Source organism: Bacillus rossius, chromosome 16, assembly GCF_032445375.1.
Source record: "Bacillus rossius redtenbacheri isolate Brsri chromosome 16, Brsri_v3, whole genome shotgun sequence".
Classification (NCBI taxonomy): domain Eukaryota; kingdom Metazoa; phylum Arthropoda; class Insecta; order Phasmatodea; family Bacillidae; genus Bacillus; species Bacillus rossius.
This window is the reverse complement of record NC_086343.1, coordinates 38,677,855-38,966,212: the sequence shown is the minus strand read 5'-3', so window position 1 is coordinate 38,966,212 and position 288,358 is coordinate 38,677,855. Positions and strand designations below refer to the sequence as shown.

Genomic DNA, 288,358 nt, shown 5'->3' with positions numbered 1-288,358 from the left:
TCATCGCAGTGGTTTTACTCACTCCAGACCACTAATTATGGTAATACTTGTTTCTTAGAGTGAAGTAACTTATTTGAAGTAAGAATATATTTACAAATTATGCATAATCAAGTTAAATAGAATTTCTTAATTTCTTGGCTAACTTATTGTTTGCGATATGTACACTTTCAAAACTTTTTTTAATGACTAGTTTAATTTTGTTTTAGTGAACCACTTTTCATATTTTGCCGCCCCCTAATATTTGCCGCCCGGGGCACATGCCCCTCATGCCCCCCCCTTAGTTCCGGCCCTGAATTTAATATAACCATAATTGGAATGACAATGAACAAAAAGAAAACACAATCGGAAGCACATCCTAAAAAGAGGAAGCACAATCAACAAAAAGGAAGCACAATTGGAAACTCAAACAACGAAAAGGAAAAAGGATATTACAAAAAAAATTAGAAATGCAATCAATAAAAATAATAATTATAAATAAAAATTAAGGAACAATTAACAGATTTCTTTTTTGCTTTTAATAATGATTGTAAAACTGTTATTGAGAAAATGTTAGATTTTATATTATAAAGTTTATAGATTTTTAATGTAAACAAAATTAATATATAAATTAGTAATTACGATATTGTGTATCCAAAAAGCTATTGTCTTATCCGCAGCCATACCTAGGTTGCCAAATCTCGCGAGCAGAATGACCCCGCCACAAGAAGCTCCGAAAAACAATTTGCTGAGGGAGGAATACAGTGCAGCATGCATGCTTGTCGCAGAAGTCCCAGGTCTGTAGAACGGCGAAGCAGACAAGGGCGGGCACCTGGAACAAAAACTTTCGCTTGAACTTACGAAGCAAATGGTTGTAGTTAAAAAAAACAAATGTTTATAAGAGCTGTTACAGAACTTACCAATCTTAACAGAAATTTAGATTCTTTCAACTTGAGGAGAATCAATCCAATTATGATTCCAATGAAATAAGGAGTTCCTCTGTTTTCTGTTCTTATGTACATATAGTGAAAATACTTTGCACCCGGAACATCACCCATAGCATTGGAAAAAAGTATGGTTTTATGTATGTTTCTTTAGAGCGAATCATTAAATAATACACGACACTTAAAAATGTAAATAAGTTTAAAATATTACCACTTTAATAAATATAATCATACAAATACAGATAAAAACGTTCTTTTTTTTAAAGAGTTAATTAACTTCTCAAGTTACTTTGAAGTTTAAAACATGATTGTTTCTAAAAAAAAACTGAAACTTTCAAATGGTGTTTTTACATATGCCGTAACCTAAGTTTATATGAAATAATCGGATTCGTACATGGCAAAAGTGTGAAAAGTTGCATAAACACAAATTATCAGAAGGATTTTTTGAATATTTTTTATGTGTCATGTATTGATCATGCATTTAACCCTGCTGCTGTGTTCGGGTCCATTTATACCCAAAACTAATTTAAATCCTTTACAAAAGTTAAATTAATGATTGGATGAAACTGTAGCTCAGTGACTTTGTTTATTTCGATGTATTTTATTGATTTCACGTAATTATTAATTTTTTTAAAAAATTTTGGTTATGAATAAAAAATTTCATTAATACTGTGTTCGGATCGTTTTGGACCATATAGTAAAAAGTTATAAAAAAATGCAACTATCAGAAGAATCATCAATGCTAATTTTTCCTAAACGCGAAATAATATTTCAATCAAACTATCAAGAAATATTTTTTTTTCAAGCTACTCTGATTTTCGTAAACTTTAGTACTTTCTGCTACTGTGTTTGGGTACATTTGTGACCAAAGTTATTCTTTCCTCATTCTCCCTCTAAAACTAATGATGATATACGTTTGCAGCTTTGTAGGATTTTTTCTTTTGCTGTTTTCTGTAAATATAAATTTGTATTATAACTTTTTGACATAAATGTTGTTCGGAATGAAAATAGTTTTATAAATACTATGTTCAGGTCCTTTTAGACCATTACTATAAAAAAATTCTAAAATCAGAATCACTATCATCAATGCCATTTTTTATCAAATAAAAAAAGTGTTAATATAACCGATGTATGTATTCAAAAATATATCCTTTTTGTTTTTTTTTCAAACCACCCTAATTTTTCAATGTTGTTATATCCTACGTATACAAATAACAATGATGAAGGTACGGCAATATCCTAGGCAGCCCTAAAGTTCCAGTAAGTGATACTGATTACTTGTTGGAACTATCCCGCATTGAAATTCACAGGCATTCCCTATCGTTGGGGCCTTCCCATTTCTATGAGGTTTCCCCTATCGTTAAGGCCTTCCCATTTCGATGGGGTTTCCCTTATCGTTGAGGCCTTCTCTTTTCACTAGTGGATTTGTGAAAACCATTGGAAAAAATGTGAATATTAAGTAATTCACTTTTGAAATCTGTGAATAAGCCTATGCCCTATTCATTGATTTCTAGTGGTCATTTTCACTGATTAAATTAGTTGAAACAGCTTCATGAATCACTGAACAATCTGTGAACATTCACTAATTCAGATTTAGAATGTAAGTAGAAATTTTCTGGTTATTTAACAAATATATTTATCTTGGGTATATTTGGACCCGAACACAATGCGTGTGCGTTAAATGTGAACACAGCAGCAGGGTTAAATTTGGTTGAAAAGTTGAAACATATTTTTAAATTATCATCTTAAACTGAGTTTCCTGACGAATGTCGAGATGAAAATACTTACTCTTTATATACTAAAAATAATGGATCTTCTTGTCTTAACCATGTTTTAATAAATGGTACCAGCAGTGACAACGATGACATAATGGCCAAGATAGAGTACCCCCAGGATGGCCACTTGCTGATGACATACACCACGAGCAAGCTGACAATGAAGAGCTGAGTGTAGACGGACAAGTACCAGGAATGCAACATGCACTGCAAAAATAATAAAAAAATGTAATAAAGTATTTTAATATTATTTTACGAAACAATGTGAAATATCATATAAATTTAAATTAATATAATAATATTTTTGAAGTAATAAGTTCTGTCGGTGGCAAATAATTCAGGAAGCTAGACAAATTGGAAGTGTTAAAATGGTTTGGTAAAAGTTCAATTAACAATCGAGAGAAAAATTATACAGTTGAACTGGAAAAAATGAAAAAAAAAAAACAAATTTAATATAATAGTAATTACGATTATGTGCACATGCACATGTGCACATTTAGAGGTGACCTGTAAAGATTAAGACAGATAAATATATATTAACATCGCAGCAGTTAATTTATCTTAAATATGCACGTGAACACTGCCTTACAGACATATCAAAATAAAAAGGGATCCCACATGAGCATGTATAAAACAGATTTTTATGCCAAAAAAAATTATTTAAGGTAAGTTTATATGGCTTCTTGCAGATGCTGCAGTCGGAATCTTATAGACTGTGTGTGTTAAGGGTTTGAACAGCCGCAATCATATTTTATCCTCAACCCTGTGCAACAGTGACTTCGTGGTACAGGTGAAAAGTCTGGTTAGTAACCCTAGTGTAAGTGTCACCTAGTTAAAATCAGTTAAAAGGAAAGGAGAAAAATCTTTCTGGACACCTCAACAACAAGAAGTCTTTTATTGTGTGGAAGAAGCTATGTCCAGTCCATCCATTTTACATTTACCTAATTTCGATGAAGATTTTATCATCTATGTAGACTATAGTATATTAGCACTTGGGGCTGTTAACAGCCAGCCCATTACAGGGCCTTTATTGCCAGTTGCATTTTCTAGTCATATCCTGACCCCGGCTCAGATAAGGTACTCAGCCTACACAGAAGATTATATGGCTTGCATTTGGATCTGCGAGAATTTCGCGGACTACCACGAAATAGGTGAATTCGAACTGTGTACGGACAACTAGGACTTTACCTGGCTATGGCAGTCCAAGAAGCAGTTAGGAAATCAAACAGTGGGTTTATAAAATAACCTGGTTTGAGTTTACCATCAGGCATGTTAAAGGCAGTCTAAATTTCTTAGCCGAATCCTTATCTAGAATGTTTAAAATATCAAAATTCAAAGCAGAAAACCTAGAGGTTAATTAGTAAATAGCTGAATGGGGAGGTCTTTTTTTGATGCAGTGTATTCCGAATCCTCTTTCTGGTAAGTTTTGGACGAAGAGTGTCAGTACATCCCAAATGATTTGATAAGAAAAAAAGTGGCAGAAACTATTGTGGAACGAAAGTACTTCTGGGAATGTTGAATAAATCTGAGATTTTTCAGGCTAATGTGCCTCAGAAACTTTGAAAGATGGTGTACAATTATTTCCACTGGTCGTATTTTGAGTCGCATTCGGTACAAGGAAAGACTAAAGGGAATTAATCATTATTTATTTTGGCCAAATATGGAAAAAGAAACTCATTATTTAGTACGGACTTGTGATATTAGTCAACAATGCAAGGCAACGAACAGTGCCAATTTAAAGGTTTTAAGAAGCTCACCTCTGACCTCTGTGTGGGAGAAGGTGTATCTAGACAGTTTCGAATCATTACCTAAATCTAAGAAGGGGAATGCCAGTTTTCTGGCACTGGTTAAAGGTTTATCGAAATTTCTGATGGTTCTCGACATTCCAAACCAGAAGTCAAATTGTATAGTAAAGGTACTTAAAGGACTATTTTACCTTTTTTGGTTCACCAGCCTTCATCTTCACAGGTAATGCAATAAATTTCATTTCTCATGAAATCGAGCATATGGTTTTTAGCTGGGGGATAAAGGTGGGGCAAGTCAGCCACTACCGACCATAAAGAAACATGGTAGACAGTTAAAACAGAGTAACTAATATCACACTAAGTGATTTCCATTACAAATTTCTTGAGAAATGGGATAATAGCCATCATCTGTTAGCTCTAGCTTGAAAAAATATTGAATTTTCCGTGATAAAACATATCCCTGGCCGTGTATATTGTGGGCAAAATTTGTTACATTCACCGGAAATTTATGTGAGCTTCATGTCGAGGATCCACCCTTGGAATTAAACGTAGCTCGGGAGTATTAGGTAAGGTATTACTTAACCATATCACAATATCTCCGACGTTAAATTTAAGCTTTCGTGGATCTTTCTTCTGTGTGTTGGAAAATACTGTTCGAAGTAGACGATTGTTCTTTACATCCTTTGGCTTCATTTTCGTGGTAGAATGCAATGTGTAATTATAATCGCTTATTAGTTTCGGCAAGATGTCAAGCCACTTGTAATTTTCCGTTTGCCGTGAACTGTCGCCACATCTTGGAACGCAAAGTTCTGTTAAAACTTTCGACAATGGAGGCTTTGACATTACTAAATGTAGAATAGTGTTTGATGCCATAGTTCTTCATCAAAGCCTTGAATGTTGCATGAAAGAATTCTTTCCCGAGGTCCGTTTGCAGGTGCAACGGTTCACGACCATCACGCAAAATTTTGTCCATGACTTTGGCTACTTCAGTTGCAGTCTTTGATTTTACAGGTCTAGCCCAAGCGAACTTGCTATAAACATCGATGACTGTCAACATGTACTTGTAAACTGATTTCAATCGGAAATACGTTATAATCTCAACAAGGTCCGCCTGGAATAAATCATCAATTCCACGAACTATAACCTTGCGACGAAGGTATTTTCGTCTAGCAGGAGCATGAAGTTCGCGAGCGATTCCAGTTGAACTCATTGTATGGCCGGCTTACCTCAATTCTTCAAGTATGGAGACTATTTCGTTGATGTGCGAATAGTTTCCTTCACTAAGCGAAGCATGTAGAATTCTAAGGCGATCAACTAATTCATAGGGGTCGTACCAAAATACATAGTCAATTATCTGACCACTTTCAAACTTTTTTAAACCTTCACCATGTATTGTTAGTTCACTGAAGAGATTAGCAATAATTTTGATTTATTTATGATCTTCGTCTTTATATACACCACTATCTGGATCGTTATCGCGGAAATGTGCCTTGGTTGGCTCTAGCAGTTTTTTGTACTCTTTTAAGTCTTTGTGAGAATATCATTTAGGCACCCTGCGAAACAGCAATTCGTACAGCTCCGGAGTCCCGTGCGTTTTGAATTCTTCTACGCACACAATATTTCCTGGTAGAAAGTCTATTTCTTTAGCACCGAGGAACCACTTATTATGTTTACTGTACAATCCATAGGACGTGTCATTATTCCGACTCGTAAACGATATCAGGTATGGCCGGACCATTGCATTAACTTGGTGTCCCTTTTTCGGTATTTTTTTTCTTGATCTGGTTAATACTTTCTCGTCTTTACATTTGGCATTTCATCTTCAACTTCCGTCTTCACATTAATGGCTGGTTCTTCCTTATTTTTAAGTTTGTCGAGGCCACTAGTGATTGGTTTAAATATATCTTCATTGTCCATCTCACGTGTAAGTCTGGTTCGTCTAGCAAGTAGATATTTTTTACGAACAGACTGTATAGCTCGATGAAGGTCACTGGCCAGGTCCGACATTGTACTGGCTGAAAACATATTTCAAGACCTCCTTTTATACTTTTTTATTCGTTCGCAGAAACTTCTTTCTTGTGTTTGGCTAAATCTGAATTTGTTGACAAGTGAGTTAGTGATGCTTTCAGACTACTTTGAAAAGTCCTCAAATCGTCACGTCTTTGTGCATTCGATACATCTATTATGTCGCGAATGCGAGAATCCGAGACCTCTACGCGCTGGTCGATGGCAATGAGATACTCTAGTAATTCGTTTTTCACACTTTCTAATTTTTGAGCCATTAGCGAAATGTATTTGCGGATAACGTCGTCATGAGACTTGAGAGCAGTACGTAAGTCTCGACTCCTACGAAGGAATTTTGAAATGCTCTGACGATAAACTGATCGCAACTATGTCTGTACCTGCCCTTATATAGAGGCCAGTCTTTGACTATAACTAGGAATCCGTGTTCGTCTTTCCAATACAAAGAACACATGTCTTTGAATTTCTGGAATGTCATGTCAGTGTTTACGTGGTCATCATAGGCATGACATAAATAAGTTCATCTATACGAAACAGCACAATGACATTCGCGTTGTCTCGTAGGAGATGTTTTGGAATATGATTGTACGTCTGAAACAGGTAAACACAGTCTACTTTAGCGTGTCTGCCCATGGAAAAGTACGGGTCGTTACCACAACGCCCATATACCACAACGCCAAACGTACAATAACGCCGAATACCATAACACCGAATGCTAAATTGACAGCAACGCCGAGAGCTAGAAAACTGCTGTGTACCACAACGCCGAAATAAAGTAACGCCGAAAAATGTTTCTGCGGGAGGGGGGTGGGGGCTCAGGAGCAAAATGAAAAACAACTGAATGAATTTGTGTGTGTTTCTTAAATGTATATTAACACCGAAATACCACAACCCAACCTAACCAATGCTAGCCTATCCTAGCATAACCTTACCTAACCTTACCTAACCTAACCATTGTGGCAGTCCTGCAATGACATTTTTCGGCGATAATGTATTTCGGCGTTGTGGTAATTTGGCATTGTGGTACACAGCAGTTTTCTAGCTGTTGGCGTTGTAGTCAATTTGGCATTCGGCATTATGGTTTTCGGCGTTATTGTACGTTCGGCGTTGTGGTATTTCGGCGTTGTGATGCGTCTTCGAAAAGTACTCTTGTATTATGCCATGCTTCTCGCACATGACATCGTCGAAAACAAACACGGAAATGGCTTTGTTTCGCTTGGAGGTACCACATACGCATTCTAATTTAATCGAAAATACTCCAGACCATCCACCGATTGTAGAACCGTAGCTAGGCGCTGGTACTTTGGCTGATGCAACGATTTGGAATAAGGTAAACATTTTAGAAAATAAGACCGTTTGGCTCCTCTAATAACCTCAACAGAATGCACGTTTCACTGCAGTAGGACAGATCCGCCATTATGCATCGTATGGCAGAAGGAAACAGTAAGCCATATTGTGATTCACGGCCGCTAGTTTCATCGTCCTGTGTAATGCACATGGGCAAACACACTTCTTGCTTGACGACTTGCATTGTACTGACAAAAAATTATATAAACGAAGTGTATTTATACTTTCTGGTCTGTTGTGCGCAATGACTCGAAGACGTAAGAACAAAAAACACATCGGTGCAGGACTCATGAACTCGCTGATAAACAATCTGCCAATCTAGTTATATACTCCCGGCTACAGATTCTGCAGCCCCGGCACTAAACTAGCAAAACGTTTAGCTCTCCGAGACGTGGGCATTAATTCTCTCGACGAAAAGTGAAAGCAGCATGATATTGAATATTCATTAAGCAAGTATCTGGAATCCAGACACCGGGCAGACAAGATATTGGCACAGGAAGCCGAAGATATATGCTAAACCATCGAACGCGGGACTAGGAAAGAAAATCGCGGCCTGGGGCGTTTCATAAATCATGAAGGAAAAGACCAAATTAAGACAGGGTGCTCGTCGAGCCAGCTCCATCGAGTCAAAGACTAACTCACGCAAGACCAAACGCAAGACTGGTGCAGGCATGCAAAAAGCCAAGCAAAATTTACAGACTTTTAACAAGAAGATTATAGGAGGATTTCTTCCTTTTCTTTTGCCTGCATTGGGTGCTCTGGGCGGCCTCATCAGTGCAACGAGTGGTATAGTGCGGGCAATCAACACTTCGAAGAATTAATACAAGCAGTTAAAAGAAGCACAACGACACAACGACACAACGCCAACATGGAAGCTATTACCATGGGTAAAAAGAATGGCGCAGGACTCTACTTTCAACCTCACCAATGAGGTCGAGGCATGAAAAAGAAACGAATGAAAAAAATCCTAAATTATTTTCCGAAACGTCCGCTCACCAATATAGATTTAATCAAGTAGGCTCGAAAACTGAAAATACCAAATTTCCGAGGCGTGTTTATGCGAGACACTTTGCCCAGCAAGCCAAAGACACGTGAGCGTGCCATAATTAATTTAGATTCACCGTCGGGTCGTGGCACGCACTGGGTGGCGTACATAAAGACTCGAAAAATGGTCGAGTACTATGACAGTTTTGGAAATTTACGACCTCCGCCAGAACTTAGGCGGTACCTGGGTTGGACCACTAGATTTTTCTACAATTACGAAACCAAACAGTCACCTAATCAAACAAGTTGCGGACACTTCTGTCTTCGATATTTAACTAAAACAAATTTGCTGACAAAAACAATTGCTACTTAAAGGTTGTACAGTAGTAGTATGTAAATGGGGTTCCGAGATCTGGCTTCTGGCTGTGGAGCCGAGAGCCGGCTCCGCCATCTTGGATTCTGACGTCACGGCGGCCATCTTGGATTCTGACGTCACGGCGGCCATCTTGAATCCTGACGTCACGGCGGCCATCGTGGATGAGCGTAACGGGACACAGCGTAACGGGACAAAGTGTAACGGGACAAAGTGTAACGGGACATAATGTAACGGGACAAGTAGATCACGGCGGCCATCTTGGATTCTGACGTCACGGCGGCCATCTTGGATTCTGACGTCACGGCGGCCATCTTGGATGAGCGTAACGGGACACAGCGTAACGGGACACAGTGTAACGGGACACAGTGTAACGGGACATAACGTAACGGGACAAGTAGGTCACGGCGGCCATCTTGGATCCGCCATCTTGGATGACGTCATTGTGTTCTCGAAAATTCCGGCGATGTGTTTTCCGCCATTTTGAGTGATGACGTCACCATTGCAATTTGGACGCCATCTTTAACTTTTTTATTTATTATCCGATTTTAATGAAAAAAATTTAATAATTATAAAAAAAATTAAATAATAAAAAATTTAATAAAATATTTAAAAAACAAACATTTACGACACGGAGCTCGGAGTCCTCGGTTCAAACCCGACGAGTGCAAAAAAAATAAAAATGGCGACCGATCCTTCCCCCCGCGGTGGCTGCAGGCATACTGACTCCCTCCACTTTTTTTTTCAAAGCATATATATATCGTCAGGTAGTATGACGTCATGGCCGCCATCTTGTCCTCGTCTGCTGGAAGCCATCATCAGTGTATCGTCGGCTAGAGTGCGCCGATGACATGTTAGTTTAATTCTTATCCGCTAGAGTGCAGTAATCATTTATTATTGCTGTGACACCCGCAAACTTGTCATTTGGCCGCCATCTTGAAAATCCGTAATTATTTAGCTAGAAATTCGGGAAAAGTTCCAAAATTCATTAAATAAATCACTCATTAATTTACATATTGATTCGATCCGCTCCTGCCCTCGGTTCGATACCCGATCGTTGCAATAATGTTTAATCTTATGTAAAAAATAATAATTTCAATATACCATGTTCAACATTCGTAAAGAGACTTTAAATCCTCTACGACCATCATCCTATCAGACATCAAGACCAACATATTGGAAATTCGTAATTGTAATGCTAGAGATGCGGGAAAAAGTTCAAAATTCATTAAATAAATTTCCGATCAATATACTGATTAATTAGATCGACTAAGGTCCTTGGTACGATCTAGGATGATGCAAAAAAAATTAAATTTAACATCAATTTAACATAATAGTAACAGGTTCGAGGAATTAAACACCGCAAGTTCTTTTACAAACATAATATTTATTACATAATTTCTATTCTACTACAGGATCACTTACGAAAGCCAGCAATCTTATAATCATTTAGTTCCGCAGCGGTGTGAAATGACTAATTCTTAGCTCCAATCGGTTTATACTAGACAAAGTCCAGCCAGAACCTTTACAGACATAGTCCACCTCTTCTTGACAGAGTTTCTGGATACCGTTTTTAACAGTTTGCTTCACATCGTTAGAACTGTAAATTACTGCAGCCGATGTCTTGAATGCACACTTCTTCACTTCGTCATCGAACGGATATGGCTTTCCATATATACAGTCCAACCACAAGTTATATTTCAAAGGTCCGTTTGTTGCTACATCATCAGTAAGCTGATTGATTATCTTCTGTCTGATATCGTCAAGAAAATTACAAATGTCCTTCGACTCACCGAACGTATTTAGATAATAGTAGTCTTTCAACGTTCCACGAAATGCAGACTGCGCCAAGTAGAAGCCATTATCGTTCACTTGTAATGCTCCGAACACAGACTTAGGTTTAGTTCCATGTTCAGACGTCATAATAATCGGTTGCTGGACATCTGTTTTTTTGGTTGTACGCTTTCGTGTCTCCAATCTTAAGCGAGGAGTCGAAATGTCGGCAGGTAGTTCAGCAGTAGGAGCACAGACTCCACCTTTACATTTTTTCGCATGATGTCGCAAACTGTCAATTCGAGTAAACCATTTAAGGCACTCATCACATCGAAACTTCATGCGAGAAGGATTCTTCGCGAATTTGCTCCGCTCATGTCTTCGTGCATCATGGGAAAATGCGAACGACGTATCACAGTAGCTGCAAGGATACCATGGTGATGAAGACGATCCTTTCAGACCCGATCCAGATACAGGCATTGCAACAGTAGTACCATTTCCAGGCATTCTCTTATGCACATCGATGCATCGTTGTTGCGCCGAAACCTTTACTTTCTGCCGCACAGCAGGGCCTTTGCATGCCTTCATGTGCGTTTTCATATTATCTTTTCTGGCAAACTGCTTATGACATTTCTCACAAACAAACATTTTACGATATAGGTTCTTGGCACATTCGCTCCTCTCGTGTCGTCGAGCATTGCTGTTGTTTGAGAAAATATTGTCACAGTAACAGCACCGATGTTCGCTAGTTGTCAAATCAGCATCCATTGAAGTCTCCATCGAGGTCGTATCGTCGATCGTCGTGGTTTCCTGCACATCCAGCTCAGTAGTCATTAAGCTATCTTCTGCTGGTGGTATCACATCTGTTGAAATCTCCTCCAATGTTGACGTCGTCGTCGTTGCCAACGGGATCTGCTCCACCATTGTCGTCGCTGTCGTCAAGGTTCCCGTAGACGATGGTACAACGTCCATCGAGTTCGGCGTTAAAGTCGGTAAAGATGCCATCGAGTTCTCAAGAACAGGTAATTACGCGACTTATGCACCAGAAGAAATAATCTAGGTGATCCTTACACCGTCGACGACAGTAACAAACTGAGCGACCTGCTGTCTAGGACTCGCTTATATACATGCACCGGATGGAATAATACGCAAGTCAAATCAAGAACCATTTACTATAATACTAGAGTCAAAACAACATTAAAAATAGAAAGACCATCAACGAAAAGGCAGCACATTTGGAAGCACCGACAACGAAAAGGCAGCACCGACAACGAAAAGGCAGCACATTTGGAAGCACCGACAAAGAAAAGGCAGCACCGCCAACGAAAAGGAAGCACATTTGGAAGCACCGACAACGAAAAGGCAGCACCGCCAAAGAAAAGACAGCACATTTGGAAGCACCGACAACGAAAAGGAAGCACCATCAACGAAAAGGCCGCACCGCCAACGAAAAGGAAGCACATTTGGAAGCACCGACAAAGAAAAGGCAGCACCGCCAACGAAAAGGAAGCACATTTGGAAGCACCGACAAAGAAAAGGCAGCACTGCCAACGAAAAGGAAGCACATTTGGAAGCACCGAAAACGAAAAGGCAGCACCATCGACGAAAAGGAAGCACATTAATTTGTCATTGACGCCAATATTCATTGGCTCCAATATTCATTGGCTCCAATATTCATTGGCTACAATGTTCATTGACTCCAATATCCATGAGCTCCAATATCAATTGGCTCGAATTTTCCCAAAAGGTTCCATCAGCCTTTTGGCTCCAATAGTCATTGGCTACAATATTCATTGGCTCCAATAATCATTGACTGCAATATTCATTGGTTCCAATATTCATTGGCTCCAATATTCATTGGCTCCAATATTCATTGGCTCCAATATTCATTGACTCCAATATTCATTGGTTCCATCAGTCATTGACGCCTACAGTCTTTTGGTTCCAAAAGTCTTTTGGCTCCAAATATATTAGGCTAGAATTCTTCGAGTCTAAGAGACTATGAGACCACATGGCTACGAGTCTAAAATGATCTAGCTGGTTACGAGTTATACATGGCTTGCGAGGCTACAGAGCTACGAAGTTTCTAGTACACAGGTTTACATGACTGCGAGGATACAGGACTACAAGTCTGCAAGAGTACTTGACTACGAAGGTACTCGTCTACATGACTCCAGTTACCGCATCTGTCTTCGACAGAATTTTCTCTTTTGCTCCAACTGCTCCATCAGCATTATGTTATAAGATTACAAGGCCTCTTGCTTACGTAGCTTCAAGTCTACGAGCCTCCAATGCATCATGACTACGAGACTACGAGCCATGAGGTTACGAGTCTATGCGATTGCGAGTCTTCTAGGTTACGTGATCGCGAGGCTATAGGACTACGAAGCTTCCAGAACGCATGGTTACGAGTCTGCGAGGCTACAATTCTACGAGGTCCCAAGACATCCTGGCTACGCGAACACGAGCCATAAGGTTACGAGACTACGTGACTACGAATCTTCAAGTTTACGAGACTGCGAGGCTACAGAGCTACGAAGCCTCTAGTACACAGGTTTACGTGACTGCGAGGATACAGGACTACCAGTCTGCATGAGTACTTGACTACGAAGCTACTCGTCTACAAGGCTACAATTACAGCATCTGTTTTCGTCAGAATTTTCTCTTTTGCTCCAACTGCACCGCCAGCATCATGTTATAAGATTACAAGGCCGCTTGCTTACGTAGCTTCAAGTCTACGAGGATACTTGGATACGTAGCTTCAATTCTACGAGGTCCTAAGACTTCATGACTACGCGACTTCGAGCCATGAGGTTACGAGATTACGTGACTACGAATCTTCATGTTTACGAGACTGCGAGGCTACAGAGCTACGAAGCCTCTAGAAAACGAGTTTACGTGACTGCGTGGATAGAGGAATACAAGTCTGCATAAGTTCTTGACTACGAAGCTACTCGTCTACAAGGCTCCAATTGACACATCTGTCTTCGATGGAATTTTCTCTTTTGCTACATCTACGCCATCAGCATTATGTTATAAGATTACAAAGCTACTTGCTTACATAGCTTCAAGTCTACGAGTCTCCAATACATCATGACTTCGAGACTACGAGCCATGAGGTTACGAGACTATGCGATTGCAAGTCTTCAAGGTTACGTCATCGCGAGGCTATAGGACTACGAAGCTTCCAGAACGCATGGTTACGAGAATGCATGACTAATTGGCCGCATGGCTACGAAACTTTATGTCTCTAACTGACTACAATAGCACTATTCAGTGGTGAGAGTTAACTGCAAGCAGTTCCACTTTTCAACATCAGATGACGTCACGTTTTGCTTGCAGGTAAAATAATATTTATTTATTTTATGCGGGATGCGGGATGTTCACTATCGATCGCATAAGAAGAATGGCATCGATAGTCTTCAAGGAGAAGGAAGTTCGTCCTTCCTGCTAGTGCTTCTCAGATTTCTCACGGTCCGCCATCTTGGATTGCGACGTCACGGCTGCCATCTTTGATGGGTGTGACTTTGACCTTTGACCGAAACCGCAGGAATGATCGCAAACACACGGATTAACCATCAAAATATATATAAGAATTATCAGGAGCACACGGAGAAAACCATCATAATATTGGCAAGAATAATCAGGAGCACACGGAGAAAAACGACACATGTTTTCTTTGATATCATAAAATTACAGAAAAAAAATATTTAGAAATAAAAAAAATTAATAAAAAAAATTAAAATAAAAACAAAAAATACATAAAATTCTGGCTTGTACTAGAACTCTATCTTTGCTCAGCAATGATAAGTTTACAAGCTAGCAGAATCTATTTATGTATTTTTTGTTTTTATTTTAAATTTTTTTATTAATTTTTTTTATTTCTAAATATTTTTTTTCTGTAATTTTATGATATCAAAGAAAACATGTGTCGTTTTTCTCCGTGTGCTCCTGATTATTCTTGCCAATATTATGATGGTTTTCTCCGTGTGCTCCTGATAATTCTTATATATATTTTGATGGTTAATCCGTGTGTTTGCGATCATTCCTGCGGTTTCGGTCAAAGGTCAAAGTCACACCCATCAAAGATGGCAGCCGTGACGTCGCAATCCAAGATGGCGGACCGTGAGAAATCTGAGAAGCACTAGCAGGAAGGACGAACTTCCTTCTCCTTGAAGACTATCGATGCCATTCTTCTTATGCGATCGATAGTGAACAACCCGCATCCCGCATAAAATAAATAAATATTATTTTACCTGCAAGCAAAACGTGACGTCATCTGATGTTGAAAAGTGGAACTGCTTGCAGCAAGTACCTTTGCATGAAATAAATGAACTCTCACCACTGAATAGTGCTATTGTAGTCAGTTAGAGACATAAAGTTTCGTAGCCATGCGGCCAATTAGTCATGCATTCTCGTAACCATGCGTTCTGGAAGCTTCGTAGTCCTATAGCCTCGCGATGACGTAACCTTGAAGACTTGCAATCGCATAGTCTCGTAACCTCATGGCTCGTAGTCTCGAAGTCATGATGTATTGGAGCCTCGTAGACTTGAAGCTATGTAAGCAAGTAGCTTTGTAATCTTATAACATAATACTGATGGCGTAGATGTAGCAAAAGAGAAAATTCCATCGAAGACAGATGTGTCAATTGGAGCCTTGTAGACGAGTAGCTTCGTAGTCAAGAACTTATGCAGACTAGTATTCCTCTATCCACGCAGTCACGTAAACTCGTTTTCTAGAGGCTTCGTAGCTCTGTAGCCTCGCAGTCTCGTAAACATGAAGATTCGTAGTCACGTAATCTCGTAACCTTATGGCTCGAAGTCGCGTAGTCATGAAGTCTTAGGACCTCGTAGAATTGTAGCCTCGCAGACTCGTAACCATGCGTTCTGGAAGCTTCGTAGTCCTATAGCCTCGCGATCACGTAACCTAGAAGACTCGCAATCGCATAGACTCGTAACCTCATGGCTCGTAGTCTCGTAGTCATGATGCATTGGAGGCTCGTAGACTTGAAGCTACGTAAGCAAGAGGCCTTGTAATCTTATAACATAATGCTGATGGAGCAGTTGGAGCAAAAGAGAAAATTCTGTCGAAGACAGATGCGGTAACTGGAGTCATGTAGACGAGTACCTTTGTAGTCAAGTACTCTTGCAGACTTGTAGTCCTGTATCCTCGCAGTCATGTAAACCTGTGTACTAGAAACTTCGTAGCTCTGTAGCCTCGCAAGCCATGTATAACTCGTAACCAGCTAGATCATTTTAGACTCGTAGCCATGTGGTCTCATAGTCTCTTAGACTCGAAGAATTCTAGCCTAATATATTTGGAGCCAAAAGACTTTTGGAACCAAAAGACTGTAGGCGTCAATGACTGATGGAACCAATGAATATTGGAGTCAATGAATATTGGAGCCAATGAATATTGGAGCCAATGAATATTGGAGCCAATGAATATTGGAACCAATGAATATTGCAGTCAATGATTATTGGAGCCAATGAATATTGTAGCCAATGACTATTGGAGCCAATGACTATCGGAGCCAAAAGACTGTTGGAGCCAAAAGGCTGATGGAACATTTTGGGAAAATTCGAGCCAATTGATATTGGAGCTCATGGATATTGGAGTCAATGAACATTGTAGCCAATGAATATTGGAGCCAATGAATATTGGAGCCAATGAATATTGGCGTCAATGACAAATTAATGTGCTTCCTTTTCGTCGATGGTGCTGCCTTTTCGTTTTCGGTGCTTCCAAATGTGCTTCCTTTTCGTTGGCAGTGCTGCCTTTTCTTTGTCGGTGCTTCCAAATGTGCTTCCTTTTCGTTGGCGGTGCTGCCTTTTCTTTGTCGGTGCTTCCAAATGTGCTTCCTTTTCGTTGGCGGTGCGGCCTTTTCGTTGATGGTGCTTCCTTTTCGTTGTCGGTGCTTCCAAATGTGCTGTCTTTTCTTTGGCGGTGCTGCCTTTTCGTTGTCGGTGCTTCCAAATGTGCTTCCTTTTCGTTGGCGGTGCTGCCTTTTCTTTGTCGGTGCTTCCAAATGTGCTGCCTTTTCGTTGTCGGTGCTGCCTTTTCGTTGTCGGTGCTTCCAAATGTGCTGCCTTTTCGTTGATGGTCTTTCTATTTTTAATGTTGTTTTGACTCTAGTATTATAGTAAATGGTTCTTGATTTGACTTGCGTATTATTCCATCCGGTGCATGTATATAAGCGAGTCCTAGACAGCAGGTCGCTCAGTTTGTTACTGTCGTCGACGGTGTAAGGATCACCTAGATTATTTCTTCTGGTGCATAAGTCGCGTAATTACCTGTTCTTGAGAACTCGATGGCATCTTTACCGACTTTAACGCCGAACTCGATGGACGTTGTACCATCGTCTACGGGAACCTTGACGACAGCGACGACAATGGTGGAGCAGATCCCGTTGGCAACGACGACGACGTCAACATTGGAGGAGATTTCAACAGATGTGATACCACCAGCAGAAGATAGCTTAATGACTACTGAGCTGGATGTGCAGGAAACCACGACGATCGACGATACGACCTCGATGGAGACTTCAATGGATGCTGATTTGACAACTAGCGAACATCGGTGCTGTTACTGTGACAATATTTTCTCAAACAACAGCAATGCTCGACGACACGAGAGGAGCGAATGTGCCAAGAACCTATATCGTAAAATGTTTGTTTGTGAGAAATGTCATAAGCAGTTTGCCAGAAAAGATAATATGAAAACGCACATGAAGGCATGCAAAGGCCCTGCTGTGCGGCAGAAAGTAAAGGTTTCGGCGCAACAACGATGCATCGATGTGCATAAGAGAATGCCTGGAAATGGTACTACTGTTGCAACGCCTGTATCTGGATCGGGTCTGAAAGGATCGTCTTCATCACCATGGTATCCTTGCAGCTACTGTGATACGTCGTTCGCATTTTCCCATGATGCACGAAGACATGAGCGGAGCAAATTCGCGAAGAATCCTTCTCGCATGAAGTTTCGATGTGATGAGTGCCTTAAATGGTTTACTCGAATTGACAGTTTGCGATATCATGCGAAAAAATGTAAAGGTGGAGTCTGTGCTCCTACTGCTGAACTACCTGCCGACATTTCGACTCCTCGCTTTAGATTGGAGACACGAAAGCGTACAACCAAAAAAACAGATGTCCAGCAACCGATTATTATGACGTCTGAACATGGAACTAAACCTAAGTCTGTGTTCGGAGCATTACAAGTGAACGATAATGGCTTCTACTTGGCGCAGTCTGCATTTCGTGGAACGTTGAAAGACTACTATTATCTAAATACGTTCGGTGAGTCGAAGGACATTTGTAATTTTCTTGACGATATCAGACAGAAGATAATCAATCAGCTTACTGATGATGTAGCAACAAACGGACCTTTGAAATATAACTTGTGGTTGGACTGTATATATGGAAAGCCATATCCGTTCGATGACGAAGTGAAGAAGTGTGCATTCAAGACATCGGCTGCAGTAATTTACAGTTCTAACGATGTGAAGCAAACTGTTAAAAACGGTATCCAGAAACTCTGTCAAGAAGAGGTGGACTATGTCTGTAAAGGTTCTGGCTGGACTTTGTCTAGTATAAACCGATTGGAGCTAAGAATTAGTCATTTCACACCGCTGCGGAACTAAATGATTATAAGATTGCTGGCTTTCGTAAGTGATCCTGTAATAGAATAGAAATTATGTAATAAATATTATGTTTGTAAAAGAACTTGCGGTGTTTAATTCCTCGAACCTGTTACTATTATGTTAAATTGATGTTAAATTTAATTTTTTTTGCATCATCCTAGATCGTACCAAGGACCTTAGTCGATCTAATTAATCAGTATATTGATCGGAAATTTATTTAATGAATTTTGAACTTTTTCCCGCATCTCTAGCATTACAATTACGAATTTCCAATATGTTGGTCTTGATGTCTGATAGGATGATGGTCGTAGAGGATTTAAAGTCTCTTTACGAATGTTGAACATGGTATATTGAAATTATTATTTTTTACATAAGATTAAACATTATTGCAACGATCGGGTATCGAACCGAGGGCAGGAGCGGATCGAATCAATATGTTAATTAATGAGTGATTTATTTAATGAATTTTGGAACTTTTCCCGAATTTCTAGCTAAATAATTACGGATTTTCAAGATGGCGGCCAAATGACAAGATGGCGGGTGTCACAGCAATAATAAATGATTACTGCACTCTAGCGGATAAGAATTAAACTAACATGTCATCGGTGCACTCTAGCCGACGATACACTGATGATGGCTTCCAGCAGACGAGGACAAGATGGCGGCCATGACGTCATACTACCTGACGATATATATATATGCTTTGAAAAAAAAGTGGAGGGAGTCAGTATGCCTGCAGCCACCGCGGGGGGAAGGATCGGTCGCCATTTTTATTTTTTTTGCACTCGTCGGGTTTGAACCGAGGACTCCGAGCTCCGTGTCGTAAATGTTTGTTTTTTAAATATTTTATTAAATTTTTTATTATTTAATTTTTTTTATAATTATTAAATTTTTTTCATTAAAATCGGATAATAAATAAAAAAGTTAAAGATGGCGTCCAAATTGCAATGGTGACGTCATCACTCAAAATGGCGGAAAACACATCGCCGGAATTTTCGAGAACACAATGACGTCATCCAAGATGGCGGATCCAAGATGGCGGATCGAAGATGGCCGCCGTGACCTACTTGTCCCGTTACGTTATGTCCCGTTACACTGTGTCCCGTTACACTGTGTCCCGTTACGCTGTGTCCCGTTACGCTCATCCAAGATGGCCGCCGTGACGTCAGAATCCAAGATGGCCGCCGTGATCTACTTGTCCCGTTATGTTATGTCCCGTTACACTGTGTCCCGTTACGCTGTGTCCCGTTACGCTCATCCAAGATGGCCGCCGTGACGTCAGAATTCAAGATGGTCGCCGTGACGTCAGAATCCAAGATGGCCGCCGTGACGTCAGAATCCAAGATGGCGGAGCCGGCTCTCGGCTCCACAGCCAGAAGCCAGATCTCGGAACCCCATTTACATACTACTTACAGTGATGATAATTTAGTAGTCATGTCGATAACATTTACCTTGATAGTTCATGAATCAAAACTGCGGGCAGTTAATTTCCTGCCTCTGGATTTAGACGGAGAATGATGTATCGGACTTGTAGATTTTCAAATGTACAATGCCATACCGAATATCGACGAGGAAAGTTGCAAGATCTGCTGCCTGAAAAGTGATGGGACCGCTCATTAAATACAGTTACCTGTTGACTCTTACGAAATTGACGACATTGCAAATTACATTTAGGATATGTTACCACCGGATGTAGACTTTTAACTGCGTGGTAATCCAAACACTCAAAAAAGTATTCTAACATGCAGTGAAAATGACGACTTTACGAAACCTGGGACTATAGGTACGATGCTCGGATTCGAATCAAAGGTGTATGATACAGGAAGAACGTACGAATATACGCATGCAGTAAACATTTTGCCTAGGAATGTCATAAGAATAAACTGTAATTTGGCAAGTGGGACGTATCTCAACGGAAGACTAAGCAACATGCTGCACGAGTTTTCGCCGATGGTCCCGCCAGGACATAAACTGGTCGAAGTACCGCAAAGTATTATTTACGTTCCAGTCGTCGTGAAGTGTGCACACGAAGTCGTCGTCAGAATCGTTGACCAGCGAGGACGATTGGTGAATTTTCAAGACGAAGAAATTACATTACGCCTGTACTTGAAGCGATGGGCATAAGTTTCGTAACACCGAACATTTATTAAAGAAATCCCATTGACTTGCATAAGAACATTTCCTTACAAGGCATCGGCGCATTAACACCTGACAGCATGAAGTATCTTCTTAGTATTGGACAAGTGCCGAATAAATATGGAATACGAAATCCTCAATGTGGAAGACCCAGTCACTTTTGATGACAGCATTACGAAAATGGAATTGCACGAGTACCAGACTATCCTGCTCGGACCGTACGTATTACCATCAGAAGAACGCATTGCTGTACAGCACCAAGATATCCGTACTTTACCTTCGCTGTTATTTCTATGTATAAGAGGCACGCTGAAAAAAAGCGTATGGTAGGCATCCGACATCGATGTCAGTATCCTGCAATGGTATTCTTCACCTAATCAAGCGAATTACATATGAGTAGGCCAGTTGCAAAGTAAGCCTTGTCCACAAAAAGTGAAACCGAGTTTATGGTAGTTTTGGGTGCACGTTTGTGGTATGTATCAGTTACAGTTAAGAAACTAGAAAATAATAATTCTTGTCCCTGTTTAAAAGCAGCACAAAATATCAGTACAGTTACAAAACATGCCTTGTCCAAATAATCTACTGTTACAAAACAGGTTATGTCCTTCCCTCAACAATGATAAGTTTACAAGCTAGCAGAAACTGTTTTTATTTTTTTATTTTTTTATTAATTTTTTTATTTTATTTCCTTTAATTTTATGATATCAAGGAAAACATGTGGTGGTTTTCTCTGTGAGCTCCTGATTATTCTTGCCAATATTATGATGGTTTTCTCCGTGTGCTCCTGATTATTAATGTCAATATTTTGATGGTTTTTCCCGTGTTCTTGCAATCATTCCTGTGGTTTCTTCAAGTGTTTCTGACTATTCTGAGGAACCGCTCTCTGCATGGATTTTTTTTGTCTAATGAGACATGTCATTTTAATTGGAGTTACATTTAATTCGATAATTTCTGCTACTAAATCAAAACTTGCAATATTTTTATCAGGTGGAATTGACAAATATCATTACTCAGTCAAATTAATATTACGCCATGAGACATCTGTGGAGCACCAACATGCAAGACGAACTTCCTTTTCCTTGGAGTCTAGCGAAGCCATCCTTCTTTTGCGATCGTTAGTGAGCATCCCGCATCCCGCATAAAATAACTAAATATTATTTACCTGCAAGCAACATGTGGCGACATCTGTTGTTGAAAAGCAGAACTACATGCATAAAGTACTTTTGCATGAGATATATTAATTCTCGCTGATGAAATATGAAAAAAATTCTATTTAAGTATTGCATCTAATTTAAAACACTCAATTGGTATCTGGCATTAGTCTCAGTAACTAATATGAATTCCGATTTGGGATCTGACGCTGTATCGAAAGAACATAGGTGTAAGTTTTGCAGTAAAGAGTTTATCTTGAGAAAGAATAAAAGACAACACGAGAAGAATGACTGTGTTAAAAATCCGCTGCGCAATATGATAAGTTGTGTTCGATGTAGCAAGTCGTTTACGCGGAGAGAGAGCCTAAAAAGACATGTCAGAACTTGTAGCGCTAAGCCTGCGTACAAGCTAGAGGACAACGATGAATCTACTAGCCTAAGGAAGAGTGATCTGCATTACGACAATAATTTTCTTGGCTCTTCCGATCTCGACAAAGAACTTAAATTGAAGGAGGTTGATGATTTACGGAAGAATGAAGACAATGGAAGAATCCTTAACGTGAAAAGTGAGAATATATTCCAGCCGAATTCAAGTAGATCTTTCCTACTTTGTAAAAATGATGTACTCCTAAAAAGGAAGCACGAAGACGATGAAGACACTTCAACATCATCAACATCGAATTATTACGGTAAATTGGGTGAAGACGATTCCTTCAACGGTGATTGTTACAGTGACTCTGAGGCTGTTGACAAAGACATAGATTATGATGAAGCACCTAAAGCTGTCAAGATCGAAGAATGTGGCAGTGTCTTGAGACCGAAACGGTGGAAACGACGTGATATATTAAATAAATCTGATCAAGCTTGTGATGATCGCCGTCTCAAACATGAAAGTTACCCTGAGCTTGGTGGTAAAACGGAAGACACCAGAGATCATAATATTTATTATAAATGTGCAAGGAAGATGGTGGTAGAAGAGAATGATTACACATCATGGAAAGATCCAAACATATTGGTTGACCGGCTAAGACTTCTACATGGTTCGCTTTGTGCAGGAAACTATTCGTGCATCAAAGAAATATCCTTCATACTCAAGGAACTGAGGAATGCTAGCTACATACAATAATGGCTTGTTTTACTTGTATTTGTATAATGTAAAGCAATAAAATAAATAATTTAAATTATAAGAATTTAATGTTTTTTATTTCTTGTATTCTGATTTCTAACTAAGACTTAGATCTCGTAACTTGTGCTTCCTTTTTGCCTTTTTTTTTGTTGATGGAAGCTTCCAAATGTGCTGCCTTTTCGATGATGGTGCTTCCAAATGTGCTGCCTTTTCGTTGTCGGTGCTTCCAAATGTGCTTCCATTTCGTTGTCGGTGCTTCCAAATGTGCTGCCATTTCGTTGTCGGTGCTGCCAAATGTGCTGCCTTTTCGTAGCCGGTGCTTCCAAATGTGCTGCCTTTTCGTAGTCGGTGCTTCCAAATGTGCTGCCTTTTCGTTGTCGGTGCTTCCAAATGAACTGCCTTTTTGTAGTCGGTGCTTCCAAATGTGCTGCCTTTTCGTTGTCGGTGCTTCCAAATGTGCTGCCTTTTCGATGACGGTGCTTCCAAAAATGCTGCCTTTTCGATGACGGTGCTTCCAAATGTGCTGCCTTTTCATAGTCAGTGCTTCCAAATGTGCTGCCTTTTCGTTGTCGGTGCTTCCAAATGTGCTGCCTTTTCGTTGTCGGTGCTGCCAAATGTGCTGCCTTTTCGTAGTCGGTGCTTCCAAATGTGCTGCCTTTTCGTTGTCGGTGCTGCCAAATGTGCTGCCTTTTCGTAGTCGGTGCTTCCAAATGTGCTGCCTTTTCGTTGTCGGTGCTGCCAAATGTGCTGCCTTTTCGTAGTCGGTGCTTCCAAATGTGCTGCCTTTTCGATGACGGTGCTTCCAAATTTGCTGCCTTTTCGTAGTCGGTGCTTCCAAATGTGCTGCCATTTCGTTGTCGGTGCTTTCCAAATGTGCTGCCTTTTCGTAGTCGGTGCTTCCAAATGTGCTGCCTTTTCGTAGTCGGTGCTTCCAAATGTGCTGCCTTTTCGTTGTCGGTGCTGCCAAATGTGCTGCCTTTTCGTAGTCGGTGCTTCCAAATGTGCTGCCATTTCGTTGTCGGTGCTTCCAAATGTGCTGCCTTTTCGTAGTCGGTGCTTCCAAATGTGCTGCCTTTTCGTAGTCGGTGCTTCCAAATGTGCTGCCATTTCGTTGTCGGTGCTTCCAAATGTGCTGCCTTTTCGTTGTCGGTGCTTCCAAATGTGCTGCCTTTTCGTTGTCGGTGCTTCCAAATGTGCTGCCTTTTCGTAGTCGGTGCTTCCAAATGTGCTGCCTATTCGTAGTCGGTGCTTCCAAATGTGCTGCCATTTCGTTGTTGGTGCTTCCAAATGTGCTGCCTTTTCGTTGTCGGTGCTTCCAAATGTGCTGCTTTTCGTAGTCGGTGCTTCCAAATGTGCTTCCTTTTTTGTTGATGGTGGTTCTATTTTTTTAATGTTGTTTTGACTCTAGTATTTTAGTAAATTGTTCTTGATTTGACTAGCATATTATTCAAACCGGTTAATGTATATAAACGAGTCCTAGACAGCAGGACGCTCAGTTTGTTACTGCCGTCGACGGTGTACGGATCACCTAGTTTGTTTCTTCTGGTGCATAAGTAGCGTAATTGCCTGTTCTTGAGACTTCGATGGCATCTTTACCGACTTTAACGTCGAACTCGATGGAGGATGTACCATCGACTACGGGAACCATGACGTCAGCGCCGACGATGTTGGAGCAGATCCCGTTGGCAACGCCTCTGACAACACTGGTGGAGACTTCGATATGTGCTGTTCCACCATCAGCTGAAGTTTCATCAGCATTGAATACTTCAATTAATGAAGAGCGTACTTCGCATCAGTGCAAATACTGTGGTGCATCATTTACTATCACCTCAAATGCTCGCAGACATGAAAGAAGCAGTTGTTCTAATAATGTTCAAAGAATACAATTTCAGTGCAATAAGTGCAATAAACTAATTTCACGTCTCGATAGCTTACATCGTCATTATAAAAAATGCTCCGAGACCTATAATGAACATGGTTATTGATTTGACTCATGTGTTGTACCGGCTAATGAGACTATATAAGTGATATGAACTTCAGTCCGTCTCTGGCTGCGGTGATGATCGGATCGGATAGACATTTAAAGTCATGTAAAAGGCTTAGTCCGTACAATAAGAAGACTGTTTGAATCAAGGAATCCAAAAGGCTTTAGTAATTTGTCTGTGTATTTTTTGTACTTGTAGTAGTGTAGTATGTATGTAATAAAAAGTTTTTTTTTAAAGGAACTTGTGGTGTTTTTTATTTTCTCAAACCTGCCACTTTAGTGGTACTTTTTTAAAAAATTTAAGTTGTTTTGTATCGGCCAGGGATCGAACCAAGGACCTTAGTCAATCCAATCAATCAATATATGGATTACAAATTTATTTAATGAATTTTGAACTTTTTCCCGAATATCTAGCATTACAATTACGAATTTCCAATATGGTGGTCTTGATGTCTGATAGGATGATGGTAGTAGATGATTTAAAGTCTCTTTAAGAATGATGAACATGGTTTATTGGAATTATTATTTTTTTCATAAAATTAAACATTATTGCATCGATCGAGGATCGAATCAAGGACTGAAGCGGATCGAATCGATATGTAAGTTAATGAGTGATTTATTTAATGAATTTTGGAATTTTTCCCGCTTTTCTAGCTACATTATTACATGATTTTAAGATGGCGGCCGAATTTCAAGATGGCGGGGGGCACCTCCGTAATAAATGATTACTGCACTGTGGCGGGTTAGAATAAAATTATCCAGATGGAAATGTACTCTATAATACAAGTACACACACAAGATGGCGTACTCCAGCAGGTGGTAGCTCCTGGTAGCATGTACTGAACATAAAATGTCTGATCCATGATGGACGACAAGGACAAAGTCAAATTTCAAGGTCAAGGTCAAATTTCAAGGTCAAGGTTAAATTTGAAGGTCAGGGTCAAATTTCAAGGTCAAGGTCAAATTTCAAGTTCAAGGTCAAATTTCAAGGTCAAGGTCAAATTTCAAGGTCAATGTTAAATTTCAAGGTCAAGGTCAAAGTTCAAGGCCAAGGCAAAATTTCAAGGTCAAGGTCAAATTTCAAGGTCAAGGTCAAATTTCAAGGTCAAGGTCAAATTTCAAGGTCAAGGTCAAATTTCAAGTTCAAGGTCAAAGGCCAAGGTCAAGATCAAAGGCCAAGGTCAAAGGCCAAGGTCAAAGGCCAAGGTCAAAGGCCAAGGTCAAGGTCAAAGGCCAAGGTCAAGGGCCAAGGTCAAGGTCAAAGGCCAAGGTCAATGTTCAATGTCAACAGTTGAGGACAAAAGTATTGTGACCAGATAATTATACTATATGGTATCGGCACACTCTAGCAGACGAAAACAAGATGGTGTTCTCCTGCGGATGAAGACAAGATGGCGGACATGATGTCATACCAGTTGATGATATATACCTTGGTACTGGTGGTGGTAGATCAGTCTAGGTAGCTTTCATGGAGGAAGGATTTGATGTTTACTCTCGCCTGGAATCGAACCAAGGACGGGAATCGATATAATCAAACAGAATTCAAATACGTTAATTTTTTGATGAATTTTGGAATTTTTTCATTAAAATCGGATAATAAATAAAGATTTTCAAGATGGCGTCCAAATTTCAAGATGGCGGACATGACGTCATACTACCTGATGGCATATATGCTTTGAAAAAAAAAGTGGTAGGAGTCAGTCTGCCTGCATCCACCATTGAGGAAGGAGCCTGTCGCCATTTTTAGTTTTTTTTGCACTCACCGGGTTCGAACCGAGGACGGTGATCGATATAATCAATCAGAATTCAAATAAGTTAATTTTTTGATGAATTTTGGAATTTTTTTCATTAAAATCGGATAATAATTAAAGATTTTCAAGATGGCGTCCAAATTTCAAGATGGCGACCGTAACGAAAATTGCAACGGTGACGTCATCATCCGATATGGCGGAAAACACATCACCGGAATTTTCTAGAACACACAATGACGTCATCCAAAATGGCGGATCCAAGATGACGGATCCAAGATGGCCGCCGTGATATACTTGTCCCGTTACATTATGTCCCGTTACGATGTGTCCCGTTACGCTGTGTCCTGATACGCCGGCTGCACGCACGAAAAAGTGTCACGTTACGCACATTGAAACGTTACGCTCGTCCAAGATGGCCGCCGTGAGGTCACAATCCAAGATGGCGGACCGGCTCTCGGCTCCACCGCCTGAGGCCTGATCTCGGACATACATTCACATACTACTCACCTCATTACTCGTTTTTTTGGTTGTTGTTGTAATAATTTTTTCTGTCTGTACTTAGTGCGGCATTGCTCAATCACATGCCCGGTTCTTTTACAGAATTTACAAAATAGTATCTGTTGCTGGTTATGATTATATCCACTCTGATGGTGACTGTAATCATTTTGTTTTGTTTTGTGAATTGTGTTCATGTTCTCTTTTCTCGGTCGAGGTTGTGCCACTGACAGAATGGGGTGTCGATCAAGGGAACTCGGGTAACGATTCCTTTGGTAGTCGGCGAACTCTTCATTAGTGGCATGTATACACAAACGGTCCAGCTCCGCAAAAGTATGTGGTCTGCTCTGAAAAACTGCTCGCGATCTCTCTGCAGGGCTAATTCCATCTAGGATATTAGAAACGATTTCTCACTCTGAAGCGCCTAGTCGAAGGACTCGAGCGGCTTCCTTAATGACGGCAATGTATTTGCTTAGTGGTTCGTCTTTCTGTTGAAGTCTGTTGTACCAATCAAGTCGCAGGTTTGTGAGCATGCGCGCTAGAATAAAAAAAATCTAGTATGTCAGCATGGTACTGATCGAAAGTTAGGTTATTTTCTATTGCCAATGAGGTTAGTTCGCTGAGAGGTGGGTGGGTAAGGGGAAAAACTATCTCAAACAATTTTTTGTCTGGTAGGTTGCATTTTTGGTGTAGTTTCAGTAACTTTCACAAAAACTCAATCAGTTTTTTAGGATCTAATCCATTGGTTTCCGGGAGATTGATGAGTAGCCTTTCTGCTGGGTGGGCGATTTTACTGTAGAAATGGGTTGTTTGACCTTGGCCAGGTGGCGATGGGGGGCGATTTGGTGCAGGATTAGGGTTGTGTGGAGGAAGGGGTGCTGCAGGTGCCAGAGGGGGGTACAAGGTTAAAGGACTGACTTGGGGAATTTGTAGGTCAGGTTGTGGAATAGCTGTCATGGCGGTGGACTGTGCAAGTGAAGTCGCGTTGCTAGATGCACTTACCTGAGGTAGGGCTGAGATTTGCGTGCCAACGACCGCAGAGGGAGTGTGGAGTTCTGGGGTGGTCTGGAAGGATGAAAATGCTGACTGGAACTGGAGGTATGGGTTAAACATTCCCGCCATGTTTGGTGGGAGGTACATTGGTTGGGTGAGGTAAGAGGGGTGCGCAATGACTTCGGGAATAGGTAGAGTGTAGGTGACTTTGTGACTGGCTGGGGTACCGGCCTCGCGATAGAGGTGGAGGGAAACCACATGTGGGTGGATGGGTGGCCAATAGTAGTGATTGCAGGAAACGGGTTTGATGTAAAGGAAACTGGTGGCAGCGATGAAGGCGGAGGCGGGGGCGATACTGGTAATGGAGACACCTGAGTGACCTTGGACTGTAGTTCCGGTATTTCTGTAGGTGCCATTTCAGGCTGTGTACTTGTACCAGGCATCTGTTCCTGAGGGCTGGGAATTATGTCAGTGATACTCTCGAAGAGTGGTTCCTGTAAGGTGATGAGTTTTGCACTCAACTTATGTGTGAGGTCAGGTATTTGTTGTTGGCATTTGTCAATTTCTTTGGTGTAGACACCATTCAATTTACCTCCTGATAAAATTGATAGGTTGTGGAATCTAGTGGCGACGTGGTTATGTCGTGTGATGATTCTTCATATGTTCGTTTTGTTGGTCTCGTTGTGCACATCATTAGCGTAAGCGCTTATGTCTTGAAATTTACTACAGACAATATTGAACTCCTGTAGTGGGTCCAAATTTACATTCCAAGCTATTGGCTGTACTTGTTTCTGGCAAACGGCTCTGAGTCGTTTCCTGAGCTCTTGGGAATCACCTGAGGTCGGTTGTCCCTGGTGTGTGAGCTCATAAATTATCTCGTCCTTAAGGAGATACTCTGGAGTGATCATGATTAACTAAGTTTAAAAACTCTAAGATCCTATAACTCTTACTCTAGGTTGACATGCAATGCACAAAACACTCTTTACTTAAATTTAAATTAACACTTAAACTATTTCGTTGCGCCCTGACTCTGCATAATCAGTGGGTAGCGTACTTTTATTATTTTGCATTCCCGCTGACGAAAGGAGGGCAGTGTCCTCACAGGTGATGAGGCGGGGGGAAGGAGGAGGTTAGCCTCGTGTGAGCATGCACGCATGCCTGATAAGATAAGGCTGGTCGTCGCTCCGCGCGGCGGCTCGGGTCGTCGGGCGAAGAGAAAGCAGGGGGTGGGGGGTGTCTGTGACCTTGTGTGGAGCACATCTGTTGATGTGCCGCGGTCGGGAAAGCTTGGCGACGTCTTGCATGAAAGATATATTAGTATAACTTATAAATAATTAACATTAAAGATACTTATATTCGCATTAAAAATATAAAGATTCTCGCTTAAATATTATATAAAAAATCAAAGATCAAAAATTTAATTTACTTTCTGTTATTTCTACTGTAATTTTTTAGAGATGAAGTCACACACTAATAAATAAGAAACCATGCTCTGCTACTGTTTTTGTGCTGGGGATCTTTAAGGTTTCACAATGTTATTATAAATGAACAGAAACAAGGTGTGATTCAGTCTGAATATAATTACGTCAAATTTATTGAAGGAAAATTTATAACAGATATTAAAAAAATATAAACATAAAAAATCAATTAAGTACTTTAACAGATCTCAGGTATATTCAGGAAAAGAAATATGGGTAGACCCTAAATTCAACTATAAAAAGTTTCATTTACTAAAAATACCTAAAGCAATAAAAATATACAAATATATTTTAACTATCCCAGTAAAGGTATGTACTTAAAGTCCAGAAATTATGTTTATATGATGAACTTTGTCTGACGGTGTAATTTAGGAAAGTTCAAAAAAAGGTTGAAAGATACAGGAGCACTGGAGGTCAGGGCTTCGTTTCACAGAGATCATGCGGGAACATGATGCCAGGGCACCTGTGTGCTGTTGAGGAAGGGAGATGAAAATGCCAATTCGGCATCAGGCTTTCGGACCCTGTCAGACAGGGATGTCGGCTTCTATTTACCGATGCGTCGCCAGCCAGGAACTGGATCCCGCAAATACGCGGATGGGCGCGGACGTTTTCTTCATTTAAAGAAATAATTTAAAAAAAAAATAACTATTACTCTTGTATTAAGTAGAAGGACTAAACTAATTAAAAAAGATTACAGGGATAGCATCCCTTATTTAAGCGACTACATCGTCTGTTGCGACCGGATGGATGTCTTGCAGTGTCTCTTCGACTCGCCGATAATCGCAAACGGTCCATCTGCAGTCACGACGCAAAGTGTCTCGCGAAGAACCGCGTCTCGTAATTAAAAGTAAAAGTTCTATCAAAAGTGGAGGGGGGGGGACTAGGACGTCCGGACCGAAAGGTTCCGAAGTTCCCCGTGTGGGCGTCATAAAAAACTCTGACTATGATGCCTCGAAGTTGGTAGCACTGGACGACTTAAGCGCTACCTGTTGAGGGGTGTCTGAAATAAAAAAGAATCGACTCGCCAAGACGTCACCTATTACAAGGGAATAAAGGGGGCAGTCAGGAGCTGCACTCTGGTGGGCAAGATAATAAGTTACTGTTTCTGCCGCTAGATGTCGTGGGGGTTCAACTTTGCACACACATTTTTTATGCAAGTCGTCTTTGACGCCGGCCAAAACTTGGCGGGGTTAACGGCCGGGCAATGCTCCGGAGGTGAATTCCTATAACTGAAAGGGAGGGTGGAGTAAGTGGGGGGCATAAAACGCAACGACGCTGGGAACAAGCGTCCATTACGTGCCTCTCGAGGAGTGAACCTAAGACGTATTCGTGACGGTAAAGGTTATGGTCAGCTCGTCTCTGAGAAATGGTAACAACTCGTCCAGAGCTGTTGTATGCAGTTTTAGTCATGAAGTGAAGTAACGTTGCAGGCCTGGGATGTGCCTGTAAGCGAGGGAAATGTCAAACGGGCTGCCAACAAATTCTTGGATCTGAAAAATATCAGCTATGTCTCTGGGAAAGGTGCTTCAGACTACTGGCACAAAGTTTAACTTAGGGGAGTACACCAGTCTAACAAAGTTTAAATCACCCAAAGTAACCAAATTATATAGACAATAAAAATTTCCAAAAACAATTTAAAATTATAATAAAATTTAAAAAACGTGTCGAAATTTCTAATTTCCGCCACACCAGACTCAAGATGTATATTTTGTAACAAAACATTAGCAAATATTCAAAGTGTAAAACAACATGAACTAAATCACTGTCCTTGTAATGAAGTCGATAATTCATCTTTGTGTGAAAATTGTGGTATACCAATATGTCGATTTGATAAACTTAATAGACATTTACAGTCATGTAAAGGACTTACTCCGTACAATAAGAAGTCTGTTTGAATCAAGAAATCCACAAGATTTTAGTATATTTTCTGTGTTTTTTTGTACTTGTTGTAGTGTAGAATTTATGTAATATTTTTTTTTGTATTTTAAAATAACTTGCATTGTTTTATTTTTCTCAAACTTATCACTTTTGTGGTATTTTTTAAATTAAATTTGTTTTGTATCGCCCAGGGATCGAACCAAGAACGGGAATAAATCAAATCAATTAGTATATTGATTATTAATTTATTTAATGAATTTTGTAATTTTTTTCATTAAAATCAGATAATAAATAAAGATTTTCATGATGGCATTCGTAAGGATAATTGATACAGTGGTGACATAATTCAAAATGTCGGTTGTGGTGTAAGAAGTTATTATTACTTTTTATTGAGAACTTTTTAAACATATTAATAAATTACTGGTTTACTCTCGCCGGAAATCAAACTGAGAACCATAAATATTTCAATAACTAAACATTTGAATTAGGCCATTTTTAAAATATTTTTGGAATTTTTTCGGAATTTTTAGCATAAAAATTAAAGATTTTCAAGTTGGCTACCGTAACGATTATTGCAACAGTTTCCTCTTAATACAAGATGGTGGTTCTGTCTCGAACAGGTGATGATATTATTACTACAAATTAAAAAAATATTACAACTTCAAATATGCATATTATTTTTATATTTACCTTATTTAATTCTTAGTCTGGTAAATGTCTCGATGTCTGTGCGGTTAAAGCGTATGTGGTCTAACCTAGAGATGAGAGCTGCGATGGTTTGAATCACAGCGCTTCCAATGTATACTGCATAAAAATTAAATTTAGTATGTCGATAAGTACCATAATAGCTATGGTAGGTAATGGAACATCGACTTCATGTGATGAGATAGAGCCACGCTGGTGTTCTCAAGGAACAAAACTGCAGAAACAAAGTCAACGGTATCCAGGATGGCGTCTTCCAGTGGAACAGAAAAAAAATTAACAGTGATTCTGGGTCTCTCTAGAAACAAACAACAGAAACTTAGTCTACGGTAACCAAGATGGCGGGCTACAGTGAAACAGAAAAAAATTTATATGTCGGCCATGACGAAAATTTCATCGTGAGTGAGTGGGGCACTCGATATAAAAATGGCGGATCCAATATGGCGGGTCCAAGATGGTGGATCCCAAATTTCCGCCGGCATCAAGGTCAAAGTTCAAGGTTCACGGTCATGCAAGATGGCCGCCATGAAATCATAATCCAAGATGGTGGTTCGCTCCTCTGGCTCCTCTCCTTAAACCCTGTGCCAGCAGCCCCTTTTGTATACTACTCACTCTTGCAGACGAAAACCAAATGGTGGACATGGCACCATACTAGCTGGCGATACTTTTACCTAGGCATATGTGGTTGGAGGTCAGTCTGCCTGCATCTTTCGTGGAGAAAGGATGTGTCGTCATTTTTTATTTTTGCTATCGCCGGGATCGAGCCGAGGACTCCAAGTTCCATAACTTAAGTGCGTTTTTAAAATAATATTTCATTAAAATTGTATATAATAATATTTTTTAATTGTAAAGTTTTTACCATTTTACTAGCATAAAAATACGGATCTCCATAATGGCGGCCGTAACTAAAAGTGTAACGATCTATAAACCAAGATGGTGTAATGATTTTTATTTAATGAACTTTTTATGAAATTTAAAATTTTTGCAATTAAAATCTGATAATAATTACGGAAATTCAAGATGGCGGCCGTAACCAAAAATTTAAAAAATAAACCATAACCCATTATTTCGTTATAGACTTATCGGAGGCTCTAGATATGGATTCTGAAGTCTCAATTTAAACATTTCACACCGTTGGCCTTTTTTTTAAGCCAAAATGGAAAATTTTCCCTCAAAATGCATTTTTCCCTCGACAAAGTGAAGTGTTTACGAATTTAGAGTGATTTTGAATGACTTTTGAGTCTTGCTGAGTCATTTTGGAGTCCAATATGACCGCCATGATGTTACAATCTAAGATGTGGGTCGGCTCCCGACTCTGTGCCCTGCAACACTGTGCCTGCTATATTTTTATATTGATATTTTTAAGATATTGTAAACCAGACTTTAGTCTGTTAAATATATTACTAATAAAATTAATTACCCCTGTTCTATCTGGTTTTAAAACTGTGGAATCAATCGAATCACTAATCATACTTTTTGTTTTATTGATTAGTTTTAAATTTTTTAGAAATATGTAGGTAAATAATCAAGAATTACCAAAATGGTGGCAGTTATGTCATCATGGCCTTACTGGAGTCTTATAGATGACCATTTTTTTTTTTAGGATTTTTTACCATATTTTATTGAATGTTTTTTTTTAATGTATAATAAACTATTTCAACCGCATAGGGATCGAACCAAGCACTGACTTAATACAAATCAATCAGTTAATTAATTAGTGATTTTTCATGGGTTTTTTAAATTTTCCCCATATTTGTCGCTAAATAATTATGGAATTCAATATGGCTGCCAAGACGTCCGAGAATATGGTGGCTGTTAAGGTCATTAATAATTACTGCTCTCTAGTGAATAAATACTGAACTAATATGGTGGGAGAACCCTCTAGCAGACGACGTGTTTACTAGCACTCCTTGTATCAATTACTTAAAACAAGGTGGTGGCATTTAAAAGGCGAAAACAAGACGTCCGCTATGACATACTAGCTGATGTAATATCTGCCTTGGAATTAATGGTGGGAAGTCGGTCTGCCGGTGCTTTCCTTTGAGGAAGGATCTGTAGTGATAGTAGTATATAATAGGGGCGCCGGGCGCACGGCTTCTGGCTGTGGTGCCGGTGCCGGTGTCCGCCATCTTGGATTGTGACGTCACGGCGGCAAAAATTCCTCAAAATTCCTCAAAAATTACTCAAAATGACTCAAAAATTCCCATTTAAGAAAAAATTTCCCGTTTTCGAGGGAAAAATTCCCGTTTCGAGGGAAAATTTCCCGTTTTATTCCTCAAAAATCCCAACGGCTAGAAATGTCCTGATAGAGGCTTAAGCATCCTTAACTCAAGCCTCAGTTAAGCCTCTATCAGGATGTGACCTTGACCTTTGACCTTGACCCCGGCGGCCATCTTGGATCCGCCATTTTGGATGACGTCATTTCGTTTTCTAGAAAATTCCGGCATTGTGTTATCCGCCATATTGGACGATGACGTCACCGTTGCAATTTTCGTTACGGCCGCCATCTTTAACTTTTTTATTTATTATCCGATTTCAATGAAAAAATTTTTAAAATTTATTAAAAAATCCATTTAATAAAATTTTAATGAAAAATATTTAAAAAATATATTTTTACGACACGGAGTTCGGAGTCCTCGGTTCGAACCCGGTGAGGCCAAAAAAATTAAAAATGGCGACCGATCCTCCTACCGTGGTGACTTTTGGCAGACTGACTCCCACCACTTTTCTTAAAGCATATATATCGTCACCTAGTATGACGTCATGTCCGCCATCTTGTCTTCGATGCTGGAAGCCATCATCATCATTGTATCGTCGACGAGAGTGCGCTGACACCATGTTAGTTTAGTTCGTATCCGGTAGAGTGCAGTAATCATTTATTATTATTACTGTGACACCCGCCATCTTGAAATATGGCCGCCATCTTGAAAATCCGTAATTATTTAGCTAGAAATTCGGGAAAAATTCCAAAATTCATTAAATAAATCACTCATTAACTTACATATTGATTCGATCCGCTCCAGTCCTTGGTTCGATCCCTGAATGATGCAAAACATTTAATTTTATATAAAAAAAATAATAATTTCAATAAACCATGTTCAAAATTCTTAAAGAGACTTTAAATCCTCTACTACCATCATCCTATCAGACACCAAGACCACCATATTGGAAATTCGTAATTGTAATGCTAGAGATTCGGGAAAAAGTTCAAAATTCATTAAATAAATTTGTAATCTATATACTGATTGATTAGATCGACTAAGGTCCTTGGTTCGATCCCTGGCCGATACAAAACAACTTTAATTTTAAAAAAGTACCAGAAAAGTGTAAGGTTCGAGAAATAAAACACCTCAAAGTCTATTACAAACATAATATTTATTACACAATTTCTATCCTACTACAGAATCACTTGCGAAAGCCAACAACAATCTTATAAACATTTAGCCCTGCATAGACGTGCAACGACTACTTCTTAGCTCCAAATGGCTCCCAAAGCTCCAACAGCCTCCAAATGCTTAACACAGCTCCAAATGGCTCCAAATGCTCCAAACGGCTCCAAATGCTCCAAACAGCCTCCAAATGCTTAACACTGCTCCAAATGGCTCCAAATGCTCCAAACGGCTCCAAATGCTCCAAACGGCCTCCAAATGCTTGACAGCCTCCAAAAAAAGGCTCCAAATGCTCCAATAGCCTCCAAATGCTTAACACAGCTCCAAATGGCTCCAAATGCTCCAAACGGCCTCCAAATGCTTGACAGCCTCCAAATGCTTAACACAGCTCTAAATGGCTCCAAATGCTCCAAACGGCCTCCAAATGCTTGACAGCTCCAAATGTCTCCAGCAGCTCCAAATGCTCCAACAGCTCCAAAAAAAAGGCTCTAAATGCTCCAACAGCCTCCAAATGCTTAACGGAGCTCCAAATGGCTCCAAATGCTTGACAGCTCCAAATGCATAACACAGCTCCAAATGGCTCCAAATGCTCCAAACGGCCTCCAAATGCTTGACAGCTCCAAATGTCTCCAGCAGCTCCAAATGCTCCAACAGCTCCAAAAAAAAGGCTCCAAAAGCTCCAACAGCCTCCAAATGCTTAACACAGTTCCAAATGGCTCCAAATGCTCCAAACGGCCTCCAAATGCTTGACAGCTCCAAATGTTTCCAGCAGCTCCAAATGCTCCAAATGCTTGACAGCTCCAAATGCTTCAAAAGGCTCCAAATGCTCCAAATGCTCCAAACGGCCTCCAAATGGCTCCAACAGCTCCAACAGCCTCCAAATGCTTGACAGCTCCAAATGTTTCCAGCAGCTCCAAATGCTCCAAATGGCTCCAACAGCCTCCAAATGCTTAACACAGCTCTAAATGGCTCCAACAGCTCCAAAAGACTCCAAATGCTTCAAAAGGCTCCAATTGCTCCAAGAGCTCCATCTCCAATTGGTTCCAACTGATTCCTATTACTTTTATCGAACTTGGCATGATTACTAACATGTCTTTATCAGTATACATTTTGACTGGCAGTGGTAACGTTTTTACACCTTTAAGTTATAAGTTTTATTTAGAAATCAGATTTCGATAAATGATAGCTTCCATCTGGAAAGAAAATATATTAATTTATCTTCAAGTTTATACACATACATTTAATTTAATCCATTATTGTATGTAGCCAGCTTCCCTCAGTTCTTTGAGTATGAAGGATATTTCTTTAATGTTCGAATAGTTTCCTGCACAAAGCGATCCATGTAGTAGTCGTAGCCTGTTAACCAATATGTTAGGATCTTCCCATGAGGTATAATCAATCTCTTCTGCTGCCTTCATCATCCTTGCATGTTTATAATAAATATTATCTCTGGTGTTTATCGTTTTAACACCAACCACAAGGTCACTTTCGTCATCTTGCCAGTGATTATCACAAGCTTGATCAGGATAATTTATTTTATTATGCCGTTTCCATCGTTTTGGTCTCAAACCACCATCACAGTCTTCGCTCTTGCATGCTTTTGGTGCTTCAGTACAGTACTCAATCATGTCAGCCTCAGATGTGTCACCACAATCTTCAATCATGCCAGCTTCTGATGTGTCACCACAGTCTTCAATCATGTCAGCACCACAAACTTGATCAGGATAATTTATTTTATTACGTCGTTTCCATCGTTTTGGTCTCAGACTGCCATCACAGTCTTCGATCTTGCCTGCTTTAGGTGTTTCAGTACAGTACTCAATCATGTCAGCCTCAGATGTGTCACCACAATCTTCAATCATGCCAGCCTCAGATGATTCATCAAAGTCTTCGACCTTGTAAGCTTCAGGTGGTTCTCCATCTTTCACATTTTCATGGAGACGACTAGATATTGGAGTAAATATATTTTCATTTCTAATGTGGTTACAACTTCCTTCGTTTGTTTTAAATTTTAAATTATTATCTCGATCTAGATCAGTAGTTTTAGTATTAGCTTTTTCGCCTTCGTTCCTCTTCCGCGATGTTGTAGCCCAGTCTTCGTTATCTTTATTCATCTTAATTGTACAGGTCTTGTAATGTCTATCCAAGTAATATCTTCTACCAAAGGATTTCTGACACTGACTGCAATGAAATGGTTTTTGACAAGGACCCAAATTACACTCGCTTCTCTCATGTCGTTTAGCATTCTTTCTCAAGGTAAACACCTTGCTACAGTATCTACAGTGATGACGTTTTGATACAGCAACAAATCCCGTTTCAGGATTCATATTAGTTATTGAGACTAATGCCAGATGCAAACTAAGAGTTTTAAATTAGATATATTACTTAAATAGAATTTTTTAGTTATTTCATCAGCGAGAATTAATTTATCTCATTCAAAGGTACTTGTTGCAAGTAGTTCTGCTTTTCAACAACAGATGTCGCCACATGTTACTTGCAGGTAAATAATATTTAGTTATTTTATGCGGGATGCGGGATGCTCACTAACGATCGCAAAAGAAGGATGGCTTCGCTAGACTCCAAGGAGAAGGAAGTTCGTCCATCCTGTTAGTGCTTCTTAGATTTCTCAGAGATTATTTGACTGAGTAATGATATTTTTTTAAATTTCCACCTGATAAAAATATTACAAGTGCTGATTTATTGGCAGAATTTCAATAATTAAATGCGACCTTGAATAGAAATGACATGACTCATTAAGTAAAAAAAATTCTTCATGCAGTGCTAGATCTCTCACAAATAATCTGTAGCACTCGGCGAAAACCATCAGATGTCTAGTTAGGTATAATCAGAAACACTTGGAGAAAGCCATCAATATAATAACAAGAATAATCTGAAGCACTCGGAGAAAACCATCTGATGTCTAGTCAGGAATAATCAGAAGCACCCAGAGAAAACCATCAAAATATTGTCAAGAATAATCAGGAGCACACGGAGAAAACTACCATAATATTGTCAAGAATAAACGGGAGCACACGGAGAAATCCACCATAATATTGACAAGAATAATCAGGAGCACACGGAGAAAACCACCGCAAGTTTTCTTTGATATCATAAAATTTCAGGAAAAAAATAATACTAAAAATAAAAATAAATTAATAAAAAATTAAAAAAAAAAATAAAATAAAAAAAATACATAAAATTCTGGCTTGTACTAGAACTCTATCTTTGTTCAACAATGGAGCAATTGGAGCCTTTTGAAGCATTTGGAGTCTTTTGGAGCTGTTGGAGCCATTTAGAGCTGTGTTAAGCATTTGGAGGCTGTTGGAGCCATTTGGAGCATTTGGAGCTGCTGGAAACATTTGGAGCTGTCAAGCATTTGGAGGCTGTTGGAGCTGTTGGAGCCATTTGGAGGCCGTTTGGAGCATTTGGAGCATTTGGAGCCTTTTGAAGCATTTGGAGCTGTCAAGCATTTGGAGCATTTGGAGCTGCTGGAAACATTTGGAGCTGTCAAGCATTTGGAGGCCGTTTGGAGCATTTGGAGCCATTTGGAACTGTGTTAAGCATTTGGAGGCTGTTGGAGCTTTTGGAGCCTTTTTTTTGGAGCTGTTGGAGCATTTGGAGCTGCTGGAGACATTTGGAGCTGTCAAGCATTTGGAGACCGTTTGGAGCATTTGGAGCCATTTGGAGCTGTGTTATGCATTTGGAGCTGTCAAGCATTTGGAGCCATTTGGAGCTCCGTTAAGCATTTGGAGGCTGTTGGAGCATTTAGAGCCTTTTTTTTGGAGCTGTTGGAGCATTTGGAGCTGCTGGAGACATTTGGAGCTGTCAAGCATTTGGAGGCCGTTTGGAGCATTTGGAGCCATTTAGAGCTGTGTTAAGCATTTGGAGGCTGTCAAGCATTTGGAGGCCGTTTGGAGCATTTGGAGCCATTTGGAGCTGTGTTAAGCATTTGGAGGCTATTGGAGCATTTGGAGCCTTTTTTTGGAGGCTGTCAAGCATTTGGAGGCCGTTTGGAGCATTTGGAGCCGTTTGGAGCATTTGGAGCCATTTGGAGCTGTGTTAAGCATTTGGAGGCTGTTGGAGCTTTGGGAGCCATTTGGAGCTAAGAAGTAGTCGTTGCACGTCTATGCAGGGCTAAATGTTTATAAGATTGTTGTTGGCTTTCGCAAGTGATTCTGTAGTAGGATAGAAATTGTTTAATAAATATTATGTTTGTAATAGACTTTGAGGTGTTTTATTTCTCGAACCTTACACTTTTCTGGTACTTTTTTAAAATTAAAGTTGTTTTGTATCGGCCAGGGATCGAACCAAGGACCTTAGTCGATCTAATCAATCAGTATATAGATTACAAATTTATTTAATGAATTTTGAACTTTTTCCCGAATCTCTAGCATTACAATTACGAATTTCCAATATGGTGGTCTTGGTGTCTGATAGGATGATGGTAGTAGAGGATTTAAAGTCTCTTTAAGAATTTTGAACATTGTTTATTGAAATTATTATTTTTTTTTATATAAAATTAAATGTTTTGCATTATTCAGGGATCGAACCAAGGACTGGAGCGGATCGAATCAATATGTAAGTTAATGAGTGATTTATTTAATGAATTTTGGAATTTTTCCCGAATTTCTAGCTAAATAATTACGGATTTTCAAGATGGCGGCCATATTTCAAGATGGCGGGTGTCACAGTAATAATAATAAATGATTACTGCACTCTAGCGGATACGAACTAAACTAACATGGTGTCAGCGCACTCTCGTCGACGATACAATGATGATGATGGCTTCCAGCATCGAAGACAAGATGGCGGACATGACGTCATACTAGGTGACGATATATATGCTTTAAGAAAAGTGGTGGGAGTCAGTCTGCCAAAAGTCACCACGGGAGGAGGATCGGTCGCCATTTTTAATTTTTTTGGCCTCACCGGGTTCGAACCGGGGACTCCGAACTCCGTGTCGTAAAAATATATTTTTTAAATATTTTTCATTAAAATTTTATTAAATGGATTTTTTAATAAATTTTAAAAATTTTTTCATTGAAATCGGATAATAAATAAAAAAGTTAAAGATGGCGGCCGTAACTAAAATTGCAACGGTGACGTCATCGTCCAATATGGCGGATAACACAATGCCGGAATTTTCTAGAAAACGAAATGACGTCATCCAAAATGGCGGATCCAAGATGGCCGCCGGGGTCAAGGTCAAAGGTCAAGGTCACATCCTGATAGAGGCTTAACTGAGGCTTGAGTTAAGGATGCTTAAGCCTCTATCAGGACATTTCTAGCCGTTGGGATTTTTGAGGAATAAAACGGGAAATTTTCCCTCGAAACGGGAATTTTTCCCTCGAAAACGGGAAATTTTTTCTTAAAACGGGAATTTTTGAGTCATTTTGAGTCATTTTTGAGGAATTTTGAGGAATTTTTGCCGCCGTGACGTCACAATCCAAGATGGCGGACACCGGCACCGGCACCACAGCCAGAAGCCGTGCGCCCGGCGCCCCTATTATATACTACTAGTGATTTATTTATTTTTGGTCTCACTGGGTGAAATTTTAAAAAAAATTTCTATCCAAAATTTATTTCGTTTTCTAATAAATTTTAAATTTTTTCATAAATTTAAAGCACAAAAGATTGTTTTTTTTTTTTTAGATGACAGTCATAACGAATAGTGCAATGCAAAAAGTGGGGCGCTCGATTCCAAGATGGTAGAATGTTCCAGAATCCAAAATGGCGACAATACAACATGGCAGAACCCTTATAGAATTCATAATGTCTGAATCAAAGATGGCGAATCTAATTGGCTGCCAGGGTCAAGGACAAGTTTTAAAGTTTAAGGTCATTTTAGATGACCGCCGTGATTTCACAATCAAAGAGGGCGGTCGGCACCAAAAGCATAACACCAAGTATCCTGTGCCAGCTCCAGCTAATACATACAACTTTCTAACAATCGTTGGAATAATATATGTATTGGTCTTAGTGGTGGGCATCAGTCTGAATGAAGAAAATAATGAGTGCGGGCCTGTCAATATTTTTAATCGAATGACTTCATCGGGATTGTAACCAAGGACTCATAGGTCCATTATTAAGAGATTTTAATTTAATTTTATAAAAATTATAACTTTTATAAAAATTTAAAAATAACTTTCGATACTTTGAATGACATTACATATATTTTTAAATGGCGGACGTGATGTCATATTACATGATGGTGGAATACAAGCTGGCAGAAAGGTCTATAATCCCAAATATCAGATTTAATTTGGCAGAAACCATGTTGGCGGTCATGTTCTTGAATTCAAAATGGATGAAACAAAGAATTAAGGTCATCCAAAATGACGACCCAGGTCAAGTTCGAAGAGAAAAGTAAATGTTATCAAAGATGGCCTCTTTGACATCACAATGTCAGTTGGCAGTTGGTTTCTTTTTGGCTCCTCCTAGGGAACCCTGCGCTCGGGCTTACTATTCTATTTTCTAAAAGAGTTATGTGAAATAGTACATTAATTCAAGCGGCAAGGTAGTAAAAAAAAAAGATTTAAAACACAAAATGTAAATAAAACTTCACAAGGAATGATTTAAAAATTGATTTACATGTATAAATGTATGTAAAAGTAATTTTTGGGATTGTTCATGGCGAAATAAGATTTCTTCCATATAAAATAGCTCTTTGGCAAAATAACTAGAATAACGGTTACCCCTCCACCTGTCTTAAATTATTGGCTTAGTATGCCCTTGTTTAAACATACTGCATAAAATTGATAAATTATGGTATGGTGAATTCTGAGACTAGGCCTAACACACCATGTTGCTTAAATAATTTTCTGGTCTTTACTATGTTTTATGGATTATTTCTATACATTTAATACAAAAACATTTTGACTTTGAAGTGAATTCACTGTCATCACTTAAAGACGTCTCGGCGTGGCTATCACCTTTCTCCCCCTTTCCTCAACCCCCCCCCCCCCTCCCCAAAACACTATTTCTTCTTGTGTCGTCATGCCTTCCCCTTGCTCGCCACTGACCCCCTCCAGGGCTCTCGAGCATTCGCAGTGCGCTTTAGGCTCGTGTATTTAAGCCCCTGAGAGCTCTACCTCCTTCTCATTGCGGTTCATTCTTTTATTTAATTTCTTAGTCTGTTCTTGCCAATGTAATTATTGGTCGTTTAAGATAGGTTTTGTGCGACGTGAAGGCACAGCAAGACATGGCGTTTGAGTATTTTATTTGATAATTTGATGTTTATCACAGATGGTAGCTCTCTGTATTTAAGTAATATAAGTTATTGTCATGTTTAAAATTACATTTACGGTCGTCACCTTAAAATATTGTTTCGCGTTTAATGTGATACCCGTCTAAACGTTTAGTGTTTTAAATCTTATATAATTTTATATCAGCATTTAATCACCCTTAGCGTGTAGGTTATTACAATTGACAGTGCTTAACGTAGTTTTCGCCTTCTTGTTTGTACGTATCACATTTTAATACATTGCAATCATTACGTGTAGAGTTTTGGTAAGCCTAACACAAGAAAATATTATACGCTATTTTTAATCAAATTGTTATACTGTGACATTTCATGTGAGCCAATCTTGTTATGTGTCTTATTTCAGACAAAGGAAAGAAAAGCAAAGAGAAATTACATAAAATAACATAATGTGTTTTGCTCGAAAATATTTTGTAGATTACTTTGTAAACTACTCAGACTTCAGTGTTTATGAAATTTACAGTAACACATACCTCACTTTCTCTGCTCTATATTCCAATATAGAGACTGTCTCCTTTTTAAATTTTTTTGACGTTACAACGTCTAATAAATCGATGAACGCCGGCTGCACGCACGAAAGAGTGTCCCGTTACTGACATTGTTCCGTTACGCTGTGTCCCGTTACGCTCATTGTACCGTTACGCTGTGTTTTGTTACGCTGTCGGCGAGTGCAGTAATAATAGGTTATGTTACAATGGACTAAAAAAAATGGTGATTCATATAATTGATGATAGATATTTGATTACAGTTTATTTATAGGAAAACTTGTTCATAATTATATTTAAACTTAAAGCTAAACGCCCTCGTGCCTCAAAATTAAATTATTTGTTACTTAATTAAAAAGAGCCTTGGAAACTTGCTGGGTAAGTTTAATAAGAAAATTAAAGTTATTGACCAGAGGTGGCACGAGGTGGAGAACAAGACAATTTGGAACTCCCTGACACAAGCAACTTGGGAGCTGTTGGATCGTTTAAGGGAAGAAGGTAAATCATAAATAAATTAACACTACACAAGTAGCTTGGTATATAGGTTCCCTGTTTTATTTAAAAATGTAAATAATGATTTTTGTTTTCCATTTGATTTGGCATTTATAAGTTTCCCAATTAATGATATTAATTATATACTTAAGTTTTTCAAGAACGGGCCAGCCCTATATTAGTATAACAACACATACTCAACTTTACCAACAAACAATTACATTAACAAAAATTTATAAGTATCACACAAAAATTTGATTTGTCCAATTATTACATCGATGATTAGTTTTATTGATTCTACATATTCTTGAGGAAAGCACTGTTCGCTGGTAGGCTATTCATTCGATTAATGTAGTTCGTAGCTAGAAAGTGGGAGGGGGGGGGAATGTTGATTTTACATTACCACCCGGGTCTTCAAAAGATAACGTCGGGTCGCGGAAACATCTCTTATAACGTGACCCGCAGTGGAGGTGCAGGACCACGGGCTGGGAGCAATTTGTCTCTCCAGCACTTCGACCTTGTCTGAAACCCAAACAAAATTCAAAACGAATTAGACTTGCTTCCAGACAGTCCTACACCGTCGGCGGAAAAGACCAACAAACGGGAATGTGGGGGAGAAGGCCGGATTACTCATCAAACAGGGTGTAGAGTTCGGAGCTCACTAGGTGTCTCGCGCCGACATCAGGATGCCGCGGACCGAGAAGACGCGGATGCGCGAACGAAGCCGAAAATTTAGAGAAAAAAAATAAAAATAAATAAAACATAAAAATTAGAGACATGACTTGAACTAATTACTACTACTGACCGACTACTGAACAAATGGGATCACATCCCTTAGAGCAACTGACTACATCTCTTCTGCACCCGAATTCGCAATTCCCGCGAAAAATCTCCTAACGCAGAGGACGGCGAGAAGACGTGGTCAGTAGCCGCGATCAGAGGACTGAGTCCACGAGGGCGGACGAGGCTTCTAATTAAAACAAGCGCTAAAGCCCTAGGGAGGAGAGGTGAAGGTTCGGTTCTAAGCCGAAAATTTCCGAAGGAGTCCGAGGCGGGCGTGACAAGAACACGACATGCGCGCTCTCTACCGGACCGAAACGAAGGCAACAAACAATCGACTTCTACAGGTCGGGAGGAAGAAGCATAGGGCCATAAGGCGTAGCGGCGCTGCGCTCTGGCGGTGTAAAGGGGAACTAACGGAGGCGGTGAACTGACTCGCCGCCAGGTGTCACGAGCGTAGTCTCAGCTCGCTGGCCACTATGGGTGAAGTTGCTTTTTTCTGCCGCTAGGTTTCGCGGATGTCTCTTTAGGTCTCTTGGAGGTCTCTTTAGGTCTCTTATCTAAGTTCATGTCAGGTCACTGCTCCTGGATTTCTCAGAAATAGGGGGAAGGGTGGGGGAAACAAAAGGCGCAACGAAGCTGGGAACAACCGTCCATGGGATACGTTTGCGTGACAAGACTTACTACTCTCAGCAGCTCTCTGAGAAGTAGCCGCTTGCAGCCCAGAAGCTGCTCTATGCAGTTTTGGTCATGCAGGGAATTAAAATCACAAACTCGGGACGTGACTGCAGGCGAGATAAATTTCAACCGGGCTGACCATGTCCACATTAGACAGCAAAATATCAGATTGGGCCCCTGGGAAGGGGCTTCGGTCCACTGGCACAAAGTTTAAATCCGTTGCGTACACCGGCCTAACAAAAGTAAATCACCCCCATTAACAACCAGATAGATTAAAAAAATAAGAAACCCCAAAAATTTTTAAAATTATAGAAAAAATTAAAAAAAACGTGACGAAATGCCTAATTTCTGGCACATACTCCCCCACTTGAATGCGGAGCATATAGGGAAAATAAAAAAACAACACTTAAACTGCTGAGTGAAACTAGTGCCAGGTTCGCCTGTATCCTACTACTTATATTCTAACACCTTTGGGATGCGTCCGCCTCTCAGGCACAATATATCGATAACCCTTAAACAAACTTTTTAACTAAGAGCTTATTATCTAAGTGGCCACTTAAAACTAATACAACGTAAAGCTAGCATTCTTATTTCTAGTAACATGGATTTTTAAGACCTCGAGGATTTCTGGCATGCCTAATATTAGAGAGTCCCCTGTGTTAGGGGAAGGAAATTAAACACATCTACTTTAAGTCAGCCTGTGTTTTCTTTAGATGGGAGATGTGCGCTCTGGTCACGAATTCTCCTGAACTGGGGTCAGCTAGGCTAACCGTCACTGGCGTTAAAAATCGCTGTATTTGAAAGGGACCTCTCCAGCGGTACGCCAGCTTGGCGGAAAACTTATCCACTGCCTTGCTGAGTGGGTGTGCCTTGCAAAGCACAAAATCGCCTACCTGTATGGGTTAGGAGATCGGTTTTCGTTGTATTTCTTTTTTCTGCTCTCATGAGCCAGATTGAGATTTTTACGAGCTCTTCTCCAAATCTCCCTGATGTCTCTCGGATCATCGGACAATAGGTCATCCAAAGACCAAAGATTTGAAAGAGGGGTATTTGGTCGGTAAGTGAACATGAGTTCGAAAGGAGTACTTTTGTGTCCTTCATGATGTGCATAATTAAAGGCCATTTGCAGCCACACCAAATTCGAATCCCATTTATCCTGCTCCTGCGCATGGTAAGCTATTAGAGCAGACCGGAGATTGCGGTTGAATCTCTCAGCATGCGAAGGCTGTGGATAATACGGCGAGGTTGTGACGTGCAAAATGCCATGTGAGAAGCACATGTTCTTAAAAATCCTAGCCGTGAACTGGGTAGCATTTACTGAAACTACTATAGACGGGACTCCCGACGTCTTGAAGATCTGATTACGTAGCGCAGATACAGTGTTTTCTGCGGTGGCTTTTCGCATGGGGATGAGCCAGACAAACTTTGTGAAGGTGTCGATACACACCAGCAGCATAGTGTTTCCTGTCTTTGAGCGCGGAAAAGACCCGACAAAGTCGATAACATCTTTTGCATGGGGCGCTCGGCCACATCTGAAGTTAAATATTCGAAACGAGTGTTCTGCGCTGGCTTACTCAGCGCACAGATTTTGCATAGTTTCACCTGCTCGGTGATGTCCTTGTGCCTGCCGTCCCACACGAAATGACGTCGGATAGCCTGAATGGTCTTATATATACCGAGGTGTGCGCCCACCAGCGAGGTGTGATAATAATGGAAAATCATATTACGCAGATTTTGTGGGAGCACAATTTTGTATGTTTTTGATTGGGGGGTGCGTTTTTGTAACAGCCTCTTAGACATCCTAAAGTATTTTGGCGCAGTTCCTGAACTAAAAAGGTTCATAATACTGGAAATGTGGGGATCAGCTTCCTGCTGGCTCTGTAAATCCTGAAATGCCAACGGAAAATCTGTCAATAGGGCTTGACATAAGAGTGGTGTTCCTTCGGGCGGAGTCTGAGTTGGGTTTTCGAACATGCGAGACAGTGTGTCCGCTACTATATTCTGTGTGCCACGAATGTGTTGGATTTTGAACTTCAAAGAGGAAATTTTTGCAATCCATCGCCCGAGTTTCCCTAATTGTTTCGGGTGTGCCAAAAGCCAGGCTAATTCCTGATTATCTGTCTACAACAGGAATTCCCTGTGTTCTATAAATTGGCGGAATTTGTCAATGCCAAATACCATGGCGAGGCATTCTAATTCGTAGATCGAGGAGGCTTTCCTCTCGGCGTGGGTAAGTGTCCGCGATGCAAACTCAATAGGCTGTCTGCAGCCTTCTACTTCCTGTGACAGTACTGCGCCAATAGCCACACTGGACGCATCAGTCTGTAAAATGAAAGGTTTGGTGAAGTCTGCCATGCGGAGTACAGGCGGGGAAGAAATCGCCTGTTTCAGGAAATTAAAAGCTTTTTCTTGTTTCGGACCCCATGTGAAAGGTGTGTTTTTCTTACGCAATGTATTTACTGGTGCTGCGTGCTCAGCGAAATTAGGAATATATTTTGAGTAAAAATTTGCCATACCAATAAAACGTGAAATACCCTTAGGGTTTGTGGGAGGCGGAAATTCACGAATAGCTTGTGTACGTGAAGGATCAATGGTGACTCCCTTGCTAGAAACCAGGTGTCCTAGAAAAGACAGTTCTTGGACTGCAAACTTAACCTTTTTTGTGTTGACAGTTAACCCTGCTTTATGAAATCTACTTAGGACTTCCTCTAAATGTTTGATGTGTTCTTCGAATGTTTCTGAATATACGACGACATCGTCTAGATAGTTGTACACTGTTTTGAATTTTAGATTTCCTAGTATCTGATCCAGGAGTCGAGTTAGTACTTGGGCTCCCGTGGCAAGTCCGAAAGGTACTACTGTGTATTGGTACAAGTTCCAAGGGACACAGAAGGCTGTGATGGGTTTTGAATCTGCAGTAAGGGGAATTTGGTGGTAAGCAGAATTTAGATCAAACACACTAAAATATTTGGCCTTACTGAACCAATGAAAAGCAGTGTTTAGTTCTGGCAAAGGTATATTCTGTATCCCTATTTTCTCATTAACTTTTCTGTAATCAATTACACATCGTTGTTGATCCTTGCCCTTAGGCACCAGAAAAGCTGGGGAACTGTAGGCGGAGGTCGAGGGTTCGATTACCCTTTTTTCCAAAAGCTCCTGAACATGATTGCGCATCTTCTGCATCTTAGGGCCTAAAAATTGATAAGGATGAGATCTCACTGGTATTTTATCCGCTAACTCAATTTGCTACTCGACTAAATTTGTGCGACCCAGTTTACTAGTCAAGACCTCTGGTAAACTACTGCATAATTTCTCAATGGCGGCCCGCTGCTGTGTATTAAGGTGCTCGTGTGAAGTGGTGTTACCCTTATCCAAGATGGCTGCCGTTGGCTCGACCGGAACTGAAACTATTTGTTGAGGGGTTCCACAAAGAATAGGATTATCATGTTGAATTTGAAAACGAAATTCTTCGCCTGAAGATTAATGATTAGACCTGCCTTGGCAATGAAATCAGACCCGTAGATTAGGTCTGTGGCAAGTTGATCAGACACCAAAAATGGGAAATTCCATGAATATAAATCAATCTTCACCTTGATCACAACTGCTAACGTAATATTTAAGGGCTGCTCTGAAGCTGTGAAACATTGTAACTTAGTGGTCTCAGTCCTTAGAATTAATTTGCTCTGATTTAACTTGTTAAACAACTGCCCAGAAATTAGGCTGCGCGCTGATCCCGTATCAATTAGTCCCGGTACAGTGTGTTCGCCAATCGTTGTTACTGCATACAGAATTACTGTAGGAATATTGCCAAAAATTTGGTGGCACTTTCTCTTGCCCTTATTTGTAGGATCAACACACGTTTTACATGAGTACGTGTGCGTTGAATTACCATTTCCCTTATTTTTGTTATTTCTCCTGCTATTGTGCTTTCTTTGTTTATGCTTGTGACCTCGCTTGTTACTTTTATTCCTGGACTCCTTGTTGTTAGGATTATTGTTTTTGTGTAATGGTGTTTCTTGTGTACTGCCATTACTTGGCGCAAGTTGAACTTCCCAATTATAAGAAAAAATTTTAACACTAGAATTTTTCGGTGACCCTAAATAAGGTTGTTCGGGCCACCGCGATATGCGTTTTTTGGAGAGTCGCCATTAAGTTTGTTGTTTCTGTGGTAACACTGGGACAGGGAATGTCCGTCTCTTTTACAGAAATTACAATTTGCATTTTGTTGATATCTCCCTTGTGGCCTTGACGAGAAAAATGTATTGCCCTGATGTTTCTGTGCTGCATTCTTATGTTGCGAATTACTGCGCTCCGTTCCCGCTCTGCTACCTTGTTGACTAGCGAATGTGGCTTTTTTATTTCGCTGAAAATCAGCGTATTCTATGTTTGTGGCATGTACGCAAAGTTTATCTAGCTCAGCATAATTTTGGGGGTGTGCCTGAAACACTGAGCGCGAGCGCTCCGCTGGGTTCAAACCGTCTAGGATCGTACTCACGACCTCTCTCTCTGAAACCTTTAGCCTGAGTACCTGGTTGGCTTCCCGTATGTTAGCAACGTAATTCGGCAAGGCTTCATTACGCTGCTGCAAGCGGTTAAACCACTCCAACCGGATGTTTGTGAGTAGCCTACTCGGTATACAAAAATTTAACACGTCTTCATGAAACTCGTCGAAAGTGAGGTCATTCTCAATTGCAGCCATGATCCGCTCACTTAAGGGAGCTTGGTTGTATGGGTAAACAATTTCAAAAATTTGTTTGTCGGGAATCCCTCCCTTTTGCCGTAGCTTTAACAAGACTCGAAGGAAATCAATCAGTTTGTGTGCGTTCAGACCCGACGCCTCTGGCAATTCCTTGAGTAGCCTTTCTACAGGATGGGTGATTTTTCCGTAGAAACTGTAGCCAGTTTCTGTGGCTGTCATGCTCCTCAATACTGAGTCCTGGGGATGAGCCGCGGGTCCTGCCGGCTGAGGTGAAGTCTGGTGTGACACCGGGTGCGACTGAGTCTGTTCCCGAGTCGCACCCGAGGGGCTAATTTGTGGTGGAGTGAGCTGGGGCGTTGTGAGTGGCGGCTGCAGAATACCAGCACTCGGAAGTGGGGTGGTTTGCCATGAAGGAAACTGTGGCTGAAATTAAGCATAAGCTGTTAAAATAGCCCTCAGCGGTCGGATACGGGAAAAACATGTTTGGTGGGAATGGTTGCATCATGTGGTGTGTCCAGGTTGGTAATCCCTGTGAAAATGTCACGCTAATGACGGGGTGGGTTGTCACTTGACCCGTTGTAATGTTTGTCGCCGCTGTCGTCAACTGCACAAGCGGCTCAGAATGAGTGGTAGATACGGGTATCGGTTGGTTTGGAAGCGACGTTAGTGGCTGTGAGTCAGGGGCTGCGTCTGGCGATCGGCTTGTTTCCCTCACCTGTCTGTTTACCGTCGCCCGTACTCCTGCTGGTCGCGTGTCGGGTTGCTCTACCCCCAGGGACAAGTTAGTATAGTCCCCTTCCGGGAAGGCGGGACAATCGATGCCTAAAGCCTGTGCCTCAGCCACATAATGCTGACTGCGTCGTGTGTCTTCCAAAAAGGCTGCTCTCGTCGCCAATTTTATGTGGAAACCTGCCGTCTGTTGCAAACATCGTTCTATCTCTTTTATATAAATTCCATGGAGAAGGTCTGCCGAAAGCTGTTTCAGGTTTTGCAAATGTCGGGTAACATGTTTTAACCTAACTATATGTCGCTCGACATTGGGTAAATTTTCCTCCACATCTAGATAGCTTACGAAAGCCGATATATCATAAAACTTGGCGCAAGCAAGGTTGAATTCTTCAGTTACATCTAAATCCAAATTCGATACACTAGTGGGCACACCATCATGAAGGGCGGCCCTGAGCCTCTTCCTGAGGACTTGGACATTGCCACTGGAGGGCAAATTGCGTAGCTGTAACTCATAGGTCAGCTCATCTGACAGCAATAACTCCGGCTTTAAACATACTACTCGGACGTAAATTACTGCTAATTAAAACAAAAATTTAACACACATGTACGATTCCAACGTACACCATAAATACTCCTCTCTTAACAACTATCTTACTTTTAAATACCTCATAAGGCTTCCTATATTAATATCAAATACCAACTAGCCCAATGCGCGGGGAGTAAGTCACACCTTCAAGGTGGGGGAGGTATGTGCCCAAACTTATTTGCGTATAAAGTCGCCGTACTACTCAGACAACTGCGCGAACTTTCCCTGTCAGTTTGACTTGCCAACCTGTATACCTTAACAGGGGGACTGACCTGCCGCTCGCAAGGTCGTCTGCCACGACAGACTAGGGAGAGGGGTGTGCGGGAGGAACAGGGCCGTGTTGTCGCCCTCAGATTATGGGCGTGTCGCTGGCTCGAGCGATGGATGGGCTAATGGGGGGGGGGGGGGCGAAACGCCAGCTGAGGCGAGAGATAAGACAGGTCTCGCTGCCGGCCCGCTAGCGGACAGGACGCCGCGACTTCTTGCGCCACGCGCAGACTAAGTCCGCACGGCACTTTAAAAGTCAATCATTACTTTAAAATACAAAAGCAATATAACTACCGGGTGTACCAGCGATCAGTTTAGAATGTTAAAAATACAAAATAAATTTCTTAACAAATTAATTAAAATTTTTTTTAAATTTTTATTTTATTTTATTTTAGGTAAGCCTACTTTATTAAGGTATGCCTATAGACCAAACCATGCTCTGCTACCAATTGTGACGCCCCTCGTGCCTCAACATTAAATTATTTTAATTAAATCAAAAAGAGCCTTGGAAACTTGCTGGGTAAGTTTAATAAGAAAAATAAAGTTATTGACCTAAGGTGGCACGAGGTGGAGAACAAGACAATTTGGAACTCCCTGACACAAGCAACTTGGGAGCTGTTGGATCGTTTAAGGGAAGAAGGTAAATCATAAATAAATTAACACTACACAAGTAGCTTGGTCTATAGGTTCCCTGTTTTATTTAAAAATGTAAATAATGATTTCTGTTTTCCATTTGATTTGGCATTTAAAAGTTTCCCAATTAATGATATTAATTATATACTTAAGTTTTTCGACAACGGGCCAGCCCTATATTAGTATAACAACACATACTCAACTTTACCAACAAACAATGACATAAACAAAAATTTATAAGTATCACACAAAAATTTGATTTGTCCAATTATTACATCGATGATTAGTTTTATTGATTCTACATATTCTTGAGGAAAACACTGTTCGCTGGTAGGCTATTCATTCGATTAATGTAGTTCGTAGCTAGAAAGTGGGGGGGGGGGGGATGTTGATTTTACATTACCACCCGGGTCTTTAAAAGATAACGTCGGGTCACGAAAACATCTCTTCTAACGTGACCCGCAGTGGAGGTGCAGGACCACGGGCTGGGAGCAATTTGTCTCTCCAGCACTTCGACCCTGTCTGAAACCCAAACAAAATTCAAAACGAATTAGACTTGCTTCCAGACAGTCCTACACCGTCGGCGGAAAAGACCAACAAACGGGAATGTGGGGGAGAAGGCCGGATTACTCATCAAACAGGGTGTAGAGTTCGGAGCTCACTAGGTGTCTCGCGCCGACATCAGGATGCCGCGGACCGAGAAGACGCGGATGCACGAACGAAGCCGAAAATTTAGGGGGGGAAAAAAATACTAAAACTTAAAAATTAGAGACATGACTTGAACTAATTACTACTACTGACCGACTACTGAACAAATGGGATCACATCCCTTAGAGCAACTGACTACATCTCTTCTGCACCCGAATTCGCAATTCCTGCGAAAAACCTCCTAGCGCAGAGGACGTCGAGAAGATGTGGTCAGTAGCAGCGATCAGAGGACTGAGTCCACGAGGGCGGACGAGGCTTCTTATTAAAACAAGCGCTAAAGCCCTAGGGAGGAGGGGGGAAGGTTCGGTTCTAAGCTGAAAATTTCCAAAGGAGTCTGAGGCAAGCGTGACAAGAACACGACATGCGCGCTCTCTACCGGACCGAAACGAAGGCAATGAACAATCGACTTCTACAGGTCGGGAGGAAGAAGCATAGGGCCATAAGGCGTAGCGGCGCTGCGCTCTGGCGGTGTAAAAGGGAACTAACGGAGGCGGTGAACTGACTCGCCGCCAGGTGTCACGAGCGTAGTCTTAGCTCGCTGGCCACCATGGGTGAAGTTGATTTTTTCTGCCGCTAGGTTTCGCGGAGGTTTCTTTAGGTCTCTTGGCTAAGTTCATGTCAGGTCACTGCTCATGGATTTCTCAGAACTACTTGGGAAGGGTGGGGGAAACAAAAGGCGCAACGAAGCTGGGAACAACCGTCCATGGGATACGTGTGCGTGACAGCAGCTCTCTGAGAAGTAGCCGCTTGCAGCCCAGAAGCTGCTCTATGCAGTTTTGGTCAATTACAAACTCGGGACGTGACTGCAGGCGAGAGAAATTTCAACCGTGCTGACCATGTCCACATTAGACAGAAAAATATCAGATTGGGCCCCTGGGAAGGGGCTTCGGTCCACTGGCACAAAGTTTAAATCCGTGGCGTACACCAGCCTAACAAAAGTTAATCACCCCCATTAACAACCAGATGAATTAAAAAAATAAGAAACCCCAAAAAATTTTAAAATTATAGAAAAAATTTAAAAAAAGGTGACGAAATGCCTAATTTCCGGCACAAGTTTTTAAAATTAATTACAAATCATCAACACGGGAACTGTTTCGTCGACTGTTTATAAAGTAAAGTGAAAAGTTAATGTGTTTTTCATTGCTTATTACAACAACAATTTCGGCAACAAAAGTTAATTATTCTTTCATTGAATTTAAAAATGTGATTACTAGTCTAATTTCAAGTATTTATTCTTTTATTATTAAAATAAAAATGATTCAATTTTACTTATTAAAGTATGCAATCATTTCATCAATTTTTGTAATGACGTCACGTTAAACTATTGTCCGTAAACCGACTTTACAGACAACCAATTTTTTTTTGTATTTGCGTTGCTTGAGCGCACTTTGGAGGTTGCTGGGTCGGTATCGATCCCGGCACACTTCAACTTTTTATGTTTGATAGTAAATTTTAACAAAGCTATTTACAAGCTGTAAAATTCAATAAAGTGATTATTTTTGTGTTTACACATTAAATAAATTTTAGAAAGAATCTGGTGTTATAATTTGCGAAAAATATATTATGCAAAATTGTTTTTGATGAACCATTTAAAAAATAGTCTTAAATTATAGGTGGTAATTACCAAAAACGCACAACTAACATGGCACAGGGACTAATACTTAAGAATGATCTGACTGTCCATACCATAGTATCAGCGTTCACATAGTTGTTGATGTAGAGCAAGTTGGTCCACCAGTTTGGCCTGGCAGCGGTCTCTCTCCCGACCAACCACACTCTCCCACAGTGGTCCGGACCCCAGGCGGTGGAACACTGTAGCGTGGAAGAACACCACTACCATGTAGGTTGGCGTGAGTCTGGGCAGAGAACAACATTAGTCACTATTAGTATATCATTGGGAAGGGCTCAGGCTGCAAGCTGAGTTTAGAGGATAGAGTCAATGGCCAGAGCCAAATGTTCAAAGTCATTTACTTCAGTGATCTTGACATTCACCTGTGATCTCAGCCATAAACCCTGAAGGCGAAATATCATACCATGACAAATATATGAATCATTAACTGTAAATGTCACTCTAAATAAGTTTTCACTTGAAAATACAAAAATCAAAGCAATTGAAAATTGGTTAATTTATATAAAAACCACGGAACTTTTCTGGCACTGAAAACTCAATACTTCACCAAATAAATTTATTGATAATTAATAAAGTTATAGAAGGGCATTATTTAATAAAATTAATTATTTAATAAAATCGCAAATTACAATATACTTCTATGTTGTGGATACGATTTCCGGTGGATATACTATATCAATGTTAACACACACTTCCTTCGAAATATTTATAAACAAACTACCATTCGTCCCATAACACCACAATGCATAATACTTCCGCAAATAAAACGTTACAGGAAGCACATAAACTGGTAATATGTTTGCTTATATGATTATCTTATCGTGTGCTAGAGTGTGCTACTATAGGTCGCTATATTTCTTCATTTGTCATCGCTACAGCGCAGATCGTCAGGCATCTTACTGATCAAATTTTTTTTGGTCATACTGATTACCATATTAAAATTTTTTGACATCACACAAAGATTCCTAAAATATACTACAATATATTTAAAGTTTATAATTTTTTATTTTATATGCATTTGAGAGATTTCTGTGTTTGGTTGGAAATTTGTACACTGTAAATATGTAATAAAAATTTTTAAATCACACAATCCATATTTCCGTACACTTTACGACAATTATACTAACAATCCTTACACGAACAACTAAACATACTTCGTGCATTGAAATTTAAATATGTTTATGCGTATGGTCCGAGCTATTATTGAGTCGTTACACAAAAAAATGTGCTTTTCCCATTCTGTGAATGATTCTCGCAATGAGTAGAATCGTTTATTTTTTGGAAATACTAAATTATTGGGTACTTTGCATGACTCAGAGAAGGCTACAATAATGGACAAAACTTATTAATATGCTAACACTCAGAAAACAATTAAAAATATGTCTATCTTAAACGGGGCAATATCTACACTTCAATTTGAACCATCCAAATAGTACTAAAACCTACCTTGTTCACACTCCAAACAACAAAGCTAAAAATTGTTTCATCAGACCATAAATAAGTAACATATAAAATAAATCGCCTGAAAGATTACTTCTAGAAAATGGTTATCACATAGCTTAATAAAACCACAATAGACCACCCATAATTCCCCCTTCCTTAGTAACCATCTGCTAGGAAACCAAATCTTTCATTGGTTATTCCGTATGTCAGTTGCCTCTCCGATAAAAAATAAACAATTGGGAAACCAAAGTAGTATTTAAGTCATTACCTACAATTAAAACTATAATACTAACCACATAAAGTTTCAATGTTCAATCTGTGTTTACCAGATAAGTACATTGTGAATTTGGATGAACATACATTTACTAACAAAAGTTTAATATTACAGGCTAACTAAAAAATATTCCCTAATTTAATTTTTTCGTTATAATTTTATTATTTTTTTTCGTAATATTGCAGATCATGAGCAATCCATCTGCACAAGAAAAAATTGCGATACAAAATTTAGTTTTCAAAATAAATTTTTTTTGTTAATTTTTGATACTCATTATAAAAACCTATATATTTAAGTATTAAAAACGTTTAAAAATGCTGGATAACATCTTAGCAATATCACTAAAGTGGGCAAATAAGCGAGATAACAATGAATCGAAACTACAAGTGAAACAACCATGACAAAAAATGCATGAAGCCATAAGATTCACAAAAGCAGAAGAATTTAAAAATATATTCCAAACAATATTGAAGTTAAAGAAAAATCAGACACTGCCAAATAAAAAAAATATAGAAATCACAATTAAACTGGAACTCCTGACTATGTTTGCCCATAAATATTAATCAAAAGAAGACTAGGAGGAAGAGAGAGTCGATATCATTACAGTTTCCACAAAAGAAAAAAAACAGAAGAAAGAAATATAACACAAAAAAGGACCAAGCGAAAGAAGGACAAAATAAAGAAATAGCAATAGTTAATGTAAACAAATCAAAAAATAACAATCATACAACACAAAAAAATAATGCTATGGGTTACAAATGGTATTAAATATTAAAAAATATGAATTTGCTACTTTTTTATATAAGAAAAATATTGATATATCTCTCATTATAGAAACAAAACTACAAGCAAAAGACCGATTGCATATACCAGACCAAACAGCATACGAAACAGACAGGCAAGCAAAAACTGGATGAGGAACATCTATCCGTATTAAAAAAAAAGTACTATGACACATGGCTAACAATATTGAACAGTTAATAAAAAGACACTCCATTTCATAAAAGTAAGTCACCAAGCTGGGAAAATCAAAACTAAAATAAAAAGGAAAGACAAATGGAACAGTTAGCTGAAGCCTTAAATTTTATAATTCAAGCACTTGATAAACCCACGTACTACCACACCAACCACACAAGGGCACCAAACATACTGGATTTGTTTCATTTATAAAATATAAATAATATTAGAAATAGAATTACACAAGAACTCAGCTCGGATCACCTACCAATCACAGAAAAACTGAACATACAAACAACGATAGATAAACTTAAAAGAAAAATTGCAACAACAAACAGGGAACAATTTAAAGAAAGCATAAAAGATTACCCAGATACAAAGACACAGCATATAAAAAAAATTAGAAACCGAAGTAAAAATCATAAAAGCCCCATTCAAGGAATACATCAAGCAACAGAAATAACCACACCAGGAAAAATAATCTATGAAAAAAATGAGGAACTGGATCACCCAAAAAAAGAGAGAAACAAAATCAGAAGAATACAACAGACACACAACAATCCAGGAAAAAGAAGAAAAATAAGTGAACTAACCAGTCTTATAAAAATTAAAGCAGCCGAACACCAAAATAAATATTCGGAAGGCATGATAAAGTATCTTATGAAAAATGAAATAATATCTGGAAGATCAATTGCAAATTAGCAAGAAGAAAAATCAAGGCACACACACACCAGATATCCATGGAGAAAGTTAACTCTACTAGGCACCTAAAGACAAAGCGGAAGCAATAGCAGACACGTTTGAGAAGCAATTTTAACCAAGCCATGACTAAATAAATGAATAACAATTATCAGAAGCAATTAAAACAATAAAGAAGGATAAGGAAAACTCAAAACTAGAAAAGGAGATATAAATCACAATGAAAGAACTATTAAATGCAATACAAACACTCCCCGACAAAAAGGCAGCAAGAATTGAAAATATACCAATTAAAGCACCAAATAATTTACCATTAAGAGCACTAGACATAACATTAATGAACTTCCCTTTTTATTCATTAGCTTTAAAATATTGGGTGTATTTAAAAATATATATACTATCACTCTTGAAACTAAATTTTCAAGCTTTTCATATATTCCAAACACACTTTAGGTAACAACTAGCTGCAGTACCCAGCGTTGCCCGGGCTGAAGACAGGGTGAAGGGGAACTGTTTAGAGATCAGATTTATTTCTTCTTAATTTGAATGTCAAGTGTGCAAAATAATTTATATCACTTTCAGATCCCGACAGACGTTGTTCTGCCAGTTTATAGTTATTTACCTGGTCTGTATGTAATCTAGACTCTATAAAGCAATATAGAAAAAAAACTGAAAAATAAGGGATTACTAATATTGAAAAGATTCCATTATCTAGCTAATGCTCGGCATGCATTGCAATGCCTCATTCAGTTTTGTGTTGTAATATGTTTGAAGTAGTTACACATATACAAATAATCTATCAATGTTTCAAAATATATATTTATCTCTATCTACATCTATAGTCCTATATATCTATGTATCTCTCTATCTGTATTTATCTCTTTTTATCTACATATATACCTCACACTATCTCTATGTATTCTATATAAGGGTACTGATTGCTTCGTTGTTAATATCACACGGGTGTTTTTTACTTGTATGGGAAAATTAAGAATGATAAGGCATCTAGTGCGTTGAAACAATGTTAATAGACAATAGGAAATAAATTTCTAGCACCTGCGGCATTGTCAACACACACTTCGTACGTGTACTGCATGTTGTATCTAACCCCCTCCAACGCATTTGATTCTAAATTGGACTTTTAGTAAGGATCCCTAAAGTTATTGATAACATAATATAGCCTATAGCCTTCCTTGATAAATGTACTAACCAACACTGAAAGAAGTTTTAAATCGGACCAGTGGTTCCTGAGTTTAGAGCGTTCAAACAAACAAACAAGCAAACTATTCAGCTTTATAATATTAGTATAGATTACAACGTATATGTCTGTGAAGATGTTATTTAAATAAAAAAAAATATTTTTACTTAAATTATTTTAAAATTTTTATTCTATAATTCCCACACCCATTAGTTCGTCAAATATAGTTCATGTATCTCATGTCACTTTATTAATACATACATATTCTGCCATTTGCGAAGCCAACAAATGTCTTAGCCTGTGTACCAATATGTCTGGATCCATCCACTATGTGTAATCGATCTTTTATGTTGCTAACCTCTTGATTACACGTGTAATGTAAATATTATGTAAATCACATTAATCATCATCTATATAATCATTTCCATATTAATGTTAGCCATTATCACAGCAATTATAATCATCATAATATCCATGAGCACTTCCATTCATATCTATTTAATTAAGGCTGTTTCACCTTTTTGGTCTCATAGTATTACCACAGGCTTCGAATTTGTCAAGTTTAAATGTTTCGAAATTGTTATAAAGTTTGTTGTTATACCTATCACCTCCTTTATTAAATTTTTTATTCGTTCGCAGAAACTTCTTTCTTGTGTTTGGCTAAAAATGAATTTGTTGAAAAAAGTGAGTTAGTGACAGGGGCGTAGGGAAAGGGGGGGGATCATAGGGATCCATCCCCCCCCCCACACCCGAAATGTGTGGAAGGTTTTTTTTTTTACCTGAGTTGAGTTTGTTATTTTTTTGTACCTTAAAAGAAAGATTGTAATAATTCAATTGCCACACATAATTGTTACTGAGCCATAAAAAGTATTCAAGTAGTTTCATCTTTCTCCGATAGATGGTAAACAATGCGAAACGATACAGAACAGTGTAGGGAATTAAAATCCGCGTGAAAGTATTTAAGCATTAACAATGGCATTTTTACGAACTGATGTTTGCCACACTGTTTGTTGTTGTTTTTGATGATGATGATACTGTACATTTTTTTGACACTGGCGTTTTATTTATATTTTATTAAAACTTAGTGTGTCGGTGATCTTATTTTGTGATGAAAAAATGAGTAATCTAAAAAGAAAACGTTTACAAGCATTTGAAGCTACTCACAATACAAAGAAAACTATCAGTGATTATTTTAAAAGTGAACAACATGTGGATCGTGTTGATTCTCAAAGCACCTCTTCGCCTGCTTCATCATTGGACTCTCAGTTACAACATCATAATTTACCAGCACAAGGCCAGCCACAAGTACCTACCACCGAACCTGATTTTATCAACGTAAGAAGTAATATATCCTTTGATACTTGTGACGATGTTTTAAATAATCAATTTTATGTTGGTTTGTATGTAAATAACAAAAGACTTGATGATACTCTGAAATACAACATAGTAAAGATTCCATGGACTCCACCAGAGAATTATAAATTTCCAGCTGGTAACAGAAATTTAAAATTTCAAAGGCATTGGCTAAGTGAGTTTACCTGGTTAGCCTACTCAGAATACTTACAAGGAGCACCTTGCCGTGTTTGTTGTGTGTTTGGAAGTGAACAAGTGGGTAAAGGAGAACATCAGCCTGTAGGGGCTTTAGTAGGTCAAGCACTCATTGGAAAAACGCAAAAAGTGACTTTAGACAGCATGAATCCACATCTTACCACAAGAGATGCCATGTTTTTGCAGATAATTTTGTTTCTGTATTTGAAAGGAAGCGGGATGATGTAATTCTCGCACTTGATTCGGCAAAAAACTGAAAATTCAGGAAAATAGACAAAAACTTATGCCTATCATTAAAACAGTTATATTTTGTGGTAGGCAGGAGATTGCATTACGTGGCCATCATGACTCTGGGCCATTGTTGACTGAATCGTTAGAAAATGATGGTAATTTACTCAGCCTTTTAAGATTTCGCTTAGAAAGTGGAGATGAAATCCTAAGAAAACACATTGACACCTGTTCAGGTAATTCTTCATATATAAGCCCTGATATTCAGAACCAGATTATTGATGCCTGCGAGGAACTTATTTCACACAAAATAGTAAGCAGAGTTAATGCTTCAGAGTGCTTTAGTATTTTAGCTGACGAAACAGCTGATGTAAGGGGAATTGAACAGTTATCGCTCTGTGTCAGGTATGTTAACAATACAGATTCTGGCTATATAATTAGAGAAGACTTTTTGAAATTTGTGCCAGCATATGACCTTCGTGGGTCAGCTCTTGCATCGACGATACTTACAACTCTAAAAATTGTGGTATCAATTTCGATAATTTGTGTAGCCAAGGATATGATGGCACAACAAGTATGAGTGGACGATTACAGGGTTGCCAGTCAGCTATTCGCCAGTCATACCCAGCAGCTGTGTATGTTCAATGTGCAAGCCATTCTCTTAATTTAGCTTTGACTCATGCTTATAGCCTACCAGAAATTAGAAACTGCATAGGGACAGTTAAAGAAGAAGTTTCATTTTTTAGAAGTTCGCCAGAAGACAAGATGTTCTAAGAAATTGTATACTGCAAAAAGACCCTAGTATGCAGAGAAAAATACTTTTAAAACTTTGTGGAACTCGATGGGTTGAGCACTAAGAGTCATTGTTTTTGTTTCATGAACTTTATGATTATATATGTGAATCACTGTTAGAGCTTCAAAATATTAGTTTGCAGACACTTCTACAAAGGCATTCAACTTTCATTGTGCTTTACAGCAGAGTAAATTTATCATTTCACTTGAGATATGTTGCGAAATATTTGGCTTCACAGTCAATTTGTCAAATATTTTACAAGGTAAGAAGTGCGACATTTACGCTTGTGTTAAGTATGCAGAATCGCTAAAATTAGAAATCCAAGGTCTGCGCAGTAACGCCACCACTAAATGTAATACTATTTATTCCGCTGCAGTAAAACATGTGCAAGACAATGATTTTGAAATCACTATACCGAGGAAATGTGGAAAACAAGTTCAGCGTTCAAATTATGCTACAAGCAATGCAGAAGAATATTACAGGCAGTCAATTTACATACCTTTCCTAAACTATTTTATTAATCAAATTGATCAAAGGTTCTTGCTTCACAAAAATGTTTTGTGCTCATTAGAATTTCTTATGCCAAGGAAATGTGTTCAACTTTCAGACCATGACATTCGAAGCAACATTCAAACTCTACTTGAGTAGTATCCTCAATACATATCTCAAACGGTGGCTGTTAGTGAAGTCCAGATGTGGCGATGAAAGTGGCTACAAGAAAAGAAAACTGTTCAGTTGCGGAGTGATTTTATTGAATCACTGAAAATGTGTGACAGTAATTTCTTCCCATTCACTCACAAAATGCTAAAATTGTCGGCTACTTTGCCAGTGTCCACATCATCAAGTGAGAGGTCATTTTCTACACTGCTCAATAAGATTCGTTGTATTAATTCAGGCTACAAATACAGACATTAGTTTGTGTAAAAAAAAGAAATATATCTTTCATGACATCCAATTTAAGAAGTAACTGCTACGGTGCCGCACCAACACAGATAAACTGACACTAAAACAGGCTTCAAGAACGCAGTAAGGTAGGAGGTATTTTTTTTTCTTTATGAGTGAATATGTGTTTGCATGTGTGTATGAATGAGTGTGTGAACACCCATAATTTAATATCACTGGCCGCTACTGGAAACTGGACATGTCTGCCGGCATTTCCATCTACATTTATGACATCCAGGGCCGCAACTAGAGTCTCTGGCACCCGGGGCATGAATGGATTCATGCGCCCCCCCCCCCGGACCTTTTTTTTTTTGCATATACCACACCAATAAATCGTGGGGTCCGGGGGCCCACCCACGGAAAAAATGTTGCTATTTAAGCATTTTCCATACCTACATGTAACAGTTTCTGTGCTACTGTAACTTCCATGCATGAACCCACTATGTCCATAAAGTAGTCCGTATAATCACTAGACCTGTTCATTAAATATGTTGAGACGTTATATTGTAAATCAGATTAGACATTCCTGGCATGCAAGTTAAAAAACGTTTTACCAGTTACCAGTTGTAGTAGGAATTACAATTCAAGCGATTTCGGCGCCCCCACAGCTTAGCGCCCGGGGCGTATGCCCTGCTTGCTCCCCCCTAGTTGCGGCCCTGATGACATCACATAGATGAATGTATCCCTCCAAACACAATTTTTTCTGACTTTAAAGTATGTATGTCAGACCTTCTGTTTCGATTTTGACATACATATAAACGGTGAACTAATGAAACAATCGGCGATATTTCAATATGTGATTGTCCTCGTTTCGACGAATAATCAAACGGTAGGCATAAAAATTCATTGAACTGACCTTTTTTTTTTATTTACGTGCAAATGAATCCTAATTCAGCTAGGAATCAATTGAAAAATAAAGATTAACAACATTGATAAGTACATGTTCATGAATTATTAATATTTAACATAAAATTATTATTTTTATCGGAGTGAGTAATGAGCTCTAGTTAGGAATATATTTAAAAATACATAATTAACAAATATGATGAATGTGTTATAATATTTTGAAAGGAATTTATTTTAAAAACTACCAACAAAATGCTACTTACCTGTTAGGGATTAATCATAATTTTGAAAAAATATTATCCATCCTATCCTTGGCAAAATATCAACGGGTATTGAAATGCATCATACGAACGGTGGGTTTCGCAGATACGTTGAAGGTTATCACCATCACGCCGTCGAATCACAATGAAGCGAGACACCAAATTTTTGCCAACAACCACGATGGCAATATCATTTAATTTTGGGACATTGAAGCTTCTATCATGTACGCCTGCTGGTCTTTTATCTGTTTTGATAACTATTTTGTGCTTATCTATATGCATGATTTGACCAATTGGTGGTGTTCATGCAAGAGTTGTTGCAGTTGAACAATAATCTCTCGATTTTTGCACGACTTATAGCCCAACACTGATTGATTTCATCATCAGAATTTCCAAGGAAATAAATCTGACCACTACAATGCTTCTGGCGATGGTGAATATGTCTTTGAACTCAAAGATGGTTTTATGAGGTTCAGTGAAACGTTGTGTGATGTGTTTCTCTATGTCATTTGTGTTGCAGTCAAAAAAATTGGTTGTCTGTAAAGCCGCTTTACGGACGATAGTTTAACGTGACTACGTCATAACAAAACATTGATGAAATGATTGCACACTTTTATGAATAAAATTGAATCATTTAAATTGAATTATCACTATTTTGTATGGATAAAAAGGCGTGAAATGAAATCTACAATTTAATTAATAAATTTACTTTTATTTGCACTCATTAATTCAAATATGTTTATTACTTTAACGAACAGATTATTTTAACTATAACTTTTATACATGTTTGCTTTATAACTTCTTCCAATCTGTGTTATTCTGTTAAGGATAGGATGATGATAGGAAAAGTAGGAAACAAAAGGGAGTGTTTGAAGTTTAATGTGCCTCGAAAAAGTCAAATCGATGGTTGTTTCAATCGAGCGGAAGAGAGATAGATGCGGCGCAAGCGTACAATGAACGTAACGGGACAAAGTGTAACGGGACAATGTGCATAACGGGACACTTTTTCGTGCGTGCAGCCGGCGTTCATCGATTTATTATACGTTGTCACGTCAAAAATTTACCTATAATTTTGGGTTGAAACTTTTTTTACGTGCTTTTTTATTAGCTTCACTTGTATGTTTGTTTGTCTGTCCGTTGGTAACTATTTCGACTAAGAGTGAGTGGCTCATCACTGTAAAATGTCCCACCAATTTCATAACGTTCGTTAGCCGAGCGGTCTAACGCGCGCGACGTCTGTGACGTCAGCGTTTGGATTCAGCGATCGTGGATTCTACTCCCGGCCACGCCGAAAAAAAATGTTTTTTTTTTCCGGTAAATTTTAAGATTATATGCATACATCTAACTGTAAATGATTCTGAGAGACTTTACCATTTCTTTGTGACGTTGCAACTCCAAATAGTTATCTCAGATGGTAATAGGTAGTGTCGGTAACTCATTTCCCTATGATAATTATACATAAATATACATTAAAAAACAAAAAAAAACATGCTTTTAAAAAATATCAAACTAAAAAGTTAAAAATAATTTTAAAATTTAATTTATGACAATAGTATATAAGCAATACTAGTATAAATGAGAAAAAAGCATGGGGCGCTTAATATACAAAAAATATGGCACAAAGCGCCTCAAGCTTTTTTCTCATTTATACTAGTATTGCTTATATACTATTGTCATAAATTAAATTTTAAAATTATTTTTAACTTTTTAGTTTGATAATCTTAAAAAGCATGTTTCTTTAGTTTTTAAACTATATTATTTTTAATAATAATCGCCCCACAAACGGTATCATTTGAAAAGAATTGTTGTACTTTGCATATTTCGCACTAAATGTGTCGAAATATGTTCTTCGCCAGAAAGCAATAATGCCAGTGGCTCTGGTAATGGTAGTGTTAATTGTGGTAATTTGACCTTTCTGCTCTCAAACAATAATCCTGGTGGTTCACGTAAAATCTCAAAGCATTGTAATGTAGACAAACAGTGCTCATTGTTTCGAAGTCGACCGATACATCTGCGGTGTAATTGACTGTTGGATTAGTTCTGAACGCAAAAAGTTTATGTCGTAATGTCAAGCTGGCAATCCGTTTTGCTGGCGTTCCAAATTATTTTGTAAGTAGGCCCCAACTAAGTTAGTCAATCTCGACTATATCAGTTGTTCAGAAGTCATAATGGGTCGCACTTGAGAAATTATTCTTTGATTTTGTTCCAAACGGTGTCTTCTCTCTTCGTCAGTCTACTATACTCGACGATCATGTAGTTGGCTTGCGTTGCGCGTACGCCGACCAATATTTCGAGGCCTAACTCAATTAACTACGAACTGAAATCATTGCAATATTCCAATTTGATAATTTTAACGGTTTTGTTATGCTATTTGAAAAGTTACTTTTTTGAATGCACCAAAGACATAATAATCACTGATAGAACACGTAAATTTATTCAATGTGGAATTGTATGAATTTCAAGGTTTTGTTATGAAAACATAGGACATTTTTAATGCACCAAAGATATGATATCCACTGATTTAACGGTTAAATATTAATGCAGAATTTTTTGTTATGTAAATCTGTGACAGCAGAACACTTATACTAAACAAATGTTTCTGAATTTTTTGTTGAATTCTCCAAATTGACAATGACGAACAAAATAAACCATATCGGTCGAAAAACCTCAAATGATAATCTTTTTTATACATGCGGCAATTGATTTTTATACATATAGATAAAAGGGAAATTTTCGAATTAATGGCTTGATATTATAATATCTTATTATTAACTCACAATTATATATATATTTTTTAAATTTCTTCAGGTTTCTCTTACAACACACACAATCATACATATATAAACACACACGTGTGCACACGCAATGTTATGGCAATCCATTAGAGTTATGTTACTTTCTGCGCGTGTCGGCAGTTTTCTTACATTGCCAACATGCGCGCGGCAGGTCTCGATGAATGCCGCCTGACAGTAGTGCACAGTAGTGTTCCAATGGTTCTCGTATTCCCCCCTCCATCCCGCACAAGTTCTAGCGGGTAGGCACACCAAAAGTAATCATTGAGAATACCTTTCAGTCAGAAGAATCCTCCCAAACACACGCACGCCCAAGTAACCTGAGTCCTCTCCGAGCGCGGGTTTCTCCCCACCTGATCTGGGCGCGCTGCTGCACGAGACGGATGGATGATACCAACATTTTCAGAGATGGCGGACAAGAAATCTCGGATTTTAAAGCGAAGACTATAGATTTTTAATAAACTATTTTCTTCAAAAACTAATTATTCCCCGAGAAACAACCACGCATGTGCTAGTAAGCGAGTGCACGAGTACGCAAGTGTGCAAGAATGCACGTGCGAGAGTGAGCAAATGCGCAAGGTAACAAGAGCCCAAGGTTGCAAGTGCTAGTGTGCAAGTGGGCACGTTCGCGAGTGCGCGAGTAAACAAGTGCGCAATGTGGCAAGATAGCAAGAGCGCAAGTGTGCATTTGTGGAAGTATGCAAGCGTACAAGTGTGCAGGTATTAATTGTCTATTTAACCCTTACCTGGTGTCTCCTATAGCGCCCCCCTCACCACACGTACCTAACAATTACCCTCCTCGCTCGTTTCCTCCACCACATACCTAGTTATTACTCCTCATGCGATGACAATTTTTGTAACGCACGACAATTGTTTCCACCTCAGAAAAGAAGTTTCACATCAAAAATCCTCAAAATTATTTAAATCTCCGAACTTAAAAATTTTTCTTTTTTCCCAAAAAAAAATCCTTGGGTGACATTTTCCTCAGAGAGAAACAATTTTCATCACAGAGGCTTAAATTTCCTGAAGAGGAGCCGTATTCCACAAAGCAGCGCGTCCATCCTCAAAAAACACCATTTCAGGTCATAAACGTGATCTTTACCCCAGTTGTCATCTCAAAAATCTTTAAATTTTAACTTTAAAGTTCCACAAAAAAATATTTATACCATATTATATCACTTAATCTATTTAGGTTCTCAATTCGATTCCCGCCGGATGCACTTGTAATGAAAGATAACAGATCCTTCCTCATTGATGTCCTCAATCGGACTTATTGTGCGGAAACAATAGTTCCGACAAAGTAAATACTATTATAATTGTTTTATTTATGTAATCTTAAGAAAGTGTATAATATATATTTTCTGTATTTAATATGTACAGTAAAAGAATAGAACACAGACTATTTACAATCACTCATTTTTTCCAATCCAACAATATGAAGAACAGTTAAGATATTTGTTTTGAACCCTAACCTGGAATATTGTATGGTAAGTTCATTGTTTTCAGCACGAACTTATACGTTTTGTAATATTTCTTTGGTTGACTTATATTTTTAAATTTCATTGTTTTTATTTTGATTTAATTATTTCTTACCTAGTTCTCTGCCGCGGGTTGTTGTCTGGAGGCCAAAGGGCTTAACTTCTCTTCAGCCAATCAGCAGCCGGTTAAGGTCAGGAGAATTAATTAAATTTTAATTGTTAAGGAAATGTTAGTAATAATGCGTAACCTTCGTATGGCCTAACCATTACGCCTCTAAGTATTTAGTGCTAGTAAAAATTTAAATTTATTAGAATGAGTGTTTTTCTAATATCACAGTATATTCACTGAACTTCAAGCAATGTCTGTGAGTAAAAGATATGGTTGTAATCAACAGATCGGATACGTATTTTACTGATACGTTTTCCGTTGCAAAGGACGCAGCTTTAAACATTGTTAACGACATTATGCTTTGTTGACATCTGTTGAAATCGTACTCATTTAAATCAAGCCTAAACGTTTTTATTGGTAATAACTAAAGTAACTGTGATTGTTAACGATATTATTGTAAAACAGCTTAAATTATTTGACTTAAAACATTTCGTCTGGAAATAGGATTCGTAAACCAGAGGTCTAAGATAAAGATTTTCAAATCAGACCCTGAGTGAAAGCCGTGGCATAATCACAATTATTGCCTACCTAATATCCTGCTATAGTTACAGCTTGGTAATCAGACGCATGTCACTAATTGGGTAATGGTAAGATTGAAAAATTCACTTAAATACCTATTGAAATTAATTTCCTTGATTAAAAATATTTTATATATTAAAGGTTAATTCGTAACTTAATTGTGTATTATAACTGAATTGTGTTTGATGTGATTTACGTTAAGAAATTTATACGGGTCAAAATATAAATTAAATCGAAAATATTTATTTTTCTCTTTTTCTAACTCAAGTGTTTAATTTGTAGTTACAGCTGTTTTTGGTGTCCCTTATTGAACAAAATATTTATTATTATTTTGGAGTGAGTATAGGGTATAGTGAATCAGCAAATGTTATTATTTTATTTTGTTTGATATTTAGCACACATACCCAACCAAATCAGACTATTTCTGTATATAGAGTATTGGTAAATACTAATGATACTAGTATATTCCGACTACTAGTAACTCTAAACTATATATAAAACATGGATTTATAATAACATATTAAAATAATGGGCAGGCCCTTATCAAACAATTTCAATGATAACTAACACAATTTAAATAAAATACACAACAATAAACAGATTAAGTTCCTTTCACAATAAGCACACTTATAGTGTTTTGAGTCCCGAATAAAAAATTTATATTGTGCAGATTATTTCAACGACGTGGCTTAATGACATTCTTAAGATCTAATAACTGAATAACTGGAAGTTTGACGATGGCTGGCCAAAGTTATGCAGCTAACGAGGTGTCCGGGCGCCTTAGTCGTCCCCATTGACGGAGGAAGGACTTGAGAGTGAAGTGGTTAGTTCAACATCTGGCCCTTGGAAACTGGTCTGGTTCTTGGAAACTTGTCCGTTCCTTGGACCCTGTCCAAGCTTCCAGGATCAGCCCGGGTGCTGAGTTCGTGAACCCGCGGTTGTCGCGGATGTTTACATGATTATAAAAAATTAATAATTTATGATCAACACAATATGTCTACTCCTACGAGGTAGACCTGAACATACTGACTATATACTAATGACTAAAATTGTGCGAATCATATCCCTTGTCTAGCTAATTACATCTTTAAAAAAACACATTGACATCTTCATGCCGGAGATACGTTGTGGTTAGTCCGGATTCGCGGTGCGCAGTACCTTTGAGGTCGACAGTGACTCGGAATTAAAAGGCGAAGTTAATTTAAAGAAAGTGGGGGAGGGGCCCTTCGGCTTCCTGACCGAAAGGTTCTGAAGATTACCGAAGGGCTTATCAAAAAATCCTGCCTCCAATATCTCGAAGCTGGTGGTACTGGCCGATGTCAGCGTGACCTACTTAGGTGCGTCTGAACCAAGTAGATGTCGACTCACACGAGGCGACTGACAAGGCATGGGGCTTATGTAGTGGACTAGGCCAGCGCTCTGGTGGCCTGGGAAGGAACTAAGAGATACTGGTTGTTGCGGGAGATGCCGGAGGGCAGGCGTTTAGCGGGCGTTCAAACACACAGGGGAAGTAATTCGCAACACTCCCGCTAGGGGGCATAAGCATGTACTTCCCAGACTATTGTCGAGACCTTGATGCAGGCCGACCCTGGCCGGGGTTAGTGGCCGGTCAGTGCTCTGGGAAAAATTAGGGAATACAAGTCAGACAAAGATTAAACTGGAGAGTACGGGAGGAGGAACAAGTTTAAGTTGTTACAGAAAGATAACAAAATTACTAGTGATAGAAATTTTTAAAAAATTGAAATTTAAAATTGTGCCAAAAATACTAATTGGCGGCACATACTCCCCCACTGAAAGGCGGAGCCAGGGTAAGAAACTAACATTGAGGATAAAAACCTTGGGGACTTGATAGGCTTACCCAGTACCAGAATTGTCGACTATCATAAACTTCTTAGGGTAATGGTGGGTAAGAGTACGCACCTAGTGGATTTTCAGTTACATCGGTGGAAGGAGAGAAGATACAGATTTCAAAAAATTACACAATATTCTTTATTTCTTTGCAAATCATTGTAGAAAGTATTAATTATTTGTTAATTATTATACACGAATTAAAAAAAAAATTAAAAACATGTCAATCGCGTACTCTTGGCCTACTGGGAGGGTAAGAGTACGCGAGTAGGGGGTTAAGAGTACGCACTAGCAGTAATCGCAAACAAATGGCCCACCACCTTCGCAAGCTGAGCAGTCCTCGTGTCACCAGTCTTTGCCGATACCACATTGAATCCAGTTCTCAGAATAAGAATTTCCAAATCCTGGGCAATTAACGGAATCTTCATTATCTTCTTTGGAAAGGATCGCATGCGCCGAACTCGTAGATGCGCATCGGTAATCATTTTCAAATTGCAGTTCTTTAGGGCCTACTTACATTCGATTTCTTCTTTGTGGGATTCATATTCTTCTCACTTGCCTTTTCTGCCTTTTTGAGTGCTCTTTCTGCCATTGCCATATCTAATTTCTTTTTCTGTCTATCTTTTCTTCCAAGGCATTTTTGAAAGGTGAAGTGGTTATTATTTCAGACTTCTGTGCTGGTCTTTTCCTTTTATGATTTGCAGTTTCTTTTTCTCTTATTCGGGGAAGCGGAAGAATCGAATGAATGCTAGTAGTATATAATAGGGCATACTGGCGCAGGCTTCAGGCTGTAGAGCCGGGAGCCGGTCCGCCATCTTAGATTGTGACTTCACGGCGGCCATCTTGGATGGATGTGACCTTGACTGACCTTGACCTTGACATTTTACACTCAAAAATGGTCAAAATTTGCCAAAATTGGGCAAAAATTGCCCAAAATTCCTCAAACTTCGCCAAAATTTCCATTTCTGTGGAAAAAAATTCCGCCAAAAAATCTAAAAAAATTCCACATCTCAAAAATTAGGATTTCGAAAATCCTCAAAAGTCGTTTTGCCTTAGAAAGAACACAAATTCCTAAAAGAGACTTAAAACTCCTAAGAGCTAGCCACTCTAAGCCGCCGACCTTGAAAATAAGGATGTCATGGCAGCCATTTTAAATCATGATGTCACCTTTGCAATTATCGTTAAGGCCGCCATTTTTAACAATTTTATTTATTATCCGATTTTAATGAAAAAAATTAAAAAAATTATAAAAAAAATTCATTTAATGAAATTTTAATGAAAAATATTTAAAAACAAACATTAACGACATGGAGCTCGGAGTCCTCGGTTCGAACCCGACGAGTGCAAAAAAATAAAAAATGACGTCCGATTCCTCCTCAATGGTGGCTTCATGCAGAATGACCCCCACCACTTATTTCAAAGTATATATATCGTCACCTAGTACGATGTTATGTCCACCATCTTGAAAATACGTAATTTTTATGTTAGAAATGCGGGAAAATTTTTAAAAAACATTAAAAAATTAACTAATCGAATTAAATTATAAACATTGAATAAAATACTACTTCAAAAGCTTTGTTGTACATATCGTTATGGTCACCATCTTGGATTATATAATAGTTCCATGTTTCGTAATGCCCACCATCATGGTTGAGGATGATGTCAAAGTTACACTTTATGTTACGACCGCCATATGGGATCCTATTAATGTTGCATGTTCCATTACGCCCGCCATCTTGAAAATCCGTAACTATTTAGCTAGAAAAACGGGAAGAATTCCAAAAAAACATTAAATAAATCACTTATTATTTAAATATTGATTCGATCGATTCCTGTCCTCGGTTCGATACCCCATCGATGCAATAATGTTTAATTTTATGTAAAAAATAATAATTTTAATAAACCATGTTCAACATTCGTATAGAGACTTTAAATCCTCTCCTACCATCATCCTATCAGACATCAAGACCAGCATATTGGAAAATTTGTAATTGTAATGCTAGAGATTCGAGAAAAAGGTCAAAATTCATTAAATAAATTTGTAAACAATATACTGATTGATTGGATCAACTAAGGTCCTTGGTTCGATTCGGAATAAAGATAAAAAATAATTTAATTTAAATACCAGAAAAAGTGTAAGGTTCGAGAAATAAAACTCCACTAGTTATTTTACAAACATAATATATTACATAATTTCTATTCTACTACAGGATCACTTGCGAAAGCCAACAATCTTATAAACATTTAGCCCTGCATAGACGTGCAACGACTACTTCTTAGCTCCAAAAGCTCCAAATGCTCCAACAGCTCCAACAGCTCCAACTGCTCCAAATGCTCCAAAAGCTCCAACTGCTCCAAATGCTCCAACAGCTCCAACTGCTCCAACAGCTCCAACTGCTCCAACAGCTCCAACAGCTCCAACAGCTCCAAATGCTCCAACAGCTCCAAATGCTCCAAATGCTCCAACAGCTTCAACAGCTCCAAATGCACCAAATTCTCCAAAAGGCTAAAAATGCTCCAAAGGCTCCAAATGTTCCAACAGCTCCAAAGGTAACAAATGCTCCAACAGCTCCAAATATCAAATGCTTCCACAGCTCCAAATGCTCCAAAGGCTCCAAAAGCTCCAACAGCCCCAACAGCCCCAATAGCTCCAAATGCACCAACAGCTCCAAATGCTCCAAATGCTCCAACCAATATCAATCACTTTTTTAATCGAACTTGACATGTTTAGCAAAGGCGAATGACATATCACAGTAGTTGCAAGGATACCAAGGTGATGAAGACGAGCCTTTCAGACCCGATCCAGATTCTGACGTTGCCGCAGTTGCACCATCTCCAGGCATACTCTTATGAACATCAATGCAGCGTTGTTGTATATAAACCTTTACTTTCTGCCGAACGGCAGGACCTTTGCATATCTTCATGTGCTTTTTCATATCATCATGTCTTGCAAATTGCTTGTGACATTTCTCACAACCAATCATTTTGCGATAAAGGTTCTTAGCACATTCTCTATTCTCGTGTCGTCGAGCATTGCTGTTGTTTTAGAAAATCTTGTTGCAGTAACAGCACCGATGTTCGTTGTTTGTTGACGAATCATCACCAATTGAATTCTACATCGATGGCGGACCAGCGTTCGACGAGTTTTCCTGTGCAGCCAGCACTACAGGAATTAAAATATCTTCTGCTGGCGGTACCACGTCTGTTAAATTCTCCTCCAATGTTGACGTTACCAACGGGATCTGCTCCATAACCATCACCGATGACGTCAGGGTTCCAGTTGTAGATGGTTCAACATCAATCGAGTTCGACTCTTTCTTTGCTCAACAATGATAAGTTCACAAGCTAGCAGAATCTGTTTATGTATTTTTTTATTTTTTTCCATTTTAAATTTTTTATTATTTATTTGCTATTTATAAAATATATTTTTCCTGTAATTTTATGATATCATATAAAACATGTGGTGGTTTTCTCCGTGTGCTCCCGATTATTCTTGTCATGTTTGCTCATGAATATTCTTTTCAATATGTGTATGGTTTTCTCCGTGTGCTCCCGATTATTCTTGTCATTACGTTTTCTCCGTGTGCTCCTGATAATTCTTGTTAATAATTTGATGGTTTTCTCCAAGTGCTTCTGGTTATTCCTGGCTAGACATTCAATGATTTTCTTCGAGTGCTTCTGATTATTTGTGAGAAATCGATCTCTGTATGAAGGATATTTACTTAATGAGTCATGTCATTTTATTCAGAGTTACATTTAATTAGTGAATTTCTGCTAATAAATTGACACTAGCAATAATTTTACCAGGTGGAATTAAAGAAATAAACAACCATTACTCAGTCAAATAATATGCCATGAGACATCAGCGAAGCATTAACATGTAAGACGAACTTCCTTCTCCTTGATGTCTAGCGAAGCTCTTCTTCTTTTGCGATCGTTAGTGAGCATCCCGCATCCCACATAAAATAACTAATTAATATTTACCTGCAAGAAATACGTGGCTACATCTGTTGATGACAGCCAGAACTATTTGCATCAATTTGCTTTGCATTAGATAACCTAACTCTCACCACTGAATGGTGCTATTGTAATCAGTTAGAGTCATGTAGTCTTGTAGCCATGTAGCCTCGCAGACTCGTAACCTTGTGTTCTGGAAGCTTCGTAAACATGATGCATTGGAACCTCGTAGACCTGTAGCTAACTAACAATGTATCCATGGAATCATATAACATAATGTTGTTGGAGCAGTGGGAGCAAAAGAGAAAATGCCAACGAAGACAGATGCGATAATTGGAGCCTTGTAGATGTGTAGCTTCGTAACCAAGTAGCCTTGTAATATTATAACATAATGCTGCTGTAGAAGTTGGAGCCAAAGAGAAAATTCAGTAGAAGACAGATGCCGCAATTGGTGCCATGTACACTTGTAGCTTCGTAGTCAAGTAGCCTTGTACTATTATAACATAATGCTGCTGTAGCAGTTGGAGCCAAAGAGAAAATTCAGACAAAGACAGATGCCCCAATTGGAGCCTTGTAGACTTGTAGCTTCGTATTCAAGTACTCGTGTAGACTTGTAGTCTTGTATCCTCGCAGTCTCGTAAACTTATGGTCTAGAAGCTTCGTAGCTCTGTAGCCTCGCAGCCACGTAAACTTGAAGATTCGTAGTCGTGTAGTCTCGTAACCTCATGGCTCGTTGTCGCGTAGTCATGATGTCTTGGGACCTCGTATAATTGTAGCTGTGTAGTCAAGTAGCCTCGTAGACTTGTAGCTACGTAAACAAGTAGTCGTGCAATATAATAACATAATGCTACTGGAGTAGTTGGAGCCCAGTAGACTTGTATCATTGTAGCTTCAAAGACATGTAGTTTCGTAGCCACGCGGTCTTTTAGCCATGCAGTCTCGTAGCTATGTATAACTCGTAACCAGCTAGATCCTTTAAGACTCGTAGCCTTGTGGCCTCATAGTCTCTTAGACTCATAGAATTCTAGCCAAGTATATTTGGAGTTGGTGATACAAAAGACAGTTGGAGCCAGTGACTGTAGGAGCCAATGACTTTTGGAGTCACTAGACTGATGGAATAAATAGACTGATGGAATCAATGAATAATGGACCCTATGAATATTGGAGCCAATGAATATTGAAGCCAATATCAAATGTGCGGCCTTTTTGATAATGGTGCTGCCTTTTCGTTGTCGGTGCTTCCAAATGCGCTGCCTTTTCGATGTCGGTGCTTCCAAATGTGCTGCATTTTCGTTGACGGTGCCTCTAAATGTGCTTCCCTTTTTTTTTGTTTCATTTTTGGACCTCTTGTAAGCGTAGAAAACATGATCCGTTGGTTCAGTTGAATATAATTAGCTGACGATGAGGAAGGTCGTGTGGTTCGGAAATAACTGGTCCATACGTCTGACATTGGTTATGACCCGGTCTCTCGGTCTGAAGATGCTTGGTCTATATGTATGGCTTTGTACATGAACGGTTTAGAGGTTATTCAGATTATCGAAAAACTAGACTTTCATGTTAGGCTTATCGGCAACGTATTTAATTCGTCGAACATCGTCGTACATTGACTTGTGTTTTATTTTTGAAGAAAGGATGATTTATAAACTCCGCGAAAGGTAATAGAAACACAGAAAAATTTAATTTATATAATATTTAGTTACACTTGTCACTGTTAAAGTAACGCATCGAGGACAGGAATCCAACGAGTCAATATGTAAATGAATGAGTGTTTTTTTTGATGAATTTTGGATTTTTTCCTGAATTTCTAGCTAAATAAATTCATGATTTCAATATGGCGCCCAAATTTCAAGATGGCGGGGGCACCTCGGTAATAAATGTTTACTGCACTGTAGTGGGTTGGAATTAAATTATCCAGATGGAAATGTACTCTATAAGACGAGTACACGCACAAGATGGTGTACTCCAGCAGGTGGTAGCTCCAGGTAGCATGTACTGAACTTAAAATGTTGGATCCATGTTGGACGACAAGGACAAAGTCAAATTTCAAGGTCAAGGTCAAAGTTCAAGGTCAAGGTCAAGGTCATGGTCAAGGTCAAATTTCAAGGTCAAGGACAAATTTCAAGGTCAAGGTCAAAGTTCAATGTCAATAGACGAGGTTAAAGGTATGGTGAACAGAAAATTATACTAACATGTCGCCAGCACACTCTAGCAGACTACAACAAGATGGCTGTCTTCTGCGTACGAAGGCAAGATGGCTGTCTTCTGCGTACGAAGGCAAGATGGCTGTCTTCTGCGTACAAAGGCAAGATGGCGGACATGACGTCATACCAGCTGATGGTAAATACCTTGTTATTGGTGGAAGGTCAGTCTGTAGGTGGCTTCTGTGGAGGAAGGATCTGATGTTTTTTTATTTTTTGCCCTCACCGATTTCGAAACAAGGAAGGGAATCGACATACTCAATCAGAATTTTATTAAGCTAATTTTTTGATGAATTTTGGTATTTTTCCCGATTTCCTAACATAAAAATAACGGATTTCCAAGATGGCGTCTAAATTTTAAGATGGCGACCATAACGGTAATTGCAACATTAATAGGATCCAATATGACGGTCGTAACATAAAGTGTAACGATGCTATAGTACTTAATCAAGATGGCGGGTGTAACGAAATATGCAACATTTATATAATGCAAGATGGCGACCGTAATGATAACTGCAACAGTGGTTTTTAAGATTTCTATTATTTATTTGATGAAATATTTTTTTAATGATTTTTAAAAATTTTCCCGATTTTCTAACAAAAAAATTGCCGATTTTGAAGATGGCGGGCGTAACGAAAATTGTAACGGTGACGTCACAATCCAAGATGGCGTTCATGGTATCCTTATTCCTAGAAATGGCTTATAAGCGGCTATCTCTAAGGAGTTTTAAGCCAGTTTTAGGAATTTTCAGCCGTTGGGATTTTTAAGGACTAAAACGGGAAATTTTCCCTCGAAACGAGAATTTATCCCTTGAAAACGGGAATTTTTTTCTTAAAACGGGAATTTTTGAGTCATTTTGAGGAATTTTGAGGAATTTTTGAGTCCAAAATGGCCGCCGTGACGTCAGAGCAATCGGTCAGTGGCTCGGCACCGCGCACCACAGCCAGAAGCCAGACGCAGGCGTCTGATTTGTATACTACTTAAATTAAATAATGGAATAATATTATCAAATTAGTGTATTGTCATCGGTCCTCGATAAATCTACAAAGTTTGAATGAATTCTGACCGTTTAAAGTGGCTCAAAATTGCACCCAAAGGAGTCGGTTACGATCATACAAACAAACAAACATACAGGTGAAGCTAATATAGAACGTGTAAAAAATGTAAACTTTAAAAATTTTGTGCACATAGAAGTATGAGATGCAGTGCTCAGTTTTCTGTACGTAGCTGTACATAACCTGACAATAAAAAACTAAAAGTAAAAAAAAAATTAAAGAAATAATTGGTTTACTAATAAAGTCGTACCTACAACAATTATTATGCACTTACTTTGAGAACTTTAAACTTTATGTCTAAGTTACTTACATGTAAGTTGACGTAAAAAGGAAGTAGGTACTCTATCTTTAAAAAAAATTCATCAACGCAGTGCTAGCATTGAAAAGTGTGGCGAAAATTCGACCGACACACAGAAAATATAATTTATGAAATCTTTCGTTCATGGAATAATTGACTGCACCTCTCTTTGGGTGATCACGAAATCCATCTAAACGTAAGATAGGCACATGGATAGGTGATAATATTAGTAGTGTATGGTAACACAATACAATAATTTAACTAAGTATACTCATGTTACTTGTGAACGATGCAAATGGAGTAGAGTACAGGTGTAATTTACTTAATAATATAGATTTAAGTTTATAATACGTAATGAATGGGCCGTTTTTTAGATTTTTTATGTATAATTAAAAAATCGTTAATTTTAAGATGCATAGAAAATGTAAAAAATAGCAGTATCTTAACATGAGTGAAAGCTTATTATATATTATTAAATTATTATAAGTTATATATTTTTCAAAGTTATATTTAAAGTTCTCCTAGATTAGGAGAATACTTTCCTGCTAAGTTTAATGCAGTATAGATTATTCAGAGTGCATGTTTTGGTGACTTAAAAAATAAAAATTATTAGACATACAAAGCATGGGCGGTTTATTTACAAATACGAGGCACGTGGGAGGAGAATTCTGAAAGAGGGGTTGGAGAGGGGATTCCGCGCAGTTGGCGGTCCTGTCATGAGGTGAAGAGATAACATGGTGGCTCACGTAGGCGCCGAGCGATAAACATAAACGTACGTCTGAAAGAACGATTTTACATACCTATATTATCTTTTGGGGGGAATAATTAGACCATAGACTGGTCAGGCAATTAGGCGTGCACTGTTTTTCCAGAATGACAGTCGGGAGACATATTACGTCGTACGTCAGTTTGACGATAGTTACGAAGGCCGAAGGTTGATGGCCTCTGTAACTTATGGGGCAGGGGGGAGAGGGAGTATTGGCACTTTTTATCATGACGGCTACGAGGCCGAGCTGGAGAGAAAGACGTCAGGCGAGAAACTAAACTGGATATCACAGTGAGATATAAAACTGGAAACATTACAAATAGTCTCGTCACTAAATGCGAATAGTGCCAGATTAAAATTCTTATCAAAAAATTATAAATATATCAACAATTAAAATAAAAATAAATTTATGTTTTGTTATATTACTGTGATTTATTATAGACGAAAACACACACTACATATAACTGAAACCACACACTCTGCTATCATTTTTGTTACACTCCTTAGTCATAACAGAGTAAACCCAAGTTATGTTATTACTTTGTTACACTTCACTCTCTCTTGATGACATGGGTGACTAGTTGAACTTATAGTTTCAGAAGGCAAAATAACGATTTTGTCTAGATATTAGCACCTCTGTTTTATTTTACTTTCGATTATTTTCACAGTATAATGGTATTTTATAAATTGATTAACAAATATATATATAACATGGAATTAAAATCATATTATTAAAAGAATGGGCTGGCCCTTATCAGACAATTTCATTGATCACTTACACAATTTAAATAAAATACGCAACATTAAAGAGATTAAGTTCCTTTTACAATAAGCACAACTGTAGTGATTAAAGTCCCGAATAAAAAATTTATGTTGTGCAGATAATTTCAACGTCGTGGCTTAATGACATTCTTAAGATCTAATAACTGAATAACTGGAAGTTTGACGATGGCTGGCCAAAGTTATGCAGCTAACGAGGTGTCCGGGCGCCTTAGTCGTCCCCATTGACGGAGGAAGGACTTGAGAGTGAAGTGGTTAGTTCAACATCTGGCCCTTGGAAACTGGTCTGGTTCTTGGAAACTTGTCCGTTCCTTGGACCCTGTCCAAGCTTCCAGGATCAGCCCGGGTGCTGAGTTCGTGAACCCGCGGTTGTCGCGGATGTTTACATGATTATAAAAAATTAATAAATTATGATCAACACAACATGACTACTCCTACGAGGTAGACCTACACGGACTGACTAAATGCTAATCACTAAACTTGTGTGAATCATATCCCTTGTCTAGCTGATTACGTCTTTAAGAAAAACACAGTGACATCTTGATGCTGGAGATACGTTGTGGTCAGTCCGGAGTCGCGGCGTGAAGTCCCTTTGAGGTCGACAGCGACTCGGAATTAGAAGGTGAAGTTCATCAAAAGAAAGGGGGAGGCTTCGGCTTCCGGACCGAAAGGTTCCGAAGAATACCGTGGGGCTTATCGAAAAATACTGACCGATATCTCAAAGTTGGTGGTACTGCCCGATGTCAGTGCGACCTACCGAGGTGCGTCTGAACCAAGTAGAGGTCGACTCACACGAGACCACTGCTAGCATAATGGGGCTTATGGAGTGGACTAGGCCAGCGCTCTGGTGGCCTGGGAAGTAATTACGAGGTACTGGTTGTTGCGGGAGATGCCGGAGGGCAGGCGTTTAGCGGGCGTTCAAACACACAGGGGAAGTAATTCGCAACACTCTCGCTAGGGGGCATAAGCATGTACTTTCCAAGACTATTGTTGAGACAATGAGGTAGGCCAACCCTGGCCAAGGTTAATGGCCGGTCAGTGCTCTGGCCAGTGTTCTCAGGAGAACTTGTAGAGGGGGGGTTAAAACTGCAGTGACAGTGTGAACAGGGCTCTACTAAGCTCGGAGGTATGACTGAATGTTGGTTAAAAATGACTCACGATCATGCTATGGAGTGCTCACCTCAGGACAGGTCTTATAAACAGCCTGCCCTGAGAACTTGCCGGACCTAGCAGTTCTTGTCATGGCTCGGAGGCGAATTACGGGCGACGTTCGTGCGCCAAGGCGGGAATTAAATAATACACAGACTGACTGGCAAAAGATTCAGCAAAATTAGATCTAGGGGTGGGAAAAATTGGGGAGACTGGTCAGACAAAGATTAAACTGGAGAGTACGGGAGGAGGAACAAGTTTAAGTTGTTGCAGTAAGAAAATCAGATGACTAGTTATAGAAATTTTATAAAAATTGAAATTTAAAATTGTGCCAAAATACTTTTCGACTTACATAAACTACTTACAATAAATGAGCTCGCTGGCTCTCATTAATACTGTGCTTTGGCTGTAATACAGTTTAAAGAATATTAATCATTAGGTGGGCACATTTCAAAATTTGTTTGGTTATTACAAAAAATGTAAATGTAAAAAAATGTATATTTATAAATATTTATTCAATGTTATATTAACGTACTATGATTGAACATGTTGATCTCAGATATTGGACATGATGTAGGATCACAAAGTAGGTGATATGAGGGAGGCCGAAAAGCACTGAGGGAACTGTGTCCTGGGAAACTCTGTGACGAAGGGGATTGCAACCCCTGTAAATTGTTATGGTAGCCCTGTAAATGGGTATGGTAGCCCTGTATATGAACGTCATAGCTCTGTAACATACAAACTAAATGGGAGTAGAACACCTGTACATGTTTCTCTGTCTGTCCACAAGAAGTCGAAGGCATTTAGTCATGGCTCTGCCTAGTCTGATGATGGATCAGGCGAAAGATAGAAATTTAGCACTTGCTTAAAGCTAAGTGCACCCCGGTCCCAGACATATAAATGTATTAATTCTGGTTTGAAACTCGAAATATCAACGAATTCAGATTAAATATGGATAATGTGAAACAAATTTAAAATAAAAAAATAAAGTTATCATTTCACTCAAATTTAATTATTAAAAATATATATTTATAATCGTAAAACATGATATTATGGTCCTAAAAAATATAAGTAACTATAAATTGATTTAATTTTTATGCCGTCGGATCTTCCATGGTGGGCAAGAAAGTTTACACTGCCTTAAAGGGGGTTTAAACATAGGTCGTCCAAAGGTTGAGTGCTGGGGATCTAACCCAGTGACACTTGGTGGTCATAGGATGTTTAACCTAGAGGACCCGGTGGTGGCTCGTTGGCGGAGAGGGCTACTGGGTGGCTAGCTTGACCTTGCTCGACTTTTAGGAAATAAACAAAAATTAAACCTTGATGCCACAGTGGAAGTCACAATTAAAAAACCATGTACAATCATTTCATCATCATGATGCAAAATAAACTATTAACTTTGAGGAGAGTGCTATAGAAAAATGTAAACTTCAAAATTGTTTTACACATAGATGTACGAGCTGCAGTGCTCAGTTTTCTGTACATAGCTGTACATCACCTGATAATAAAAAACCGAAAGTAAAAAAAAAATTAAGCAATAAGTGGTTTACTAAAAAAAATCGTACTTACAACAATTATTATTCACTTACTTTGAGAACTTTAAACTTTGTATATAATTGTTACTTACATGTACGTCGATGTAAAAAGGAAGTACTCCATCTTAAAAAAAATTTATAATTGCAATGCTAGCATAGAAAAGTGTGAGGAAAATTCGACCGACACACCCACAATATAATTTAGGAAACCTTTGGTACATGGCAAAAGTGACTGCATCTCTCGTTGGGTGATCACAAAATCCATCTAAACGTAAATAGGCACATGGATGGGTTATTATATTAGTAGTGTATGGTAACACAATAAAATAATATGACCAAGTATATTCATGTTACTGGTGAACTATTCAAATGGAGTAGAATACTCGTGTATTTTACTTAAGAATATATATATTGAAGTTTATAATACGTAATGAATGAGCCCTTTTTTTAGATTTATTTATGTAAAATTAAAAAAATCGTTAATTTTAATATCCTTAGAAAATATAAACAATGGCAGTATCTTAACATGAGCGAGATGTTATTTTATATTATTATATTTTTAAAGGTTATATATATTAAGTTTTATTTTAAGTTCCCTTAGATTATGAAAATACTTTTTTGCTAAATTTAATGCAGTATAGATTATTCAGAGTGCATGTTTTGGTGACTTAAAAAATAAAAATTATTAGGACATACAAAGCATGGGCGGTTTATTTACAAATACGAGGCACGTGGGAGGAGCACACTGGAAGAGGGGTTGGTGAGGGGATTCCGCGCAGTTGGCGGTCCTGTCATGAGGTGAAGAGATAACATGGTGGCTCACGTAGGCGCCGAGCGATAAACATAAACGTACGTCCGAAAGAACGACTATACATACCTATATTATCTTCTGGGGGGAATAATTAGACCATAGACTGGTCAGGCAATTAGGCGTGCACTGTTTTTCCAGAATGACAGTCGGGAGACATATTAAGTCATACGTCAGTTTGACGATAGTTACGAAGGCTGAAGGTTGTTGGCCTCTGGAACTTATGGGTCAGGGCGGAGATGGAGTATTGTCGCATTTTACCACGACGGCTACGAGGCCTTTTGGTCCGGACGCCAAATATTATCCTTTTTTTAGTTTCTAACATTGCTCAAATAAACATTACTGTAAATGTAAATGTTACGACGTTAAAAGAATCAAATATGATCTGGCCGCTATTCATTTAGCTTAATATCTTTAAAACTTTTCTATTTTTGCATGTATAATGACATTTTGTAAATTTTTTCTATTTCTTACATTATATATTAAAATTAAACGGTATAGCTAGCGTTAACAATTTTTATAATTTATCTTTTAAGTAACCACATAAAATGCACACATATACAAAAATTATAAGTTGCTCCAATTCTGCTTCATAAACGTAAATGTAGGCCAACTTGGTAAAATATAACAATACAGTGTTTATGACAGTGAAGTATCATTTTACGCGATGTTTCATGATGACTTTTGATGGTTGACGTGTTTGGTCAAGTCCCTCTGGAACACGAGCTTCTCCAGGGCCCTAACTGGAGACTCCGTCAGCACCATGAGCAGGAACGACAGGGCGAATGAGAACATGACGTCACCCATCAGCATCCACAGCTGCGGGAAAGGAAAACGAAACAATGCTTTGATTAACTAGTTTCTCATAAGCGATCCGTTGCTCACTCTGAATGCATTCAGGTATAAGTAAATTTAAAAATAGTTACATACATATACACATATATTTTAATCTAACCTTCTTGTGAATTCAAATCTTTTATCAACCAGAATGTCTTACTCCATAATAATAGAAACATTTAACAACCCATTTATTTATGACAAGACACAAACATATAACTCACTTAATTTATTTCTCCAGCAAATATAATTAGGTCAGATTGACCACTGGACATCTGAATTTGCTTCGCCAAAAACGCACCCATATCATATTCTTGTGGTTGAGGTTTCAATATCATTGGATTGTCGGCATTGCATTGTGTAATCACACAGATAAAAAGCTGTGCATTTCACGTAAAAAATTGACAACCCCTGAAACATATGCTTTTATGGGTCATAAAATACACTATAGAATAGTTCATCACATATAAGAAGAGTTGCAAGTCATATATATGTATGTATATATATATTGTATAGGTCCAACATACACAAATCAACAGGATCTTGTAGCAGGAGGTAACTATAAACACGCAGATAATGTTACATAATTATTTAATAGCACCACTATCCAATATAAAAAGTGATTCCTTATCCTCAGTACAAAAAATATGCTTCACTTACGTTCAGCTTATGCATATAAGCAAGTAAAAGGCTTTGTGATGTTATCATGTGTTTGGTCACGATAAGTTCTGTTCTAATATTTTACATTAAAAACAAAATTAAGTCCATGAGAAAAATTTTGTTCTTACGAACGTGAGCAAGGCCACGACATGTGCAGGTGCACAGCGGGCTGACATAATTTGTGGCCCCTGAACATGAGACGTTCCGCGCGCACCTGGGTCACCGCTTCCCCTCCCACCAGCCCTCAGCTCCCCGCGCGGCGCTGATAGTTTGACATCCGAAATATGACAGCTGCGGAGTTACGTGAGCCGCCGACACGTTTTTCGAGAGATTTCTGCTGTCCGGCCGGCGCGAAATGACGCGACTGTCCCCAGCTGCACTCGTGATTTCTAGAAAGTGCCTGGGCTGATATATAAGACGAGGACGCCCACCTAAGAGTCAGAGTTCAGGCGGGAGCTTTCCCGCAGTGGAGTTTCCGGGCGATAGTGCCGCGGGTGCGGCAGAGTGGCGAAGTACTTGGACGAAGGTTCCAGGGCAGGGAGTGAGTGAATGAATGAGTGGAGTTGGGAGTTTTCCCGCGGCGGTGTTTCTGGGCGATAAAGCGGCGAATTCCCTGAATGAAGGTTCCAGGGCGAAGAGTTCAGTTCCGGGAGAAAGTGTAGCGGGCGCGGCAGAGTCCCGAGCGAAGTCCCGAGCGAGGCGTCGAGTGGGACCTCGGCGAAGGCAAGTGCGTCGGCGGCATTGGAGTGTGGCAACGAAGTCCTGCGGCGGAGATCCACGAGGGGTGCTGCGGTGAGAGTTGCACCAGAGGTGCGGCCCAGCGAGGTGTGTTTTTGCTTGTAAGAAACGAGTGACTGGGGAAGCAACAATTTGAAGTACAATTGATTATATGCCATTTTAGAAAATTATTTGTAAGTGACCATCAATAAAACTGTGTGTGTAATAAAATCTTTAATTGGGCTATCCTTTTACAAACCCGCGATTCGTAACAATATATAACCTTACCTGTTTATAATGCGTGATATTCATATATTGTGACATCATATGTCATAGATAAGATACAGCTGTGTGCGGTAAAAGACTGCCAAATTCAAGTAAAAACATGGACTAAGTATAGGGTTACTTTCAAAACAACTTCAAACTCAGGGGTACCCACCAAGATATTAGCAAGAAGAAGAATACAACAGGATAACTCGTCTGTGTGTAGATTGTTTGAACCACAGTGAAGAAACCTTCCAAAACTTTCTGTAACTATCCCAGACTTTCTGTTTCATAAAAGAGAAATTGTTGGATTTCTTGAAGTGGTTAGAGGGGAGAGGGAGGAATTTACTATATAAATATTCAAGTTTTTCTGTAGTTCAGTATGAAGCAGCAAGAACCATCAGTAGAACACCATCTAAATAGATGACCTCAGATAGAGACAGAGAGAGAGAATGGAGAAGGGGGCAAAAAAAAATTTGTCGGTCAAGCCTAGTAGTTTATTATTTTTTATTTAAATTCTGTGTTTCATCATTGTGAAATCCATTCAAATTCTCGTGAACCATTAGCTTTTTGTATGTCATAAGTTTTGTATCAATGGACTAGGTTACCAATGAAAGTAAATTATGGGCCTCAAGCCATCTCCAGAATCCCGTAGAAAGTGTTAGGAAAGTTTGTGCATTATTTTGTATTCATTTATATTGACGATGTATGAATCTACCATCTAACATTTGAGGAACATATGCTCGAAGCATTCCGGGAGGCAGGATTCACTCTCAATAAAAAAAAATGTTGCTTAGGCAGGGAACCATGTTTGTTATTTAGGATTTTTTAATGGTGAGTTTTGGTCTGATCCAGACAAGGTAAAATTATTGTTATCTTTCCTTCCTTCCAAGAACCTAAAAGGGGTCAGATCGTTTTAGGAGATGGCTGACATTCATGATCAATTCATTCCAAATTTTGCTCAGCTAGCAGAGCCTATGAATTATTTTTTAAGAGAAAAATGTGTATATTTTTGAGGAGCTCAACAGCAACCACCTTTTGTTAAACTAAATAAATCTCTAACTAGCCTCTTGTTTTACAAATTCCTCATATCGAAAATAAATTTAAGTTGCATGTAAAGGCTATTTCAATTGCACTAGATACAGTGCTAAGTCAGAGAATTAATGGACATCTTCAACCAGTTGATTTTGCTGGTCTTCTGAAAGGAACTACACTATTTATGAGAAGGAATGTTGTCCATTTCGGTTCGGGATGAAGCGTTTTTCGGAATACCTTGAATTTTGACTTTTTCTGTTGTATACAGACAATCAAGCCTTAAAGCTGGCACCTTGCTTCGATGAAACCTGTTGGTATATTAACACATTGTTTGGTTCAATTGTCTGAATTTAATTTCAAAATTCATCATGTCCGGGGGACTGATAACATAGTGTCCCATGCACTCACACAGATGTATTGTGAGGATGAAATTGTACAAAATAAAGTTTCAACGAATAGTCACCCTGATTCTAAAGAGAATACTGTTGAGGGAAGAATTATGTCAGTATTACACCATTTCCAAAAGTAATTTGTTAACATCAAGGAATACCAGAAGGATAATGAGTGTCAGGAAATTTTGGGTGGCATTGTGGAAGGAACAGCTGTGTACAGTTTAAAGAAAGGTCAAATAGTGTGAACTACCAAAGAATGTGATTTTGGTATTTTTATCCAGTAGAGGTTCGTAGTATGAGTTTTATTATTAAAATTCATTATTAGTGACCATGAAGGCCATGATAAAAAAAACCATAGCTCAGAATAATAAATTTTTTTTCCTTGGCCATGTGTGCGTAAAGAGGTAGATAAGATAGTTATGGCCTCGGTAAATTATCAGAAGCCAAAATCATGTAATTTTAAGTGTGAATTTAAAAATTCTCCTAACATAGCTAGTTATATTTAGGAATGTATGTATTTGCATTTTGTAGGTTAGTTGCCACGAACCACCTCAGGTTAATAGACAGATTTACTAAATTTCGTTTTTTTTTTCTTCCCCCTGAGAAGCTTAAACATGGGCAATTAGTTTAGTACACACTATCTCCCTACCAAATCCAAGGTAATATCGTGAAAATATAAAGGTAGCTATTCAGACGCTCTTGTAGGTTTCGTAGCGTAAATGGGACAAATCCGTGTATTGCCTGGCTTTTTGTTTTAATAATGCAGTAAATTATGCATCTAAACATACTCCCATTAAGCTTTTCCTAGGCAGATCTTTGTTTCCCCCGTTGGTAATTATGAGATCCGAGAACACATTTGTGTGTGATTCAGACAATCTGGGAAATAGTGATGATATTTGGTTTGAGGTTGCTAAGAATTTGACAATGTACAATCAAAACCTAGTAGTGAAATAGGATATATAATTTTTGATTTCATTTGAAATGAGAATTTTAGTGTCATTTGATTCTCACTTCCTTTATTCTAAAATTGACTAAATACCAACAAAATTGGTCTACTATTTTAGGGTCCTTTTACAGTAATATATCTAGTTGAAGTCCTTTAACTCTTATATGGTTTGTTTATGTAATACTCTACCTCTCTCTCAAAGCAAAGAAGTGTTTTCAGATTGTATAGAGTTTTATTACCAATGTGATGTGTTAAAATTTGAATTTGCTCTTAAATATAAGATTATTTATTATGATTTATAATGTTTATGCTTAAATACATATATTGAATGGATTGAGAGCTAAGTGCTTTAATATGTATGCTATCCAGTCAATTTTGGTGATATGTTAAATAACTATGATATCGGATTTAGTCAGAAAGGTTTAAGTGTGTTAAAGTTGCCAAATTACTCTTTGTGCCAAAATAGAATGATAACTGAATGATTACAATATTGCGATCTTGCTTTTTCTCTCTCTGCATGTTTTTTTGTGGGATGTTAAGATAGTTAGGACTCTTTTCTCTCCACTTGTCTCTAATATTCTTGGATGAATCTTACTTCACATGCAAGAGCATCAGCTCAATGAAGACTTGCACCTCCGCCATCGGGTTATCACCCTCTTCACAGAAGCACGCATGCCACCATCTAAGACATAAAACCAGTCGCAGTACCAGAAACTACATCAGCACCTATTAGAGCTCCAGCACTTGCAGGTAGCCTCACCACTTTTCTTTATTACTTTTGGCTTATAGATCTTTAGAGACACTGACAAGTGAAGAAGTTACTTGAAACTGGCCATTCCAAGACTTTTCATCAGCAGAAAGAAGACGCCCTCATGCATTGAAGTTTTAGGGGAGAAGGAAGTGACCGTGAGTTTGGTCATGAGACATTTCATTTTATAATTCTATATTAAACACATTTAAGCGCTGGTATGGAGTGCTGGTGTTATATTAAAAAAATCTGTATAGCGGCGACCGAGCTTAGACCATGGTGACTCTTTGGAGGGAAATAATTAAATAATAATTATAGACTTAAGATGGTGGTGCCTAATTGGACCATGAGATGCTGATACTTTTAAATCACGTCATTTTAATTTTAAAACAATATTATTATTAAATATTTTGCTTACCATGTAACCTTACCTGCTTTACATGTGGAAGAATTATATCTTGTGACATAAGGTTTAAGGAAATCGCGTGTTACAAAAAGTGAAGCGATTATTGATATCAGATTATTAACAAATATATAAAGAGCATTAAATATAACTTAATATCTTACAAATTGAAGTACAGCAGAGACATTTGCAGTTAATTCTTTTTGGAAATAACTTTCACATTCGGTAATTGTTTTTAATAATCTTTGAAATAAGGTTCGTATTGGGCAACATCCCATAACATTATGCAAATGGATGCTTAGGAGCCATAATACATCAGCGGGGACAACCAAATACATGGACGATGTCACATCTGGTTTTCGGTGAGGTGCAATTTTGTGTGCCATCCTATGACATTCCAAATAATGGGTGTGCCATCCTAGCACACTTAAAATGATGGGTTGCTTTTCTTGCACACATAAAGGGACAATTTAAACTTAAAAGAACAATAATTTTCAAAACATTCTTCAAAACTATTGTTCTCCTCGGCATAGTCGGAAAAGTAAAAACTATTTTTGGCACAAGAGAACCATTTAGATAGTAGTAATTTTTCAGACAACCACAAAATACAGTCTTTTCTAGGTAGAATCCAGTCTAAATACACTAAGAACAGTTGTATTTCGCGGTACAATTTGAGACGAACTCAAAGCTGGTTGTTGTGGATCTAATCCAAGTTATTGGCAAATTATTTATCACACTAAAGGTTGATATTTTTAATACAACTAAAATTCAAACTCATATAGTAGTATAGGATAGCTTGTCAGGGTCATAGGCTTCCGAAGGAGGAGCCGAGGGGAGCCGAGATAAATTATGTGTATTGTGACGTCACGGCGGCTAACTTTGATGACCTCGACCTTCAGCTTTGACTTTGTCCTCGTCCTTGAATTTTCTTTCAAAATTTGCCTAAAATGACCCTAAATTTGCCCAAAATATGCCAAATCTGTTTTGTTTTTTTTTTGTAAAAAAAAACTTCTGCAAAAATTCTCAAAAAATTTGATAAATAAAAAATTTCTATTATTCTAGGAAAAATTACTGTTGTGATATAATTTCCTTTCATATTCCACAAAAATACTATATTTTTGAATTCGAAAAATCTCAAAACTTGTGCATTAGAAACAACACAAATTCCATTTGAGGCTTAAGAATCCATATCTACAGCCTTCTTAAGCCTCCGAGGTCATGATGTTCAAGATAAGGATGACATGGCAGCCATCTTAGATATACCATATTTAAACTGTGCATTATCTCTAAAAAAATCAGGAATATTTTTAAAATTTATAAACAAATTTTTCATTAAAAAATATTTTAATAAAAAATTTTAAAAACTTACTGTTGCACATATCGTTATGGTCAACATCTTGGATTTTAGAAAAGTTTTTTATGTAACCAGCCAGATTATTCCGACCAATGGCTGGCGTTCGCACATTCCCCTCCCACATATGCGGCCTATCAGGGTAAGGTGGAAGAAATTTCCAGTTTGTTTATTAATACATTCCAGAGCTATAATTTAAACAGAACTGTTAGGGATCACTCCCTCTTTTTATCGTGATTGTATTAAAGCTTTGGCAATGACCAGCGACTGGGACCACCAACCCAGCATAGTCACCGCCTCAGCCCCACACCTAACTCGCTTTAATAAATGGTTGTATTCTGAGCCCTAAGACTTTATCTGCACTGCTGGCGCCTTCCCCAATCTCATACATTACGATGGGACCTCTCAAAACACCCAGTGAACCCGTGATCCGGTGGAGGCATATCAAACCTCTGTTAGCTGTTCAGGCTAGTATCGGAGCTGTGACGTCGTTCACCATGTCAACTCCGCATTGGGCTAGAGAATCCTTGGAGCCTGCTCCAAGCGATCGGAGCACCACTACCAAGTACGAGTCCTACTCGTAATCATAATCCTGGCCCTTGGAGGAAACCTCAGCTGGACACCATTCAACCTTTCATGGATTCTTCCTGTACTACTACCAACTTGGCGTCTATACGGCATAAGACGTTCGCCAGCAGCTAACAGACTGCCACTTTTCAGAGTTACTCCACTGGATGTCCTCGTCTCCTCGGACTACCCTCCGCCCTGCCATACCTCGGCCCAACAAATTTACAGCCTATTAAAGCCCGGAAGTGCCTGAACTCATCCGGTGGCAACCGCAGGAAGCCCTGGCTAGACATGACAATCCGGTCGTGCGTCGGCTAAAGGGCCTCGGAGTTACCTCGGTACCTCCCCCGACCCCTGGACTAGGGAAACATATCACACCTATTTGAGTAGTTTACAGCTCTTTTTTAAGCTCTGGTGCCCCCGAATTGCCAGTGTCATTTTCGATGGTTCCAGTACCATAGGCCTGATTCATTCACTATGGGGCTCTTTGGGACAGAGATACCGAGGCTCGGCAGTCAAACCCCCCAGAAAGGTTTCAAACGCATATGCTGTTGCCCGCAGATTCAGCCAGTTCACAATTTCTGGTCCCATGCATGTAATTATGGATGCACTGCGGCAGGGTTACATCCTGCATTGTCCTATTTAGTTAAGACGATGCTGTTACTACAGGTTGATGCTTCCCATCCCAACATGGTCACCACGATTCGCACAGCAGTGCCCACGTGGAGGCATAGGATTGACACTTGGTGCGGAGAGGCTTTATATTCTCATTCTTGCACCCATTAGGTAGACCTGATGGATTATGTCTCCGATTCTAGAGCTAGCATTAGATCCGACACTCGGGGGACAATCTGCTGGCCCGCAGGGTCAGGTCCACTCCCGCCAAGTAACTAGCCATCTTGAATGTATATGACATAACTGTTGCGCATTTAGTTAAGGACACCATCATGGATTTTAAATAGCTGTACTTTTCGTTACATTCGCCATATTGAAAATCCGTATTTATCAGATTTAAATATGAAAAAAATTAAATTTAATAAGAAAATTAATTCAACAAATTAAAAGATAATAACCTAACTTACATCCCCGGTTAGACCACAGTCCGAGCAAAAAAAAAAATTACGACAGATCCTTTCTCCATGGAAGTCACTGACAACCTGACCTCCCACCACTAATGTCAATGTAGATTTTTAACGTCAGTTGGTATTATGTAACGTCCGTCATCTTGATTTATGTTTATAAATCAGCACTCAAAATTTTTTGTGTTATCAGGAGGAATTCAAACAAGAAACAACCATTAATCAGTCAAATAGTCAAACAGAATAATAAACTTGATAAATTGATTAATAAATAAATATGTATATAAAATATGAAATTACATTAACATGGATTTAAAATTAAATTATCAAAATAATGGGCCGGCCCTCATTAGAAAATTATCCTTAATCATTTGATAAAATTCAAATATAATCAGCAAACAAAAACAGGTTAATTAATTACAATCCTAGTACATTTTGAGCAATTAAAGTCCCGAAAGCAAACTTTCTGGTTGTCCGATCTTTTCAACATCGTGATTAAATGCTATTCCGAATATATAAAAAAACTGAAGGACTGGAGGTTTGACGATTAATGGTGGAATTGGAGCTGCTAACTGGACGTCAGGGCGCTTTAGTCGTCCTGATTGCTTGAGGAAGGGCACGAGGGTGATGTTTACAGGTCGATACTTGGCCTTTGGTCCCTGTCTGTGAACAGATCCGATACAAACATGTTCAAAACTGGTTCACAGACAGTTGGCAAAATAGCCAGAAAATGCCTTCTAACCACGATGATGGTCAGGGAATAAAGGTAGTCAAAAACTCACCATACAGGGAGAAGGCTTAGGGTACGGAGCTTGCAAACCCGTGGTTGTCGCGGATGTTTCCATGATTCCAAAGAATAGTAAATATAATAAAGTATGATTAACGAAGCATTACTACTTGTACGAAGTACGCAGACTGCCTAATTACGTAATACTAAAGTTGTGAAAAAAAACATCCCTTGCCTAATTAATTACATATTTAAATGACCGGAGTGAAGTATTGATGCCAACGACGCGGTGTGGTCAGTCAGGAATCACGGCGGTAAGTCAGTTTTGGAGCGACAGTGATTCATAATTAAAAGACTCAGTCAATCAAAAGAAAGGGGGGAGGGCTTGTCGAGAAATACTGACTTCGATATCTCGAAGTTGGAGGTACTTGCCGATGTCAGCGCGACCTACTGAGGGGTGTCCGAAACAAGGAGTGATCGACTTACACGAGGCGACTGCTAAAGCATTGGGATTATGGAGGGGACTAGTCCAGTGCTCTGGTGGTCTCTAAATGAACTATGGTGTGCTGTCTGCTGCATGAGGCGCCAGGGGGCAGTTATTTAGTGAGCATTCAAACACCCAGGGGAAATAATTCGCAACTCATCTGCTAGAGGTCAAAGGCGGTACTTTCGAAGGCTAGTATCGAGATATTGAGACAGGCCGACCCTGGCCGCTGTTATTGGCATGTCAGTGCTCTGGGCAGTGTTCCCAGAAAAACCTGGAGAAAGAGGGTGGAAACTGCGATGACAGTGGGAACAAGGTCTTATTGAGCCCGCAGGCATGACTGGATGTTGCTGAAAATCACTCGAGTTCATGCCATGGAGTGCTATCTTCAGGCGAGGTCTTAGAATCAGCCTGCCCTGATAGCTTGCAGGACATAGCACTTCTTGTCACGGTTCGGAGGCGAATTACAGGCGACATATGTGCACCAAGGCGGGGATAAGACGATAGCACCTGCTGGGTCATTAGATGTTTGGCAAATTAGATTTATACTGGGAAAGATCGGGTACACAGGTCTGACAAAGATTAAACTGGAATGTACAGGAGGTGGAAAAAGTTTAAGTTATTGCAGCAAAAAATAAAATGACTGTCAATAGAATTTTTCAAATATTCAAATTTAGAATTGTGCCAAAAATACTTATTGGCGGCACACTGACTTTAGTCTCTGTTACTAAACATTCAGAGGGATATTATAGATCTTACTGGTGCTTCTAAAAGCGTAGTTTGTCAGGTAAATTATCGCTAACACACCTGGCTGCATGGCACAAGCTGTAGGAGCTCCGACACTAAATACTCCGCTGCCAGCTTGCGGGAGCATGGTTCGTTAGCATAGCTTAATGTACCAGCGTCTTGGCAGACTCTACCATAAGTTTATTATGCTAGAAGAAAATTGATGTATATTGTGTAGCGACTATAAGTTCACATAATTCAGTCCTCCAGAACGATACTGCGTACCAGGAAGAAGCAAATAAAAATATATTTTCTTTATCATGCTGCTTAAATTTAATGGCCTGATAGCCTCATGAATCCACTAAAAACTGCCTCAGACCCAGACCATGTTGTTTAGGTCGTCCACCTTACTTGTTTTCTCTGGACTGCCATGTCTCCCCACTGGCAAAACTCGTTCAGGCGTAGTAGCTTCCTTAGCTGCCAAGTCCAATGCCGCAGCTAGACAGAGTGTCGCAGGCGGCTACCGCAGTTTCTTGCTCGAAGACTCATGAGCCAGTGCCGCGGTCACGACATCGCGCTGATCACCAATCTTCGCAGCGGCCAGTTGGCGTCATAGCTGCAGTAGACATGACTGCCAACCCGTCCTGCCTAACGTTATCAAACTAGACTCAAAGTCAAATAATAAGTGCCTTAAAAAATTACAACAGCAAAACAAAATTTGATATTAATTAAAAAATAAACAAAAAACAATTAGAGGCAGGAATACATGTCTCACCTGTGTCGAGAATGTATCACTGTGGCGTATTTATACACTATGGCGAGATCGTATCCCTGTGGTGAGGTCATAGTACACAAAGTTGAATTGTTGACCATCCTTTTAATTGGGTTTCCGATTCAGCTTTCTTTTTGAATGTGCTTCCAAGTATGCTTTTTTTATAGAGTTTGTAATTGTGTTTCCTTTTCTGATTGTTCTTCCGGTTGTGATTCCTTTTGGTTGATTGTGCGTCCGATTGTGATTCCTTTTGGTTGATTGTGCGTCCTTTTTTCTATGGTGCTTCCTTGCGTTGATAATGCTTCCGTCTAAAAAATGCTTCCTTTTTAATGTGCATCAGTGAGTCTGTAATCCGGCCATGATTGGCGTCGTTTTTAGGAGATGCCTGGTTTAAACGCCTGACATTAACCATAATCTTTTAAAAAGTTTGAGCATTATCAACCAAAATTATCTCTCGGTTCGGTGATGCTTAGTCTATAAATCTAACTGTATAGGATGACCTTTCCTCGTGGTTCTGAAATGCTTGTACTGTACTATGATTTTGTACGTTAACTTTTAAAAAATGTTTTCCCAAGTATTGACGAAAATTAACTCTTGACTACTGATTGGGTGTTTTTGACCATCTACTGGATGCGTATGGCTACCAACCGGATGTGGCTGGCCACATACTGGGCATGCATTTATGGCTATTGCATAGACGTGTATGGCCTCAGACTTGACACATGACTGACATGCATAGTTTACAACAAGACATAGCTGGTTACCTATTATGTGTCTGGCTACTCAATAGATATGTCTGACCACTAACTGGATATACCTTACCACCTATTGTACGTGCGTTCCTGGCAACTGTATAATCGTGCCTAGACATCGACTGGATTTGACTGGCCAACGATTGGACATACATCGCCTATCAGTTAGACGTGTCTTTCCATCCGACTAGACGTGTGTGACATGCCAACCTGCTGATATGCATAGCTTACATCAAAACTTGTCTCGTCACCATTTACATGCCTGGCCACTGAAAAGACATGTCTGACCACCAACTCGACATACCTTGCGACCTACTGGATGTGCATTCCTGGCTACATATTAGACATGGCTGGTTAATAGACTCTAATGAAGAGATTCCCTGAGAAGACATGACATGGCATGCAAATTTCTCACTTCACCTTCTAAGAAGAGTGTAGACATAAAGCAACGGTTTTAATTTGCTTGTATTAAGTACATGCGGAATTTCTGTAATAATTTATTATTTGTAATTTTGTGGTTTTTTAATCTACCTGTATTTTTTGATAATTTTAATTACAATAATTTTTATTGCATCAAGCATGGATTAAACCAATGATGGTTATCGAAAGAATCAATAATAATTGTAAAATTTTTATTTTAAATTTTTTTTAGAATATTCCCCTAACTTCTAGTTTAATATTTACATAAATTTAAGATGGTGCCGGATGAAATTATGGCAGATGCTACGGAAATAAATACTACTGCACTCTACTTGGCATGAACTAAAATGGCGGCAGCACCCACTAGCACACGGAAATGAGACGCCGACCTCCATCCACAAGACATAACCAAGATTTCGGACCGAGGATGACTGCCATATCATACTAGCTGGCATAATATCTGCCTTAGCATTGGTCATGAGAAGTCAGTCTGAGTGTGGCTTCAGTAAAAGAAGGATACATCACTATTTTTAATCGAAAAACCTGTTCTGATTTTAAACTAAACTCCCTGGGGTCAGTTGAAATTAATTAAAATTTTTAAATTGTATTTTTATAAATTTAAATTTTTTTTCATTAAAATAGGTTAATATTTACGGTTTTTAAGGCGGCAGCCATAACAAAAATGCAATGGTGATTTCATAATTCACGATATCAGATCTGTTTATTAAAATTAAAAAAAATAACTTCTGATTATTCAAAATGTTTTGGTTTTCTAAAATAAAAATACCTATTTTCAAAATGGCCATTGAAATGAATGGTGCAATGATAGTGTGGGGTGTGTTATTCCATGTTGGCGGAGATATTATGAAATATTTAATTAATTATATTTTGTATTATTTAAAAAATATTTCCTAATTAAAGCATTAAAATAATGCACTTTTGAGATGGTGGCCGTAATGGAAATTGCAGAAACTGGTAGTGGGGTGTTCAAATACAAAATGGCAGCTATTTTGTCAGAATCTTAGAAAGTCTGTGCCGCCAATAAGTATTTTCGCACAATTCTAAATTTGTATTTTTTTTTAAATTATGTCGCCAGTCGTTTTTTGCTGCATGAACTTAAACTTTTTCCGCCTCCTGTACACTCCCGTTTAATCTTTGCCAGACCCGTCTCCCCAATCTTTCCCACCATAAATATAATTTGGCCAACTATATAATGACCCAGCAAGTGCTATCATCATATCCCCGCCTTGGTGCATGTACGTCACCTGTAACTTTCCTTTGAGCCATGACAAGAAGTACAATGTCCTGCAAGCCATTAGAGCAGCTAGGTTCTGAGAGACTGCCTTAAGCGATTGATTTCAGGGATGAGTACGTGTCATTTTGCTCGAGCCCTCGACACGTTGCCTGCCGCTGCCGAGAGAATTTCCCACTGGCAGCAACACATTTCCCATCGCTCCCCCTTACAGCCTTTCCAGGGATTCAGGCCCAGTGCAATGGTCGGGTGATACCCCAAGCCAATCTCAAGGACACAAATTTCGGAATGTATCGCCATCTGGCCTCTCATGGCAGAGTTGCGAGTCATTTCCCCTGGGTGTTTGAATGCCTTCTAAACGCCTGCACCCTTGCCCCTCACGAAACAAACAGTGCACTGTAGTTCGTTTCCAAGCGACCAGAGTGCTGCACTAGTACCCTCCATAAGCCCAATGCTTTAGCAGTCGCCTCGTGTGAGTCGATCTGTCCTTGTTATGGACACCCCTCGGTAAGTCGCGCTGACATCGACCAGTTCCACCAACTTCGAGATATTGAAGTCAGTATTTCTCGACTACTCCCTCGGCAATCTTCGGATCCTTTCAGTCCGGAAACCGAAGTCTCACCCTTTTCTTTTGATTGACTTCGTATTTTAATTACGAGTCACTGCCACCCCAAAGTGACTTCGCGTCGCGACAGCAGATGGACCACACCGCATCGTCGGCGAGCCGCACATTAAGATTTCACCCTGGTCGTTTTTTAAATATATAATCAGCTAGGCAGGCGATGATATCCCTACAACTTTAGTCATTTGTCTGTTGGCGTACCTCATATAAGTAGTCATGCTTCGTTAATAATACTTCATAATATTTTCTATCATTTGAATCATGGAAACTTCCGCGATAACCGCGTATGCGCGAGCGACGCACCCTGGCTGATACAAGAAGCCATCTCCCTGTATGGTGAGTTTTTGCCTATTTTCTGCCTATTTTGCTAACTGTCTATGAACCAGTTCTGATAATATTTTTTTCGGACTTTTTCGCAGACAGGGTCTAAGGGCCGGATGCGGACCTAACAACACCACCCTCGAGTCTTTCCTCCAGCAATCGGGACGACTAAGGTGTCCTGACGCCTCGTTAACAGTGCAACTTCGGCCAGCGAATGTCAAACCTCCAGTCCTTAATATTTTTTATATATTTACAGAATAACAGTTAGATCTCGAAATTGAAAAGATCGAACACCAGAAATTCTTCTTTCGGGTCCTTAATCGCTCTCAGCGCAATGGAATTAATTGTAAAACTTAACCTATTTTTTTGTTTCTGATTCCGTTTTCATTATGTCCAACGAGACTTAATGGTAATTTTCTATTTAGGGTCGACCCATTGTTTAGATAATGTAATTTTAAATCCATATTAATATAAATTAATAATTTTAATTAATTTGTCAGTCAATTTAACAATTATTGTCATTATTTTATAAGAAACTAATTAAAAATCAAATAAACATACAGTTACTTAAAACTAGACGAAATCATTATTTTGCCTTTTGAGACTTAAAGATTCACCTGTTACACAAGTCATCAAGAAAGAGTGAAGGGTGGCAAGTGGCTGAGAATTAAGATCTAAGATTGTAGAACTGTTATTAGAATTCAATATGGCGACCGTAACGAAATTAGCAACATTCATGGATTGGAATTCTCGATGATAAAATGGTGGAATCCAAGATGGCGACTGATGTCAAAGTCAAGGCCAAGGTCAAATTTTAATGTCAAGTTAAAGTTCAAGATCGAAGTCAAGGTTAAAGGTTAAGGTTAAAAGGCCAGTTTAAAGGTCAAAATCAGAGGACAAAAATTAAAGGTCATCCAAAATGACCGGCATGACATCATTATCTATAATGGTGGACGACAAACATTAATTCTCACTACGACTCCAGTGCCAGAGCCGGCAAATCTATACTTCTTCCATATTATATACTGCTCATATTTTAGTGAAACTAATCTCCAGCAAATCACTGCTTTTCCCATTTGTCCCTCAGCCAAAATACATCTAGTTTCTATTCCTTCCAAGAGATACTTTGCTTTGAAACCAGTATCAAGGATCAATGAAAGGTATTATTTTACCACATTTTTGGCAGTAAATTTATTGCATTAAATTTGTAGAACCATAATACAACTAAATTTGGTTTAGTAAATTTTATTTTCGTATAGGTAGATGGAAGGAAACTGCAATGCAATAAACGAGAAGATTTATTGAAATATTTATCATATTATTTATAACTAAGACCTCTAAACAATTTTTTACATATTAATAATATTATATCCATAATAATTTTACCAAATTACCCATAAATGATAAAATCAGTCCTAATATTACTGAAATTAAACTGTGGGCAACTTTTGACTGCTACCACTTACGCAAGGATACACTCCAGTCTGTAGATGAGTCCTCAGAGATCCCACGTGGTACATTTGACCCAGCATGTGGACCAGGTACACGCCATAGACCAGTCTGCTGAGCACTCGGAATGGCTTCCACTCTGCTATGCTTATAAGGAATCCTGTGAAGAGACTCAAAGTATGTAGGGGCCTAAAACATTTCTGATTAAGACACTCGATGGAAAGAATTACGTAAGCAAATGATGTTAGATAACTCCAGGGTGATTTAATCAAAAACTAAACGAATGAATGCATCATTAGCTACTAAATATACACAAAAATTATTTAAATATTTGTATTCCTAACAGCGCTAAACTCTATTTTAAATATAGCTGGAACATACAGCCCAGCTCTTCTACTCAAAAAATACTATAAATCCTCGATATCTGCTTATCAAGTAATCAATACTTAAAGAGGCAATTCTTCAAGGCTATTTTTATTGCGTTTATGTCATTATCATCTTATACAAAAACATTTTGTTTAGATGTACTTGTTGCTAAGATAATTAGTTTGATTTTTGTCCGTAAGAATGCAGGAATAATTTATTACTATGGTGCCCACTGTTGTGAAATTTTTACGCCATCTAGAAAATTCGTAATTATGTAGCTCTAAATTAGGGAAAAATGTCTGCAATTAATATTATGATTTAAAATATTCAGTCCCGTCCATGGTTTGGTAATTGATCAAATCGAAAAAAATATATACATTTTAGACAAGATACGTTTTTAATCAATCATGTTGCCGTCGTCCGGTGTCTCGGGCTCGAGTCCCGGTGCAGCTCCTAGCGGGAATGGCTGACAATGCCAGGGCGACTGGCTTTAATTCAAGTTCTGTGGTTCGGGAGGCGGCCGGTGCCGTATGATGAAAACTACCCCGCAGACCAAGTGTGGTGCAAGGGGTTTTAAAATTTATGCGGCCGGATTAAGTCCTGAACCGAAAATTTGGACCGGGTATGCACAGAGAGATTAATAAAAAGAGGTTTCGAGGAAGTGACTATAATTACCAGAAGTGAGTTCAATGCAGACAATGGATGATGACTCTCCGTGGGACGTGCATCCGCCCCGGTCCACGAGTCGCGCTGTACTGGCGAGATGTCATTACGTCCGGCCGAGGCTCGGTGTCCCTCGCGCCAGGGTTGACCTCATTATGTTATTTTCCAATTTAACAAGTTAACAAGAGATTTTAAGGGCGCTAAATTCCTACATTAATTATTAAGGCTAAATTAACATTACTCACCCCTTCTACAATTTAGAGTTAGTATGTTTACGAATTATGTTTTTTAAATTATACATCACACCAGAGAATGTTCGTCACTTGCCGGACTGCTCCTGTGGGGGGGTAATAACGAAACACAAGGGGTTAATAATTATGTCACACGAAATACTTAACAAATCTAGGCAGAAGGCCGCCAGGGAAACACTCACACAAGTATCGACACATTTCCACACGTGAGTGCTCGGGCACTCCTACGTCGCACTTTCATTAAGCGAACGTTTAAGTTATACGTAATGTTGTTTATATTCTGTGTGTGTTTTATCAAAGTGGTCGACTGTAATGTCGGTCTGTTTATTATGGGGCCGGGTTCTACCTTGTCTGCTGGTGTCTCGCCTGACTCGGGTGGGCCATGGCTAGGGGCACGTTCCGTTAGAGGGGTTGAATACAGGCGGTTGCAGGTCGGGCTTTAGGGTGGCTTTCGGTCGGACGACATCAAACGCCTCCCCCCCCTCTAGAAGCCCGACCTTGCGCCGCTAGTGACCCCGCCACATGGGGGCGCCCCTAGCTTCGGCAACAGCTCCATCCAGGTGGTGCTCGCGGTGCCCGCAGCTGGTAGGCCCTGCGTACTAGGCCCAGGTCGTCCCATGTCGAACAGCCGGGTGTTGGTTCGTCGGGGTGGTCCGGCAGCTGGTAGGGCCTGCGCTCTGGATCTGGATCGTCCCGAGTCGAATGTCCGGGTGGTGGGACTTTGGTGGGGGCTCGTGGCGCCTTCTCCCCTACGTAGTCGTCCAGATACCTGAACGGTCGGCGGGTCCTCTGGGGAGGTTCCCTGGGGCATCTCCTGGGCCCGGGGACCCGTGGGGAGACGTGTTGACGTTTGGCCATAGATCATCCGGGGCCGGCCGCGTAGAGATTGGTACGGGCGCCTCTCCCGCTCTGGGATGCCGGGCGGCCCCGTGTCGGTGGCCTCGTCGTCTGGTTCTGTCACCACAGGGGTGGTCTTGGCATCGCAGTCTCCTGTCGGGGCGCAGGGGGGGTCAGAGAGCTTGGTGATTGAGAGTGCCTCGACGCCGTCCTCTGGCGGTCCCTGTGTTGTCGTGGGTTCGTCCGTGTCAGTGTCGGGGGGCCACTTGATTAGAGGTCCTTGGGGCTTGTCCTCGAGGGTAGGTGTCCCGCTGGGCTCGCTGGCTATCTCCGATGCCGGTGTGGCTGTCGTGTCTTCGTACACGGGCATATGTGGTCGGTCTGACCAGTTCGTCTTCGTACCGGAGTGGTCTCGGGGGGCGTGTCCCCCTCAGTTGCTCCCTCGGTGTCAGGTGTGAGTGTTTCTTCCTCGTTGGGGGAGTTCTCCCCGGGTAAGTATGCCAGCCGCAGATCGTCGCGGTGTACCTTTCTCTCCCGTCTTCCGCTGGTTCGTACTAGAAAAGTGGTCCTCCCGAGCCGTCGGCGTACGGGGTAGGGACAGCTCCACCTTGGGGCGAGTCCAGCGCAGTAGTTGCGGGGCGCGTTAGAGAGGGGGTGCACGCGGATAAACACCTGGTCACCTACCCGCACCGCAGGTGGGGGGTGCTCAGTCGTGGGTGTTATCTCCTGGGCGTATCGCCTCTGACGTTGCCGAGCCTCGCCATGTTCGACGGTGCATCGCTGGTCGTGGTCGGCTGCGTCTTCGGCCAGGTGGGGTGGTCTGTGTGCGGTCCATTTCCCCAGCAGCGGCAGGTTGTGCCCCTGCACCATCTCTGCCGGTGTGCGGCCTGTGGCGGCGTTGGTGCGTCTCCTTACGCAGAACAGGGCGTCTGGTACGTGGATGTCCCACTGGGTATGGTCTGCCCCCAGTCGTATGGGCAGTTGCGCCTAGAGTTCCTGGTTCTGCTGTTTTGTGGGATTTGCCCTCGGGTGGTAGGCTGGCGTCGTGTGGTGCTCGATCTCGTGGTCGGCGCACCAGGTCTTCCACTGGCAGCCCAGGAACTGACTGGCATTGTCCGTAAAGATGGACAGGGGGTAGCCCCAACGTGACAGGAACTCGTTGGTCAGGATGTGGATGAGTGTGGTGGCCCTGATGTTACTGCATGGGTACGCTTCGGGACACTGCGTGAACAAGTCAGTCACGACTAGCAGGAAGCGTTTCCCGTGGGGCGTGTGGGGGTAGGGGCCCATCACGTCCAGCGCGATGGTCTGGAAGGCGGTGGTGGGTTCCCTAGGCTGTTGTTCCTCCCCGTCTCTTCAACGTGCCTTTAGTCTCTGACAGACCTCGCACTCTCGTACATATTCCCGGGTGTCATGGGTCAGGCCTAGCCAGTGGTAGTGGCGGCCCACTTCGCGGCGGGTCTGGTCCGTCCGGGGGTGCCTAGCGAGGTCGTGATGAAATCGTAACGTGGCCTCTCGCGCCTCTGTGGGGACGTAGGTCCGCCAGTCGCCGTGGTTGCCTGGGGTCCGTGTCATCACTACGCCTTCCTGCACATGCCAGGTACCGTGCTCAGCTGCGGGGATCTGCCGATGCTGGCGGTCGGCGTCGGGTGACGTCTCTTGGGCTTGGCATACGCGTCGGTGCAAGTCGGCAGCAGTGTTGGGCAGTCCCTCCTCGTCGTTGGCTTCGGCCGTGAGGCGGCCACACGTCGAGTCGCCGTGTTTGGGTGGGTTCGGTGTGACTGGTGGTAACATGGTATCCCAGTCATCGTCGTCCCGCAGTTCGGTGTTCTGGTCGGGTTCTCATGATAACAGGTCGGGCAGCTGATTATCGGTGCCGGGGACATGCTCCACCTCAAAATCAAATGATTGGAGAAACAAGGCCCACAGAATCAGCTTGCCCTTCCTGCCCTGCATTGTGTGCAACCACATCAGGCATCGGTTATCCGTCCTAAGTGTGAAGTTTTTCCCCTCGAGGTGTGGCTGGTACTTTTTCATGGCCCAGACTACGGCTAGGCACTCCTGCTCATTACTATGATATCTGCGCTCTGCCGAGCCGAGCTTTGCACTAGCGTAGTCTGTGACCTCACGCTCGCAGTCCGGGCCTAAGTGGTTTAGTACCGCGCCCACTCTGAGGGTACTTGCACCGTCTGTAGGTAGAAGCGACGTTCCGGGTTTACCCGCATGAGCGTGTGGCATTGTAAGAAGGCGAGTTTAACCTCTTCAAATGCGCGCTGGGCTTGGTCGTTCCATCTGTACCGTGACTGGGGTGACAGGAGGTCCGTCAGGGGGGCTATTGTCCATGAGAAGTTGATCAGGCCGACGAAGTGTTGGAGCTGTTTCCGCTATCTTGGTACCTCGGCTTCGGCGATCTTTTTGAGGTGGCCCACTTGTGGCCGGTTACCCACTAGCTCACGACATGTCCCAGGAACTCGACCTCCTGTGTCCCGAGGTGGCACTTGTGGTGCGCGACAGTCAAGTGGTGGGTGGTGAGGCGTTCTAGGACTAACGTAAGGTGCCGGATGTGTTCCTCCCAGATATCTGAGAATATAATTACGTCGTCGAGTTAAGCCAGCGCGAAGCGATCGACATAGCCCTCTAGTACGCGCATCATCATCCCCTGGAACATCGCGGGGGCACACTTCAGCCCGAATGGCATCGCTCAAAATTGGAATTTGCGGCCGTCGGGGATGGTGAACGCGGTCTTCTCGCGGTCCTCGGTCCGTATGGGGACCTGCCAGTACCCTGATTTTAAGGTCAAGGGTACTGAACACCGTTGCTCGCCCTAGTCCTGCTACCACGTTCTCTACGCTGATCTGGGGTGGCGGGGCGCTAACCGTGATTGTGTTCAATGGCCGGAAGTCCACGCAGAACCATAGTGACCCGTCCTTCTTCGGCGCGAGTATATTGCAGGCGCTTTAGCGACTGTTCGACGGTTCAGTAACACCGTCCCGGACCATCTATGCGACCTGTTCCCTGATGGCGCGATGCTCCCGGAAACCGTACCCTCTGGGGGGCTCGTACACCGGGTTGTTGTGGGTGGTCGGTATGTGGTGTTCGGTGACCGTAGTTCGTCTGAGTGGGTCGGACACCATGAATATCTCTTGTCGCTCTGCTAGTACCTGGTCTACGGCGGCGCGGTACTCGAGTGGGATGTCGTGACGTATCTGGTGGAGTATTACGGCTTCCTTAGCCCTTGCGGGTAGTTACCCGACTGCATAGACTACTAGCCGCTCTTGCGTGCCGATGTGTACCCGGGTGGCCTTGGTCTCGATTACGGCATCCTGCTCAGCCAGCCAGGGCTGTCCCAAGACTATCTCCACGTGTAGGTCCTTGACCACGAGGGCGGTCACGGTGGTGAGGTAGCCCTTATGCTGACCTGGAGTGTTGCTCGCCCTATGGTCAGGCCTGGCCGGGTATTTGTGGCTAGTTGTAACTCTGCTTGTTGTGGTTGAAGTTTCCTGGGCGGTACCAAGTGGGTGGCTACGAAAACGTGACTCGCCCCCGTGTCGATTAGAGAAGCCGCAGCTCACCCGTCGACCTCCACGGGGTTGCGCAGGAGGCTGTCCCGGGGACGCGTCAGCTGGTACAGTTGGGGTGGTCTTTCCCATCCTGTGGTAACCGGGAGTGGTGGTTCTAATGGTCCGCCCTCGGGCTGGCATTTCCCGGCGGTTTATTCGCGCGAGGAGGTGGCAATGGGCAGTCTTTGTGCCAGTGGCGTGTACCATTGGGGCAACCTCGCTGGCATAGTGGTAGCCCCGGGATGTCCTGTGGTGCCGCCCTGGTGGGTGTTGCGTCAGTTTGGGGTGTGTTCTCGATAGCTCGTCGTCGGGTCGGTGGCTGGGTATCAGCTCCCCCTGTTGTAGTGTCTGACTGAGGCATCCCCGACTCGTGCCCGGTGTGCCCCTTTGCCAGAGATCACGCAGATTCTGCTCGATGGCAGCTGCCTGCTGCACGTATTCTTCTACCGACTCCGGGCGACAACAACGCATGAATGGCTGGAGGCCGGTGTGGAGTAACGCCGTCACGGTGGGTAGCGCTGTCGTGGGTCGAGCGTGTGGGTTGACGCGCCCGAAGAGACGTAGTTTTCGTGCCACGAACTGTTCGGCCGTTTCGCCGTCTTTCTGCCGCTCGCCATAGAACTCCGAAGTGCAGTCGACCAATGCCTGGTGGGTGTCGAAGCGGCGAGTTAGTGCGCCGGCGAATTCTCCCCACTGCATGCCGAAACGTCCCCATATGTCCCAACATTCGTGGGCTGTGCCTCGCAGCTGCCCGCTGGCCTGTCCCGACCACTCGTCTATGGGTATACCTGCCCGGGTTAATCGCACTTCACAGTTTTCCACGAACCTCCGTGGGTCCTCATGTGTGAGGCCACCGAATTCGGGTAGCGTGTACTTGCCCTGGTAAACCTGGGGGCGGTTGTACATCACGAGATTCGGGTCAGCAATTGGTGTTGGCTATTGCGCGTGGCGTTCCCCTTGTGTGGCGTTTGTGCATGTCGTGCATGTGGTCGGGCGAGTGCCCACCACGGTGGTGCTAGTTTCTGTTTCTGTCTTTACGGGTTTTGCGTGGTTCTTTTCCGGGAACTTTCCATCCCACGGCTGTACCCATGAGTGGTCGTGTGGGTCGTTACTGTGAGGGGTGCATTGACAGGTCATGTACCATGTTCTCGACCCCGTCAGCTGATCTGTTCCCCTAGGCAATAAGCACTGGGCGCACACAACGTCGGAGTTCCGGGTTTACATGTTGCTCCAGTTATGGTGCGTGTTCAGCGGTGTTGGTTCGTGCTTCTCATTCGTGGCTATCTGTGCGCCGGGCAAGTCTGCGCGCGGGGTCGTGCTCGCCAGCTGGGCCGGTGCCCGGACAGCCGCACAAAACGGAGGCCGAGAATGGCCACAGCGGAGATGATGCACAGGTCGTTGTGCGCAGCGACAGCCGAGAGCGCCGGGACAGCCGCACAAAGCGGTGGTCGAAAACTGTCCGCGGCGGGGGAGGGGGTGAGGATGGGCGTGTGAGGTAACGGGCGAGGGCGCCCGGACACTCGCACAAAGCGGAGGCCGAGCATGGCCGCTGCGGAGGGGGGTTTGGGCTGTGACGTAGGCCTCTGTGTCGTGTGTGGCGCTGGAGTGGCGCGCGGGGGATGGTGATGTTGGAGACCCTTTGTCCGCTTGCTTCGTCGCACCAGCCTGTCTGGCCCTTATTCCCTTTGCCTGTACAAAATGGCCATCCCGTGTCCGTGTTGTGGCTTGGTGTGGCCCAAAAAAAATCTGACTTGATAATGGCTAAATATTTTCGTGTTTTCGTGAGAGTTCTTTGTAATTTTGTGTGAAGAAAATCTTGATTTTTCCTGTCTTCGCCCCACACAGCGGGCACACAAATGCCATCGTCCGGGGTCTCGGGCTCGAGTCCCGGTGCGGCTCCTAGCGGGAATGGCTGTTGTCGATGTAGTGTTTCCGGATGGGCGCCAGACTAGCTCTGTTTCTAGTCGATAGGTGGGTCGTGGGGTCGGTTGCCCCTGCGTGGCCCACTAGTACCATCGGCGGTGTTGCGTGGGATGTAAGGAATTCCCTACTTGGTGGTGGTTGGGAGTTGTATGGCTAATTGATTAGGCCCTGAAGTAATGCAACAAATGACATGCGTCGTTTATTCATGCGACTGTGGGTTTGGTGTAATACCATTGATTACACACCACGTCGTACAGAGGGTGACGTCACACAATACATAAGTTACACAATTACACAAAGTTATTCTGAAAAGTTATGTAATGAAGGCGTGGCACAAGTTTACTGAAATGTTACGTGGTGGCGCGTCGCACAAGTTTACTCAAGAATGTTCCATGTTCAAGGCGTCGCACAAAATTACTAAAATGTTACGTATTAGCGTGGCACTAGGCGGTTCTGAGCCTGGTTACACAAACGAGGGGTGAGGACGATTGGAGGCGGCCAATCCCATTTATCTATGTCTCGAGGCGGTGTTCGCGTCCACTGTAGTGGAGCGCGGACTGCAGCTAAATTAGTCCAAGTTCCCTTATGGGGTGGTGTCAGTGCCGGGGCGACTGGCTTTAATTCAAGTTCTGTAATTTGGGAGGCGGCAGGTGCTGTATGCTGAAAACTACCCCGCAGACCAAGTGTGGTGCAGGGGGTTTTAAAATTTCTGCGGCCGGATTAAGTCCTGGACCGAAAATTTGGACCGGGTACGCACGGAGAGATTAATAAAAATAGGTTTCGAGGAAGTGACTATAATTACCAGAAGTGAGTTCAATGCAGACAATGGATGATGTCTCTCCGTGGGATGTGCGTCCACCCCGGTTTACGAGTCGCGCTGTAATGGCGTGATGTCATGGCGTCCGGCCGAGGCTCGGTGTCCCTTGCGCCAGGGTTGACCTCATTACGTTATTTTCCAATTTAACAAGTTAACAAGAGATTTTAAGGGCGCTAAATTCCTACATTAATTATTAATGCTAAATTAACATTACTCACCCCTTCTACAATTTAGAGTTAGTATGTTTACGAATTATGTTTTTTAAATTATACGTCACACCAGAGAATGTTCGTCTCTTGCCAGACTGCTCCGGTGGGGGGGGGGGGTAATAACGAAACACAAGGGTTTAATAATTATGTCACATGAAATACTTAACTAATCTAGGCAGAAGGCCGCCAGGGAAACACTCACACAAGTATCGACACATTTCCACACGTGAGTGCTCGGGCACTCCTACGTCGCACTTTCATTAAGCGAACGTTTAAGTTATACGTAATGTTGTTTATATTCTGTGTGTGTTTTATCAAAATGGTCGACTGTAATGTCAGTCTTTTTATTATGGGGCCGGGTTCTACCTTGTCTGCTGGTGGCTTGCCTGACTCGGGTGGGCAATGGCTAGGGGCGCGTTCCGTTAGCGGGGTTGAATACTGGCGGTTGCAGGTCGGGCTTTAGGGTGGCTTTCGGTCGGATGACGTCAATGTTCAAAATACAAAAGAGGCTTAAATTTCTCATATACCAGCCTCAAATTAGCTGTTATAACCACTATCTTGGAAATGGGTATTTTTTGACCTAGAAATAACAAAAAATTTCAAAATTCGTCAAAAACAATCAGCCATTAAATAATCATTGCTGCAATAGGTTCACTTTGGTTTGATACTCAGCTGGTGAAAAGAATAACTTAAGCTTAAAATATTTTTTTTTTAAATCCTGCTTCCCATTACCTTTCGTGGAGTTTATTGATCATTCATTCAACTAAAAAGAACACAAGACAAGATACCTTTCCGAAGAATTAAATATTTTATCGAACTGCCTACCTTTAAAGTATATTTATTTTTATAAATAAAATACATTCCAACCATTCATGTACAATGCTATACGTATAGGCCAAGTTTCTTCTCACCACGAGACCAGGTAATGAACTATGTCTGAAGTATGGACCAGACATTTGCGAACCTAAGATCTTTGTCGAAAGCTTTTACAACATATTTCAAACAGTATGACGAACTCTTCAAACTGTCAGACCTCAAGTATCGATAAATCAATAACAAGCATTTAAAACATCGTAACATGTTTAACGCTTACTAAAGGACCAACAATACCTCATAAATTTTATTTAGACCAAAAGGTTTTCAACTAGATAATATTCATTACAACTACAGATTTAACTTCACACATTTAACGAAAACAAACATTCGTAGAAAAAAAAGAACACACAGTACACATAGCCGAGTTAAATAAGACCCTTACTTGGAAAAAAATTGTTGGAAAGCTGGAAATCATCTTAAACCCTTTGGTTGGCATCCAAATAGTGTATCCTGAGTTTTCGCCCTCACAGGTGGTGTGCTTAAGGAGGGGGGTGGAAAAATCTGTGAAATTATCGGACGTTTTTCAGTTTTTCGCACGTAACTCTAAAACGATGCATCTAAGGCCAAACTTATTAGTAAGCATTATTAAAGTGTATATAATTATGCGTTGAATAAGACCACAAACGTCCAAATCGGTTTTGTGGTTTGGCCGCAATCGACATTTTAATAATGTAAATTTTTTCTATATTTGTAAATATTTTAATTTCTCACCTGTTTACCGTCAGATATAATATAAACCACCACTCAGATCTACAAAACCTACAAAATAAAGTTGTAGAGCATTAAATTTTAAGTTGAATAGACACCTTAATTGTAAAAATCCGCTTGATTCTTTGCGAGATATGTCCGATAATCTGAAATCCTAGTTATCATGAAATTGTTAAATTGTTGTGCCAACCACTCACCCCACAACACCCCACCCTATTATATATATATGTAAATATATGTGTGTATTTATTGTGTTTGTATACCTAAAAAATGTGTTATATGAATGAATGAGGCTTGTTGTGGTTGACACAAAAAAGTAACTATACTAAACTCCCGATTATCCGTGTTATTTGGGATCCACAGATGCCCGGATAATTGAAATCCAGTAATAAACCCGGATAATCCATTTCAGGTTAAGGGCTCTGCCATATATGAGGGCCTCACCAATAACTTGTCTCCAGTAGAATTATGAGCACAATATAAGTCTTTGTGAACTGTGTCACAGCTTACTGGAAGGTAAACACTATGGCTCTGTGTCGCCATGCGGTTTTACTCCGTCTGCTGGAGAGGCGGCATTCACCCACTCCTATTCCTTCCCTCCTTTTTTATTTATTGTTTCTACCCTTCAGCAGCAAGTTATTCTTCCTCCCCCCTCCCCCTCATGAGCCACCTCTTACCCGTGTGTCCATTCGTCCAGCCGAATGCCAGCCAGACACATCACTCATCCGGCACCAGCTGGGCAGATGGTCGGCTGGCGACACCGGGGTTGGGAAACAAGAGACGGGAAGCAGCAGTCAGGTCATTTCCCTCGGGTCTTAATAGTGACAACGGTTGACTGCTGAGGTGTGGGAGGTTAGAAGGGTCGAACCAGCTATTTTATGCGGTAACAGGGTGGTTTAAAATATAGACAAGTCAAGCATAAAAATGTGCCACCCTCGCCCCTTAGGCATCACAAATAGCCCTCCATCACTTCCCCCCTTAACAACCCGCCCCACTTCACATGATTAGTCTCCCTTTCTGGACTAGCCTACAGTCGTCAGTCGCTCGTGGTACAGCACAGAGGGGTGTTGTTCAATGTCGGTAGTTCTCGGTCAGTTCTGTGTTTTTATCACTGTGTTTGCGTAATTGTTTTTGCGTAATTGTTTCGTTTCAATGCTAGTGAAGGTATGCCCTGTTAGTTATGATGGAGAATTTGTCGTGTTTTATATGCACGAGGAGTTTGTTTGTGGAAGAAACTGTTAAAGTCAAGAAAAGAGGGATACATACACTAATAGGACGCATCAAGGAACTGAAAGACGACAAATTCAAAATAATTCTTAATCGTGATGAAATCGAGGTTCATGACAGATGCAGGAAACACTACTGCTAGTATGGGAGTAGTCAAAGCTTCGAGAAGAAAACTCAAAGCTTATACTGTGAGTCTTTATTTGATTTTAAAAAGAAATGTGTGATATGTGGGGAGGATGCATCTGAAGTATTTTTGAAGAAACAAACGTAAAGACCAAAATCAATTCGAGATGCTGTTCACTTTGTGGAAACGCTGCCTTTCAAAACCTCTCTCGTCAGTGCAGCCCAATATAGGAATGACATGGTAGTGCATGACCGTTTACACCTTGTAAATGATCTGGTGGCGGCTGAGGCAAAGTACCACAAGAGTTGCTCCAAGAGATATTTTGCTCGATTGCCCTCATCACGTGATTCAGGTCATACAGAAGATGAAAGTATTTCCAACTGCATCGAGTACATAACAAATTTTTTGGAAGAAAACGGAGAAGAATGCCAATTCACTTTAACTGAATTTCTCAAGGATTTTAAAGGCAAACACCCAAATAATAAGACTATTAAAACTCGCCTGAAGAAGCATTACGGTGAAGAGATTATTTTGAGTGATGCACGTGAAGGTACACGTGAAGGTAATGTCATATGTTTTCGTGACACTGGCTACTAACTTTTAACAGACAGTTGGTATAAATCAAAGATAAATGACCCTCAGCAAGAGCGAATGCATGTAGTAGAAGCAGCAGCACAAATAATAAGGGAGGACATAAGATCAATGATGTACGACCTGAACAGTTACCCAGAGTTGGATAAGTTTTTGGACAATTTTAATGCAGTTATACCTGACTCCCTTAAGTTGCTAATGAGGAAGATTGTAACCCCAAGAAAATGTAATAATTTGAAAAAATCAACAAGAAAGTCACAGAACTTTCTCATGCAGTGATATCTGTTACAAGACCTCAGTCTTTTCATTCTTCAATTCAATTAGGACTTGGTGTTTTACTGTACAAAAAGTATGGCTCCAAAGAGCTGGTTGATCTTCTTTCAAGCCTTGGGTACACTTGCTACTATTTTGACGCGAGGCTCTTGGAAGCTTCCTGTATGAAACACCCAATGAAGAATCTGACAACCAAAGATTCATTCAGCAAATTCGTGTTCGATAATGCTGACATAAATGTAGATACTATTGATGGATCGAACATGTTCCACGCTCTAGGGGGGATACAATGCATAACTCCTCACAGCTCAGTGGAATCGGAGACCACAATAGCAAAGTTACAAAGAATCCCTAGCGCAAAAGAGTCAGCAGAAACAGGAAGCATACCTCTGGTAAACCTTTCCAGAAAACAATGAATGTTGGCCTTAAGTCACTCATCATACAGGACACAACACAACACATTCGCCCTACGAAGGAAGTGAATCTGTTGCCTTGAGATTTTGTTTGGATATTTGGAAAGTGGCGCGAATGTGCAGGTATCCCTGGGTGGAATGGCTTAATGGAAGAAGTAACATCTTGCCAAACTTTCCATACATGTCGTATCTTGTGCCTGCCATTCATCAACTTACCACCTGAAAAACATGACATGTTATACTCTGCCATGCTGTCAGCAGTTGAGAGGACCAAGGAAGCAGGTCAAGAAAACTGCTTCGTCACATTTGATCAGCCGCTATACTACAAAGCTAGAGACATCGTGGCTTGTTCTGGACCTGACTCTCCGATCAGCTCAGTAATAGTGCGGCTGGGTGGTTTCTACACATTGATGTCATTTATGGGTGCAATAGGATTTATTATGGATGGGAGTGGATTGCAAGGTGTGTTCAACATTGCATACGCTACTGCATCAACCTACAAAATGTTGACAGGACATGCATATTCAAGAGCCTTGCTATGCCACATTTTAGTGCATATAGCTTTATCTAAAATTATGTTGTCCAAGCTGGACATAACAGACGAAGAGAGCACTTATATACTGCAAATCTTTGAAGACATTGGGGAACCAACTGTGGACTTTGAAGCATCTGCAGTACAAAGTGTGATGAAAAATTTCTCGGACCAACTTCTGAAACTAGAACAAAGAGGACCCACCACCAAACTTTGGGTGCAGTATAACTGTATGGTGACAATATTGAAATGCTTCATTCACTCCGAAAGGGTTGGAGATTGGAATGGTCATCTTCAATGTATACAACAAATGTTACCATATTTTCACGCAAGTGGACATTTCCTGTACACCAAATCATGCCAACTTTACATACAGGACTTGTTCCAGCTTCAGTCTAAACTGAATCCTTATGAATATAAGCATTTCGTGGTGGAAGGCTTCTTCACAGTAAGAAGATCTGACAAATTTTGGTCTGGCCTATGGTCAGATATGGCCATAGAACAGACCTTGATGAAATCTATGAAAACAGAAGGAGGTGTAAGTCGCGGAAGAGGCGTAACGGACAGTGTTCTAATGAAATGGGTATCGTCCATGCCTGCAATCTTGGAGATATGTCTACAGTTAGAAAAATTTTGTGGGGTCACTTTCAGTACAGTAGAGCAACACGTGGATGCCAGGCCATCAAGGATCACTAGAGACGATCTGGATGTGTTGAAATTTACTGAGTGGTTTTAAACACACGACCCTTTCCCAGAAGGAGAATGTATTATGTCAATAGGCACCGGAGTGGTAGGGGACGATTCAATAAACTGTCACGAGGCATACGAAATTGGGCTGAAGGGCATGAGACAAATTATTGGCAGCAATTTCAAAGATGTGAAATTTCAAAGGAAAATGCGAGTGACTCCATTGAAAAGTTTCAACTCCAAAGTCACGATCCATGACCAGGAAGTACCAGTCAATCCTGACACAATCTTCAGGAGGATATCACTTTTCAAAAAGTCCAATTCCGATCTCAAAACATACTTTGAATACGAATTGGCACCCTACCCTCTTTCCATATTTGATGAATCAGGCACGAGGAAAACTCGCAAATCCGTGTTATATGACTTATACAGCCCCTTGAGAGATGAAGATGAGGAAAATCATGATTTGTATGACCCATTCTATGTCATTGATGGAGGTTTTCTTTTGCACAGAGTTTTTTTGGTAGATAAGGGAGCAGTATTCCAAAATATTTGATAGGTATGTGGAATATGTGAAAAAAACACTACAACAAAAAAGGAACTGCCATAGTCTTCGATGGTTACCCTGAAAATGCCAATGAAACCAGCACCAAATCAGAGCGCTTTCGTCGGAAATCAACTTCCGCTGCATCCACTGTACAATTCGATGAAAGTATGATAGCCACAATGCCGAAAGACAAGATTCTATCTAATAACAGCAACAAACAGCGCCTCATATCAATGCTCGCGAATCGTCTAAAACTTGAAAAAGAGTGCGAGTTTGCAATGAAGATAGCCAAAGAAGATGCAGACAGAGACATTGTCCTAGCTGCTTTGGAACTTGCTGAAGAACATCGATATGTAGCAATAGTGGGAGAGGATACGGACCTCCTAATACTGCTTACTGCATTGGCACCAACTACAACCACGGTTGTGCTCATGAAACCAGGGAAGGGGGCAAACGATAGCACCCGTTACTCACCCTCCAAGTTCAAGTTAACAGACACTGCAAAAAAAATATATTCTTTTCTTGCACGCCTTCAGTGGATGTGACACAACCTCAGCATTTTTCAGACAGGGAAAAATAAAATTTGTCAAGACCCTAGAAAAAAGCAAGAAACTGCAAGACGCTGTGCCTGTATTTCTTTCACCTGTAGTCGACAAAGATCAGATTAAAACCGTGGGGGAACAATTTCTCGAGGCTGTTTATGGAGAGATGGTTCCCCTCGATGAACTGAGGTACAAAGTGTTCGCCAAAACAGTGGCAAAAAGCAACATGAACCTGGCTTCCTTGCCCCCCACAAAACTCAGCAGCTCGAGAGCATAGCTTTAGGGCCTACCATCAGGTCCAAAAGTGGCTCGGGGTCGATAAAGATGCACTCAACTGGGGATGGAAAAACAGAAAATTTGGGTTGGTCCCCATCACTACTGAGAAAGAGGCAGCCCCACTGAATGTACTCAAGACAATATACTGTCAATGTGAAAAAGGATGCAAGGGATCCAGCTGTAGCTGCCGTAAAACGGGGCTTAACTGCTCCTACATTTGTGTAGCTTGCAAGGGGCAGTCATGTGCTGACGCACCAAATGTAGACACAGCTAAAGCCACTGACTCAGAGCACGATTCTGCAGCTGATGACTTGTCAGGTAAGTCTATTGCCCATTTAATGCTCCTGGTAATATTGTTTTAGTTTGTACAGTTATTTTCACAGTTTGTATTTCCACCACAATAGGTATCAATGTTGTTCACTTATTCAAATTACCATTCATTTACTGTTGCTGATATATCATTCTACTTCTTATTCAGATGCTGAAATCATGGACCCCGAACAAATGAATGACGGGTACGAAACATGTGACATTGAACAAGACCTATCCTGTGCCTGCACTGAACAGTAGCCATCTACTTCCAGGCTAGTCGATCTCGAGACATCCACATCTCAAGATCACCAATCGACATCTAAACGTAGAAGATTATCTTAGCTTGTTTGAATTTTGAGAATGCACATATTTCTTCGCAACTGTAAAAATATAGTTAATTATTTTTTTGGTCAATCACAAGTCTCATTCATTCAGTTCTATAACCCATTTGGCAGTATGTATAGGATTAGAAAGATGGTGTGTGTTTTTTTTTTTTTTTGGGGGGGGGGGTTCTCACAACAACTTCATAACTGGGATTTCAGATTATTGAACATATCTCATGTTGAACCAAACGGATTTTCACAATTAAGGTGTCTGTTCAAATTAGAATTTAATGCTCTACAACTTTATACTGTGGGTTTTGTTGATCTGAGTGGTGGTTTAGATTATATCTGACGGTAAACAGGTGAGAAATTGAAATATTTACAAATATAGAAAAATGTATTATTATTAAAATGGTGATTGCGGACAAACCACGGAACAGATTTGGACGTATGTGGTCTTATTCGACGCATAATAATATACACTTTAATTATGCTTACTGCTAAGTTTGACCTAAGAAGCATCGTTTTCGAGTTACGTGCGAAAAACTGAAAAAAGTTAATATGATTTCCAACTTTCCAACAATTTTTCCACGTCAGGGGTTTCCAGGGTCTGATTTCACTAGGCTAACACACAGGAAACACTGTACACACAATGCACACACAGTTCACACACTGGACACACAGTACACATTGAACGCAAAGTATACACAGTACATACAGTATACTCTGAACGCACTGTATACACACAGTACACACACTGTAAACACAGTACAAACTGGACACGCAATATCACACAGTGCAGACACTGGACATGCAGTACACACAATGGGCATGTAATGGACACATAGTATACGCCATTATCACTCACAATCCACACACAAACACAGGACACGCCTTTAAATAAGAGAAAGGACAATTGGAAGTTCAATCAACGTAAAGGAAGCCCAATCGGAAGCACATTCGATAAACGGGAAGCAATATCATTGTTAAGGAATCACAATTAGAAGAATAATCAACGAAGAGGAAGCACAATTTAAGCACTATCGTGGAAATTAATTCACAGTAAATGTAAAACAAGCATAAATGGAATGACAATGAACGAAACGAAAGCACAATCGGAAGCACATCCTACAAAGAGGAAGGACAATCAACAAAAAGGAAGCACAATTGGAAACTCAATCAAAGAAAATGAAGCACAATTAATTAGGGAAATTACAGAAAAAAATAAAATAAAAATAAATAAAAATAACAGAATTAAAAACAGATTTTTATTTTTTTATTTTACTTATGATCTAAAACTGTTATTGAGAAAATGTTATACTTTAGATTATAAAGTTTATCATTTTTTTAATTTAAAAATAAAATTAATATGTGAATTAGTAATTACGATATTGTGTACACATAAATCTGGATTCATATTGTCTGACGCGCAGCCATACCTGGGTTGCCAAACCTCGCGAGCAGACTGATCCCGCCACAAGAAGCTCCGAAAAACAATCTGCTGAGGGAGGCATACAGTGCAGCATGCATGCTTGTCGCAGAAGTCCCAGGTCTGTAGAACGGGTAGGAAGCCATGATACTCCCTATAAACACAACCTTTAGAGCGGCGAAGCAGACAAGTGAAGGCACCTGGAACAAAAACTTTCGCTTTAACTTACGAAGCAAATGATTTTAGTTAAAAAAACACATAGGTATATAAGAGCTGTTACAGAACTTACCATTCTCAGCCGAAATTTAGATTCTTTCAACTTGACGAGAATCAATCCAATGATGATTCCAATGAAATAAGGAGTTCCTCTGTTTTCAGTTCTTATGTACATCTCGTGAAAATACTTTGCACCCGGAATATCACCCATAGCTCTGGAAAAAATATGGTTTAATGTATGTTTCTTTAGAGCTGATGCATTAAAAAATACACGACACTTAAAAATGTAAAAATGTCGAGATGACAATACTTACTCTTTATAAACTAAAAATAATGGATCTTCTTGTCTTAACCAAGTTTTAATAAATGGTACCAGCAGTGACAACGATGACATAATGGCCAAGATAGAGTACCCCCAGGATGGCCACTTGCTGATGACATACACCACGAGCAAGCTGACAATGAAGAGCTGAGTGTCGACGGACAAGTACCAGGAATGCAACATGCACTGCAAAAGTAATATTATATATATAATTAGGTATAATATTATTTTAAGAAAAAATTTGATACATCATATAAATTTTAATTAATATAACAATGGTTTTGAAGTAAGAAGTTCTGTCGGTGGCAAATAATTTAGGAAGCTAGACAAATTGGAAGTGTTAAAAGGGTTTGGAAAAAGTTCAATTTACAATGGAGGGTAAAATTATACAGTTGGACTGGAAAAAAAAAGAAAAAAAAGAAATTCAATAAATAGTAATAACGATTATGTGCACGTGAGAGGAAGAAAGCACTATATGTAGAGATGACCTGTAAAGATAAGACAGATAAATATATGATAACATCGCCGCAGTTAATTTATCTTAAATATGCATGTGAACACTGCCTTACAGACATATCCAAATAAAATGGGATCCCACATTAGCATGTATAAAACAGTTTTTATGCCTAAATTTAAAATATTATCTAAGGTGAGTTTGAATGGCTGCTTGCAGATGCTGCAGTCAGAATCATACAGACTGTGTCTGTTAAGTGTTTGAACAGCCGCAGTCACATTATATCCTACACCCTGTGCAACATTGAATTCGTGGTTCAGGTGAAAAGTCGAGTTAGTAACTAACCCTAGTGTAAGTATCGCCTAGTCAAAATCAGTTAAATAGGAAAGGAGAAATATGACTGGACACCTCAACAACTAGAAGTCTTTTATTGTGTGGAATAAGTTTTGTCCAGTCCACCTATTTTACAGTTACCTAATTTGGATGAGGATTTTATCATCTTTGTAGACTCTAGTATCTTAGCACTTGGAGCTGTTAATTGCCAGCCTATTACAGGGCCTTTATTGCCAGTTGCCTTTTCTAGTCATATCCTGACCCCGGCTGAGATGAGGTACTCAGCCCACAAAGAAAATTGTTTGGCTTGCATTTGGATATGCGAGAATTTCACGGACTACCACGAAATAGGTGAATTGAAACTGTGTACGGACAACTAGGACTTTACCTGGCTATGGCAGTCCAAGAAGCAGTTAAGAAAATTAAACAGTGGGTTTATAAAATAACCTGGTTTAAGTTTATCATCAGGCATGTTAAAGGCAGTCTAAATTGCTTAGCCGACTCCTTATCTAGAATGTTTGAAATATAAAAATTCAAAGCAGAAAACCAAGAGGGAAATGACGAAGTAGCTGAATGGGGAGGTCTTTTTAGTTGCAGTGTATTCCGAATCCTCTTTCTGGTAAGTTTTGGACGAAGAGTGTCGGTAAATCTCTAATGATTTGATAGGAAAAAAAAGTGGCGGAAACTATTGTGGAACGAAAGTACTTCTGGGAAGGTTGAATAAATCTGAGATTTTTTCAGGCTAATGTGCCCCAGAAAATTAAAAGATGGTCGTATTTTGAGTCGCATTCGGTACAAGGAAAGACTAAAAATAATTAGTCATCATTTATTTTGGCCAAATATGGAAAAGGAAATTCGATTTTTAGTACGGACTTGTGATATTTGTCAACAATTCAAGGCAACGAACATTGCGAATTTAAGGGGTTTAAGAAGCTCACCTCCAACCTCTGTGTGGGAAAAGGTGTATCTAAACAGTTTCGAATCTTTACCTAAATCTAAGTAGGGGAATGCCAGTTTTCTGGTACTGGTTAATAGTTAATCGAAATTTCTGATGGTTTCCGGCATTCAAAACCAGAAGGCAACTTTTATAGTAAAGGTACTGAATGGAATATTTTCAACTTTTTTGGTTCACCAGCCTTCATCTTCACAGGTAATGCAATTAATTTCATTTCCCATGAAATCGAGCATATGGCTTTTAGCTGGGGGATAAAGGTGGGGCAATTCAGCCACTACCGAGCACAAAGAAACATGATAGAAAGTTAAAATAGAGTAACTTTTTCACACTTAGTGATTTCCATTACAAATTTCTTGAGAAGTGGGATAATAGCCATCATTTTTTAGCTCTAGCTTGAAATATATTGAAATTTCCGTGACGAAACATACCCCTGGCCGAGTATATTTCGGGCAAAATTTGTTACTTTTACAGAAAATTTATGTGAGCTTCATGTCGAGGATTCACCCTTGGAATTAGAAAACAAAGCTCGGGAGTAATAGGTAAGGTATTACTTAACCATGGGGAAAGCTTCTGATAGTAGTTATATGCCAGTGTCTTACCAAGTCGACAGGTATTATTTAAAAAAAACACATTATTTATTAAATACAGCTGATCAAATCAGCAGTATACTAATTGGGGAGCACACATTATAGTAAACATTTAAACCCCAATTAACTGAACGGTTGTGTGATGATGTACAGACTTATCATTTTAAGTCTCATGTAAGCAAAATAAATATCATGTTCAAGGTAGTGATATAGGTCAATAGTAAGTTTGGAAGGGTTTAAAAGGAAAATAAGCTATCTCGATGTTTTGCCGCGAATCAGTAACAGCTAGGAACAAATGCAGCTTTACCTAAATATTATTTTTTAATGATCTGATGGATATAGATAATTTAATTTCTTAAACTTTGCTGGACTGGTTTCTATTTGTGTTTCCCATCGCCATGCGCTGATGATCCAGCAATATTATGTTCATTCAGCATGGCTAATCCTTTCCTCATCGCTCCTGATCACAGCTTGGATATAATTATTTTCCCTCGCGTGACTCCAGGCGAGAATCCTTGTACAAGTTACTGCTCCTATCTGCCTCGTCTGAGGCCCTAACTTTATAAGATGTCGGCTGAAGACGGCGCCTTTCAGTCAGGCGTATATATCTTGTTTGCCATCGCCAGGACATGCCACAGAGGACCTGTTCGCCAAGTTCCCACTACACCAGTATTACCCCGTACCCCTTTCCATTGTGTTTTTTGGCTCTACTTCCTAGAACCAGGTGTTCGGAGCATTAACCTGTTGACTGTCTCTAAATCCAGTTCCCCCTACTGGTGGAAACAAGCCATGGACCCAAGCATGTTACTAGTGCCTCTCGTGTGCGACCTGTAGTCATATGTTGTACTAGGACCGATTTAATTTTTCCCCTTCACGCCAGACGGCGATGGCAACCAAGGCCATCGCTACCAGCCAGTCATTAGTCTTAGCGCCCACGCATGCCATCTGCTGGCAGTCTTGGGAACCAATGGATGGAGTGGCCCAGGTCTCTTGTTTGTGGGTCCCTACTACCCAAGGACCTACGGCCAATCAGTGGCTACTTCCTCCTCCCATCTCCTCAGCATACCAACCCCCTTTCATCACTTTAGGCACCATTGAGGCAACTTAAAAATATAAGCTCCAGCTGGCTCTCTGCTGTTACTTTCAGTGCGCGAACGTGCTAGTCACCGACTCTCGCCCTTGCCACGGAATTCGTGGTTGCACCGAGATAGAGACCGATCACTGCCTGTGGAAAAAGGTAGCACTTTCAGATAAGAATACTATTCCCTTGATGTCTTATTGCTTTACTCCTACTTTTGGTTCCACATATCTGCCGCGACCTTGCTAACTTTATCTTATTTGCAGTACTACCCACCAAATGGTTTGTGATACATCTTGTATTTTATATATATTGGTCTCTTCCTTGCATTTTTTGAGTTATTTCTCTTTTTGTTATTAGTGATGCTTACTTTGATTAGTGTGTCTCTTTGTGTTGTGTGGGTTCAACTTTAATTTCCCAACCCCCAGAACTCATCATCTTGGAGAGACCGGTGGTCTTACACGTCCACCGATTCAGGAGATCTCACAGCATAAGTCAGACAGCCCCTCATAGTACTGTCGCCTGTTGGCTTGATTGGCCTTCACTTTGCCATTTTTCCATTATAAATTTCACCACTGGCAAGGAGACAATTTTATAAGAAAAACTAAGGAAACAAATTAATTGGACTTTCTAGTACCTATGTGTTTGGTTAAGTTAATTTTATAAAAATAAAGCCTTAACGTCACTATGGCTGGCGAAAATATAATATAAGGGTTACAGCTCTTTGTAAATTTCTCTTTTTACTCCTGTGTGTAATGTAAAATTTAAATTTATCGCCAACTCCTGGTGATTTTTCTGTTTAGTATAAATTACACACATTAATATCCTTGCTCTAAAACTGCCACAAGCATAAATAATGATAATAAATAATATAATAAACAAGGGACTAAATCTAAAGATTTGGTTGTTGTCACTTACATAATTACCTCTCCCAATGTATATACCCCAATTAAATTTATTCCTTTACTGTATTTTCCCTTAAAAAAGCATAATTATTGTTCTGAGTCCCTACTTCGAGGCTTAGCCAGAGTCAGATAATATAGTGCCTAGTATGTAAAATTGTTTAAGTGTAATATTTGAGACCTCCATAGAGTTAAGTATGTTCGATTGTTTAATTATTTTTTGAATAAGTTTCTCTTTAATTTTCTGCAATAAATGTTGACTATCGATCTCCGAAACATTAAGTTTTTACCGATTTACTAGCATAAAAAATACGGATCTCCAAGATGGCGGCCGTAACGAAAAGTGCAACGATCTATAAATGAAGATGGTATAATGATTTTTATTTCATGAACTTTTTATGAAATTTAAATTTTTTGCAATTAAAATCTGTTAATAATTACGGAAATTCAAATGGCGGCCGTGACCAAACATTGAAATAATACACTATAATTCATGATTTCGTCATAGACTTATCGGAGGCTGTAGATATGGATTCTGAAGTCTCAATTTAAACATTTCAAACCGTTGGCCTTTTTTTTTTTTTAGGCCAAAATGAAAATTTTCCCTCAAAATGCGTTTTTTTCCCATGAATAAGTAAAGTGTTTACGAATTTAAAGTTATTTGGAGTGATTTTTTAGGCATATTGAGTCATTTTGGAGTCCAATATGGCCACCATGATGTAACAATCTAAGATGTGGGTCGGCTCCCGACTCCGCACCCTGCAACACTGTGCCTGCTATATTTTTATATTAATATTTTTTAGTTATTGTAGACCTGACTTAAGTCTGTTAAATATATTATTAATAAAATTAATTACCCCTGTTCTATCAGTTTTTAAAACTTGGACAGGAATCAATCAAATCACTAATTATACTTTTTGTTTTATTGATGAGTTTTAATTTTTTTCCCAATTATATAGGTAAATAATAAAGAATTACTAATATGGCGGCCGTTATGTCATCAGTGTCTCACTGGAGGCCCAAAGATGAATTTTTTTTAGGATTTTTTACCATATAATAAATAATAAACAATATAATATATAATAAACTATTTCAATCGCATAGGGATCGATCCAAGCGGTGACATAATTAAAATCAATCAGTAAATTAATTAGTGATTTAACATGTTTTTTTTTTAATTTTCCCCATATTTCTAGCTAAACAATTAAGTACGGATTTTCAATGTGGCTACCAAGACGTCCGCGAATATGGTGGTTCTTAAGGTCAGTAATAATTACTGCACTTTAGTGAGTAAATACTAAACTAATATGGTGGGAGAACCCTCTAGCAGATGACGTGTCATCTAGCACTCCTTGTATCAATTACTGAAAAAAAATGTGGTGGCCTTTAAAAGGCGAAAACAAGATGGCCGCCATGACATACTGGCTGATGTTATATCTGCCTTGGCATTAGTGGTGGGAGCTCAGTCTGCCGGGGTTTTTTTTTTGAGGAAGGATTTGTAGTGATTTATTTTTAGTCTCACTGGGTGCAATTTTAATTTTTTTTTTTAGCCAAAATTTAATTCATTTATTTTTATAAATTTTAGTTTTTTTTCCTAAATTTAAAGCATTAAAAATTATGTTTTTTAAAGATGACAGTCATAACGAATAGTGCAATACCAAATAGTGGGGCTCTCGATTTTAAGATGGTAGAATGTTCCCGAATCCAAAATGGCGACAATACAACATGGCAGAATTTATAGAATTCATAATGTCTGAATCCAAGATGGCGGTACTAATTGGCTGCCAGGGTCAAAGACAAGATATAAGGTTTAAGGTTATTTAAGATGACCCCCATGATTTTACAAACAAAGGTGGCGGTCGGCACCAAAAGCATAACACCAAGGATCCTGTGCCAGCTCCGGCTAATACATAAAACTTACTAATACTCGTTGTAATAACATGCATGTATTGGTCTTAGTGGTGGGCATCAGTCTGATTGAATAAAATAATAAGTGCGGGCTGTCGCAAATTTTAATCGAATGACTTCATCGGGATTGTAACCAAAGACACGAAGGTTCATTATAAAGATATTGTAATTTTAATTTTTTAAAAATTCTAACTTTTATATAAATTTGAAAATAACTTTCGATACTTTGGATGACATTACATTTATTTTTAAATGGCGGACGTGATGTCATTTTACATAATGGTAGGAACACAAGCGGGCAGAAAGGTCTAGAATCCAAAATAGCAGAATTAAATATGGCAGAAACCATGTTGGCGGTCAAGTTCTTGAATCCAAAATGGAATAATCCAAGGATTAAGGTCATCCAAAATGACGACCCGGGTCAAATTCGAAGAGAAAAGTAAATGTAATTAAATATGGCCGCTTAGAAATCACAATGTAAGTTGGCAGTTGGTTCCTTTTTGGCTCCTCCTGGGGAACGTTGCGCTCGGGCTTACAATTCTATTTTCTGAAAGAATTTTGTGAAATAATACATTTATTTAACTGGCAATGTATTTAAAAGATTTAAAGCACAAACTGCGAATAAAACTTCACAAGGAATGATTTAAAAATTGTTTTATAAGTATAAATGTTTTGTAACTCCCCTCGTGCCTCAAAATTGAATTATTTTGAATTAATTAAAAAAGTGCCTTGGAAACTTGCGGGATAAAAAAAACAAGTTAAATAAATTGATTTACCAGAGGCGACACGAGGTGGGGAACAAACAAAATTTAGGAACTTCCTGTAACAAGCAAGGAGGAAGTTGGTGGATCGTTAAAATCAATAAATAAAAACTACACGATTAACTTGATCTATAGTTTCCCTGTTTTATTTGCCCTGATGAATTATTTTGTTTCCATTACTTTACATACAAAAGGTTTTAACAAGTTTCAAAGATTTTAAAAAAACAAAAGAAAAACGAAAAGAAGCCGGCCCGCGATTATTTAAAACAATTTATATTCTTAGTTTGAAATATATACATTTGCATTATGAGTTTCACACCCAAAATCGGATGGATCCGATGATTACATTGATAATTAGTTCTATTCGTTCTACATTTTCTTGAGGAAAACACTGGTCGCTGGTGGGTTGGTCATCCGCTTAAGATAGTTCGTAGCTAGGTAAGGGGGAAATGTTGAATTTACATTACCACCCGGGGTCTTCAAACGATCACGTCGGGTAGTAGAAACGTTTCTTCTAATGTGACCCACGGAACAGGAGGGGGGGGGGGCACGAGATGGGAGCAATCAGTCTCTCCCTGTCATCGACCCTGTCTGCAAAAGTCCAAATCAAAACTGATTAGAACTTGTATACAGGCAGTCTATGGGGCAGAAAATGCCCAAAAAAAATTTTAAGGGAAAAAAAAGGGGGGGTCGCGAATAATCACTCACCAAAACAGGGGAGTTGCCCAGCACGCTGCAGTCGTGGGGTCAGCCAGGGTCTGGAGCTCGCGAATTGCGCGGCAGGACGCGGATGATTTCTTCATGATAACATTTAAAAGAGAAAAATTTCGAAGGCAAATAATATAAACTATGCAGACAGACTAATCTACTAGGATTGACTTGAGGGATAGCATCCCTTATACAAAGCGACTACATAGTCGTTAGCGGTCGGATGAAGTCTTGCAGAGTCTGCCGATTCGCCGATACTCGATGGAGATCTGTCTGCAGACGCGACGCGAGTTGATCTGTGTCGCGGCAAACCGCGTCTCGTAATTAAAAGTGGCCGCCGGCTCTTACAGGTGGAGGGGGGTCTGGGCCGCCGAAAGATTCCGAACTTGCCCGAATGCGGGCGAAAAAAAAAACTCTGGCAGGAGTTTTGAAGTTGGCATCACTGGGCGACAGTAGAGAACTCTGTCGGAGGGGTCTGAGTTGAAAACAATCGACTCGCCCACGGCGTCCATATAACTCAAGGGAAAGCAGGTGCTGCTCTCTGGCGCCCTAGAGAGTAGGCTAGCGGAGAAGTTCGCGACTTGGTCGCTAGGTAGCTCTTGCTATCAGTTCTGGCGCACTCGTTTTTGCGAGTAGACCTTGGGGACAGTCACTGTTGTCCAGGGGGTTACGACCGGTCATTGGTCTTAATTGGAACTAGGAAGGGGGGGAGGCTAAAATGCAACGCTGCTGGGAATCTACGTTCCGTCGTGGCTGCAGAGGAGCGAACATAACACTAATACGTGATGAAAAAGGCCAATCTCAGCTCGTCTCTGAGAACTGGTCGCCTGCAAGCTACAGACTTGTCTATGCAGTTAGGGTCACGAAGAGAAATGATATTACAGGCTTGAGGCGTGACTGAAGGCGGGGGAAATGGTAAACTGTCTGCCAGTCAGGGATTAGGCCAGCAAAATATCCGATACGCCGATGGGAAAGGGGCTTCAGAGCACTGAAACAAAGTTTAACTCAGAGGAGTACACCAAACTAACAAAGTAAAATCACACTAAAGTAGAGCAAATAAAATTTCCACACAAAAAAATTTAAAATCATAATAAAAATTTAAAATATATCGTGTCGAAATTACTAATTAACGGCTCATACTTCCCCCCTGAAAGACGGAGTCAGGGTGGCCCACTTGAGCCACCAAAAACCTGGGTTCCAGAAACTTACCCTGTACCAGGATCTACTGTAGTAAACTACTTACAATGGCTAACAATTCTTACGTGTTTAAATAAAGGCTAAAACTTACAGATAACTTATTGAATTAGGGGCGCCCCTTTAAACTAGACAACTTAGTGTAACACTTCTCAACTTAAATTTCTTATAAACTAGTACCATGGATTTTTCATTTTACTTATGATTATGACCTAGATTTTTTTTTTTTTTTATCAACACGTTGGTTGCGTATGGCATGCCGTAGTAGGAACGCTGTTCCTTGTATAAAGAAACACAGTGAAGAGTGCCCTTATTTCAGGTTGGGGTGTACTTTCTTCAACTGAGAAATGTGTGTGCGCGCGCGATATTCGCCGGAGGTGGGGTCGGCTAAAGCGACCGTGACTGGCGTGAGGTATCACTGGATCTGCCAGGGGCCATTCCAACGATATGAAAGCTTGGCTGACCTCTTGTCGATCGCCTTGCTGAGTGTGTGTGCTCTGCACAACACTAAATCTCCTACTCTGTAGGGATTGGGATAGCGTTTTTTTGTTATATTTTTGCCTGCTTGCCTCGTGGGCCAAGTTCAGGTTTTTACGAGCTCTACTCCAGACTTCCCCAATGTTCCTGGGGTCGTCTGGTAGTAACTCTTTTAACGTCCATTGATTAGAGAGTAGGGTGTTCGGCTGGTATGTAAACATGAGTTCAAACGGTGTTGTTTTGTGACTTTCATGTCTGGCGGAATTGAAAGCCATTTGCAACCACACGAGATTGGAATCCCACCTATCCTGCGAGTTCGCATGGAATGCTATTAAGGCAGACCGAAGGTTTCGGTTGAAACGCTGCGCATGTGAAGGCTGGGGGTAGTAGGGAGTCGTGGTCACATGCTGAATCCCGTGTGAAAAACACATGTTTTTGAACTGAGTCGATTTAAAGTTTGTGGCATTATCGGAAACAATAATGGAAGGTACCCCGGATATTTTGAAAATATAATTTTGGAGGGCTCGAATGGTGATTTCGGCCGTGGCTCTTCTAACAGGGATTAGCCACACAAATTTTAAGAATGCATCTACGCATACTAGAAGCATCGAATTTCCGTCTTTTGACCTTGGGAAGGGTCCCAAAAAATCAATGAAATGTTTTTGCATGGGCCTTTCGGCCACATCGGAACTCAAAAATCCGAATTGTGTTTTCTGGGCAGGTTTGCTCAAATTGCACAACTTGCATAATTTGACCCTCTGGGTTATGTCTTTATGCATTCCGTCCCAGATGAAATGCTTGCGGATGTTTTCAATAGTTTTGAAAATGCCTAAATGTGCGCCTAAAGGTGATGAGTGATAATATTGAAAAATCATGTCCCTGAGATTTTGAGGTAAGGCTATTTTAAAATTCTTACATTGCTGAGTTCTTCGATAAAGAATTCCCTTAGATAGTTTGTGGTATTTTGGGGGTGAACCTGAGTTTATTTGCGCAATTATGTCAGACAGTTGCGGGTCCGAATTTTGGTGGGATCGTAAATCCGAAAAGGCTAGCGGAAAATCTGTGAGCAATGCGTGGCAGGCCATAGGACTGTTTTCCTGAATCTCGGAGTTGGAAGGATTCTCGAACATTCGAGAAAGAGTATCTGCCACGATGTTCTGTGAACCACGAATATGTTGGATGCTAAATTTGAGAGAAGCAATTTTTACAATCCACCGACCTAATTTACCTAGTTGCTTCGGATGGGCTAGAAGCCAAGCAAGGGCCTGGTTGTCGGTTTCTAGTAGGAATTCTTTGTGTTCCAAATAGGGCCGGAACTTATCTATGCCGAAAACTATGTCAAGGCACTCAAGTTCGTATACGGAGGAGGCTTTCCTCTCCTGGTGTGTTAGGGTGCGGGAGGCGATAGCTATAGGTTGCCTGCAGCCATCGAATTCTTGTGACAACACGGCCCCAATGGCCACACTGGATGCATCGGTTTGCAAAATAAAAGGTTTACTGAAATCAGCCATTCTAAGTACTGGAGGGATAGCTATTGCATGTTTTAGAAAATCAAAAGCTTTGTCCTGTTCTGGACCCCAATTGAAAACGGAATTTTTCTTACGTAGAGCATTCAGTGGTGCTGCATGCTCAGCAAAATTAGGTATGAATTTGGCGTAAAAATTTGCCATGCCAATAAACCTGGAAATGCCCTTAGCATCTTTAGGGGGTTGGAAATCCTTTATCGCTTGTGTGCGATTAGGGTCAATGGTTACTCCTCGACTTGAAATCAGGTGTCCGACGAAAGAAATTTCCTGCACTGCAAATTTCACCTTCTTTGTATTAACAGTGAGGCCGGATTTACGTAGTCGCTTAAGGACTTCTTGCAAATGAGCCATATGCTCTTCAAAGGATTCTGAATAAACAACGACATCATCAAGATAATTAAAAACAAATTTGAATTTCAGGTCGCCGAAAATTTGGTCTAGAAGGCGTGTTAACACTTGGGCGCCTGTGGCTAGGCCAAAGGGTACTACCTTGTATTGATACAGATTCCACGGAACGCAGAAACTTGTGACGTGTTTTGACTCTGGTGTTAGTGGTATTTGATGATAGGCCGAATTTATGTCAAACACACTGAAAAATTTGGCTTTACTAAACCAGTGACATGCCGAATTTAGGTCTGGTAATGGCGTCATCTCTACTTCAATTTGCCGATTTACGCGGCGGAAATCGACCACCATGCGGTGACCTTGGCCTTGGTCCTTGGGTACTAAAAATGCCGGGGAGGCGAAACTGGAAGTGGAAGGTTCGATAACATCTTTGTCCAATAAATTTTGTATGTGATCCCGCATTATCTGCATTTTAGGTCCTAATAATTGGTAAGGGTGACACCTAACTGGGGTTTTGTCCAAAAGCTTAATTTCATATTGGGTGAGATGGGTGCGCCCTAATTTTTCACTCAAAACGTCGGGAAAGTTACTGCATAACTTCTCTATTTCTTGTTTCTGTTCAAAGTTAAGATGGGTTAGTGAAATGTTATTATCACCTTTAGCTTCTGTGTGAATGGCATTTACTTTGCTCTGACATTTTGCGTCAGGTGACACAAAAGAAACAAAAACTTGGTTGTTAAATTTAAAGTGAACTCTTCGTGCTTTCAAATCAATTATCATACCTGTTTTTACAATGAAATCGGAACCAAAAATTTAATCTGTGGCCAAATCATCTGCTACTAAGAATGGGAAAGACCAAGAAAACAAATCTATTTTTACTTTAACAAAAACAATACGATTTACCTTCAAAGGCTGTTCAGCAGCTGTAAAACACTTTATTTTTATTGGCTCTACCTTTTGAGTCAAACGGTCTTGTTGTAATTTCCTGAATAGCTGGCCTGACACGAATGATCGCACGGATCCAGTATCTATTAGGCCTAGAACTTCTTGTTTTCCAATTATTGTGTTGGCGTAGGGTAAAACTGTGGGTATATTAGCTAGAATATTATGACATGTTCTTTTGTCCGTGGTTCGCGGACAATTACATTGTCTGCACATAGGCCTAGACGTGTTACAGTTTTCCGTTTGCTTGTCTTGGCGGGCTTTGTTTTTCTTAGCTCGCCTTTGTTTCTGTATTCTTCTTTTGTTTTTTCCTCTGTGTGGGGAAGCGGTGTTTTGTTGAAGTTTTTGTTCGTAATTTTTATTAGGGCCTTGGTGAAGGGAAAAATTCCTAATGGTTGTTTGGGTGGCTGGCTCAGAAAAAATTCTTTCTGGCCAGCAGTTTACATGTTTTTTGGATTCTGAGAATAGTTAGAATTTGGCCGATAGTTTCTTGCACGACACTGCTCAATGTAGTGCCCAGACTTTTTGCAGTACCTACAAACCGGTATGCTCTCATCTTTGTACTGGGGCCTAGCGACGTGTTCTGATTTGTGCTTTTGTTGCGAAAAATGTTTATTGGGAAATTGTTGTTTGTTTTCTGTTTCCGCCCGTGCGTTGTTGTGAGTGTAGGAATTTGATTCTCGATTTCGCTGGTGGTCAGCGTATTCCACGTTCGTGTTCGAGATACACAGGCGGTCTAGCTCGGCAAAGTTTTGCGGTCGAGACTTGAAAACCGCCCTCGATCGTTCCTGCGGATTAATTCCATCAAGGATGTTTGAGACTATCTCACTCTCAGGTACTCGCAACCGAAGAATTTGCGCAGCTAGTTTGATGTCTGCTATGAAGTTAGGTAGGGCCTCATTCCTTTGCTGTAGCCTATTGTACCACTCCAGTCTGATGTTGGTCATCAAACGGGCTGGAATAAAATAATTTAGAACGTCCTCATGAAATTGGTCAAAAGAATAATTTTGCTCAATGGCGAGCATCACTCGCTTGCTCAAGGGTGGTTGTGTAAAGGGGAAAATAACTTCTAGGAGTTCCCTGTCTGGAAGGTTTGCCTTTTGTTTGATTTTGAACAAATTCTTTAGGAAGTCGATTAGGCTCCTGGGCTCCAACCCTGTGGTTTCCTTCAAATTAGCCAGCAGTCTTTCAACGGGATTTGGTATCTTAGCGTAAAAACTACCTCCAGTTGTCTGATTGAAGGTAGGAACCACAGGTACTGGGTTCGGTGCTAGATTAGAGGCTTGAGGTGTGACTGGTGGAGGTTGAGTTTGGTTTTGAAGTTGGTATACCTGCGGGCCCAATGGCAGGTATGTGGTGGCGGGGCTGGGGTAAGGAAGTTGTGATTCTATCCTGCCACCAGGGTGCACAGGGGCTGGTTGTGGTAGCGTAGCTGCCAGGGTGGAAGGAAAGGCTGTTAGTGGCGAAACTGACTTTCCACTGGCCGAGGGGGTGGGAAAGGCTTCCGGAGAGGTATGGAGGGATGAGAAGGCTGACCGGAATTCATGATAGGGGTTGAAAATGGCGGGTGAGGTGGAGGGTAGGTATATGGGTTGGGGCATGTAAACAGGATGAGCTGAGAGCGAATGCATAGGATAGGCGAAGGTGACATTGGTGCTCGGGTGAGTACCAGTCGCCATGACAGTCGCAGATGGAAAATGAGATGGTGTGAATGTCGAAGTCAATGCCTGGCGACGTGATGTCACAGGAGGGGTGAGGGCGGTGGGGAGGGTAAAAGAGGTGGGGTAGGGACTGGGCTGCCTCCAGTGTGCATTTGTTTTGGGGGTTCCTGTACTTGACTGTCAGTTACTCCTCCTGCCACTGCCTCTACGGGTTCAAGTATTCTTTGGTCGATTGCGGCTAGTTTGCTCCGCAATTGGAAATTTAGACCAGGAATCTGTTGCCTACATTTCTCGATCTCCTTTTGGTAGATCCCATTTAATTTTTTGGTGGCTACTATTGTGAGGTTGGTAAATCTCGTGCCAATATGACTCAAGCGAGTTAGCGCACGTAAGATGTTGTTTCTATTTGTCTCTTCTCGTATAGAATTAGTGTAACTGTGGAGTTCCTGAAATTTACTACAAACACAGTTGAATTCCTCCAAAGAGTCCAAGTCAGCGAGATTAGTGACTTGTGGTTGAATTTCTTCGGCACACGCAGCTCGGCATCTTCTCCGGAGCATGCCCATGTTACCGAGGCTTGACAAAACTCGAAATCGGAGTTCGTACTCCAGCTCGTCATGGAGGAGATACTCCGGCGTGAGCATTGTGTCCCTTTCGTAGGTGAAGCTTGGTCCAGTCTTACGAGGACAGCAAAACATATACAAAAATTTACGTTGATTGGTCAACCAACAAAGACTTAAAACTATGGTTGAAACAGTACCTTAAATTCTACACAAGACACTCTTAATTTAACTTAGCTTAATAATATCGTAGTTGCTCCGACGGGTCGGAAGTATGTGCCCAGAATACAAAAAGTTAACTATTGCTGCCGGCAGACGAATAAGTTGGTACGTCTGTTGGCGTCTCTCTCAGAGGTAAGCGACCTCCGGGACTTGCGGGAACAAGGGGTGTGTGTGTGTGTGTGTGTGTCCGCGCGAGCCTCAGACACGAACGAGATATGATAATACCGCCAGTCGCCCGATGTGCAGGGGAGGAGGGGATGTCTACGGCCTTGTCAACAGCACGTTCGGGGACGCGCGGTGGGGAGAGGACAGCTGGCTGGCTGAAGGACGTCTCGCACGCTACGCGCTAGCCTAAGTCCACACGGGAATTTAACTCAAGATAAATTTTAAAATTTTAACTCAATATAACTACGGGGTGTACCAGCGATCAGTTTACAATATTATTACAAAATTGCTATTATCATAAATTATTAAAAAAAAAATTTTTGTACTTTTATTTTTATTTTAGATATGCTTATATTATTCAGGTATGCCTATAGACCAAGGAAACCACGCTGTGCTACCAAGTTGTAACACCCCTCGTGCCTCAAAATTGAATTATTTTGAATTAATTAAAAAAGTGCCTTGGAAACTTGCGGGATAAAAAAAACAAGTTAAATAAATTGATTTACCAGAGGCGACACGAGGTGGGGAACAAACAAAATTTAGGAACTTCCTGTAACAAGCAAGGAGGAAGTTGTGGATCGTTAAAATCAATAAATAAAAACTACAAGATTAACTTGATCTATAGTTTCCCTGTTTTATTTGCCCTGATGAATTATTTTGTTTCCATTACTTTACATACAAAAGGTTTTAACAAGTTTCAAAGATTTAAAAAAAACAAAAGAAAAACAAAAAGGGGCCGGCCCTCGATTATTTAAAACAATTTACATTCTTAGTTTGAAATATATACATTTGCATTTGAGTTTCACACCCAAAATCGGATGGATCCGATGATTACATTGATAATTAGTTCTATTCGTTCTACATGTTCTTGAGGAAAACACTGGTCGCTGGTGGGTTGGTCATCCGCTTAAGATAGTTCGTAGCTAGGTAAGGGGGAAATGTTGAATTTACATTACCACCCGGGGTCTTCAAACGATCACGTCGGGTAGTAGAAACGTTTCTTCTAATGTGACCCACGGAACAGGAGGGGGGGGGGGCCTCGAGATGGGAGCAATCAGTCTCTCCCTGTCATCGACCCTGTCTGCAAAAGTCCAAATCAAAACTGATTAGAACTTGTATACATGCAGTCTATGGGGCAGAAAATGCCCAAAAAAAATTTTAAGGGAAAAAAAAGGGGGGGTCGCGAATTATCACTCACCAAAACAGGGGAGTTGCCCAGCACGCTGCAGTCGTGGGGTCAGCCAGGGTCTGGAGCTCGCGAATTGCGCGGCAGGACGCGGATGATTTCTTCATGATAACATTTAAAAGAGAAAAATTTCGAAGGCAAATAATATAAACTATGCAGACAGACTAATCTACTAGGATTGACTTGAGGGATAGCATCCCTTATACAAAGCGACTACATAGTCGTTAGCGGTCGGATGAAGTCTTGCAGAGTCTGCCGATTCGCCGATACTCGATGGAGATCTGTCTGCAGACGCGACGCGAGTTGATCTGTGTCGCGGCAAACCGTGTCTCGTAATTAAAAGTGGCCGCCGGCTCTTACAGGTGGAGGGGGGTCTGGGCCGCCGAAAGATTCCGAACTTGCCCGAATGCGGGCGAAAAAAAAAAAACTCTGGCAGGAGTTTTGAAGTTGGCATCACTGGGCGACAGTAGAGAACTCTGTCGGAGGGGTCTGAGTTGAAAACAATCGACTCGCCCACGGCGTCCATATAACTCAAGGGAAAGCAGGTGCTGCTCTCTGGCGCCCTAGAGGGTAGGCTAGCGGAGAAGTTCGTGACTTGGTCGCTAGGTAGCGCTTGCTATCAGTTCTGGCGCACTCGTTTTTGCGAGTAGACCTTGGGGACGGTCACTGTTGTCCAGGGGGTTACGACCGGTCATTGGTCTTACTTGGAACTGGGAAGGGGGGGGGGGGAGGGTAAAATGCAACGCTGCTGGGAATCTACGTCCCGTCGTGGCTGCAGAGGAGCGAACATAACACTAATACGTGATGAAAAAGGCCAATCTCAGCTCGTCTCTGAGAACTGGTCGCCTGCAAGCTACAGGCTTGTCTATGCAGTTAGGGTCACGAAGAGAAATGATATTACAGGCTTGAGGCGTGACTGAAGGCGGGGGAAATGGTAAGCTGTCTGCCAGTCAGGGATTAGGCCAGCAAAATATCCGATACGCCGATGGGAAAGGGGCTTCAGAGCACTGAGACAAAGTTTAACTCAGAGGAGTACACCAGACTAACAAAGTAAAATCACACTAAAGTAGAGCAAATAAAATTTCTACACAAAAAAATTTAAAATCATAATAAAAATTTAAAATATATCGTGTCGAAATTACTAATTAACGGCACAGTTTGTAAAAGTAATTTTTGGGATGGTTCATGGCGAAATAAGACTTTTTCCTTATAAAATAGCTCTTTGGGCAAATAATTAGAAAAACAGTTACCCCTCCACAAGGTTTAAATTATTGGCCTTGTTTAAACATACTGCATAAAATTGATAATTTATGGTATGGTAAATTCTGAGACTAGGCCTACCACACAATATTGCTTAAATACTTTTCAGGTCATTACTTTGTTTTATGGATTATTTCTGTACATTTAATACAAAAACTTTTTTACTTTGAATTGGATTCACTGTCATCACATGAAAATGTCTCGGCGTGGCTATCACCTTCCTCCCCTCTCCATAACCCCGCCTGTTTCTTCTTGTGTCGTCATCCCTTCCCCTTGCTCGCCACTGACCCCCTCCAGGGCTCTCGAGCATTCGCAGTGCGCTTTAGGCTCGTGTATTTAAGCCCCTGAGAGCTGTGCCTCCTTCTCATGCGGTTCATTCTTTTATTTAATTATGTACCCCTTTTCTCGGGGTACTGTTTTACAAGAAAGGAAGTTTAAATTATAATTTTCCTTTAGTATAGTTTCTTTGAGTATTGGTGTTATCCGTACGGCGGTATTTTTGAAATGTTGGTAACGTTTTTCAGCGCTAGTGTCGCCTGGGAGCACCTGGTAACAGTTAGTTAGAATATCATTAAATAATTGTGTTTATTGGTTATATTTATAATGTAGTTATATATTTGCATTTGTATAAAAGCTTTTTAATTATTAATGCGACATAGCAAAGTTGGACAAATTGTGATCGGGGTAAAATGAAACAATTCACGAGCACGGCGCGCATGCGCGCGAGGGAGACAGACTTTTTCCCCTCCCTTCGTTGAAGGAGGAGAGGGGAAGGCAGGCGATCAGCTGTTATGTACGACGGGCCGTGAAGTGAGGCGGTTCGCGCCAGCGGCCTCGCAAATAATTACTTTTGCGAGTGTGGGGCCGGCTTGGGCAGCAAAATAACGCGTTGATATGTGTGTGCAAGAGTAGCTGTAAAGCTTGTGAAAATGATAGCCGCTGTACTATCGCGGCGGAACGAGGCTCCTTCCGGCTGGTTTAGCCGTCAGTACCGACTGGCCTGAGGACCAGTGGGGTTTAGCGAGGATTCGCTAATCATACGGAGACGTCGAGCCGATACGTGAGTGACTTCCCTTGTGATTCCCCTTGTGCCACGGGGTTATGCTGCAAGAGATTGGTGGCAGAAATAATTACATCAAGCCTGAGAGTGTCAGTTTACTTCGGAGGTCTGTTTTCCCCCAGTTACATGTAACAAATTTAAAATATGGACACGTGAAGTAAATAATTGAAATTCAAATGGTAGAGACTCGCGTTGAACGTTTTAAGGGTACCTGTCCCCCGAACACTTGAGCACGTCGCGTAACCAGGAAGGCCTTTTCTAACTCGAACTTGGTTTATTTGAGATTTTAAATAAGTATAAGGTGTCTTTGTAATCTGATGTTAAGATTAGGGTATTTTTATATTTCCTTATCATGTGCTGGGTATGAATATATATATATAGTTTATAGCATCGGGCCCGATTTAATTAATAGGTACCGGCGAATGCTTATATTCTTTTTATGCTTGTAATAGTTTGATGTCAGACTTTCAGATTAATAAATATTGTCTTGTCGTATTTGCCGCAAAAGTTGTGCTTTCTCAAGCAAATTCCTTTTCTTTTGTTGTTTAAATTAAGCCCTGATATTTTCTATACACGCGTTGAACGCCGAGAGGTTTGGGTGAACTGTGTGCCGTAACTTATTTTGCTGACATGTCGGATGGCGATACATTATACCAGGTAATTCCCGGCAATTTTACGCGGTTCACGACGCTCCCTTGGGGCTGGCGGGGGCGTCAATTTCTTAGTCTGTTCTTGCCAATGTAATTATTGGTCGTTTAAGATAGGTTTTGTGTGACGTGAAGGCCCAGCAAAACATGGCGTTTGAGTTTTCTATTTGGTAATTTGATGTTTATCACACAGATGGTATCTCTGTTTTTAAGTAATGTAAGTTAAAGTCAGTTTGCCTCCATTTTTTAAATTACTATTTCAGCCGTCACCTTTAAATATTGTTTCGCGTTTAGTAAGATACCCGTTTAAAAGTTTAGTGTTTTTATTCTTATATAACTTTTTATCGGCATTTCATCACCATTACCATGTAAGTTTTTACAATTTACAATGCTTAACGTAGTTTTCGCCTTCTTGTTTGTACGTATCACATTTTAATGCATTGCAATCATTACGTGTAGTGTTTTGGTAAGCCTAACACAAGAAAATATTATATGCTATTTTTACACAAATTGTTATACTGTGACATTTCATGTGAGCCAATTTTGTTATCTGTCTTAATTAAGACAATGTTAAGAAAAGTAAAGAGACATTACAAAGATAAAACATAATGTGTTTTGCTCGAAAATATTTGGTAGTTTAATTTGTTAACAACTAAACATTCAGTGTTTATGAAATTTAGAGTAACACATACCTCACATTCACAGCTCTATATTACAATATAGAGGCCGTCTCCTTTTTAATTTTTTTTTTGTATTTGCGTTGGTTGAGCGCACGTTGGAGGTATCGATCCCGGCACACATCAACCTTTTTTATTTTTGATAGTAAATTTTAACAAAGCTATTTGCATGCTGTAAAATTCAATAAAGTTATTTTATTTTTTTTTTTTTTATGTTTACACATTAAATTAATTTTATGAAAATCAATTTGCGAAATGTATATTATGCAAAATTTATTTTGATGAATAATTTAAAAAACAACCATAAATTATAGTAATGACCAAAAACGCCCAACCAACATGGCATAGAGACCAATTCTTAAGAATTATCTGAATGTCCATACCATAGTATCAGCGTTGAAATAGTTGTTGATGTAGAGCAAGTTGGTCCACCAGTTGGCCTGGCAGCGGTCTCTCTCCCGACCAACTACACTCTCCCACAGTGGTCCGGACCCCAGGCGGTGAAACACTGTAGCGTGGAAGAACACCACTACTATGTAGGTTGGCGTGAGTCTGGGCAGAGAACAAGAGAGATACAGTTTATGCATGGCCGCCTTGATTCACTGATTCTACAACCACATACCGGTGCCCCAGAATGAACTAGATATACCTACTTTTTAAATTTTTTGGTGGTATTTTATTGAAAAAAGTGGATATTTTGTCTAAATTTGATGAATTTTTGGCCAAATTTGGCAAAATTTCAAAGTTCACGGTCAAAGTCAAAGGTCAAGGTTATCCAATATGGCCGCCGTGACGTCACAAATTCAATTTGGCGGACCGTCTTTATGTCCCCGTTCCTGCGCTTGGTGCAGGGGCTCCTATTCTATACTATGTGCCTTGCCCTGCGATGCAACGAATGGTCGCACAGCCAGCTTCACTTCAGCGTTGTTTTGGAAGAGACGTCCCAAGAGTGCGAACTTCAATGCAGGGAACAGGTGACTATTAGGTGGAGCAAGATCGGGGCTGTAGGGCGGATTATCCAATCTCTCCCATCGGAAGCGACAAAGTCTAAACGTGTGTGAGCCTTACTGTGAGTGGTTTTGCGTTGTCATCCAAGAACAAAACACCTTCACTCAATAGCCCTGGTCTGTTTCGTCAAATGGTGGGCCTGAGTTTATTAATGTTTTCCCAGTAGCGTGCCGCATTTATGGTCACTTGATAGAGGAAATCAAGGAGAATCACACCTTTCCTTCCCAGAACACTGTGGCCATAACCTTTCCTGCAGAGGGTGACACATTGAATTTTTTTCCTCACTGGTGAACTTGGATGCTTCCAGGTTCTTGAGGGGGCCTTTGTTACTGGGGTAAATTGGTTCACACGTGTTTCGTTTCCTGTGATGATACTCAACAGGAACTCATTTCCTTCTCACGCGTGCCACATTAAGTGATCGAGGCTGATTACCATTATTGCACTCCTGTAATCCGGAGTCAGGTTTCTCGGCACCCATCTTGCATGCCTTTTTCGTTAACCCCACACATAATGGAGCATGTGATGGGCCTGAGCACGACCAACATGCAGTGTGCACGCGACGTCTGACTCTGTTATGCGCCTGTCCGCTAACACCGTGTCCTGTAATCTAGCAATGTTGTTTTCATTCGTGGATGTGGAGGAACACCTTCTTCTAGCTTCTTACTCCACACTCTGCCTTCCTTCACTGAACATAACACCAGTGACCAACACATTTGAGGAGACATAACCTCTTCACCATACACGGTCTGTAGGCGTTTATGGATGATGGACACACTAATCCCACATGCCCATCCCTACCGCACTTACATTGGCAACCACGTTGTCAGTACACGCCTGTATGCCTCGTGACTTGTACTTGAATAACCTTGGGCACGCAGGTCTGCTGCTACTCACTCTTCTTCGGCTCTCTGCGCATGCGTCATTCCTCCTCTGCTGACGCTACTTCCGTCGCAAATACCAGCAACAGGTGTGGATTATTATGGCGAATGTTTGTTTCACCTGGTGTACCATCTGGTCTGTCAAACAAATTACTTACTTTCGGAACTTCCCTCGTATTAAACATTTTTATTTATACTAAACCAATTAAACTTAATTCAAAATATTAGTTTTAATCAAAATTATACCTTATACTAAAGTTTCGTTAAAGAAAATAATAATAATATTGTTAAATCCATAAAAAGAGTAGTCTTACATATGACATGATAAATTAAAATTTAATATATCTGTAAAGTTATTTAAAATCTTTTTATTACTTCACTGTAATAAAAACGGGATCATTTTTGCTGTATTTAGTTAACGGATATCGCCACATTTACTAACTGTACAGTTATAAATAAAAAGAGGCAAAACTAAAATTTCGTTAATTGTTTTAAATTTATGCTAAGCCTAACTACAAATCAAATTATAAAGTAAGTTAAAAATTTTATAACAGTATTCTAAATTTAATATAACTATTGTAATATTTCAAAAACGTAAGTATTGTAATAATGTGCAAAATTCTTAATTATTCTGTGGTAAGCAGTAACCAAAATAAATTTAAGTATGTAAGTCCGCAACGATGCCGTAATTTTTATTGAAAGTTAGTAGGCGTATGATTTACACTGTCTTATCCTGACTGCCATATTAAATGAAAATGAGGGTTAGTGTGATTTTATTCAGTTTAAATGTATCATCGAAGAGACTTAAATGGGAGTGATGAAATCAGATTTTTTATATCTATAAAAAAAGATAAGACCCAAATATTAGCACTATAAAAAATTTAATTTAACTACTTTTGTTATCAATTAAATCTTATGTATACCTGAAATCATACTGTGTTTATTTCTTTTATAAAATTTATTTTTAATAATCACATACTTTTATTACGATATTAAAATATTAGTAAAGCTCTAAAATTGCGCCAGAAAAGCCATGGGTTATTAGCTAATATATAATAAGAAACTACTACAATACTATACCTGAAGATGCGACCAACTATCACAATTAAAAGGTTAGCAGATTTGTGTTTCTCTAAATGACTTAAAAGGTGATACGCTATGAGTGTTCCACTTGCAACGAAGAAGAAATCAACGACAAGTTCACCATTAACAATAATGGACTTGCCCATACTTCGAAAAAGCTGAAACATAAAATATACTAATCACACCATGATGTTGTTTATATTTCTGTTTAGTTAAAGCCTGTTAGTTTTGATATTTAAATACCAATCACCAATTATTTACATCTATAATAACCAATTATTATAAATATTTTAATTCTACCTAAGTATTAAATTGAGAAATTAATTCTTTGATTTGTTACTTTGAAAATGTGCAGCATTTCAAAATGTTTTCCTGTGGCATGGAAATTTAATTAAAATTTTATCGTAATTTTTTAGCCATAATACTGCAGATATTTAATATTACTATCGTATTATATTTCATACTATATAATTATATGAAGAACAAAAATATAATGTGAAATATTTAGAAAACTAACTTCTTGTTATAATACATATTATTTAAAAACTAATGTTTTTTTTTTTTTAACAAAACTTTACTTTGTTTGGGCAAAAATTGCAAATCTTCATTATTTACTAGCTACCCGACCCGGCTTCGAACGGATATACTAATGAAAAAAAATTAAGCCACATCTCCCATTTACAGTAATGGTAAATAAAAAAAATTCAGTGAAAATGTATTACAATGCTGTATAATGTACCGGAGAGAAAATGAATAGTACCGATGGTTTCCCGACTCCTGCACGCAACGTACAACTGATGTACCCGTACTTCGCTACGGCAGTCTACAGGCAGATCACTCTTGCGCCGCTCATTATACATGCCCCTCCTTGTGGGTACGCCACTGCCGCGCGATGCCCATTGCCATGGAGACGCAGAAGGCATGAACAATGCAAAATTCTGTTCTCATGCAGACAAAGTACCCACTGTTGCCTGGTTTTAACCACCCATGGGATTTAATTTTCGGAAAATGTCATCCTGCGTAACATAAGGAACATTACTGTGAAGTTTGAAGTCTGTTAAATATATATACTTGAAAAAAAGGGCAATAAAAAACAAATCAAACACACAGAGGGAAAAAAAAAACAATAGTTTAGGTTTGTGATTTAAAGTGATAAAAAGTATTTAAATACCTATTGAACCTTTATGAGTGTACTGATAGCTTCGTTGTTAATATCACACGGGTGTTTTTTATTTGTATGGGAAAATTAAGAATGATAGGGCATCTAGTGCGTGGCAACAATGTAAATAGGCAATAGGAAATAAACTTCTAGCGCCTGCGATATTGTCAACACACACTTCGTATGTGTACTTCATGTTGTATATAATCCCATCCAACGCATTTGATTCTAAGTTGGACTTTTAGTAAGGATCCCTTATGTTAGTGAAAATATAATATAGCCTAAAGCCTTCCTCGAAAAAGGTGCTATCCAACACTGAAAGAATTTTTTAAATCGGACCAGTGGTTCCTGAGATTGGCGCGTTCAAACAAACAAACAAACAAACAAACACTTAAGCTTTATAATATTAGTATGGATTACAATTTAAAAAGAAATGTTTCGACAACCATTACACACTTTTTTTAATAAGTTTTTTCCTTTTATTATGAGCAACCAACTTAAACGATAATTTACTAAAAAAAATTCAACTTACATTTTCGTGTTGGTTAGCATCCGATATAGGTAGAGAATCACTTATTATCAGTATCCTGTGACCGAATATGACACACAATATCAACACAAATTTGTAGACATCCATGCAGTTAAGTCCAGGGTGTTGTTTGGAAACACTCATTAGGCCTTTCATACTGCGCTGAATGGAGAAACACAGAATAACCTGCTCGGCAGCTAATAGGAAAACAAAACAACGTCATTAGCTTAATTTGCAAACATTACAAATGGCGAATGTAAGATAACTTTTCTTCATAAAAAAAATATTCAACCAAAAATTAAAGGGAAATATTTTAAGAATTGTAAAATTCAATCTCCAAACTATTATTTAATACCTATTATAATCATTATGTTCCTATCACCCAAGAAAATTTTATCTACGAAGTATTTCTCTTTTAGTATATTATTCAAAAAGGCCTGTTGTAAATTAAATATTAGTGGCAGCTGTTTGGGTGAGGCAAATACTTGGACGCACCAATAATCAATTTGTGTTACATAGTAAAAGGATAAAATTTATATGACGACCAATCACGAGCATGCAGGAAGGGAAAAAGTTTCAATTTTCGTAAGCAAAATTTGTTCCAGACAGCTATTAATTTAATGAAAAGGTTTTAGATTTCACATATTACTTATTGTTACAAAAGAACCATGAATATTTTCAAATAATATTTTATATTTTATATGTTTATTAGTAAAATATATTGTAAAATTTTCTACTTTATAAGTAATGTGCTGCAAAGGTTTTCATATCTTTAGCAAGAAGATTAAATACCCTTTTTTGAAGCATATTATTTATAATTTTTTAACAAATTATTATAAATTTTTAAATCACATACCTGAAATGTAAGAGCGGTTGAAATCTAAGCATGAATAACATGAGCTGATCACTACCAGGAGGATGAGTAGTCCCACTAAAAAACTGCAAACAAATAGGTCATTTGTGTGTAACTAACTATTCAACAGATAAAATATATAATAAGATATTGCTTTTTAATTGATAGTTGCTTATAAATTGTTGTGAAGTCACACAAAACTTTGAGACTATGAACAGCTACTATTCAAACAACTTGTGGACATGCCTAAGGAAGCGGTAGTTACCTGAAGACAATCTCTCCAGTTGACCAGGGCATGGGCTCCTGGTGAGTAGCGCACAGCTGGGGAGACACCTGACTCTTGAAGATAAGCCCTTCCCTTTGCCCCAGCAGCTGTAGCTCGTGTGACAAGGTCATCTGCAGCTGCTGGGGGGTGCAAGAGGAGGGCATACACAGGCCCAGCCGGAGCGTGCTACGGGTGAACTTGGAGCGATCCTTAGACTTCTGCAATCATACATCAGCCAGCGTTTTGTTATTGCCTGGTCCTACCCGATGTTTTTTCAGTACTTGAGACAGTTATCAGTAAAATACCAAAAAGCACTATATTTAATAAATTGGCTGAAAAAACTTCCCCGTTAATAAAATATATTTCCTTTATTTTATGGTGTTTAAAAACGAAATATTCGAGTTTTAACATGCACTTTAAACTCTCGATTTTTGTCTATGATAGTTATAATTCGAAAGTGCAACACAATTCTTAGTTGTAAAAATAACTAAAAATTTAAACGCGTGAATTTAAAACTTAAAGTAAAATTATGTATTTAATTTGAGTAAAGAGTTTGCTGGCAAAAATGGCTTGTCCTCAATGTATTGAACAGTTTAATGGAGTTGTAGTACCTTTAACTTTTCCCAAACATGTATCCGCGAATCGAACTGCAGAGTATATGGATCCACCGTCTGTGTCGGGATGTAGGAGACAGGCTGGAATGATATCTCCACCAGACAATATTGCCCTTGGAGGTCGTCCACGGATACATCCAAGCACTGGTCGAAGTGACCCAGGTGGTTTACGCTGCCATCCACTATACCATCTGGTAGCTTGACTGAGGCGTCCAGCACTGCAACACAGCAACAAGTAAACAGCACTCGGGCATTGGCATTGTAGGATTTCTCCACTGCATAATACTGCCCCTAGAGTTCATCCACGGATACATCCCGACACTGGTCGAAGTGACCCAAGTGGGAAACGCTGCCCTCCACTATACCATCAGGTAGCTTGACTGAGGCGTCCAGCACTGCAACACAGCAACACATAAACAGCACTCGGGCAGTGGCATTGAAGGATATCTCCACTGCATAATACTGCCCCTAGAGTTCATCCACGGATACATCCAGACACTGGTCGAAGTGACCCAGGTGGATGACGCTGCCATCCACTATACCATCAGTTAGCTTTACTGAGGCGTCAAGCACTGCAACACAGCAACACATAAACATAACTCCGGCAGTGGCATTGAAGGATATCTCCACTGCATAATACTGCCCCTAGAGTTCATCCACGGATACATCCAGACACTGGTCGAAGTAACCGAGGTGGTAAATGCTGCCATACACTATACCATCCGGTAGCTTGACTGAGGCGTCAAGCACTGCAACACAGTAACACATGGACAACACTCGGGCTGTGCCGTTAAAGGATATCTCCACTAGAAAATATTGAACACAGGAGGTCATCCATGGACACTAGTTGAATGTACCCAGGTGGTTGATGCTACCATCAACTATAACATCAGGCAGTTTGGCTGATCAGTCCAGCACTGCCACATTATTAAAAATGTATAGCACTCAGGCACTGACATTGAAGGATATCTCAACTATAAAATACTGTCTTTGGAGGATGTCCATGATTACATCCAAACATCGGTTAGATTGGTCGACGTTGCAATCCACTATACCGTCTGGAAACTTGAATGAGGCGTTCAGCACTGCATCACAATAAAGTAGACGCACGAATACTTCGAGGACGAAAGGGTCCTGAAAAACCAATCCATGCGAAAATTATACCTGGAGATATAAAAGAAATGTGTATGTACTTATGAACGCGCGTGAGATGTTATACTTCTTTGGCATCATTAAAATAGTATTTAATTCAATGCAAATATTTAATTACAATAAAAAATTAATGTGCTGAAAAAAGGGGTACACACCAGTAGGCCTAAAATAATTTGGCCTTAAATTAGGCTAAATATTTTTAAGGCCATGTGACTTTATGCCAAACAATATTAAGTCAAATGACTTTAGGTCAAATATCTTTATACCAAACGACTTTAGGCGAAATAATTTTAGGTCAAATGACTTTAGGCCAAATAAATTTATGTCAAATGGCTTTAGGCCAAATAAGTTTAAGCCATATGTCTTTAGGCCAAATAATTTTAGGTCAAATAAGTTTCCGAAAATTATTTTAGGTCAAATGACTTTAGGCCTAACAATTTTTGGTCATTTGGTAGAAAGTAACTTTATTTCTGGCAAAAGGAAGTGCTTGCACATTTATCTCTCTCTATCTCTATCAATCTCACTCTTCGAACATTCAACATGGCTAGAAAACTTAAAATAAGTTTAGCGGGTTAAACACTGATGAACTTTACTGTACGCAAGTTTTTTGTTTGCTTGTTATTTACATATTATTTCTCTTGTGGTTATTTTAATAAGCGAAATTAGTAAATGATTATTTTATTTCCTGGTTAATTCGTTTAATAAATACCCCGTCCCTGGAAAAGTCCAATAATGTGCACCACATGTCTTATGACAGTGTCTTGTCAAACTGTCCTTATCACAATTGAGTGGTTCGATTTGAGTGAATCAGAATAAATTTATAAATAACATGAGTAAGACTTGTTTAACTATATTTTACTTAGGTGATAGGTAAATTTCCCTAATAAAGAACTATCAGTATCAGTATCAGTATTCAGTACCTAACTGAATACATAACATCAACTGTAAACATAACATGAATAAACAACACGGAAACTATCTTTGGTCTACCATGTGCGATCTCGGGTTCGGTCCAGCGGGTGATCCTGTCAAGTTTAGTAGCGTATGAACTAGATGGCGCAGCAGCACATCAACTTATATCTTACATTGGCAGAACCATATCTACTGGGTTCTGCTAATTAGCTATAAAATGCTCCAATCAGGATTTAAAGCAGAAAAATTTGATTGCCACACAAAAATTACTTCCTCCAAAAATTTTTGTAGATATCAAAAACATTTTCCAATACAAAGTCAGTAATTGTAGCCAACTTTTTTCCAAGTGAGATGCAACAACTTGTAAAAAAAAAACTTTTATCATCCAGTATTTTTTATTGTATTTCAATATTTCGTCATAGTGAGTGCATGCACTATTTGCTTAACTCGACAAATTATTTTACACGTAAATGGGAACCAGTTGTGACATGGAGAACAAACTCGCGCTAATTTCTAAGCGACACATAGGTTTCATCAATAGCGGTTGTTAAAATGCATGTTGCCATTATCAACTATAGGGAACAGAAAATATATCTTGTTACTTTATGTCGGTAATCCAAATGTTCTGTTGTGCACACACTGTAAAAGCGATAATTGGAAGAATAAAAGACAACAGATAAGCATAATAAACGTCTCATCTAAATGATAATACAATAATTAACTGCAAACATTACGAGCTATCATATAACCCAAACCATCTCGAAAATAATTTCTTTTAGATTTATTGAGAATGTATTTTATTCACGGACTAGTAATTTCACATTAATTTGTGTTTTAATGTAACCAAAACAATATTAATCTATATAAACACAGTGTAGGATAGTACTTCTAAATAACAAAGAATTTATGCAATAAAGTGGCTTTCCAAAAAATGACTCAACTGTTTTGTAGCGGTTAGGTCCGCTACTTTCGAACTGCGAGCGTCATCGCGGGCCTCCGGCACTCTGCTCCCCTCATCCTTCTCCCTCCTTTCCCCCCCCCTCCTAGTGTTTGTTCTATTTGTACTCGTTCCCCCACCCTTTCAATATGCGCATGCGCGCTTGCGGCGCGAACTTATAAATTCAGCTCCAACCATGTTGAGGGCCATCTTATACTGGTTGACTTTGTCAGGCTTGGTTGTCAGCAGTAGCTGATCTGTTGTTATTTTACTAGCATGTAGTCCGAGAGCTTCTAGTTAAACTTCGTGCGTGCGCGACCTCAGGGGAGAAATGTAAGTTGGTTTGAGTCGTCAGTGAGGCGGTGGCCCTCACCCTAATGTAGAATCATTTATTCTTGAATTTGTTTTGTCTAAATTCCTTTTCGGCCGCCACCATCAAAAATTGTTTGGATTATTGCTTTAAATTTAACTTTATCTTCGCTTCCGTTTTTCTGTTTGTAACTGTCTCCCCCTGAGACGTCGTCGCACGTATTTGTCTGTGAAAGTTTTTTTTTAAGAATAATGTAACTTCTTTCTTTCTTGTACCTGCACTTTGCATTACTTTTGTAAATTCATTTTTGTAATATAACTTCATTCGTGAAAATTATGAGTTTCGTGTTAACTGCGCACTGTCTATTTTTGACTATCGTTGATTGGATGGCTTACTGTGTAGCCGGCTTACCCATTAAAATTATAATTGTCAACTAACTCGCTTTGTCAGGAATTGTTCTCACTTTATGTATTCAACCTTGCATTGTTTAAACTTATCATTATCAGAAATGTTAACGTAATATTAATTTTGAATTAATATTGAATTTGAATAAAATGTCTGTGTACCTGAAACCATTTACCTTTGCTTACCTAACTGCTCCAATCACGTAAACTCCAGTCCTAGCCAGGTTCTGGCCTCCCTCCAACCCCTAGTAGGCTCCACACCTATTTCAACTGCGCAACTCTGCTGCAGGACTGTGTGTACTTACGTGTTTCTGTTCTTTTTTTCATGAACCATGGGGACTCCGGCAACCGGGTGGATTTACCGTTTGCGGAGAGACGACCTCATCCAGGTTTTGACGGAGGAAGCCGTTCCTTTCGAGGAGGACGCAAATGTGGCGACCCTTCGTGGATTGCTGGTCAGGCACGTGCGCGGCACCTGGGAGTCGTCAGACGAGGTACCGTCTCGGCAAGTCCCCACCCCCGCTAATCCAGTTCAGAATAATTCCAGATTTAATGAAAAGATTTTTTTTTTTCTAATTTAAATCTTCTCCCACGTCTTGATAGTTGTAAACCGCGTGCGGTTCTTGATTTTCTGAGTTCCGCGGCACGTTTAGCTGGTTTAAAGTTAGTCAGTGAAGCGGAGTTTTTGAAAGCTCTCCTGAGCCTGTGTGGGCCGGCATTTTTGCCACTGCTCACTGACGTCATGAATCAGAATCAGACCTTCGCACAGTTCAAGACGTCTGTGCTACAGTTTGCCTGTCCGCCTCGTGTGATAGAAACGTGTAAACGTGAACTTATATTCAGGTTTCAGAGGCCTGAGGAGCCCTTGTTGCAATTCATTAATTCTGTTGCGGCCTATGCTGAGGTACTGGAGTTTTACCTCCCTGAGGCGGAATTAACGCAAACTATTGTTAGCAACGTGTCTCCGCTAGTGTTACAGCATAGCGCCATGCTTAGCCCTCCCTCCAATCTGAGTACTCTCCGTAAGTGGAGCGCAGAAGTGGAAAATAGATTGCTAGCTGTCAAAAAATATCACGAGGATTTTCACTCCAAGGCCTCTCCAGGTAGTTTTGTTCCTCTTTATAATTCTAATTATAATTCTAAATTCAATTCTCCTAATGTTCAGTTTACGTCTCAAGTCAACGCCGTACCCGCTCGCGCGGTGCGCGCATCGCGGCCCGTTGAGTGTGCGGCTGGTGTAAGTGATCCCTCTGTCGGGGCGAGTGTTGCCGCCGGCAGACGTTTTGAGTCGGCTAATGCGCCCGGCCCGTCCTCAAACCGTCCCAGGTGTGCCAACTGCTGTATTTACGGCCACGCGGTGTCTGAGTGCACGCAGCCCGCTGTGAGCCGTGAGCAGCGAACATGCTTTCGTTGTAAGCGCAATGGGCATTACAGAAATCAATGTCCGGGAAACGGGTCTTGCCGGGCGTGCGAGTGGTCGCCACGGTCGTCGCTTGAGGAAAGCCGCTCATTACTCGTACAATAATTTTGTACACGTCCGTCTGTTTGGAAATAATATTCCGGCCTTAATTGATTCCGGTGCTACTCGTTCCTTGATTAGTTCCGAATTGTTCGATGCATGTTGCATTAAACATCCGTATTTGTTAAGCCGTGTTTGTACCGGCTCTGACGTGAAAATTTGTGTCGCCAACGGCGTAATTGTTACGTCAGACGTAGAAGTTGAAATGCACATTAAGATCGCGGGTTTCTCTTGGAACTGGCACTTTAATGCTGTTCCCGGGTTATGCCACCCGCTCATTCTAGGTTTAGATTTTCTGGGAAAGACGCGATGTTTGTTAGACGTCGCTAACCAGGAACTGGTTTTTGGTTTTCATCCTACACGTAAAATTAAACTTATTCATCATGACTCCGCTCCTATCGTCATGTCGTGCGCCGACAAGTCTGACGTCATTAGTAGGGACACGGTCATTGCTGACGTCATGAACAGGTATTCTGACGTAATTACCAACCGGATAGGCAGGTGTGACGTCATGCCCTATAAATTTTTTTAAAGGACACGACTCCTGTTAGATCTTAAGGACATAAAATTTCTACTCCCAAATCGCAAAAGTTGAAAAACATTATCGATCGACTCCTAGAAGCAGGAGTTATTGCTCCGTCTGTTTACGATTTCTGTTCGCCTTCCTTTTTAGCCCCTAAAAAGGAAGCGGGGGAATTCCGGTTGGTACACAATTACAAGGAACTGAATGACAAAATTAAGGAGGACAGCTACGAGTTGCCGACCGTAGAGAGCGCCATTCAACATCTAGGGAAAGCCGCAATATTTTCCGTCATTGATTTAAATGCTAGTTTCCACCAATGTTTGTTGCATCCTGATTGTCGTAAATATACTGCATTTTCTACACCGTGGGGGATATTTCAATTTAATCGTGTGCCTGTGGGTGTGTCTTTTGGTAGCCAGGCTATGAGCCGAGTGCTAGATCACATTCTAAGCGACTTAAAATTTAAATCAGTCTTCAATTGCATTGACGATATTATCGTCTACAGTGATAACCTGGAACAGCACAAGCAACATTTGTGTCAGCTGTTTGATCGTCTCAGGCCGCTAACTTGACAGTTAATCCCGACAAAATTCATCTGGGAAAAGAGTAGGTACGTAAAATTTCTAGGTTACATTATTTCGCAAGGCAAACTCATAATGGATCCCGATAAAGTTTACCCCATCGTAAACTTTCCTCCTCCTAGGAATGTCAGAGGAGTTCAGCGATTTCTCGGCATGACGGGATTTTATTCTCGTTTCATCCCCGATTACGCCGCAGTATGTGGTCCGCTTAATAACTTACGTAAGAAGAATGTTGTTTTTGAGTGGGGCGACGCTCAACGGAAGGCCTTTGACAGTCTTAAGGCCTTAATCTCTTCTCCCCCTGTCTTGGTTCTACCTGATTTTCAACGCAGGTTCGCCCTCCAGGTAGATGCATCAAGCATCGCGGTAGGTGCTGTATTGGGGCATATTAAAAACGATAGTTTGCGCCCTATTGCCTATGCCAGTAGAACACTTACTGACGAGGAACGACGTCTGGGTACCTATGAAAAGGAAGCCTTAGCATGTCTGTTTGGCGTCGAGAAATTCGCGTCATATCTCGATTGTCACGAGTTCGATATTTTTACTGACAATCAAGCGCTCAGTTGTCTGTTTAACCATTCGAATCAGCTCGGTAAACTAGGGCGCTGGGTGTTAAGACTATCCCACTTCAAATTCAAGCTGCATCATATTAAGGGTAGTGACAACGTTGTGGCAGATGCGCTTTCGCGAATGTTTGCGCACGATTAATTTACGACTCGTGTTTCGTCCGCGGATGAAACACAGCCGATTTGTGCAGCTGTTTGCAAAATATTTCCGGAATCATTTCTTAGTATTCGCCAGTGTCAACAGGAGGATCCTTTGTGTGTTCAAATCAGGAAGGATTTGAGTGCCGGTAAAGCCGTGCCATATGTTGAGGAACAGGGTGTTGTTTACTATACCGGGACAACTGGTAGACAAAGAAAGGCTGTTGTTCCTGCATCCCTACGCCCTATGGTTCTGAAGTATTTTCACGATTCCTTATTGGGTGCACATTTGGGCATCGACAAAACGTTCCGTCGAATTAGTGCACATTTAGCTTGGCCTGAATTGTGAGCTGATGTACAAAAACACGTGCGAACTTGTCGAGATTGTCAAGTCTCGAAACCGCCGCAGTGTGCCAAAGTCGGCTTGTATTGTGCTTATGCTCCTGTTGCCCCCTGGCATGTGCTTCACATTGACATTTGTGGTCCCCTAACACATTCTAAAAAAGGTAACAATTGTATTTTGGTTATTCTGGACATTTTTCGAAATTTGTGTTGCCAATCCCCTTAAATAACATGAAAGCAAACAGTATTGTTAAAGCCTTACGAGATAAGGTATGGACATTTTTTGGTGCTCCGGCCATGATCACGTGTGATAACGCACGTTACTTCCGCTCTGTACTGTTCAAAGACATGTGTTTTCAATGGGCCATTAAGTCTATCTACAGTAGTCCTTACTGTCCCCAGGGAAACCAACCCGAGCGAGTCAATAAAGTGCTTAAGAGCATTCTTACTGCTTTCTACAGGGATGATCAGTCGCTATGGGACAGCGATCTTGATTTTATCAACGTAGGGCTTAATTCAGCTGTGCATTCCGCTACTCGATTCCTTCCTTCAATTCCGTTTCTAGGTAGGGAGCTTACCCACCCCCTCCTTAACCTGTGGGGACTGCCGCCCCTGGAGGCTGCCTCGAATGACGAGTCACTGGAGGCCGTGCTGGATAGTGTGGCTTGCAATCTCACGAAGGCTCGTCAAGCAGTGGCTAGTTTATATAACTCTTCCCGGAGGCCTCATGGATTTTCTGTTGGACAGCTGGTCCTAGTAAAGAATATTGTGCTACCTAATTTAGCTGAAAAGATTAATTTTAACTAATCCCCCCTTAAGTGGGGCCTTTTGTAATAAATAGGTTTCTGAGTGAGAATACTGTGTTTATGCACAGTACATCTGGTTCTAAAAAATTTAGAAAGGCCCATGTCTGGCAGATAAAAAAGTTTAATACATAAGTAGAGGGTTTGCAGTTATTTTGGCGTGCGCGTCTGGTTTTGTGTTCTTTTTTTTCAGTTTGGTTAGGTTATCGTTCCTCCCCCCTCCTTCCTCATCGCGGATGCCGTGCTCTCAAGAGGATCTGCGCAGCTACGGACCTGAGGCTCCTCCGCCTGCCCGCTCCGTCATGGTTACTGGTGCCCGCCCGCTATTCGCTGCGTCTACGAGGCCACCCGCCTCTTTCGCTGTCTGAGTCCGTGGATGCGTCCATGTGACTCCGTCATTCGGAGTTTCGCATCAGCATGCTGCGGTGAGACTCTTTCCTGGCTCGCCCTGAGGCGCCTACTTGAGTCGCCGCGTTGATGGAAGCTGTCCCTCGGTGAGCGAGCGGCCGGCTGCTCTGCCGTGCTGGTGTGCCGGCGTGCTGGCGTAAGACTTCGTCCCGCCAGTCTGGAGCTGTGATGCATGCCGCATGCGAGCCTGCACGATGCACGCAATGGCACCTGGAAGCCCTCGTTCCCTGTGAGCATGCAACCCGCTCGACAGGGGTGCAAGGTGAAGAGTCGACCCTGCCAGGCGCCATCGGCGTCAGCTGTTGTGGGGACGCCTGCAGCGGTTACGTCCAGAATTGCATCTGTCTGTCGACGTACGAGCTTAAGAGCTCGTTGCTACAAATACTAACCAAAAATGAACTTTCCTGGGACGTCCCTCAAGATCAAGAAAAGTCTTCAGCGCTGAAGATGCTCCCTTAGGTCTTTGTATTTGACCTTTTTAATCCTTCAAGAATCCTTGGCCATTATATACGGCGTATTAATTTTGTACTGACAGTTGATAATAATTGTGTGTTTGTCCTAAAAATTGAACAGTGACAATGACATTGAAGGAGAAGGCGGCGGGTACCGTGGTTTAAGGGCAGGGGAGTTGTACGGTTAGGTCCGCTACTTTCGAACTGCGAGCGTCATCGCGGGCGTCCGGCACTCTGCTCCCCTCATCATTCTCCCTCCTTTCCCCCCCCCTTCCCCTAGTGTTTGTTCTATTTGTACTCGTTCCCCCACCCTTTCAATATGCGCATGCGCGCTTGCGGCGCGAGCTTATAAATTCAGCTGCAACCATGTTGAGGGCCATCTTCTACTGGTTGACTTTGTCAGGCTTGGTTGTCAGCAGTAGCTGATCTGTTGTTATTTTACTAGCATGTAGTCCGAGAGCTTCTAGTTAAACTTCGTGCGTGCGCGACCTCAGGGGAGAAATGTAAGTTGGTTTGAGTCGTCAGTGAGGCGGTGGCCCTCACCCTAATGTAGAATCATTTATTCTTGAATTTGTTCTGTCTAAATTCCTTTTCGGCCGCCACCATCAAAAATTGTTTGGATTATTGCTTTAAATTTAACTTTATCTTCGCTTCCGTTTTTCTGTTTGTAACTGTCTCCCCCTGAGACGTCGTCGCACGTATTTGTCTGTGAAAGTTTTTTTTAAGAATAATGTAACTTCTTCTTTCTTGTACCTGCACTTTGCATTAGTTTTGTAAATTCATTTTTGTAATATAACTTCATTCGTGAAAATTATGAGTTTCGAGTTAACTGCGCATTGTCTCTTTTTGACGATCGTTGATTGGATCGCTTACTGTGTAGCCGGCTTACCCATTAAAATTATAATTGTCAACTAATTCGCTTTGTCAGGAATTGTTCTCACTTTATGTATTCAACCTTGCATTGTTTAAACTTAACATTATCAGAAATGTTAACGTAATATTAATTTTGAATTAATATTGAATTTGAATAAAATGTCTGTGTACCTGAAACCATTTACCTTGCTTACCTAACTGCTCCAATCACGTAAACCCCAGTCCTAGCCAGGTTCTGGCCTCCCTCCAACCCCTAGTAGGCCCCACACATATTTCAGTTTGTTAATTAAATTGCTTTTTGTTTAATTTATTGTTTAGTATAATAAATTATAGTAGTTTACATATATTCTTTAATTCAAAACATAATTCAATGAGTCTGATTCATAAATGCTATTTTCTATCGTCTCTACCAATATGCTATCACTTATATATTTTTTTTTAGAAACGCAAAACAAGTTTTATTTTAGTGAGCAAATTTGCAATTTGCAGCTATAATAATCTTGTAATCTGCAATTCTGTGTGCAAATTATTTTAGGCCAATTGACTATGTCAAACAATTTTAGGTCAAATAACTTTAGGCCAAATAACTTCATGCCAAATGAATTTAGGTAAAACTATTTTAAGTCAAATAACTTTAGGCCAAAAACATTTATGCCAAATGGTTTTAGGCCAAATATGTTTAGGCCAAACGTCTTTAGGCCAAATAATTTTAGGCCTAATGACTTTAGGTAAAAAAAGTTTAGGTCAAGTGAATGTTCTGAAACAGTTTTAGGCCAAATATTTTAGGCCAAACGACGCGCTCCCAGAAAAAGATAGTCAACACAATCAATAAAGTCAGTTTAAATTAGAAAAATTAAATTAATAAAATTTAGAGAATAATAAATATATATGACATAATTTTACTAAATATTATACAATTATTAATTTTAGATATTTATTATTTATTATTTAATGTTTTAAAAGAAAATAATCAAATTTAATAATAAATTTAAAAATTTAATATATGTTAATTCATTTTTTAAATATTTACAATTTTCTTATTTAAATATTCACTTTTTATTTTTATCAAAAAGTTTTCAGTAATTTTTTTTTAATTTTTTTTATAAATATTTAATATATATTCAATTTATTTATAAATATAAAAAAATATTTTTATTTGACGTTCGATTTTAATTTTTATCACAAATTTTTTATTAAATATCTTTTTCTATTTATTTTTTATTTTGTAAAGTTTAAATAACCAATAATAAATATTTAACATAATTAATTTAAATATATTTAGTATTAATTATATTTATAATAATATTTGAATTTATATTAATAAATAACACATACCGATAGTTGGTTCTCTACGTTAGACCTGATGAATGGTTACTGTCATGTTGAGCTACACCCAGTGGATAAGGAGAAGACTACTTTCACGACAGGTAGTTGTCTGTTCCAAATCACTGTGATACCATTCGGGTTATTGAACTTTAAAGATATTGATGGAACTTGTGAACGGCTTGACTCTGAAAACATGCCTAGTATATCACGAACATATTTTTGTTGTATGGAATAGAGTGAAGGAATATTTGCAAAATCTCCAGGATTAATCGACAGGCTTCATCATGTTCAATTTAAGTTCTAAGAAGTGCTTCTTGTTCCAGCAGGAGGTATCATTCCTAGGGCATATCGTATCACAGGATGGAGTGCGAACAGATTCTGAGATCCATTTGTTATGGAGTGGCCTCAACCTAAGAATAATCTTTAAGTAAGAGGTTTCCTGACACTCTGTACTTACTATGGACAGTTTGTGCCTGGGTTCCCGACAATCGCAAAACCACTACAGCAGCTGACCGAGGACAGGCGAAAATTTATATGGACTTCAGCATGTGAGACTGCACTTCAAAAGCTTAAGAAATCCCTTTGTACTAGAACCATACTTGTCTACCCCCATCTACATGGAGAGTATATACTCGACACAGATGCAAGCGGAAATGGTTTGGGTGCTGACCTGTCCAATGTTCAAAATGGAAATAAACTAGTAATAGCATACTGCAGCAGAGTTTTGGCTGAACAGAACTACTGCGTCAATATACGAGAACTATTAATTGTAGTGAAGTCTTGGCAACATTTCCACAAATATTTAAATGGGAAAAAATGTAATTTACGCACTGACCACACCGAAATTAAGTGGCAACTCCGGTTAAAGAATCCAAAGAGACAACTACCAAGGTGGATTGAACAGATACAACAATATGACTGTCGGATAGAACACAGAAAAACCGAACTCACAGCAATGAATGCCGATGCCTTCTCCCGAAGACCTTGCAAGGTAGACTGTAACCATGGCAACAGGGCAAAGAAAAATGTGGGGACCGAAGATATTCGGCGAACAACAATAACAAATTGGGAAGAAAGATGGGATAGTGCCAGCTTGAAGGCAGTGCAGTGGCAAGATCCTGACCTGGCACATTCTATAAGCTGGTTAGTGAGTGGTTCTGGAGCTTACTGCGCACAATTGGATTACTTGAGAATTGTGAATGGCTTACTAATGAGGGCATGGGAGAGTTCAAATGGAAAAGTAGTTACCATGCAACTACTCCTGCAAAGAGTCTAGTGGCAGAGGTGTTGAAGGAAATCCATGACAATATCTCTGGTCGTCATCTAGGGGTGAACAATACTCTAGCCAAGACCCGTCAATGCTACTACTGGTTGAGGTGTCGCCAGGATGCGGAGGCTTGGTGTAGACAATGCGAAGCATGCTCGGCTTAAAAGGGACCACAACACCGGAGCCGTGGGAAAATGAGGGCATACAATGTAGGGGTCTCCTTCGAGAGGACAGCAATCGCCATCGCTGGACCATTTCCCAAGACTAAAGAGAGTAACCAGTATATTCTGGAAGCAATTAATAACTTAAGCATGTGGCTAGAGGTTCAAGCACTTTCTAATCAAGAAAACTCTTCCGTTTCGGATGCAATAGACAACAGCTTAATTTGCAGATTTGGGATCCCAATGGAGATCCACTCCGACCAAGGTCTAAATTTAGAGTCGACAATATTTCTGGAGGTTTGTCGCTTACTGGGAATAAATAAAACCAGGTCTACACTCCTACATTCTCAATCCGATGGCATGGTGGAGAGGTTCAACAGTACTCTCGAGAAACACCTTGCCAAAGTTGCAGCTGAGCATCAACGTAATTGAGATCAAAACATCCAGTTGTTCATAATGTCATATAGATTTTCCATCCAAACTCCACTGGGCAGACCCTTGCTGGCATTGTATTCGGACAGGAGTTGAGGCTGCCCTGTGATGTCATGTTCGGTTATAACTGTAAGGAGCCGACCAACACCACTGATTAAGAAAATCGTTTAGAGGAGCAAATGGTGCTTGCACATTAGGAGTCTTGAAGGAATGTTCGATTAGTGACGAATCGAATGAAGATGAGGTACGACCTGAAGGTATAACTCAACTAGATTTCAGAAGGGCGATTTGGTGTGGTTGTAAAACCCGCAACGAAGGCAAGGAAGGTGCCCTAAGCTTCAAGCATCATGGGAAGGCATGTATGAAGTCTTGAAGTGGCTAAATGATGTGGTACACCGGATCCAGAGAGGAAAGAGGGCATGGATAAAAGTGGTACATTTGGACCGCTAGAGGGAATATGCTGGAAGGGATGTGTTACCTGTACGTGACGAACAGGTTTAAGGAAGGCCCGAATTCTGATGTCACGGCGGCCATATTGAATGACTTTGCCTTGACCTTTGACTTTGACATTGACAGCGGCGGCCACCTTGGATACACCATTTGAATTTTATACCCCTTTTGGTTTTCTAGAACTTTCCGAAATTCTTAATTTCACCATTTTGTTTTGTGTAGCTTTCCACCATTTTCAATACCCCCATTTTGTTTTATAGAAATTTCAATTATTAATAATTGTGACATCACTAAAGAAATTTCCGTTATACCCACCATTTTAAAAATTCATACTTTTTAACAGAAAGTATAGGGAAAATGTTTGTAATTATAAAAAAAACTAACTAAGCAAATTTCAATAAAATAATATTTGAAAAAACACTAATAAATAGTGACCTCGGTTCGAACAAACTGAGTGCAAAAATAAAAAATTGCGACCAATCCATCCTCCACGGAAGCCACCCACCGGCAGACTAATCTGCCACCACTAATGCCAACTAATATGTAGTCATATCCACTATTTTGTTTTTGTATGCTAGAGTTCGCCATCTTGTTTCATCTCCTGGAGGCCACCATCTTGTTTTCATATGCTAGAGGATGCTGTCAATATTTTTTTATCCTCTACATTGCAGTAATAATTTATTTCCAGGATGTCCTCCATATTGACTGGCATTTTGAAAATCCATAATTTTTAAGCTAGAAATTTGGGGAAAAATTCAAAATTCATGAAACAATCAGCAATCCATCCATTATTCGATACTTGAATGTTAAAACATACTTTACGTACAAAATATTAATTTCAATAATTATGGTGAAAATTCCAAAAAGAAGCTTAATTCCTGTAATACCAACGTAAAGCTAGCCGATAGTGACATTTTGACCGCCATCTACAAAATTTGTAATAATTAATGTGGATATTCGGGGAAACATTCCAAAAATCATCGAATAAATCACTTATTTAATTACTGATTAAATCGATAGATTCCTGTACTTTTTTCAAACATTAGTCAATGCAATAAAATTATAAAAACTCCATAAAAGTTACAAGTTTATAAAACAAAAAACCAAAAATATTTAAACTAAAATTATAGTACCTAAATTATACACTGCTACCAAAAAATCACTAACAATTTATTTAATAATTATATTACATAAAAAAATTCTGTTTAAAATTAATTTCCACATTTCATTGTGTGCAGGTATAGAAACTGTAGAGCCGTTAGCCCCGATTTTCGAGGTTGATCAACGAAATACTTAAAGCACATCTTACACACACAAATCTTATGCTGATGTTTTGTATCCTGAGTTTTCACAAAGTGGGAAATTTTTTTTAAGGTAACAGTAATGTGCAGCACTGCTTTTATTTGTCACAAGAAAAAATCGAAAATGTCTTTTCTTTCTTGTTTAGTTACCATAATCGGACACAACTTATTTAACTAATTTAGAGCACGCACATTAAGTATAATTTCAGGGTTATTATTCTCAAAAAGATTTATATAATTTAATGTTGTGGGAAAGTCCAGATCACTAAATTCGTACTTATTCTCCAATGCATAATATCTCTTATTAAAACATTTTGTTGACTTCCTTCTACAAATCTTGCCAAAATAATCTATTTAAACAAAACTGATCATTCAAGTTTAATCAACTAACTACTGTTCTTTTTTGGACGATCGACTCAGGCAAAGCAATATATGGTAATGCCTGATGTTATGGAAGCAAACTAGTACTTGTTTGTATTCCTATGCACATATTTTGGTGACTACTCAGATTATTACAAAATGAAAAATTTTTATCATATTTTTTTGCACTAGTATGTCTTCCGGGAAAATGTTAGAGACCTACTGCTGGTTATAACATGCCTTTCCAAGTTATCATGTTGCCCAAATTGTTTTTTACACTTGTCGCACTGAAACAGTGTTCTTTTTTTTTTTTTCCACATTTGAACATCTGCTCCTTTCATGTTTGTGTGGACTTGATGATGTGCTGAAAGTAGTATATAAATGGGGTTCCGAGATCTGGCTTCTGGCTGTGGAGCCGAGAGCCGATCCACATCTCTGACGTCTCGTCCATCTCTGACGTCACGGCGGCCATCTTGGATAAGCGTAACGTGACACTTTTTCGTGCATGCAGCCGGCGTAACGGGACACAGCGTAACGGGACATAAAGTAACGGGACAAGTAGATCACGGCGGCCATTTTGGATCCGTCATCTTGGATCCGCCATTTTGGATGACGTCATTGTGTGTTCTCGAAAATTCCGGTGGTGATGTGTTTTCCGCCATATTGGATGATGACGTCACCGTTGCAATTTTCGTTACGGTCGCCATCTTGAAAATCCGTAATTATTATCTGATTTTAATGAAAAAAATTCCAAAATTCATCAAAAAATTAACTTATTCGAATTCTGATTGATTATATCGATTCCCGTCCTTGGTTCGATTCCCGGTGAGTGCAAACATCAGATCCTTCCTCCATGAAGCTACCTAGACTGATCTACCACCACCAGTACCAAGGTATATATCATCAACTGGTATGACATCATGTCCGCCATCTTGTCTTTATCCGCTGGAGACCACCATCTTGTTTTCGTCAGCTAGAGTGTGCCGATACCATGTAGTATAATTATCTGGTCACTAAACTTGTGTCCTCAACTGTTGACATTGAACATTGACCTTGAAATTTGACCTTGACCTTGAACTTTGACCTTGACCTTGAAATTTGACCTTGACTTTGAACTTTGACCTTGACCTTGAAATTTGACCTTGACCTTGAACTTTGACCTTGACCTTGAAATTTGACCTTGACCTTGAAATTTGACCTTGACCTTGAAATTTGACCTTGGCCTTGAAATTTGACCTTGACCTTGAAATTTGACCTTGACCTTTACCTTGAAATTTGACCTTGACCTTGAAATTTGACCTTGACCTTGAAATTTGACCTTGACCTTGACCTTGAAATATGACTTTGTCCCTGAAATTTGACTTTGTCCTTGTCGACCATCATGGATCCGACATTTTATGTTCAGTACATGCTACCAGAGGATACCACCTGCCGGAGTACGCCATCTTGTGTGTGTACTTGTATTATAGAGTACATTTCCATCTGGATTATTTTATTCTAACCCGCTACAGTGCAGTAATCATTTATTACGGAGGTGCCCCCCGCCATCTTGAAATTCGACCGCCATCTTGAAATCACGTAATAATGTAGCTAGAAAAGCGGGAAAAAATCCAAAATTCATCAAAAAAATCACTCATTAACTTACATATCGATTCGATCCGCTCCAGTCCTTGGTTCGATCCCTGAATGATGCAAAACATTTAATTTTATGAAAAAATAATAACTTCAATAAGCCACGTTCAACATTCTTAAAGAGACTTTAAAACCTCTACTACCATCATCCTATAAGCCATCAAGACCACCATATTGAAAATTCGTAATAATTAAACTAAAAATTCAGGAAAAAGTTAAAAATTCATTAAATAAATTTGCAAACAATATACTGATTAATTAGGTCGTCTAAGGTCCTTGGAACGATCCTGGACGAAGCTAAAATAAATTTAATTTAAATACCAGAAAAGCGTAAGGTTCGAGAAATAAAACACCACAAAGTCGTTTACAAACATAATATTTATTACACAATTTCTATCCTACTACAGAATCACTTGCGAAAGCCAGCAAACTTATAAACATTTAGCTTTGCATAAACGTGCAACGACTACTTCTTAGCTCCAAATGGCTCCAAATGCTCCAAACGGCCTCCAAATGGCTCCAAAAGCTCCAACAGCCTCCAAATGCTTAACACAGTTCCAAATGGCTCCAAATGCTCCAAACGGCCTCCAAATGCTTGACAGCACCAAATGTTTCCAGCAGCTCCAAATGCTCCAAATGCTTGACAGCTCCAAATGCTTCAAAAGGCTCCAAATGCTCCAAATGCTCCAAACGGCCTCCAAATGGCTCCAACAGCTCCAAAAGCCTCCAAATGCTTGACAGCTCCAAATGTTTCCAGCAGCTCCAAATGCTCCAAATGGCTCCAACAGCCTCCAAATGCTTAACACAGCTCTAAATGGCTCCAAATGCTCCAAACGGCCTCCAAATGCTTGACAGCTCCAAATGTCTCCAGCAGCTCCAAATGCTCCAAATGCTTGTCAGCTCCAAATGCTCCAACAGCCTCCAAATGCTTAACACAGCTCTAAATGGCTCCAAATGCTCCAAACGGCCTCCAAATGCTTGACAGCTCCAAATATCTCCAGCAGCTCCAAATGCTCCAACAGCTCCAAAAAAAAGGCTCCAAAATGCTCCAACAGCCTCCAAATGCTTAACACAGCTCCAAATGGCTCCAAATGCTTGGCAGCTCCAAATGCTTCAAAAGGCTCCAAATGCTCCAAATGGCTCCAACAGCTCCAAAAGACTCCAAATGCTTCAAAAGGCTCCAATTGCTCCAAGAGCTCCATCTTCAATTGGTTTCAACTGATTCCAATACTTTTATCGAACTTGGCATGATTACTAACATGTCTTTATCAGTATACATTTTGACTGGCAGTGGTAACGTTTTTTACACCTTTAAGTTATAAGTTTTATTTAGAAATCAGATTTCGATAAATGATAGCTTCCATCTGGAAAGAAAATATATTAATTTATCTTCAAGTTTATACACATACATTTAATTTAATCCATTATTGTATGTAGCCAGCTTCCCTCAGTTCTTTGAGTATGAAGGATATTTCTTTAATGTTCGAATAGTTTCCTGCACAAAGCGATCCATGTAGTAGTCGTAGCCTGTTAACCAATATGTTAGGATCTTCCCATGAGGTATAATCAATCTCATCTGCTGCCTTCTTCATCCTTGCATGTTTATAATAAATATTATCTCTGGTGTCTATCGTTTTAACACCAACCACAAGGTCACTTTCGTCATCTTGCCAGTGATTATCACAAGCTTGATCAGGATAATTTATTTTATTACGTCGTTTCCATCGTTTTGGTCTCAAACCACCATCACAGTCTTCGCTCTTGCATGCTTTTGGTGCTTCAGTACAGTACTCAATCATGTCAGCCTCAGATGTGTCACCACAGTCTTCGATCACGCCAGCTTCTGATGTGTCACCACAGTCTTCAATCATGTCAGCACCACAAAGTTGATCAGGATAATTTATTTTATTACGTCGTTTCCATCGTTTTGGTCTCAGACTGCCATCACAGTCTTCGATCTTGCCTGCTTTAGGTGTTTCAGTACAGTACTCAATCATGTCAGCCTCAGATGTGTCACCACAATCTTCAATCATGCCAGCCTCCATGAAAATGTGAAAGATGGAGAACCACCTGAAGCTTACAAGGTCGAAGACTTTGATGAATCATCTGAGGCTGGCATGATTGAAGATTGTGGTGACACATCTGAGGCTGACATGATTGAGTACTGTACTGAAACACCTAAAGCAGGCAAGATCGAAGACTGTGATGGCAGTCTGAGACCAAAACGATGGAAACGACGTAATAAAATAAATTATCCTGATCAACTTTGTGGTGCTGACATGATTGAAGACTGTGGTGACACATCAGAAGCTGGCGTGATCGAAGACTGTGGTGACACATCTGAGGCTGACATGATTGAGTACTGTACTGAAGCACCAAAAGCATGCAAGAGCGAAGACTGTGATGGTGGTTTGAGACCAAAACGATGGAAACGACGTAATAAAATAAATTATCCTGATCAAGCTTGTGATAATCACTGGCAAGATGACGAAAGTGACCTTGTGGTTGGTGTTAAAACGATAGACACCAGAGATAATATTTATTATAAACATGCAAGGATGAAGAAGGCAGCAGATGAGATTGATTATACCTCATGGGAAGATCCTAACATATTGGTTAACAGGCTACGACTACTACATGGATCGCTTTGTGCAGGAAACTATTCGAACATTAAAGAAATATCCTTCATACTCAAAGAACTGAGGGAAGCTGGCTACATACAATAATGGATTAAATTAAATGTATGTGTATAAACTTGAAGATAAATTAATATATTTTCTTTCCAGATGGAAGCTATCATTTATCGAAATCTGATTTCTAAATAAAACTTATAACTTAAAGGTGTAAAAAACGTTACCACTGCCAGTCAAAATGTATACTGATAAAGACATGTTAGTAATCATGCCAAGTTCGATAAAAGTATTGGAATCAGTTGAAACCAATTGAAGATGGAGCTCTTGGAGCAATTGGAGCCTTTTGAAGCATTTGGAGTCTTTTGGAGCTGTTGGAGCCATTTGGAGCATTTGGAGCCTTTTGAAGCATTTGGAGCTGCCAAGCATTTGGAGCCATTTGGAGCTGTGTTAAGCATTTGGAGGCTGTTGGAGCATTTTGGAGCCTTTTTTTTGGAGCTGTTGGAGCATTTGGAGCTGCTGGAGACATTTGGAGCTGTCAAGCATTTGGAGGCCGTTTGGAGCATTTGGAGCCATTTGGAGCTGTGTTATGCATTTGGAGCTGTCAAGCATTTGGAGCCATTTGGAGCTGTGTTAAGCATTTGGAGGCTGTTGGAGCATTTTGGAGCCTTTTTTTGGAGCTGTTGGAGCAATTGGAGCTGCTGGAGACATTTGGAGCTGTCAAGCATTTGGAGGCCGTTTGGAGCATTTGGAGCCATTTAGAGCTGTGTTAAGCATTTGGAGGCTGTTGGAGCATTTGGAGCTGACAAGCATTTGGAGCATTTGGAGCTGCTGGAGACATTTGGAGCTGTCAAGCATTTGGAGGCCGTTTGGAGCATTTGGAGCCATTTAGAGCTGTGTTAAGCATTTGGAGGCTGTTGGAGCCATTTGGAGCATTTGGAGCTGCTGGAAACATTTGGAGCTGTCAAGCATTTGGAGGCTGTTGGAGCTGTTGGAGCCATTTGGAGGCCGTTTGGAGCATTTGGAGCATTTGGAGCCTTTTGAAGCATTTGGAGCTGTCAAGCATTTGGAGCATTTGGAGCTGCTGGAAACATTTGGTGCTGTCAAGCATTTGGAGGCCGTTTGGAGCATTTGGAGCCATTTGGAACTGTGTTAAGCATTTGGAGGCTGTTGGAGCTTTTGGAGCCATTTGGAGGCCGTTTGGAGCATTTGGAGCTATTTGGAGCTAAGAAGTAGTCGTTGCACGTCTATGCAAAGCTAAATGTTTATAAGTTTGCTGGCTTTCGCAAGTGATTCTGTAGTAGGATAGAAATTGTGTAATAAATATTATGTTTGTAAACGACTTTGTGGTGTTTTATTTCTCGAACCTTACGCTTTTCTGGTATTTAAATTAAATTTATTTTAGTTTCGTCCAGGATCGTTCCAAGGACCTTAGACGACCTAATTAATCAGTATATTGTTTGCAAATTTATTTAATGAATTTTTAACTTTTTCCTGAATTTTTAGTTTAATTATTACGAATTTTCAATATGGTGGTCTTGATGGCTTATAGGATGATGGTAGTAGAGGTTTTAAAGTCTCTTTAAGAATGTTGAACGTGGCTTATTGAAGTTATTATTTTTTCATAAAATTAAATGTTTTGCATCATTCAGGGATCGAACCAAGGACTGGAGCGGATCGAATCGATATGTAAGTTAATGAGTGATTTTTTTGATGAATTTTGGATTTTTTCCCGCTTTTCTAGCTACATTATTACATGATTTCAAGATGGCGGTCGAATTTCAAGATGGCGGGGGGCACCTCCGTAATAAATGATTACTGCACTGTAGCGGGTTAGAATAAAATAATCCAGATGGAAATGTACTCTATAATACAAGTACACACACAAGATGGCGTACTCCGGCAGGTGGTATCCTCTGGTAGCATGTACTGAACATAAAATGTCGGATCCATGATGGTCGACAAGGACAAAGTCAAATTTCAGGGACAAAGTCATATTTCAAGGTCAAGGTCAAATTTCAAGGTCAAGGTCAAATTTCAAGGTCAAGGTCAAATTTCAAGGTTAAGGTCAAATTTCAAGGTCAAGGTCAAATTTCAAGGTCAAGGTCAAATTTCAAGGTCAAGGTCAAATTTCAAGGTCAAGGTCAAAGTTCAAGGTCAAGGTCAAATTTCAAGGTCAAGGTCAAAGTTCAAAGTCAATGTTCAATGTCAACAGTTGAGGACACAAGTTTAGTGACCAGATAATTATACTACATGGTATCGGCACACTCTAGCTGACGAAAACAAGATGGTGGTCTCCAGCGGATGAAGACAAGATGGCGGACATGATGTCATACCAGTTGATGATATATACCTTGGTACTGGTGGTGGTAGATCAGTCTAGGTAGCTTTCATGGAGGAAGGATCTGATGTTTGCACTCACCGGGAATCGAACCAAGGACGGGAATCGATATAATCAATCAGAATTCGAATAAGTTAATTTTTTGATGAATTTTGGAATTTTTTTCATTAAAATCAGATAATAATTACGGATTTTCAAGATGGCGACCGTAACGAAAATTGCAATGGTGACGTCATCATCCAATATGGCGGAAAACACATCACCACCGGAATTTTCGAGAACACACAATGACGTCATCCAAAATGGCGGATCCAAGATGACGGATCCAAAATGGCCGCCGTGATCTACTTGTCCCGTTACGTTATGTCCCGTTACGCTGTGTCCCGTTACGCCGGCTGCATGCACGAAAAAGTGTCACGTTACGCTTATCCAAGATGGCCGCCGTGACGTCAGAGATGGACGAGACGTCAGAGATGTGGATCGGCTCTCGGCTCCACAGCCAGAAGCCAGATCTCGGAACCCCATTTATATACTACTGCTGAATAACGTACAACAGTATTTTCACTGGCGCGAAGAAATTCCACCGTTCAATGGAGTCTGAAGTTGCTGGCGAAACTTCAACCCATGGAACATCTCAAGTCGATGCCGGGATCAAAGATTGCATCGAAATGTCTTGCAGTTGATGGTACTGATGACATTGGGGTTTCCACGGCGGCCGGCGCCGCTGCTATTAAGCTCTCTGCTGCTGTAGACGTCTCTGCCTTCGTGGTTTGGACCATCAGGGTCCCGATGTCGATGGTATACCGTTCACCAAAGCCATCATTGGAACAGCAACTAAATCTAAACCTACTTAAGAAAGCCGATCCACCCTGCATCATGTCAGAGGTGGACTGAGGAGTCCTGTCGTCTAGAACTTGCTTATACCTGTATATTCAAATTTACTGGTATACTACATGAGTGGAAAGAATGACAATTTTCGAAATTAATTTTTTATTTAGTTAAAATGCAGGAACCTAAAAATTATATATATATAAACTTTCAAGTGGCAGATTTAACCATTTAATAGTAAAAAAAAATATTTAAGGTTAGGGCATCAAGAATTTTTGTAAACAAAGTTTTTTAGTGCTGCATGGACTGCCTCATAGAATCTGTTTGCAACAGGTTTGCTGGTCTCGAGCTCAGGAACAGTCTCAGGCTCAGAAACACAGGAATCTGACCGGTCATCTTCTTCGGCAACAACTTCTTCAGTGAGACATTGATATACAACGTCTGTGACCACGATTGCATGGCTATGCCTCGAAGCTTGTTCAGACAGGTTCACTGAATGAACTATGATCACACGCACATCGGTTGGGTGTCTGCCTGGATGCAATGCATGTCGCAACACGTTGCAAAATGCCCATGTTTGGTGTTGCACATGCAGGCGAGGTGAGTACTTCTTAAAAGGTGTCTGGAAGGCTTGTGCGTGGTCTCATGTGCTAGACGGCACAGTTTCTAGGTTCGCAGCAATCTAGCCGCTGCTTAGTCGGTTCGTAGAGCACAGGAAAGTTTTTAAATCCAGTGCTGAGCATGCTTCATCACAGATTTCCGTATATGAGCACAGATATCCAGTTTTCAAGTAGCTGAACTCAACACTGCTGAAGCTAGGTCTTACGCTCACATACACATTGGCAGGATGAAACTAAAACATCTTCTCCAGGTCGGACGACTACTAAAGGCACGAACTGTTGCTATACCTTTATATATGCAGGCTCCTACTCACTCTGTGAGTGCCATTGCCTCATAATCTGCGAGTTTGTACAGGCATGTACTCGTTCAAATTTGTCGTGTAGCTGCATGTTACACATTGCACTTGAAGCAAGCATCGCTTCTATCACGTCATCGCCGCGTCATAGCCTTCCTTCCCTTATTACTCCATACCATCTCTCCAGCTGAATGTATTGTGTTTCCCCTTCTCTTTTTTCTTAGGTCCCTCGCCGACGATTTGCGATCGCCACGCCATCTCAGCGAGGGTATAAATTGATGTGTTCTAGTGCCCTCGGGCCTCTTCTGCTAAGTTTTGGTTAGGTGTAACTGCGGTCATTTCTGTCGTCAGTCCGGTCGAGGAATGAGCAAGTGTTCTGTATGTATATAACAAGTTTGGATTGAATGTCTAACGTGAGATGCTGGCACGAGACGGCCGTGCGTTAACGTAAAAATATGCGTGCGTTCCAGTTTCTTTAGTTTTAATGTTAGCTGGTTGTCAGGGCCATTTATTTAAGTTCATTATTTTTCTGGAACCACGATGTGTTTACTCCAACTTGTTTGCTTTTCGTTGCTTGTTAGTTCCGGGGCATTGGTATGATTAGCATAGCCTATTACAGTACCCTTGCTTGTTGCGACATCTTTGATTTATGCCACGTTAATTGTTCGCTTAACCTATTAAACACTTTAACTGCAAGATGTAATTTTTGTGTGATGTTGTCGAAGCTCCTGCACATGATTGTAGTCAAGGTTTTTGTGTGCCCATGCTTAGACTCTTTGCTTAGTCTTAATATTATTTGCTCTTCCTCATCCTCAACCAGAGCCAGGCTTGTCCTGTCACTTATTTTATTCTTGTAGGTCGTAATTTATTTAGTGACTTTCGTACGGCTAGCCCCGTGTTTTCTTTAAATTCATAATTTGAGCCACGTGTGGCATGTGAAATGTACCCCTTGCACTGCGCAGTACGTTAAATCAATTGACAGGGGTGTACTATCGGATACTCGCATTTTTTTATGCTTGAATATTTATTACTTGTCTTAATGGTCATGCTTTTTGGCTCGTTAACGTAATGATTATCTGATATCGAGTACTATTCATAGCCATGCTGTTTGGCTCCTAGCTGGTTTTCTTAAAGTGTAATTTGTTTGGACACTTTAGTCACTACCCATCTTATTGTGCTCGATCAAACTAAATTCATTTGTTTATTAATTTTGACATCTAAAAGAATATTTGAACTATATAATTGTATACCTTTCAAAGTTTAATTACCTATGCTCCAGAGGAGCTGCTTGTTACCATGTTTACCATTTGAGAAAAGAACAATATATATTGAATTATGTTTTTATAAATTATTTTATTATTTCTGCTATCACTCAATCATTTCTTTTTCAATTGTCCCTTCTATCAGGGATATTTATACTATTTCACCGATTGCTGGGCACCCCTGTGGGCATCGCCTAGATGTATCAGCTCCACAAGGAAGAGCTGGAGGAGAATGGGATGCCCGTGTCGCCCACCAACACCGTGGCAGAGATGCGTCCCCGGGTTGTCGGGTTCTCGCGAGAGGCCCCGGGCCTAACTGCGGAGATCCCGCCTGATGCGAGTCCTTCATCCTCTCCGTCCTTCCATTTAAAGTTATTTTTATTACTTTTAAGCCTTTGCCTATCCTGGGTGGGAGTGACCAGAGAGTTGTGCTTGAATTTGTCATAGCGGCGGAGCATTTATTTAAGTTAAATCTTGTTCCCTCTGACACCTTTATGAAGGCACTACTAAGTAAGTTGTCCGGTACTTATGTACCTTTGTTGACAGAGGCGATCGTGCAAGAAACGAGTTTCTGTGATTTTAAGAAATATTTGGTGCGATCAGTCTGTCCTCCAAGGATGCTCGACGCACGCAAGCATGAGCTTGTATTTTTGTTACAAAAACCACATGAAAGTGTCATGCAGTATGTCACCTCGGTAACCGCTTATGTGGAAGCACTAGAGCTGAATATTCCGGAGGTTGAGTTCGTGCAACTCATTCTGGGAAATTTATCGCCGCAGGTTTGGCAAAATTGCGCCATGCTCTCTCCGCCTACTACGCTCGATAGTGTACGTGATTGGGATGGTGAGGTTGAGAGCCGTCTCACTGTGCTTGCTAAGTATCGAGCTGAATATCCTGCTGCCCTTACCGCACCCGCTTGAAGTGATCCTCGTTTAGCGGACCGTGTTTTCAGGGCGGAATCTTTGTTGCTCGTGTCGTCGACGCAAGCTGTCTCTTCCGGTGACGTGGGGTATCGTCCCGCACCGACGCCGCGAGGGGCGGGCTGGGCATGGTGGCGGTGTGAGTGACAGGTCACCTGGTGTAACCGTGACCTTGAGCGGCGCGGAAGGTGGTGCGAGCCGCGAGGCCGGGAGGTGCGCAAATTGCGGCGCATTTGGCCACGAGTGCACTTAAAGCAAAGAAAATGCTTTCCCTGTAAGCGGTCAGGGCATTGCCGAGCTGACTGGCCGGGAAACGGGCGTTGACGGGACGGAAAAGAAGCCGTTTCGTTTGCGCCCTGCGTACCAACCTACCTGCATTATTTATCAGTTAAGATCCAAAATTATTGTTTTCCCTGCTCTCATTGATACAGGTGTCCCGCGATCTGTGATAAGCGAGGAGCGCCTCTCAGTATTATTGCAGCAGTATCCCTGGTTGAGTCAGTGCTTGGTTACTGATTTAGTCTTTGCTAACGTCCAGTGCGTGCGCGCAAGTAAAATTATTGTTTTGCATATCAAAATTCATGGATATTCGTGGAATAGGCCTTTTGTCGTTGTTCCCAGACTTTCCCCAAAATAATTTTGGGATTGGATTTTTTGAGTAATACTCACTGTGTCCTAAATGCCTCTCGGCATGAGTTGTGTTTTGGTTTTGCCCCAGCAGTAAAACTCCAGTTGCATCATGATGCGAGTGTGCCTATCGTCATGTCCTGCGACACCTCTATTTCTGCGGACCACGAACAGGCAATTACTGATCTCGTCAAAGCCTTTCCCGAAGTTATCACACGTAAGTTGGGGAAATGTGATATTTTGCCGTACCATTTTCACCTGAGTGACAAGGTGCCAGTACATTGCAAATATTATCAGCTTTCTCCCCCTATTCAGAAAATGTTGGCCGCTGACTTCATTTCCCCTTCTACATTAGATTTTTGTACTACTACCTGCTTGGTACCCAAAAAAAGACAGCTCAGACTTCAGGATTGTTCAACATTTCAGATGCTTAACCATAAAATTACACTAGATCCCTGGCCCTTGCCTACAGTAGAAAGCGTATTACAACACTTGTGTTAAGCAAAAAAATTTTCGGTAATAGATTTAAATCAAAGTTTTCACCAATGTATATTGGACCCTAGTTGCCGTAAATTCACTGCCATTTCCACCCCCTTTGGACATCATGAATTCAATAGAATCCCCATGGGTGTTAATTTTGGGAGTCAGGCCCTGAGCCATGTCTTGGACCATGAACTCAGTGATTTTAAATTTAAATTGGTTTTCAATTACATTGACGATATAATCATGTATAGTAACTCTTTTGAAGATCACTTGATCCATCCCAAGGAAGTATTCAATCGTTTGAGGGAGGTTTACCTCACTGTAAACCATAAGAAAATCAGTCTGTTTAAGAAACGTGTTAAATTTTTAGGATATATCACCACTGAGAGAAATTTAATCATGGATCCTGACGAAATCGCTCGTATTGTTAGGATCCCGTGCCCTAAAAATGTTACGGGTGTGCAGTGTTTCTTAGGCATGCTTGGTTACTATTCGAGGTTTATTTTCAACATTGCCCCCATTAATGCTCCGCTGAACAAGCTGCGCAAGAAAAACGTTCCTTTTGTCTGGGGCGATGAGCAAGAAAGCGTGTTCTCTAAGCTTAAACAGTGTATGACTTCACCTCCTGTTCTCATCCTCCCCGATTTTGAAAAGCGCTTCACTATTCAGGTTGACGCTTCTTCGACCGTTTTAGGCACCATCCTGGGACACCTAGAAGAGGGAAAATTTAGAGTAAGGGCAGTAGAGCAGGCCCTCTACTGCGGCGATCCGCCAGTGGCGCTATGGCACGTTTGCATATTCACATTTTCGGCCCCTAACTTGCTCTAGGAAATGAAACATGTGTATTTTGGTCATTTTAAATAATTTCACGAAATTTGTCATTCTGATTCCCCTAATAATATGAAAGCTACATCCATCGTTAAAGTCCTAAGAGACCAAGTTTGGCAAATCTTCGGACCACCCTGTATTTTAGTTTCTGAAAATGCTAAGTATTTTCAATCTTTTATTTATAAGAGTATGGGTTTAGAGTGGGCAATTATACCTGTTTACAGTACGGCTTATTTCCCCCAGGGCAACCAATCCGAAAGGGTGAACAAAGTCCTGAAGAGTATTCTCACCTCTCTCTACCGTGCTTACCAGACGTTATGGGATGCAGACTTGGACTTTGTGAACGTGTGTGGGTTTGAACTCCGCCCGTCACTCGGCCACTGGGTTTCCCATTTTCGTCCCTTTCCTGGTGAGAAAAATATCCGATCCTTTGCTCAATCAGTGGGAGATACTGCCACTGAATTCGAATTTGAGCGGTCCTGAATTGGATCTAGTTTTGGAGGACGTTTCCTGCAATCTTTCTAAGGCTTGGAACGTCGCAGCGTGAAAGTACAATGCCAGCAGGGCGCCCCATTCTTTTTCCGTTGGTGACATGGTGCTGTGTCGTTCGTTTACCTTACCATATTTGGTAGCGAATTTAAATGTTAAACATTTGCCCCTTTATCAAGGGTCCTTCAAAATTTTTAAATTCCTTGCCACTAATACTGTTTTATTGCAACCTGTTAACGATAAACGTCAAATTTAAAAGGCACATGTTTCACAGTTAAAACTGTTTGTGCAGTAATGCTTTAATTAGCTATATTTGGGTAGATGTTCGTTTTTTATTAATTTTTGAAGATAAGAATGTTTTTTGGGCGTAATCGCCAATAAATTACCCATATTACTTGTCTACTCTTTTCGAGTTATACATATATTTAAACATCTGAAGTCATCACTTCTAGTTTGATATCGGGTGTGGTGTAGTTCGTGTATTCGTGTGCTCGGTGTGTCGTCGGCGGTCCGTCCGTGTTCAGCTGCTGCGCGCGCGCCCTCCGTGGCTGTGCACGGACTCTGCGCTCGTGCGACCCGCGGAGAGACGTCTCCGCCCCTCCGTGCTGCCTGCCCGAGTGAGGGCCCGCGCCTGTCTGCGCCTGATGTGCCTGCTGCGCGCTGGCGTCCATGTGTCCCAGGCCTGTCTGTGCCTCGGTTGAGATGCCCGCCGACGTCTGCACCCGGTAGCACGCGGTGCGAGCGCGGCCGCTCGGTGAGGCAGAGGCCCTTCCTGAGACCCTGGTCGCCGTGTCGCTGTGTGCGACTGCGACCGCGTGCTCCTGGACGCCGCCAGAGTGACGTCAGGGTCGCGCCTTGTGCTCGAGCCGCGGTCCCCTCCCTCCTGTCTTGACCGCTTGCTGTGCCATGGGGACTGGAGCCCCTGTATCTCCGACTCCCGCGGGACTGCAGTGCACAGCTGGGTGCGGGCCCTCCAGGGGCGTGGTTCCTGCTGGGCTGCCGCCGCGTCGCTTCTGTTCCTGATCCTCTTCACTACGTCTGCTCGACGATGTACCGCTCGTCACTTCAAGATGTTTCTTCAAGGGCTTTATCTCTGGGTAGGGGGCACTTTAGGGGTGGGTGTTGAAGCGAGCGTCGCTTCTATCACTTCATCGCCACGTCATAGCCTTCCTTCCCCTCTTCTCTTCACCCCCTCTTCGAAAGAGTGTATTGTGTTCCCCCCCCCCTTCCTTTTTCTTAGATCTCCCACCGTGTTGTGTTGTGGCAAAAATTATTTCTTTCTTTTATTTGGGATTCGGGATGCTCACTATCGATCGCAAGGAGAAAAGAATTCGTCTTTCGTGATGGTGTATCTCAACCGACTTATCACATATTATTGAACTGAGTAATGAAATATTTGTTTAAGTTTCTACCTGATAAAAATATTGTAAGTATTTATTTAGTAGCAGAAATTCGCCAAATAAATATAACTCTGAATAAAATGACTTGAAACATTAAGTAAAAAACATTAATAATAAATTTTACTGCACTCTAGTGGGTAAGAATTAAACAAACATGATGGTAACTCAAAAGGAGTCAGTGTGTACTATATGACAGTAGTGCTGCTTGTATCGATTACTGAAAACAAGATGGTAGCAATGTCCTCGAGCAGGCGATGAGTGTCAACTAGCGCTTCTGCTAGCGAGTACTGAACATAAGATGGAGGATCCAAGATGGTCGCCGTGGTCAAGGTCAAGGACATCGTCAAAGTTTAAGTTCAAGTTTAAAGTTCAAGATCAAGGTGAAAAGCCAAGGTTAAGGTCAAATTTTAAGGTCTCGGTCAAAGTTCAATGTCAACAGTCAAGATCAAAGTTATAATGAAAAAAAATTAACTTTAATGGTGTCAGCACACTGTAGCAGGAAAAAAAACAAGTGGGTGGAGAGAAGAAGACGAAAAAAGATGGCGGACATGACAATATACTAGCGGTTGATATATATATACCTTGGCATTAGTGGTGAGAGGTCAGTCTGGTGGCGGCTTCCGTGGAGTAAGGATCGAACGTCATTTTTATTTTACCTCTCCGGATTCGAACCGAGGACTCCCTGACTTAAGTGCGTTTTTTAATTGTTTTAAGTGTTTATTAATTTAATTTGTTCATTAATTTTTAAGCTTTTCTCATTAATATTGGATAATAAAAAATAATTCTTAAAATGGCAGCCGAAACGAAATTTGCAACAGTGATGTAATAGTTCAAAATGGCGGTGTGTTTATATATTTACATTTTTATTATTTTTTATAAATTTAAAACAGTCACAATTTTTTAGCACAAAAATTACTAATTTTTAAGATGGCAACCATAACAGAATATGCAACTGTGTTTCTTTAATAATTTTTATTGAAAATATAATAAATTATTTTTTTATATTTTTATTCCGAATATCTAGCATACAAATTACAGGTTTTCAAGATGGCTGCCGTAACGATAATTGAAACATTTAAGTATTAATACAAGATAGTGGTTCTGTCTCGAACTGGATATAATATTATTCCTTCAAATAAAAAAAAATTACGAGTCCAAACATGTGTGTAATTTTTATATAACACTAGCTGCCCGACCCGGCTTCGCACGGCTATACTAATGGAAAAAATTTAAGACACGTCTCCCATTTACAGTAATGGTAAATAAAAAAAAATTCAGTGAATATTTATTACAATGCTGTATAATGTACCGGAGAGAAAATGAATAGCACCGATGGTTTCCCGACTCGTGCACGCAACGTACAACTGATGTACCCGTACTTCGCTACGGCAGTCTACAGGCAGATCACTCTTGCGCCGCTCATTATACATGCCCCTCCTTGTGGGTACGCCACTGACGCGCGATTCCCGTTGCCAAAATTTCAACGGTGATGAGGACTGCACTAACAATGAAATAGCCGTTGCCATAGAGACGAATGAAGCATCAACAAAGCAACAGCCGTTGCCATGGTGATTTCCTACCAAAAACTGGAAATAAAAAAAAAATTAGGGGTGGACTACCCCTAACATTTAGGGGTGGACTACCCCTAACATTTAGGGGGATGAAAAATAGATGTTGGCCGATTCTCATAGATACCGGATAAGCACAAAAAATTTCATCAAAATCGGTCAAGCCGTTTCGGAGGAGTATGGCAACGAAAACTGTGACACGAGAATTTTATATTTAAGATTTATTTAATTCTCAGTCTGGAAAATGTCTTGATGGCCGTGCGGTCAAAGGCATATGTTTTCCAAACTAGAGGTCAGAGCTGCGATGGTTAGAATCACAGCGCCTCCAATGTATTTTGGATAAAAAGTAAATTAATTAATACATCGTTAAGGACCACAGCAGCTCTGGCAGATAATGGAACATTGACCTTATATGATAAGAGAGAGCGACGCTGGTGCTCTCTAGGGACAAACAACAGAAACAAAGTCGTCGGTGTCCAGGTTTGGCAGCTTCCAGCAGAACTGAAAAATATCAATATGGCGGCCGTGATATCATCTCAGTTGGCAACCTCTAGCAGACGAAAACAAAATGGCGGACATTATGGCAGAATCAAAAAAGTGGCTGTAAGATCAGATTCAAGATGGTGGACATGTTATTAGAATTCATGATGGCGACCATAACGAAAATTGAAAAATTAGTGAGTGGGGCACTCAATTTATAGCTGGCGGATCCAATATGGTCTCCGAGGCTAAAGTAAAAGTCAAATGTTAAGGGTATCCAATATGACCGCCGTGATGTCACGCTTCAACATGTAGTTCGGCTCATCGGCTCTGGACCCTGGCCCTTGTCCCCGGAGGAACATTTACTTAGGTACTACTTAAAATGTCTTAATCTATGCCAGCTTATGTAATATCATAAACAAAATTTCATAAGGTATTAAAATAAAGTAAGAAAGTAATTTCTTATTTCGATACAAATGTAAACAACACGATTTTGGACACGAACACGCATTAATGCAAATATAAGTAAAAACATATTCGTAACAAATTCATGACATTCGAAAAAAGAACTAGTATTATCTACATATCAAAATCATCTCTAACGGATGATATATTTCAAACCAAAATTTCTAGAGGGCACAACACGTACCTACCACGTACGGTCATCACGCGGAGTAACAGGGTATTTCACCACTAGTAATTTAAACAGTTATATAAAGGTTAATTTGTTACCTTAGAAACATTTATCAGCATTACATCCCTGTATATGAAAAGATTAGGTATCTAGATTAAAATATAAGTACGGTAATTTGAAGTTTTGGAATTAATACGGTTAACACCGCGCTATTGCTTCGCACAACGAAAGCATACAGAGACAGGAGAAACTTATATGAACAACTAGCTGTACCCGCCCGCTTCGCTGGACGTGAAATAAGGTAACTGCATTGAAGGCAAATAATTAAGTAATGACTGTATACGCAAGACCCCATTAAAATTCGTATAGTAGTTGTGTAGAACACAGCGTACAAACAGACAGACAGAAAAAGAACTACTGTTTTATTATAGTAAGATAGATTGATTATTCTTACATGTTCGCATACATGCAGTATATGAAAAATCTGCTTGCATAGCTCTATACCTATAACTAAACGTAGCTGCTGCCCACGCTTTTTCTGCATGGAATTTTGTATTATCTTGCTCCATTTAGAAATTTTAACATTATAACATAACAGTTGATACAGTTGTAGTAGTTTTCTTATGTTCACGAATGATAATTTTTCTCACCTCCATTTCAGTCTTTGCAATAAAAATATGTTACTACCTAAATTTTGGGTAAATATGTTTCTACTTTCAAATGTAATGTCGGGAAGACACTTCATAAAATGTATTTGTAAACCACATTTACTGTTTTCCCGTCTTGAGCTAGAATGTAAAGATTGTCTGCATTACTGACCCGCGAGCAAGCCACATACATCTGGCCGTGGGAAAAACAATCAGACCTTAAGTCGACACCAGCTGCCTTAAGGCTCTGACCCTGAGACTTATTTATTGTCATCGCGAAACAAACTGCTATTGGAAACTGTGTGCGCTTGAACCCGAACGGGAAGTTATTCGGGATGATAGGTATGTGTGGTATGAAAACAGTTTCATCTGAGTCACATCCAGTAAGAAACTCAGCTTCGATTATATTTCGTTGTAGAGCAGTTACTTTAAGTCGGGTTTCATTACACAATTTTGGGGGAGTAAGGTTCCTATGAAGCATTATTGGAACACCGACTTTGAGAACAATTTTGTGAACAGGAAGACCACTTGCAGTGAGAGAACTCAAAAACTCAACTGGATAATTAGTGGCGTCGTCCTGATTAAGGACGCTGTTAAACGATGTATAAACCACTTCAGCCCCATTCAATTCGTTTAAAAAATTTTCATTGATTGCAGCAGCTTGGTCATTTCTTGGAATGAGTATGGCACGTTCACATAACCACGTATGTTCCTGATGTTGTATGTTTGACAGATCCCCGAATACCGAACGTATGAGTGCGTCTTCCGAAGATACGACTGTGCCAAGTATTTCTGGAAGCGTCACCTGACCCTGTCGCTCAGGGAGGGCACCTTCTCCAACTTTTAATAGAACACCGGAAAATTCTTGCGCATGAGAATTAACACCCAGCTGTGCTCTCATGTTAATTGTTAATTGCAGTTTTTTTATTTGAGGCCAGAGTTAAGAATTCTTCAGTGAAGCTTTGATTTCATTGGCTTTAGTCCCTCGACTTACAACTAGTAGAGTTTGCCAAAAATCTCTTGAAAAGAGTAGTGTGACATTCCCCATTGGTCTTTCATCGCACCTAATGTCCCGTAGTGTCCTGTCCACAGCTTCAACTGTTTTTTTATTCGCCATCGTGCATTCATCCCAAACGATTAGAGAGCAATCTTGTAACACTTTCGCCATATCACAATTTATTGTTATCGAACATGTTGGTGATTCATTAGTGTCTTTATGAGAGCACATTTTCATGAAATAAATCATTCAACGATAAAATCTGTTTATTTAATTTAACTAAGCAGACGGGTTCGCCCCTAGGAGAAAATTGAAGCGGCGAGACCTCGTGGACATAGAGAAATGACACACACTCACTATTTATGTGTCTATGAAACATGATTTTTTTCTGCAATTTAAATTGTAATATACAGAAAGGGTATTGAAAATTAAAACAAATATGGCGACACTACAAACTGCCAGGATCTTTATTTTTTTCTTACTCTCTACTTAGTTCCTTACAACAGCAAAACCTAATGGCTTCTTATATTGTTTATATTGTATGTCATAAAATTAAGATTTCTCTTCTTTCCTTGAGCCGATTTTGATGAAATAAAGCTTATATTACTTTCTCTGCTACTCTCAAGTTAACTTGAAAACCCCATTAAAATTCGTATAGTAGTTTTGTGGAACACCGCGTACAAACAGACAGACAGACAGACAGAAAAAAACTACTGTTTTATTATAGTATAAATAAGCAAAACCCTAAATAAAATATTCTTCTGAGAATCTCAATTTATGTTTTGCATGGTTTCCTAAAAGCAATCAAGGCCTAACTCATTTGAAAGATTAATATCCTGCGTCATTGTTTGTTAACTTTTGTAAAGACTACGATGATGAAATAACCCTAAGCACAAATAACACTATAAAGTTGTATTAAAGCGTGGTGTCGTGGAATGTGCTCTAAGAGAATGATACATACTCTGCACGGCCCACAGCGTGTAGTTGTCTAGTTCCTGCAGGAACATCCTGGAGTGGTTGTAGCAGCGGGGGTCTGCTATATGCTCGGAGGAAGCCACTACTGCAGGCAGGATGGGCGCTGAGTTGTACCACTTGTGGGCCAGTGCGGCCTGCAGAAGGCAGCAGGAAGCCACGAGCACAAGCATGCTCACCCAGCCTGCTCTGCGCGAACACTGACCGAGGGTAAGGTATCGCGGTTCACCTTTCGGGTCGAGGGAACCTGTTTTTTCTCTGCTTTTCTCTCACGGTGGGTGTTTTTTTCTTCATCGTGAATGAGTTTATAAACGTGTTTTCTGATATTTATCGCCTTCCGAAGTGCGCTAATACTCGTTTGAAGGTTCCGTGTCAAAGATATGATACACATAAATGTATTACCTCCATATTTAATATTGGTGTAACATTAGACTGCTAAGACGTCTTAAAATATTGTTAGAATCGCGACATGACGGTTGCTACATGCGGAATTCGTATCACAGAGGTGATGACCTGTACAGTGGCTTGCTGTGAAAGAATTAAGATTCCAGTTAATTTTCTAGGACAACCTTTTTTCTAAATTAAATGTTTTAATTTACATTTGAATAAATAATACCAAACTTTCTCTAAGTTGCCTATTTTTATATAACTTTGTTTTAGATTCCTCAACATGCTCTTATTTTCATTAATCAAATTGCCTTTGGAAAGTGTAATTTCAAAAAAAAATATATATATATATAATTGGAAACTATTTGTACGAGATAGCAACTTTTATATCCTGAAGGGTAGGGTAAGAATAAATTTCGGCCAGTGAACAAATATTAGATTTTGAGTAAAGGTATTGCTAATAAAGTCCTTCTTTAAACCATTCAATTAAACACACAGCTACTTCATATTAGTAGGAAATTTATTGTTTTCAATAGACTATAAATCCCCTTGATTCTGATGTATACTATATGATTGTCATATGCAAATTAACAACCATACAAATTTTTTCTATTGGTTTATTTTTACACATATTATACAACACATTTTATATCGCTCTTTAAAATGTAAAATCAAATTACATCTAAAATTATTGTCCAGAACTTAACAAGGAAATTTAAAGGGTGACTTTGAAAATTTCATTTTGCCTTGGGAAAAACTAATCTCAAACTTTCTAGTGGTAAATGTGTATAAGCTCTTCGTGATGCATCTTATCGTGTGGTTCGCTGGGTATAGAGAATGCATTACGTTAGATATAAATTTTACCAACGTGAAAGGAAGTACTGTAAAAAAATACTACTTACAAGAAAAACAAATTTTATAGAAGTTTATTATAACAATATAAATTATAAGTTATTATTGTTAGTATTTTAACTTTTGTTTATTAGAAAGCTATTGTTAAAAGTTACTTACAATTTTACAAACAAAATTTTATATATATATTTATTGTTGGTTCTCTGTTTACCTGATTGTTTGTCCGTCTGTTCTGCCATCATTTCATAACTACCGAAGAATTTTTAATTTTACATTTTCATTTGAGACCCTTTCACTAACTAACTAAAATACTATGCCATATATTACTAAGAAAGTTCATCTCTTAAGGGGGCGAGAAGGAATGAACTTGTTCAACTGAGAGTGAACAACAGGAAGTTAAAATGTTAGTTATAAATAAAATAAACCAAAACTACTATTCACTTTAAACGATTTTTTAGTAATTTCTCCCATACAATTTTTAAATGGTTTATGTTATTTTGTGCAAAGGAAATATATGTAAGTACTTGAAGCGCTCAGATTACTGATCTCAGATAATAATTAATAGCAGAAGTTTAGAAAACGTATGTCCAGAACAGGTTCATGCTTTAGAACTGAAGCTGGTGACCGCTACTTTGGCTTGTAACGTTACGGTGGCCACATATTTCCCAAACAAATCCTCAAAAACAATTTAAAAATACCAAATTTGCCATACTTCCAAGGAAAATTCCCTTTTTCAAGGGGAAATATCTTAAAATTATCTTTAAAAATTTTTGATTCAGAGAGGAGAAATTTTCCTCAGAGAAAGGCAAATTTTCTAACCAAAAGTGGTGCTATTTTCCTCAGAGGTCACATAAACTATCAACTTTAATTTTTTTGAATTGTGACTAACTAATATATATATATTTTTTTTTCTCCAAATATTCACTTACTTAATAGGCTGAAGTCCCCGATTCACTTCCCAACGAGGTCTTTAGATTAAAAATGGTGACAGGCCCTTAACCCAGACTAATAGCCGTATAATGTCAGGGAATATATATTACACCTTCCAGTATGACGTCAAGGTGACCATATTGGATTCACCGTTTTGTTTTTGTCAGCTAGAGTTCACTGCCGCCAGATTGTTTTCATTTTTTTTTACTAGAGTCTGTAGTGCCAGTCACCAGAATTTCAGCTCTCGTAGAATCCACCATTCTTTCAGCCTTATTGGAAGCCATATTGAAAATTCGTAAACATAGTCCAAAAAAAATTCAAAAACCATTAAGTAATTTACCTAAATAGTAGTCATTTTTTGAGGACAAAAAACAGGAAATATTTTTCTCAAAACTGAAATGTTTCCCGCGAATTTTGAAAATTTTAGGAATTTTGAGACACAATGAGTCATTTTTGAGGAATTTTTAATATTGTAAAGTCCAAAATAGCCGCCGTGAAGTCACAACCAAAGATTCTGGTTCATACTCATCGACTCCCCAGACAGAAGCCAGTCGTCGGAGCCCCTATTACATACTACTCATTAGATTTGCAACGCACAAAGCAATCTGCTTATTGAGATAACCTAAAACATATTGTTGTTACACTCAGATTACTAATGGCTTCGAAAGTCGTTGGGTATACTGGACACAGCAACCAAGTTATATCGATACTTGAAGAATTGATGGAAGCAAGATATATTGCAAAATGAGCAGCGCTCGGTGGGATTGCTAACGAACGGCATCGCGAAGTTCGTAAAATATTTCCTCGTAGAAGAGTGTTAATAAATGGGCATCATGATCTATTACAGATTGATTAAATTAGATGATACCATACCGTAAAGTGATTAGTGGTTTCAAGTACATCCTTACAGTTATATTTGTGTATAGCAAATGTTGCTATGCAGTTCCAGTTTAAAAAAAAAGACAGGAGTGCTAGTCACTGCAGCCACGGAACATGTTTTAAAAGTGGAGGTACATTATAAAAAATTTTCAAAATAATGCAGAAGCAGAGTTTTACAATAAGTCCTTTCAAGTCTTAATTAATAGAGTAAAGTTATTAATTACTCAAGTTATATCGATGTCAAAGCTTCTTTTTCAAAACGATTTAATAATTAAAGGATTTGCTTCATCGTGAATTTTCAGCCAAAGAAAGTTATAATTGGCTTAAACTTTTGCCGAAAGTGATACGTGCCTACAAAAATATGTTCCACCGCACCATTTGTATGACTCCGAACCAGGAGAGATAACTCCTTGCTACAAACAGTGGAAAGGATATTCTGTTTCGGTTAAGATATGGATCAATTCAATATTAAACGATGATCCCGCAAAAGTGTTTGTGATAAAAAATAAATGAGTCCATTCGAAACTGGTAGTAGACTTTTCTGGCCCAAACTGCGTTCACGCGAGTTTCGTATTGTGACACTGCTAAAAGCGTTTATGAAATAACAAAAACCACTTTCCACTTGCAACGTCCTCGCAGCGGGGACCGCATGGATGGGCGTTACCAACAGCAACTTTCACGACCGCTGCGCGAAGGCCGTCAACATGCTGCCGAATCTTGGTTGGGCTTACACAATAAGCATTCAGCGGAATCCTTACTAATATTATAAATGCGAAAGTAATTCTGTCTCTTTGTCTGTTTCTTACATTTCCCGGTTGAACGGCTGAACACATCGTAATGAAATTTGGCAAGGAGATAGATTATGTCCTGGGGATGGACATAGGCTACCTTTTGTCTAAAAAAATTGGTTGTCTGTAAAGTCGGTTTACAGACGATAGTTTAACGTGACAACGTCATAACAAAACATCGATGAAATTATTGATCCAGAATAAAAGGAAATACCTTATTCGGCCTGAGACTGAGCCGTAATAGGTTTTTGCAACCAAACCATTTAGGCATTAAAAATATAATATTCTTTGAGGAAGAATTTTTTTTAATTTTTCTATCTTTTGCATGATAAAATCTACATCTGCATACTTTTATGAATAAAATTGAATCATTTTTATTGAATTATCACTATTTCGTATGGATACAAAGGAGTGAAATGAAATGTGCAATTAAATTAATAAATTAACGTTTATTTGCATACATTAATTCAAATATATTTATTAGTTTTGAAATGTTGCGTGCGACATAATTATTTTTACAAGTAAAAAAAAATTCGCAGTTGCCGGGTTTAGAACCGACAAATTTTAGTTTAAGAGTTAGCTACGCTAATCACACGCCCACGAGGCCATACGAAAGAAATGTAGTTTCAGTTTATATATATACATTTATAAAAAATTTGTTCACGGTAGGGGAATAATATTAACACGATTTTATAACAAATACGCATCCCAAATACACCAAACTTATTTATAATAATTTACAATATTTTTTAAAACATTGTTCAAAAGATCCCGGGTGTAATTTGAATTATTATGTGTAACTGTAAAACACCATTGTTGGTTTAAAACGTATTTGAATTTTCAACATTACTTTTAAATAACCGTACCGATTGTGCTGAAAATCGGTGGACGATCGTTAAATTACATAATATTAATAATTCAAACGACGAAAGTATGATTGAAAAGTCAAATCGATGGTTGTTCCAATCGAGTGGAAGAGAGATGCCACGCATGCGTACAATGAGCAAACAGGAGACATTCGTAGTGAGACATCCGTAGTGGGACACTTTTTCGTGCGTGCAGCCGGCGTTCATCGATTTATTAGATGTTGTCACGTCAAAAAATAAATTTTAAACGGGTTAAAAAAATATATCTTAATTTTATGTAATGTGTGTCGTAGATATACAAACTGTTAGTTTCATTCCTCTATGTCTGCGGAGCAATAGCTTTCAAGCCATTACGATACGTTTTGCTATTGTAAGGTATTTAGTATAGAGTAAGAAAAATTAAATCTCTGCATCGTAGTACCTCAGTACACCAGTATATGTCACTGTTTTTTTTAATCGTTTTATAGTTTGCACATCCTAACTAATATTATAAAAGCGAGTGTTTGTTTGCTACGCCAAGAAATTTTGCATAGAGATAATTTAAGGGCTGGAGAGTGACACAGGCTAATTTTTATGTACGGTTCCAGTGGAATTAGTAAATTACTCTAAAAATACGTACCTATTTTTATATTTTTTACATTTTGTTTGGTTGAACGCATATATGTTTATTTTATTTTATTTCTTCAATATGTATTTTCTCCCTACCTAGGGCACTCATAATTCTTTTAAATTTCACGTGTATGTTTTCAATGTCATTAGAGTTGTAATTTTTTTTTGTCAAATTGGTCATTATTTATACGTTGTTTCATTTTGGAAACGTACGTTTTTTAGGTAGGGCTATTATGACAAAAAAAAAAGGAGCTCCACTAACATTCTTAGTTTTTTATTGTGTGGATAGTTTCCAGTTTAATTTATGTAGGTACATTAATTCTTAAACTTAGAAATTTCTTCGAAATTTATTCATAGGTTGGTATAGCCAACTAATTTTTTCTATTTGTCAATATTGTTATTTTTTTACAGTACCTACTAATTTGCAAGGAGTTTGGTTTAGTATTTATAATTTATCTGCTGAGCTTCAAGAGTCTTAGGGCTGCCGAGACCGAAGACCAGAAATATTTGTCAATTGTGTAATATATTGTTGAAAATTTTTAATTTAACTATTTCTGGTAGGTTGATTTTATATTAATTAGAATAGTTACGTGTAATTGCCTTCTTCCTTTATTTCATATTAAACATCATGTTTAGTGTAGTGTGAGATAATTTTATTTATGTATGTTTTAATTTCATTTAATTTCTTATATGTATTCTTACCTACCTACTTCTATTAAATTTCAGGTGGATGTTAACATTGTATCTCTATTCATTTCTATACTCCTTTGGATAAGCGGAATATGGCCACCACAGTTTTACATATAAACAAATACTACAAATGTTTCAAACATTATGACAAATAAAAAATATTTTCACAAACATCCTTATTTTTTTTGTGTGTATAGTTTGAAATTTAATTTTATGTATGTACTTAATTCTTAAATATAGAGTTATTTATTAATTTATTTAGAAAATTATTCATAAGTAGGTAATAAGTTTTTCTATTTGTCAATATTGTTATTATGGTAGATGGGAGTACAGTAAATTCCTACAATCTTATATTCCTTTATATATCTTTCGATTTGGAGTGTTTCTGAGCCATTCGGGGTCCTCAACATCACCCCCCCCCCCCCCCCGGGAACAAAGCCCCAAAATTTCGAAAGTTTAAAAATCTTTCTCTTTCGATGTTATCTTTAAAAGATTTGTGCAATGGGAGTGCATGACTTGATGTAAGTTTTTGGACATACGCCATTGCTAAGAACTTTTTCTGTTGAAGAAAAACTAATAAATAAAATAAATAAATAAAAATACTCAAAAAAAGACAAAAAACACACAAAACTAAGCAAACAATTGCTGTTGTCAACAAGGATATGAACACCACAAAATATTCCGAAACAGGAATATGGTCAGCAAACAAAGAAAAACAAAGAAAAATGTACTAAGAGAACGAAAAAATCCCCACAAATGATGACAACACAAAAATATTGAAACCCAAAATAATTCAGCACAACAGTTGAAGCGAGACAAAAACATGACAAAACGAAAAGACAAACAAATATAATAGTTTTACCAAAACAGAAACAAGCGACGTTTCGGGAACTGCTATCTGCTCCCGTCCTCAGGCAGAGACACACATGGTACGGAAACACAGGTGCGACTGAGAAGGGGCTGCCGCCGTTTCCTCATATGCTCGGCCGGGAGCGTGTGACAGCGATACCGGGAACTATTACGTTCCCATAACTCGCTATGTGGTCGCCAATATAAATAGTGCAACCCCGTCACTTTGATCGAATCATTGGAAACGTCGGCGGGGCGCGATGTGTGTGATTTTAAGATTAAAGGTGGCTCACGGTCCAGAAAGAAGTAAAATAGCTGTCGCATGCTGCTTGGCTCTATTTTTAATAGTGTAGGTGTCAGGCGGGGGGAGGTCACCCTTTCCCCTCAGTTAGTTGGCTAACTGATGCATGAGAGTGTCGTGATGTCTGTATTTAGGGGCGTGTGGAGTGTGCGCAAAAATGGCCTAATTAATTTCGTTGTGTGAGTGTAGTGTATAGCTCCAAGGCCGCACATACTCGGCTGACCAAGCAGGCATATCATCGTGTAAGTTTACCGATGTGTAGGAGAAATTACATAGATTAGTAAACACCTGGCCGCCTTAAGGACCGAACTATTGCGTTCCAGTATAGTTCGGTCAAAGTTAGGCTAAACCAGTATTGCTGTAGTTAGCCCCCAGGCTGTTGTCGTCTAAACCTGAAAAATAGAGAGTGAAATTAGTAAATGAATGTCATCCTATTCTATTATTGTTCGAGCAGAGAGATGCCCTCGTCCAGTGTTTTTTTTTTTTTGTCGCAATTCAAAAACCCATGCCTTCCGAAACGCGGCCGGCACTGGAGGTGAAGCCTGCCAGGCGGGTCTCGCCCTTCAGGCATACGGAGTCAGCCCTAACACACAGGCAGTGGACCGCTGCATGGGTTAAAACCTACACCTGCATGCTTCGGACCATTTCGAATTAGCAAGAAAATGAAAGTTACATTAATGAATTAATTAATAATGGCTGGGGAAAACAACTAGCAAGGACTAGTGGAGGAGGTGGGGGAAGGAAATATTTGGTAATTAAAGGAATTAGGGCCTGCGGTCGAGTTGTCGCTGGTTTATAATTAGAGCCCCGCTGGGTCAAAGGTAGTGTTGACGCAATAAAATAGAGCCCCGCTGGGCCAAAAGTAGTGTTGACGCAATATTTACGAGTCCTGGGCATGTCAATCATTGGCTAGTCCAATGTTGATTATTTGCACCGCAGGACGTAGACAGGCACATCGGGGCCAGAGAGAAACGTCTGCTATGTTTGCTAAGTTGCCCTGCGTACATGGGATGTGTGGATTCTAGTATAACCTGGCTTAGGCAAGTCGCGGTTTTTTAAACTGTCGCTGTGCAGCTGGGTCGTAGTCCGGAAGTGAATTCATATAAGTATTGGCATGTTCAGGGAGCTGGCCATAAAAAGACCTGTTTTGCCGTTTTATATATTCCTCTACATATTCTACTTTGAGTAGCTGGTGTACTTCTAGTGTGCTGGTGTACCAGCCGCAATCTGCAATGGCTCTAAGAAATTTATTTTGAGTGACCTGTACTTTATCGATATGGCATTTTGCTGCATAGCCCCAGATTTCGCAAGCATATAATAATTGAGGGCGAACTATTTGTAAATACAGCTGTAATTTTTTCTTTCTAGGAAATTGGGGGGCCTTAAACATTGAGTATAGGCTGCGCAAAGTGCCTCGCGCAAACTGTGTCACCTTAGTGGTGTGAACTTTCCAGGTGAGCCTGGTATCTAGAGTTAAACCTAAATATCTAGCCGATTTAACAAATGGTATGGCTTGATTAAAAATTTTTAATTCGCGGTCGGGGGCGGTGTATTTTTTAGTTAAAATTAAAGTTGTGGACTTGGCTCCATTTATTTTAATGCGCCAGCGAGTGTACCATTGTTCGAGTGAGGTAAGCTGCCTCTGAACTTTGGTTAAAGCAAACTTCAAATTCGGGGATTGATATATTATTGCAGTGTCGTCTGCATATAATTGCACGTGGGCATGTTCCCGCGGGATGTCGGCTGTGTAAACATTATAGAAAAAGGGTGAGAGTGGGGACCCCTGCGGCACACCTGCTGTCAGCTCCCGAGTGGATGATTTCGCCCCCTCTATTGATACAAAAAATTTTCGACGCCATAAATAGTGGGCCACCAGATGAATATACGTGTCTGGAAAGTTAAATGTAATTAATTTTTGAATTAAGCCAGGTATCCAAACTTTGTCGAAAGCTTTTTCCGCGTCTAGCATCGTTGCGACAGTAAATTTCGCTCGTGAGTTAAAACCGTCAGTGGCCTCTTCAATGAGCTTAATTAGGGGGTGAGAGGTAGAGTGGCCCCTTCTAAAACAAAATTGGTTATCTGGAATGACTTCGTGTTCGTCCGAATGGTGTTGAGAGAAGGGGCTGGAAAATGAGGGTATTTATCAGAGAAAGGGCTACATCTTGCTCAGCCAATGACAGACAAGCTGTCTCCCCATTGGCTGTGCACCATGTAGTTAAAGCGGATTGGTTATGGTGGGTTGAGTATTGGCTATTGTTTTGTGCTGCAGGGATGTTTCTCTCTTTATCAAAGGGATCCACATATTTTTTAATTCAATGCTCTGCTGGCTGAAAATATTTTTATTGCTAATAATGAAGGCTGATTCTTTGATTTTCCTTTTTATTTTATCGGATTCCTGTATGAGTGGTGTGGAGTCTTCCCAGAGAATTTTGTGGCTATTTTCCCATGTATGTTCAGCAAGTCTGGATTTTAGGGTTTCACCCTTCTTGCAGTTGTTTTTGTGTTCTTTGATTCGGGTGGATAGAGCTCTGCCAGTTTCACCTATGTACATGTGGCCACATTCACAGGGGATTTGATACACACAGTTGTGAGTTTGTAATTTTTCTGTGGCTGGTTTCACCTTGGTAACAATACTTTTAATAGTAGATTTAGAACGGAATGCTGTTTGAAGTCCATATTTATTTCCTAGGCGTCTTATTTTTTCTGAAAGCCCTTGAACATATGGAATAAATAGAGTTCCTGCAGGTTTCTCAGTTTCTGTGGATTTGAGTGTTTTGTTGGATTTCAAATGCTGTTTGATGGTGTTGACAGGGTAACCATTGGCTATGAGTTCTTTTTTTATATGATTGTGTTCAACCGCAATAGATTTCTCATCAGAACAAATAATCTCAGCTCGGTTGGTTAGTGTGTGAATTATGCCAGTTTTTGTTGTTTTGGGATGGTTGGATGCAAAATTAAGGTATTGGCCTGTGTGCGTAGGTTTCCTGTATACTTTTGTTTCCAGGCTGTTGTTTTTTCTGCTGACTAGTACATCCAGGAAAGGAATGCTACCTTTGGTTTCTTTTTCATATGTGAATTTTATTGATGGCCTCAGAGAGTTGAGGTGGTTCACAAATTCCTCCAAAGTTTCAGGTCCATGTTGCCAGACAGCGAAGGTATCATCCACATAACGGAGCCAGATTTTAGGAGGGCTATTACTTTTGCTAAGTGCTTCTTGGAAAACTTTGAGCAAGAAGCACTTAGCAAAAGTAATAGCCCTCCTAAAATCTGGCTCCGTTATGTGGATGATACCTTCGCTGTCTGGCAACATGGACCTGAAACTTTGGAGGAATTTGTGAACCACCTCAACTCTCTGAGGCCATCAATAAAATTCACATATGAAAAAGAAACCAAAGGTAGCATTCCTTTCCTGGATGTACTAGTCAGCAGAAAAAACAACAGCCTGGAAACAAAAGTATACAGGAAACCTACGCACACAGGCCAATACCTTAATTTTGCATCCAACCATCCCAAAACAACAAAAACTGGCATAATTCACACACTAACCAACCGAGCTGAGATTATTTGTTCTGATGAGAAATCTATTGCGGTTGAACACAATCATATAAAAAAAGAACTCATAGCCAATGGTTACCCTGTCAACACCATCAAACAGCATTTGAAATCCAACAAAACACTCAAATCCACAGAAACTGAGAAACCTGCAGGAACCCTAGTTATTCCATATGTTCAAGGGCTTTCAGAAAAAATAAGACGCCTAGGAAATAAATATGGACTTCAAACAGCATTCCGTTCTAAATCTACTATTAAAAGTATTGTTACCAAGGTGAAACCAGCCACAGAAAAATTACAAACTCACAACTGTGTGTATCAAATCCCCTGTGAATGTGGCCACATGTGCATAGGTGAAACTGGCAGAGCTCTATCCACCCGAATCAAAGAACACAAAAACAACTGCAAGAAGGGTGAAACCCTAAAATCCAGACTTGCTGAACATACATGGGAAAATAGCCACAAAATTCTCTGGGAAGACTCCACACCACTCATACAGGAATCCGATAAAATAAAAAGGAGAATCAAAGAATCAGCCTTCATTATTAGCAATAAAAATATTTTCAGCCAGCAGAGCATTGAATTAAAAAATATGTGGATCCCTTTGATAAAGAGAGAAACATCCCTGCAGCACAAAACAATAGCCAATACTCAACCCACCATAACCAATCCGCTTTAACTACATGGTGCACAGCCAATGGGGAGACAGCTTGTCTGTCATTGGCTGAGCAAGATGTAGCCCTTTCTCTGATAAATACCCTCATTTTCCAGCCCCTTCTCAGTCGCACCTGTGTTTCCGTACCATGTGCGTCTCTGCCTGAGGACGGGAGCAGATAGCAGTTCCCGAAACGTCGCTTGTTTCTGTTTAGGTAAAACTATTATATTTGTTTGTCTTTTCGTTTTGTCATGTTTTTTGTCTCGCTTCAACTGTTGTGCTGAATTATTTTGGGTTTCAATATTTTTGTGTTGTCGTCATTTGTGGGGATTTTTTCGTTCTCTTAGTACATTTTTCTTTGTTTTTCTTTGTTTGCTGACCATATTCCTGTTTCGGAATATTTTGTGGTGTTCATATCCTTGTTGACAACAGCAATTGTTTGCTTAGTTTTGTGTGTTTTTTGTCTTTTTTTGAGTATTTTTATTTATTTATTTTATTTATTAGTTTTTCTTCAACAGAAAAAGTTCTTAGCAATGGCGTATGTCCAAAAACTTACATCAAGTCTTTCTCTTTCGATGTTAAGTGTTTTCGTGCCATTAAGGGTCCTCGAACACTCCGCCCCCCTCTGGGATAAAGCCCCAAAATTTCGACAATTTCAGGAATTTCAAATTTCTATTCTTTCGAGATGGAGTGTTCCGAAACATTCCAGGTCGTTAACCTCCACAAATGTGAAAACACAAAAAATTCTACAAATTGGATTAAATTGTATTAAAATTAAATCATTACGAACTAAAGTGTCCGGGGGATGGTGGAACTTTTACCCAAAGACGTCTTCTCCATCAAATTTGCGGTAGGGGGAGGAAATGCAAATTCTGGCTTGTACAAGAACTCTATCTTTGCTCAAAAATGATAAGTTTACAAGCTAGCAGAATCTGTTTATGTATTTTTTTATTTTATTTTAAATTTTTTATTAATTTATTTTTATTTTTAAATATTTTTTCCTGTAATTTTATGATATCAAAGAAAACATGTAGTGGTTTTCTTCGTGTGTTCCTGATTAATCTTGCCAATATTATGATTGTTTTCTCCGTGTGCTCCTGATTATTCTTGTCAATATTATGTTGGTTTTCCCCGTGTTCTTGCAATCATTCCTGTGGTTTCTTCAAGTGCTTCTGACTATTCTGAGAAACCGCTCTCTGCATGGATTTTTTTTTTGTCTAATGAGACATGTCATTTTATTTGGAGTTACATTTAATTCGATAATTTCTGCTACAAAATCAAAACTTGCAATATTTTTATCAGGTGGAATTAAAAAAAATATAATTACTCAGTCAAATTAATAATATGCCACGAGACATCTGTGGAAAACCAACATGCAAGATGAACTTCCTTCTCCTTGATGTCTAGCGAAGCCATCCTTGTTTTGCGAACGTTAGTGAGCATCCCGCATACCACATAAAAGAACTAAATAAATTATGACTCAACAAAACACGTGGCGACATCTCATGCTAATAATCGAAACCACATGTAACAATTTCTTTTGTATGAGGTAACTTAATTCTTGCTGATGAAATATTTAAAAAATTCTTTTTAAGTAATGTATCTAATTTAATTCACTCAGTTTGCATCTGACAATAGTCTCAGTAACTAATATGAATCCGGATTCGGTGTCTGTTATTGTATTGAAAGGACAAAGGTGTAAGTTTTGCAGCAAAGAATTTATCTTGAGAAAGAATGGAAGACAACACGAGAAGAATGACTGTGTTAAAAATCCACTACGTAATATGATAAGTTATGTTAGATGTAGCAAGTCGTTTACGCGGAGAGAGAGCTTAAAAAGACATGACAGAACTTGTAACGCAAAGCCTGCATACAAGCTAGAGGACAACGATGGCTCTACTAGGCTAAGGAAGAGCGATTTGCATTACGACAATAATTTTCCTTGTCTTGGGAGAGATTATGTTCGCGGCTCTTCCGATCTCGACAAAAAACTTAAATTGAAGGACGATGATGATTAATGGAAGAATAAAGACAATGGAAGAATCCTTAACGTGAAAAGTGAGAATACATTCCAGCCGAATTCAAGTAGATCTTTCCTACTCTGTAAAAATGATGGACTCCTTAAAAGGAAGCATGAAGACGATGAAGACACTTCGACATTATCGGCATCGAATTCTTATGGTAATCTGGGTGAAGATGATGCCTTCTACGGTGATTACTACAGCGACTCTGAGGCTGTTGACAAAGGCATAGACGGTGTAAAGCAGCTAAAGCAGGCAAGATCGAAGACTGTGGCGGTGTCCTGAGACCGAAACGATGGAAACGTCGTGATATATTAAATAAATCTGATCAAGCTTGTGATGATCACCATCTCGATAATGAAAGTTACCCTGAGGTTGGTGTTAAAACGGAATACACCAGAGATCATAATATTTATAATAAACAAGCAAGTAATATGGTGGTAGAAGAGATTGATTACACATCATGGAAAGATCCAAACATATTGGTTGACCGGCTAACACATCTACATGGCTCGCTTTGTGCAGGAAACTATTCGTGCATCAAAGAAATATCCTTCATACTCAAAGAACTGAGGAAAGCTGGCTACATACAATAATGGCTTGTTTTACTTGCATTTGTATAATGTAAAGAAATAAAATAAATAATTTTTATCATACAAATTTAATGTTTTTATTTCTTGTATTCTGATTTCTAACTAAGACTTAGTTCTCGTAACTTGTGCTTCCAAATGTGCTTCCTTTTCGTCGATGGTGCTGCCTTTTCGTTGGCGGTGCTTCCAAATAAGCTGCCTTTTTGTTAGCGGTGCTGACTTTTCGTTGATGGTGCTTCCAAATGTGCTGCCTTTTCGTTGACGGTGCTTCCAAATGTGCTTCCTTTTCGTTGGCGGTGCTGCCTTTTCGTTGACGGTGCTTCCAAATGAGCTGCCTTTTCGTTGTCGGTGCTTCCAAATGTGCTGCCTTTTTATTGTGCTTCCAAATGTGCTGCCTTTACGTTGTCGGTGCTTACAAATGTGCTGCCGTTACGTTGTCGGTGCTTCCAAATGTGCTGCCGTTTCGTTGTCGGTGCTTCCAAATGTGCTGCTTTTTCGTTGACGGTGCTTCCAAATGTGCTGCCTTTTCGTTGTCGGTGCTTCCAGAATGTGCTGCCTTTTTGTCGTCGGTGCTTCCAAATGTGCTGCCTTTTTATTGTGCTTCCAGAATGTGCTGCCTTTTCGTCGTCGGTGCTTCCAAATGTGCTTTCTTTTTATTGTGCTTCCAGAACGTGCTTTCTTTTTGTTGGTGGTGCTTCTATTTTTAATGTTGTTTTGACTCTAGTACCTATTATAATAAATTGATCTTGATTTGACTAGTGTGTATTATTCCATTCGGAGCATTTATATAAGTGAGTCCTAGACAGCAGGTCGCTCAGTTTGTTTTTGTCGTCGACGGTGTAAGGATCACCTAGTTTGTTTCTTCTGGTGCATTAGTCACGTAATTAATTACCAATTCTTGCGAACTCGATGGCGTCTTTACCGACTTTAACGACGAACTCGATGGAGGTTGTACCATCGTCTACGGGAACCTTGAGAACAGCTACGACGGAGAAGGAGCAGATCCCGTTGGCAACGACGATGACAACACTGGAGGAGACTTCATCAGACATGATACCACCAGTAGAAGAGACTTTAATGCCGATAGTGCTGACTGTACAGGAAACCTCGACGATTGCTGTTTCGCCCTCGATGGTGACTTCAATGGATGGTGATTCGACAACAAACAACGAACATCGGTGCTGTTACTGCGACAAGATTTTCTCAAACAACAGAAATGCTCGACGACACGAGAAGAGAGAATGTGCTAAGAACCTTTATAGAAAAATGTTTGGCTGTGAGAAATGTCGTAAGCAATTTACAAGAAATGCTTATTTGCAGCAACACTTGGAGACATGCAAAGGACCTGTTGCGTGGCAGAAAGTAAAGGTATCGGTGCAACAACGATGCATCGATGTGCATAAGAGCATGCCTGGAAATGGTACGTCGGCGGCAACGTCACTATCTGGATCGAGTCTGAAAGGTTCGTCTTCATCACCGCGGTATCCTTGCAGCTACTCGTTCACATTTTCCCATGATGCACGAAAACATGAGCGGAGCAAATGCATGAAGAATCCTTCTCGAATGAAGTTTCGCTGTGATGAGTGCTATGAACGGTTTACTCGAATTGATAATTTGCGTCGACATGCGAAAAACTGTAAAGGTAAAGTCCGTGCGCCTACTACTGAACTACCTGCAGAAATTTCGATTCCTCGCTTTAGATTGGAGACTCGTAGGCGTACAAGCAAGAGAATAGATGCTCAGCAACCGATTGTTATGGCATCTGGACATGGAACTAAACCTAAGACTGTGTCGGTGCTCTACAGTTGAATGATAATGGCTTCTACTTGGCGCAGTCTGCATTTCGTGGAACATTGAAAGACTATTATTATCTAAATACGTTAGGTGAGTCGAAAGACATTTGTAATTTTCTTGATGATATCAGACAGAACATAATCAATCAGCTTACTGATGATGTAGCTACAAACGGACCTTTGAAATATAACTTGTGGTTGGACTGTATATATGGAAAGCCATATCCGTTCGATGACAAAGTGAAGAAGTGTGCATTCAAGACATCGGCTGCAGTAATTTACAGTTCTAACGATGTGAAACAAACTGTTAAAAACGGTATCCAGAAACTCTGTTAAGAAGAGGAGGACTATGTCTGTAAAGGTTCTGGCTGGACTCTGTCTAGTATAAACCGATTGGAGCTAAGAATTAGTCATTTCACACCGCTGCGGAACTTAATGATTATTAGATTGCTGGCTTTCGCAAATGTTCGTGTAGTAAAATAGAAATTATGTAATACATATTATGTTTGTAAAAGAACTTGCGGTGTTTAAATCCTCGAACCTGTTACTATTATGTTAAATTGATGTTATATTTAATTTTTTTGCATCATCCTAGATCGTACCAACGACCGTAGTCGATCTAATTAATCAGTATATTGATCGGAAATTTATTTAATGATTTCTGAACTTTTTCCCGATCTCTAGCAATATAATTATGATATTTCCAAGATGGTGGTGTTGATGGCTTATAGGATGATGGTAGTAGAGGTTTTAAAGTCTCTTTAAGAATGTTGAACATGGTTTATTGAAATTATTTTTTTTACATTAAATTAAACATTATTGCATCGATCTGGTATCGAACCGAGGACAGGAGCGGATCGAATCAATATTTATATTAATGAGTGATTTATTTAATGAATTTTGGAACTTTTAACGAATTTCTAGCATTAAAATTACGGATTTTGAAGATGGCGTCGAAATTACAAGATGGCGGGTTTCACAGTTATAAATGATTACTGCACCTTAGCGGATAAGAATTAAACTAACATGTCATCAGCGCACTCTCGCCGACGGTACAATGATGATGGCTTCCAGCATCGAAGACAAGATGGTGGACATGACGTCATACTGGGTGATGTTATATATGCTTTGAAAAAAGTGGTGGGAGTCAGTATGCGAGAAGCCACCGCGGGAGAAGGATCGGGCGCCATTTTTATTTTTTTGCCCTCACCGGGTTCGAACCGAGGACTCCGAACTCCGTGTCGTAAAAGTATATTTTTTATAAAAAATTATTAAAATTTTAATATTTAATTTTTTTTATAATTTTTAAAATTTTTTTCATTAAAATCGTATAATAAATAAAAAAGTTAAAGATGGCGACTGTAACGGAAATTGCAACGGTGACGTCATCATCCAATATGGCGGAAAACACATTGCCGGAATATTCTAGAAAACAATGACGTCATCCAAGATGGCGGATCCAAAATGGCCATCGGGGTCAAGGTCAAGGTCAAAGGTCAAGGTCACATCCTGATAGAGGCTTAACTGAGGCTTGAGTTAAGGATGCTTAAGCATCTTTTAGGACTTTCTAGTTGCTGGGATTTTTACGGACTAAAAACGGGAAATTTTTCCTCAAAACTGGAATTTTTGAGTTATTTTGAGTCATTTTTGAGGAATTTTAAGGAATTTTTGCCACCGTGACGTCACAAATTTAAGATGGCTGACCGACAATCACAATCCACATCCTGCATCCTGGGCCCGCAGCTCCATTTACATTACTCTGTGTGTTCATTCCGTTTCCCGTGTGTAGTGTGTTGTTGTTCCGTTTCCTGTGTGTACTGTGTGTACAGTGTGTTTAGTGCGTTATTTTGTTGAATGTGTGATGTTTCGTTAAATGCACTTACTCAATTTTGTAGTATCTATCTCTGAATGTTTACTAGTCCAAATCCTCTTTGTCTTGATATAAAAATGTTTCAGGGATTCTTGTTCTTCTTGTAAGCGTAAAATGTGTTACGTTGTTTTAATTGAATATAGTAAGCTGTCGATGAAGAAGGTCATGTTGTTCGGAAAAGACTGGTCTGACATTGTTCAAGACCCGGTCTCGCGGTCCGAAGACGCATGGTCTATATGTATGGCTTTGTACGTGAACGTTTTAGAGGTTATTCTAAATATCAAAATTTAATACATTCATGTAAGGCTTATCGACAACATATTTAATTCGTCGGACAGGTATATTGTCAAGTTGTTTTTCATAGAGTGAATGATTAATAACCTCAGTGAAAGGTAATGGAAACCAAAAATTATTATTTTTTGAATACTAAGTTATAATTGTCACTGACCGAGAAACAAACCGAGGACAGGAATCCATTATATTCAATGTGTGAATTAATGAGTGATGTTTTTTGTGGTGGATTTTGGAATTTTTCCCGAATTTCTAGGTCAATAAATACAAATTACCAAGACTGCGGTCACATCGGTTAAATGGACGCTGGTAGTAGAGGAATTTTAAATCTTATTTTATGTGTTACCATTTTATTTATTGAAATTGTTATTTTTTACATAAAACTAAAATAATTTTCACCGCCCAGGGATTGAACCAAACACGGGAATAGATCGAATCAACCATTACTTTAATGAGTAAATTTTTAAGGTATTTTGGATTTTTACCCGAATATCTAGCTAAATAATTACAAAATTCCAAGATAACCCCAAATTTTCAATGATGGCAGGCTTCTAATGATTAGGTACTGCACTCTAGCAGGTAAGAATTAAACTAGTATGATGGTAAATCACTGTATAAGACGAGTACACACACAAGATGGTGTCCTCCAGCAGATGCAAACAAGATGGTGGCAATGTCCTCTAGCAGGTGATATATGTTAACTATCGCTCCTGGTAGCGTGTACTGAACAAAAAATGTCGGTTCCATGATGGTCGTCAAGGTCAAGGTCAAAGGCCAAGATAAAAGTTCAAGGTCAAAGTCAAAGTTCAAGGTTAAGGTAAAAGTTCAAGGTCAAGGTCAAAGTTCAAGGTCAAGGTCAAAGTTCAAGGTCAATATCAAAGTTCAAGGTCAAATTTAAAGGTCAACAGTCGAGGTCAAATATATGGTGAACAAAAAATTTAATTTAATGTCAGCAGACTCTAGTAGATGAAAACAAGACGGTGGCTACCTTCGGACGAAAACAAGATGGCTGACATGACGTCATATCAGCTAATGATTTATATACCTTGGTATTGGTGGTGGTGGAGGTCAGTCTGCAGGTGGGTCCTGTGGAGGAACGATCCGTCGACATTTTTTTTCCCTGATCGGGTTCAAACCAAGGACTCCGAGCTATATGTCATAGGTGTTTGCTTTTTAAATAATATTTTATTAAAATGTGATCAATAATATTTTATTATAATTTTCGAAATTTTTTCCTAAGTTCTAGCACAAAAATTATGGTTTTTCATGATGGCTGGCATTATGAAAAGTGCAAAGTTCTAGAATCTAATATTGTAGTCGTAATGAAAAGTAAAAACGGGAAATTATTTGGAATTTTGAGTCATTTTGAGTCATTTTTGAGGAATTTTTGAGTCCAAAATGGCCGCCGTGACGTCAGAGTTGACCGTGACGTCAGATGTCGGTCAGCACCACTCACCACAGCCTGAAGCCTGTTCATTACCGGCTATCCTACACTACTCGTTAGTAACAATATTGTGAGGAATAAATTGTAAATGCTTACCACAGTTATGCACTTTGTTACACCCCGGCTTGCGGTGTGGTAGTTCCGTGGTTTGTGTCCCCATATGGCCAGTGGTAATTTCCATCTCTTGAGGCCGCTTGAATAACACCATTAATAATTTAAGTTAAATTCTGTATGTTTTCTCTAACAAGTACTAATAAATTCTCTTGCACCATAAAAATATTAGCAAAATTTAACATGTAATTTGATATGTCACCACCAAAATTAAGGTACTAAATTGTTGTGATCGTTTTATACGTATGATTTAGTCACATTTATCCATCATAACACTGACTTAGATTTGTCTAAATATTGCGTATTACTGATGGAATAACAATCTATCAAAGAATTAGTGTATCCTTAACTTAATTAATGCAGTTTAAATAATATAGGCATGTTAAGTTTACCTATGAGTCACTACCATTAGTAAACTTTTAGTTTTTCAAGCACACTGAAATACTTCTTTTTGGTAGACAATTATTAAATATTTCAATGACCTATAATGAGTAATACTACTAGAAATAACAACTTCATTTTATAAACTTCAAATCAATCTGTTTTAGGTGTCATTTACTCTAAACATTAAAATTGAAAGTAATTAGTTTGAACGTATTTTCGTAACTATTTAGAATCTAAAAGCAAGATGTTAAAATGTATACACAATATTCAACATCGGTTTCTTATATACTAAAAGTTAATCCATACCGTAGAATAACTATACTTGTTAAAGATCGAGATTGAAGTTAGACCAATGGCAAAAGTCAATGGGTTTTCAATGAACAGTGATTCGAAACAGTTATTAACAGTTGACAAATATTAATCACAAATAGTAGACAAATTTAACTTTATCTGGGCATTTCTTTGATAACTATTCTCCAAGATATACATCGGTAAGCAAAAGCTGCGAATCACAAGACTGCTGGTATGTTCTTGAGTGAACAGATAAAATTAGTGGGTTTTACTGAAATTTGTTTAAAGTTTGTAAGTACTTTTTAGAATAAAAGTTATAAACTAAATTGATTATTATAAGAATATATATTCGGCAATATTTAAGCATCAAAATACTCTTTTGAGTAATACCGTCTATATGCACAAGCATAGCATAGGACAAACTTACATATAAGGAGTGTGGCAATTTAATTCACTCCTGAGTAGAGTGTTTTGTATAACTGCCCTTTAAGTTATCCACATTTTAAGTATCAAAAATATCATTTTTGGTGTGACGAATAGTATGCAAAACTTCCTAGCACCAATGCACCAAATCAAAACAGATTTATCAGATTTCCTTACGAAAATCCAATATCCTCCAGATATTCAACCATTACTCACTAATACATACATTGTTATTACCAAAATACAATTTCTATATTGATTAAAGTTTAGAGGGGTCTAAAGCATTGAGTTGTATAGAGAAATAAGAAGTCATAGAATGGTCATTTTTTTTACTAGAACTCATATACTGTGGAGATAAATAACTATGAATATTAAGTTAACAAGTTCATGAGTGTTTCTGGGAGGAACACACACGTTTAGTTACAAAGTTTTACACGTTTACACGTTAGCAGCCGATAACATGTGGAGCACTAGCACTGTGGTTAATGAAGTTATGCTTAAGCACTTATGGTAATGTGAATATTTCAGGGAAACTTCATAGTTTCTCGTGATTAAAACTATTCTGTGTTCATTACCATGTCTCTAGATATACCTGGGATGTCTGAGTTTTATGGAGATTAATTAAAGAATCTAATCGTGTAGTTGTAACCAAATAAAAACTTTCACATTTATGATGTTAGTATGGAAGTTAGGCTACGTTGTTTTGTTTCAGGAAAATAAATACAGAAAAGGTGGAAAAGTATGAAGGACAGTTACATGAAAAGTCTTAAAGCCTTGAGTTTCACAAACAAATGTCATTTCTTAAGTCAGTCTTCCAGCTAGGAGAGTAAGTAGGTGGTGTAAATTACGTTTCATGTTTGTGTTGATGTTAATTACTGTACAACACTCCTACTCAATTGTTTAAGAGATCTAACATAAGGGAAGTTAATAATTTTTTTTTATATTTATATATTATTTTTACTGTTTTCTTTCCTATAAGAACGTCTGGAACCATGAACATATCCACAATTGTCAAAACTGTGAGAAGCAGACCTTCATCACAACAATTTAAAAAAAAATTGCTACAACACGCTTGCCAAGAACTCTAAAGTCAGATCCTTTCGAGCAAGAAATCGTAAATTTTCTGAAAGAAAACCTAGTGCAGCCCACACCTCAACAGCCCGCCGCAGATGAGGTGTTCATCCTTTCACAAGTCTCAGTTGTAAAGAAAATGAAATCATGTGACGAACTAGAGTTTCAGATTAAGTTGATGCAACTTCTGCAATCATATGATTATCCAACACCTTCTCCTCCAAATACCTGATATTACAGCATATCCCCCTCCACTTACAAACAACATCCGACTCCTCTGCATCCTAACAGCCTACTTCTTCTGCCTTCTTCTTGTAATCATACAAACTCAGAGCCATCACCAGCTTAAAACTATGAGGCGACAGAAAATGACTTAAATTTAATTTTTTTGTCTGTATTTTTTTGTATTATAGCAATAATTGTTTCTTTTGTTTAGATTTTTGTAGCAAATATTTGGCAAAATAAGATAAAAGTTGGCAAAATAAATCTGATGTTCATATCACAGCCAAGTTTTATTCTGCACAAAAAAAAAACAATCTCTCATTGGTGATTCCATTTTAGGTAATATCGAAGAAAATGCTACCCATTGTAGTCGATACCATGTTGCGACTTCCGAACTTCCAGAAAATGTTTATGTTGTTTTTCGTTTCATGACTCCGAGAACTTTAAACCATAGTCAACTCAAAAATACATATATTTGTACGTCACATATAGTTAAGTTCTTTCATGAATATCTAGTGGTGTAAAAATTAGTTACTATTAATCTAAATTTAATCAAATATTTTTGTATGAAGCTTAAAGCCAGTTTTATGGATAAACAGAATAAATGTCAGAAAATACACAAAATTAAAACATTTTTACTAAATCTTTTTTATTTTATTAAAAGTTTTTACCACATAATATTATTTGTCAGTTGATTTATTTAGAAAATATTCAAGTAGATGTTTAATTACAATATATTATTGAATATTGCATGGGTACAACATAATTTAAGCTATAATAAACCACATTACAATAACCAGTATATATTTATCTTTTCTTCTACTTTATATTAATACAAACAAATAGTCTTCACTTATGAAATCGAAGCCTCACGGGTAGTTCAGCCTATGAGCCTCTGGGCCTCTGAAAATGTTACAGACAATAAGAAAACTTATGTGGCTACTGAAAGCGAACATTAACTTTACTCAGAAATATCAACAAAATATTACCATGACACTGACATTTTTTTTTAAAACTGAAGTAATCAGCAAAATTATCTCTAAAAGCTTTTCCACAATTATTTCCTTTCGTTTGGTAAGCAGGAGTTCTGTCGGGTGTACAATAAATTATGGCCATCTTGCTTTCTTACGAAGTTATGAATCGCACATCATGCTTGAATAATGATATGTGCCACATCTACGCTGACATCAATTGGTCGTTTATTTGATAGAATACCCCAATTGCACATTCCACATAATGCTGTGCTCTTGATAATATGTAGTTAAAAACCTATTTTTGTAGGCGTAAGGGTTTTTGTAGGAAAAGGTCTCAATAAACATTCACTTATTGCAAAAGCTTCATCGACTACGACCACATTGGGAAGTGCGATTCCAGAAGCATGGTTTTTTAAAGGCACTGCTTGTGGTAAATTCAAAATTTGGCAGTAAATTAGTTTCTTAAATTCAGTCCTTTTCAATATATTTGTATCGCCTTTATTACCAAACGATTCTACGTCAGTGAATGTCAAACAGTAATTACTCTCAGCAACAGCTGTAAGTAGAATAGAAAAAAAAAATTATTGTCATTAATAAATTTGCTACCTGAATTCCATGGATTAAAAATTCTTACATGATTACCGTCTTTTGCACCCACACAATGGGGGAAGTTTGCTCTTTTCTCATACAGATCGTTGATGTTCATACAGTTTTCTTCAGTTAGTGGTTTCGTGTATATTTCTTTCAATGTTTACCATATGGCAGTGCAAGTGTCGCGAATAAGGCCTGCAATTTTATAACGTCCAAGAAGATATTCAAAGTGTAGAGAACAAATGGAATTCCCAGTGCTGTGCCACCAATTAGTAATTTATCACAATTTTAAATTTGAATTTTTTGAAAAATAATGTCACCAGTCATTTCCTTTGCTGCAACAACTGAAACCTTTTCTGCCTCCTGTACACTCCCGTTAAATCTTTGTCAGATCTGTCTCCCCAATCGTTCTCAGAATAAATATAATTTTGCCAACCACCTTATGACTCAGCAAGTGATATCGTCTCATACCCGCTATGGCGCAATTCCGTCGCTTGTAATTCTTCTCCGAGCCGTGACAAGAAGTACTATGTCCTGCAAGCTATTAGAGCAGCTAGGTTCTGAGAGCAAGGGTTACGCAAGCGCTTTCAGGCAAGAGCACAGGTCATTTTTCTCTAGCCTTCAGCACGTCGCTGGCTTAATTCCCACAGCAGCGCAGTTCCACCCCACCCCCTCTCCCGCATTTCCTGGAAACACTGCCCTGAGCTTTGGCCGGTCCTTATCCCCGGGCAGGGATGACCTGTCTCAAGGTCTGGACACGAGCGTTCATATGTACTGCATCTGACCTCTAGTGGCAGAGTTGCGAATTATTTCCCTGGGTGTTTGAACGCCCGCTAAATGCCTGCCCCTGGCACCTCACGCAACAAACAGTGCCCCATAGTTCGTTTCCAAGCGACCAGAGTGCTGCACTAGTACCCTCCATAAGCCCAATGCTTTAGCAGTCTCCTCGTGTAAGTCGATCTTTCCTTGTTTCGGACACCCCTCAGTAGGTCGTTCTGACATCTGCCAGTACCACCAACTTCGAGATATCGAAGATAGTATTTCTCGACCACTCCCTCGGAAATCTTCGGAACCTTTCGGTCCAGAAGCCGAAGCCTCCCCTCTTCCTTGGATTGACGTCGTCTTTTAATTACGAGTCGCTTCCGCCCCAAACTTACTTCGCGCTGTGACAGCAGACTGACCACAGTGCATCGTCGGTGAGCCGCACGTCAAGACTTCACTCCGGTCGTTGTTTAAAAATGTAATTAGCTAGGCAAAGGGATGTGATACATACAACTTTAGTATTTAGTAATTAGTCAGTCTGCGTACCTAATAGAAGTAGTCATGCTTCTTTAACAATACTTCATAATATTTTCTATTTTTTGAATCATGGAAATGTCCGCGACAACAGCGTGTTCGCGAGCTCCGTACCCTGGCTGATGCTAGAAGCCATCTCCCTGTATGGTGAGTTTTTTGACAAACTGTATTTCCCCGACCATCAAGTTGTTAGTAGGCATTTTCTGCCTATTTTGCTAACTGTCTCTGAACCAGATCTGAACATGTTTGTTTCGGACTTTATCACAGACAGGGTCCAAGGGCCAGATGCGTACCTAACAACACCACCCTCGAGTCCTTCCTCCAGCAATCAGGACGACTAAGGCGCCCTGACGCTTTGTTAGCAGCTCAACTTCGGCCAGCGAACGTCAAACCTCCAGTCATTTAGTTTTTTTTTATATCTTCAAAATAACATTAGATCATTACGTTGAAAAGATCGGAACACTAGAAATTTTTCTTTCGGGACTTTAATCGCTCTAAGTGTGCTGGGATTGTGAAAGGAACTTAACCTGATTATTGTTTCTTATTCTATTTTAATGGTGTCTTATAATTAATGGTAAATTTCTAATAAGGGCCGGCCCATTCTTTAGAATATGTAATTTTTCATCCATGTTAATATAAGTATATAATTTTTATACAATTGTCAATGACTTTACATATCCAGTTAATTTTTTAATGTTAAAGTAATTAAAAGTTAAATAACCATAGAGATACTTATATCTAGACGAGAACATTATTTTCATTTGCCTTTTTTTTTTTGCATTATTTGCCTTTTGAAACAAAAAGATCCACCAGTTACACAACACAAGTCATCAAGAGAGAGTGAAGTGTGACAAAAAAAAAGCAGAGCTTAGGTTCACTTTTTACTCTGTTATTACTGATGTGTAACAGTCCCCAGGTACCTGCAACATTAGTTAGGTATAACTATGAAGCAATTTATGAAACAAGATAAAAGTAATCTTATATTATTAAAATCTTTTTAAAATCCATATTTTTTTGTAAAAGAATTACACATAAAATCACTTAGATAAGACCCTTCAAACTTTATGTGCGAAGTAATATCCTTGTCACATTAGGCCCTATAACATATAAATTAATATTTTGTTAAATGTCTTTTATTCACATCTCCTTTTTCTAATCTCGTAAAATATTTTTGAAAAATGTAAATCCAATCATGAGCAAAATAAACTTACTTTAATGTCACTCCGAGTTTTTCTTCAGCACTAACACATTCTCTCATTCCTGTGTTACTTTTCGATATACATATTTTCTTTCACCATAGACAAAATTATTTCAAATGAGCTAACGGACATTCTGAAGTATTCAAAAAATTGTCCTTTCGCTGACCTTTCACTCCATGTGGGATAGATACAGTATTTCATTCTATGCCCCCGCCGACGACGAAGACGCCTGTGAAAAGACACCTCAGCATGCAATAGCACAACAGCGTTCTTGCATAATAAATTCATAGCAAAGTGTGCACAACGGAGATGGTGTCAGCTCACGCTACAATGCTCATGTGGCCGGGTAGCGGATTCATTCTGCATGAAATCACGTTCTAGGTTTTCGCGTGAAAACACGCACATTTGGCCATCGGTCACTTCGAATCTCACGCTGCGTGAAAACACGCTACAGCTTCAGCTTGAAAACACTCGCGTGTGGCCTTAGCAAAATGTGTTTTACGCTAACTGAAGGACCAATAATCCCTGAAAAATGTTTTATTACGACAAAGAGGTTTTTAAACATTAAAACTTCAGAGCTTCTATAGATGTGACTAGGAAAATTCAAAGTAACGACTAACATTTGACAGAAAAGAACACACAATAAACACAATGGACACACAGTACACATTACACACAGTATACACACAGTATACACACAGTACACACACAGTACACACAGTGGACACAAAGTACACACTGGTAACACAATGGATACACTGGATGTGCATTTGTCTAAAAGGAAGCACATTTGGTACAAAATTCAAATTGGTGTGATATGATCTCATCAGTATGATACGATAATACAGAATTGATTATGTTAATTCAACAAAAATGATGTATATTATCACGAACAATATAATGCGTCGTCGCATCACGAGTTCAGAGAGCCAACCCACTTGCAAGGAGAGTAAGTACGTACAAGCATACCGCAATCACCGCGAGGTACTCTACACACTACCAGTCGCTGAACATAAACATTGACGACACCTGGCTCTCTGACCCCTTTTGCGAGTGATTCCCTGTCGTGACGAGAGAACCGGCCAGCCTAAAACTCTGGAAGTAAACGGGTTCTCACCTTGTGGGTTACAACAGGGGACCAGGACAACAACGACCCCTCGAGCTGTCGGCCGCTTGAGACGCCATTTAGTATGGTCTATGTATGTCCGTAGTTCTATGTATGTATGTCGGTAGTTCTGTCTATGTCGTTAATGCACTGGATGCTAAACGGCGAACCACTCGCGAGTCGCTAGTGGCGAAGCACGGAGCAGCACTTAGACGCGTCCGTCGCGGATGACAGGCGAGCTACGACTGCCTTCCACGCACCGGTGCACGGCGAGCCCTAAGCAGGGGAGGGGGATGCACGAGATGCATGGGAGACAGTATGCGGTCCGGATCCGATTACACTGTTATTTATCACACCAGCCGCCGTGCTCAGATGCGCTCATCGCTCAAAGCACTTTTTTTATTCTCATGGCCAGACCAGATGGCAATGGGCAACAGCGGGCCTAGGGACCAGGATAGACACGATAGCTGTCTTCATATGCCTCCCCATTATCCGAGGCCGCTTTGCCCATCGACGCCGGACTAGGCTGCCTAACACTCCTGTGGCCCTAGTTCGTTCGTGTATACATGGATGAGGTTGTCTGTGGCAAGAGGATGAGGTTGGACGAAGTGGGTCTTGGGGAACCCAAGGAACAGGTCTTCTGGGAACATGTCGATGACTAGGGGGTGTGCCCTGTCAACAACTCCCTCCCGGCTGAGAAGATGAATTGTCAGCCCTTCTGTGTTAATTTGGTGCTCTGACAGGCACTGGGCTCGGCGGCGCCACGGACTCTCACTGCTGTGCCTGTGCATGACAGGGTCGTCGGGGCCTTGACTACCGGTTCTGGGGTGGCCGGTTCGTCAGGGACACTGTTGTCCCCAGAGACATCTACCAACCTTCGCCCCTCGGCGTTCGAGTCACCTGGGCCAAGGCCGTCGACTGGGTTGATGTCCTCCGGGAAAAGGTGGTCCATGAGCAGTTCAAGCTCGCCATGTTCGCACCGCATGGCACGCCCGTAGAGTTTGCGACTGTTTGTGTCCCATTTCTGTCTCTTGGGAACTGACTGTGATGGTCAGATGTACGGGTTTCCGGGGTAGTGTTCCCTGGTGTGATCTTATCTGCGGCCGCTGTTTGCTCTCGGTCGGGGGGTGTTTGGACAGGCGGACCCCAAGTCAGGTATATCGGGTTCGGGTCGGCTGGAATGGCAACAGTTGCTCAGTTTGTACTGATGTAGACGGTGTAAGGATCACCTAGTTTGTTTCATTTGTTGCATAAGTCGCGTAATTACCTGTTCTTGTGAACTCGATTGTATCTGTGCCGTCTTTAACGGTGAACTCGATGGAGGTTGTACAGTCGACTACGGGAACACTTACGTCAGTGTCGACGATTATGGAGAAGATGCTGTTAGCAACGACGTCAACAACACTGGAAGAGACTTTAACAGTCGTGATACCATCAGCAGAAGAGTTTTAATGATGTCAGTGCTAGCTGCACAAGAAACCTCGACGAATGATGTTTCGTCCTCGATTGCGACTTCAATGGATGGTGATTTGATTCATCAGCCACTAACAAATATCAATGCCGTTACAGCGACAAGATTTTCTCAAACATTAGCAATGCTCTTCGACACGAGAAGAGATAATGTGCTAAGAATCCCCCTCGCAACATGTTTGGCTGTGAAATCTCATAAGCAGCTTGCCAGTAAAGATAATATGAAAACGCACATGAAGACATGCAAAGGTTGTTTTGTACGGCAGAAGGTAAGGTTTTCGCTACGATGTATTGATTTTCAAAAGAGTGTGTTGGGAATTGATAAAATTGCAGCAACGTCAGTATGTGGATCAGGTATGAAAGTCTTGACTTCCTCACCACGGTATCCTTGCAGCTACTGCGATATGTCGTCTGGACATGGAACTAAACCTATGACTATGTTCGGTGCATAACAGGTGAATGATAATGGCTTCTACTTGGCGCAGTCTGCAATTCCTGGAACATTGAAATACTACTATTAAATAAATACAATAAGTGAGTTGACGGACATTTTTTCTTTTATTTATCATATCAGACAGGACATAATCAATCCATTTAAATATAACTTGTGGTTGGACTTTATATATGGAAAGCCATATCCGTTCGATGACAAAGTAAAGAAGTGTGCATTCAAGACATCGTCTTCAGTAAATTACAGTTCTATCCATATGAAGCAAACTGTTAACCACGGTGTCCTGAAACTCTGTCAAGAAGAGGAAGACTATGTCCATAAAGTTTCTGGCTGGTCTCTGTCTAGGATGAACCAATTGGAGCTTAGAATTAGCCATATCACTATGTGCCATTTATCATAATATTTGGGCACAAATTTTGAATTTTACATTTAATTTTAAATTTTTAAAGAAGGATACCAAATAATAAATTTGCATTTTTAATTTAATTTAATTTTGTTTCCATTACTGTACACTCGGATGTAATCTTGTGCAACCCAGTGCACCTGCGCTTGTTCGCAGGCTTCAATTAGATACTGTTTGCTGACGATTTGTGATGGCAGCATCTCAACCGCGGTTCGCGTCACGTTTTCTTCATGTAACAGAATGACTTTTCGTGCTAGCGAACGCTACCCCAAGCCCACTGCTAGCAACTTTCATTTCTCGGAGGCAAGAATAGGTAAGGGTTTTGCCAGCACGTACTGGACTAAGTTACAGCCCCCGGCGACGCCTCAGGATGGTCCACATGACGTCTTTCCCAGGCGACTTAGCAGATTTAAACCCCCCTCCCCTCATCCCACACCTGTGGCTTCACGGGAACTCCAATCTGGAGCAACGACCCCCCCAGTGAACCCAGGCGGGGACATTGACTCTTCAAGGACATTCGCCCTTGTCAAACAGAGCCCTCAGCGAAGTCTAGCGGCGGGAAAAATCCCTAACCTTGCTCTGTGCGCGGGTCGCGAGTGCGCCCACTGCACTCCAGCGGACGTTTCTGTGACCCTCCAGGCCGGTTCTCATCTTGGCCGCCAGAGCGCACTATTCATCCCTCCCATAAGACAGCTTGTCACAATCAAGCTTGGCAGCAGTCGCAGTGCGATTGCGATCTGAGTTCGCCTGCGACTCGCGTGAGAGCACGGCGAGCGTTTTGCAGTCTGCTTCGCCCCTTCGGGCATCTCCGGACACCTTCGGGCAATCACCACCACCCCTTATTTGGATGGGGGCAGTTGCTTTCTTTAATTAGGCGCCCCGACGCCATTTTTCGAAGATTCGGCGGGCAGCATCTGGTCTGTGCGGACCACGCGTCGCGATTCGCGAGAGTCAATCTCTGCTGTTCGTCCAAGACTCGACACTACGTAATGTAGTCGCCAACATCAAGGCATAGAGGCCTCAATTTTCTTATTTTAAAATTTTGCTGCCCGCAATAGTTCTTTTTGCTAATCTAAATTATTTTATTATCTCTCATCATGACTACCGCGAAGTTCCGTGCCGGGAGCTGCCTTCTCTGCTCCTGGAGCCAGCCTACATGACTTTACCCCGCTGTTTTGGGTAAGTGGTCGTCATACCTCCTTCCCACCCTTTTTTTGCCTTTCCCTAAGCATAGTCTTGCCCAGGCTTAGCCGCCTGTTAACCAGTCTAAGTAATTTGGAACTTTGGTTGCAGGCGGGGTCCAAGTTAAGCTGCAAGTTTATCTCCAAGTTTATCTCCAAAATTAGCTGCAAGTTTATCTCCAAGTGCATCTCCAAAATTATTTCCAAGTTTATCTCCAAAATTAGTTGCAAGTTAGCTCCAAGTTTAGCTGCAAGATTAGGCGCAAGAATGATGTGCAAGATTAGCTTCAAGACCCCAAATTAGAATGGAACTTCACTGCCAAATTAGCAGTCCGTGATTGGGCTCATGCAGTCAGAAGTTTTCTCCCCTCTCCGGTCGAGATACAACTTTCTACACAAAATGATTCCTTCTGGACTTTAATCTACCGAAACCTCCGGTGCCAGGACACAAGATATACTTAAATTTCATTTGAAAAGATAATTAAAAACAAAATGTAGTTCTTCCTTTTGAGCCTGCGAGCTCACTTAAAACCAGACTTAAGTTCAATAGGTATGATTGTTTTACATTTATATGTATTTTGTTGCCGCTGCTCCTTTTTTTAATTAATATATTTTAATACAAAAGTACTTAAAAGATACAAAAAAACTAAGTAAATTAATTTAGTAAAAGGGCAGTTATATAAATCAAACCACCAGTCTTGTTATTTCATTATTATTCATCCCCGATCCACATAGCCTCCTAGAGTTGCTAGAAGGTTATAAATAAATTCTTTTGTACGACGTCTGGGTGCCTCTGTGAGTATTGTTGTTGTTTTGTTTTCTGGGCTGATGCTTCCAAGGCCATAATTTTTACTTATTAATTTTTTGAGTGTTTACCTGCTGCCCAGCGTGCATAACAACGCCTATGCAGTTCTAAAGGTTTATTATATTACTGGCTTTCGCAAGTGTTCCAGTAGTAAAATAGAAATTAAGTAATAAAACGTATGTTTGTAAAGAACTTGTGGTGTATTATTTCTCGAACCTGTCACTTTTGTGGTATTTTTACATAAAATTATTTTTTTTGTATGACTCAGGGATCGAACCTCGGACAGGAACTAATAGAATCATAAATATATTAATAACTTATTTTTTGATGTATTCTGAACTTTTCCCGAATTTATATCTAAGTAATTACACAACTGCAAGATGGCGCCCAAAGTTCAAGATGGCAGAAGCCTCGGTAATAATAATTGATTACTGCACTCTAGCGGGTAAAACTTAAACAAATGTGATGGTAATGCACTCAATCAGACAAGTACACACACAAGATGGCATCCTCCAGCACATGAAAACAAGTTGATGGCAATGTCCTCTAGCAGGTGTTATATGTCACTATCGTTCCTGGTAGTAAGGACTGAACACAAAATGACGAATCTAAGTTGGTCAAGTTCATGACCAAGTCAAAGGTCAAGGACAAAGTTCAAGGTCAATGTCAAAGTTCAAGGTCAAGGTCAAGGTCAAAGATAAAGTCAGGTCAAAGTTCAAGGTCAAGGTCAAAGTCAAAATTAAAAGTCAACAGTCGAGGTCAAAGGTATGGTCTACAAAAAAATACACTTACATGGTGTCAGTACACTCTAGAAGACGAAAACCAGATGGTAGCTTCCAGTGGACGAATACAAGATGGCGGACATGATGTAATACCAGCTAACGATATTGACTTTGGTATTGGTGGTGGGTAGGTCAGTCTGCAGGTGGCTTCCGTGGAAGAAGGATCTGTCGTTTTTTATTTTTTGCTCTTGCCGTGTTCGAACCAAGGACGGGAATTTGATCAAAACGTTTAGTGAAGTAATAAGTTCTTTTTTAGGAATTTTTAACTTTTTTTCATTAAAATCGGATAATAAATAAACATTTTCAAGATGGCGCACATTACGATGATTATTACAGGGGTGAAGCATTTCAAAATGACGGGTGTGGCATTAGATGTTTTTATTATTTTTGATTGAGAATTTTTTAAATATATAAATATATTACTGGATTACTCTCGTCGAGAATCGATCCCAAGACCGAAATTATTTAGGAAACTAAACTTTTGAACTAGGCAATATTTAAAATATTTTTTTAGAATTTTTTCGAAATTTCTAGCATTAAAATAGCTTATTTTCAAGATCACAGCTGTAACGAAAAGTGCAAATTTATAGAACTCAATATGGTGGGCGTAACTAAAAGTGGAACGATGACAACATTCTCAACCAAGATGGCGGGCGTAACGAAACGTGGAACTTTTATATAATCTAAGATGGCGACTGTAACGATATGTGCAATGGTGGTTTTTAAGTAATAACATATTACATTTTATTTAATAATTTTTTTATAAGTTTTAAAACATTTTGTTTTAATCGGATAATAATTACTGATTTTTAAAATGGCGGACATACCGTCATAAAAGATGACGTTATATACCTTGACATAAGTGGTGGGAGGTCAGTCTGCCGGTGGCTTCCGCATAGGAAGGACCTGACGTTTTTTTATAATTTCTTTTCCCTCGCTGGATTCGAACAGAGGACTCTAAGCTCCATGTCGTAAAAGTACATTTTTTATAATTTTTTTAAATTTCTATTATTAAAATCTAATGATTATATTTTATAAATTTTAGAATTTTTCCATTAAATTTATATTATAAATATAGATTTAAAAGATGGCGGCCGTAACGGAAATTGCAACAGTTATGTCATATAACAAGATGGCGGTCATGGCATCTTAATTCCTAGAAATGCCTTATTGGAGGCTGTATACAGTATGCATAAGCCGTTTTTAGGAATTTGTTTTCTTTCTAAGGCAAAATTACTTTTGAGGTTCTTTGAAAAACTAATTTTAGATTTGTCGTATTGTTGGGATTTTTTGAAGGGATTTTGTCCAAAAAAGTGAAAATTTTGGTGAATTTTGGTGAATTTTGGGTCAATTTTGGCAAATTTGGAAGGTAAAAGGTCAAGGTCAAGGTCTAAGGTCGACGTAATAGTCATCCAAGATGGTCGCCAATACGTCAAAAATCCAAGATAACGGTGGGCTCCCGGCTCCACACCCTGAACCATTGTCCCCGAATGCCCATTTGTATATATCTCTCTTTGATCACGTTAATTAAAAAAAAAATGTTAAAGTGTTTCTCAATTCTCGAGCATACAAATACTTTGTTTTCAATGCTTATTTTAAAAACGTTTTGTTTTTCATGGCGAATTAAATGTATTTAATATTTCAAAAAGCTTATTTTGGACGACAAGCTTCTGCTACACTCGACCGGAAATCCAAAAGAGCATGGCACCTCTTTTTGTTTTTTATGTTTCTGCACAAAATGATCGTATTAGCTCACACACAATTGACTGTATAATTGATAATACGGCCTTTGAAATGTTCCCAGAGATTTTAAAGCTTATGCTCTCATAATCCATGATCGCTTAGTTACATAGAACATGAGGGATAAAATGGAATTTTGAGGAATTTAGGGTAAATTTGGAAAAAAATTGGCAAATTTTGGAAAATTTTGAAGGTCAAAGGTCAATGTGAAGGTCAAGTTAAAGTTCATGGTCATCCAATATGGCCGCTGTGACGTCACAATTCAAGATGGCGGTTGGCACCACAGGCACCCCAGCCTGAAGCCTGTGCCCGGACCTACCAAAACATACTACTCATAATTCTATCTCCTGTAACTTCACACTCATCTTCTGTTATACTTCGCCCATCTTCTGTAACACATCACCTACGTCTTGTAACTTTCCGCCGATCTCCTGTTACACCCTGCTTATCTCACATAAAACCATTCCCTCACTATTACACCAAGCCCATCTTCTGTAACTTCTTGCTCACATTCTTAACACCCTCCCATTTCCTGTAACATCCCGCACACAATTTTTAACACTCTCCCCATCTTCTTTAACTTCCCACCCATCTTCTGTAACACCTAGCTTATCTCCTGTAACACTCCGCCCATTTCCTGAAACACCCTACTCATCTCCTGTAACACACATCCCATCTCCTCCTACGGAGATATAATTAAACAAGTACAGAAAATATACCAGTATGTTAGGGAGATTTACAAGCAGAAAAAAGAAAGTGTACCTATTTTACGAATCTTAATCAGATCTCCAAAAACAATATTATTTTATTATATAAAAAGATTATCATGGTAGCTCAACACAAATGTAGGAAACATATTTAAATGTCTTGAACCAATATAGACACGGATAAAGTAAAATAATGAAATAATATTACATACGTGGAGCGCGAATATAGTGCGACTCGGGTGAACTAAGCAACCCGATAAACACAAAGTAGGAAAAAACACATTTAAACAGAATTAAATACATTAACCACAGCTAATTATACTATCTCTTAATATAAAAAAAATATTTAATGTCAATACACATTTCTCAAAATTATAATTTGTAAATAGCATTTGCAACAATAAAGTTACATTAATACAATAGCACATAAATAAATAGGAATATCAAAGCGTGTGTGATCTCTGATTCAAGTAAGTTATGCCCTACGTATAAAGTAGGCGAACAAATCAATGAGGCAATGTTGATACTACTGGGTTGGTAATCTGCAAACAGCGAAGCAGATTAAAATCAAAGAGCCACGGTAAATTTTACATCCTTAAAATACAAGACGACGAGAGTAGTATAGGTTAGTATGTTCTGGCACAGGCTTCCAGGCTGTGGTGCTGTGTGTCCTTTCCGCCATATTGGATTGTGACGTCACGGCGGCCATCTTGGATGACCTTGACCTTGACCTTTGACCTTGACCTTTAATTTGATCCTCAAAAATCGCCAAAATCCGCCAAAATTGGGCAAAATTTGCCCAAAATTCCTCAAAATTCGCCAAAATTTCCATTTATGTGGAAACAAATTCCGCCAAAAAATCTCAAATAATTCCACAGTTCAAAAATTAGGATTTCGAAAATCCTCAAAAGTCGCTTTGCCCTAGAAAAAACGAAAACTCCTAAAAGCGGCTTAAAACTCCTAAGAGCTAGCCGCTTATAAGCCGCCGACCTTGAAAATAAGGATGTCATGGCAGCCATATTGGATGATGACGTCACCATTGCAAATTTTGTTACGGCCGCCATCTTTAACTTTTTTATTTATTATCCGATTTTAATGAAAAAAAATTTAAAAATTATAAAAAAATCCATTTATTAATATTTTAATAAAAGATTTATAAAAATTATATTTTTACGACACGGAGTTCGGAGTCCTCGGTTCGAACCCGGCGAGGGCAAAAAAATTAAAAATGGCGACCGATCCTTCCCCCCGTGGTGTGTGCTAGCAGACTGACTCCCACCACTTTTTTTCAAAGCATATAGATCGTCATCTAGTATGACGTCATGTCCGCCATCTTGTCTTTGATGCTGGAAGCCATCATCAATGTATCGTCGGCGAGAGTGCGCTCACGCCATGTTAGTTTAGTTCTTATCCGATAGAGTGCAGTAATCATTTATTACTGTGACACCCGCCATCTTGAAATTTGGCCGCCATCTTGAAAATCCGTAATTATTTAGCTAGAAATTCGGGAAAAGTTCCAAAATTCATTAAATAAATCACTCATTAATTTACATATTGATTCGATCGATTCACGTCCTCGGTTCGATACCCGATCGATGCAATAATGTTTAATTTTATGAAAAAATAATAATTTCAATAAACCATGTTAAACTTTCGTAAAGAGACTTTAAATCCTCTACTACCATCATCCTATCAGACGTCAAGACTACCATATTGGAAATTCGTAATTTTAATGCTAGAGATTCGGGAAAAAGTTCAAAATTCATTAAATAAATTTGTAATCAATATACTGATTGATTGGATCGACTAAGGTCCGTGGTTCGATCCCTTGTCGATACAAAACAACATTAATATTTTAAAAAAGTACCACTAAAGTGTAAGGTTTGAGAAAATAAAAAACACCGCAAGTTCTTTTAAAAAAAACTTTTATTTCATACATACTACACTACTACAAGTACAAAAAAAAAACACTGACAAATTACTAAAGTTTTGTGGATTTCTCGATTCAAACAGTCTTCTTATTGTACGGACTAAGCCTTTTACATGACTTTAAATGTCTATACGATCCGTTCATCACCACAGCCAGAGACGGACTGAAGTTCATATCACTTATAAAGTCTCATTAGCCGGTACAACACATGAGTCGAAACAATAACCATGTTCATTATACGTCTCGGAGCATTTTTTATAATGACGATGTAAGCTATCGAGACGTGAAATTAGTTTATTACATTTTATACGCTGAAATTGTATTCTTTGAACATTATTAGAACAACTGCTCCTTTCATGTCTGCGCGCATTTGAAGTTCTAGTAAATGATGCGTCACAATATTTGCACTGATGCGATGCACGCTCTTCATGAATTGAAGTCTGGAATGCAGATGGTGAAACTTCAGCTGATGGTGGAACAGCACATATCGAAGTCTCCTCCAGCATTGTCAGAGGCGTTGCCAACGGGATCTGCTCCAACATCGTCGGCGCCGACGTCATGGTTCTCGTAGTCGATGGTACATCCTCCATCGAGTACGACGTTAAAGTCGGTAAAGATGCCATCGAAGTCTCAAGAACAGGCAATTACGCGACTTATACACCAGAAGAAACAAACTAGGTGATCCGTACACCGTCAACGGCAGTAACAAAATAAGCGTCCTGCTGTATAGGACTCGTTTATATACATTAACCGGTTTGAATAATACGCTAGTCAAATCAAGAACAATTTACTAAAATACTAGAGTCAAAACAACATTACAAAATAGAAGCACCATCAACAAAAAAGGAAGCACATTTGGAAGCACCTTCAAAAAAGGTAAAACAATAGGAAGCACCGACTACGAAAAAACAGCACATTTGGAAGCACCGACAACGAAAAGACAGCACATTTGGAAGCACCGTCATCGAAAAGGCAGCACATTTGGAAGCACCGACTACCAAAAGGCAGCACATTTGACAGCACCGACAACGAAAAGGCAGCACATTTGGAAGCACCAACTACGAAAAGGCAGCACATTTGGAAGCACCGACAACGAAAAGGCAGCACATTTGGAAGCACCGACTACGAAAAGGCAGCACATTTGACAGCACCGACAACGAAAAGGCAGCACATTTGGAAGCACCAACTACGAAAAGGCAGCACATTTGGAAGCACCGACAACGAAAAGGCAGCACATTTGACAGCACCGACAACGAAAAGGCAGCACATTTGGAAGCACCGACTACGAAAAGACAGCACATTTGACAGCACCGACAACGAAAAGGCAGCACATTTGGAAGACCAACTACGAAAAGGCAGCGCATTTGGAAGCACCAACTACGAAAAGACAGCACATTTGGAAGCACCGACAACGAAAAGGCAGCACATTTGGAAGCACCGACTACGAAAAGGCAGCACATTTGGCAGCACCGACAACGAAAAGTCAGCACATTTGGAAGCACCGACTACGAAAAGGCAGCACATTTGGAAGCACCGACTACGAAAAGGCAGCACATTTGGCAGCACCGACAACGAAAAGGCAGCACATTTGGAAGCACCGACTACGAAAAGGCAGCACATTCTTAAGCACCGACTACGAAAAGGCAGCACATTTGGAAGCACCGACAACGAAAAGGCAGCACATTTGGAAGCACCGAAAACGAAAAGGCAGCACATTTGGTAGCACCGACAACGAAAAGGCAGCACATTTGGAAGCACCGACAACGAAAAGGCAGCTCATTTTGGATGCACTATCATAAAGGCAGCACATTTTGGAAGCACCATCGAATAAGGAAGCACATTTGGAAGCTCCATCAACAAATAAAAAAAAAAAAAAAAAAAAGGCAAAAAGGATGCAAAATTTACGAGATCTAAGTCTTAGTTAGAAATCAGAATACAAGAAATAAAAACATTAAATTCTTATAACTTAAATTATTTAATTTATTTCTTTTCATTATACAAATGCAAGTAAAACAAGCCATTATTGTATGTAGCCAGCTTCCCTCAGTTCCTTGAGTATGAAGGATATTTCTTTGATGCACAAATAGTTTTCTGCACAAAGCGAACCATGTAGAATTCTTAACCGGTCAACCAATATGTTTGGATCTTTCCATGATGTGTAATCATTCTCTTCTATCACCATCTTCCTTGCACCTTTATAATAAATATTATGGTCTCTGGTGTCTTCCGTTTTACCACCAACCTCAGGGTAACTTTCATGTTTGAGACGGTGATCATCACAAGCTTGATCAGATTTATTTAATATATCACGTCGTTTCCAACGTTTCGGTCTCAGGACACCGCCACATTCTTCGATCTTGGCAGCTTTAGGTGCTTCATCATAGGCTATGTCTTTGTTAGCAGCCTCAGAGTCACTGTAACAATCACCGTAGAAGGAATCGTCTTCACCCAATTTAACATAATAATTCGATGTTGATGATGTTGAAGTGTCTTCATCGTCTTCATGCTTCCTTTTTAGGAGTCCATCATTTTTACAAAGTAGGAAAGAACTACTTGAATTCGGCTGGAATATATTCTCACTTTTCACGTTAAGGATTCTTCCATTGTCTTCATTCTTCCGTAAATCATCATCCTCCTTCAATTTTAGTTCTTTGTCGAGATCGGAAGAGCCAAGAAAATTATTGTCGTAATGCAGATCACTCTTCCTTAGGCTAGTAGATTCATCGTTGTCCTCTAGCTTGTACGCAGGCTTGGCGCTACAAGTTCTGCCATGTCTTTTTAGGCTCTCTCTCCGCGTAAACGACTTGCTACATCGAACACAACTTATCATATTGCGCAGTGGATTTTTAACACAGTCATTCTTCTCGTGTTGTCTTTTATTCTTTCTCAAGATAAACTCTTTACTGCAAAACTTACACCTATGTTCTTTCGATACAGCGTCAGATCCCAAATCGGAATTCATATTAGTTACTGACACTAATGTCAGATGCAAACTAAGAGTTTTAAATTAGATATATTACTTAAATATAATTTTTTAATTATTTCATCAGCGATAATTAATATATCTCATGCAAAAGTACTTTATGCATGTAGTTCTGCTTTTCAACAACAGATGTCGACACATGTTGCTTGCAGGTAAATAATATTTAGTTCTTTTATGCGGGATGCAGGATGCTCACTAACGATCGCAAAAGAAGGATGGCTTCGCTAGACTCCAAGGAAAAGGAAGTTCGTCTTGCATGTTGGTGCTCCACAGATGTCTCATGGCGTAATATTAATTTGACTGAGTAATGATATTTGACAATTCCACCTGATAAAAAAAAATTGCAAGTTTTGATTTAGTAGCAGAAATTATCGAATTAAATGTAACTCCAATTAAAATGACATGTCTCATTAGACAAAAAAAAAATCCATGCAGAGAGCGGTTCCTCAGAATAGTCAGAAACACTTGAAGAAACCACAGGAATGATTGCAAGAACACGGGAAAAACCATCAAAATATTGACATTAATAATCAGGAGCACACGGAGAAAACCATCATAATATTGGCAAGAATAATCAGGAGCACACGGAGAAAACCATCATAATATTGACCAGATTAATCAGAAGTACTCGGAGAAAACCACCACATGTTTTCCTTGATATCATAAAATTACAGGAAAAAATATTTAAAAATAAAAATAAATTAAAAAAAAAATAAAAAAAATGCATAAATTTCTGGCTTGTACAAGAACTCTATCTTTGCTCATCAATGATAAGTTTACAAGCTATCAGAAACTGTTTATGCATTTTTTTTATTTTTTTTTAAATTTATTTTTATTTTTAAATATTTTTTCCTGTAATTTTATGATATCAAGGAAAACATGTGGTGGTTTTCTCCGAGTACTTCTGATTAATATGGTCAATATTATGATGGTTTTCTCCGTGTGCTCCTGATTATTCTTGCCAATATTATGATGGTTTTCTCCGTGTGCTCCTGATTATTAATGTCAATATTTTGATGGTTTTTCCCGTGTTCTTGCAATCATTCCTGTGGTTTCTTCAAGTGTTTCTGACTATTCTGAGGAACCGCTCTCTGCATGGATTTTTTTTTTGTCTAATGAGACATGTCATTTTAATTGGAGTTACATTTAATTCGATAATTTCTGCTACTAAATCAAAACTTGCAATTTTTTTTTATCAGGTGGAATTGTCAAATATCATTACTCAGTCAAATTAATATTACGCCATGAGACATCTGTGGAGCACCAACATGCAAGACGAACTTCCTTTTCCTTGGAGTCTAGCGAAGCCATCCTTCTTTTGCGATCGTTAGTGAGCATCCCGCATCCCGCATAAAAGAACTAAATATTATTTACCTGCAAGCAACATGTGTCGACATTTGTTGTTGAAAAGCAGAACTACATGCATAAAGTACTTTTGCATGAGATATATTAATTATCGCTGATGAAATAATTAAAAAATTATATTTAAGTAATATATCTAATTTAAAACTCTTAGTTTGCATCTGACATTAGTGTCAGTAACTAATATGAATTCCGATTTGGGATCTGACGCTGTATCGAAAGAACATAGGTGTAAGTTTTGCAGTAAAGAGTTTATCTTGAGAAAGAATAAAAGACAACACGAGAAGAATGACTGTGTTAAAAATCCACTGCGCAATATGATAAGTTGTGTTCGATGTAGCAAGTCGTTTACGCGGAGAGAGAGCCTAAAAAGACATGGCAGAACTTGTAGCGCCAAGCCTGCGTACAAGCTAGAGGACAACGATGAATCTACTAGCCTAAGGAAGAGTGATCTGCATTACGACAATAATTTTCTTGGCTCTTCCGATCTCGACAAAGAACTAAAATTGAAGGAGGATGATTATTTACGGAAGAATGAAGACAATGGAAGAATCCTTAACGTGAAAAGTGAGAATATATTCCAGCCGAATTCAAGTAGTTCTTTCCTACTTTGTAAAAATGATGGACTCCTAAAAAGGAAGCATGAAGACGATGAAGACACTTCAACATCATCAACATCGAATTATTATGGTAAATTGGGTGAAGACGATTCCTTCTACGGTGATTGTTACAGTGACTCTGAGGCTGCTGACAAAGACATAGCCTATGATGAAGCACCTAAAGCTGCCAAGATCGAAGAATGTGGCGGTGTCCTGAGACCGAAACGTTGGAAACGACGTGATATATTAAATAAATCTGATCAAGCTTGTGATGATCACCGTCTCAAACATGAAAGTTACCCTGAGGTTGGTGGTAAAACGGAAGACACCAGAGACCATAATATTTATTATAAAGGTGCAAGGAAGATGGTGATAGAAGAGAATGATTACACATCATGGAAAGATCCAAACATATTGGTTGACCGGTTAAGAGTTCTACATGGTTCGCTTTGTGCAGGAAACTATTCGTGCATCAAAGAAATATCCTTCATACTCAAGGAACTGAGGGAAGCTGGCTACATACAATAATGGCTTGTTTTACTTGCATTTGTATAATGAAAAGAAATAAAATAAATAATTTAAGTTATAAGAATTTAATGTTTTTATTTCTTGTATTCTGATTTCTAACTAAGACTTAGATCTCGTAAATTTTGCATCCTTTTTGCCTTTTTTTTTTTTTTTTTTTTTTTTTTTTGTTGATGGAGCTTCCAAATGTGCTTCCTTATTCGATGGTGCTTCCAAAATGTGCTGCCTTTATGATAGTGCATCCAAAATGAGCTGCCTTTTCGTTGTCGGTGCTTCCAAATGTGCTGCCTTTTCGTTGTCGGTGCTTCCAAATGTGCTGCCTTTTCGTTGTCGGTGCTTCCAAATGTGCTGCCTTTTCGTAGTCGGTGCTTAAGAATGTGCTGCCTTTTCGTAGTCGGTGCTTCCAAATGTGCTGCCTTTTCGTTGTCGGTGCTGCCAAATGTGCTGCCTTTTCGTAGTCGGTGCTTCCAAATGTGCTGCCTTTTCGTAGTCGGTGCTTCCAAATGTGCTGACTTTTCGTTGTCGGTGCTGCCAAATGTGCTGCCTTTTCGTAGTCGGTGCTTCCAAATGTGCTGCCTTTTCGTTGTCGGTGCTTCCAAATGTGCTGTCTTTTCGTAGTTGGTGCTTCCAAATGCGCTGCCTTTTCGTAGTTGGTGCTTCCAAATGTGCTGCCTTTTCGTTGTCGGTGCTGTCAAATGTGCTGTCTTTTCGTAGTCGGTGCTTCCAAATGTGCTGCCTTTTCGTTGTCGGTGCTGTCAAATGTGCTGCCTTTTCGTTGTCGGTGCTTCCAAATGTGCTGCCTTTTCGTAGTTGGTGCTTCCAAATGTGCTGCCTTTTCGTTGTCGGTGCTGTCAAATGTGCTGCCTTTTCGTAGTCGGTGCTTCCAAATGTGCTGCCTTTTCGTTGTCGGTGCTGTCAAATGTGCTGTCTGTTCGTAGTCGGTGCTTACAAATGTGCTGCCTTTTGGTAGTCGGTGCTTCCAAATGTGCTGCCTTTTCGATGACGGTGCTTCCAAATGTGCTGTCTTTTCGTTGTCGGTGCTTCCAAATGTGCTGTTTTTTCGTAGTCGGTGCTTCCTATTGTTTTACCTTTTTTGAAGGTGCTTCCAAATGTGCTTCCTTTTTTGTTGATGGTGCTTCTATTTTTTAATGTTGTTTTGACTCTAGTATTTTAGTAAATTGTTCTTGATTTGACTAGCGTATTATTCAAACCGGTTAATGTATATAAACGAGTCCTATACAGCAGGACGCTTATTTTGTTACTGCCGTTGACGGTGTACGGATCACCTAGTTTGTTTCTTCTGGTGTATAAGTCGCGTAATTGCCTGTTCTTGAGACTTCGATGGCATCTTTACCCACTTTAACGTCGTACTCGATGGAGGATGTACCATCGACTACGAGAACCATGACGTCGGCGCCGACGATGTTGGAGCAGATCCCGTTGGCAACGCCTCTGACAATGCTGGAGGAGACTTCGATATGTGCTGTTCCACCATCAGCTGAAGTTTCACCATCTGCATTCCAGACTTCAATTCATGAAGAGCGTGCATCGCATCAGTGCAAATATTGTGACGCATCATTTACTAGAACTTCAAATGCGCGCAGACATGAAAGGAGCGGTTGTTCTAATAATGTTCAAAGAATACAATTTCAGCGTATAAAATGTAATAAACTAATTTCACGTCTCGATAGCTTACATCGTCATTATAAAAAATGCTCCGAGACGTATAATGAACATGGTTATTGTTTCGACTCATGTGTTGTACCGGCTAATGAGACTATATAAGTGATATGAACTTCAGTCCGTCTCTGGCTGTGGTGATGAACGGATCGTATAGACATTTAAAGTCATGTAAAAGGCTTAGTCCGTACAATAAGAAGACTGTTTGAATCGAGAAATCCACAAAACTTTAGTAATTTGTCAGTGTTTTTTTTTTTGTACTTGTAGTAGTGTAGTATGTATGAAATAAAAGTTTTTTTTAAAAGAACTTGCGGTGTTTTTTATTTTCTCAAACCTTACACTTTAGTGGTACTTTTTTAAAATATGAATGTTGTTTTGTATCGACAAGGGATCGAACCACGGACCTTAGTCGATCCAATCAATCAGTATATTGATTACAAATTTATTTAATGAATTTTGAACTTTTTCCCGAATCTCTAGCATTAAAATTACGAATTTCCAATATGGTAGTCTTGACGTCTGATAGGATGATGGTAGTAGAGGATTTAAAGTCTCTTTACGAAAGTTTAACATGGTTTATTGAAATTATTATTTTTTCATAAAATTAAACATTATTGCATCGATCGGGTATCGAACCGAGGACGTGAATCGATCGAATCAATATGTAAATTAATGAGTGATTTATTTAATGAATTTTGGAACTTTTCCCGAATTTCTAGCTAAATAATTACGGATTTTCAAGATGGCGGCCAAATTTCAAGATGGCGGGTGTCACAGTAATAAATGATTACTGCACTCTATCGGATAAGAACTAAACTAACATGGCGTGAGCGCACTCTCGCCGACGATACATTGATGATGGCTTCCAGCATCAAAGACAAGATGGCGGACATGACGTCATACTAGATGACGATCTATATGCTTTGAAAAAAAGTGGTGGGAGTCAGTCTGCTAGCACACACCACGGGGGGAAGGATCGGTCGCCATTTTTAATTTTTTTGCCCTCGCCGGGTTCGAACCGAGGACTCCGAACTCCGTGTCGTAAAAATATAATTTTTATAAATCTTTTATTAAAATATTAATAAATGGATTTTTTTTATAAATTTTAAATTTTTTTTCATTAAAATCGGATAATAAATAAAAAAGTTAAAGATGGCGGCCGTAACAAAATTTGCAATGGTGACGTCATCATCCAATATGGCTGCCATGACATCCTTATTTTCAAGGTCGGCGGCTTATAAGCGGCTAGCTCTTAGGAGTTTTAAGCCGCTTTTAGGAGTTTTCGTTTTTTCTAGGGCAAAGCGACTTTTGAGGATTTTCGAAATCCTAATTTTTGAACTGTGGAATTATTTGAGATTTTTTGGCGGAATTTTTTTCCACATAAATGGAAATTTTGGCGAATTTTGAGGAATTTTGGGCAAATTTTGCCCAATTTTGGCGGATTTTGGCGATTTTTGAGGATCAAATTTAAGGTCAAGGTCAAAGGTCAAGGTCAAGGTCATCCAAGATGGCCGCCGTGACGTCACAATCCAATATGGCGGAAAGGACACACAGCACCACAGCCTGGAAGCCTGTGCCAGAACATACTAACCTATACTACTGACGAGTGCATGACGGGGCACCGATCTTGAGTGTCAAAAGCAACACATAGGCTAATGCAGTTTTGCACTGTTTGTCTGGACAAAATGCCGAAAATCAAAAAGATAAATAAATCAGTATGTTGGTTCCTGATGGCGGGAAGAGATGTCAGTTCCCGAAACGTCGCAACTGATGTCACTGGAAACCTTCTGTATTCGTCAGTGCTATCGTTGTTTTGTTGTCCATAGTACTTGTTTATCTTCATCGTTGTATTTATATGTTTGCTGTATTGCCTGCATTTGATATGTCTTGTTGTTATTAACCCACTGTGTTCGTCTGCGTTGTTATATTATTTATCATGTCTTAGTTCGTTTAACGGAATTATTGTGGTGTCTTATTTTTAGAGTTTGAACCTTTTGTCAGTGCTGCTGTCGTTGTGTTATCCATAATACTTGTTTTTTTTTCATCGTTGGTTCTGTTTGTCTGACATCAACTGATTCGGTCTTGTTTTCTATGAAATTTTATAATTTTTTTATTTTATTTTTTTTTTCAGAATTTTTCCATGACAAACAGTGTAAAACTGCAATTGTGTTTGTCTAAAAATCTGCATTAAATCAAAATTCTCCATTGCCTGAATCATTTAAAGAACAAAACAGATTTACATTTTTACGAAAAGTGTCAAAGCACCATAAAAAAAACATGAATTTGACTGCATTGGTCAAGACGAAATTTAACAAAGGGAAGTACATGACTGCACAATTACTCTACATTGCCACAAGAAATCAAACGTTAAACATTTTTCTTACGTCTTTGATCAGTCCCGCATCACAATAGTCCACAACTATACTACTAATTCATAGGCTAACAAATGATAAGAAAAGGCGCGCTGTGTGCAAGCTGTATACATACGCAAATACAAACTAGTTCCCTGTAAAAAAAAAGTATTGGTAAGGGAGGGAAATGGAGGGGTGTAGGATAAAAGGAGTATAATGTTACACCAAGACGAGAATGTTCGATGATAGCCGATGCATAGAACTATGCGGCAACGAACGAATGGTCTTTGCAAAGTTTTCGGACCTCACTGCCTTGCTTCTAGCTCGCATATATTTAGAAAAATAAACGAGTAAATATCTTTTAATAATGGCTGATAACTCGAACTGTCACAAATAATTAAAAATCGTAGTTTTGGTAGTTAAAAAACGACTGGCCTAAACATATGAATGGACTCCAAACCTTGTTCGGGAACGACTCGGTGCTCACAAGTGACGTCATAGGGCGTCATGGCCACCGAGAGCTGGCCCCTGACCTACATCTGGAAATATCGGGAATTGCCTCATAAAATCCAGTTCGACCAGAATTCAAGTTGAACTGCTCCGCTGGCATTACGAATTTCATAAAATCACCAGTGTTTTTCCTTGATGTTTGGCGTGAATCAGGCCATGTATACAAGTCAGGCTTGGGGTCAAGCCAGTATAATATAAGCTACAGCGTGACACAACGACGCACCTGTTGCCAGGTGTCATCAGACTGTGGGAGGCTGAAGGATGCAACTTGCCACTTGTATAGTAACTCGTCAGGCTATGAGCACGCACTCGACCAAAGGTGAAGAAACTACACACAAGTGAAAAACATTGACTCAGAACTAGAATACCTCCACTTTCTTTGAATCTGCTAGTGCCCCTGTTGATTACAGAGTTTGTGTCAGCATTTTTTTTTGTATTACGGGCATTTGTTGTTTCAAGATGTTAGGTTGTTTTACTTTTGCTGATTACTTTTATCAGTGGAAACAAAAGTTTTAAATAATGTGCATTTAACCATTGTCATTTATATTTAAAATTGAAAAAAAAAATATTTCATATTTTATTTTAAACTAGCATTTTTAACCATTTTCGAGAGTGCAGATTATACTATCCAAGGAGTTTTTTTTTTATATTTCTATAAAAACTGATATCTAATAGGCCAGTCAACAAGAGGCAAAGTAAGCACTTTTTACCAGCAGACCTGAAAACTTGATATAAGGGTAATTCGAGGACGCTGAATCGAATGGTGCTAATTTTTTTTTAAATCGGACATTAAGTTTTTGAAGAATAGGGTTAAAAACTTTTTTTTACTCAGTTTTCTCAGAATATAGGCGTAGAGAATTAAAAAAAATACATAAAAAAGGTTCCCAGGTAGATATGCGTATTTTCAAACATGAGCGATAAATATTGGAAAGAAAGTAGTAAAGCTGTTAATTGTAAAAGTGGGGCTAGTGTACGTGCGAGCGTACGTGTGAACTAAACACAAACGAAGGGTCTTCGGCTATTCTCGGGCGTCTCCGTCATGACTAGCCAGTGCGAGTGAGACGGAACCATTTGACCTCTCTTTTTATTATTTCACGCTTTAGCGAGTATTTTTCGTCTTTGGCCATCGACTGCCGAGGGTTCTATATATCTATATATATCGGCGTATAAGAGCGCCGTTTTAAATCGAATCGTGATGCTTATAGCACGTCGTTTTCTTATGTATAGTCAAAAATAGTGACCACATATAAATTAAAAAAAAACAATATTTCATTTTAACAGAAACTAATAGTTTCCGAAACCATTTTTCTTCAGTCAAGAGTGCAAATATTGAAATAGTTTTGTGTCTGGACATAAAATTAATTGATGTAATTAATTGATAAAAATTTTTTGCCTCACAAAAATTTATTTGTTCATCAAATTGAATACGTATTATTTTTAAGATGGAATTAAAAATTTGAAAAATATATTCGTAGTAAATACTGTATTTTATAAAATTTTATTTATAGATTTTTTGCCGCATAAAATATTAATTTATATATCAAATTGAATACATATTTTCAAAAGTATAAATTTATGTCTATACACAAAATTAATTTTAGATATACAGGAAAGGATACTAAAAACCTAGAATTGATTTGTTGTCTAGATATAATTTTAGTTCATATTTATTATGGTATAATAAAACATTAATGCATTTTTTTAGTTTCAAAGTCGTTAATATTGCAGGAACAAATTTTAATGGACCACAAAATAATTGGAATTTAAATTCTATGAATTAAAATTATACTACGACTGTGTGCTGATTCAAAATAAAAATTAAAATACTACAATTATAAATATTCAATTAATTTAAATAAATTTTATATCGCATGGAATTGGTATTTGGCCCACACAAAATAGTCATTGCCAATTTTCACGATGTGAATACAGCAAATATATAAAATCAAATTAAGTGCATTATTTTAATTCCACGAAATTTTATTCAGAATTACAATTATATACAGAATTATAACTCTAATAAAATTTTATATATAATTTTAATTCTCACATTAAAATTTAAGACATTCTGGTATGTACATAATTTTAATTCTCAAATTAAAATTATTCAAAATATTATTAATTACAAAAACGTGATAGTTCTATGAACAAGGTGACTGATCAAATAATTGGTTGTCAGTAAAGTCGGTTTACGGTTGATAGTTTAACGTGACAAAGTCATAACAAAACATTGATGAAATGATTGCATACTTTTATTAATAAAATTGAATCATTTTTATTGAATTATCACTATTTTGTATGGATACAAAGAAGTTTAATTAAAGTTTAAATTGTTTAGTTTAGTTAAAGTACTAAATTTAAAAGCTACTTTTGTAAAGGCCACTTTAACCTATTTAATAAAATAGATTCATAGGCCAATCGAGTGAAAGATAGATGCGGCGCAAGCGTACAATGAGCGTAACAGGACACTTTTTCGTGCGTGCAGCCGGCGTTCATCGATTTATTAGACGTTGTTACGTCAAAAACGGGGCGCTCCGGATTCGTTTTTCGTATTCTGTTCGTTTCGTGTACAAATTGTTATTACTTTTGTAATTATTACATTTTTTTTGTAGAATTGTATATTGAGACGTAGGACGATTCGGAGCTGAAAATTTGTTTAAACTTATATATCTCGTTTTGCAAACGTGTTGTGCTGTGCGTGTTTGGTATGCTGCATCTACGCACTTCGAACTTTTTTTTTTAACTGTAGGTATCTAGGTAAGTTCAATACTTATTCGCATATGTTATTTTCATATACAATTATAATTGTAATCGAAAGAACTCGGACATATTAGATTCACTTAGAATTTCTATAAATTTTCGGTTATTGATTAATTAATTTTTTTAATAATTCTGTTTCATTTAGCATTTATTTATTATTGGTTAATAAATTCAAGAAATAAATTTTTTATCATTTAATAATTGTTTATCAATGAACTATTGATTAATAATTAATGATTGATAATGTGTTGTCAGTTTATTAAAATTAAGATATTTAAATTAATATTTACTATTTGTTAATCAATATATGATTGATTAATATATAATTTTTAATTATTTAAAATTTTAATATAATTATAATTATAATAAATTATATTACAATTTTCTGTTGTAAGTAATGAATTTTTCATTACACAATTTGCACGAAGTTGAACGTTCTATGAGCTATTTTTTTTGTTAATATTTTGGGAACATTGACACATTTTGCTCCGCTTCTATTTTACACGTGGTTGTCACGTGGTTCTCAAAACAATTGCTGTTCGCACATGTTTTTATATTGTAGGCGGGACCTATTTATATTCTGCTATGTCTACAATATTCGAGCATAGACATTTTATAATTCCTATTTCTTATATTTTAGAAATCTTAAAGTTAAAAAAAAAACTTCTAAAGATATGTTGAAATGTTTGGGTAAATCTGTTTTAATGTATAAGCAAACTTTTTAAGCAGACATTTAGACACAGTTGCGCTTATCTAAGCGAGTATGGTATGAAACTCTTAAAATATTACGTCTTAATTCTATATTATGCATATTGTAATAGAAAACACATTATAAATAATAATTAAAAATATATTATGGAAAATCTTGGCCAAAATTAGTAAACGCTTTCAACGAAAATAAAAGTTTAACATTAATTATTTTAACGCTAAGATAAACGAACTATAATGAGTTATAATTAACAAAATTTCAGTTACAGGTGATGACTGACTACAAATATTCAAATAATAAAAGATGGTATATTTAAAATTATTAATTAATAATTATAAATTATTAAACAATTATTAAAATGGTTTCGAAAACTATTGGTTTCTGTTAAAATTAAATATTATTTTATTTTTATTTATTTATGGTACACTATTTCTGAAAATAAATAATAAACCGACGTGCCATAAGCATAACGATTCGATTTAAAAAAGCGCGCTTATACGCCGATATACTACTAGCTTTTACCCGCGGCTTCGCTCGCGTTATGTCCTTAAATAATTATCAAAGATCATTACAAAAAAAATAATATGGTAATTGTTTTTTTTGCGTGACTGCAATCAGCAGTATTTAAAAATTCTAACATACAATTTAGCTTAAAAAACTGTCCACAAGCTTTATTGAAATATGTTTAACTATTTCAAAAAAAATTATTTTAAATTCTAACATTATAAAAATTTCAAAGTATTAACGTAGAATAAATAAATATGTGATCCGAAAACTCGTTTCATTACATAGTCGAGGAGCATCTAGATTTCATATAAGCGTAACTTGTACATTTAGTTTCATTTGAAGTTTACGTGAGGGTACACCCGAAAGTTCAAGTGAATTTAAAAACTCCGCAGGATATGAAGTGCTTTGTTCTGTATCCATGATTGTATCTGTTGACAAATACTCCTTCAATTCCGCTTGAAACTCTTTTAAAAATAAGTGTAGATTTTATTAACGATATAAATTTTTTGGCGCCAATATTGCTCTTGCGTACAACCACCGATCACTATTCAAATTTTGCTGCAAATCCGGGAAAACTTGAGTAATTATATCCAAATCATTTTCACTAAATTACAAAATTCTATTGAAAGTCAAACATAACCTTCAGCAAAAATGTCCAAACAACAATCACCGATGAAAATAAACGAAAACCTAACCTCAAAAAAATGTTAAAGTATTGCTTGGTGGTGACAGAAAAATAATTATGAATATTGAATTGACCGCCGGTATTATATTTTTAAATTGGGGAATTATTTAATTTATTTATTTAACCGCCAGATGGCGTTAAATTTCATTAAAATTACTCAAAATCACAATCGGATGTTCATACATAGCCTACAAATATCAATATTTTTGCCCTTCGGAAAAAAATACTGTTTTTTTATATATGAAGTGTTCTCTGTCCTTTACTTTAACCTTGAAAATATGCGAACAAAATTTCATGATGATCGGTTATGTAGTTTCCGCGTGAAAGTGAAACACCGAAAAAAAAAAAATTATAATAAACTAACTCACATTCGCATTTATAATATTAGTAAGGATATCTATAGAACGCTCGACACTCGACGGCCAAAGACGAATATTACTCGCTAACGCGTGAGATAATAAAAAGAGGGGTCAGATGGTTCCGTCTCACTCGCACTCCCCAGTCATGACGAAGAGGCCCGAGAATAGCCGAAGACCCTTCGTTTGTGTTTAGTTCACACGTACGCTCGCACGTACACTAGCCCCACTTTTACAACTAACAGATTTACTATTTTCTTTCCAATATTTATCGCTCATGTTTTCATATACGCATTTGTACCTGGGAACCTTTTTTATGTATTTTTTAATTCTCCACAACTTTTGTTTGGAACCTTTTTCTGAGAAAAACTGAGTCAAAAAAGTTTTTAACCCTTTTCTCCAAAAACTTCACGTCCGATTTCAATAATAATTAGCACTATTCTATTCAGCGTCCTCGAATTACCCTTATATCAATTTTTCAGGTCTGCTGGTAAAAAGTGCTAACTTTGCCTCTTGTTGACTGGCCTATAAATACATTTCTTGCGAGAACGCCAATGATATTTCATTAAATGACTCGCATAGACAAATTATATGTCTCTTTTCTTTGCAATGTCCTCTGGGCCTGCTGTTGAACAATTTTGATACAGAAGAGTATTTAACAGTTGGGGAAAAACAGTGGAAGTTACCGTGGAGATTTGTTGTAATTTATGAACTTGCAATTGCCTATAAAGTACATTTTGTAGCTTTCCTTCGGTTTTATTTAATACAATACTATAAACATATTGTGAACTTTTTTTTTGATGGTAAAATATAGTCTATGTACAATTTCAGTCATTTAAATTAATAACAGTGAAATAATGTTTGAAATGTTCTTGTAAGTAGGATATAATAGTTCCTCCAAGCCCAGGGTTCATGCTGTGGAATGGTATTGTCCAACTACCATCTTTAATTGTGACTCTTGACCTTGACCTTTGATCTTGACCTTTGATCTTGACCTTCAAAATTTGCAAAAATGACTCAAAGTTTGCCCATATTTGCTTAAAAATAGCCAAAATTCGACCAAATTTACAGGTTTAATAAAAATAATTCCACCAAAAAATCTATAAAAATATGAAAAATTTAACATTTCTCTATTTTGAGGGAAAAGTTCCCATTTTGAGGGAAATTTTCCCATTTAATTCCTCAATAATGCCAACGGCTTGAAAAGTCCGCAATAAGGCTTAAGAATTCATATCTTCAAACCTCCTTAAAAGAAAACGATTATATCCTTTGTCAATTAGGACGCCAAGGCAGCCATATTGAATTATTATATAACTTTTACAATTATGGTTACGACCGCCATCTTGAAAATAAGATTTTTAACGACATAAAATCAGTATTTTTTTTTTTTCAATTATTAATAAATTAAAAAATAATATTTTCATAAAAATTTCCACCTTCTTGAATTAATACATTGCCGTTGTACATATCGTTATGGTGACCAACTTGGATTCTATAAACGTTGCACGTTTTATTACATCATCCAATTGGGATGTGTATGACGCCATTGTTGCACATTTAGTTACGACCACCATTTTTGGATAATAAAATGTTACAATTTTCGTTACGGTGGTCATCATAAAAATCCGTAATTATTATCAAATGAATCGGTAAAAAAATTAAAATTCATAAATATTTTATTAAATAATAAAAAATTAAATAAAAACCCTCACCAATTTTAGATTATGACGTCACGGCCACCATATTGAAAAACTACAATTATTATCAGGTTTTAATGAGAAAAATTTAAAATGTATAAAAAAATTAATTAATCTAATTATAATAAATTATTATTTTAAAACGTACTTCATGAAGCTTGGAGTACTTGGTTCAAACATGGTGAGGGTAAAATTAAAAAATGACTACAGAACCTTCCTCCACTGAAGCCGCCAGCAGACTGGCCTTCTCCCTCCACTAATGCCAAGGTACATTATATCGCCAGCTAAAATGTCAACACATCCGCCATCTCGTTTTAGTCTGCTGGAGGCCACCCTCTGGTTTTCGTCTGCTAGTGTGCGTTACCGTCATTTTAGTTTAATTGTTACCTGCTAGAGTGAATTAATTATTTATTATTGCTGTGGCGCCCACAATCATAAAACTTAAAAGCCATCTTGGAAATTCGTAATTATTAAGCTATAAATTCCGGGAAAATATTCCAAAATTCATTAACAAAATCCGCAATTAATATAGTGATTGATTCGACAAATTCCTATCGTTTTTTCGATACTTGATGGTGGAAAGTACTATAAGCAGCTAAGTTTCCTATCCTACTAGCCTGTAGTAGGACGATGAGGTCATATTGACCACTGCCTTGAAAACTCGTAATAATTAAACTATATATTCGGGAAGAATTATAAAATTCATAAAAAATGATAATAATTATTATTATTATTATGATTGATTCGTTAGAAGTATGTATTGGTATGTCCAGCGCCAGGTTCCAGGGCAAGGAGCGAAGAGCCGGTCCGCCATCTTGGATTGTGACATCACGGCGGCGATCTTGGCTGACCGTGACCTTACCTTTAACCATGACCTTGACCCCGGCGGCCATTTTAAATCCGCCATCTTGGATCCGCCATCGTGGATCCGCCATCTTTAAATCGAGTGCTCCACTTACTCATGATGAAATTGTCGTCATGGCCGCCATATTGATTTTTTCTGTTCCAATGGAGGCCGCCATCTTGGATATCGTCGACTTTGTTTCTGCTGTTTGTTCCTAAAGAGCGCCAAAGTCGCTGTCCCATCACATTCTGTCGATGTTCCATTACCTACCATAGCTATTATGGTCCTTATCGTCAAATAATATTTAATTTTTTTTTTTTTTGCAAAATACATTGGAAGCGTTGTTATTCTAACCATCGCAGCTCTGATCTGTAGGTTGGAAAACATAGGCCTTTAACCGCACAGCCATCGCTACATTTACCAGTCTGAGAATTAAATAAGGTATATATAAAAATAACATGCATATTAGGACTTGTAATTTTTTTTTTTTTATTTGAAGTAATAATACAATCTCCTGTTCGAGACAGAACCACCATCTTGTATTAAGATGTAACTGTTGCAATTATCGTTATGGTCGCCATCTTGAAAATCTGTAATTTTTATGCTAGAAAATTCGAAAAAATTCCAAACAATATTTTAAAAATTGCCTACTCAAATGTTTAGTTACTTAATTGTTTCGGTCCTCAGTTCGATTCCCGGCTAGAGTAAACCAGTAATTTATTAATATATTAAAAAAATTCTCAAATAAAAGCAATAAAAACATCTTACACCACACCCGTCGTTTTGAATTATGTCACCACTGTATGAATTATCGTTATGGACGCCATCATGAAAATCTTTATTTATTATCCGATTATAATGGAAAAAAATCCATAATTCATTAAATATATTTGTGATCAATATACTGTTTGATTCGATGGATTCCTTACCTTGGTTCGATCCCTGGGAGATACAAAACAACTTTAATTTTAAAAAAAATACCTAAAAGTGTTAGGTTTGAGAAAATAAAAACAATGCAAGCTCTTTTAAAAATATATATTTATTATATAAACTCTACACTACCACAAGTACAAAAAAAACAAAGACAAGTTACTAAAGTCCTGTGAATTTTTCGAGATCTACATCTGCCACCCACGAATAAAAGCGAGGTGGAAAGCCACACCACTTGACATAGGATCGTCCATTTCTTCGTTTTATAATCTTCTCCACCAAGTACGTATCGGGATACAACGTAGGCTGAATCTCTTCGGCATAGAAGCCGCCACGAATAGGTTTGTGGTATAAAACCTCGTGGTAGTAGGTCCTAGGCTCTGATTCACGAACATGTGTCACACGGAAAAGTTGAGGACTCCAGTTCGCAGTGAAACCTTTCTCGAAGATACCTTTCTGCTTGGAGATTCGCACAATGTCCCCGACATTCACCTTTTTTTTTCGTGGATCTAGGATCTGTTGTTGGAGTACACGGTTTGAAGCAGGCGATTGCCCGTTACGTCTTTCGGCCTAAGTTTCGTAGTAGAATGCACTGTAGAATTGTATTCTCGTAAAAGTTTAGGAAGTAAATTCAACCACTTGTAATTTCTATTGGCAGTGAACCGAGTATAGAGTTTATTAATTATCGTACGAATTACACATTCTGATATTGATGCCTTTACGCCACTAAACGTAGAATAATGTGTAAAGTCAAACTTTTTCATCAATGCCTTGAATGATGCATTGTAGAATTATTTCCCGTCGTCATCTGCAGTAACGATGGTCTTCGTTTATGTTTCAAAATATCCGCCATAGCAATCGTAAATTCGGCAGCGGTTTTCCGATTTAAGGTTCTAGACCACAAGAACTTTGAATAAGTGTCTATGGGCGGCTTGCAGAGTCGTTCCGAGAATTCTCCGAGTGCGAGTGGAGTTTGAGTGGAGGAATTTTCATTGCACAGTCGAGAACGGAGTAAAAACGAAGTAATATCCGAATGAAACCGATTAAAAACGAAGGAATATTGGAGTGTACGCGCAACCACACTCCGAGAGCACTCCGAGGGCCCTCGGAGTGAAATATGGAAAGAATTCAAGATGGCTGCGTTATTAGAACCAATTGTTGTGGAATTTCTTGATTTAATTGATAAAGTATTTCTAGAAAATGAAGAAAAAACGTTGCCAGGGATCCACGTCGATATTTGAGGGATTTTGAAAATCCACGAGATTGGTTTAGTGACGTGCAGTTCAAACGACGATATCATTTTACCAAGGATGTTGTTCGGCATCACATTCTGCCTTTGCTAGTGTTTGAAGAACCACGGAGTCGTCGAGGATTACCGCTACCGCCTTTCCTGCAGCTGCTAATTGCCTTGCGATTTTACGCAACAGGCAGTTTCCAGGTAAGCAGTAGAAATCATAGTTACTAACCAATACCTTTTGTTTACAATAATACCATCTCTCACTCTTTGCCTAGGTTAGCCTATTGTGCACGTCAGTATGTGGTGTTTAATTTGTGGTTTGCATAGGCACATATCGGTGCAATGTGAAATACTATTTACAGATGGTGACAGACGGTAGCGAGTCCACAGTTTCCCGAATGATCAGACGTATCTCTGTCGGTTTAGCGCAACATGCACGACATCTGATACGGTTTCCCACTGGCGATGAATTTCGATTGAACAAGCTACGATTTTAACACTCTCCCGGTGATACAGGAGTGTCTGCACCCACATTAAAATCAAGACCCCCGGCGGTGCTCGGGGAGAAGTATACAGGTACGTAGGTAAACATTGTTAAGGCATGTTGAATCATGTTTCGTGACAGACCTTAATATGAAATGTGAACTGTGAGATAAATTGTAATAATATGTCTAGTTTGTATTTATTTCAATATTTAATACAATATTCATGTTAGCACATAGTTCTTTAATGTAGGTAGCTTGATTGTAATGTATTTCAATTTGTCAAGAGCATTTTCTTGAATCTGGTAATTCTAAAAGCCACCCTTTATTATGTAAAATTAAAATCCTCAAATTATTGTGTCAATTTCCTGACATTTTTGTATTATCGAATTAAATTGATACCTTAAGTAGCTTTGAGTATTTTATAGCTTTCACAAGTTGTAAGGATGTGTGTATGATATTAAGAAAAAGGTCTGTTTTGCAAGGTTAGGTACATGTAAATAACCTGGAAATAGTGTTATTGGTTAGGTCACCTACATGGTAATTATTTCATATCACCTTACCAAATTAATTCCTTGGCTCTGAATTCATCATGTGGTACATAATGCTGTTTTAAATTACTATGTCAAAAGATCCTTGACATTAAATCTAGAATTTTGCTATACAAACAAATTATGTCTCTGGTCTTGTGGAAATGCCTTTTTTGTGTGTGTTGATACATACATGCATGCATGCATACACACACACACACACACACACACTTACTCACCTACACACTCACTCACTCACACACATATATATATATATATATATATATATATATATATAATTGATCATAATTAATTGTTACAAGACAAGTGTTTTTTTTTTGTCCATTACCTAGTGACATAGTAATTGAAAACAGCAAACTTCAATTATCTGAGGATCAATGTATACAGGATCCTGCCATCAGGATCAAAGGAAAAACTTGGATATGTGATACAGAACTTAAACCTCATACTATCCATTCTTTCTAATGTATAGCATTGTTAACATAGCTAACAAACTGTTCACTTGTATTCATGATTTGTTGACATGGCCAATGTAAACTCATCTCATCGTTTACACTAATATTTGTGTAGGTACGTAAGGTTTAATAGTATGTTCTGAAAGTATGATTTTAAGAAAATGTAAATGTGAGGAAATATTTAAAAACAAAGTGGAATTGTAAGTTTTTCCACTGAATGCAGACTGTTCTTCAGAATAACATCAAATTGTTGGTAGACAGGTGTGACATTCGCTCCAATCTTCGCTCAGAGAAGCATAATGTGCCTTACCCAAATTATTTCAGTAGTGGGAGTGGCACTTTCTGGAATATGTTTAGACTTTATACACATATATAAATAGCTGTCACAATTGTATGTACTACTAGTAACTAGAAAAACATGGTTAGTTTGAAACAATTTGTGTTTATGATATTCTTGAAATGTTCTCTGGCTTATTCCTTGAGTTCCTTTATTGCTTTTAATTTGCTTACAAAGTGAATTATATCAAAGAATTTGTAATTTGTAATCTTTATATTAAAAACATAATTATTGATATTAGTGTGTTTCAGAGAGGTCTACATTTTGCGTGCATCTAGGTTATGCATCCATCCTAGTTAAAATGCTTTCACTAGGATCCAGTGTTAACTTTGTACAGTACACAACATTCAATCGAAAAATTAAACGTAAAGAAATACACAACTTGTGATGAAAATAAAAACTTTCGTCAAAAATATGAACATTCTTAAAAAAATAACTAAATACACTAGTAAAAATTAATGTTTTTTGATATATTTTATAATTGTCCAAATAACATCAGGGAATGAATGAAAAAACTATAAAGAACACTTTGATATTTTAAATAAATATTTTGAATAAATATTATAGTGTTTGCTACTTGACTTTAATGTATGTAATGAAATAAACTGTCTGTTTTTTAAACATGTTTTAGGAATAGAAAAGGATACTTCTCTCTTAATGTGCAAGTTGTTGCCGGGGCTTCCATGGAAATATTCGATATCGTGTCACTGGCCTGGCAGCACACATGATAGTCAAATATTTAACAACAGTGGGGTGAAAGTAAAATTTGAAGATGGGCGTGTGCAGGGACTGCTGCTGGGAGACAGTGGTTACCCACAGTTGCCATACCTGTTCACGTACAGATGCAGAACAGAGGTATGACATATTTCATAACAACATTAACAGCATTTTTAAAGCTGCAAGCGTGATTAAATTAAATAATGTGAAATACATATATTGTTTGCAAATGTGTCATAACTGGACTAATCTCCATATAACTCTTAAAGCTTGCAACAAAATTTGTTGCTCCAACACCTTAGCTTTACTCATTTCTAAACTTCAACGTAATTGTTTTGGCAAAGTGAAATATGGTGCTAATAGACTACAGCAAAGTTTTGTAGGTGCAAACATCTATTATTGTAAAACCACCAAGCAAGGGAGAAACATATTCTTCTACAGCCAAATAGTTATTGTTATGAACATATTTTCAATTATTGTTAAATTAATGTTACATTTTGGAAAGTATATTAGATAGTTAATCTATACATACAAATTGTGTTTACACACACACACACACACACATATATATGGTATTAACACATTCTTTGAAAGTTATTTGCACTAGGGAAAATTAATTTAAAACTTTTGTGACATTCACCATTGCTGGTTTACACTGATATTAAGGTTGTCTCTATTGAATACAGTGTGAACCAGCATGTTGTACATGTGTATAATGTACATATTATGTGTAGTAATGATACACATTAAGGTAATCACACAGGTACTCATGGCTCATGCTCGGACGAGGAATCTGGTGGAAAGGATGTCCGGTGTTTGGAAGCAGCGCTTTCCCTGCTTGCAGCTTGTTTTACGAAACAAGCTGCAGACAACAGCAGCTATCATTGCTGCCTGTGCCATTTGTCACAACATTGGTATCAGGCACAATGATTATGTGGAAGAAGCTGCAGGTGAGAAGTGTTTTGTTATATATAGAATTGGCGACACCTGGGTTTTCTTCCCTGTAACTTAGTGTATTATTTGCAAATGAAGTGCATAGTACAAATACTTGTTCAGTTTGTGAATTGCAATGATGTTTATTACATATTACGTCCTCTTTGAAAATACAAATGTTTTTGTACCTATACATGTGATATATAAACAGCTATAAAATAGGAACACTGTACAAATATTTAAACAGGCAATGGCAATAAACATTGAAACAAACTAGATATCTTGGGCTCTTGGCAGCCAAGGTCAACTGGCAAAATCCACCTGAAGAAATCTGCACATGAGGGGCTCGACTGGTGCTACATTACAGAAGGTGGCAAAGCTTAGCATGCCAGATGAAAAGCTTTTTGCTATATTTTTCTGATGGTGTCTTCTGTTGTTTATACACAACTTGCGTGTGTATATGTGTGTGTATGTGTGTGTGTGTATATGTGTGTGAGAGAGTGCGTGCGTGTGTGTAAAACAAACATGTTTTATAATTGAAACAAAGCTAAGGTAGAGACCATTTACACTACAGTAATGATAATCTACCTATAAACAATTATTGCCTGCATTCTAATATATTGATTGGTTTGTTACAGGCAACAATGATGTGCAAATCCCACCAGTTCCTCCCCAACCTGGGCGCGCCATGGCCATCAGGAACGAGTTCATCATCCGGCATTTCAATTAGCTGTTTTGAAATGATTTTTACACACATTGTTTCATGTGGGTTTTTGAAGTCCGTGACCTTGATCGTACCGTTTAATAATAGTTTTGTTTGGCTGGAATGAATATTTTATGATTTTTGCACTCAGTGTTATGGCTACTAATGAATAATTCAATGATATCTTCATTTGTTGCTAAGCCATTCCATTGCAGTTTCTTTAATCCTTCACATACCTACAGGCCCTGGCATTTTGTTTCCAACTTGTAATCAAATGTCAATTAAATGAAGAAATTTTACATGTACTTTCTAATAATGCAGCCTTCTACAAATGTCTGGGTAAAGAGGTACATTTGTTTATATTTTTGCATTTTGATTCTTTTGTATTATAACTTGATGAAATAGGTAATGTTTTGTTAAAAGTATTATTGTGCAAACATATTTATGTTGTCTCAAGTTTCATTTTGTTCACTTACCTATGATATAGGATTGTATTGCAGGATCTTATTTCATTTTACTTTTGTTTAGTCAAAATGGTTTATATCTTAAGAAAGAAAAGTAATATAAAATATATTTGTTTAAAAACATTTAGATATACAGTTGTGGTTAAAATATGTAGGAAACTGTGAATTCAACTATGTATTATGCAAAAACATTGGGAATCAGTTGGTAAAAACTGGTTTCATGATTGAAATACTTTGATGTGTTGGGTAAGAAAGTTTCCAAATGGAACATTGAAAATTAGTTGATTGTTTTGCAGATCCTGTTGCTGCCGCCAGTCGTAGCTCCACTCAAGTGCTCGGTGCTGCCCCTCAGTGGCAACGTGCAGTTGCTGTGTGTGCAGAGCAGTGACATCATCCTTGGTGGGCATGGCCAGGAACATTCATACATTCAGAAATTACATCATATTGAAGATAATTTATTATTTAATGATTTTGCATGTTATTTAGACAAACACATTTCAGGGAAATTGTGGGCAAACTTTGCCTAGGCTTGTAGTAAGCACTCATGTGGTTTACCACTGAACTACCCTTGTTTGTTTAAAAAAAATAAGAATATTCTTCTACAATGTTTTTTTTTATTTTTGACAAGAAGGGTAAAGTTATGAAAATACAAAAGTACAGCTACAAATCTTTTAAATGCAATGCTAAAAGCAAAGATTTTACGTTTTAATATTTTCCTTGTTACAGTTGTTTTAATTGTTTAATAATCATGCATTAATACATAACAAGATAATATCAAGAAATATTGTTATGGAACCTATTGAACTATAATTTTTAATGTATATATATATAATTGATTGTGTAGTGTATGTTATTTCTTGTGGCAACAATTTTTAAGTTGTTAATTTTATTCACGATCTTAGTATTTCAATACTATTAACACAAATCACAACATAGTACACAGTGTTAAAAGCCCTTCATAATTCTTGTACATTTCTGTCTGATGTTTCTCTGGAGACCTTTAGCCATATCTGTTTGAGATCTGATATTGACTGCTACTATATATGTATTTCATGTATTTATAATATGTTTACACAATACAAAATACTTTATGGTCAACTTTGCATGTTATTATTTATTTAAATTGTTACTTTTATTTAAACGCTCTGCCACACACATTAATTTATATTGCATGCCATATGTAATTTCCATCAGCTAAAACATTTCATGTACACATACATGTACATAACATACATATTTCACATACATGTACATTACATACATATTTCACATACCGCTACTTTATGTTTATTACTTTCAGTATGCATCTGAAAATGTTCAATTTCTGTGAGTTGATGTTTTTGGATTTTGAATTACGGGATGTGGTATTAATGTGTGTTTCTTGACATGACTTTGGAAGAAACCTCGTCATGTGCTTTGTACCCCTTTGAGTAAACCTGTAATGTTATTGTAACTAATTCTGGCTCATACGTTTTGTGATTCAGCACACCCTGTTTTATTATAATTATATATATAAATATATATATTTGTACATAAATAGTAAATACTTTTGTCTCTTATCAAGGGTCACTTCAAAGTCCTTTGATTTTCATAAGTGATGTGGTCCAAGTGAAAAACTTTTATGTATAACAAAACTGTCCAATTCATTGTTCATTTTGTTGACCTTTAAATTCAAAATGGCACATTTTGCTGTCTAACTTTGAACCTATTAAGTAAATGTAAGTGATGGTTTAAGTAAACACCAGGGCTACACATTTTAGATATACACTATGCTCATATTTGGTGTGTGGTATCAGAGAATTCTGTAGAATTGGGTTTAATCACTGAAATAACTAGGAACGAGATTTCACTTTGAAATTTGATAACACTAAAATATCAGTAGATAAATTTAACGAAAACAAAATACATAAATGTACAAATGGATGGAAAAGTTAATTATGTTTCCCAAGTGAAGATTGACTTATAATTACCATAGTTAATACAAACATGAAATTCTTAAAGCAACAATACAATTGTCTGCTTTGTATGTAATATGTTACTTAATAATAATATACCTACATTATTTGGCATGCAATTGACTCTTGAAAATCATACACCCAAATACAAAATAAAGGTTTTGTGTGAATTAGCAGTTGTAGTAGAGCATCGAGGCTGAAGAGTAGGAGCAACATCCTTACAAGAACTTTCTGAAGCTGGGTCTTCAGAAATATACAAAGAATGCAAATATGTTTAGTGATGATGAGAAACAAAATATAATCATCTGCTGTGAGATTAATGTTTTACAAATTGGCCTCATAATTAAGAAGTTTATTGAGATATGCCAATTAGTAGTCACCTTTATGGTTTGGGTTTGAAGATTCTATCACATAAATGTTAATTACTTAAAATTATACAACATCAGCCTATAATTTCTAAGTGCACGAATGAGATATAATTCAACTAATGCATATAAATGTTCAGTCTGAATTGGGTGTAGTATTAATCAAATACATGTGATTGAAACTTGCATTATAAAGTGTAATTTTGTAACTAGACTTCAGATTGATGGTGTCAGTCATTCCTAATGTTGATAACTACTACGTTATATATACTATCCCTCCTTTTCCCCATTACTTGTACAGTATTCTGTTTGTTATCACTTACAATAAGTGGCTTTTGCACAATCAACCAACACAAACTATTTTGCCATCTACCCTTAGCAATGTGTTAGTTCATCGGGGAGCATGATGATGATATGATGCATTATTTGTATACAATTGTTACAAAAATACAATTAATTTTAATTATTTTCTTCACAATACTGAAATTAGAATACCTACTTTCAATAGTCGTAAGCAATCTTTAATTTGTACGTTAAGTAAAACAAATGATCTATTATTCAGAATCACTAAAAATTACAATAAATATGCAAGGTTCTTTCCTGTATTAGATAGCACAATAAAATTTTAAAAAATACAACTATACATAACTTAATTTTTTTTGTGGTTAATAATTATATTGTTTCAAGTTAGTTTTTTTCCCTGTATTATAAATTTGTAAAGAAATTATTTACTAATTGTATGTTGCATGTTGTGTGTATTGTTTTTGTTTTGTCTTGTATTTTGTATATTTTTGTTCTGTCTGTATGTATCAGTGTTGTTTGTATCGTGCCTACCACCCAAGGCCATAAGCTGTAGGAAGGCACGCAACAAATATTAAATAAATAAAATAAATAAAATATGTGGCATTTTAATGTATTTATCCTGACCATTTACTTTTAGGAATGAAAAATTGTGTTCTGCAGGACAATCAAGCATCATTAGTACTCAAACCACCATTTTATAATTTCTCAAATGTTTTCAGTCAGTACACTGGACATTTTGCTACTTTTGAATGAAGTATGAGAACAGACACAATACAATATTCAAATAGTTGACTTGGGCAGAAGTCTGAGGGACTGGTGCAGTTAAAGTAGCAGGAGCTGGATCATGAGGCACAGCTTCCACAGCAGTCTCCTCTGGGACAGTGATCTTTGCAGCAGCTGCCTCTTCCACCGCAACAGCATCACTGTCCCAGAGAAAAAGATTTTCCGTTAAGTGAGGCACTGCTGCATCAAGTGCAGGCTTGCTGAGGATGAAATATCCACCCCCTGTTCCCATTCTGTACCGGGATTCTGCAGCCAGCTCCTTCCTCATCTTCATATTTTCCCAGCATATTTTTAGTGCAACAAAGTGCGCTATAAAAAAATAACAAGCATAAATTCCTAAAATAGTGACTAAAGTTAAATATGCACTAGATATTTTAGTGTGTCCAACTTTCTTAATACTTAATTGTTAAAAGTTAAAGCTGAAATAATAACAAATAAATAAAAGTTTACTGAGTAAACGTTCAGTGTAATATCAAAGTTTATTCTTTCATCCAGATGGAATGATCTTGTACCGTATATATTGTATCTGTGGTACATTATGCTAGTTTTAATTAAGTACACTGAAGGAACCTGGACAAAAACTTGTAGCATTATAATGATAATAGTAAAATGCACATCAAGGAAATTATTCCCACAAGACCCCAAGATTGTGTGTGGCACCCAGGTTTTTGTTATCTTCAGGCTCTTTCAACACACTCAAGCATCGTGTAACACATGATCATGCCATCAAGATCAAGGAGTAAACTTGGATATGTGATATGGAATAATTACCCCGCTTGTTTAATTCAATTCAGTTGTGTACTAGCAAAATAATTGGTCACAGCTTGGGGTCATACATAATGATTGGTAAAATGATGAATTATCTAACGATTTTTATAATTTCAACTGGCATACATGTAGGAGTGTACGTTTTAACGCCAGTAGCAAGTAGCATACACATGTTTGAAAAAAAGCAGTATTAATTTACAAACATACCTTTCTGTAGTGTGAAGTTAGGCCATTAGACAAAAATTATTTCAGATAGGTACTTTAGTTCTAACCATCGATAAAACTATTGATTAAAATTGCGTACAAACCTGGCGATATTTTATCATGCATCCTTATTGAACCTAAACTTTACCTTTTGCACGAATTCTTGCGCATTGAATTCCCTCGCAACTTGCTCCCAGGCTTTCTTATTTGCTGTCACTGATGTGACATCGCTTCGCTTGTTTTCAAGACATTTATGATTATGTACTAGCTTGCACAATATATCCTTTTCTTCAGTACTAAACTTTCTCATACCCATCGGGTTCATTTTTCAAAATTCAAAGAGTGAAGCGGGAAAACTCTATCGATGTTTCGGATGAAATCACCAACATAAAAAAGACAAAAATTACATTTACAAGGCGGTGAACATCGAGATAAATATTTTTCCCCGTGGGCGTGTGGTAACAATTCCACTCGGCTTCGAGGAACCTCCATTTGACGACTCTGCAACGCACGGAGAAATCTCGAGTAATATCATTCAATTCTATCTCGAACTCCACTCACACTCCACTCGCACTCGGAGAATTCTCGGAGTTTTGAGGCGGGACTCTGCAAGCGGCCCTATGACTATGAGAATGTACCTATACTCCTTGTTCACACGTGAATATTCAATCATCTCAATCAAATCAGACTGCCAATTATTGTCCAATCCTTTGATTTTGATTTTTCGATGTGGATAATTACGTATTGCAGGTTTATGCATCTCGCCCGCAATGGCAAACTGACATGATCACTATTCAATATATCCCGCTTCCCGAAATTATTCTATAATGGATAAAATTTCGTTGATTTGTGAATTATTTTCCACACTTTGAGATGCCTAGAGCAGTCTAAGGCGATCAACTAATTCATTGGGGTCGTCCCAATACTGTAAATCAATTTTTCTATTCGTGTCGAGTTTATAAAGTCCAGCCCCTTCGATGTCTACAAAAAGACTAGCTATCAAAGGATATTTCACATGTTCATAATCTTTGAATCGACCCGATTTCGGGTCATTTTTTGCGTAAACGGTGTTGGAAGCATCTAGCAATATTCTATATTTTCGCAAATCCATCTCAGAATATCGCCGCGGTTTTTACGAAACAAAAGTTCACATAATCCACGATAAATTTTAATGACCTCTTTTCCACATTCAATATTATCGTCGGACACGAAATGAACTTCCTTCGAACCAAGGACCCACTTGAGGCCTCGCTTGTGCACTCCATACGTCGCGCCGCTGTTTCGTGGCACAGAGAAGGCCAGGTATTCGCTAGCGAGAGGACCAACGTCGATACTTTTATTATTTCGAGGTTTCTTCCTAAGAATTCGTCCGAATTGAACTTCCTCTTCGCTAGTAGAAACGCTGTAATTATCTGTTAATTGAGGACTTCGCTTTCGTTTGCCCGTGCATGTATTTTGCGCCACTTCTTTTATTTCAATTTTAGTTGGTTTCTCGTTTTCGATGCCCCCTCACCTGGATATGAATTTATCCAGATGAGCACTCAAGAGCTTCAATTTTTCTTCTCTTCGAACCTCGTCGCTTAATCTGTGTTGCTTGGCAAGCAGGTATTTTGCATGAATGGCTTCGGTGACATTATGCAGTTGCTTAGCCAAACCGGTTTTAACATACATAGTTTTTATTTCCAAACACCTTTAGTCACCAGGAGTGAATTAAGTTTGGACAGAAGCGAATTTGGTCATCACACCTTTGTGCATTTGAAACTTCGATCATGTCGCGAATTACTGTATCCGAGGCCTTCACACGCTGGTTTATGGCCACAAGATACACTGTTATTTCGTCTTTGGATCGTTTTATTTCTAGGCCGAGTAGCGAAATGTATTTACGTATTTCAGCTTCGTGGTTCATGGCGCATAGGTGGGTACTTGGAGCTCGACTGCTACGACCAAATTTAGAAATGCTATGATTCCTGTTTACGATAAACTGGTTGAAGCCTTGTCTGTACCTGCCCTTATAGAGCGGCCAGTCCTTTATGATGAATATGAATCCTGCTCGTTTCTCCATCACAAAAAAACACATGTCTTTGAATTCCTAAAACGACATGTCGGTGTTTACATGGTCGTCGTAGGTGTGACGCAAATTAAGTTCGTCCATGCGAAACAAAACAATGACATTTTCGTTGTCTCGTAGGAGATGTTTTGGAATACGACTGTACGTCTGACACAGGTTAACGCAGTCTACTTTGCAGTGTCTGCCCATGGAAAATAAGTACCTATTCACACTTTGCTTCTCGCACATTAAATCGTTGAAAACAACCACGGAATAAGGCTTAGCTTCGTCGGTAGTCACCACATTCGCATTATCATTAAACGGGAAACACTCCAGACCATCCACAGATTGTAGAACTTTACCTAGGCGCTGGTACTTTGGCTGTTGCAACGATTTGGAATATAGGTACACGTTTTCGAACCTAAGACCGTTTGGTTCCTCTAATAAATTCAGTAGAAAGCACGTTTTATCGCAGTTGGACGGACCCGCCATTATGCATCGTACGGCAGAAAGCAATAGTAAGCCATGCCGGGATTCGCACGTACTGGCTTCGTCATCTTCGTAATGCGCACGGGCAAATACACTTCTTGCATGACGACTTCCATTGTACTGAAGAAATTGTATAAAATCAAACACATTTAAACTTTCTGGTCAGTTGTGCGCAATGACTCGAAGAGGTAAGAACAAAAACCCATCGGTGCAGGACTCGTGAATTCGCTGATAAACAATCTGCCATTCGAAATACACATTCCTGGATGCATATTCTGCGGCCCCGGCACTAAACTAGCGAAAAGGTTAGCTCACGGTGACGTGGGCATTAATTCTCTCGACGAAAAGTGTAAGCAGCATGATATTGCATATTCATTAAGCAAGGATCTGTAATCCAGGCACCAGGCCGACGAGATATTGACAAAGGAAGCCGAATATATAAGTAAATCGCCAAACGCGGGACTAGGAGAGAAAATAGCGGCCTGGGACATTTCCAAAATCATGGAGGCAAATATTAAATTAGGACTGGGTGCTCGTCGTGCCAGCTCCATCAAGTCAAAGACTAACTCACGCAGGACCAAACGGAAGACTGGCGCAGGCGTGCAAAAAGCCAAGCAAAAATTACAGACTCTCGACAAGAAGATTATAGGAGGATTTCTTCCTTTGCTTTCGCCTGCATTGGGTGCTCTCTGTGGCCTTATCGGTGCAACGAGCGATATAGTGCGGGCAGTCAACACTTCGAAGAATGAGAGAAGCAGTTAAAAGAAGCACAACGACACAATGCCAGCATGGAGAAACGAATGAAAAAATCCTAAGTTCTTGCCAAAACGTCCGCTCACCAATAAAGGTTTAATTAACTGCTTTCGAAAACTGAATACACCCAATTTCTGAGGCGTGTTTATGCAAGACACTTTACCCAGCAAGCCAAAGACACATGAGTGTGCCATAATTAATTTAGATATATCGTCGGGTCGTCGCACACACTCGGTACCATAAATAACTTCTGGAAAAATGGCCGAGTACTACGATAGTTTTGGAAATTTACGGCCTCCGCCAGAACTTAGGTGGTACCTGGGCTGAACCACTACATTGTTTTACAATTACGAAACCGAACAGTCACCTAATCAAACAAACTGCGGACACTTGTGTCTTCGCTTTTTAACTAAAACATTATCTGACAAAAACAATTGCTACTTAAAGGTTGTGCAGTGATGATAATTTATTAGTCATGTAGATAACACTTACCATGAGAGGTCACGCATCTGAGCTGCGGGCAGTTCATTTCCCGCCTCTGGATTAATACGGAGAATGGTGTATCGGAATCTTAGATTTTCAAACGTATAATGCCATACCGAATATCGAATGAAAAAAACTGCAAGAACTCCTTCCTGAAATGCGATGGGACCATTCATGATATACGGTTATCTGTTGGCTCTTACGAAATTGACGACATTGCAAATTTTATCAGGGATATGTTACTACAGGATGTAGACTTTCAACTACATGGAAATACAAACACTCAAAAAAGCAATCTGACATGCAGTGAAAATATCGACTTTATGAAACCTGGGACCATATGTTCGATGCTTGGATTCGAATCAAAGTTTATGATACAGAAATAATGTACAAATTTACACGCGCAGTAAACAATTTGCAAGTGAATGTCATAAGAATAAATTGTAATTTGGCAAGTGGAATGTATCTGAACGGAAGACTAAGCAACATGCTGCATGAGTTTTCGCCGATGGTCCCGCCAGGATATAAACTGGTCGAAGTACCGCAAAGTATAATTTACGTTCCAGTCGTCGTAAAGTGCGCACACGAAGTCGTCGTCAAAATCGTTGACCAGCGAGGACGATTGGTGAATTTTCAAGACGAAGAAATAACATTACGTCTGCACTTGAAGCGATAGGCATAAAGTTCGTAAAACCGAATAGTTATAAAAGAAATCGCATTGGCGTGAATAAGAACAGTTCTCTACCAGACATCAGTGCATTAACACCTGACAGCACAAACTATCTTAGTATTGGACAAGTGCCGAATAAATATGGAAGACGAAATGCTCAGCACGGAAGGTCCGGTCATTTTTGATGACAGCATTACGAAAATGGAATTGCACGAGTACCAGCCTTTCATGCTTGGACTGTACGCACTACCATCAGAAGTATGCATTGCTGTACAGCACCAAGATATCTGTACTTAACCTTTACAGTCATTTCTACGTATAAGGGGAATGCTGACAAAAGCGGATGGTATGCATCCGACAACAACGTCTAATCCTTCAATGATATTTTTCACCTAATCGAGCGCATTACGTATATACTCAATGGCGTCGAGGTAGACCAGACGAGAGATGTAGGCATAACATCTCCTATGAAAAATTACCTTTCGCTCACGCCAAATGAACTATCTGCTGCAAAGATAGCTGGTTGGGCTCTCGAGGATGAATACAAGCTTCCGGTTTATGCCGAAGGGAAGTTCGAAGTTTGTGTTCTTCTGTCCATGCTTCTTGTATTTGCTGAGGACTACAAGCATATAATCATTAATTCGAATTAAGAGCTCGTACTGCTTCTAGCCAACACGCACATTAATGCAATTGTCGCCGCTGCAGAAATCCCTCAAGATGTCTCGCTAACACTACATTCTATCGAGTGGATACTGCCCCACATTCAAGTGAGCACCATTGAACGAGTCAAGATGTTGAAGAACATAGAAAATGGCAAGAACTTCCATGTGCCATTCCAATCCTGGAGCCTGGAAACTTATCCTGGCTTGCCTCATAGACAGCGTATCAATTGGATAGAAAAGTACAGCTTCGCTACGGAAAAACCAAGATACATCATCGTCGGACTTCAGACCAGTTGACAGCTCAATGAAGAAGTAAGTCGCTCCTTATTCGATAACTGTCAAATACATAATATAAAAATATTTTTAAACAGCGAAAGCTATCTATATGTTGATATGAACATGGACTTTGAAAGTGAAAGATTTCTTCTCGCATATCAAATGTACGCAAGGTTCAGCAATCTAACTATGGCCGGAGACAGTCACCGATACTGAGTCCCGACAGTTTCAAGAACAAGGCTCCGTTAATGGTGTTTGACATTTCCAAACAGGATGTTCGAATAAATTCAAACATCATCGACTGTAGGATCGAGATTACGACTAGCGGAAATATTCCACCAAACACCTATGCTTTTTTTCTGATACTTCAAGATCAGTTTGCATCGTACAATTGCCGAGACTAACTTGTGAAAATTCTGACATAAATACTGTTTCGTTTTCGATAGTAATTTTGTTATGACTAGCATTGCTAGCGACAAGATGTACTGCAACCTGCAAGTTTTCCAGAGTCAAAATGGATTCGTGATCAAGGAAATAAACGTCACCTCCGGAGACAAGACTCGAACTCGCACGTTCCGACCTCTGTATCCTTGGTAACTGCTAGATGAAAAAAGTAAACGGTCGAATGAATAGCTATGTAAATACTACCATGGCCTGGAGTGGGATGAATGTAAAATTCCATACCACCTAGTGAAAAATACTATTGAAGATTTATAATTTCAAAACGAAATAATTTACGTTTCCGGACCTGAACAGAAGAAATGGCTGAGGAAGTTGTGTGATGCGTCAGTTGAAATTGTATACCTACAGACCGATACGGCTGTCCTTATCTGAGCAAGCTTAGTACAATATATGACATGCAGCCACGTGACAAATTTGAATGTGTCTGTGCTTGTACAAACACGCAGTTAATGCAGAAACGGCACACACAGTGTTAGTAGGAGCCTGCATATATAAATGGCGTACATCCGTATGTGCCTTCAGTTGTCGTTCGACCTGCAAGAAGATGTTTACGTTTCACCCTGCTAACGTGTATGTGAGCGTAAGACCTAGCTTCAGCAGTTTCGAGTACATATACTGGGATGCTGGGTATCTACGTACATATACAGAAACTTGTGATGGAGGAGTTCAGCATTGGCGGTTTGCGCACTTTCCTGTGTCCTACGAACCGACTCAGCAGCTATTAGATTGTTGCGAACCTGGAAAGTGTGCCGTCTATCACATGAGACCACACACAATCCTTCCTGCTAGCATCGCTGAGGTAGTCACCTTGTCTGCACGTGCAACACCAAAAATGAGCGTGTTGCAACCTGTTGCGACCTGCGATGCTTCTAAGCAGACGTCGAAACGACGTGCTTCTCGTCTTCGAAGTTCAGGCAGTGAATCTGTCCCAACTAGCACTGACACAAAGCCAAGGCACAGACGTGGTCACAGACGCCATCGACCATGTCTTGCCGGAGTTGTCGACGTCGCAGATGATGACCAGCTGGAAACCTGTGTTCCTGATCCCGTGACCTGCGAACCAGTTGGAACCGCAGTCGACAAGGTAGTTGGAACCGAAGTCAACGAACCAGTTAGATCCGGATTCGACATGGCAGTTCGTGCGTCATTAATGACTTTGCTTGCGAAAATGCTCTCTTCAGTAAGTTTGGTGAGATTTATTTACTGCTTCAATGTCGACCGGGATAGGCTGTTTACCGTCAGCAGCGGGACCTCGATGGTAACAATGCTTATGTAGTCGGAGATCCCGATACCGGCTGCCAAGGAGACAACGATATGTGCTGTTCCACCATCAGCTGAAGTTTCAACGTCAGCATTGAATACTTCAAATAATGAAGAGCGTTCATTGCGTCAGTGCAAATACTGTGGTGCTTCATTTACTATCACTTCAAGCGCACGCAGACATGAAAGAAGCTTTGGTCCGAATAATTTACTGAAAAGAACAGAGTTTCAATGTAACAAGTGCAGTAAACTCATTTCACGTCTCGATAGCTTACATAGTTATTATAAAAATGCTCCGAGAAAGTTAAGTGCAAGTATAATGATCATGGTTATTGTTTTGACTCATGAGTTGTACCAGCTAATGAGAATATATAAGTGAGGCCCCTGGTGATATGAACTTCAGTCCATCTCTGGCTGCGGCGATAAACAGATCGGATAGTCAGACTTGACTAATGTAATAGACCAGTATCTAGCTATTCTTGAGAACTCGATGGCATCTTTACCACTATCAACACCGACCTGGATCGAAGATCTATTATCTTCAGTGCAGAGCCCGATAACAACGTCGTCTACAGCTACACCTACTCTCTCAGCACAGCAGGAGATTTCGACGCGAGCAACATCTTCCGCAGAGCAGACCTCAAAGTTTTCAGAAGTTAACATTTCTCCAGTGTTACAATGGTTGTCAAGAGTTCCAGTGACATTTATGAAGGAAGGAGCATCCAACGGTGTTGCATCACTCAACTGTACGTACTGTGAGATGATCAAAAACTTGAAATTACGGTATTATGTAATACACAATTGTAATAATAACTCTGAATGCATTAAATATCAGTGCAACAGGTGTTTAAGCAAGTTTATACACTATGGAAGATTAAAACGACACCTCAGGAATTGTGATAGACTGGCTGTACATTCATCAGAAACAAGCTGCATATTTTCTAACAAAATATTAGCAAATATTCGAAGTGCAAAACAACATGAAATATATCACTGTCCTTTTAATGAAGTCAATAATTCGTCTTTGTGTGAAAATAGTGGTGTACCAATATGTCGACCTGATAAACTGAACATACAATTACAGTCATGTAAAGGACTTACTTCGTACAATAAGAAGACTGTTTAAATCGAGAAATCCTCAAAGCTTAAGTAACTTGTCTGTGTTTTTTTACTTATAGTAGTGTAGAATTGATGTAATATTTGTTTTTGTGTTTTTTAAAAGAACTTGCTGTGTTTTTATTTTCTCATACGTCACTTTGTGGTATTTTTTTAAATTAATGTTGTTTTGTATCGGCCAGGGATCGAACCACGGACAGTAATCGATCGAATCAATCAGTATATTGATTACAATTTTTTTTTATTTTAGAATTTTTCTCGAATCTCTAGTATTAAAATTAAGGATTTTCAAGATGGCGGACATGACATCATATTACCGATGATATATATATGCTATGCACAAAGTGGTGGGGGTCAGTCTGCCAGCAGCTGCTGTAAGGGTAGGATTAGTCACCATTTCTATTTTTTTTGCCCTCACCGGGTTCGAACCAAAGACTCCAAGCTCCGTGTCGTAAATATGTTTTTTTTTTATTGAAATTTTTTTGATTGAATTCTTGATAAATTTTATTTTTTCTTTTAAATCGGATATTAAATAAAGAATTTAAATATGGCGGACATAATGGAAATTGCAACGATGACGTCATAATTCAAAATGGCGGAAAAACAAAATGGCGGAATGTTCTAGAATTCAAAATGGTAGCGGTGACGTCATAAAACAAAATGTCCACCGGAAGTGACATAAAACAAAATGGTCTCCGGAAGTAATGGCATAAAACAAAATGGCCACCGGATGTGACGTCATAAAAAAAATGGCCGCCGGAAGTGACGTTATCCAAGATGGCGGACCGGCTCCTCAGCTCCTCGCCCTGGAACCTGGCGCCGGACATACCAATACATACTACTTTCGTTCACTATCCATCCTTATTCGAAACTTGTTCAATGCAAAATAAATCATTTATACACTGTTATTTATTTAATAAAACATGTTCAAAAGCCTAAAAGCAACTTAATTTCTTCAAATACCAGCTTCCTTTAAGCCGATATGACCGTCATCATGGAAATTTGTATTTTTTGACCTAATAATTCGGAAAAAAATTCCAAAATAAAAAAAATCCATATCAAAATCATGATTGACATGATAGATTATCGTATTTTGTTTCATTCTCGGTCAGTGATAGAAGTAACTTAAGTTTAATATAATTTTTATTTTTTTTTCTCGTTTATTTATCATTCACTTTACGTAAAACAACATTAGACAAGATACCCGTAGACGAAAAAAATATGTTGTTGCGCTGCCTTAAATGGAAGTCTATTTTTTTTCAATGCACGAAGTACATTTTAGCCAGTTCATGTACAATGATATACGTATAGGCCAAGCATATACGGGCAACAATATTAGTTCATGCACAGTGTCAGACGTATTGACTTGATGTCTTCGAACTACAAAACCATCTTCGTCGATAGCAGTAAAGACAAAGTCTTTGGACTGTCAGACCTAAAGTATCGATAAAATCTGTTAGAAACAATTAGACCAACGAAACATTTTTTACGCTTACTAAAGGGTAAAGAATCCCTGAATAATGGTTTATCAAGACCAAGAGGTTTTGAACCAGTAAATATTCAGAACTACTTCAGACTTGGCAATGCACATTACTACTGGATTCAGCAGTCTTCTTCATTTCTTTTTCAGCAGCCACTTGTTGACCTCGCATGTCTTCATGCACCCTCTTTATGTTGTAAATTTCGGTCTTCATGACGTTCTATACTTTTACTTAGCTGTTCCGTATTTCACGATTCATTTCATTACTAAGCTCTTAATGGCACCTATTCATTGAATTCTACATTTCCACCTGGTTATTCTCCAGCTTTATCTCAATTTACTACTCGTTTCTATCCATAAGGACAAAATTATATTTAAAAAAATCGTTTTTATTATACACAATACTCTTATTTTGTATTTTAGGTTCATCATTCTCCTGTATCACGTTAGTGAGCAAGGCTTTACAAGTAGGTACTATCGTGTCTTTAGTGCTCTCTAACTCCTCGCGTTAATCGCTGCCCACACCAAACACAACTTAGTACCTATTTTGTGTAATGTGCTTTTAAATTAATCATTATTTTTAATATGCCAAGCATTCTTTCTCAATGCTAAGACCTTTTTGCGATAACTACACCATATATATTTCAATAACACTGCAAGCAATGATTCAGAATCCATATGAAATCGTGTGACTAATGACATACCTAATGATTATTAATTTTTAAATTAAAAACAAAGTAAAACAAGTGTACATTTTTACATTCAGTTTGATGCATTTTTATATCTTTCAACGTGTAATTAGGAGAAACACATAAATTACTTGTGTAAAGTTTCCTTTATGTCACGCAATTTTGCACCAAATGTAGGTTAATATTTGAAAAATTCAACATTGGTTTAAACTAAAAGCTCTTCTGTTAATTTTCCAAAATGTCTTTGTAAATGTACACCATAAGTGTGCTATGATAATCCACCGACATGGTTCATTTAATTTTACACAAACATTGCGGTTTTAAACACTATCACTAAGTAAAACCTAACTCAAATGTATTCCGGTATGCCTCTCAGGTAACGTTTTTTACGTAATTTTCTCACCACATAGGGTGATTTTACACATAATGCAGGTTACATTCTTCATATTAAAATTTGATAAAAACTGATTGTCAGTGTAAAACAACGACATTTCTGTTGATTAGACACCCAATATTTTCTAATAAATTTACACTTACTTGAAATACAATAACACTTTGTGTTGTGACAATAATACATCAACCTGATGTGTGTGATTTTACACAAGCAGTATGCATTTTAAAAAAACTTTTAAGCATTTTCAATTTACTTATTAGAATCTCTATGTGTCTACGATGTAAAAAGGGTGAATTTTCTCTTTGAAAGAATCTCTATTATTACTCGTAAGTATGGGTAAGATATGAAAACTCATTGTGTGTAATTTAAACTAATGTTCTTAGTTATGTGCAACTTATTGTGTGGCCTAAAGGAGCAAGTCGCTGCTCTCAGGACATTACGAAGGTATCTAAAAGAAGCTACACTAGCGACACTTAGTAGTGAACTACGGAACCTTCCATCATACATGCAGAGCGCAAGATTTTTTTTATAATTCTATTTGATGAATGATAGAAACACATAAACAGCAGCGTTATTTTACATAGACCAAAAGGTTATCTTATACTATATTATACATGCCATATATATAGTTACATAGACGATGTATAACTAAATTTACATTTCTATTAGCGAATTTACTGAATGAAACTATGACAACTTACGCTTACAGTGATTATGTTATTTTTAATGGTAAATAGTCAAAAACTCGTCAGTGATTGCAAAATTACTCATAATTTGCTGATGTTATTTTACAACAAAAATGTTTATTTATTCATACCTGTGTAAGATAAAATACTCTTACACATGTGGGGTAGAAATACAACTGCATCAATGGATATACAGCTGCGAGCATCATCGGTGTAAAAATACAAATTATTTAGAGTGTACCTGAAAGGAATGTAAATAAATAATCCATTAGTGAAAGTTAAATTTGCAATTACAGATTTTTTATCAACGTGCATCCAAATCTGCATCCTAGACAACGACTATGCGTACCAGTGTGTTTCCATGATGAATGTACGTCCATAATTGCGTCATTTTTGATAAATGTGCTTCTAAATGTAGGCCTACGTCTCTTTTTATAGATGTGCGTCCACGTGTGGGTTATTTCTGAAGAATATGCAGCTTTTTTGATAAAAGCGCGTCATTTTTATGAATGTTCTTCCATAATGAGTATGCATGTGCGTTTTTTTATGTGTGTTGTTTGCGCATAGTGAACTCTGTAGATAGGACTGAAGATGTCATGGTTCGAGGTATCTTTTTGTTGTAGTAAGTGTTAAACACTTGTTGAGTAAGATCACTTACGGACTCTTTTTAGTATATAATTTGTCAATAATATTAATTTTGTCTATAGTGTTTCGGAGAAATTTGTTCTGTATGCCCGTATTCTAGGACTGGCAGTTCAGAGACTCTCGTCCTTATTGCGTGATACTGAGCATTACTTGATTATAAGGAACGCCAAGTATCGAAACATAAAGTCGTATAAGTGTTTTTTTGCACATGCATTCATCAGGATTAGAACCGAGGACTACAAAGCCTGTGAGATAATTTTTATATACTTTCTAAATTTAAAAATTATGTTTAATGCCTTTATAATTTTACTATGAAATTTTAATAAAATAATAACTTCACTTGGAACTTTGAACTTCATGATTAGCATTTTTATAATACATTATTCTTACACAATATTACATTAATTTTTTTTAAAATTTGAAATGGTTTCCAATATGACATTAGTGACTATCGGTAATTATATGATCCCAACTTAAGAAAAACGAAGCTGCATTGAGGAAAACTAAGCCACTTTGATGAAGTTAAAATATAAAATTTTTTGGTAATCTTGTGTTAATTTTATTTTCGGCCTCAAATGACTTCAAAAGGTCGAATTTTTAAAAGGAAATATAAGTCTTGTTTCTTTTTCAATTTTTCAAGCCACCAGTGCTCTTGAGGAATAAACCAGGAAATTTTACTGAAAATATATTTTTGTGAATAATAAAAACGTACAATATGGTGGTTGTAATGAAACTTTTTACTTTATTTACGCAAATAAATTATTTTCAATTTTTAAAGATTAATTTAAATTTTTTCATAGCCCAAGGATCTAAATAGAGACAGGAATTGATCATAATCAATAAAATAATGGGTAATTTTCAAAATACTTATGCAATCTTTGTTTATTAATTGCGAACTTTTAAAGATAGCAGCAAGATTACCGACAAGAGGGTTACTGACAGTGTTGTTAAAAGTACTCGGAAAAAGTAATTGGGCTCAATTACAATTACTGTGGTGATAATGTAACTAATTACAAGTAAAAATTACTTTACATAGAAGTAATCAGTAAAATTACAATTACAATTACAATTACTTTCCGCTACCATTTTAAAACTGACCTACGATTCAATTTTTTACACTTTGTTACATTAATAAACATACATAGGTACATATATGTTTTTTCAAAAAAATGATTTCATGTAATTATTAAATTTATTATCTTTAATTAAATGAATAATATTTGAGGACAAACTTGCTTGAATAACATCAAAAGACTTCATACAAGTAGTGGAATTTACTTTACAAAACAATTGCATTTTAAAGTTCTCATCAGATAGATTCCCTCTCTTGATGGCAAAAACATCTTTACCAACACTAAAAAGACGCTCAACGGGAGCACTTGACGGCAGCGATGAGTTAAATTTTTAAAATGCAGATTTTAGGATAGGGTAATGTTGGAGACACTGCAAGTCACCATGGCTCTTCATTTTTGATCATAGATGTTGTGCATACGATCGTAGCACTACAAGCGTAAAATTATAATCTTTACTAATAAAAAGTGTATGATCTTCTTGTTCTTAATTGTATTCATTATACGTTCCGAGAATACAAGTAACGGCAAGTAAATATAAAGTATCGATTACCTTAATGTATCGATTACAATTAATGTTATGTATTCCGATTACAAGTACGAATTACATTTTTTAAATGTAATTCGTTACAAGTATAAATTACTTGAAAAGTAATCGTTACAAGTAATCCGATTACTTGTAATTCGTTACTTAACAACACTGGTTACTGACACTGGTGATTGACACTAATGCGTTTTAGTGGTATAAAATTAACTAATACGACTGTAGTGCACTCTAACAGGTAATATTTGAAATTTGCGACACTAGCTCTCCTAGTAGCTAGCATTGAAAACAAAGATGGTAGTAGCGCACTCTAGCAAATGACGTGTGCAATACGTAACACTATGATTCCTAACAGCAGAAATTTATATTTAAAAAATGGGACTCCAAAATACACTGTTATTTATCCTCCACATTAAAAAAATATCAAGTAAGAATGTGATTTTTTTTTAAATTTGAATCTTATATAATTCTTAGTCTGGTATATGTCTTGTCGCCGTGTAGTCAAACGCGTACCTAGGTTTCCCGTGCAAGAGGTGTAAAATAGTATGTGAAAATGTTTTTAGTATAAATTAAAAAAAAAATAACATGTGTATATAAGACATATAATAACACAGGTAGGTATGGAACAACCATTCTACATGCATGAGGCAGACCCACGCTGGTGCATTCTAGGAACAACACTAGAAACAAAGATGGCGGTATCCAGCAATTGAAAGAAATATGGCGAGATACATCAGACAAAACAATTGTGACTTCTACCATGCGAGACAAATTTAAGGCTTCCAGCAAACGAAAAAAAAAAAATTATGCATCCAAGATGGCGCGATGTTTTGGAATCAAGGATGGCGGAACTGAAAATGACAAAGTTTACTAGACTATAAGAGGGTGGAATTCAAAGTGGTGGACCCGCCTCATGGCTTCACAACCAGCACGCCGCTGCAGTACCTACTATAGGATACTACTGGGACCATATTATATTACCTGATAACTCCACTATAGATTCAAAGGGACCAAGAAAATTTGCCGTTTCAATTCGTGGAAAACAAAGATCGATAAACTTAAAGTTTAAAAAAAAAAAAAAAAAAAAAATTTTTTTATAGTTGAATGAACTAAAAATTAAAAAATAAAATTTAATTTAATTTTTTTTTCAACAGCCAAATAATCCACCACAACTCTGTACAACAAAATATATGGAGTGCTAGATTAAATTTTCTATCGGTAATAACAATATGATTTGTAATATATTTTATATCTCTAATTTTAGGATAAAACCAATAAGACAATTTTAGTATAAAGTCATTTCAAAATTTTTAGGATATAGTCATTACGAAAATGAAAGGAGAGAGCACCCCACTGTTTAAGTTATACAGAGTTGTGATGCATTATTTGGCAGCTGGACAAAAATTTATTTTTATATTTTATATTTTAAATCATTTGTTTATTCAACGATAAAGGCAGGTTTTTTTAGTTTTTTACTGTAGGTTTATTTTATTCTTTTATTTCTTAAAAATAAAAAAGTAATAAAAGTAATTAAAACAAAATAAAACATACTAAATATGAGTGAATTAAGTATTTATTTATTCAAATTAACTTATAATTTCTCATTAATGCTCACGTTATTTAGACACTTCAGCTAATGCGTCAACTTTACATGGAACATTTCTTGTTATCTAAGACAAAACAAGTTCTTCTTCTTCTTGGAGAACATGTAATAACTTTACTCGACTAAGAGCTACATAAACCTGTCTGGCAGCAAAGAGACGTGATCCCAAATAAACAACTTCCTAATCTGCAGTGCAGAGTTGTATTTCACACACGGTAGATACCCAACTCAGTATTAATAGCAACATTTGCCTTTCAGCAATGCAATAGCCGTATTTCGCTGGTAAATTAATGGCTATTTGTGTAATTATATGTACACCATCTGTGCCGAAATCAACACGGACTGATGGATGTCCGTATCATAAAATGAATCTGTGTTGTCGGCTGGAAAATGTACACGATAAGGGCGTCCACCATTGTGCCAGAAAATTACACAGAATTTTAAAGGTGTCAACCAATGAATTAAGACACTTTCATTGCGCGGATTCATTGAGTAGCAAACAATTAATCTTGAAGCACATCTGCATCTGTTTGAAGCGGCTCATTGGAACACAGTGCTCTTGACATGCCCTTGAAGACCCTGAACCAGTCATACACAACCGCGTGCAACCCGCCAACCTTGTTATCGACCAGTGAACAGTCTAGAAAGTTGTCTGCGCAGACGAGCTGAGTCTAGTCTGGAGTGAAATGGAAGCCGCATATTCTCGCGGCTCTACGCACCCTGGAGTGCTGAGAGCATTGTGTCGGTCCCTAGCTCCTGGTTTCTTTGTTGCTGCTCGAGCACATGCTGCTTGCTGCCGACGGTATTCCGCGCGGCGTAACTCCCGGCCTCCAGCCCAGACAAGGGTCACCCAGAGCAGCCAGGAGGTCGTCACTAGCCTCTGCCTGCCCCCCCCCCCCCCCTGCTTTTCCACTGCAGCGCCCTCTGCGCCAACACAGGCCCTTGTGGTCGTACAACCAAGCGGAAACTTCTGGAAACAAAGTTACAAGAGGAAATATGATACAACCACTAAAGAGGTACTATTACTATAGCCGCGATTACACTGCGGACTCAATCCACTCCAGGGTGGAAACAACATGCCCCATCAACAGTCAAGTGTTTTTCGAAGGTTCGTTGGTGACTAACAAGGTCACATCATGTGGCGGGTTACAGATGTTTGGGGAGCAACGTATTTGCCGTGACTATAACTGGCTCAGGGTCGTCAAGGCTGTATCAAGAGCATTATGGTCCAAGCATTCACGGTGGAGCACATTTAAATTATAATTATAATATGATAATTTCTTATTATATTTTGCTAGCCGTAGAACACAGATTTATTTGTGGCATTAATTATTAATGGGTACCTGAAATATTTGCCTAATATTTAGAAAAAAAAAATTGTAAAATTACTACAAATTCATTTTTAACTACTGTAAGTATGAGAAGATTTGAAGCGCACAAAAAAAAAACATAAAACCCGGAAAAAAAGCACAAAATACCCAATTACTCATAATCTAAATGGAGGGAAAAGATTGTAGCAGTCAATGGACAACACACAGAATAACTTGTTTATAAGTGTGTTGAGTTTATTTAGGTACCTAAAAATTATGCAAAATTATTGCAAAAATATTTTCAAATATTTTTTTTTATAGATAAGAGAGATATTTTAACGTGGTTCGGTTACTTTTAGCCAAAAATGGACTTTCTTTAACAAAAGAGTCCGGTAAAACTTGTTAAGTAGATTAAGAAAAAAAACTATTGGGTATATTTCGAAGAAAAACTATCTATTGTAGCTGTTACCATGATGCGACATCAGGAAAATTTTAAAATTGTTTATTATTTCAAGAGCCATAGACCCCAAAATCATCGTCAACTCAAAGTTTGTATGTGATATATTTATAGAGACAGAAATTTTCGTAATTTTTAATAAATCAATTCAAAGAGATACATAAATTTAGGTAAATAAAAATTTCTGATTATTTCATTAATAGGCAAAATGCCATAAAAGAGGTTGAAATGGGGAAGGTTTTTTGAAAACAGAATAATCGCTATAACTCCCAAAAATGTGACAACTATCGCATCCGTTTGAATGTGTAAAAACGTTTAGGAGTATTGCCAAAAAATTTTGTATTAATATCTCTTTCATACGACCAACTATAATTGCAAAGTGTGGAAAAAACAAGGGTTGGATGAAAAAAAAAATATAATTCCCTTCGCGGGCAAACCATCAATTTATTTTCAAATTGTTTGTAAATGGTAAAGTTTTTATAAAATATTTTATTATAATACTCTCATTTTGCTTAGCTGATTTGTAACAGTCATTCTTCATATATATATAAATTATTTATGTAACTTAGAAATAACGGGGCAGATAGATTATTTTGTAGATATTACTACAATTTTATTTTCATCCGACAATTGGCCTTCGGTTTATGAAACACTAGGCTAAATAATGAACTTAAAAAAATAATTTAGATGATAGTTTTCTTTCTCTAAATATAAATCAAACCAAACATATTACTTTCTCTGCCAACATTTTGGGTCAACCTATCGAACATGAACTAAAAATTCATGAGTGTAATGAAATAAGAGATAACTGTGAAAAATGTAGTGTCATAGAAAGAGTACAGGATATAAAATAAAAGTATAGTACTCGACTCTTTTATAAAATGGGATGAACATAATTCTTATTTCACAATCAAAATTCGAAAATTTGTTTATAATTCGTTGAACTAAGATCAATATTATCTACTGAAGGTATTATAATGGTTAACTTTGCTATTTTTTTCATTTCGTTGTGCAGTATGGCATTCTGGCTTGGGGAGGGATGAGAAAAAAGCCAATCAATCCACTTAAACAATTCAAAAACTTATTTTAAGAGTTATTTAAAAAAACACATCTACCAATCCAAGGAACTTTTTAAACTATTAAATGTATTTGATATTAAAAGATTGTTTATTAGAGCTGCAATAATTAATATTTATCAAATGGGAAAATCAGTTAAATTATGTAGATCATAACTAACCTTCACGGCATAGATAGAATATAAATGTACCAATCCCTCTATACCATAAAACAATTTCTCAGACATCTTAATTTTTTCTTCCAAAAATATTTATTCTTCCTTAAAAACAAAAATAAATATATTTTCAAATAAAGATATTTTAATATCTGGCTAGATAATTTAACTGATGAAGAGATTGTTTTAGTATTTATGTAAGTTTTATACATTGTTTTAATTATATTTTCATTTATTAATATAACAATGTTATAATTTATACCTTTTTTGTTTATACATTATATTGAATTTTAATAATTTTTTTTTAACTTTCATCTTATATAAAACTAATGAAAGGTTTCCTAGGTTATATTTTATATATTTATTTCTTAGATAATCCACATTTATAAATGTTTATATTTGTCAAAATACCGCATGTACTTTGAGGTGACTAGATGAACTCACATACAAGCTTGCTTTCGTGAGAGCTTAATTTAATGGTTAATGAAGTGAATATTGTTAATAAAGTGTAAAAAAAGGAAAACACATTATTATTATCGTGTTGTTTAGCATTTCTTCGCAAGATAAATTCCTTCCTGCAAAACTTACACCTGTGTCCTTTCGATACAGCTGCAATCGTCGAACAGGGATACATATTAGTTGCTGAAACTAATAGCAAATGATTACTGAGATATTCAAATTGGTACCATTATTAAACAATTTTTTTAAAATATTTTGACAGTGAGAGTTAAATTATCTCATGCAATAAACCTGTTGCAAGTAGTTCCTATTCCAGCAAACAGATAGCATCACGTATTGTGTTGAGGTAAATATTACTTTTTATGCGGGATGCGGTATGCTCACTCACGTCGCAAGAGAAGGAAGTCTTCACTAGATATTAAGAAAAAGGAAGTTTTTCTTGCATAATAATGCTTTTCAACTGTCTCAAGGCATAGGAATTTCTCTTGATAAAAATATTGTTTTGTTTATTAAGTTACATATATTCACTAATTAAACGAGATTCTTAAAAAATTTGCTTATCTCAGTACAAAAAAATTTACATGCAGCGATTGTTTTCACATGAATAATGAGGAGCACACAGAGATAACTGTCAGAAATTACTGTATAAATAATCAGGAGCAAGCTGAGAAAAAACCTAAAGTTTAATGAAGGAAATAATCAGGAGCACACGAAGAAAACTAAATCACGTTTCCCAAAATCAAGTTCAACAAAACACAAAAAAAATCACAATAAAAAATTATATAAAAAAAATTACAAATATATAATTACAAAACATCTTCCGACAGCTTGTAAACCTATCCTTTGTTCAGTAAGGATAGTGTTCTAACACAAGCCGGATCTAGGTCAAGGTCAAGGTCATCCAAGATGGCCAACGTGACGTCACAATCCAAGATACCGTCGACAATCCTCCATCCTCAATCCTGAAGCCTGGGTTCGGACCGGCTCATGATGTAAGGAAGGGGAGGTGAAACCGTCCGGCCGCCCAAACTCGTCCTCCACTGCGCACTACGTCACCTTGGTCGCACCGCCCGGTCTACACGGGAATACCACGCGATCTACAATCGTGTGAATAGTGAGAAACACCATGAAGCGTAAAAATACTTTGTTATGTACATTGTATAGCATGCATTTAGAACATACAGTTTAAATAAATATATTAGCATCCAAACGCGGTTTTTTTGTTAGTAATAAAATCAACGAAGCAATATTTTTCTGCTGTTACATCACTTCAAAATGTTAATTGGGTCTTGTAAACACAGAATGGTAATGAAAATTGGAATGAATATACTTCGAAATTATTTATTATGAATATTAATAAAATAGATATAATAAACATTCAGAGTAGTATAGTTAGGGGGCTCCAGAACCTGGGTCCTGGTTGTAGATTGTGTGGATTGTGAGATTGACGGTCCGCCATATTGTATTGTGACATCACGGCGGCCATCTTGGATGGTTGTAACCTTGACCTTTGACCTTGAACTTGAAATTTGACCTTCAAAATCTGCCAAAATCGTCCAAAATTGGGCAAAATTTGCCCAAAATTCCTCAAAATCCGCCAAAATTTACATTTTTGTGGAAAAAAATCCGCCAAACAATATCAAAAAATTCCACAACTCAAAAATTAGGATTTCGAAATTCCTCAAAAGTCGTTTTGCCCTAGAAAGAACCCAAATTCCTAAAAACTACTTAAGCATTCATGTCTACAGCCTCCGGTAAGCCATTTCTAGGAATATATGGATAACATGACCGCCATCTTGGATTATGTCGTCACTGTTGAAATTTCCGATACGGCCGCCATTTTTAAAATCTTTATTTACTATCCTATTTTAATTAAGAAAAAATTTAAAATTTAATAAAATTCAATTAATAAAATTTTAATAAAAAAATTATCAAAAAACATACATTAACGATATGGAGCTCGGAGTCCTCAGTTCGAACCCGACGAGTGCAAAAAAAATAAAAATGGCGACTGATCCTTCTTCCGTGGTGGGTGCAGGCAGACTGGCCCCCACCACTTTGTTAATAGCATATATATCATCCGACAGTATGATGTCACGTCCGCCATCTTGTCCTTGTCTGCTGGAAGCCATCATCATGTTATCGTCTGCTAGAGTACGCTGACACCATGTTAGTATAACTCGTACCCGCTAGAGTGCAGTTATCATTTATTATTACTATGACACCCCTCATCTTGTCATTTGCCCGCCATCTTGAAATTACGTAATTATTTAGATAGAAATTCGGGAAAATTTTTAAAAATCATCAAAAAATTTAATCAAACGAATTAGATAATAAAAATCTTTAAAAAAAACACCGTTGCACTTTTCGTTTCTACAGCCATCTTGAAAATCCGTAATTTCAATGCTAGAAATTCGGGAAAAAAATCAAAAATTCATTAACAAATTCACTCATTAAAGTAATGATTGATTCGAGACTTAGTTCGATCCATGGACGATACAAAAATCCAAATTTTAAAGTAAAAATAACTATAAAATGACAGGTTCAAAAATAAAACACCACACATTCTTTTACAAAATAAATTTTATTACATAATTTCTATTTTATTACAAAAATTAAGGTCCGCATAGGTGTGTAAAAACTAATTCTTAGCTCCAATCGGTTTATACTAGACAGAGTCCAACCAGAACCTTAACAGACATAGTCCTTTACTTCTTGACAGAGTTTCTGGATACCGTTTTTAACAGTTTTCTTGACATCGTTAGAACTGTAAATTACTGCAGCCGATGTCTTGAATGCACACTTATTCACTTTATCATCGAACGAATACGGCTTTCCATATATACAGTCCAACCTGAAGTTATATTTCAAAGGTCCGTTTATTGCTACGTCATTATTAAGCTGATTGATTAAGTCCTGTCTGATATCATCAAGAAAATTACAAATGTCCTTCGACTCGCTTAACATACTTGGATAATAGTAGTCTTTCAACGTTCCACGAAATGCATACTGCGCCAAGTAGAAGCCATTATAGTTTACTTGTAATGCAAAGAACACAGTCTCAGGTTTATTTTCATGTTCAGACGTCATTGCAATCGGTTGATGCACAACGCTTTTTTTGCTTGTACGTTCACGAGTCACCAATCTAAACCGAGGAGTCGAACTTTCTACAGGTAGTTCAGCAGTAGGCGCACAGACATCACCATTACATTTTTTCGCATGATGTCGCAAACTGTCAATTCGAGTAAACCATTTAAGGGACTCATCACAGCGAAACTTCATGCGAGAAGGATTCTTCTTGCATTTACTCCTCTCATGTCTTCGTGCATCATGGGCAAATGCGAACGACGTATCACAGCTGCAATGATACCGTGGCGATGAAGTCGAGCCTTTCAGACCTGTTCCAGATTCTGGCGTTGCAACAGTAGTACAATTTCCAGGCATTCTCTTATGAACATCAATACATCAATGTTGTATAGAAACCTTTACTTTCTGCCGCACAGCAGCGCCTTTACATGTCTTTAAGTGTGTTTTTATATTATATTTTCTGGAAAACTGTTTATGACACTTCTCACAACCATTCATGTAGCGAGGAGGAAGCTTAGCACATTCTCTCTTCTCGTGTCGATGAGCATTGCTGCTGTTTGAGAAAATCTTGTCGCAGTAACGACATCGATCTTCGTTAATTGTTGTCGATTCACCATCCATTAAAGTCTCCATCGAGAGCGAAACAGCGTTTGGCGAGGTTTTCTTTACAGCCAGCACTACCGACATTAAAGTCTCTTCTGCTGGTGGTATCTCGACTGTTTAAGTCTCCTCCAGTGTTGACGTCGACGTTGCCAACAGCATCTGCACCTTCTCCGTCGTAGCTGTCGTCAAGGTTCCCGTAGTCGATGGTAAAACCTCCATCGAGTTGCACGTTAAAGACGGTAAAGATGCCATCGAGGTCTCAAGAACAGCTAATTAATACGATTTATGCACCAGAAGAAACAAACTGTGCGATCCTTACACCGCCGACGTCAGTAACATACTGAGCGACCTGCTGTCTAGGACTCGCTTATATAAATGCACCATATGGAATAATACGCTAGTCAAATCAAGAACCATTTACAATAATACTAGAGTCAAATCTACAATTAAAAAAGGGGAACATATGATCAAAAAAAAAATTCGATGAGTTATGGTACGTTCTCGTCTTATTAATTCGATCTCTCCAATATACGCTAGTCTCCAAGAGCTACAATTCGCTTCATCAGATCTATTTACATTTTGCTCCTATGCTTCAATTGAACATTAGCTTCAAGTGCTCCAACAGCTCCATCAGCTCCAACACGTAATGTACGCAATGTACGAGCAATACATGCAATTTACGTGCAATAAATGTAATGATCACACAGTAAACACAGGAAACGGAACGTACACACAGTACACACAGGAAACAGAACTTATACACACAGTACACACAGGAAACGGAACGTACACACAGTGCACACAGGAAACGGAACATACACACAGTACACACAGGAAAAGGAACGTACACACAGTACACACAGGAAACAGAACGTACACACAGTACACACAGGAAACAAAATGATTACACATACAGTAGCGGAAACACACAGGCTTAGTTGGAAATAAGAATACAAGAAATAAAAAACATTTAATTTTTACTTTCAATATTTAATTACTTCTCAACATTACACAAATACAAGTAAAAGAAGCCATTTTAGTATGTAGCCAGCTTTCCTCAGTTCTTTGAGTATGAAGGATATTTCTTTGATGCACGAATAGTTTCCTGCACAAAGCGAGCCATGTAGAAGTCTTAGCCGGTCAACCAATATGTTTGGATCTTTCCATGATGTGTAATCAATCTCTTCTACCACCATCTTACTTGCTTGTTTATTATAAATACTTTTAATATCACAATCGTCCCAGAGATTATAATAAGCATTATCAGATTTATTTATTATAACACGACGTTTCCATCGTTTCGGTCTCAGGACATCGCCAAATTCTTCGATCTAGTCAGCTCTAGGTGCTTAATCACAGTCTATGCCTTTGTCAACAGCCTCAGAGTCACTGTAATAATCAAAGTAGAAGACATCCTCTTTACCCAGATTACCATATGAATTCGCTATCATTGATGTCAAAGTGTCTTCATTGTCTTCATGCTTCCTTTTTAGGAGTCCATTAATTTTACATAGAATAGATGATCTACTGAATATAGGCTTGAATATATTCTCACTTTTCACGGTGTTGATACTTCCATTAGTTTCAGTTTTCCCGAAGCCATTAGCATCCTTCAATTTATGTTCTTCCTGACGATCGGGTGAGCTAATACCATCACGCTCAGGACAAGGAAAATTATTGTCGTAATGCAGATCACTCTTCTTTAGTCTAGTGGATCCATCGGTGTCCTCTATGCCGTAAGTAGTCTTGACCTTACATGTTATACCATGTCTTTTTAAGCTGTCAATTCGTGGTAACAACCTGCTACAACTATTACAGCTTAACATGTTGCGTAGTGGGTTTCTAGCACAATCATTCTTCTCATGACGTCTAGCATTCCTTCTAATGACATAATCCTTGCTACAGTATCTACAGTGATGACGTTTTGATACAGCAACAAATCCCGAATCAGGATTAATATTAGTTGATGAGACTAATGTCAGATGCAAACTAAGATTTTTAAATTAGATATATTACTTAAATAAAATTATTTAATTATTTCATCAGCGAAATTTAATTTATCTCATTCAAAGATACTTGTTGCAAGTAGTTCTGCTTTTCAACAACAGGTGTCGCCATATGTTACTTGCAGGTAAATAATATTTAGTTCTTTTATGCGGGATGCGGGATGCTCACTAACGATCGCAAAAGAAGGATGGCTTCGCTAGACTCCAAGGAGAAGGAAGTTCGTCCTTCCTGATAGTGCTTCTTAGATTTCTCAGGAATTATTATTATTCTACTGAGTTATGATATTTTTTTTTTTTAATTTCCACCTGATAAAAATATTACAAGTGTTGATTAAGTAGCAGTAATTCACTAATTACATGTAACATTAAATAAAATGACATGTCTCATTAAGTAAAAAAATTCTTCATGCAGAGATCAATTTCTCATCTGTAACCAGAAGCTGTCGAGTCAGGAATAATCAGAAGCACTCCAAGAAAACCATCATATGTCTAGTCAGGAATAATCAGAAGTACTCGGAGAAAACTACCATAATAATGACCAAAATAATCAGGAGCACACGGATAAATCCACCATAATATTGTCAAGAATAAACGGGAGCACACGGAGAAAACCACCATAATATTTACAAGAATAATCGGAAGCACATAGAGAAAACCGCCACAAATTTTCTTTGATATCATAAAATAACAAAAAAAAAATTGATAAAAAATTAAAAATAAAAACGAAAAAAATTCAAAAACTGATTCTGGCTAGAACTAGAACTCTAACTTTGCACATCAAAGAGAAGTTCACAAGCTAGCATAATGTTTTTGAATTTTTTTTCGTTTTTATTTTTAATTTTTTATAATTTTTTTTTGTAATTTTGTGATATCAAAGAAAACTTGTGGCGGTTTTCTCCGTGTGCTTCCGATTATTCTTGTCAATTTATGGTGGTTTTCTCCGTGTGCTCCCGTTTATTCTTGACAATATTATGGTGGAATTTCTCCGTGTGCTCCTGATTATTTTTGACAATATTATGGTAGTTTTCTCCGAGTGCTTCTGATTATTCCTGACTCGACATCTTATGGTATTCCCGAGTGCTTCTGGTTACAGATGAGTAATTGATCTCTGCATAAAGGATTTTTTTACTTAATGAGACATGTCATTTTATTCAATGTTACATGTAATTAGTGAATTTCTGCTACTTAATCAACACTTGTAATATTTTTATCAGGTGTAAATTAAAAAAAAATATCATAACTCAGTCAAATAATAATAATCCCTGAGAAATCTAAGAAGCACTAACAGGAAGGACGAACTTCCTTCTCCTTGGAGTCTAGCGAAGCCATCCTTCTTTTGCGATCGTTAGTGAGCATCCCGATTCTCGCATAAAAGAACTTAATATTATTTACCTGCAAGTAACATATGGCGACACCTGTTGTTGAAAAGCAGAACTACTTGCAACAAGTATCTTTGAATGAGATAAATTAATTTTAGCTGATGAAATAATTAAATAATTTTATTTAAGTAATATATCTAATTTAAAAATCTTAGTTTGCATCTGACATTAGTCTCATCAACTAATATGAATCCTGATTCGGGATTTGTTGCTGTATCAAAACGTCATCACTGTAGATACTGTAGCAAGGATTATGTCATGAGAAGGAATGCTAGACGTCATGAGAAGAATGATTGTGCTAGAAACCCACTACGCAACATGTTAAGCTGTAATAGTTGTAGCAGGTTGTTACCACGAATTGACAGCTTAAAAAGTCATGGTGGAACATGTAAGGTCAAGACTACTTACGGCATAGAGGACACCGATGGATCCACTAGACTAAAGAAGAGTGATCTGCATTATGACAATAATTTTCCTTGTCCTGAGCGTGATGGTATTAGCTCACCCGATCGTCAGGAAGAACATAAATTGAAGGATGCTAATGGCTTCGGGAATACTAAAACTAATGGAAGTATCAACACCGTGAAAAGTGAGAATACATTCAAGCCTAAATTCAGTAGATCTTATATTCTATGTAAAATTGATGGACTCCTAAAAAGGAAGCATGAAGACGATGAAGACACTTCGACATCATCGATAGCGAATTCATACGGTAATCTGGGTGAAGAGGGTTCTTCTACATTGATTCTTACAGTGACTCTGGGGCTGTTGACAAAGGCATAGACTTTGATGAAGCACCTAGAGCTGACAAGTTCGAAGAATGTGGCGATGTCCTGAGACCGAAACGATGGAAACGTCGTGTTATAATAAATAAATCTGATAATGCTTATTATGATCACTGGGATGATTGTGATATTAAAAGTATTTATAATAAACAAGCAAGTAAAATTGTGGTAGAAGAGATTGATTACACATCATGGAAAGATCCAAACATATTGGTTGACCGGCTAAGACTTCTACATGGCTCGCTTTGTGCAAGAAAATATTCGTGCATCAAAGAAATATCCTTCATACTGAAACAACTGAGAAAAGCTGGCTACATACAATAATGGCTTCTTTAACTTGTATTCGTGTAATGTTGAGAAGTAATTAAATATTGAAAGTAAAAATTAAATGTTTTTATTTCTTGTATTCTTATTTCCAACTAAGCGTGTGAGTTTACCGCTACTGTATGTGTGATCATTCCGTTTCCTGTGTGCACTGTGTGTACGTTCCGTTTCCTGTGTGTACTGTGTGTATACGTTCCGTTTCCTGTGTGTACTGTGTGTACGTTCCGTTTCCTGTGTGTACTGTGTGATCATTACATTAATTGCACGTAAATTGCATGTATTGCGCGTACATTGCGTACATTACGTGTTGGAGCTGATGGAGTTGTTGAAGCACTTGAAGCTAATATTCAATTGAAGCATAGGAGCAAAATGTAAATAGATCTGATGAAGCGAATTGTAGCTATTGGAGAGATCGAATTAATGAAACGAGAAAGTACCATAACTCTTCGAATTTTTTTTTGATCATATGTTCCTCTTTTTTAATTGTAAATTTGACTCTAGTATTATTGTAAATGGTTCTTGATTTGACTAGCGTATTATTCCATATGGTGCATTTATATAAGGGAGTCCTAGACAGCAGGTCGCTCAGTATGTTACTGACGTCGGCGGTGTAAGGATCGCCTAGTTTGTTTCTTCTGGTGCATAAATCGTGTTCATTAGCTGTTCTTGAGACCTCGATGGCATCTTTACCGTCTTTAACGTGCAACTCGATGGAGGTTGTACCATCGACTACGGGAACCTTGACGACAGCTACGACGGAGAAGGTGCAGATCCCGTTGGCAACGTCGACTTCAACACTGGAGGAGACTTAAACAGTCTAGATACCACCAGCAGAAGAGACTTTAATGTCGGTAGTGCTGGCTGTACACGAAACCTCGCCGAACGCTGTTTTGCCCTCGATGGAGACTTCAATGGATGGTGAATCGACAACAATTAACGAAGATCGATGTCGTTACTGCGACAAGATTTTCTCAAACAGCAGCAATGCTCGTCGACACGAGAAGAGAGAATGTGCTAAGAATCCTCCTCGCAACATGAATGGTTGTGAGAAGTTTCATAAGCAGTTTTCCAGAAAAGATAATATGAAAACGCACTTGAAGACATGTAAAGGCGCTGCTGTGCGGCAGAATGTAAAGGTTTCTTTACAACAACGATGTATTGATGTTCATAAGAGTATGCCTGGAAATTGTACTACTGTTGCAACGCCAGTATCGAGAACCGGTCTGAAAGGCTCAACTTAATCACCACGGTATCATTGCAGCTACCTACTGTGATACGTCGTTCGGATTTTCCCATGATGCACGAAGACACGAGAGGAGTAAATGCATGAAGAATCCTTCTCGCATGAAGTTTCGCTGTGATGAGTGCCTTAAATGGTTTACTCGATTTGACAGTTTGCGACATCATGCGAAAAAATGTAATTGTGAAGTCTGTGCGCCTTCTGCTGAACTACCTGTAGAAAGTTTGACTCCTCGGTTTAGATTGGTGACTCGTGAGCGTACAAGCAAAAAATGCGTTGTGCAGCAACCGATTGGTATGACGTCAGAACATGAAATAAACCTGAGTCTGTGTTCGGTGCAATACAAGTAAACGATAATGGCTTCTACTTGGCGCAGTCTGCATTTCGTGGAATGTTGTAAGACTACTATTATCCAAGTACTTTAAGCGAATCGAAGGACATTTGTAATTTTCTTGATGATATCAGACAGGACATAATTAATCAGCTTACTGTTGACGTAGCAACAAACGGACATTTTAAATATAACTTCAGGTTGGACTGTATATATGGAATGCCGTATCCGTTCGATGATAAAGTGAATAAGTGTGCATTCAAGACATCGGCTGCAGTAATTTACAGTTCTAACAATGTCAAGAAAACTGTTGAAAACGGTATCCAAAAACTCTGTCAAGAAGAGGAGGACTATGTCTGTTAAGGTTCTGGTTGGACTCTGTCTAGTATAAACCGATTGGAGCTAAGAATTAATCATTTCACGCGTATGCGGACCTAAATTTTTGTAATAAAATAGAATTTATGTAATAAAATTTATTTTGTGAAAGAACATGTGGTGTTTTATTTTTGAACCTGTCATTTTTTAGGTATTTTTACTTAAAAATTAGGATTATTTGTATCGTCCAGGGATCGAACCAAGTCTCGAATCAATCATTACTTTAATGAGTGAATTGTTTTATGAATTTTTGATTTTTTCCCGAATTTCTAGCATTGAAATTACGGATTTTTAAGATGGCTGTAGAAACGAAAAGTGCAACGGTTTTCTTTAAAGATTTGTATATTTAATTCGAATGATTAAATTTTTTGATGATTTTTAAAAATTTTCCAGAATTTCTATCTAAATAATTACGTAATTTCAAGATGGCGGGCAAATGACAAGATGGTGGGTGTCACAGTAATAATAAATGATTACTGCACTCTAGCGGGTAAGAGTTAAACTAACATGGTGTCAGCGCACTCTAGCAGACGATAACATGATGATGGCTTCCAGCAGACGAGGACAAGATGGCGGACGTGACGTCATACTGTCGGATGATATATATGCTATTAACAAAGTGGTGGGGGCCAGTCTGCCTGCACCCACCACGGGGGAAAGATCGGTCGCCATTTTTATTTTCTTTTGCACTCGTAGGCTTCGAACTGAGGACTCCGAGCTCCATGTCGTTAATGTATGTTTTTGATAATTTTTTATTAAAATTTTATTAATTGAATTTTTAATGATTTTTAAATTTTTTTTCATTAAAATCGGATAGTAAATAAAGATTTTAAAGATGGGGGCCGTAACGGAAATTGCAACGGTGACGACATAATTCAAAATGGCGGTCATGGTATCCTTTATTCCTAGAAATGGCTTACCGGAGGCTGTATACATGGATGCTTAAGCCGTTTTTAGGAATTTGGGTTCTTTCTAGGGCAAAATGACTTTTGAGGATTTTCTAAATCCTAATTTTTGAATTGTGGAATTTTTTGAGATTTTTTGGCGTAATTTTTTTTCTTCAAAAATGTAAATTTTGGCCGATTTTGAGGAATTTTGGGCAAATTTTGCCCAATTTTGGACGATTTTGGCACATTTTGAAGGTCAAATTTCAAGGTCAAGTTCAAAGGTCATGGTCACAACCATCCAAAATGGCCGCCGTGACATCACAATCCAATATGGCGGACCGACAATCTCACAATTTACACAATCCACACCCAGGACCCAGTTTCCGGAGCCCCCAAACTATACTACTATTCAGGATGCAGGCGACAAAGAATAATACAAACATTTTACAAAAAAAAAAAAAGCATCTGAGACAAAGCAAAGTTTGTATAAATACGTATTTGTTATTTACATAAACAGTAGCGCTTTTGATTTATTTACTAATTTAATTTTATTCAGTTACAAACAATAAAAAAGGATAAATAATGATAGAAAGTATATTTAAAAAATATATTTAAAACATACTTATTATTAAACCAAATAGCTCTACAATCTGCAGCAAAAAACAGCTTGCAGGCATTACAAAATTTTTAGGTACTAATATATAAGTCGAATGTTTTTAAACTGACTAATATCAACTTAACATATATAATGTGATAATAATTTTATTTATAAATTTATAATAACTAGCAATGATTTTATGCTACACTAATTTGGATAATATGAGATATTGTTCTGAAACATGACACACATGAACTATTTAAGTAAACAGGTATATATAGGCCTACACACAAAAAAACTATAACGATAATATTATTTTACATACATTAATATATTACTTAAAACATATATATATTAAAAACATACATACCACATATAGTTATATTACATAAATATTTTAAACAAAAAGACTCACCTGAAAATAAAGTTACCTAGAGCATATATTACTTTTACAATGTCGGTAACCTTTTTATAAATTTTCTTTTATAAAGATGTTAACTTGTGCACTTGAAAACATTTTTCAAAGTTATCTAATTTGTAGGCATTTTTTCAGTTTCTTAATTAAATGGCGTTTAGACGAAGTATTTTCTTTGCCAATTTCTTTGTTAATTTCTTTAACTCGTATGTATGTACGAGTATTTAAAAAATATTGATTGACATCTGAAGGAAATTCTACGCATCTGTTTAAAACGTTGTCTGTAACTTTCTTGATGATTTGTGTTTCTCTACTAAAAAAATTGCCATGAAATTAAAGAAATTTTTTTTCAGAGAGTCTTGCAGCATTCATAAAATTTTGACTTGGAAGCATTAACAGTCCATGTGGACTGAAAGGAAAAAAAAATTCTTTATAATTTAATCTAGCTAGAATTTACTTTAACATAAAATTTACGAAATAATTAATTATTAAATTCAGCCTTAAAAGGGTTGAAATTTGTTTTATTTCAAGCCTCTGAATTTTTATAGGCAGTAACGTGTCACATTGTTACCAGAGTAAGCCCTAATCTCATGGTCTTTATAATATATGAGCGGTATTAATGGACGATTTGAAATGAAGTGAAGCCAAGTAGTTCAAATAACGGCATCTTGAAGCGCCATATCAACTGGGAGACACAAAATGTAAACTAACAGCCACTTATAATGAAATAAGCTACGTTGAAAGAGCTGTCGTGGACAAAAATCATAATTAATTAGAATTCATTCAAATTTAGTTTAAGGTGTTAGAATTGTCGAGGACTTGTGAAGCAAGGGGCTTAAAAAACATAAAGTTTTAATGTTTCTGTGTATTTTGATATATGGATAGTGAGACGCAGTGAGGACGTATATGTGAAAGCTTTTCACGGCAAAGAAAACGAGAAGGTTGGATTTGTTAATTATCTTGGAGAGGAAAAACCTAATAGTTTTCAAATCCCCCAAACACATTGTGCGTTAAAACAGGGCACATAATTGTTGGTTGATTACTAAAAATAACTCAATTGCAAAATAACTCGCCAGTAAATATTTCACAAAACCCGTATGCCTTCTACGCTACATTTTATTAAAGCCAAAATCGTTTCATAATGGCTTGAAGAACTCCCGTCCTTCATAGATATTTGAATGTAATTTTAACGCAAGTATCTTGGCTGTGGGTGTTTCTTTCTCCATTTTTATAACGTTCACTTCGAAAACTCAAAAATGTTGCTTGCTATAATTTTGATTACTGAGAATTCCATGTTATAACAAAATAAGTATTGTTTTACCTCCTGTACATTGTGCATTTGTAGGCTCTCGCATAATCTGATAAGACAATTGAAGAGAGTCACGGCATTTCCATGGAAAAAAATTACAAAATAAATATCTAAGTTTATCTAATTTCCCTTAAAATTGGCGTTTCAAAATTCCTCCTGGATTCTGTAATACTAAAATGCTTTGAAGGCAATAAATTCAAGGGAAATGGTGTGGTAAAAACATTAAAAATATAAAAATATTGAAATATAATGAAATCATTGTAATCGTTGAAACATTAAAATCGGAAATACTATTTTTCCCACTTATATCTAGTTTTACGGAAAAGCCGCTTCCCTCCATAATTACAATTCGAAGGCCGCGCTGCAAATGTTCACATGTAAAATTATGAATACATAGCTGTGTTTTTATATATCTCATGCGCTTTATAGTTATAGAACATAGAAAAATTAATACCTACAAACATGAAAACTTCTGTGCTACTCTGTTTTTAGTTATAGCCGAGTTGTGTTAGTGTTAGGATTGTAGACACAGTTGTGGCGGATCCAGGAATTACTCTTGGAGAGGGGGGTAGATGTCCGTGAGTCTGGGCCTAGTGTTATACATGTTTATTACTGCAAAATTCGTTATTAATCAATGTATATTTTACCCTTAGATGAGTGGGAGGGCACGTGCCCCTGTGCCCCCCCCCACCCTCTTCCTGATACACCTATGGAGCACACACGCACGTGCGCTGAGAATGTACTGAGCTATGGTTCCTGCAAACCTTATTTTTAAGTATTTAAAACGTCAGTTTTTTTAACGCGTTAAATGCTATTAAAGGCGTAAACACAAACTCTTGCACGGAGAGACGAAACAAAATTGTACCATTATCTAAACCCTTGAATGGAAAATTGGCAAAGACAACATTAGATAACAATGAATTCATTTACGTTAATTTTTATTATTGTGTGTAAACCAACAACATAACCCAACAAAGCAGATTGTAATGCTGAAATCTTAAAATACCTTTACGAAACTAACATATTATTAAATTCAGTATCATCACATGTAACTAGAAAAGTAATTCACTTTCACGCACCACATTTTGAGCGGTATTTTGCATTAACATTATTAAGTTAAATACATATCGAAATGAAATAAATATAAACTTCTTCCAAATTCTAAACGAATTCATTTAAAACAAACATATTAGACCTCGAATTTAAAAAGTGGTTGTAAATAAGCCTGTTTCTTTTTTTTTTGTTTATTTTATAATTATTATCTCACGGTTTTGCGTGTATACTTAAATATATTTAAACGTAATTATATAATATGTCCTCCCCAGTCCATTAAAGAGAACATTTTGAACAATAGAAAAAATTCGCATGTTTCTTTTTGATGTATAAGGGGTTCACAATCCTACTTTCATTCGATTTGTTTACATGCATTGATGAAATATTGTCCCCTCTTTATTAATACTACACAACCTAGTGTTTAGGTTAGTTCTATAACAAACAAAAAAAGTTAAATGAAAATAAATTTTTTATTTCTCGCTTATGCCCGAACACACAAACATTTTAAAAACAAGTGATCTGAGTTTTTATTAATACTTTGAAATTTCATTTTTAGTAAATTAATTCAATAAATAACCTTTTTACCGCGAAAGACTTTATTATTACAGATAATAACTCAGTATTTTGAACGAAATACATTCCTTGACCTATTATTAACCTACAGTTAATCATATAAAAAATTTAAAAATAAATACTCGTATTATTAAACAAGTGACATTTCTACTTAAAATCACGTTTGTTTAAACTTACCTCTGCTAACACAGAATATGTCCTTCTTTTGCATACGTTCACCCACTTATTGCAAAGATCTTCATTTTTTGGAAAAGAAAAATATTTTATGCCAGAATCTCGAGTTTTTTTTAAAATGATTGTGAAATCCGAACACTGCACAGCTACATAAAAGCACTCAGGATTATGTAAGCAGCAACAATAACAAAGGTTCGCACGGGACGCAGATGAAATGGATGGTAAGCGCCTGGAAGAAGAGCGCTGGCTACAACCAAGGTGACGTAGCGAGGGAGCGCGTGGAGGGGGAAAACCTGCGCACGGTTTCACCTATTCTTCTTTACATGATGGGACCGGCTATCATATTTAACTCGAATACTTGTTTGCAGTTGAAGGGCGTGTCAGCTGGAGACCACGTGACGCGCCCATAACCACCGGACTGACTGCTTCCAGGTGCTGACCGCCTCATGGACGGCGAGAGAATCTGGTTCCACGCCAAGGCCGAGCCTTGCTGCTGTCGCTCTCTGCCAAGCACGGACTTGGTTGAAAAGAAATTATTTTTTGATAGGAGGTTTGGGGGGGGGGGGGAGTTGTGCCCTACTGAAAGGAAGCGGTTTTGAGGCCTGGTTTATATACGATGCAAGAAAGAAAAGCAAGCATTGTCCAAAATTCTTGCCTTTGTCCTGCGTTTTCTAAAAACATATTTGAATTTTCCAAGAAACTGCAATAAAAAGAGCGAGAGCCTTTCAGTATTCGCCTGTGTTGTGTAAACCTCTAACCTCGGTAACGAGCAAATACATGTGTTCTCATGTCGCCAATAAAAAAATAATAGGAATATTGAAAATGAAATAATAGCAACATTCTGTCAAATAATGCCGAGGGTGATAACATAAGTTAATTTAATTTACGGAAAAGGTTGTCATTTTTCCTAGTTCACGTCCAACAGCGTTACGGCCCAGGATAAATCCTGGTTTGCACCAATCAGCGTGGTGACCAATACTATAACTGTTGCGCGCTAATCAGCATATTCAAGGCTAAACCTGGTTTGCGCCAATCAACGTGGTGGCCAGATCTATACCCTTTTGCGCGTTAAACACCGTTGTGGCCAGTGCTAAACCAGTTGCCACCGTTCAGCTTTGTATTTTAATTTTTTTTTCTTGAACCTGTAATTTTATTTATTAATTTTAATTAAATTATTTTTTTATCAAGGATCCAACAGAGTAGGTAGAAATAAATACTAATTTAAAAAGCTATTTTTTTGATGAATTTTGTATTTTCTCCCAAATTTCGAGATTAATATTTACAGAATTTTAAGATGGTGACAACGACGTTTGACAAGAGGAAGATGTTACGGTAATAATTACAACTACACTCTAACAGATTTATATTAAACTAAAGCGCCCTCTAGCCGACGAAAACTGTTTGTCGTATCCAAGACGTCAGTTTCCGAACAATATGGCTGCCATGACGTCATACTGGCTTGCATTATATCTGCGTTGGCATTAGTTGTGGGAGGTCATTCGGCTGGTGAGATCTGAAAAGGAATAATCCGTTGCCATTATTAATTAGTAGGACCTCGCCGGGTTCTAATCGAAAACTTCATAAAGTTTTTGGATTTAAATCTTATTTATTGTATTTTTAATATAAAATTATTAGTAGTGTGTAATAGCCGGTACTGGCCCAGGCGTCAGCCGGTGGATTGTGATTGTCGGTCCGCCATCTTGGATTGTGACGTCATGGCGGCCATCTTGAATGGGTGTGACCTTGACTTTAACCTTTAACCTTCAAATTAGCCAAAACTAGCAAAAATTATGCCAAAATTTGCCCAAAATTCATCAAAATTCACCATAATTTCTATTTTTTGGAAAAAAAAATCCACCAAAAAATTTCAAAAAATTCCACAATTTAAAAATTAGGATTTCGAAAAACCTGAAAAGTCGTTTTGCCTTAGAAACCACGAAAATTCCTATAAATGGCTTAAGAATCCATGTCTACAGCCTCCGATAAGTCATTTTTTTTAGGAATAAGAATATCATAACCGCCATCTTTAATAATGACGTCACCGTTGCAATTTCCGTTACGCCCTCCATCTTTAACTTTATATTTATTTTCCGATGTTAATGAAAAAAATTTCAAAATTATTAAATAATTTAATTAATAAAAATTTTAAAAAAACATTTACGGCATGGAGCTCGGAGTCCTCGGTTCGAACCCGACGAGTGCAAAAAAATGCGAACGATCCTTCCCTCACTGTGGCTGCTGGCTGACTAACTCCCCCCACCACTTTTTACCATGCATTTATATCATCAGGTAGTATGACGGCATGTCCACCATCTTTAAAATTAGACGCCATTTTGAAAATCCATAATTTTTATTTTAGAAAATCGGAAAAAATTTAAAAATCTTAAAAAAAATTAATTGAAGTAAATAATAAAATTTTAATAAAATATTACTTAAAAACAACTGTTGCACTTACCGTTACGGTAGCCATCTTGGATTATATAAATGTTGCATGTTTCGATACATCCCGCCATCCTGGTTGAGTTCGGTGTCATCGTTATACTTTACGTTTCGACCACCATATTGGATCCTATTAATGTTGCTTGTTTCGTTACGACCGCTATCTTGAAAATCCGTAAATTTAATGCTAGAAATTCGGGAAAAAATCTTAAATTCATCAAAAAAATCACTCATTCAAGTAATGATTGATTCTAAACTTGGTTTGATCCCTGGTCGATACAAAAATAATTTTATGTAAAAATACTTCATTAATGACAGTTTCGAAAATAAAACACCTCAAGTTCTTCAACAAACATAATATTTATTACATAATCTATATTGTACTACAGGATCGCTTGCGCAAACCAGCAATCTTATAAATATTTAGCCCTGCATAGGCGTGAAATTTCTAATTCTTAGCTCCAATCTGTTAATACTAGACAGAGACCAACCAGGCTTAACAGACATAGTCCTCCTCTTCTTGACAGAGTTTCTAGATACCGTTTTCAACAGTTTGCTTCACTTCGTCAGAACTGTAAATTACGGCAGCCGATGTCTTGAATGCACACTTCTTCACTTTGTAATCGAACGGATATGGCTTTCCATATAAACAGTTCAACCACAAGTTATACTTCAAAGGTCCGTTTGTTGCTACATCATCAGTAAGCTGATTGATTATGTTCTGTCTGATATCGTCAAGAAAATTACAAATGTCTTTCGACTCACTAAACGTATTTAGATAATAGTAGTCTTTCAACGTTCCACGAAATGCAGACTGCGCCAACTAGAAGCCATTATCGTTCACTTGTAATGCTCCGAACACAGTCTTAGGTTTAGTTTCATGTTCACACGTCATAGGAACCGATTGCTGCGCATCTGTTTTTTTTGCTTGTACGCTTCCGTGTCTCCAATCTAAAGCGAGGAGTCGATATTTCGGCAGGTAGTTTAGCAGTAGGCGCACGGACTTCACCTTTACATTTTTTCAAATGATAACGCAAACTGTCAATTCGAGTAAACCATTTAAGGCACTCATCACAGCAAAACTTCATGCGAGAAGGATTCTTCTTGCATTTGCTCCGCTCATGTCTTTGTGCATCATGGGAAAATGCGAACGACGTATCACAGTAGCTGCAAGGATACCGTGGTGATGAAGACGAACTTTTCAGACCTGATTCAGATTCTGGCTTTGCAACAGTAGTGCCATTTCCAGGCATACTCTTATGCACATCGATGAATCGTTGTTTCACCGAAACCTTTACTTTATGCTTTACAGCAGGACCTTTGATGTCTTCATGTGCTTTTTCATATTATCTTTTCTGGCAAACTGCTTATGACATTTCTCACAACAAAACATTATGCAAGGTGGATTCTTAGCACATTCTCTCTTCTCATGTCGACGAGCATTGCTGTTGTTTGAGAAAATCCTGTCGCAGTAACGGCATCGATGTTCGTTAGTTGTTGACAAATCACCTTCCATTGAAGTCTCCATCGAGGGCGAATAAGCACTCGTCGAGGTTTCCTGTGCAGTCATTACTGAAGTCATTAAGCTCTCTACTGTCGGTGGTACCACGATTGTTGAAGTCTCCTCCAGTGTTGGCGTCGTCATTACCAAAGGGATCTGCTCCTTTATCGTCGTCGCTGACGTCAGGGTTTCCGTAGTCGTTAGTACAATCTTCATCCAGTTCGCCGTTAAAAACATTAAAGATCACAATAATAGGTAATTACGCGACTTATGCACCAGATAAAACAAACTAGGTGTTCCTTACACCATCGACAACAGTAACAAACTGAGTGGTCTGCTGTCAAGGACTTGATTATATACATGCTCCGGATGGAATAATACACAAGTCAAATCAAGAACAATTTATCATAATACTGGAGTCAAAACAACATTAAAAATAGAAGCACCAGCAAATTTTGAAGCACCGTCAATGAAAAGGCAGCATATTTGGAAGCACCGCCAACGAAAAGGCAGCACATTTGGAAGCACCGTCAGCAAAAAGGAAGCACCGTCAACGAAAAGGCAGCAAATTTGGAAGCACCGTCAACAAAAAGGAAGCACATTTTGGAAGCACCGTCAACGAAAAGGCGGCACATTTGGAAACACCGTCAAAGAAAAGGCAGCACTATTAACGAAAAGGCAGCACCATCAACGAAAAGGCAGCACCATCAACGAAAAGGAAGCACATTTGGAAGCAAAAGTTACGAGAACTAAGTCTTAGTTAGAAATCAGAACACAAGAAATAAAACATTAAATTTTTGTAATTGAAATTATTTATTTTATTTCTTTACATTATAAAAATGCAAGTAAAACAAGACATCATTTTATGTAGCCAGCTTTCCTCAGTTCTTTGAGTAAGAAGGATATTTCTTTGATGCACGAATATTTTCCTGCACAAAGCGAGCCATGTAGAAGTCTTAGCCGGTCAACCAATATGTTTGGATCTTTCCATGATGTGTAATCAATCTCTTTTACCACCATCTTACTTGCTTGTTTATTATAAATATTATGATCTCTAGTGTCTTCATTTTAACACCAACCTCAGGGTAACTTTCATTATCGAGACAGTGATCATCACAAGCTTGATCAGATTTATTTAATATATCACGACGTTTCCATAGTTTCGGTCTCAGGACACCGCCACATTCTTCGATCTTGCCTGCTTTAGCTGCTTTATTACAGTCTATGCCTTTGTCAACAGCCTCAGAGTCGCTGAAGCAATCACCGTAGAAAGCATCATCTTCACCCAGATTACCATAAGAATTCGATGCCGATAATGTCGAAGTGTCTTCATCGTCTTCATGCTTCCTTTTTAGGAGTCCATAATTTTTACAGAGTAGGAAAGATCTACTTGAATTCGGCTGGAATGTATTCTCAATTTTCACGTTAAGGATTCTTCCATTGTCTTCATTCTTCCATAAATCATCATCGTCCTTCAATTTAAGTTTTTTGTCAATATTGGAAGAGCCGCGAACATAATCTCTCCCAAGACAAGGAAAATATTGTCGTTATGCAAATCGCTCTTCCTTAGCCTAGTAGAGCCATCGTTGTCCTCTAGCTTGTACGCAGGCTTGGCGTTACAAGTTCTGTCATGTCTTTTTAAGCTCTCTCTCCGCGTAAACGACTTGCTACATCGAACACAACTTTTCATATTACGTAGTGGATTTTTAACACAGTCATTCTTCTCGTGTTGTCTTCCATTCTTTCTCAAGATAAATTCTTTGCTACAAAACTTACACCTGTGTCTTTTTGATAAAGCAACAGACACCGAATCCGGATTCATATTAGTTACTGAGACTATTGCCAGATGCAAACTGAGTGAATTAAATTAGATACATTACTTAAATAGAATTTTTTTAATATTCATCAGCAAGAATTAAGTTACCTATACAAACTAACTTGTTACATGTGGTCTTGATTATTAGCATGAGATGTCGCCACGTGTTGTGTTGAGTCATAATTTATTTAGTTCTTTTATGTGGTATGCGGGATGCTCACTAACGATCGCAAAACAAGGATGGCTTCGCTAGACATCAAGGAGAAGGAAGTTCGTCTTGCATGTTAGTGCTGCACACATGTCTCATGGCATATTATTTGACTGAGTAATGGATGCTTACTTTTTTTATTTCCACCTGCGAAACAAAAATTGCAAGTGCTGATTTACTAACAGAAATTCTTGAATTAAATTTAACTCTAAATAACATGTCATGGCTCATTAGATAAAAAGTCCATCATGCAGAGAGCGGTTTCTCAGAATAGACAGAAGCACTTGAAGAAACCACAGGAATAATCAGGAGTACACGGATTAAACCATCATAATATTGACAAGAATAATCGGGAGCACACGGAGAAATCCATCTCACGTTTCTTTGATATCATATAAGTACAGAAAAAATATTTAATAAAAAAAAATTATAAAAAAAAATTACATAAAATATATAAACTTCTGGCTTGTACTAGAACTCTATCTTTGCTCAACAATAAGTTCACAAGCTAGCAGAATCAAAAATGAATATTAATCGTACTATTGCAACATAAAAATCTGATGATATTTGTGTTTATAGCCCTACACGTGTACAGCTGTGTTGATAGCACTGGCCAACAAAAAAATATTTTTGTTATGTTTCCTTCACTTCATAAAATAAATCTTACTAATTTTGGGTTAAAAAAAACGAAAATGACAATTAAAAATTTTTACTAGCTCTACTTTCAGTGATATACCATGGATAAAAATATATAACGTTAAGAAATTGTGGCAAATATGTAAATTTTAAACCATAAGTTTATCAACATTATAAATTAATTTGGATTTATTAAATAGTAGTTAAATTTTTAAGAGTTGAAAATTAATTGCAGAATACTTGTCAGGTTGGATATTATTACCATCATGTAGATTTCATTTTTCTTTTGGCCTGCCTCTTGTAGGTGAGTTCTGAAGCATCCCTACACACGCACCAAGCATTGGTTCATTCCAACGGCCCTGATATATTCGTTCCATTACAGAAATATCCGGTTGGAATCTCTCACCGTGTTCATCACTGACCGCACCACAACTAGGAGGGAAAAAGCCTAGATGAGAGTGGAGAGAATGAATTTTGAGAGACATGTTGCATCCAAGTTCATGATATTTTTGTAGAAGTATCCTCACCAACTGAACATAGTTATCTTCTCTTTTGTTCCCCAAAAAACCTTTAATAACTCCCTTTAACACATTCCAAGCTTCCTTTTCTTTCGCCTCCAAAACTCTGTCAAACGTAGGATCTTTCACAAGCTCCCGAATTTGTGGCCCAACAAAAACACCTTCCTTAACTTTTGCATTACTTAAGAAAGAAAATGTTTTCCCTCAAAAATTTAAAGGCCTCTTCTTCTTTGTTCATGTCATTGACAAATATTTTCATCAAACCGAGTTTTATATGTAGTGGTGGAGGAAATATATCTTTTGGGTCGACGAGAGGAAGGGCATCAACATTTTTTTCACTAGGGCCAAGATTTCTTGCAGGCCAGTCTGTTTGAATGTAATGTGATTTCCTATCCCTACTGTCACACATACATAAAAAGCAGCAGTATTAAGTATACCCCAGTTGCATTCCTGAAAGTCTAGCAATGACCTTTAGATCACCACAGATTTTCCACTTGTGTTCAGCATATTTGATTGAGTGGAGGAGGGCTTTCATGTTTTCATAAGTCTCTTTCATGTGAACTGCATGTCCAACAGGAATAGAAGGAAGACGGTTACCGTTATAAAGTAATACAGCTTTCAAGCTAAGCTTCGACGAATATATGAATAACCTCCATTCAGTAGGATCATGGTTCAAATTCAAACATTTCATCAAGCCATTAACGTTGCAGCATACTACAAGGTTGTTTTTCTTTTCAAAAAAGGGAAGGAGATCCTTCGAACGCTGTCTATACTGTGATACCCTGACATAATGCTGGAGAAGATTCCACTGCTGTAGTCTTGAGCCTAGAAGTTCTGGCTTATCCTTTGACAAATCAATGTCTCGATTGAGATCACTTAATTCCGCTTGACTCTGTCTGTGCGGTTTATCATCTGTTTCCTTAAAATCTGGGTCATGAGATGTGCTAGGCTAGCTGAATTCTTCTGCACTATCTTCATATTCCACTTCAAGTTCATAACTGTGGGGTGGGGTAGGTATTGCTAAACTATCTGAATGTGGAATTGGTCGAATAGCCGAAGGAATATTTGGGTATTGAACTGTTATTTTTTTCTTTATTTACAATCTCGACTTTATTGGTGCAGTCAAGACAAAATGGCAGTCATTTATATGGTTTGTAGGCTCCCACCAAACCATGGGCACAGCAAAAGGCATATATCGTTTTTTTATTTTTCAGCAATTAACTTAATGTAATGAACAAGAGTTACATCCTATATGTGGAGCCCACGACTTATCTTGGTCACCTACCGTAACTCCAAAATAATGCTGATAAGCAGTCTTAAAAGCAAGAGTAAGATTGCGTTTTTGTGACGAAAATGTTACTTCACCACAAATATAACTGAATTCACACAACTTCGTGGCATTTTGGTTTAGTACACTTAAATATCACTCCAAAACATTAAATTCGAATAAGAAAACATCAGAAACCACATCAAGCACTATCTGAAGAACAGAAATTACGTATATAAACTCAAAATAGCTGTACAACGTTTGGTTTTGTCAGTTAACAGGTGTACCAACATCCAAAAACTAAATTTCTCAACAAAGTGGAAGTTGAGCATGTTAAAAGTGACATGTAACTGTATCTTGAAAACAAGAGCTATTTGGTCATTTTCGAGGTGATTTTTGAACTCAGGGGGTGAAAATACATAATAATTGCGTAATTTTAAGCCCGAAACATATTCATTGTTGGCCAGTGTAGTCAGTGAAGCGTTCCACATTTACGTAACAGGAATTTTGGGAAGGATAAGGATAAGGATTGAGAAAGGATGAGGAAAGGACCTTCTCAATGAGAGTGTATAGAATATGTGAGAACAATTCAGATAGCCCAGACTGGGATTCGAACCCAGTGCCTTCCAATGACATGTCGGCTGCTCTACCATCGGGCGCTCGATGTACGATAAATATGGAACAAAGCGCCCCACGCTTTTTACAATAATACTAGTATTTTTCATTCATTATTTTTTCAGCTTATTTTAAAAATTATTTTTCACTTTTTAGGTCGATGTACTTTAAAAGCGTGTTTATTAGTTTTTTTAAATTTTATTTATTTTTCACTTTTTAGTTTGAATAGAAGGATTGGCGAAGTCCCAGACGAATAAGAGTTCGATTAACGGCACCAATCCCAAAAATTGTTGAAAAGAAAACAAAAAAAAAATTTCAGCCGTAGACAGGATTAGTACCCACGATCAGTGAATCCGTAAGTTGACGATATCGAAGACCCGCGCTTTATTCCGCTAGGTCAACTAACCAACTCTGATTGATGTATTGTAGTAATACTAATACCCCGAGTGCTCGAGCTGGAAAGTAGGTAGACGGTACGCATGCACCGACTGCACGGTTGTCTCACTTGCTCTCACACAGAGGCTGGGTGAGGAAATTATTTAATACCGTCAATCCTAATCCGGATAATGAGATAAACTTATTAAATTAGTGTATTGTCACTGGTCCTCGATAAGTGTACGAAGTTTAGATTAAATCTGTCCTTTTAAAGTGGGTCAAAACCGAGTGCACAGGAGTCGGTTACAAACATACAAACATACAGGTGAAGCTAATATAAAGCGTGTAATTAGATTAAATCTGTCCTTTTAATGGGCCAAAATCGAGTGCACAGGAGTCGGTTACAAACATACAAACATACAGGTGAAGCTAATATAAAGCGTGTAATTAGATTAAATCTGTCCGTTTAAAGTGGATCAAAATCGAGTGCACAGGAGTCGGTTACAAACATACAAACAAACATACAGGTGAAGCTAATATAAAGCGTGTAAAAAAGCGTGTAATATCTCCCGCGCCTTCGTCGACGAGGCAAAGTTTGGCACGCTGTTGTTTCAATCACCGCCAAATTGGGAAAATATCTAAAATCAATATATGTAGACATTTTACACACGTTAAAGTGTGTTATTTTTTAATAGTGTTTTGTGCAATTCTGATAGATTCACAAGCTTGGTTAAAATAATCATAACCCACTCTCACTTTTCATTTAATTAAATGTCACAATATTTAGTAGGATTTGTTTATATCACGCCAAGGACAAACTGAAAGAAAATAGTTCGCACATGATCGAAATGGTTTTCTTTACAATGTGCAAACTCTATTCTTTCAGTTTGTCTTTAGCGCGATATAAACAAAGCCTACTTAATATTGTGAAATTACATAAATTTACAAAAATCTTATTTTGCAAATTGAATAATGGAATAATCTTATCAAATTAGTATATTGTCATCGGTCCTCGATAAATCTACAAAGTTTGAATGAAATCTGGCAGTTTAAAGTGGGTCAAAATCGCACCCAAAGGAGTCGGTTACAAACATACAAACATACAGTTGAAGCTAATATAAAGTGTGTAAAAAATTACTTCCTTTTAATAAAATTTAGTTATATCATTGTCCGTTTCTAGGTATTAATATTGATTTTATGTTAACAAATATGTACTGATGAATTTGTGAAGTT

The 288,358-nt window shown here is 38.6% G+C and overlaps 1 protein-coding gene across 2 annotated transcripts; it reads right to left on the bottom strand.

Annotated features, from left to right (window-relative positions):
• Nucleotides 1-83,655: 83,655 nt before the first annotated feature.
• On the bottom strand, nucleotides 83,656-278,049 carry LOC134539803 (nose resistant to fluoxetine protein 6-like). Of its 2 annotated transcripts, none has more exons than XM_063382074.1 (12): nucleotides 178,557-178,763; nucleotides 143,694-143,914; nucleotides 143,083-143,300; nucleotides 142,821-142,903; nucleotides 141,968-142,161; nucleotides 140,274-140,434; nucleotides 137,691-137,859; nucleotides 117,692-117,885; nucleotides 117,451-117,592; nucleotides 117,172-117,361; nucleotides 99,693-99,835; nucleotides 83,656-83,970 (listed from the first exon to the last, which is right to left on the bottom strand). In XM_063382074.1, exons 1-12 carry the CDS (start codon nucleotides 178,738-178,740, stop codon nucleotides 83,824-83,826), a joined length of 2,046 nt encoding a protein of 681 aa, XP_063238144.1. In that variant the 5' UTR covers nucleotides 178,741-178,763; the 3' UTR covers nucleotides 83,656-83,823. The 2 variants fall into 2 exon arrangements, with proteins under 2 accessions (XP_063238144.1, XP_063238145.1); XM_063382075.1 differs by lacking the exon at nucleotides 178,557-178,763 and adding an exon at nucleotides 277,754-278,049 and having other exon boundaries at nucleotides 83,765-83,970.
• Between the last annotated feature and the right edge of the window lie 10,309 nt (nucleotides 278,050-288,358).

Excerpts from the sequence above, each read along its gene's own strand:
- LOC134539803 (XM_063382074.1), bottom strand. The coding sequence starts at position 178,740 with ATGCTTGTGCTCGTGGCTTCCTGCTGCCTTCTGCAGGCCGCACTGGCC. Across the intron at positions 142,162-142,820 it reads CAACCGCTCTTACATTTCAG|CTGCCGAGCAGGTTATTCTG; the intron begins GTATGTGATTTA and ends TTTTCCTATTAG. Across the intron at positions 137,860-140,273 it reads ATAGTTGGTCGCATCTTCAG|ACTCACGCCAACCTACATAG; the intron begins GTATAGTATTGT and ends TTCTCTGCCCAG.